This window comes from Pogoniulus pusillus, chromosome 5 (genome assembly GCF_015220805.1).
Source record: "Pogoniulus pusillus isolate bPogPus1 chromosome 5, bPogPus1.pri, whole genome shotgun sequence".
NCBI lineage: Eukaryota > Metazoa > Chordata > Aves > Piciformes > Lybiidae > Pogoniulus > Pogoniulus pusillus.
The window spans coordinates 8168504-8443854 of NC_087268.1; the positions used below are offsets into that span (position 1 = coordinate 8168504).

Here is a 275351-nt window from a genome sequence, read left to right on the forward strand (position 1 = left end):
AAGTTGTTCTCCAGGTTAAACCTGCTCACTCTGTGGCTTTTATACAGACACACACTCAGGTACAACCTGAGGACAAGTAGTCTCAGAAACTCCCTGAGGTGGAGCCTAAACATTGAAGGCAGGGTAATAGAATTTGACCCTTCTGTTTTCTTGTGCTGTGGGTAAATCTTACCTATAAAGGACAAAGCAAGCTCATTGTAGTCTATCCTAAGCTCCTCCAAGCACGGTCTGAACATTTTGAGGCTAAGCTATCAGTCTGTAAAGATTCATAGGTCCATAAAATGGTTTGTATTGTAAAGGGACCTTAAAGAACATCTAATTTCAACATCTGTGCTATAGGCAGGGATATCTTCCACTTGTTTGTTGAACAAACCACCTTGAACACCCTGGAGGCATCCACAACTTCTCTGGGCAATCTGTTCAAGGAATTTCTTTCCAATATCCAGTCTAAATATACCCTCTTCAAGCTTCAGTCCATTCCCTCTCATCCTATCAGTACAAGCCCTTGTAAGCCCCTCCTCAGCTTTCCTGTAGCCCCCTTCAAGTACTGGAAAGCTGCTCTAAGGTCTCCCAAGATCCTTTTCATCTCTGGGCTGAACAGCCTGAAACTCTGCCAGCCTGTCCCCATAGCCAAGGTGCTCCAGCCCTCTGAAATAGGATTAAGGCTGCAGAAGTCATCATGATTAACCTCCTCAAAGCAGGCCCTTAATCTCCTAACACATTCAAAACTAAACAACGGAAAGGGAACAACAAAGCAAGGAAAAGGTCCTTCAGCATTTTCACTAGTTTCAAAATTACACAGGATGAAGTTCAGTCAAAAGAGATCACACTGAGACAGACGAGAAGACTTCCACACAGAAAATTACCTTGCTAAAACTAAATCCATGGCAAGTTCTCCTTTTAGATAAACAGGCTAAAGCTCCTGTGCACACACAACTATTGAAAAGAGAGCAGATCTTGGCCCTTTCACTGTTTTCCAACTTATACATGTCCCCTGCATTAGAGTCCTTCTTGTTAGCATTTGAGGCAAAAAATTACAAGTGAAGAGTCTGTGTTCTCCAAGAATACCTGTTTCCACTTACTCTGCCAAGTAGGGGGAAACAGGTATTACTGCAAACCATGGAATATAATCAAGCACCAGGAACACTGAACACTCCAGCTACAGCAGCTCTGTGAGAATCATAGAATCAACCAGGTTGGAAGAGACCTCCAAGATCATCCAGTCCAACCTAGCACCCAGCCCTAGCCAGTCAACCAGATCATGGCACTAAGTGCCTCAGCCAGGCTTTGCTTGAACACCTCCAGGGATGGTGACTCCACCACCTCCCTGGGCAGCCCATTCCAATGCCAATCACTCTCTCTGCCAACAACTTCCTCCTAACATCCAGCCTAGACCTCCCCTGCCACAACTGGAGACTGTGTCCCCTTGTTCTGTTGCTGGTTGCCTGGGAGAAGAGGCCACCCCCCACCTGGCTACAATGTCCCTCCAGGTAGTTGTAGACAGCAATGAGGTCCCCCCTGAGCCTCCTCTTCTCCAGGCTAAATACCCCCAGCTTCCTCAGCCTCTCCTCATAGGGTTTGTGTTCCAGACCTCTCACCTGCTTTGTCACCCTTCTCTGGACACCTTCCAGCACCTCAACATCTCTCTTGAATTGAGGGGCCCAGAACTGGACACAGCACTCAAGGTGTGGCCCGACCAGTGCTGAGTACAGGGGCAGAATAACCTCCCTTGTCCTACTGGCCACACTGTTCCTGATATAGGCCAGGATGCCATTGGCTCTCTTGGCCACCTGGGCACACTGCTGGCTCATTTTCAGCTACTATCTATCAGTACCCCCAGGTCCCTTTCCTCCTGGCTGCTCTCCAGCCACTCTATCCCCAGCCTGTAGTGCTGCTTGGGGTTGTTGTGGCCTAAGTGCAGAACCCTGCACTTGGCCTTGTTAAATCTCATCCCATTGGCCTCTGCCCCACCCATCCAGCCTGTCATAAAATTACAGAACAGTTTGTGTTGGAAGAGACTCTAAAGATCATCTAGTTCTGACCCCCTAGGCATTGGTAGGGACACCTTCCAATAGACCAGATTGCTCAAGGCCTCATCCAGCCTGGCTTTGAACAACTTCACAACCTCCCTGGGCAACCTGTTCCTGCGTCACATCGCCCTCACTGTAGAGAATTTCTTTCTAATATCCAGTCTAAACCTATTCTCCTCAAGCTTCAATCCACATACCAAGATACACTAAGGAGTTGCAGGGTCAGGGAGGAGCATGCATATTTAGAGAGAAATACCAAACACAAGTTTATTAACCACCTATCACTCAGATCTTGAGGTACAGTGCTGTAAACTTAATATCTTGAAAGGCACAGGGGGGAGAAATCAAGAGCGTTTATGAAGAAGGAGGAAAATCAGGCATGTGCCCAATGTGTCTCATAGTGATTACTGTGCCCAATGTGTCTCATAGTGATTACTGCACCCTCCTATCTAAACAGACCACAGAAAAGGGAAGGATTAAAACATTGTTAATTCACCTCCCTTAGCTCAAGGATATATGTGCAAGTGGCATGAGATGATGTGCTAAAATATTAATGAACCTCACAGTGCCTGTTTTCATGGGATGTTAAAAAAAAAAAAAGACAAACCAAAACACAACAAACCAACAAAAAAAACAACCCAGTCTTTTCACCTGCCCCTTTGATGAATGTCCATAGCACTATTCTCCAGGCAAGGATCAATACCTATTTCCTAAGACATTTATTCAGAGATTTAAGACTTCCAGTTGAGCCCTGCCTAGGGAGTTGTTCCCCCTCCTCCCTTCTTTTTCACAAGACAGAAAGACAGAAGAACCCAGCTGTCTTATTCTGATTTTAGCCTCCACTCTCTCTCTTGCAGCTGTGACATTTCTTTTTCATCTCACAGGTTTTTCTCTCACAAATTCCCTCCTTCAGTTCAGAGCTGTCAGCCACTGCTGGGTTTTGAATCCCATCATTCCAGCAAGGTCCATCACATTTTAAGAAGGCACTCATTTCAACCAAGGTGTGTTAATTATGAGGCTGTATTTTTAAAGCACTCCTCATTTATTTCAAGAACATCCATTATATTCGGTTTTCCCCTGGAGGGAGAAAGTCTGCAAAAGAGGATGCAGATAACACAGCACTTTTTCACTGTTCAGAAAGTCTTAAGGCCAAATACTGCTCCATTAGTCACACACAGCTTCCATTTTCAATAGGAACAAACAAGAACTAACAACAGAATTTAACCCTTCACTCTTTCATTAGCCTGGATCAGCAACACTGGGGCCAGCAGGAGTGGGGAAGTGATTGTTCCCTGTACTGGGCACTGTCAAGGCCACACATTGAATACTGGGTTCAGTTTTGGGCCTCTCGCTGCAAGAAGAATTGAGGTGCTGGAGAGTGTTCACAGAAGGGTAAAAAAGCTGGTGAAAGGTTTGGAGAACAGGTCTGGTGAGGAGCAACTGATGGGGCTGGGATTGTTTAGTCTGGAGAAGAGAAGGCTGAGGGGAGACCTCATTACTCTCTTCAATTCCCTGAAAGGAGACTGGAGTGAGGCAGGGTTAGTGTCTTCTCTCTAGTATCAGGTGTTAGAGAAGTTTAGGTTGGATATTAGCAAAAATTTCTTTCCTGCAAGAGTGGTCAGGCATTGAAACAGGCTGCTCAGGGAGGTGGTGGAGTCACCATCCCTGGAGATGGTCAAGAAACACATGGACATGGCACTCTGGGACACAGTTTAATGGTCATAGTGGTGTTAGGTCAGTGGTTGGACTTGATCTTAGCCAACCAAAACAATTCCATGATTCTATGATTCATTCTAGACTTGCATGATTGATGGCAATGAGAGTCCGAGAGGTAATGTTCCTGCTGCTACATATATTTGTTTAACTTTCAGTGACTGCATTAACAGAATCCACATCATTCCAGGAAAAGAAACAAGTGCCTCCTGAAAGTCATCAAAAATTGCTCATCTGTTACTCAACATGAATCATCACTACAGCAATGTTTCCCCAAAAGCATCATAGGAGTAGAAAAGAGGAAAAAAGAAAAAAAAGGAAAGAAAAGAAAGTACACCTCTCCTAATGCCACTGTTTTTAAAGTAGACAAACAGCATAAGCGCTCTCAGACCTCATATGTGTACAGAAGACAAAAACACATTTAGGACTCTTGTTTCTTGGGCACATAATCACACTTTCACGGTGAGAATTTTGTATTAGGGTTCTACATAACTGTTCAAGTGGTTTGTAAATCATAAAGGTTGGAGAAGATCATCAAGTGCAACCTTCTACCCAACACCTCCATGACCACCAGTCTAGGTCCCAAAGTGCCACAGCTGCTTGGTTTTTGAACACCTCTAGGGATGGTGACTCCTTCGCTTCCCCGTGCAGCCCGTTCCAGTGTCTCAGCTGACCCATATCTCTGCACCAAGCTGAACTTCAGGAAGGCTGAACAGACAGTAAGTAAATAAGGACATTGCTAGCCTGGCATATCCCTAGGTAAAGATACTACAAGCTATGCTAATTAGCAACAAACTAAACAATCCCAGTTCCTTCAGCTGCTCCTCATAAGACTTTTCGGCCAGACCCTTTACCAGCTTTGTCTCCGTGCTCTGGACACATGCCAGAACCTCGATGTTCTTCTTGCAGTAAGGGGCCCAAACTGAGCCCTGTGTATTTGGGGTGCAGCCTCACCAGTGCCAAGCAGAGGAGCACAATAGCTTCCATATTCCTGCCAGCCTCACCATTCCCTGAAGTTTTGAGCATTTACATGCTGTCCTCAGGAAATGCTCAGCTTGAATAGTGTCACTGCAGCTCAGAGATGCCAATAAAATCAAACCAACCCAAAAGCTGGCACAGCAATTGTTTTGCTTTATGGTAGCAGCACTCTCTTGCCAAAAGGCAGATCTTTATTTTCTGCTCTATTAGATGTGCGATTGTGCTCACTCTCCCTAACAAAAAAAACTACTAAACCAAAATGGGAGTCAGAGTGTTCCCTGCAAGAAACCACACCCAAAATCCTTGGTGGTTTCCAACTGGCTGATGCTGGTATAAATACAGAGCAACAGTGTCAAACTAGGCCTGACAGCCAGATCCTCAGTGAATATCAACCAACACTTCAACCCACTGCTGTGACTGAGAATCAGCCTCTTTGTCTCTGCCAGTCAATGACCTTCTATGATGGCTTCCAGGGCTCTGCCACAGCTTTCCCAAAGTCCTGGTGAATAGGAGACTTTCTTTTCCCTACCTGTGGAAAAAGCTTCTCAGCATGAAGCACAGTAAGCATATGAATGGATGTCATCGACTTAGTGCTTATTATTCAACAGCATGACAAGGAACAGCAGGTTTATACAGATCTGGCTGGCATTGCTTTCCCAACAGAGAAGGGATCAAGAGAGAAGCTACACTCGACTAATCTGACAGGACTATTATCATTGTCACGTCACGTTCTGCTCATTGGCTGCACAAGCATGTGAACTTCACAGCTAACACTAATTTGGGCCTATTTTGAGTTAGTCTTGTCCTAGACTAAGTCTCCTCCTTTGAATAGAATCATAGAATGGTAAGGGTTGGAAGAGACCTCTGGAGGTCATCCAGCCCAACTCTCCTGCCAAAGCAGGATCACCTAGGGCAGGTCACAGGAATGTGTCCAGGTGGATTTGGAAAGTCTCCAGAAGGAGACTCCACAACCTCTCTGGGCAGCCTGCTCCACGGCTCCATCACACCACACCAAATAAGTTTCTCCTGACATTGAGGTGAAACTTCCTGTGTTCTAGTTTGTGCCCATTGCCCTTGTCCTGCCACAGGCCACCACTGAAAACAGACTGGTCTGTTCTTGACACCCACCCTTCAGATACTTTTAAACATCAAGAAGATCCCTTTTCAGCCTTCTCTTCTCCAGGCTAAACAGCTCCAAGTTTCTCAGTCTTTCCTCACCAGACAGATGTTCAAGTCCCTCCATCACCTACTCTGTTCCAAAATATTCTGATACATCAACATTTTTATTTAATTACAACATTTGTGCCATTCCTTGCATTTTTCTTGCAAAAGAGGAAAGAAACATGAACTTTGTGCAGGGCCTGCTAAACTGTCACAGTAATTCTGGCACACTGTCCAGTGGAAAAATCTGCTATCTGTTCAGTGCTAGCCAAGATAAAACAAGGTTCAATAGAGAGAATTAGATTGGACATTAGGAAGATGGTCTCTACTATGAGGGTGGTGACACAGTGGAAGAGGATGCCTAGAGAAGTTGTAGACACCTTATCTCTGGAAGTGTTTAAGACCAGGTTGGATGAGGCTTTGAGCAACTTGGTTTAGTGGGAGGTGTCCCTGCCCATGGGAAAGGGCTGCAAATAGATGATTTTAAGGCTCCTTCCAACTCAAGCCATTCCATGGCTCTGTGAAGACAAAAACGGAAAACTGAGCCACCTCATTACTCATTCCAGAGAGCTACAATGTCTCCAGCACACACATCCACAAGACCTTTAACACAGTCTTAACATGACCTTTGTCAGCCTTTGTCCTCTGTTCCCTCATCACAACATCCATTATTCAGTGTGCTTTACATTCCTTTGAAGGCACTCACAGGCCCAGGAAGAAGGTGCAAATATTGCACAGAAGGCATCTCTTGCAGCCTCTCTGCTCTCTGGGGGGTCCTAAGGGGAACTATCAAGGACCTTTCCCATGGAGAAATTTCTCCTGCATGGTGGTCTTCCCTTTGGGAAACTCTCTCTGTAGTATAGATGTCTTTCCCCAAGAGGTCTTCAAGCAAAGCCTGGATGAGGCACTTAGTGCCATGGTCTAGTTGACTGGCTAGGGCTGGGTGCTAGGTTGGACTGGATGATCTTGGAGGTCTCTTCCAACCTGGTTGATTCTATGATTCACGATGATTGTGTTAAGGGACTTGGGCTCCACATGGCTCTGTGAACACCCTCAGGCCTGGGAAGGTGTAAGTGGAACATCCCCTAAGGCATTCTGTGGGTGAGCAGGCACAAGCCACATGGGCTGTGATTCATACAGACTTTATTCATCCAGGAAGGCCACAAGCTGTCCCTCACCACACAGCTATCTCCCTGCATCCCTTTCTTCTCCCCTCACATCAAATAGCAACAAACTTTGATGATGGATTTGGGTGCACAGCAGTGCTTTCTGTTCATTTCTGTTTCCCCAGCACCGATTTTATCTGCACTCTTCTCAATACCTTTTTCTTCCTTCTCCCTGTTTAAAGGGCAGCCTGATTACAGAAATTTTGGGGAGATTTGGGTAGAGTACGAGCAATTTTTGGTTACTGTTGACTCTTACTGCTGTGTACCCTAAGTTAACTCAGTGGGGTTTGTCCAGCTTCTAAGAAAGAGGAAAACTGAAAAAGTGGAAAGATAGTCTGAGGGATATAAGCATCTTACTGCAGCCTCTGAGGGTAGACCAGACCCAGAGGCTTGACACCTGGTGTGGATGCTCAGTGTTCAGGCCTCTGTGCTCTTCCTTTAGCCCTGTCAGTTGCAGTTTTACTAGAGAACTTTCACAAATGCCACTCCTCAAGCTCTCTCTGTATTTCTCCTCACTTCATACCACTGATGAACAACATCTAAGATCCTAGATATTTGGTAAGATCCTAGACATTTAGATAAGACAGGATGTTAGGAAGAGGGTGGTGAGGCACTGAAACAGATTGCCTGGAAAGGTCATGGATGCCCCTTCCCTGGAAATACAAGCTGGCCTTGAACAACCTGGGCTGGGGGGAGATTACCCTGCCCATGGCAGAGGAGTTGGAATTGGATGACCGTCAAGGTCCCTTCCAACCCAAACCATCCTATGAATCCTCTGTCTTTAACTGGAGGTCCACATGAGCAGCTTTCTCCTGGATCTTTCTTCTCACCACAGAAAAAAGTCTCCTCAACTTGGCATTGCTCTGAAGCCTCTTCACCCTTCAAAAACAGGCTAAATATTTTCATTTGCCAAAGGCTCTGTGAGTCACAGAGAATATGACTCCTGTGGTATAAACAAAGTTCAAGATTGAGGTTACATAGACTATAAGAGGAAAGCTCTCAGGGAGTGGAGACAATAGCACATCCAGATGCCAGACCTCTCCCAGCAGACACTGCCCCAAAACCCCAGCATGCAAAGAAGGGTCACATTTCAGCCTTGTGGTCTGAAGACAGCACAGTTCCATTTATAAGCAATATTTCTGGCTATGCAGCTCTTCTCTCTGAAGTAGACTGGTGAGTTTATATTTTATCAGTTAAGAAATTAATCACAAGAGTGATTTTTTTTCCTTTACTGCATATTGCTCTAGGTTCAAGGCACATCATGCCTGCATGAATTGTTCTTGGGAGGCCGTGGAAGTTGATGGCAATATCAATATGAATATCAAGGGAGGTATTTTCTTTTTATTACATAAGTGGATGTGATAAAATCACATCAGCTGTTTACTGTCAGGATCACTTACAGCATGGAGCCCTTACTGCACCAGTCATGAGATATGGTTCTTATTGACAGAACTTCCAAGAAAAAAAAAAAGCCATCAGAAACAACAACAAAAAACCCTATTTTTTTAATTCCTATTTTCCCAGTAGTGTTTCCTTAGCATTTACAGAAAAAGATGAGCTCAAGTATTGGGTATGGCACTGGATAGGTCATGATGCCTTGCACATAGACTCACAGAATGGTAGGGGTTGGAAAAGACCTCTGCAGATCAACTCCAACCCACATGCCAAAGCAGGATCACCTAGGGCAGACCACAGAGAAATGAATTCAGATAACTGTCTAATTACTCCAGAAAAGGAGACAGAAACTCTACAACCTCTCTGGGCAGTCTGTTCCAGGGCTTCTGCAACCTTACAGTGAAGAAGTTTTTCCTTGTGTTGAAGTGGAGCTTCCCATGTCTCAGTTTGTATCCATTGCCCCTTGTCCTATCACAGGGCACCACTGAAAAGAGACTGCCCCCTTTTCCTGACACCCACCCTTAGGGAATTCATAAACACTGATCAGCTCCCCTCTCAGCCTTAGAGCCATCGAATCAACCAGGTCAGAAGAGACCTCCAAGATCATCCAGTCCAACCTAGCACCCAGCCCAGTCTAATCAACCAGACCATGGCACTAAGTGCCTCATCCAGGCTTTTCTTGAACACCTCCAGGGATGGTGCCTCCACCACCTCCCTGGGCAGCCCATTCCAATGGCAAATCACACTCTCTGAAGAACTTCCTCCTAACATCCAGCCTATACCACCTTCTCTGCTCCAGGCTAAGCAGCCCCAGCCCTCTCATCCCATTCTCGTAAGACAGATGTTCCAGTTCCCTCATTGTCCTCATAGTCCTCCACTGGACTCTGTCCAGTATTTCTCTATCCCTCTTGTACTGCAGAGCCTGTAACTGAACACAATACTCCAGACGTGGTCTCACCAGGGCAGAGTAGATAGCCAGAAGAATCTCCCTTGACCTGCTGTCCACTCTTGTTAATGCACCTCAGGATATCATTTGCCTCATTGGCCACAAGGCACATTGCTGTCCATGGGTAGTTTACCATCCACCAGGACCCTAAGGCCCTCCATGGATAAACAGGGTAAATTAAATTAAGCCAGTATCTTTCACAGTCATTTTATGTTATGGCCCTTAGTGCAGAAGTTGTCCATAAGGACATAGGGACAGAGATCAACCCCAGGGGGATGGACTGGCTCATCCCAGGATATTGTAATATTATTATTCTATCCCATTTCTGGTGCCTGACTTGATGTCTCCCTCTTCTCCTCCCTGCTTCTCTTGCTTCCACTTCTCTGAGCAGCGTGCAGCGCGCCCTCTTACCTTGGTTTGTGGGGGGAGTTGGTGGGCAGGGAGTTGAGCCACTGAGCCCTTGTAGGCCCAGCTAGGTGGAAGCCGTTTCAGCCCACCGTAGGCCAACTGAGGGTAGAAGGGGTGGAGGATTCTAGAAGGCCAGTTTGGGCCTGCTGGATTTTATACTTATTCTACCTGATTGCCTCTGGTATATATGCTCTTGTAAAACGAATGTCTCTTTAAAACCTCCAATCAGTGCGCAGTGTCCTCATTCTCACTCCTGAAAAGGATAAGAGTTGATTCTGTTCTCCAGAACCAAGTATGCTAGAACACTTAGATATAAGAGAGAAGTCCTTTTGTTCCCCTTGTTGCCATGCTAAGCAACAAGCCATAGCCAGAGTCATTTACAAGAACCACAGAAGTACTCAAAGTGAACCTGAAGACAACTAATCACTACCAAATGCAGCTTGGCTTCAATTTGCTGTGATGTTTGGCTGACTTGGTTTTAGAAACCTCCAGTGAGAGAAGCTCCATAACCTTTGCTAAATGTTGGGGTGGGATGCTAATTTTTGGGGTAAGATGATAAATTTGGGGGTGAGCTATCAAATGGAGATAAGATGCTAAATTTTGGGGTGGGATGCTAAATGTTGGGGTGAGATATCAAATGGAGATAAGATGCTAAATTTTGGGGTGAGATATCAAATGGAGATAAGATGCTAAATTTTGGGGTGAGATATCAAATGGAGATAAGATGCTAAATTTGGGGGTGGGATGCTAAATGTTGGGGTGAGATATCAAATGGAGATGAGATGCTAAATTTGGGGGTGAGATGCTAAATGGAGATAAGATGCTAAATTCGGGGGTGAGATATCAAATGGAGATAAGATGCTAAATTTTGGGGTGGGATGCTAAATGTTGGGGCAAGATATCAAATGGAGATAAGATAATAAATTTGGGGGCGAGATATCAAATGGAGATAAGATGCTAAATTTTGGGGTGGGATGCTAAATGTTGGGGCAAGATATCAAATGGAGATAAGATAATAAATTTGGGGGTGAGATATCAAATGGATATAAGATGCTAAATTTTGGGGTGGGATGCTAAGTTTTTGGGTAAGATATAAAATGGAAGCAAGATGTAAATTGGTGCGAGATGCTAAATTTTAGGGCAAGATGCTAAATCGATGTAAGATATGTCCCTGCCCATGGCAGGGTGGTTGGAACTAGATGATCCTTGGGGTCCCTTCCATCCCTGACTGCTTCTGTGCTTTGCAGATGGTCTAGTCCAGCAATTCAGCTGTCAGAAATTTCTCAGCAGCTATCCTTCATTTCTTGTACTGCAACTGAACTCCACTATTTTCTGCTCTATCTGGAGAGGCCTACATGAGAAAAATATTCCTTTTCACTTCACAGCAGCATAGATGAAAGTTATCTTTCCCTCATCCTTCTTGCCACAGTACTTGCCCCTCTAAATTACTCCATTCTATCAAATTCTCCACACGGTTCATTTCTCCAAGAAGAAAAGATGTTGGAAAGTATCAATAGTTTGACACCTGACAGTTGGAAATGCTTTAGCTGAACACCTGTCTAGCTAGCAAACATAACTGTTTTCAAGAAAAGTAGTTAGTGATTGGAACTATCAGCAAGATTCTGCCATGTGGGAATATGAAGTCCCCATTTCCAAGGACATGGTTGAGTTACTCTACATCTTTTGTCAGCAAAGGCAGATGGTGAATGCACTCTTAGCCACAGATTTCTTACATTTATCAGTGATCCAGTTTCCAAACCAAAAGTAAAACAAAGACACAGTTTGCTCAGTCTGTCAGATTTGGCATCTCTCTACCCCAGTGACTAAACACAGCTATGTGACTGCTGGACTTTGATTACGTATCAGATAACAGTAACAGCTCTACAATATGAAAAGAACCAACGTTTTTCAGAGCTCTGCAGTATAAATATGCCAATGCTAGATCAATCCCCAGCTCAGAAGTAGTCCTGGATTTCTCAGAAAATAGTAAATCTATTCTCAGCAGTAATCACAAATACCACTTTCTACAATCTCCAGTTGGCTAGAGACTCAATCTCATCCTGGAAAACGCTGATCTGGCTTCGTCTCTTCTTATCTAAACTCTAACAGAGAGATCTGGCATGAAGCCACAGCCCTTGAGCAACTTCAGCTAAGAGGGGAACACCCATGACTTTCCAGCAACACAGCTGCCAGGAGCACAAATCTGTGCCAAGTTTCAAGTTTCCATCATTATCTTCAAAGTGGTCCACAGCCTGAATTGTACACTTAGCAATTTTAGATGAAGGACAAAAGTAAAGGGTACAGGATAAGGGATGTGCATTTTGTGTTTGTGCATGCATGTGCACCATGCCCTCAAGAGGCTGCAGTGACCCTGAGGAGAAACAAAAAACCCAAAGGAGAGTTCTACACTTTCTAGAATCATAAGATCATAGAACTGTTGAAGTAGGAAGAGACATTTGAGATCACCAAGTCCAAGCACTCACCTAGAGCTCACAATCCTGCCACTACTGCTAAGCCACTACCATATCCCTCAGCACCACATCCATGCATCTTTGAAATACCCCCAGGAACAGTGACTCCACTGCCTCCCTGGGCAGCCTATTCTGATAACCCTTTCTCTGAAGAGATCTTTCCTGATGCCCAACCTGAACTTCCCTTGGCACTACTTGAAGCCTATTGCTCTTGTCCTGTCACTTGTTGCATGTAAGAAGAAACTGACCACCACCTCCACCAACCCTGCCTGCCTTTACTCCAACCCCTTCTGAGGTAGTTGTAGAAGGTAATGAGGGCTCCCCTCAGCCTCCTCTTCTGAAGGCTAAAGAACCCCATTTCCTTCAACCATTCCTCCTAAGACCTGTGTTCAAGGCCCTTCACAAGTTTTGTTGCTTACTTTTGGATATGCTCCATCACCTCAATGCTCTGGATTTATGTAGAGGATATTAAAACATTTTAAAAGAAAGGTGTCTATTTTCCTGTATCTTCCTCTCACCTCAAGTCCCTCACAATTTTATTCTAACTGAAGGCAGGACATTTTCTGAAGCTGAAATAAAAGGAGGGTTTCTTCTGGAGATGTCCCATAAGGCCTAAAATAAACTACTTCCAAACAAATAGCATCTGAAAATATTTATATAATGCAGCACAGCAACATCAAGAAAGCCACAGAATAATTATTTATCTTTGGCATTAATTCATGTTTACCTGCTATGGCTGACACAGTCATGAGCTAGCACACACAGTGAAATTCTTTTCCTAAGGGACTTCTACCACTGACTTATCTGGAGCCACAACTTCACCCTTCTCATCCATTATGGCCAGGAGGTCAAGAGAGGCGAGTCTGCCACTCTGCTCTGTACTGGTGAGTCCTCACCTGGAGTACTGCATCCAGTTAAGCAGCCATCAAAACAAGAAGGACATGGACCTTCTCGAGTGGGTCCAGAGGAGGCCACAAAGGTAAGCACAGAGACGGAGCACTTCTCCTACAAAGACAGGTTGAAAGAACTTGGGCTGGAGAAGAGAAGGCTCCAGAAAGTCCTTATAAGTGCATTTCAATACCCAGGAAGGCTGGGGAGTGACTGTTTAAGAAGGGTTTGTAGTGACATAATGAGGGACAATAGTTTGAAACTACAGCAGAGTAGATTTAGGTTGGCATCAGGAGGAAATTCTTCACTAGGAGGTTGGTGAGACACTGGAACAGGTTGCCCAGGGATGTGATTGATGCACTATCTCTGGAGGCATTCAGGATCAGACTTGATGTGGCCCTGGGCAGCCTGATCCAATGGGAGGTGTCCCTGCTGATTGCAGTGGGGTTGGACAAGATGACCTTGAAGGGTGCCTTCCAACCTGATGTAATCTGTGAATACCCTTCATTTCCTGACCATAGCGATTCCTTTAGTTTATGGCAAGGTAACATCTTGTTCTTCTGAGCTATGTTCTGTACTTTATTGACTAGAGTACTACATAAGTATACTGCTTATCTTACCAGCAGCTCGCCAACAAACTAAGCCAGATTTCCACTCTTCCCCACTTAGCACAGTCAACGGCTTTGGGAGATAATCACTTTCTCTGCATGCCTTTCCATCAGTCTCCTAGCAAATATATTTCTGACCTCCCCCCTACACCAGTTTGTTGCCATATAGAATCTCAATCCATTAGAGCAGCAGTGGGGGTAATTCTGCACCCATGGCAATCATCATAAATATCCCTTTACTCCTCCTCCTTTCCATTAGAGCCATACTGGGCAGCTACTGTGTGGCTTTTTCCTTGTGGGAAGCAACACTCAATAATATTTTGATGGACAAATTACACAAGTGAGTGCCTAGCTAGGAAGTTTTAAAATAGTATGCCTTTTACTAAGGTGCAATTACTGGTTGTTTACCTCTTAAGTGATGCCTTAAACTTGTAGTTCTGAATTACTCCCTCTCTTATGGAAAAAAAATATAGAGGTAAAATAAGAGGAAACATTTCACCTTTTTTCTTCCTGCAGAAAGCACCTGCTTTGCTGCTGAAATCCTCTGAAAGCAAATGTTTCTGATAACACAACCTACCTAATGAGGCAATCTGGGTGAAGAATATTGGAAACTAATCTAAAGGAAGAAAAAAACAATAATTCTGGGTTATTTTTTGGACAAAGACTCCAATAAAACTGTGATCTCACAATGAAGCACATTCCAAAGGGTTCTGCTAAGCCTGGGCATTCTTCAGGGGGACTCTGATGCCTCTTGGAAAATATTGTGGTTTAGAACAATTACAGTTCTGTTGTATTTTTTCCAAGTTTCTCTTCTTTTTCTTCTCTGCCTCAAAAATAATCCCAAGGTTTTGCTTGAATGAAACCATCTGCTCCTGTGGCTTAAAGAATACCTGAAGTTACCATGCTTGGATTACATGAAAGTTATGAGCCCTGTAGTTGGTAGTTGCATTAAAAGAAAAAACACTACATCAACCACAAAACTCTGATCAAAACAAGCAAAAAAACACAAACAAACAAAAGCATCCCTCCAAATCAACAATTTGGACTCTAATATTCAGCAGGTTCCCAAAGAGGAAGATGTTCAGGGCCCACAAAGTGGCTTTCAGGCCGACAGTACAATGTCCACCTGGAGACCAGTGGCAAGTGACGTCCCTCAGGGGTCAGTGTTGGGATCAGTGCTGTTTGACATCTTTGTCAGTGATATGGACAGAGGAATTGAGTGCACCCTCAGTAAGTTTGCAGATGACACCAAGCTGTGTGGCACAGTTGACTTGCTAGAGAAAAGAGATCCGTCCAGAGGGATCTGGACAGGCTGCAGAGGTGGGCCCGGGCCAACCTCATGACATTCAACAAGGCCAAGTGTAAGGTCCTGCACCTGGGTCGGCACAATCCCAAGCACAAATCCAGGCTGGGTGGCGAATGGCTGGAGAGCAGCCCTGAGGAAAAGGACCTGGGGGTCTGGGTTGATGAAAAGCTCAACATAAGCCAGCAGTGTGCACAAAGCCCAGACAGCAACTATGTGGCCAGCAGGGCAAGGGAGGTGATTCTCCCCCTTTACTCTGCTGTCATCAGACCCCACCTGGAGTACTGTGTACAGTCCTGAAGCCCTCAACACAAGAAGGACATCAAACTGTCGGAGTTTGTCCAGAGGAGGACACAAAGATGATGGGAGGGCTGGATCACCTCTGCTATGAGGAGAGACTGCAAGGGTTAGGGCTCTTCAGCCTGGATAAGAGAAGGCTTCAAGGAGACCTTACAGCAGCCTTCCAGCATCTGAAGGGGGCCTACAAGAAGGCTGGGGAGGGACTATTTAAAAGGTCTTGTAATGACAGGACAAGGGGTAAAGGGTTTAAACTGGAATAGGAGAGATTTAAACTAGATGTTAAGAAGTGCTTTACAGTGAGGGTGGTGAAGACACTGAAACAGGTTGCTCCAGGAGGTTTTGGCTGCTCCCTCCCTGGAGGTGTTTAAGGCCAGGTTGGATGAGGTCTTGAGTGACCTGTTCTAGTGGGAGGTGTCCCTGCCTATGGCAGGGGGTTGGAACTGGATGAGCTTTGAGGTGCCTTCCAATTTATACCATTCTGTGATTCTATTCTATAAGCACCTACACTTCCCCAGGGACCACATGGAATTTGTGGCTGGCAGTATGCGCTTGACAGGCAAAAGCCCTGCGAAAAGGAACAACTGATACACCTAACATCACATCTCCTATAGGTCCATTCAGAGGAGAAAAGCAAATGTGCCTAGTATCTCCTCTTATTCCTTGGCAAGTCTTTCATGGATCGCAGTGCTACTAACAAAGTCTTGTGAAGCAACTTTGTATTTCACCTTTTGGCTTCATTATTCCAGAGCAAAGTCAGCCAACATCTGGCTCTGCGCTCTCTCTAGAGGCCAATGCAGAAAAGGGTTTTGCAATTTCTGTTACATAAAGCTACAAGGATTAAAAAAAGGTAACTTTATTTTTAGATTTATTAAAAGGTTGCTTTTGCAGATTGTCTTTTTCACAGCAAAATAAAATTGGAGCATGGCACTCAAGTGTAAGTGTCCATTAGCATGCAACAGACAAACTGAAACATAGGAAGTTCTACCTCAACATGAGGAAAAAACTTCTCTGCTGTGAAGGTGCTGAAGCACTGGAGCAGGCTGCAGAGAGAGATTGTGGAGTCTCCTCTGGAGACTTTCAAGACCCACCTGGATGCATTCCTGTGTGGCCTGCCCTAGGATGACTCTGCTTTGGCAGAGAGGCTGGACTCCATCTCCAGAGGTCCTTTCCAATGCCTATCATTCTGTGATTCCATGGAGAGTTAAGCTGAGCTTTTCAATTGCAGGTTATTAAAATGACATGCTTTGTCAGCTAACACCAAACTCAACCTGGGAAAGGTCAGAAGGAAAGAGCCCCCCCACTTCCTTGCTCTTGTGCTCTCTGGGAAAGCTCTTACAAAATCATGGTTCTAAATGAAAGTAATTTGTGAGGCTTCAGGACTGAGCAAACTCATTGGATACAATTCACGATGAAAAACCAGTCCAGACAAACGCTAATTGAAACATTCAGGAACAAGATTAAGGCAGGGGGAACCAACTGGCTGAATCCTGAAGTTTTGCAGCCAGTAGTAAATAGTCCAATTCGGAAAACCTTGGAAAAGGATGCTTTGAGCAAAGCCAAATGACCATGGCAGCCACCAAGCAAGCTCCCAGAACACTACTGTTATGTGGTTAGGTCACCGTTCTTTTTATTGAAGAAGACATCTGTAAGTGCACCTAGGGAGGAATAATCCTCTGCACCAGTGCAAATTAAGGGTTGATCTGCAGAAAAGCAGCTCCATTGTGAGAGATGTTATCATCATCTACTTTATGTTGTTTGTCCATGAGAAAAGGACCTTGGAGTCTTGGTGGACCATAAGTTATCTTCGGGTTAGCAATATGCCCTTGAGCCAAAAAGGACAATGGTATCCTAGGGTGCATTAAGAAGAGTGTGGCCACTGGGTCAAGGCCACTCCTGCCTTTCTGCTCTGCCATGGTGAGACCACATCTGGAGCATTATGTCCAGTTGTAGATACTGCAATTCAAGAGAGCAGCGGACTCTGAGCAACCTGATCTAGTTAGGGCTGTTCCTGTTTGCTGCAGAGGGGTTGGACAATATGACCTCTAGAGGTCCCTTCCAATCCAGTACATTCTATAATTCTCTGTGGGAAATTCCAGCTATTAATGCAGGTATATCCTGATGTATCTGACTCTGATAAAACTGGGAAACTCTCAGTTTACCAGCTGGTGTCACTTAGGGCAGACCGTCGATTTGGAGACATAGGCATACCAAGGCTTTTGCGAGATATGTAGCTTCAAACAGCTTCTCCAAGAAGGTCCAAAGTCTCAAAAGCTCAGTTGATCCCCAAAATAGAAACTGGAATAATTCTCATAAAATGAAACTCCTTTGCCCATAACTGAGCCAATTCAAACAGTATCTTAACAATATTTCTTCCAAACTTTTAACTTTTTGTATCGCGAAGCCTGAGACATCTCCCGTGTGAAGAAATGAGACTCGTGCTCTTATCTATGATGCCTTTGATGGCAGCAAAGTTATGTTCTATAGATCAGTAGGAAGAATAATTAAGGAGATCACAGTCTGTGTATGGATTTCACGTGAGGAAAGGGAAATACAGACTTGAATGGTTATTGCTACCAAAGCCTAACAAGGGAGCCTTGCCACCGTTGGCTTTGGTGTGCCCTAAGCACAGATCACCATCCTACATTTTTGCTGAGCACAGAATGCAATCCCTCAAAGGTAACGTCTCCAGATACACTATGTACCCCTCCCCTCAGGTTTTTCTCCTCCCAGAGTGGTCACAGGTTGGTGCAGCAAGATCTTCAAACCAGACTTGCAATAAAAAAAATGACATAGTCATGTTTCCAGGTTTAGCCTGAAAAAAAAGTCTTCTCCACGGTGAGCAGTGGCAGTGCCTGCTATGGGGACAACCACAAAAGCACACTCTTTCCTTCTGACAACCACATAAGTACAACAACTTGGGGAAAAAAAGCCAAACTCTGGCAGAACCTGCCTGCCCAAAGGGTGGAAGGTCAGTAAATCTTTATGGGTCTCTGTTGGAAAAGGCTTCTAAGATCATTGAGTCCAGCCAGCAACCTAACACCACCATGACCATGAAACCATGTCTCAAACACCTCCAGGGACCCCCACCACCTCCCTGGGCAGCCTGTACCAACTGTCTGATCACTCTTTCACTAAAGATATTTTTCCTAATATCCAACCTAACCCTCTCCTGGCACAATTTCAGGCCAGTTCCTGCTCTTCCTTTCTAGTCACCAGTTTCTCCAGAACAGAAGTCCTGGGAAAGAGAATTGCTAAGGATGAGGATTTGATCCAAATTTCAACAATGAACTTGTGTAGCTATTGGTGCTGTTGACTCTGCATTTGCTTCTAGAATTTCACCACGAGAAAAACATCCATACACCAGTAAGCTGCTGCACAATGTGAGACTTCTGGAAGAGCTAATTTTATGTTACTTGAATCTAGCTGCAATCAGAAAATGGAGACAATGCCAGCTGGTGCCCATGTCTGTCTTTGAAACAAAAGCATCTGCACACAATGGCAGGTTAGGTAGCTCCTCTGTGAGCTTTTGAGTGTGCACAGGCAGAAAAAAATACGACTTATCAGACCTCTGAAACTTTAGCAATCTCTATTTTACTAGTAAACAGACACCAGGAGTTCTTCAAACTACAGACAGGTATTTGCCAATAGAGTTAGCCTGTGAGAACCACCTACTCATTTGATTACAAGACCACCTATCAGACACAGAATCACAGAATGTGTTGAGTGGGAAGGGACCTTAAAGATCACCTAGTTTCAAACCTTTTTCAGCGTTTCACCACCATCGCTGTACTCATGTACCTGAGAAAGAAGGAAAGGTGAAGCTCCAGTCTTCATTTGCCAACCTTTACCATTACTTCTGTTGCTGCTCCCTGCAGCAGCATAGCCTAACCCAAGCCATGACTGTCTCTAGTCCTCAAGAGACAGCCAGCACACAGTCAGGAAATGTGTCCCTGAGAAAATCCTATGAGGAGAAAGAAACTCTAAGCACTTCTGATAAGGGCTGGCTAGAAAAGAGACTGAATTATGAACAGGCCACCATGAATATTCTCTGTAAGTAAGCAGGATTACATGCAAGGAAATGCCTGACTCCTAACGTAAATTTTACTTCATATCCCAGATTGCTGTGGCATTTGATAAACTGCCTAGCTCAAAATGGGTTAGAACATCTCTCTTTTTATTGCAGGAATTCTCTATGCTTCAATTGCACATCCACAGCTTTGCAAGTTCAAACTTCCCAGATAGTAACCCACTTCAACTAATTTAGACACAACTTCTGCCTCATCAATACCCTGAACCATGCCTGGCTCCTCAGCACAATCCTGGTAGGATCATTTTCCAAGAGAAGAAGCAACTAAACTCTCGTGCATACCCCATCCATACCAATCTATCTACCTACTAGGTGGTAACAGGAAGCAAACATTGGAAAGAAATAAGATGGTAAAGCTGTAAACAAGATTTTTCCTCTGATATTTCATAGAATAATTTTGGTTGGAAAAGCCATATAAGATCATCGAGGTCAACCATCAACATAACACCCTCACAGCCATTAAATCATGTCCCACAGTGCCATGGCCACACATTTCCTCAACAACTCCAGGGATGGTGACTCCACCATCTTCCTGGGCAGACTCAAAGACACTTTTCCTAATATCCAACCTAAATGTCCCCTGGCACAATTTCAAGCTATTGCCTCTCATCCTATCGCCTGAAACTAGGGAGAAAAGACCAACTCCCACCTCACCCCAGCCTCCTTTCAGGGAGTTGTAGACACCAGTGACATCTCTGCTCAGCCTTCTTTTCTCCAACCTGAACACCACCAGTTCCTTCAGACACTCCTCACCAGCCCTGTTCTACAGACCCTTCACCAGCTTTGTTGCCCTTCTCTGGACATGCTACAGCCCTTCAAAGTCCTTCTAGTAGTGAGAGGCTCAAAACTGAAGCCAGTAGAGGCAGATGATCACTTCCCTACTCCTGCCAGACAAGAATGCTGCTGGCCTTTTTGGCCACCTGTGCATACTGCTGGCTCATCATATTCAGCTGGCTATCAAACAGCACTCCAGTACTCCCAGGTCCTTCTTCTACTAGGTAGTTTTCCAGCCAATCTGCCCCAAGCCTGGAGCATTGCATGTAATTGTTGTGACCCAAGCACAGGACCCAGTACTCAGCCTTATTAAACTTCACACAACTGACCTTGGCTCATCAATCCAGCCTGTTCAGATCACTCTGTAGAGTCTTCCTACCTTCAAGTTTTGAGTAAGATCTTTGTCATTGGCATGCATCTGACCTCACTGCTTTTCACAAGTGATTAACATCAACTGCCACAGTCAACACTTAATCCTCACAGAAAACTGCTGCTGGTTTCACTTCATTAATATTGACATCTGCACTTGGTAGCTACAGTGGCTTACTATTAATAATTACTCATGAACATGTCTGTCTAATGCTGGGAGGCAGGTGAGGAATCTTTGAGAACCATTCACAAGCTGCCCACCTTCCAGCTCAGCAGCTCTGCAGTTAAGCCACTTTACCTCATCTCACTCTTTCGCTGCTGCCACACATACTTGTCCTACCACAGGTACAACGTGTTCTCACATGTAAAACTCAAACTTCTTTCACACTCCTGGATGGGGTAGGAGGGTGCAAAAAAAATGATGTTCATTCTTTGATGAAAAGTGGCAGGGTAGGTGAGAAAAGCTAGATGGTAGCAGCAAAGGTCAAGACTGTAAAATATGCAGGTGCAACACATTTAATTAGTCTAGGCTTTTGCTTCAGAGAGACACTCTGAAGTCCAACTCCTCTCACACGTCTATGGAGTAAAATTCCACTTTTCCTCTGTATTTACAAGTTCAGATACTCAAGTTTTATGTAGCATACAAGGCCCTCAACCTACTCTTCCCAGAGTGAGTAGGGTCATAAATTTAACTTCATTTGCAAGAGTATGTATTAAGATGGATTATGGCCACAGTACTTGGTACTTTTCAGGGTCATAGAATGGAATTAATTGGAAGGGACCTTAAAGATCATCCAGTTCCAATACTCCTGCCATGGGCAGGGACACCTCCCACTATATCAGGTAGCTCAAAGCCTCAGCCAGCCTGGTCTTAAACACTTCCAGGGATGAGACATCCATAAGTTTTCTGGGCAATCTGTTTCAGTGTGTCACCACCCTCACAACACCAGCTTCTGTACCAGCTCAGATCTCCCAGTTTTCAGCTATAACTCCTGAGTTTGGACCAGATCAGCAGTGTCCCATGCAGCACTTTACACAGCACACCCAAGAGTCCTGGTCAACAACAGGATGAACATGAGCCAACAATGTGCCTTTTTGGCCAAGGTGGTCAGTGGCATCCTGGGGTGCATCAAGGAAAGTGACCAGCAAGTAGAGAGAGAGATTCTCCCTGTCCCACTCTGCTCTGACTTGGTGAGACCACATCTGGAATACTGTGTCCCATTCTGGGCTCCCCCAGTTCAAGGAGAGCAGGGACTTGCTGGAGAGGGCACAAAACAAGGCTGCAAAGATGCTGAGGTGACTGGAACATCTCTCTGGTGAGGAAAGACTGAGAGAATATGTTGTTCTTAGTTTGGGAAAGAGCAGATTGAGGGGGAATCTCATCAATGCTGACCAGCACCTAATGGGCGAGTGTCAGGAGGAGGGGATCTGTCTTTTTTCAGTGGTGTCCAGAGGCAGAAGTGGTAAAAGGCACAAGCGTGATCATAAGAGGTACCAGCTAAATATGAGGAGGAACTTTAATTTAAGCATGACTGGTCACTGGAACAGGCTGCCCAGAGAGGTGGTGAAGTCTCCATGTCTAGAGACATTCAAAACCTGCCTAGATGTGTTCCTGTGTGGCCTTCTCTAGGCAGACCTACCTTAGCCAGGTAGTTGGACTCAATGACGTCCAGAGGTCACTTCCAAACACTACCATTCCACGAGTCTCTGAAAAAGTGAACCAGTCTCCTTCATGCTCATGCCACAAACTATGCTAGTGACTGCTGCTCTGCTACTGGTTGCACTTGTTTGGCAAACTGCCACTGCTTCTCAAGCAGATGACTTGATAAGTTCTAGTAGGGCTTGGTGTGCAGGATTCCTGCCCACTTCCAACATCTTCTAGTTTTATTTTAACTTGCTTTCTCCCACCAAAATAGATAAGTTAGAGATTCTGAGAGGAACGTCCTAGTGAAACAAGGAGAAAACTGGAGCCTCTGGCACCAACGAGGTGCCTGGGGGAATGAAATCCCTCAGAAGCTTTCCAGATCTACAGGTTATTACTTTCCTCTTGCCATCCTTGTACCATCTCCCAGATGTAAAACATCCTCAGCCACGGGCTTATAACCTAATATTAAAACCAAGTGGAAGAGTATATTTCCTCATATTAACTTTACCCAAAATTAAGACCATTTCCCCTTAGGAACACATTTCATACTGCAACACTAAATATATTGAACTGAATTTAACCATTCTGCAACGAAAAAAGTGTCTTCCTTTCCTAGCAGAGAAGTTCAGAACATGTTTGTTGTTTCAGTTTTGAAGCTACACCACAGAAATTGAGCAGGTTACTGTCACCCCACCTGGTTTCTAAAGCTTCAGGACAGAAAATTCACTGTATTTGACAGTGCAAAATTTCAGTATTTAACAAGTTAAGCTTTTATCCATCTGGTTACAATCTCTGATAACTGTGATGTAGGGAAAACTGACTTCATTTAGAATAGATGTGGGAGATCTGAGGTTTTACAGTTCAAGACAACACATTCCTGTGAAATGCAGAACCGATCATCTGTTGTGCCCTGTTTCACTTCTCAAGGTTTGAAGAAAAGGGATGTTTTAAATAATTTTATATGTATTTTCTAACTATTTCACTGAGCCCTGTTAATAGAAATCATTTAACAAAATACATTGTTAAAAATGCCCCTATAGCACCCTAGAATCGTTTTGGTTGGAAAAGACCTCTAAGGTCATTGATTCCAACCCTCAACCTAACAGTACCATGGCCACTAAACCATGGCCCAAAGTGCCACATCCACACATTTCTGGAATACCTTCATGGATGGTGACTCCACCACCTCCCTGGGCAGCCTGTTCCACAATAACATTAAAATGTTACCTTCACCCTACCCTTCCAAAAGAAGATTTGCCAGCCTTTTTGGTTTCTTTTCCCAGGGAACAGTGTATTCCTCAATATATGAGGGTCATTTGAATTACAACTGCAACAGGAAATGAAATGACCTTAAAATACAGATCAAGAATATACTCAGCATGCAAACCAACACTTTTATGAACTGCAATAATGAGGAACAAACAAACTAACATTGATTCAAGCTACCTTTTAACTCTTTCTGCATCAACAATGCAGGACTAAAGATCTCACCAACTGCCACAAGCAGTAGCACATTACATATATGTATTATTGAAAAACAGTACATACATCATTTAAGATCATAAAGGTTGATTCTGATCTCACTCTTGTCTAAACTAGGAATTCATGCAGATGAATTGTAGATGTCATTTGCCTTGGCAAAAAGGCAGGCCAGGCCTGAAGACAAAGTGGTACAAGAAGAGACAGCAGTGTCACATTTCAGATTACTTCTTTTAAGCAAGGCATTGCCCTTCCCTCAGGCAGCCAGTCACAGATTCATGGAATGGTTTGGGTTGGAAGGGACCTTAAAGAACATCCAGTTACAGCCCTCCTGCCACAGGCAGGCACACCTCCTACTAGATCAGGTTGATCAAGGACCCATCCAAGCTGGCTTGGAACTCAACCCAAATGGAATATTGCTATCAGACCATTCTAACTCCTTCTGAAGCCCCTGGAATGATTGCTGAGATTCACCTAAGAAATCCTGCCAGGGCATTAAGAGTAGTCAACAGATGAGTTTTTCTATCAGCACATAAAGAAAATGATATGTTGTAAGGTCCCACCTACAAAGCTCAGTGGCAGTTTAGAGCTCAATGAAATCAATAGAGTGCATTTACATTTGCAGACAGACTAAATGGCAGGCATGTTAAAGGAGGGTAGGGGGTTGATACTTGATTTTACAGCTGATTTGAGAAACCTTAAGGAAATCACATATTCCATTAACTCATTCTTACAACCTAAAAATAGCCAGTCAGAGAAGGACTTTCACCAAAAGATGCACTGTGTATTGGGCTGGTAAAACATGCTTTCAGCAACTGTAATCATGGTAATACACAGGAAAACAGGGAGGGAAAAAAAAGGGGAGGGGGAAGAGCAGCAAAAAAAAAAAAGGAGTGGGGGGAAGAAGAGCAGCAAAAAAAGGGGGGAGCAACAGCAAAAATGAAGATGGAGACAACAGCAAAAGCATAATAGGAGGAAACATAAGCCAAAAAAAAGAGGAAGAAACAACGGGGGAAAAAAACAGGGGAAACAACAGCAAAAAAAGTATGGGAAGAAAACCTTGGGGGGGAGGGGTGGGGGGTGCAAATGTGAACAATAACAACAACAGTAAAAAAAAAAGGAAAATGAGAAGCTTGCTCAGCACCGATTCTGCAACTACGTGTCCAGAAGCAAACTGGGACAGCTGCCTTCCCCAAAGCAAAGCATGCTGCTTGTTTAAGTACCCACACAAATGCAAGGATCCTTTTCGCTTTGCAGTTGTGCACAATACCCAGAGTACAGCTGGCTCAAGCCAATTACTTGGATAAATAAGGCATAAGAACTATTTCAGCACGGTTATGCAGTGTGTGATGTCTACATGTGGCTATCTCAGACTCACAACACACTACCTGGCTAAAGCCCCAAGAGAGGGGCTGCTACTCCCTGCCTAAAAAGGGGCAGCTGAAAAGACTTTCTCCAATATGGGGAAAGCAAAGGACATAGTTCTCAGAGAACAGGAAACTATCATAGAATCACAGAACTTTAGAGGTTGGAAGGGATTTCCAGAGATCATCGAATCCAACCTCCCTGCCAAGGCAGGATTCCTTAGGGGAGTTTGCTCAGGAACCCATCCAGGCAGGTCTTGAAAGTCTCAGGAGAAGGAAACTCCACAACTTCTCTGGGCAGCTTGTTCCAGTGCTACATCACCCTCACTGCAAAGAAGTTTCTCCTCATCATGTTGAGGTGAAACCTTCTATGTTCCAGTTTGCAGCCATTGCTCCTTGTCTTGTAGCTGCTGAACAGCAAAAAGACATTATCCCCATCCACTCGACACCCACCCCTCAGATATTTGTATACACTGATGAGATCTCCTCTCAGTCTTCTCTTCTCCAGACTAAACAGCCTCAGGTTTCTTAGTGTCTCTTCGTAGGGGAGATGCTCAGGTCCCCTAGTCATCCTCATGTCTCTCCAATAGACTCTTTCTGTTTCACTTGAACTGGGGAGCTCAAAATTTGACACAATATTCCAGGTGTGATCTCACGAGGGCAAAGTAGTTGCAATGACTTCCCAAGGTTATAATAATTATTATTCTATTGCTCTGTTTTCATTATCTTGAGTGAACATATTGATTTTCATCTTTTTTTTCACACTGGAATTTTTCAAGCCACATTATATTCTAATGTGTCAACCTGAAGCTTAACCTCCAACACCAAGTACAGATAAATTAACACTGGCACTGTTCATTTTAATTGTCTTAAGTGGTTTACAAAGCTTAATTCAGAGAAGACTGTGAAAATACTCTAGTTAAACACCCAGGGGACACTGGGGAAGAACCAAGAACTGTGACCTTTTGGATGTCTGACTTTGCAGACAATTATTTCAGTGGTTTTCGTTCTCCTTCATGCTTTTTTTTTTTTCTTTTTGGTTTGTTGTTTGGGTTTTTTCATCATTTTCTGTCTGCAATTCTAATTAAGAGAAGCTGCCCCAAGTCCTACTGCTCAGAGCTCACAGGAAAGCCTCCTGAGAACTCCTCAGATGTCTTACATTTTCATGCTTAGCATGAGAGCAGGCTTGTAAAACATCCTGCAGCTAAGGCTTTTTCAGAGATAAGATGACCATCAGTAACCTTGTGTTCTATAACTTGGTATCAGTGATCTCAGAGCTGACAGGAAGTCTTGATGAACAACTCTGGGCAAGCTAGTTTTACTTCTCCATTTTAATGTGTTGAGTTTTGTCTTTGTATCCCAGCTCAGACCCTCAGCCTTGCTGTCCAACTCCTTGAGATTTTTACTGCCTCCTTCTAGATGGAAGCACAGTGGATGTGCTTTACCTTGATTTCAGTAAAGCATCTGACACCATGTCCCCCAGCATCCTCATAGCTAAACTGAGGAGTAGTGAGGTGTACTGGGAACTGGTTAAAGAAATCAGAGAGTTGTGGTCAGTGGGACAGAGTCTAGCTGGAGGCCTGTAACTAGTGGAGTCCCTCAGGGGTTAGTACTGGGACCAACATTATTCAATGTATTCATTAACGACCTGGATGAGGGCATGGAGTGCACTGCCAGCAGGTTTGCTGATGGCACCAAGCTAGGTGGAGTGGCTGACACACTGGAGAGTTGTCCTGCCATTCAGAGGGACTTAGGCTGGAGAGTTGGGCAGGGAGAAATTCAGTGAAGTTTGGCAGGGGCAAGTGCAGAGTCATGCATCTGAGAAAGAACAATCCCATTATCAGCACAGGTTGGGGACTCACCTGCTGGAGAGCTGTGAAGGGGAGAGGGACTTGGGAGTCCTGGTGGGTGGAAGGACAGCCATGAGCCAGCAGTGTGCTCTTTTTGGCCAGGAAGGCCAATGCCATTCTGGGGTGTGGTTAGTAGGTTGAGGGAGGTTCATCTATCCCTCTACCCTGCCCTGGTTAGGCCTCATCTGGAGTATGGTGTCCAGTTCTGGGACCCCCAGCTCAAGAAGGACAGGGAGATGCTTGAAACACACTAGCACAGAGTCACAAAAATGATTAAGGAAGTTGAGCATCTTCCTTACGAGGAGAGACCGAGGGAGCTGGGGCTTGTTAGCTTGGAGAGGAGACAACTAAGGAGTGACCTCATCAGTGTTTATAAAGATGCAAAGGATGAGTGCCAGGAGGATGGAGCCAGCTCTTCTCAGTGATGCCCAGTGACAGGACAAGGGACAACAGGTGGAAGTTAAGGCATAAGAGGTTCCATGTGAACCTGAGGAACAATTTTTTCACTGCAAGGGTGACAGAGCACTGGGAAGAGGCTGCTCAGGGGGGCTGGGGAGTCTCCCTCTCTCGGAATATTCGAGAGCTGTCTGGATGCATTCCAGCGTGATCTGCTCTAGGGGATCCTGCTCTGGCAGGGGGGCTGGGCCAGATGATCTTTCGAGGTCCCTTCGAGCCCCTGACATTCTATGATTCTACAGTTCACTTGGTGTTAAAAAGTTCTCATGATTTTATCTCCTTAACTAGAAAACACATCTGACAGCAGCAGAATCAGCCTAGAAGAGTCCAGAGTTCGAACTTCCTCCTTATGTCCAGACTAAATCCACCCTTCTCTGGTCTCAAACCATTGCCCCTTGTCCTGTCACTACAAGCCTTCCCCAGCCTTCAGCCTTTCTGAAGGTGCCTTTCAGATATTGAAATGCTGCTATAAGGTCTCCTTGGAGTATCCTCTTCTCCAGGAGGAACAGTGTAAATACTTTACAAAGCTACAGCTTCACAATTTCCTTTCTTTGGGTAAATAATTTGAAATAGTGTAAGCAACGCGAGTGGGTGACTGGGAACAGAATGCTTCAAAGCCTAGGACAACTGAAAGTTCCCACAGGTGATGGCATCTTTTCTTTTAAATCCCCTTCATCTATTTCCAGTCATTTCTGTTTGTGCTGACTTAACAGCAGCTTACTCAAAAGCAATGATTTATCTGCAACATCTGCACAAGTAACACAGACACCACACAGGCTAAAATCCTGGTACTGCTCTATAACTACACATAAACCAAAAAATCATATATTCACAGAATGGTTTAGGTTGGAAGAGGCTTTAAAGATTAATCTAGATCCAACACCCCTGCCACAGGCAGGGACACATCCCATTAGATGAGGTTGTTCAAGGCCTCATCCAGCCCAGCTTCAACACATCCAGGGAGGGGGCATCCATGACTTCCCTGGCCAACCTGTTCCAGTGTCTCACCACCCTCACTGTAAAGAATTTCTTCCTAGTATCCAGTCTAAATCTCTCCTCTTTCAGCTTATAGCATTCCTTGCCTTGTCCTATCACTACAAGCTGTGGAAAAAGTCCCTCCCCAGCCTTCATGTAGCCTCCTTCAGGTACTGGAAGGCTGCTATGAGGTCTTCTTGGAAGTCTCTCTTCTCTAGGATGAACAGTCCCAATTGCCCTAGTTTATCCCCAAAGCAGAAGTACTCCAGCCCTCTGATCATCTTTGCAGCTTCTTCTGAACCCTCTCCAACAGTTTGTTGTCCACAGTAATGTGTATGTTACCCTAAGTCACGTTTTCATGAAGATGTGCTTCTGGTCACTCACACTTAAAACTCCAAGAAGAGGTCAGTGGAAATTTCCAGTTCTGACACAACAGGTTATGACACAACAGCAGATGCCTTCCTCAAAGTAGGGCTCCTCATAGAAATGTTTGGATGTGTGAGCTGGCAAATGGCCTAAAATTGCATCAGGGGAGGTTTAGGTTGGATATTTGGAAAAAGTTTTCACTGCAAGAGTATTCAGGCATTGGAACAGGCTGCCCAGGGGGGTGAAGTCACCATCCATGGAGGTGTTCAAGAAGTTGTGGACTTGGCACTCTGGGACATGGTTTAATGGCCATGGCAGTGTTAGGTTGATGGTTGGACTCCATGGTCTTAGAGATCTTTACTAACTCAAACAATTCTATGAGGCAAGAACTGTTTCTTAGCAGTTCTTGAATACAGCTAAGGATGCCAGATATTGAGGAAGGTCAGACCATGCTCAGAAAACCTTGATTTCTCTTCTGTTCTGCAATTTCAAGGTGCTGTATCCCTTTTGATGAACCTCTGTAGGTGGTAGTGTTGGTACAACATGTTACTCAAAATTACCAAAGCCTCTTGGGACCCTGTCTAACCCTCCAGAGTACTGCATGTTGGCCTACTGCCAAGTTATACTACCTTTAAGGATGGCACTCCTTATTCTTAGGATCTGAAAAATAATATTATTAAATTACATTAGTCATAAAATCATGGAATGGTTTGGGTTGGAAGGGACCTTAAAGATCATCTAGTTCCATATTTGCTCAAGAAACAGTCACACCTGTGGCACCAGAACCAGTAAAGAGAGGGATACAAGGAGAATCTATAAGCCAGACAGCCACTGTTTATACTGTTAGGTTTGAAGTCTGTATGGAGGTGTTCAAGGCCAGGATGGATGAGGCTTTGAGCTGCCTGGTTTCATGGAAGGTGTCCCTGCCTCTGGCAGGGGGGCTGGAACTAGATGATCTTTAAAAGGTAATTTCCAACCCAAACAATTCTATGATTACCTTTCTTAAAAAGGCAAGCAGACAATGTTGCTTGTTTTTCTGACTCCATCCTGGCTAAACAAAGACCCTCAAGAAGTTGCCTCAACTAGAATTGCTACAGCTTTTTTCTCAAAAAGTGGGGGGGAAAAAAATCACATTTTTAATTTAAGAAAAGTGGGTTTGGTTGAAAACCAGAGAAATAAAAGCCAGAGCTTTACTCAAAAGCAGATACAACTGGTTTTGATGGAAAAGGTCATTACCAAACTGGTAGTTTTGTTCTTTGCTCAGGTGCTTGCAGTTACTGGATGCAGAAGTGACTGCTGCATCTTTGTAATGACTTGTCTCAGTTAAAGTTGTTTTAATTTAGCAGGAAAATCAATTTTCATTTCCTCACCCCACCCCCTTTTTTGATCAACTTCAAATGAATTGTTACATGTCAAACGTGGTAAAGATGAGGCAATTCCACCAAGTGGCAAGAATGAATCAAAAGTTGTAGTTACACAAGAGTGGGCTGGCAAGTCTCTGTTAACAGCCCCCCCCAGTAATCTAAGATCTGTTCTTTATTTCCCCCTACTAATCAAATCAGTTTTTTGATAGCACAATGTCTGTGCCAGAATAATAAAAGGAGGAGGAATATTTTCATGAGATCTGAAAATTCACAGGATGAAAAGAAAGGAACAGCTGAACAGGAAGAAGTAGTAAATAATTATATTTTAAGAAAACTTAAGCCATCAGTCCTTATTTTCAGTGGTGCTCAATGACAGGACAAGGGGTAAGGGGAACAAACTTGAACATCAAGAATTCCCATCTAAACACGAGGAGGAATTTCTTTAAGAGTGTTGGAGCACTGGAACAAGCTGACAGGTTGTGGAGTCTCCTTCTCTGGAGACTTTCAAAACCCACCTGGATGCATTCCTGTGTGGCCTGCCTTAGGTGATCCTGCTTTGGCAGTGGGGCTTGGCTTGATGACCTCTGGAGGTCCCTTCCAACTCCTAACATTCTGTGATTACTGGCAGAGCTCCCCCATCAGGAGTAGAAAAGAGCAATAGGAGAAATATTCTCTGGTTACCTTGAAAGTTATTGACAAAGCAATTTTCCCAAGCCCTAAGTTTAAATCTGCAAAATGGAATCTCCTGGGGTTGAACTGCTATTAAGGAAATGCTACTGGAAAAGCAAGACTTAGACTGACATTCCTTAAGATGAATTCCTTTCACCCTGGACTAACATACTGCCTCGGAAAGATGATAAAACATGTGGCTGTCACTATTAGTACTGAACTGCTGGATGTCCAAGACTTTCTGGGAAACTTCAGACTATCCATTACAAGTAAAGCGTTCAGCTCTTCCTCTTTCGTAACCTTAGTCTTCTACAGAAACAAAATTAAATGATAGTTCAAAGATAACACAAACAAATCACTTGAAATCTGAACTAGGGAAGATGGTTCTTCTATTACCAAAGCTGTTAGGCATTTACCATTGTCCTTCTGTCTCATTAAGTTCATTCTATCTTAAACAGCATAAAAGATTAGATGAAATTCTAAGAATAGCAGAACAAGAGGAAAATAATATCCATGAATACACTCATGCATTCCCAGCTGTAATTTGTTCTGGCCTCCTTTATTCCCCTTGTGCTCTTTTTCCAGGAACTTGAAGATGAGTGGTTACTACTCATGGAAATACTGACCTTCTGTTGTTTGCATAAATACTCACAGGCTGTGTGTGGAAAGAAGTTGTGCCTAAGGAAGGCACTGTGACAATTAATTAATTTAAAAAGCAAGCAAACAAGATTTCTCCCCTCCAAACCCAAACAACAGAAAACCAAACCAAAACACACATATAACCAACAAAATTTCAAGCATTACACATACATCCAAACCAAGGAAAAGGCTAATTCTGCCATCTGTTAGGTAACTAAATGACAGAATGGATGATCACCAGATTGACTGAACCAACAAGATATTTTTAACCATTCACAGGTACAATTAAAGAAATGCTTTTTGGTAAGTTGAGTGGATAGTTATTAGCAGGATTACTCACTGAGAATTAAATTGGCAAGGTGGAAGGGAGTGGTGGAGTGGAGGCTGCGTGCAGAAAGGAAAAAACCAAACAGCATAGCAGAGCTCCTGAGGTAGAAAATGTTCCCAGCAGGCAATTTTTGTAACTAATTGCTCAGTTGCTAAACAAGTGGTGCAAGCTTCATACATACTTATTTTGCCACAAACAGAATCAGAGAACTGTGTTGGTTGGAAAAGAGCTCTCAAAGTTCAACCATCAACCTAACACCAATCACGGTCATTAAGCCACCTCCCAGAGTGCCATGTTCACATGCTTCTGGAACATCTCCAGAGATGGCAACTCCACCACCTCCTTGAGCAGCCTGCTTCAATGCCTGACTACTCTTGCAAGAAAGAATTTTTCCAATATCCAACTTAAGCCTCTCCTGGTACAACTTCAGTCCATTTCCTCTCATAACTACTAGACAGAAGAGACCAAGCACAACCCCAGTACAACCTCTTAATCAAGTATAGGAAAGAGAGATGAAAGATTTAGGAGAGTTGGAAAGGGAAAGAAAGCACTTCATCTCTAGTCTGCTGGTTTGAACCCAAACCACATTAGTAGACATGAAGTTGTAACCTTTGAGTGTCTGATTCTTCCACCTCAATATGAGGAGAAAATTCTTTACTGAGAGTGTGACAGAGCACTGGACCAGAGTGCACAGAGATGATGTGAAGTATCCTTCTCTGGAGATTCCAAGACTCATATGGACGCATTCCTGCATGACCTGCCCTACATGATCCTGCTTTGGCAGTGGGGTTAGACTACACGACCTCTAGAGGCCTCTTCCAACCCCTAACATTCTGTGATTCTATTACCATGAACTGGCCCATGTCAAATGAGTTGGCAGACTTTCTCCTGATCTACTAAATGCAAGGCAGCAGCCTCTTCTTCACCCCCTCTTTTGCACACTCGTGAGCATCCTTCTAAAAAATGGAGGCATCAGTGGCAATCATAACACAAGCAGACAATGCCAGCAAGTGCCTCTACACAAGTGACTTCTGAACTCTTAGACATCAGGAATATAGGAAACAGAAGCGGCGCAGCAAAATATAAGCATCCACAACCACTGCATTTCTTCCTTAAGGATGTAATTTGTTTCTTACTATGGAATTTCCTTGCCTGCTGTAAGCATCATTTTCCTGTCACTACAGTATTACTGTCATGCTTTGAATGCTAATGTCTGGCCAGTTTCTGATTAAGGATCCAAAATAATAACAACAACAACAATATCATCATCATCATCTCTTTTTCAGAAGCATTAAAGCTAAAAAGCTGAACTATAAAAAGATGCCATGCCCTCCCATCCATAAAAAATAATAACTCATAATGCTAAAGTTACATTAGCAAGATATAGAACTTGTCCAACAAAAAGACTGCTATAAATTTTGTACTAAAAGGTTGAAATGAGCATTGTTAACTGGCTAAAATTCTCAGATGTTTTGTGAACATATTTGCAGGGCTCAGATCCAGATCTGAAACAGCTATAAATTACTACAGTTTGGCACCAACCCTTCCTAAAAACAGAGGACATGCAAAAATTTGATTTGCTGAAATAACCACTCAAGATTATTTTATTCAAATGACACCTACCATCTAAAACTTGCAGTTTCAATATTAAAGGCACCTGCCAAGCAGAGTCTGAGTTTGCCTTCATGAGCTGAGAGCCAGGAAAGCCTTACATGTGCACCACTTCCGACCCAGTTTTCATGACCTTTGAGCACTCTTTGTGTCACCAGCTCTCATCATTTCAGCCTTGACTAATACTTTGTCAGAGGCAGTAAACTACAGTTTCAATATTACTCACTACTTCGTGATACTCTGGAACAAACTTCCAAGCTCTTCTTTCAAAGAGAAAAGATAAGGGCTCTAAAATTAGTAACCACCACTTACAGTACCCAGTTTCCCAGTTTTCTGATACAATAAAGCAACAGGAATGATAAATCACACTTACATTCTGCCAGGTTACACCTGTTCACAAAGAGGGCTGGCCTTCTTGGCATACCAGAAGGTCTTCTTTGTCTTCTGTCAGCACTCTCCTTCCTGTAGAGAACAAAACCCAAATAAATCAGCCATGTATCTGAAGAATACACGTGAGCAACTGCCAAAGAGCATCCACACAAAATCTCCATAATTTGGAAAGCAATTCAGCCCCAGAGTGCTTGGATTAGATTCTACCCAATGTTATTAGGTAGACAATCACCTGGATGAAGAGCAATAGTTCCTGCTGCAGAGACAGGTGCTTCAGGGGGCTTGGGGCTCTGGTGATGTTTTTTTATTTGGCTCTTGGCTTTGTTTTGGTTTTTTTTCAGTGCAATCATTACAATCTCTTTTGAGGGTCACTGTGCCCCATGAGATTCATGAGCCTATGAAGTTCAGAGCTGTCAGAGAGGTACCAGCTCAGAACCCCTCTCACCTCCAAGTCACAGAATCATATGTTATTGGGTTTGCAAAGACTCTCAAAGGCCATCTTGGGATATCTTTAACAAAAACAGGTTACCCAAAGCCCCATCAAGTTTCACTTTGAACATATTCAGCAATGGGGCCTGCACCACATCTATTCCAGTACTTCACTACCCTCATTGTGAAGAGCTTCCTAATGCCCAACCTAAACCTACCCTGCTCCAGTTTCAAACCACTGTTCCTCATCCTATCGCTACAAGCCCTTCTAAACAATCTCTTACCAGCTTTCTTGTAGGTCCCCTTCAGGTTCTGGAAGGCTGTTATAAGGTCTTCCCAGAGCTTTCTCTTCTCCAGGCTGAACAATCCCAACTCTTTCATCTTGTCTCCATCCCCCCTCTGGACCCACTCCAGCAGGTTCACGTCTCTCTTGTGTTGGAGGCCCCATAGCTGGACACAACACTCCAAGACAGGTCTCACCAGAGCAGAGGGGCAGAATCATCTCTCTCAAACTGCTGGCCATGCCTCTTTGGAAGCAGCACAGGCCTTCTGGTTTGAAAGTGGCACAGCAGGCTCATATACAGCTTCTCAGCCACCAGCACCCTCAAGTTCTCTACTGCAGGGCTACTCTCAATGTCATCATCCCCCCCCAGCGTGGACTGATAAGTAACATTCTCACATCCAGGGGCGGAACCTTGCACTTAGCTCTACTGAACCTCATAAGATTCACCTGAGCTCACTTCTCCCACCTTGTTTCTGGAGAGGTAAACAAGGTACAGCTGCAAACTTGAACTGATTGCAAAATCGTTTCACCTACCACAGCAATATCTGACTTGCTCATGGAAATCAAATCAGCACAGGCCCCTTCAGTGGAGCCCTCATAATCAATTACTAAATTGTCATGCAATGGATGGTGGCTGCAGCTAAGAACTGACATTGATTTAAGACAGCCTTACAAGTGCTCTCAGGCACCAGTTTCTAATTTAACCACCTCAGGAGAACTTTCACGTTGGCACTGGCTGGCCCTGCTCACAGAGAGTTGTCACTTTTAAGGCAGCAGATGAATCCAACAGCTTGGAAGCCTCCCTCCCACAGATCTCTCACTGTGTAGGTGTGGAGGACTCTGAAGTGTAGAAGCAGGAAGGAGCTGCCAATACCAGTGAATGACAGCTGTTAGGAGAATTAGAACTTCACACACAGGCTACGCACACAACAATCTCTCACCACTCCCTTATTCATGCTGGCATGGTTCTGCTCTCACAGCATTGAGATACCATAGGATCCTAGAATGGTAGGGGTTGGAGGGGACCTCTGCAGATCATTGAGTCCAACCCCTGTGCCAAAGCAGGATCACCCTGGACAGGGCAGAAAGGAATGTGTCTAGATGGGTTTTGAAAGTCTCAAGAAAAGGAGACTCCACAATCTCTCTGGGCAGCCTGCTTCAGGGTATCAACACTCTCGCAGCAAAGAAGTTTCTCCTCATGTTGAGGTGGAACTTCCTGGGTTCCAGTATGTGCCTGTTGCCTCTCATCCTATCACAGGGCACAACTGAAAAGAGACTGTCCCCTTCTCCTTGACACCCATCCTTCAGATATTTATTAACAATAATAAGATCTCTCAGCCTTCTCCAGGCTAAACAGCCCCAGGTCCCTCAGCCTTGCCTCATCAGATATATGTCCCAGTCCCTTCATCATCCACATAGTCTCTGCTAGACTCTCTCCATTATATCCCTGTCCCCCCCAAAATGGAGAGCCCAGAATGAATACATATATATGTTATATAAATACATTATATAAATACATTAAAAGGACTGCTCTATCACCCAACATCACAGGAAACATTCAACCTAATTGTACAGATTTAAGTGCTTTGAAATGAGTCACCAGAGGCCAAGAAGAATCCACATGCCAAGTTGTTTGGGTCTGAGGCTTTTTCCCTTCCATTTATCTTCTTGAGTGTCTTGAAGAAAGTGGCTGAAGCAGGGTGAAGCCTCACAGAGTGATTAAGATTGAACGCTTATGTGTGGAAGGAACAGATGAGCTGCAAAGGCATCAAATTTGCACCTGAAGCTGGAACATGTTAGTCTGAAGATGGCAGGTTCAGTGGGGAACATCAAAAAGCCTGTCTGGAACATTGCCATCACAGTAAGGGAGGAGACATTTTCTATTAGCTGAGGGAGTCACATAGAAAAGACAAGGGGTGATGAGTACAAGTAACTCCTGGGAAGATTCCAATTGGACTGCAGAAGAAAATGTTTCTCCATGAGAACAGTTAGACACTGGAATCATCTCTTAAGGGAAGCAGTGTGTTCCCCTGCAGCAGTTTGAAGACTCAGCTTGACAGGGTGCTCAGCCAGCTCATTTCAACTCTATTATTACCTAGAAAGTTTGGACCAGATGAAACCCAGGGTCCCCTCCAGCCTGGCATTCCGTGATTCAGTGCACAGAAAAACTCTTAGTGTTATAAATATGTGGACAATGTTGACATCACCTGGGTTTAGTACTGGACTAAAAATTGTTTCAGCTTGCCCTCCAAAAACAGCAGTGAGTGCAATTGAAGGATCAGGCTGCTGCTGGAAGAGCTGAGAACTTCTCAAGAACTTTCATCTACAACAAGCAAGAAGAAACTATGCAGAGGTGGGGAGACAAAGATTTAAATAAGAAAATGCAGTAGCCTGCTTGAGGAAATCAAGAAAGACCAAACTGAAACATGCCTCAGGAATTTTAACAAAGAGCAACTAATCAGTGAGACTCATGAGAGAACTCCCAAAAAATGAACAACATTCAAGACTGTAAAGACAGCCTAGTGACTCCTCACAGGGGATTTCCTCTGGTGTGTAACACCAGAAAGGCCTTCCAGAGTTTGAAGTTCTCCCTATCTTTGTGTGAGCTTCTTACTGCTTTCTCCAACTAAATCAGCTGATCTGTGTCCATTGTGTCTCTAAGAATCATAATACAGAAGAATTAACAGACTTTGCACCATAGATGACCTGGACATGGATCCCATCCCCTCTTGCACACTCCGAATCAACTCCTGAAAGCAGTAGTCCTCTGTGAGCAGTTTTTCCACCCAAACCAAATTAGCCAGAGATAGTGATATGACCTTTCCAGTCAGACAATTCTCATTTCTATACTTTGGTTTCTTTTGCAGTAGGAGGCTTTGCGTCAGAAAGACAGACAGAGAGTCCAAAAGAGAGACAAAAAGAGAAACAAGGGAAGGAAGGAAGGAAGGAAGGAAGGAAGGAAGGAAGGAAGGAAGGAAGGAAGGAAGGAAGGAAGGAAGGAAGGAAGGAAGGAAGGAAGGAAGGAAGGAAGGAAGGAAGGAAAAGAAAAGGGAAAAAGAAGGGAGGGAAGGAAGGCAGGCAGGAAGGCAGAAAGAAAGGAAGAAAAGAAAGAAAGGCAGGAAGAAAGAAAGAGAAGCCTATAAATGGACATTGTGGGAATCTAAACTGGTACTATCTCTCTAATTTAACAATGAGTACAATGTGGATTTCTGCGTTTATTTTATATATATCATAGAATCATAGAATCAACCAGGTTGGAAGAGACCTCCAAGATTATCCAGTCCAACCTAGCCCTCAGCACTCTACAATCAACTAGGCCATGGCACTAAGTGCCTCATCCAGTCTTTGCTTGAACACCTTCAGGGATGCTGACTCCACCACCTCCCTGGGCAGCCCATTCCAATGGGAAATCACTCTCTCTGGGAAGAACTCCCTCCTAACATCCAGACTAGACTTCCCCTGGCACAACTTGAGACTGTGTCTGTTGCTGCTTGCCTGGCAGAAGAGACCAACCCCCACCTGGCTACAACCTCCCTTCAGGTAGTTGTAGACAGCAATGAGGTCACCCCTGAGACTCCTCTTCTCCCGACTGCACACCCCCAGCTCTCTCAGTCTCTCCTCACAGGGCTGTGCTCCAGGCTCCTCAGCAGCTTTGTCGCCCTTCTCCCAGTATCTCAACATCTCTCTTGTATATAGGTATACACACACACATATATATATATATATATGCATGTAAATGAGTGCCTGTTTCTGTGCCTGTTCCTCAGGCCTTAATATTGGCTGTCTTTGTGACTGTCTAAATATCTCTGCATAACAGAGAAAATAACATTGAAGCCCTGGAGATTCAAAGGGGGCCACAGACAGTCACACTCACCTCCCATTACAGGTTTCTGTTGTTCTATCACTACGTAAATCATAATATCACTCCTGAAGATTAGCAATAGTTTTAGGGTCACTGATACCAGAACATCTAGCCTGTCCCAAAGCCAACTCTACCATTCCCCCTTAACTATCAATATTTCCAGGAAGACCCCATGATAGTAACCTTAACTGATACCATATATAGACCACAGCTCATTGGCTTACCCTGCAAAACATCTGTCATGCTTCAAGCTAGTTTTGCCTTGTGTGCAAAAAACCTGAGTGCACGCCCTGTCTCTGAGACAACCTTCTTTAACCTTTCCTAACAGTAAAGAAGTGTTTCAGTGGTTTTCCACATCCAGCTCAGTCCTCTGGAGGATCAGAACAAGAGATGGATGAAAATGTGGAGAATAAAGAAGAATGCAAGTAGTAATTCATAGATTCACAGAATGGTTTGGGTTGAAACAGACCTTGACGACCATCTAGTTCTAATCCCTCTGCCATGGGCAGTGAGACCTTCCATTAGACCAGGTTGCTCAAGGCCTCATTCAGACTGGCCTTGAACACCTGCAGGGAAGGGGCACCTGTGAGCTCCATTGGCAATGTGTTCCAGTGTCTCAGCACACTCAATGTAAAGAATTAACCATAGAGAATTCACTGTAAAGAATGTTTGAGCATTGTAAGAGACAAATATTTGCATTAGTGCACGTGTCTAAAAATGTTGTTGCTGTTGTTTTGTTTGGGTTTGGTTTTTTGGTTGTGTTTTTAAACCACTTTTTTTCACCCAGGTTTTTGGTACAATCACACAATCTGCACTATTTTTTTGGATGAACTTTGGAAGATTGGAAGGGTGGTTGGACACAACAATCTCCAGACATCCCTTCCAATGCCTACTATTCAATGATTCTATGAAACTGAGTCTGAAGTGTGCATTGTCTCCTCTTCAAGAGTGTCACATGGGTTTGGGATGGATTATGAGGCTTGTTTATTTTTAGTCTTTCAAAAGTCAAATTGCAAACAGATGCATGGATGAGTTTCCCCACCCCTCTCCTTTCCTGCAGAAGGCAAAATAAACAGCCAAGGTTGATGATTTCTTTAGAGCAAACACCAAAACACTCGAGACAATAGAAGTTTTCTTTCAGACTCATAATCAGGGCCAAGCTTACAATCTGCAAACCATTCTGCAAAACACTCACTCTTGATGTGCTCAGGAGGAGGAAAGGACAGCTGTGTGTCAGCATCAATCTCCTCTGTGAAAACACGAATCTAATTACGTGCCTTTTGATCTGATGGTGATAAACAGTAGAATGACTCAAGACACTGCCGTTTTCCACTGCAGCTTCAAAAAAACAATGAAGTAGAAAATAGTCAGAACCTTTGTGAATACTAACACCTCAGCAGTGGCAAACGCTTGCTAAATGTGACACTGGTCTTTCTGTCCCTTCCCTTTCCACAGCTGTATTTGCACCTTTCTTTTGCACAAGGCAGACTTTAGTTGCAGAGGTTATTCTGAGAAAAATAAAATCCAGATTGAAAGGTAAGTCTGATTTTGATCATAGGAATGCTGGTATAATGTCAGAGAGTAAAAAAACAAATGATGTTGGTCCAGTGCTCCTATGTCCTCTGGCTTACAGTACTAATCAGACAAACTGGCAGCTGGCCAGATACTCAAGGCCATGCTTAAAGTTCACAGATTCATATAATGGTTTGGTTTGGAAGAGACCTTAATGATCATTTAGTTCCAACATCCTGCCATGAGCAGGGACATCATCCACCAGATCAGGCGGCTCAAGGCCTCATCCAACCTGCTTTTGGAGGCAGCGTTCATGACATCCCTGGGCAACCTGTTCCAGTGTCTCACCCTCACTGTAAAGAATTTCTTTCTAATATGCAGTCTAATTCTACCCTCCTCAAGCTTCAAATTACAAGTAAAGGAACAGGCTTCTTTAATTTTTTAAGGAATCTAACAGATACACTCTATTTCTATCAATAATACATTTCTGCATTATATATTACCAGATGATGCTGCAGATATGAGAGATTGCACTGAAACAGTCTGAAAAACAATGTCAACATAATTACTTTCCTCCTCTACAGCTTTGGAGTTGCATTACCAACATCTGTGATACCAAAAGCAAATATATTCCATGAAGCATACAGGTAACTGGAGCTCATACAATCATCAAATCACAGAACTGTTCTGGTGGAAAAGACCTTCAAGATCATTTAGGCCAACTTAGCACCACTGTAGCCATTAAACCATGTCCCCAAGTGCTATGTCCACATACACCTCCAGGGACAACGATTCCAGCACCTCACTGGACAGCCTATTTCAGTGCTTGACCATTCTCTCAGGAAAGATTTTTTTCCCAATATCCAACCCTCTGGAACAATTTCAGGCCATTGAATTAGGCCATTCATCACTTAGCACAGGAAATCTGGGAGACACTCTGCCCTGTGAAGGGACTGCCGTCTTCCTTATCAATGACCATATCATCACCATGTGTCTGCAGCAAATTTGTGTGTGGAAATTGCACAGGCATGACATAAATCACCTCAGATTTCCTAGCAATAACATGACCCTGAGGCAACATATTCAGTAAATTAAAAATGAATTACGTGATGGTCTGATGTGACTTCAGCAGATCCCATGTCAAATCTAGCCTCAGGGAGGAATGTGTCTTCTAGCTCTTCCTTAACAACTGCCTTCTTACAGTGAGTTAATTATCTACAGATACTGTGTGTTTAGAAGAGGTAAAATAAGACAAGATGACTTCAAAACAACTTTAAAATACATTTTAAAATGTATCTTTAGGGCCCTAAGTACATTGGTGCATAGTATAAAAGTCTAGATGATATCACTACATAGAGGAGCCATGATGGGACACAACAGATGGTACTGTACAATCTCTCAGGAGTTTGGGGGTGGTCATATGGTCATATTCTAGTGTTGCAGTTTGTTTTCATTGTCCCTCATCCTATCACAGGACATCAGTGGAAAGAGACTGGCCCCTGCACTTTGGCCACAACAACCCCATGCAGAGATGCAGGCTGGGGTCGGAGAGGCTGGAGAGCAGCCAAACAAAGAGGGATCTGGGGGTGCTGATTGATACCCGCCTGAACATGAGCCAGCAGTGTGCCCAGGTGGCCAAGAGAGCCAGTGGCATCCTGGCCTGCATCAGGAATGGTGTGGTCAGCAGGAGCAGGGAGGTCATTCTGCCCCTGTACTCTGCACTGGTTAGACCACACCTTGAGTACTGTGTTCAGTTCTGGGCCCCCCAGTTTAGGAAGGACACTGAGATGCTTGAGCGTGTCCAGAGAAGGGCGACGAGGCTGGGGAGAGGCCTTGAGCACAGCCCTATGAGGAGAGGCTGAGGGAGCTGGGATTGGTTAGCCTGGAGAAGAGGAGGCTCAGGGGAGACCTTATTGCTGTCTACAACTACCTGAGGGGAGGTTGTGGCCAGGAGGAGGTTGCTCTCTTCTCTCAGGTGGCCAGCACCAGAACAAGAGGACACAGCCTCAAGGTACACCGGGGGAAATTGAGGCTTGAGGTGAGGAGAAAGTTCTTCACTGAGAGAGTCATTGGACACTGGAATGGGCTGCCCGGGGAGGTGGTGGAGTCGCCATCCCTGGGGCAGTTCAAGGCAAGGTTGGACGTGGCACTTGGTGCCATGGTCTAGCCTTGAGCTCTGTGGTAAAGGGTTGGACTTGATGATCTATGAGGTCTCTTCCAACCTTGGTGATACTGTGATACTGTGACACTCATCCTTCAGATATTTATAATCATTAATAAGATCTCCTCATAATCTTCTCCAAGCTGAACAGCTCCATAGAATGGTTTGGGTTGGAAGGGACTCAACAATCCAATGATTCTATGAATTCAAATGCTCCTGAATGGAGGAATCCTCCAAGCCCATAAATTTAAAGCTTTTAAGTAAAACCTAATATTTACAGCAACAACAACTTAGCTAACAGCTCTGTAGTCCCTCCAATATGCATGAACTCATACAACATTTTTTGTTTGTTTTTGAAATGTGGTTCTGAGTCTTTGTTAAGAGCAAAAACCAATCTCTCACCACTTGCTCAAAGCAGGATGAAAATGAAAATAGATAAATTTGGCTTTCTAAACCAATGCGTCCAAATCAATTCTTACCTCTCCCATCAAGTTTTTTATAGGCGGATGCAGGAGGGAGAATGGAGGCCATGAAACCAAGTAAGAGGGAGGAAATGGTTACCAGAACTTGCAGACTGTAAGAACTTTCTTAGTAGTTTAATTTCAGGTTGATAATTTGAGTTTCTGGGTAATAAATTGGAAAATAAAAACATTAGTGTGAAAATACTTCTCTTGTTGAAAGAGATATGTGAGGTCTTGCTGCCTGAGCTGTTTGGGAGTTACACTAAACACCAACACTACAGTGACTTCAGCTTCTTCCTGAAGGCAACACTCCATGACAGTAGGGGCAGTGGTTTGAAACTTGAGCAGGGTAGCCTGGATGTTAGGAGGAAGCTTTTCACAATGAGAGTGCTGAAATACTGGAACAGGTCACCCAGAGATGCAGTTGAGGCCTCATAGGTGGAGACATTCTTGGCCAAAGTTGATGGGGCCCTGGGCAGCCTGATCTAGTTGGAGGTGTCTGCAAGGGGATTGCACAAGATTAACTTTGAGGGTCTCTTCCAACCCAATGCATTTTACAATTCTATTATATTCTTTTTGCAGAAGGCTGTTCTGCAGTGAACATGTTCAAGTGATTATTATTGTGGTGGTGGTTGTTATGTTTAATTATTATTTAAATCCCTTTCTCACAAAGCACTACACACTCTTTTCTGCCTGGCTACACGTCTCAGCATCTACCAATCTCTCATTCTCTCTTTCCAGATACACATTTCCCCAAAAAAAAGGGAAGGATTTTTTTTTTCCTCTGTATTGCTATGGCAATGCCTTGGTACCAGAATGAGAATCTCTGGCTTTAAGTGCTGGGCAAACAAGTATTTCCCCAGAGTCTCTCAGAGATCCAGCCCACAGAAGGTTATTACAGAAGGAAAGTTATGCCAGCAACTGGATGTCAGGCTGTAACCATGTCTGACATACTGCTTTATCTGGCTCCTCTTCAACTAAACAAAAGGATTTCTGTGTCCTATTTGAAAAGCTCTCTCCCTCCAAACACCACCTGGAAACATGGATTGTGGTCAGGCAGAACGAAGCAGAGCAGAACAATGAAAGAGAAGGGTGAAATGTCTGAAAAGTGGAGACTTCTCAGCCACAGCAAAGTCCCTCTGAATTCTGGGTGTGGCATTGGAACAGGCTGCCCAGAGAGATAGTGCAGTCACCATCACTGGAAGTGTTCATGGCACTTTGGGATATGGTTTAGAGGCCAAAGTGATGTTAGGCTGATAGTTGGACTCACTGACCTTAGAGGATCTACCAACTGAAACAATTCTACAATTTGATGAAAAAAATCTTTTATCCTTTTGACTCAAATTTACTTAAGCAGCCTTTGTGACAATAAAGCTAAGCATTCAGTGTGTACCTCACCTTTTTAGCAGAGCAGAGTCTTTGTTCATAAAAGCTAGTCAGTAAAAAAATTGTAGGCAAATGGATGCAAAAAATAAGGCTGCTCTTTTTCTGCACTGAAAGGGTACCTTGACCTGGAGAGGCTGTGCTTTTTTGTTTGGTCTGGTTGAATTTCTGGGTTTGAGATTTTTTCAGTTGGTTTGGGTTTTGGGGTTTTTTTTGTTGGTTTGTTGGTTGGGTTGGTTTGGGGGGTTTTGTTTGTTTGTCTGCCTGTTTTTTTCCCTAAGGAGTATTTCACTTATTTCTCTAAATTTCAGCATAGCCTCTTTGTGCTGAACTCTTTGTTTGGCCTGAGCAGCTGGAACACAAAGAAAGCTGAGATAAGTTGCCTTTGGTAATTATTAACTCTCTCCACTGGTCTTCTCCCTGCTTCATTCAAACTACTAAAACACAAGATCTGCAATTAGTTGGCTGAGTTCAGTATGGAGATAAGATGACTTTATTTCCCTCAGGAAAATATTTTTCCATGTTATTTACCTTAAACAATAAAAACATTAATAGAGAACATTCTAATTTATCACTTAGACTATTTACAAATACTTTGAGTTGTTGTTCTGTGTATTCACTATGTCCTGGGATCCAGGCCACTTATTTTGTGGCTCTTTGAATTACAGATTCACAGGCTGCAGCAGGTTGGAAGGAACCCTCAAGGGTAATCTTATTCAATCCACCTGCAGTCAGCAAGAACATTTCCAACTAGATCAGGATGCTCAGGGCCACATCAAATCTGATCTTGAATGTCTCCAGGGACGGGGTCTCAACCACACCTCTGAGCAACTTGTTCCAGTATTTCACTGCCCCCATTGTGAACAGTGTCCTCCTAATGTCCAAACTAAATCTCCCCTGCTCCAATTTCAAACCATTCTCTTTCATCCAGTCACTACAAGCCTTTCTGAACAGTCTCTACCCAGCCTTCCTGTAGGTCCCCTAAAGATACTGAAATGCAGCTATAAGGTCTCCCTAGAGTCTTCTCTTCTCCAGACTGAACAGCTCCAGTTCTTTCAGTCTGTCTTTGCAGGAGAGGTGCTGCAGCCCTCTGATCATCTTCATGGCCCTCCTCTGGACCCACTCCAGCAGGTCCATATCTCTTTGATGTTGGGGGCCCCACAGGTGGACACAGTACTCCAAGTGAGGTGTCATCAGAGCAATTGCTTCTCAGTGACTTACTGAGCCTTAACAGTAGACTGTGGAGAACATGAAGTGAAGCTGGAAGGCACACAGCAGCAGCACTGTGCTTTCTCCTTGAGCGCACATCACACAGCCATGCTCATTCAGACTTGCAGCCCACAGGGACATTTAACAAAGATGACCTCTCTATATTGCTGACAGTTTTGACACATCCTTAGTGAACAGTAAGTTACCCATGGGAAAAAGGGCAAAAGGTATGTTGAGGTGTGGGAAGAAAAGTGTGCAGCAGGTCTAGGAGGGTCCTTCTCCACCTCTGCTGTGCCCTGATGCGACCACACCTGGAATACTGCATCCATTTCTGGTCTCCTCAGTCAAAGAGGGACAGGGATCTACTGGTGAGAGTCTAACAAAGACTGCAAGAATAATGAATGGACTGGAACACCTGTCTGATGAGGAAAGGCTGAGAGACCTGGGGCTGTTTAGTCTTGAGAAGAGAAGGCTGAGAATATATCTTACTACTGTCTATAATATTTGAGGAGTGGGTGCCAAGAAGAAACTAGTCTCTCTTGATGGTGCCCAGTATTAGGACAAGGAACAATGAGTATAAGCTGGAACACAGCAAGTTCCACTTCAACATGAGGAGAAATTTCTTTGTTGTGAGAGTGCTGGAGCCCTGGGACAAACTGCCCAGAGAGGCTATGGAGTCTCTTTCTCTGGTCATGCTTCCATGGCTTTTACTTGTATAAAAGCCCAAAGCTGTGGCTGTCATCCCACCAAGAACTGCCTGTGCACAAGGCAATGGAAACTGCTGAGGGAAAGATCCTTTTCTCCCTTCGGTACCCCCTAATAGCTTCACCACACCATCCTCAAGGCAAGAACAGAAGCCTTTGCCTCTGTTCCAGCTCTTGCATTTCTTACTTGCCATTTTCTATTATTGCAAGAGGAGCTTTATCTTCATGCCATTAAAATTAGATGTTAGCCAAATGGCTGAAAACTTTAAACCATCTGCTAATACCTTTGTGATTTACAGAAAAAGATGATAATCTGCTTTAAATATCATTACAAGAAGAACATGTCACAGGGGTGGGCACTTTTGTAATCATGATCACTATAGGACATTTCTGGTAGTGACTACTACAGAATAACATTTCAAAGCCATAGTTGTAGTTTTTCCTGTAACTGCCATCTTTGAAGAATCACAGAATCATCTGGTTGGAAATAACCCTAAGATCACTGAGTTCAACCACAACCCAATATCTCCCTGTACACAACTGTAAGTCCTTATCCCTAAGCTCCTCATCCAAAAGTCTTTTAAGTGCTTCTGGGGATAGTGCCTCCACCACCTCACTGGGCAGCCTGTTCCAATGTCTGCCTATCCTTTCAGCAAAGAAACTTTTCTTAATATCCAACCTAACCCTCCCCTAGCACAATTTCAGGCCACTTCCTCTCATCCCAGCAGCTGATACTCGGGAGAAGAGACCAAGTCCCACCTCACTCTAGCCTCCTTCCAGGGACTTCTAGGGATCAATGAGGTCTCCCCTCAGCCTCCTTTTCCTCAGTTCCCTCAGTTGCTCCTCAACAGACATGTTCTTCAGACCCTTTGCCAGTTTTGTTACTCTTCTCTGGACATAGACCAGGCCCTCAGTGCTCTTCTTGCAGTCAGGGGACCAAAACTTACTCCAAGTTTAGAGATGTGGCCTCACCAGTACCCAGTACAGGTGCATGATCATTTCCCTGCTCCTGCTGGCTATGCTTTTACCAATCCAGGCCAGGATGCCGGTGAAGGGTCTGGAGACCCTTCTTGGCCACCTGAGCTCACTGGTGGCTCATGTTCAGCTGGCTGTCAAACAGCATCCCCTGGACCTTTTCTGCCATACAACTTTCAAGCCACTGTTCCCCAAGTATTGCACAGGGTTGTGACCAAAGTGCAGGACCCAACACTTTGTCTTCATGCTCCTTAGTGCTTGTAGCCCTTTTCTTCTCTGAGCAGCGAAGGTTTTAAACTTCATGTTTCAGTGACTTGACAAAATAAGGACAGTGAGAAGAAGTAATTATGATTCTCTTTCCTCCCATTTTGCCACTGTACTATTAACATGTAATCTGGAGTCTAATTTTTAGTTAGGTGTTAAAAAAAACCCTGAAGCAAAGAGTTTTAAATTATTGATGAGCCATTTTTTTAAAAGGCAAACTGAAATAAGTGAATCCTCTTCACATATTTAATGATCATAATGCTTTCATACATTATTCTTCAATTACTAAGGACAGGTTTGTAGAGGAAGGTAAGATTTTCTCTAATTAGAGGTACTAAATTACCCTTATAGCCATAGTGGTCTACAGCTACCAAAACTACCTGCAGTAAGTGTCTGGCTTGAACGGCAAGGGGAGGGCCATTTGTCAAAGGCAGGAGGGTATCATTATGCCTGTACAGGTGCTTTGTCATTGTTAGTGCCTGAGATGCTTCTCATTAGAAAGGACACGGAGTTGTTGAATGCATTCAGTTGGAAGGAACCCTCAAAGGTCATCTTTTCAAACCACACTGCAGTATGCAGTATGCAGGAACAGCAGGGTGCTGAGTTGCATTAATAAGGGTATCACATAATAAAGATCTCATTCTCCCACTCTACTCTGCACTGGTCAGGCAACACCTTGAGTACTCTACACAGTTTTGGCCCCTGCTATACATGAAGGATGTGGACAGGCTGGGATGGATCCAGAGAAGGGCCACAAGCATGACCAGAAGACTGGAAGACCTGTCATATGAAGGAAGGGTTAGAGAACTGGATTTGAGAAGAGAAGGATCAGGGAAGCTTCATAACCATGTACCACTGCATAAAGGGCAGCTATTATGAGGAGGGAGACTCCCTTTTTACAAAGAGTCACACAATAAAGACAAGGGGCAATGGGAACAAGTTGTACTGGGGAGATTCAGACTGGATACTGGGAAAAAAGTGCACCATTCAAACAGAGGTTGGAATAAACTCGCAAGGGAGGTGGTGGATTCCCCTACATTAGGCCCGGCTTGACATTGTGATGAGCCACCCCATTTAAACTATGTTCTTACCCTGAAAGGTTGGACTGCATGATCTTTGAGGTCTCTTCCAGCCTGGTACTCTATGAATCTGTGAATCTTAATCTAGATCATGCTCAGAGCCCCATCATTTTTTACTTTGAATGTCTCCAGGGATGAGTCCTCAGCCACATCTCTGAGCCACCTGTTTCAGTATTTCACCACTCTCACTGCAAGCAAACTTCCTCCTAATGTCCAGCCTTTATCTCCTTTGCTCCAGTTCAAAACAGGAACAGGTTGCCCATGGAAGCAGTGGATTCCCCCTCCCTGAAAGTGTTCAAAGTCATGTTGGACAAAGCCTTGAGCAACCTTGTCTAGTGGGAAGTGTTCTCAAGTTTCAGACCACTCACAACTCCTAACACCCCATCTAAAAATGCCATAAACTGGCAGAAACAAACTAAAGCTACAAGCAGGGAATGAGGAGTAGATCAGCACTCATCCCTACCTACTAAAGGACACTGTAAAAGAATAAGCTTGACAACATGATCAGGCAGATGAACTCCCCTCTTTTATAGCCCCTGGTTATGAAACACCCCAAGGTTCAAGTGTAGTTGTTCTTGACTTGTTCAGGAATACAGTGCAAAGCCTGCCCCTTTCAGAAATCTTCATCTAGTGATCAAAGAAAAACTAATATCCAATCTCCACAGAGAAGACATTAGGAAAAAGAGAATTCTAAGCTATGTAACAGGAATAACGTAATGATGGCTGGATGGATCTGAACCAACTAAAATTCACACATTCATATATTCATAGAATGGTTTGGGTTGGAAGGGACTTTCAACTCATACAAACCCCCTTCCATGGGCAGGGACAGCTTCTATTAGACCAGGTTGCTCAAGGCCTCATCCAACCTGGCTTTGAACACCTCCAAGGAGGGGTTACCCACACCCTCCCTGGATGACCTGTTTCAGTGTCTCACCACCCTCACTGTAAAGAATGACTTTCTAATATTCAGTTTAAATCTACCCTTCTCAAGCTTCAGTCCATTACCTCTCATCCTGTCACTAGGCTTGCAATAAAAAGATGAGGTGATACTTCAAGATAGTGTTTTTTCATTATTGCTGGTTGGTTGGTTTGGATTTTTTCATGGTTTCATTTGTTTTGTTTTGTTTTTCTTCCTACTGTGTTCAAAATAAATTTTAAACACTACTATTTTTGCTTCTTCACTTTCTGTATTAAAAAAAAAACAGACTGCAAGTAAAGCAACCTGACTTGCATACTGATTTATTCTGTATGCTGACACAATTCCAGCACAGAACTGGGATTCCTAGCAATGAGGAATTAAGGATGGAGTGATGATCTGTTCATCTCACTGTGTGGGTGTTTTGAGATCAGCACCAGATGTCATCTCTCCTCGCTGCTCCCATACCTCAGAACTACATAACATATTAAGCACTAACTTAACCTCCCTCTCTCTCTCCCGCTGTTTCCTCCTGGAAAAGCAGCTCATTGTACAAGCACGTCCTAAATCTTGTTCTTGGAAAGATGAGCTGGTAAAAATATTAAGCATTAATCAGTAGACATTTTAATTCTCTCTGTCTTGCTTTCCTTTTATTTAGAGCTAGCCTGGATTTCCAAGGAGACTGTGAGCTGCTGTGTTCCCCCCGCCCCCGCATCTGGGACACGTAAGGAAGAATGGCCAGGACATCCTGTTACCCACACTCCACGTGAGATTTGTCCTCCTCCCCTACTATTATGGAGGTGATCATGCCCCTGTGCTTGGCACTGGTGAGTCCACACTTCAAATACTGGGTCCAGTTTTGGGCTTCTCCCAAGAAGGTCACTGAAGTGCTGGATTGTGTCCAGAGAAGGGCAACAAAGCTGGTCTGGAGAACAAGTTTAGTGAGGAGCAGCTGAGGGAGCTGAGATTGTTTAGTCTGGAGAAGAGGAGGCTGAGGGAAGACCTCACTGCTCTCTACAATTCCCTGAAAGGAGGTTGGAGTGTGGGGAGTGGAGTGTTGTTCTGATCTCCCTAGTATCAGGTTCTAGAATGAGAGGAAGTATCAGATGGCAGGACAAGAGGAAATGGCCTGAAATTGTGCCAGGGGAGGTTTAAGTTGGATATTAGGAAAAATTTCTTTCCTACAGGAGTGGTCAGGCATTGGAACAGACTGCCCAGGGAGGTGAGAGAGTCACCATCCCTGGAGGTGTCCAAGAAATGTGTGGCCACATTATTTTGGGACATGGTTTAATGGCCATGGTGGTGTTAGGTTGACAGTTGGACTCAATAATCTTAGAGGTCTTTTCTAAGCAAAACAATTCTATGATTCTATATTGAGTACTAAAGTTCATCACTCTCTACAAACTACAACCCATGCTTTAAGCTGCATTTTATTACAGACATTAGTCTACTCAAACAGTAAAAGGTATGATGCAAGCCAGCTCTCGGAGTGGTTCACAGCCACTGAGAATAAATGTCATTTCACCTCCCTGCTGATCTATCTTCTCCTTGTTTGTGCTGTTGCCACCCTGCATGCTCAGCATGAAGAATGAGAAACTTCCACACCAAATGAACTAATTAAATAAGAAACTTGTCACCCCAAACTTCAGCTGTATCTCAGTTATTACTACTTTCTCCAAGAGAAATAATGGATATTATTGACCAGGGAATAACAAATTAGTACCATTACTGCACATAGCTTTCCTTCAAATGCTAAGTATTGCTTAATGATTTTCCCTCTCCTAGATAAACCCAACAGTTTAACTGTTCTAGTCACTGCATTTCCCAAGGAAGCTCTTAAAGGTAATGTTTTTCTGAATATTTAAATACATGCTTTCCATTACATATCATAGCTACAGCACTGGGCTATAGGTGGGGTTGGAACTAGATGATCTTTAAGCTCCCTTCCAAACCAAACCATTCAGTGATGCTATAAGAATTCATTATTTTGACAGTGTGGAACTCAGCTTTGTTGGAGATTGGTTTGGAACTATTTATACCAGAGCAGCACTGTACTCCAGTAACACTCTACTCCAGTAATAACATCATTATGCTGCTTGAGCAATGTGCACTTCCTAGGTGGCAACTGCAGAGCTTGGTGCTTGGATGCAAGCAACTGAGATACAGTTCATTAATGCAATGTTTCCTGCTGCTTATGCACTCAGCTTGACGTTAAAAACAAACAAATGTCCAGAGGAGAAATGTGTCTAGTAGCTTAAGTAAAGCAGAAATAACTCTGGCATTTGTGATTAGCCAGAAGAAGAGTCAGGAAAAAATTCTTCACTGCAAAAGTGGTCAGGCATTGGAACAAGCTGCCCATAGAGGTGGTGGAGCCACCATCCCTGGAGATGTCCAAGAAACATATAGACATGGCACTTTGGGACATGCTGGTGTTAGGTGGATGGTTGGACTCTGTCCTGGTATAAGCTTCCCAGAGACCCAAAGCCTAACAGAACAATAACATATATATAGGATGCCTCCCCCTCTCCCCAGTTTGGAAAGAAAAAGAATTTGGTATAGAGAGTGAAAAGGGGTAAAACACCCAAAGAATAGTCTTGCCCCAATTTGGAAATTAAAAGTAAAGCTTTAACAATAAATAAAAGGTGTTTAAGGCAAGGGGAGTTACAAAAAAAAGGTATAAGGAAGGGAAACAAATACTATATATAAATATAAAACTGGATTGATGGCAAGGGATTTGAGGTAGATTCAGGAGGTGGTTGGTCCACTACGTGGTTGGCTGGCTGCGTGGCAAAACAGGAGCAGCTGGAATAGGATGGTGCTGTCAGGTGAAGCAGGGCAGAGACAGAGAGAGAGAAACAGGAAGCTCCTCTGCTTTTACAGGGGTCTAAACAAGAAGTGGGAGTGGGCTAACCACTGCACCTCCCAGGCAGAGTCAGGAGGACCTGGGGTCAGGTTCAGACCACCCCCAGGAGGAGTCAGGAGTACTCGGGGTCAGGTTCAGACCACTCCTCAGGAGGGGTTAACCCTTAACAGACTCAATGATCTCTTCCAACCAATACAGTTCTATGATTCTATATAGTCACTATGTTTCTATGACAAAGGAAACACATTCCCACAAGATGAGTGTGTATCTCCTGATGACACACTACACAAACATTACACTAGCTTGTTAGTCACATTTATAAGATCCCTTTTCTTAGTAGGACTTTTCATGGTGTGAGAAATATATAGAATCATATGTTTGATCCGATCAATTCGTGGCAAGAGGTCACAGTCAGGGAAGAAGGGGGATACTGAATAAAACTGCATTCCTGCTTGCACCACCATCGCAAAGGCAGGCAATAGGCTTAAGATAAGAGGAGTAAGATTGGCGAGGGAGGGAGGCATGTGGAAGAGATAGTCTTTTGTATATTTGAATGGAAATGCATCCCTCCTGGTGCCACCTTTCTGCATGAGCAAACAGAAGAACCAGGACTTTGAAGTTCATGAGGAGGACACTTAAGCAAGACCCCTTACTTCATCAAAGATTACCAGAGGGACCACCGGATAAAAGGAGACCTGTGTGAAGAGACATCTCACATTCCTAAACACTGATAAAGAAAACCCAACCTTTTCTTAGAACTTAGTAATGAATATGTAAGAGAACAGGGTATAAAAAGAGAAAACTGAAGGCAAAAGGGGTGCGTTAGGGCAGAGCAGAGTCTATCCTCATACCCAGGCCTGTACATTGCTTGATTCCTGCAACTCTATTTAAGCCTTAACTTGCATGAACACCAGTTTATGCCTGTTATTTATGACAATGGCTTGCCAACAACAGACATTTCCTAAAGGTCTCTCTTCCTGAGTCCTAGATGCTTATGGGCACACACACTCAGAGCTGAGCAATTCATTCGGTGATGTTCTTCATTAGTTTCATCAAATGTCTCATGATAAAACATCCTGGAGTGGAATGCAGAAGTTACAGCTGTGGGGAACATTCTGGAATTCATGCAAGATGATTGATCTATTTATAGTGACTTGTGGTGAATTGATGAAAGGGTAAATTAAGACTGGATATGAGGAAGGAATTCTTTACAGTGAGGGCAGTGAGACACTGGAACAGGTTGCCCAGAGAGGCTGTGGATGCCTCCTCTCTGGAATTGTTTAAGATCAGGCTGGTGGGTCTTTAAGAAACCTGCTCTAGTGGAAGGTGTCCCTGCCCATGGCAGGGATGTTGGAACTAGATGACCTTTAAAGTCCCTTCCAACTCAAGCCATTCTATGAGTCTATGATAAATCCATAGGCTGTATTCATAACCCACCAGTGGGAAGTAATAAAACCCTCTTAAGGAAAGGGAGAGTTGATGGTCACATGTCCTGTGTGTATATGTATTTCTAGAAGTGTTTAAAAACAAAACCCCAGAAACTGACAAAACTGCTTGGGCAGTTGCAGAACAACATTCAAGTGTTTGTGTACATAAAGGGGGAGTGAGAAGTCAACAACAGAGAAACAAAGAATTTGTGTCAATGGTGAGAGACTCCACTCAGCAATAGTTTACACCAGCTGAGAATTCAATCTCTTGTTCTTCCAATTATGGAATCAAAGAAACATAATCAAAGTATTGTAGAGGTCGGAGGGGACCTCTGAAAAATTTCAAGTCCAATCCTCCCACCAAGGCAGAGTCACCTTAAGAATCATAGAATCAACCAGATTGGATGAGACCTCCAAGATCATCCAGTCCAACCTATCCCCCTGCCCTATCCAATCAACTAGACCATGGCACTAAGTGCCTCAGCCAGGCTTTTCTTGAAGACCCCCAGGGATGGTGCTTCCACCACCTCCCTGGGCAGCCCATTCCAATGTCAATCACTCTCTCTGTGAAGAACTTCTTCCTAACATCCAGCCTATACCTACCCTGGCACAACTTGAGACTGTGTCCCCTTGTTCTGTTGCTGGTTGCCTGGGAGAAGAGGCCACCCCCCACCTGGCTACAATGCCCTTTCAGGTAGTTGTAGACAGTAATAAGATCACCCCTGAGCCTCCTCTTCTCCAGGTTAAACACCCCCAGCTCCCTCAACCTCTCCTCATAGGATTTGTGCTCCAGGCCCCTCACCAGCTTCGTTGCCCTTCTCTGGACATGTTCCAGCACCTCAACATCCTTCTTGACTTGAGGGGCCCAGAACTGGACACAGTACTCAAGGTGTGGTCTGACCAGTGCTGAGTACAGGGGAAGAATAACCTCCCTTGTCCTACTGGCCACACTGTTCCTGTCACACAAGGACATGCCCAGGTGGATTTTTAATGTCTTCAGAGATGGAGACTCCACCACCTCTCTGGGCAGCCTGTTTCAGGGCTCGAACACCATTAAAGAAGTTCCTCACCATCTTTAGATGGAACTTTTACATTACCCCTTGTCCTGTCACTGGGCACCACTGAAAAAAGACTGTTCCCATCCTCATGACACCCACATTTTAAGCACTGATAGCCACTGATGAGATTTCACCTCTTTTCCAGACTAAAAGCCCTGATTCTCTCAGTCTTTCCTTGTCAGAGAGACATTCCAGTCCCCTCAGCATCTTTGCAGCCCTTTGCTGAAACCTATCCAGCAAGTGCCTGTCCTTGAACAAGGGAGCCCAGGGTACTGATTAAGATTTACCACATAGGTACTAGTGCTGTAAATGAATCCAAAAATTCAAAGTCTTGTTCCTACCCAAACCCTAGCGAAAGAGCAAGAGATGGGACTCATTATAAATCACTACTTCTGTCCTAGGAAATACATAAGATTTTTAATCTAAGATTTGTTATACTGGTAAAAGAAAAAGGCCAAATTTAGAGTGTTTCTGGAAATGCATCACTAACAGTATCTCAATGTTTAGAAATCAACTAAAGCTTTTTGTTTTGTGGTTGTTTTTTTTCAAATCAAAGATTAAAAAATTCTTTGCTTTGAATTAAACAGAAAATTATCTCCATTGGACTTATGTGTTAGGTCTGGAAATGGTAGCTGGAGATTTTTTTAAGGGCCTGTGGTGATGGGATGAGGGGCAATGGTTCCAAACTAGAGCAGGGTAGATTTAGGTTGCAGAGTAGGAAGTTCTTTACTGTGAGAGCGGTGAGACACTGGAACAGCCTGACCAGAGAAACTGTGGACAGCTCATCCCTGGAAATGGTTAAGACCAGGCTGGATAAGGCTTCAAGCAAGCTGGTCTAGCAGGTGTCCCTGCACAAGGCAGAGGGCTTGGAAGTAGATTATCTTTAAGGTCCCTTCCAACCCAAAGCATTCTGTGATTCTGTGATTATTTGCCAGTTCCTTCCATCTGATTCAGAGTCAGAAGGCAAGACTAGACAGGACTTTGGTGTGTACATGAAAGGACAGATGAAACCAAAGCAAAGGTAGGTCACAATGTACCATGGATGTTGGAGTTCAGAGAGAAAGCCCAAAGCATAAGGTTAGCAAGACATAAAACCTAACAAAGCTCTAAGTGATGCAGACAGTTCCAATACTTTTGTAGTCTGGAGACCAGTTTGGTGTCAAACTGCTTTTCTGTGATTCATGCAGCTAAATGTTCAGACTTAAGTCAGACCAAAATATTTCTTTTCAATTTTCACAGCACAAAATTAGAGAAAATGAATGCTAAATATTTTCTCCAGCTGCAAATTTTCATCATACAAAAACTGCCAGAAATGTTCCAGCCAGCTATAATTTGAAATTACAGTATTTAATCCCACAGTAACTTAAAAATTCAGTAGTGTAAATGAATCAAAACACATAAAACCCCTAACAGTTAGTCGTTTGAAATTGTCTTTTTATTCTAAAAGCACCAGTTGTAAGCATATTAAAGTTTAAATTGCAATTAATGTTGCAAGAAATACAGTCAATTTTGTAACTCATCTAAACTTTATCAGCTCCTTTACAGACAGTTAATGAGCTGTTAGTGAATCTTTTCAATGTGAATTTGATCATAAAAATTATGCTGTTCACAAGATGTGAAGCTACTCAAACTTGTTCTAATTCACAGAGGATCTGGTTGAAGCTTCTGCCATGGAAAACATGGTTCATCTTGTTTTAAGTGGAGTGACCCAAGACTAGAAAAGTAGAACAGGAATAAAATTTTATTTATAAGTCTGTGAGAGTCTCCTTATCACTGGATAGGGATATTTGGAGTTCATTCTCACCATCTCTGGCCTTGGACAAATCACTTCATTGCTTTGGAATTGCAGAACTCCTCTCTAACCCCATGGATATATCACATCTGACTTAAGCTCCAGAGATCAGGATATGACCTGTAATCAGGATGTGACTGTACAACATTTCATACAATCATAGAATGGTTTGGGTTGGAAGTAACCTCAAAGACCATCTAGTTCCAAACTCTCTGCCATGGGCAGGGACACCTACCACTAGATCAGCTTGCCCCATCCAACCCAGCCTTGAACACCTCTAGGAAGGGAGTATTAACAACCTCCCTCTACAGCCTGTCCCAGTGTCTCACCACCCCTACTATAAAGAATTTCTTCCTAATATCCACTATAAAACTTCCCTCTTGTAGCTTCAATCCATTCCCCCTCATCCTGTCACTACAAGCCCTTATAAAAAGTCCCTCCCAAGCTTTCTTGTAGCCTCCTCAGGTACTGGAAGGCTGCTTTAATGTGTCCCTAGAGCTTGCTCTTCTCCAGGCTGAACAACCCCAACTCTCTCAGCCTATTCTCAGAGGGAATGTGCTCCAGCCTTCTGATCATCCTTGTGACCTCCTCTGGACCCTCTCCAACAGTTTCATGTCCTTCTTGTCGTGGGACTCCCAAAAATGAAAGCAGCACTCCAAGTGGGATACTGTAAGGTTTTGTATTCCTGACTTTCCATTTGGCTTTACCCTACCAGATCATGCCCCACTTTCACTCTGACATACATTCTCAATAAGCTGGGGTACTTCACTGAGTTACCTGCTGAAACACTCAAGATCTTAACTGTTGATTAAAGGAGTCATAGCTCCCATTTTCTCTCTCATGGAATGGTGAAAGTGATCCAGACTATTCATGTCCAAGAAATATTACTTCTTCTCCTTGACAGCTGCTTTGCAAAATGAGGGACATTCAACTGGAGTCAAAATACTGCTACACTGTTATGTATAACCAGTGATGCACATTCTTACTCATCACCATCTTCCCAACCCATCTCCAGTATTCCTACAGAAATCAGTAAGCTTGAGTTGTTGTTCCCCACGTGTTTGTAGTGACAACTGATGAAGTAGCAGTTTGTAGAGACTGTATGGAGATTAAACTACTCATGTGAAAAACAAAAACCAGATAAACAATAACAAGCATTTCAATAACGAGCTGAATTCCCTCCGTTAATAAATCAAACAGAAAGTGTTTCTGGAAACTATTGGTTGCACACTTCCAAATTAATCATATTTTTTAAGTAGTATAAAAAAAAAATCACCTAAACATGAGAAGGAACTTCTTTAAGAGTGATGGAGAACTGGAGCAGGCTGCCCAGAGAGGTAATGGAGTCTCCATCTCTGGAGACATTCCAAACCCACCTGGTCATGTTCCTGCATGACCTTCTCTAGGTGATCTTACCAAGGCAAGGGGGTTGGATCTGTGATCTCAGAGGTCCCTTCCAACCTGTACCACTATGTGATTCTGCGATATGGATTGAAATCTGCTGTACCATTTGCAGTTAAAATCTTGCTTTGCTATTTGTTTTTAATTAAAAGCTCAAGATATGTTGGGGTTTATTCAATAATTTAATTGTGGAAAAGAATATGTTGGGAGGCTAAGATTTCAGCAAAAAGTGAGTATAGGTTTTTGACAAGGATACAGTGTAGAGAGAGATAACAAAAAATGAAATAAAGGATTAAATACTGCAATATAAGATTTAGATATGATACAGTACATATCAAAAACAGCAGAAAAATCCAGTTTCCAGGCACCTTTTTCTCCTTTTGATCTCAGAACAAACCCATTTGGTTTAATTACATAACTGAAAGCTTGCTATCTCAAAATATTTGGTTTATAGCCCAAATTCCCAAGCCTGTAAAAGATTTGTGAAGTGTTACCAACCTTGGCTACAGTTTCTATCCATTCATTAGTTTGTTTGCTGTGGTAATTTGTGTGCAGCTACTAAGAAGAAGCACTAGATGCTCTTGAAGTGGCACACAGACAAAAAGATAGGCCAGAAATTATTGGTAAATATGAAGGCTGTGCATAGAGCATCTTTGTGAGAAAAGGAGTGTAGTTATAGGAAAAACGTCCAGATAAAACATTCATCAAGGCACTACCCTAAAAAGGACCAAAAAGTAATTTATCTTGCTAAAAAACATGAAGAGAGAAGTACATTAAATCATCCAGGTTGAATGAGGCCTTGAACAACCTGGTCTAGCAGGAAGGTTGGAATCAGATGATCTTTAAGGTCTCTTCCAACCTGAACCTTTATATAAATCTATCAACAACAACAACAACAAAAATAATCCATGAACTAAACTGTGATTACAAAATCTGAACCTTGGAAAACAGCCTCTTGGAGAAATAAAGTACAGCAGAGTGTAACTTCTGCTAACATCTAGAATCAAGCTTTACAAGTAGGTCATATATAGATTCATAGAATGTTTTGGGTTGGAAGGGATCTTAAAGATCTTCTGGTTCTGTCCATTCTACACCATTCTAGTGGCCATGCTATCCCCTATCATTATAGAGACAAGCTAGGCTGCTACCAATATACTCAAAAGCCACAGGATGCCTTGCAAATCCTCAGGAAATTTCCAAATCTTAGGAGATTTCCAACTGAATTAAAGAGAAGTATCAAGACTTTATGAGATTTCCAAGACTTTGTAAGATTTCCAAAGGCACTCATGGCAGCAAGACATCCATGCCACCTCTGGCTTTTGAGATCACCATGTATACTTGGATTTTTCTTATCTTCCTCTCTTCCAGCTGTACTGTGCCCACATCCACTTTATCTTCCTTGAGCCCATGTCCCTTGTATTTGTAGTTGTGCTACAATCCTGTTGCTTTCCACCATTTTTAGTCTTTAATTTTTCCACACTGGATGTATCTCAGTGAAAGCGAATGAAGGCCATTAAGCTACAGATGAAGTTAAACCAATGCAGAGCTGTTTAAGCTCAGGCTGATGTTTTTGGATTTTAAAATCAATGCAGCATAATCAAGCATATTGAAGACTTGACACAAATATAGAGCAGCTGTATAAAATTTTTAAAAGCCTGAATTAATGACTTGATGAAACTAATTTGTTAATTTCAGTAAGGTTGGAGTTGCAGGGTGATTTACTGAACGTGCAGGTTTTTAAAGAGCATAAAAAAAACTCTGCAGAAATGATTCAGCAAGTTCAGGGAGAAACATTTGTGGCCACTGTTGGAAACACTGCCAGAAAATTTGTACTTCCTTGTCATGATTTAGAAGTGGTGGACACTTCTTGGAACTAATAAAAAAAATACCTGTGTTTCCACCTCTTGTTCATTAGTTCATCCTTCTTTTAGGTCATTAATAAGAAGAGGGGAAGGAATAGCCTGAACTATCTTTTGATGAGCTAGAGGGTTTTAAAATTATTAGTCAATTAATTCTCACAATAAACCTAAGAGCCTTGATAACCTTCTTAGCTCTTACCTATGGAAATTGGAGAAAGCAGAAGTGAAAGGAGAGAAGGTCACACAGTAACTGAGTATGAGAATGATGAACTTTTCTAACCACATCTTCAACAGATCAAAGATCCAACATTGTTTGCAGGTATTCATCTATTCTTAGTGACAGCTGGGAGGAAGTGTTGATCTACTTGAATATAGGAAGGCTCTGCAAATGGACTTGGCCAGGCTGGATCAATGGGCTGAGGCAAATTCCCTCAGCTGATCCTCACCAGGCCTGTTCTCCAGACCCTTCACCAGCTTCACTGCTCTTCTCTGGACATGCTCCAGCAACTCAATGTACTTCTTGCAGTAAGGGAACCAAAACTGCACCCAGAATTCAAAGATTCACCTCATAAGTGCACAGCACATGGGCACGATCACTACTCTACTCCTGCTGGCCGCACTGCTGATCCAGGCCAGAATGCTGGTGGTCTTCTTGGCCATCTGAGCACACTGCTTGCTCATGTTCAGCTGGCTGTCAACCAGCATCCCTAGGTTCTTTTCTGCTGAGCAGCTTTCCAGCCCCTTTTCCCCAAGCCTGGAGCATTTATGTGGTTGTTGTGACCCAAGTGCAGGACTCAGCACCTGCCCTTGTTAACCCTTGCAACAACTGACCTCGGCCAATCAGTCCTGGCTTTCATTGTATTCCACTTCTGAAGCAGGTTAACTGTTATTTAGCCATTTTGGCTAAAAACAAGAGACAGAACAGAGGAGCGGGAAGACTATGAGGAATAAGGACTGATGCATTGCCCACAGAAGCAGCAAGCCCTGGTTTGTCCACCCACCCTCTTGGTAGTTCCCCCTAGACTTTTAAAGCACTCATACAAGAAAGAAGTAGAGTCATAGAAATGTTTTGTTTGGAAAACACCTCTAAGATCATTGAGTCCAACCTTCAACCTGGCACCACCACAGGCAATAACCCATGTCCCCAAATGCCATGCCCACACACTTCTTGCACACCTTCAAGGCTGGTGACTCCACCAGCTCCCTGGGCATCCTGTTCCAGTGCCTGCCCACTCTTGCAGGAAACATTTATTTCCTACTAAGTACCTACAGCATCAAAGGAAGGCATCAAAGCCTCCTCAAACATTCATATCAATCACTTCCCATCCTTTCTTCCTCCTTTCCCTTTCTCTAAACTACCAAAATAAACAAACAAGCAAAAAACCAAACCCAAAGCCACGCTTCTTACAAATCCGCCACCTGCTTTTTTTCATTTCATAGTATCATAGAAGCGTTTTGGTTGGAAAAGACCTATAAGATCATCAAGTCCAGTCATTAACCTAACACCACCATGGCCATTAAACCACGTCCCGAAGTGTCACATCCACACATTGGGTGCAAGTCTTAAACTGATTCTGTAATTCACACCCTGTAGCCAAGTTCTATCCTTTTGTGCATTTCATGCTGACATCCTCACTTTAGTCCCTTCCATGCTGACATCCTCACTTTAGTCCCTTTCATGCTCGCATCCTCACTTTAGTCCCTTCCATGCTCACATCCTCACTTTAGTCCCTTTCATGCTCGCATCCTCACTTTTGTCCCACCACTGGACACTGAACATTTTGGAAGCCTTATCACACTACACAGGCACTTACATAAAAACTTCACTGTGTGGTGGAAGGTCCAAATTAGACCTGGAGTGCATATCCATCACATGCCTTAGACACCCGCCAGAATACTCACCTTGCCCCTCCCTTCTCTCTTCTTCTTCCCGGGTGGAAGAAGCCGGGAAGCAGGCCAAAGCTCTGGCGCCTCTCAGTCTATCACAGACCCCATCCTGGGCCTTGTTTTGCAGCTTGCTTTGTGTTGTGGTAAACACAGGGCAGGGATCCTAGGCCTGTGCAGCTGCCTTTTTTTTGGAGAAGTCATTCAGGATGGGTTCCAGGGCTGGTTTTATCTGTTGCTACCGGTCAAAGACGCCCTTCCAAATGCTTAAAACCTAGCAAACTTGTTTGCTGCTGCTTTTGTTTTGTTTGCTACCCGTTTGCTTCAGGCGCCTCTCTGTGTCACCGCATTGTGCACCGCCTGTAACTGGGGACTTACCTACAGCCCTGATCCTGCCTCACCAAGCCGAGGGGCTGAAAACCGCTTGCCCTTAAGCAAGCTGGCCCCTTTGAGCTCAGCCGAGCCCGAGTAACGGCACAGCAACGAGCTGCGACAGCGGGACCTGCAGGTCCGCAGCTCCGGCCCGCAGTGCCCGCCCAACGTGCCTGCCCACCATGCCTGCCCGCAGTGCCTGCCCACCGTGCCTGCCCACCGTGCCTGCCCACCGTACCTGCCCGCAGTGCCTGCCCACCGTACCTGCCGACCGTACCTGCCCACCGTACCTGCCCACCGTGCCTACCCACCGTACCTGCCCGCAGTGCCCGCCCGCAGTGCCTGCCCGCCGCTGCAGCCGGGGGCTGCCTCCTTCCTATGCTCAGCATCCAATCAGACTGCCCCAGCCCGCACACCTGGATCCCGCTTTGCCCAGGTGGCTGCTGACCACCCGGTGACTTCCCGAGAGGCACGAAGAGCTGCCTCGTGTCCGTGGGCCTTCCCAGACAACGTGCTCAACCTGACCTAACCGAGCAGCAAAGCCCCATCGCGCCACCACCACCACCACATGAAAGGCCAGACTCGTGGCTGGGACTGTGTTTTTGCTGTTTGTGCTCCTGGATCGCAAATATCGAGACTCTTAAGCAGTGAGTAAACTAACTCTTTACTCAAGTTTGTGAACGTTTATGCTTAACCTTTAAGCAGAAGTTTGTGCTGCAAGACTCTCCAGTTAGCCTGGAGAAGAGGAGGCTCACGGGGGACTTGTTGCTGTCTGCAACTACCTGAGGGGTGGTTGTGGCCAGGAGGAGGTTGCTCTCTTCTCTCAGGTGGCCAGCACCAGAACAAGAGGACACAGCCTCAAGCTACGCCAGGGGAAATTGAGGCTTGAGGTGAGGAGAAAGTTCTTCACTGAGAGAGTCATTGGACACTGGAATGGGCTGCCCGGGGAGGTGGTGGAGTCACCGTCCCTGGGGCTGTTCAAGGCAGGATTGGACGTGGCACTTGGTGCCATGGTCTAGCCTTGAGCTCTGTGGTAACAGGTGGGACTTGATGATCTATGAGGTCTCTTCCAACCCTGATGATACTGTGATACTGTAAACGACTTCAGTTTTTGCAGACACATTCTGCAAAAAATAGTTTTACCAACTGCATAATGGGATCTCTGTGTGTTAATTGTAAAGAAGTTTGGGAAAATGTTCTGTATACATTTAATAAACTATTTAATAATTTTTACATTGGCCTCGTTACAGTTCACTTCTACCCAGATTTGAACCCCTCGACACACTGTTGCATGATGAGAGTCAATGAAGATTACTTTTGCATAGCGGTGCCAATATCGAAAGCATCACATCAAAGAGAATGGAGTTTTTCGTTTTCCAAAGTTCTCAGTCTGAAAGAGCCAAGGGAGCAGAACATTCACTCTACCACTGCCTCTCTCCTTACAAATCTGTTGCAGCAAATATTATGCCCTATGGCTGTTATATACTTTAGATATTCTCTCTTCTTACAGCTGAGAGCAGACAAACTCTAAAAGAAAATCTGCTGTCTTGGGAAAGGTTATGATCACTTGTAAGATACCAGGCAAGCATTCATAGTCTTATTTCAGAACTTTTCAGAGTTGTCTTCTGCTAGCTGTTCACTTGTATCCTGTATCACATAACATGCATAGCAGTAAAGAGCAGCATGAATTTTAATGCCCTGATATCTAAAGTTCAGCTTTTACATGCATTTAAGGTACCAAATGACCTGGGGACTAACTACCGAATTGTGGTTTGTAAAGCCTTAGCTTGTAACAGCCCAGATTTTGGCAGAAGAATCTGTGGGTAATACATCAAGGGAAGTGGCCAGAGACAACACAGCAAGCATCAACTGCAAGTTTGTGTAAACACAGAATCACAGAAACATAGAAGTTGGAAGGGAGCTCTGGAAATCATCGAGTCCAAACACCCTGCCGAGGTAGAATCACCTAGAGAAGGTCACACGGGAACACATCCAGGCAGATTTGGAATGTTTCCACCACCTCTCTGGGCAGCCTCTTCCAGTGCTCCATCATCCTTATATTAAAGAAGTTCCTCACATTTAGATGGAACATCTTATGTTCATGTTGGTGCCCATTACTCCTTGTCCTGTCACAGGGCTCCACTGAAAAAAGGACTGGTCTCATTCTCCTCACACCCATCCTTGAAATACTGATCAGCATTGGTGAGATCCCAACTCAAAACTGAGAGCTGTTTTGAAACTGCAAACCTGTGCTGCATGGCTGTGCATGTAGCACATCTGCCCAGACACACTTGCAGCTCCTTTTGGGATCTCTGCCATTATGATCTCTTAACTAAGCAAAGTGCATGGAGGTTTAGGTTGCATATTAGGAAAAAAATCCTTTCCTGCAGAAGTGGTCAGTCATTGGAACAGGCTGCCCCAGGGCCATGGGGGAGTCAAGAAACACGTGGATATGGCAGCCTGGGACACAGTTTAATGGCCATGTTAGGTTGATGGTTGGACTTGATGACCCTAGAGCTCTAACCAAAACACTTCTATTCTTCTAATTTTTCTTTCTGCTGTAATATATCTTCTTACTACCTAACCTGTCTCAGCTTATTTCCCTGATCTTCCTCGAGGATTTCATGTCACCACCTTTCAAGACTTCCATCACTTAAAAATGAATTACCAGAGGTATTTAACAGGAACCAGAACTCAAAGCCCTGTAACCAGCTACTTGCAGCTGTTACTAAATCCACTGTCCTCCTTCCTTCTGATCCCCTACCCCCCTCTTCACCTTAACAAAACCAATTTCAGGTTCTGTGAGGTATTTAAGTGCTTTACTGCAGTATGTTGAATTAGGAGAATCAAAGACAGCTAAGAGCCAGTGGCACTACAGAGAAATAAAGCTGTCAAGTCAAAGCAAGGAAATACAGACTTATCAAAATGATTTCTGAATCTTTCCGAAGAGATTCTTTTTGCATCTTCTACTTATACTGCCTCAGGCACTTCACTAAAGCTTAAAGATGGAATCAAAAACTCCACGCACTTTGTCACAAGCAAACACAACATAATCCTTACCAACAGAAGTTCTCTCTATGAAGTGCAGGCTCACAAAAAAAACCCACCAAGAAACCAAACCACAAATCCAAAGAAAACAACAGAAAAAAAAACCAAAACCAAGCCACCTCCAAACCCACAAACATAAAAACCAAACCAACAAACAAACCCAGCCAAACAACAATAAAAACAAACAAAACTCCCCCCGCAACCAAACAAAAAAAAACCCAAACCACAAAAAACAGATACGTATAAAATAAACCAAAACCAGCCCCCTAAAATCAACCCCAAAGACACAAAGCAAATCCCCAATTAAAAAAATGAACAAAACAACCAGATCAATGAACAAAAAACCCAAACAACAGTGAGAACAACTCAAACAAACACACATGAAGCAAACAAACAAACGAACAGGTGCTCATTAGATTTATGTCCAGTGAAGAGCATTTGGTTTTGGTTTGATGTTAAAAAGGCCAAATTTTGTTCTCCAAGACACCAGCAAAAATGCACAATACAGTACTCCACTGATGGATGCAGTTTTCAACTGCACAGAGGATGGATTTTGAGCATATAAAATTAAGAATCTCTTCAACATTATAAAACCATAGAATAACAGAATTGTTTTGTTTGGAAATGATCTCTAAATTCATTTAGTCCAACCTTCAACCTAACAATGCCAATAAACTATGTCCCAAAGTGCCAGGTCCACACATTTTTTGAACATCTCCAGGAATGGGACTCCATCACCTGCCTGGGCAGCCTGTTCCAATGCCTGACCACTTACAGCAAAGAATTTTTTCTTAATGTCTAACCTAAACCTCTCCTGGCACAGTTTCAGGCTGTTTCTTCTCTTTCCAGCACCTGATACTACAGAAAAGAGATCAAACCCTACCTCATTCCAGCCTCCTTTCAGGTAGTTGTAGAGAGCTCTCAGCCTCCTCATGTCTAGATTAAGCAATTCTACTATCCTCACAAAACATGTTCTCCAGACCCTTCACCACCAGAACATAAAATACACTTTCCTTCATGACAAAAAATGCCCAGTTGACAGTGTTGCTGCTAAAAGGACACTTCAAAAGACACCAAGCCACTTTCTATCATTTATCACAGTATCACAGTATCACCAAGGTTGGAAGAGACCTCATAGATCATCAAGTCCAACCCTTTACCACAGAGCTCAAGGCTAGACCATGGCACCAAGTGCCACATCCAATCCAGCCTTGAACAGCTCCAGGGACGGCGACTCCACCACCTCCCCGGGCAGCCCATTCCAGTGTCCAATGACTCTCTCAGTGAAGAACTTTCTCCTCACCTCAAGCCTAAATTTCCCCTGGCGTAGCTTGAGGCTGTGTCCTCTTGTTCTGGTGCTGGCCACCTGAGAGAAGAGAGCAACCTCCTCCTGGCCACAACCTCCCCTCAGGTAGTTGTAGACAGCAATAAGGTCACCCCTGAGCCTCCTCTTCTCCAGGCTAACCAATCCCAGCTCCCTCAGCCTCTCCTCGTAGGGCTGTGCTCAAGGCCTCTCACCAGCCTCGTCGCCCTTCTCTGGACACGCTCAAGCATCTCAATGTCCCTCCTAAACTGGGGGGCCCAGAACTGAACACAGTACTCAAGGTGTGGTCTAACCAGTGCAGAGTACAGGGGCAGAATGACCTCCCTGCTCCTGCTGACCACACCATTCCTGATGCAGGCCAGGATGCCACTGGCTCTCTTGGCCACCTGGGCACACTGCTGGCTCATGTTCAGGCGGGTATCAATCAGCACCCCCAGATCCCTCTCTGTCTGGCTGCTCTCCAGCCTGTATCTCTGCATGGGGTTGTTGTGGCCAAAGTGCAGCACCTGGCACTTATCAGCAGTCCTGGCTAAATGAAGAGGCCTCACCTGACTGGAGATTGATCATACATTGGAATAGATTGCCCAGGGAGGTAGTGGAGTCATCATCCCTGGAGGTGTTCACAAAATGTGTGGCTGTGGCACTGAGACATAGTTTAATTGTCATTTCATGTTGATGGTTGGACTCAACAATCTTAGAGCTCTTTTCCAACCAAAACAATTCTATGATTCCGCGATGTATTTAATGCTACGCTTTTCAGTAGTCAGAAGATAATTATGGGATGTAAGGTGCCTTTGTTCCACTTCTTCTTGTACAAACTTTATTAAATGCCCTCAGGAAAGGTGGTCATAATCTAATCAAATGCATTCTAAAAGCAGCACAGACCCTCCCCATTGGCTTTAGTTGAGACAGCTTAGGGTTTTTTTGTTTTTGTTTTTGTTTTTTTTTAACTTTTTCCTTTATTTTGGAAGAATAAAATAGGTAAATGCATGTTCACACTGCAAAATACATGGTTTGGTAAAATTACTACTGATCATTACAACTACATGTAGTGTTTGGTCAGTACTTTGATAATTGTAAGGAAAGGTGGTGTTTGCACAGCAGAGAGCCACTAAATGACTCTAATTTCAGATGTTTCTAGTTTGTGATTGTCTATGTGCTCAGAAAAGTAGAGCAGATCTCTATTGATCCTGCAGATTTACCACAGGGAATGGAAGTTGATGGCTGTTTCTTCCTACTGGGAAGAAGGGGACATGAACGATCTGTGGTGCTGTTATGTCCTACCAGTGACAGAACTTTAAAATACTCCATGTGATCTGTTTAGATATGTTATCATTTCAAAAGGTGGGGGGTGGACAAGAGCAATGGAGAGGAAGGAGGAAAGGAGGAAAGAAGTGATTATGCCCCTCTACTGGGCACTGGTGAAGCCACGTTTCAAATGCTGGGCTCAGTTTCGGGTCTCTCACTACAAAAAGGACATTGAGGTTCTGGAGAGCGCCCAGAGAAGGGCAATGAAACTGGTGAAGGGTCTGGAGAACAGATCTGGTAAGGAGTGGCTGAGGGACCTGGGGTTGTTTAGTCCGGAGAAGGTTGAGAGGAGACCTCATTGCTCCAGGAGGTTGGAGTGAGGTGGAAGTTGGTCTCTTCTCCCTAGTAGCTGGTGATAGAATGAGAGGAGATGGCCTGAAATTGTGCCAGAGCAGGTTTAGGTTGGAGATCACAAAAAACAGTTACTGCCTGCAAGAGTGGTCAGGTATTGGAACAGGCTGCCCAGGGAGGTGGTGGAGACACTATCCCTGGGGGTGTTCAAGAAATGTGTGGACATGGCATTTGGGAACATGGTTTAATGGGCATGGTGGTGTTAGGTTGACAGTCGGACTCATTGCTCTTAGAGGTTTTTTCCAACCCAAACAATTGCATAATTCTATGATTCTATTCCATGAAGCAAAACTTAGAGCAAAGTATTAAGCACTGGATAGCATTAAGCTTCAATTACTCTCTTGTGCAGAAACTCTGGGAGAGACCTTGAAATTGGATCCTCTAGGTCTTTTGGTTTTACCAAGCCATTCAAAAATGAGTGAAGTGAGAAAGGGCTGCAGGCAATTAGAGATGGGAAAAAAAAAATAGAGCTGAAAAACACGTGAGCTTTGATTCATTCAAACAAAAAGGATTCTTTGTCTCACCTGCAAGTTGTTCAGGAGTGTTTCTTAGGAGCTTATCACCAGCAGTGCCTGTTTTATAGTTTACAGCAGCACCAAGATGCTGAAGGGACTGGAATATCTCTCTGATGAGGAAAGACTAAGAAAATTGGTTTTTTTTAGCCTGGAAAATAGCAGACTGAGTGGGGATCTCATCAATGCTGATCAATACTTAAAGGGTTGGTGTCAGGGAGATAGCACAAACTCCCCTAGGATAAATCCACACTGGAACTGACAATCAGTTTAAGGGAGGCTGTTCTCTCAGAGTACAAAGTCCTACCCCAGTACAGACTTGATTTCCAATAGAAACTGTAGGTGTTATCAGAATGCACATAATGCACGACTCACAAGAACAAGCAGGACAAAAGGTCAAGAGATACTGAGTGAATATGTAATGGAAGAAATGAGGAGCAGGTCACACAGCATTTTCTACCTTTAGTAGAAGTAACAGAGCTAACTTCATCTTTTCCAATCAAAACAATTCTATGATGCTATTATTCTGTTAGAGAGACTCATGTTACTTGGTATTTAAAGCCACAAAATGTACTTTTAGATCAAAAATGTCACACTACAGACTGCCACCACGACCAGTTCTGAAGGCAAAGACTGTTAAATCTAAGTTTTAACAGGTCAAGAACAAGATAATAAAGAAAGCACTACATTGCCAGAGTAGCAATTTTTGAGAGAAAAAGCAGTGTGGTGGGGAGCAGAAGCTGCTGGAGGTGATTTTAAAGGAGAGTTGATGTACTTTACACCATCTTAAACAAGAAGTTCTGTTTCAGCTGCCTCAGGCATAGCCCTTAAAAGAGCCCAGGAAGAGGTTCCAAATTCTTTTCCTGCCACTAACTGCAATTACATGAATAAATCACCCTATTATGGCTGTTTAATCTTTTGAAATACGTGATATCCTGCTCCTAATGCACCTCTGTACAGAACAGAATATTACACAATGTACTACTGGTCTGCAGTTCTGCTTGAATTTATTATTACCAGTTTTTCCAGACCTAAGAAAAAGTATTCTCAAGGATGTACAGCCTGATTTATTCCCTCTGCTTAGGACCATAACTTGGCTTCTGCTGTGGGCAGTTACTCCAAACACAATAAATGAGAACAGGTTGTAGCTGGTGTCCAACACAATAAGCAGCTACTCATCATGAGGAATGTATTAGCAGTGAGGAAGATGATAATTCCTCTGGATATTAGGAAGAAATTCTTTACAGTGAGGGTGGTGAGACACTGGAACAGGTTGCCCAGGGAGGTTATGGGTGCCTTCTTCCTGGAGGTGCTCAAGGCCAGATGGGATGAGGCCTTCAGCAGTGTGGTCTAGTGGGAGGTGTCCATGGCGGGGCGGGGGGGTTAGAACTTAATGATCTTTGAGGTCCCTTCCAACACCCATGCAAACATTCCATGATATTATAGACACAGAAATCAAACTCTGTGCTCAACACATCATGTAGATAGTGACAGTGGAAGTAAATCCATGCACTCCTAGAATCTACAAAATACTGTAGTTTTTCAAGTGCATGAGTTGGTGTAATTGCTAGACAGGCTACTGGGCCATCTCATTTCAACTATACTATTACCTACAAAGGCTAGACCAGATGATCCTTGGGGGTCCCTTCTGACCTGGCATTCTGTGATTCTGTTTATTCCCTCAAATGGCATCTCTTTACCAAGACTCCACTCTTGGGAGGTGGCTTATAGGATAGTAAATCTTGTCTAAGGCCACACAGATACAGACTCACAGAGGAACTTGTTACTGAATTATATTCCAAATAAAATAAAATTAAACAAGCTACAAGAACAAACTGAATTCTGCTTGCAAGGATTTGCATATAGACAGTAATTCTTAAGAACTACTTCGGAAATTAACCATATCTTCTTCAAACACAAGCACTCTGCAAAGCAAGTGAATGGAAAAAGGAAACTCTTCAATGTCTTGAATATGCATTGATACAATATACATGGAAGACTCTGATTAACACCCTTTAAATTACATTAATTAAGCAATACTAACTCTAACAATATGCATTGTCACAATCTGATATGCCAAAACCGTAATCTTTTCCCCAAGCCTATATTCACTCATACAATGACAAATCCTTTCTCTTCCTTTTGAAACCCCCTTGAAAGACAGTAATTTATAAGTCACTGCAATTATTGTCCATGGGTTATTCCTTTTTTATAATGGCAACTTATTTTCTGAGGTTTGAATACCTCCTCTTTAACTACTCCTTTTTTTCTGTGTAAACACATGGAGTTTATGTTCCATAATCATTACCTGTCTCAGTGTTTCACCTCTCATTGGCAGACAAAATAAATTTAACCTGGGGAGGTCATATACGTCCCCTTCCTGAAGGTGTTCAAGGCGAGGTTGGATGATGCCTTGAGCAACCTGGCCTAGAGGGAGGCATTCCTGCCCATGGCAGGGGAGGTGGAATTAGATGATCTTTGTGCTAGTTTGAAGCAGGCTAGAATGTTTTGGTGAGAAGAATTAGATTACAAGCTGTAAAAGGAAAACACTGGTGATGTCTACTTCCCTCACAGGCTTGCTGAGATGTATAGGAACAAGAAATAAAAACATAGATAACCACTCTCACTGGGGCTGCTGGCTGAGCTGCATTTTACTCTCTAACCTCACCCTCCATTTTGGACTAATCCACTTTGCTTCCTAACTCCTCTGGCCAAACCTCCATTCTTCCTTGGGACTGGGGTAAGGTTGAAAGGGGTAGGGGGAAGGTGCAGGGGTGGTTGAGAGCCCCTCCTGGGGACTCAGGTTTCTGGGAGGGGAGTTGTGTTTCTGTATTACCTTTTCCCTTGTCTATTTCTGTCTATAACTGTATCTACTGTAAATATCTGCTTGTATATTGTGCTAGCTGTAAATATAAGCTTCATTCATATTTCCAGAGCTGGCTGAGTCTAGTCTGGGTGATTTCTAAAGTGTGGGGGGCAGGGAACACCCAAACCATCACAATCTTCAAGGTCCCTTCCAACTCAAACCATTCTACGTTGTCAGTCACCTAATCAACTTTTCATTGCATTACATGTTTCCACAAAACCAGATTAAGTACTGAACAAAGGTCTAGACAGGTAAATGATGCTACCATGTCATATTAACTTGTAAATAGATAATTATTTTGTCTAATTTCCAGTCTAATTTATGTGCTCTGCTGTACTTCAGTGAGACAAACATCTGCCAGCCTGAGCTGGAATCATAGAATGCATCAGGCTAGTAGAGATCCTTGAAGGTCATCTTGTCTTACAGTGAGCAGGTACATTTCCAATTAGATCAGGCTTCTCAGAGTCCCATCAAATTTGCTCTTGAATGTCTTTTCAACCACATCTCCAGGTAACCTGTTTCGATACTTCAAAAGGAAGTAGGAGTCCAGGTCTACCAGCTGCAGCATCCTCTTTTGTTACAATATCTTATAGTCAACAGGAGGAATTGCACATTTGTAAAGCTTAGGTAGGAAAAAGGCTCTTTGTCTGAGGTTTGTTTGGTTTGGTGTGTTGGGGTTTTTTGTTTGGTTGGGGTTTTTGTTTGGGGTTTTTTTTTCCTTTCTTTTTTTGCCATAAAGTCTTAAAATGAAGGTCACAGTTTCTGGCTTTTGGCAGGTCGATTGTCTGGGTAATTGGATATGGAGGGCACAGTGGAATATTTCACATTAAGCATATTACACTTGTTTGAGATGATCATTTCATACCTATAGTATGCCGTGGGCTCAAAGCAAGCCTGTGCCTCAGGTTCTGTGTTTTATGTGTTTGCTTTTTTAATTACTTCCTTGTAAAGCTTCAAAAGGGAAATTAAATTCTACTGCATGGAAGGAACACTGCTTCCCTCCAGTCATTAGGGTCTGGATTTTTCACTGAAACCAAAGGCAGGAGTATTACTGACTTGAAAAAAGGAGCTTTGAATTATCCTGGCTTGTTTACCAATGAAGAAAGGTGAAAGAGATGTGTGTCATAGAATCACAGAATGTTGAATAACAGGATTTCTTCCTAATATCCAATCTAAATTTACCCTCTTCCAGCTCAAAGCCACTTCCCCCCGTCCTAGCACTACAAGCCCTTGTAAAAAGTCCCTTCCTGGCTTTCTTGTAGGCCCCCTGCAGGTACTGGAAGGCTGCTATAAAGTCTCCCTGGAGCTTTCTGTTCTCCAGGAAAAGCAGACTCAATTCTCCCAGCCTATCCCCACAGGGGAGATGCTCCAGCCCTCTGACCATCTTTGCAGCCTCCTCCAGACACACTCCAACATAACTTTAAAAGTTTGAGCAGTGTGCATAGAACCAAGATTAATCTCCCCAAAAATAGGGAGAAACTGTCTTTTGCTTCCCAGGGTTATAGCTTCTTTTGGTATTTTTCCACATTAAAAGTTTAACAACAGGTGTCTAGGTCTTTTTTTTTTTTTTTAATGTATGCATACAAGAACATTTTCCTCACCACTTTCCAAGTGGAATTGCAACATATTAGAAAGAACTTCTTTACAGTGAGGTGGTGAGACACTGGAACAGCTTGCCCAGGGAGGTTATGGATGCCCCCTCTTGAAGGTTTTGAAGGCCAGGTTGGATGAGGCCTTGAGCAGCCTGATACAGTGGGAGGTGTCCCTACCCATAGCAGAGGGTTGAAACTAGATGATCTTCAAGGTTGCTTCCAACCCAACCCGTTCTGTGAATCCATGAATTTATGAACACTTCACTATAGCCTGTGATTGGAGCTCTGATTCTAACAGTGCTTCTTTCTGCTAATTTTCAGAGCACATGGGATGAGATGCAGGCATCAAACACAGAAAAATTAGGAAAACAAACAAGTAGGGATATTTTGAGACAATTCTAATTGTCCAAAAGGTATCAATTGTCAAAGGTTACCAAAGGTTTGAATCCTTAAATTAGCTAGTGTAAACTCAGGTTGCATCACTGTGACATGGACTTGCATAATCTCAGTGGTTCAGTCATGGTTTATGTTGGCATTGCCTCCAACTTGGCAAATGTGAAGGAGAAGAAGCAGATCTTTCTGTTTTGTTTCTGGCTTAGGGCAATAAATGCCACTGAAAGGAATTTTTGCTTTTGGCTCTTAGTCCTGGGTGGCATTATGCCAGCAAAGCCTTGGAAACAGTTTTGCATGCCTTTGAGGGTGTGGCACAGTTAAGCTAATATAGACTACAGACAAACAGCTCTAGGTAGATGTTTCATGGTTCATAGTGATGAAAGAGCTTTTGTATCACAAGAACTTACCTTAAGAGGTTCCTTAAAAAACATTTTTTCATCTTGGTCTCTCAAATGCTCTTTCAGATGACACTAAATTGCATGGGAGCATTGATCTGCTTGATGTCAGAAACACTCTACAGAGATCTGGCCAGGCTGGATTGGTGGGCCAAGGTCAGTTGTATGAAGCCAAGTGCTGGGTTCTGCACTTGGATCACAACAATCCTGTGAACATTCTAGGCTTGGGGCAGAGTGGCTGGAAACTGAAAAGGATCTGGGGGTGCTGGTTGATGGCTGGCTGAATATGAGCCAGCAGTGTGCTCAGGTGGTCAAAAAGGTCAACAGTGTCCTGACCTGGATCAGTAATAGTGTGGACAGCAGCAGTAGGGAAGTGATCATGCCCTTGTGCTAGGCACTGTTGAGGCCACACTCAATCCTGGGTTCACTTTTGGGCCCCTCACTGCAAGAAGGACATGAAGTTGCTGGAGTGTGTCCAGAGAGGGGCAAGAAAACTGTGAAGGGTCTGAAGAACAGGTCTGGTAAGGAGCAATTGAGGGAACTGAGGGAACTGGAGGAGAGGAGGCTGAGGAGAGACCTCACTGCTCTCTACAACTCCCTGGAAGGAGGTTGGTGTGAGGTGAGGGTTGGTCTCTTCTCCCTAGTACATGATCTCAGAGGTCCTTACCAACTAAAATAATCCTGAGATTCTATGAAATGATCAGATCTTTCTTGGCTGCTAGGCCTTCACAGGTATACAAGCACAGACATCCATTTTGAATGCCATATATTATATATTCTATAGTTCTGTCCACCTCAAAAAGAACTTTCTGAAAACCTGGCAGACATTGGAACCAGTGTTGTACTAAGAAACAATTACATCTATCTTGCTTTGCCTCTTGTTCTGTTTTGTTCAAAGCAATAATGTCCTTCCTTTTTTAATTTATTTTTGTAGCCCCACTTTCAAGAAGAGGTTCTGCACATTCAGGCTTTCCTCTGTAGGTAACACAGGGCTTGGGAAAACATCAGTCATAACATTTTGTATCCTTCACCCCAGTTACAGTAAAATATACAGCCAGATAAGGAGCTTTTACAGTCCAGACATGCTGAGAACAGTGGTAAACTCCTTCAGTAGCTTTAATTTTGAAGAATTTGGTTATGAACTACACCACTTCAACTGTTTAGACTCTGAAGGTAGGATGGATGCATTTTAATCTCAGCAGATTCTATTACTGTAGAATAAAAATAAGAACCAAAAAACCCAACCACCCAAAACCCCAATAACAGCTCCCTCAAAAAAAAAAAGAAACAACAGGGGGGGAAAGGATAAAAATCCCCAAATAGACCAACCAATCAAACAAAAAACCTAAGCAAAAAGTATCACAGTATCACAGTATCATCAGGGTTGGTAGAGACCTCACAGATCATCAAGTCCAACCCTTTACCACAGAGCTCAAGGCTAGACCATGGCACCAAGTGCCACGTCCAACCTTGCCTTGAACTGCCCCAGGGACGGCGACTCCACCACCTCCCCGGGCAGCCCATTCCAGTGTCCAAGTCTAAAAAAACCCCACCCAACCAAAACCAACAAAACCCAATGAAGCCCAAATAAACAAATACATTTAAAAGCCCCCCAAAAATCCCACCTGTAAAAAAAGGGCTAGTTCCTGGTTTTCCTGCAGCAAAATTTGGGAAAGATAGTAGCTTGGTTCATGCACTTACCTTGTTTTCTAAGGGTATTCATTTCTCAGGTAGTGTTGTCTTCTCTCCAGACTTGCAAAACTTCCTTTGTCTTTAATTAAAACATCCCTGAAATCACAGAGGGAAAAGCCATAGTTTACACTCTTTTCCTGCAAATTCCCACTTCAGTTCCTTCTATTCTTTCTGAGTTATCATCACTTAATACTTCAGTTGCCCAACAGCTCCTGGAACTCATGCAGAAGCCTTCATACAGTTAGGCTGTTTGCTGATATCATGGACACTTGAGCAGCCATTTCAAGCAGCAGTTTGTTACTTTAAAGCTGAAGAAACAGTTGGCTGCTCTGTTGAATTACATAATCCCCCTTGTTCATGTTAAACCACAAAGTATGTATAAACTTAGGTAAAACCCAATAAACTTTATAATGTCTCCTCTTGATGGAGAGAGGGATCACCTAGGGAAGGTCACATGGGAACACAGTCAGGTGGGCCTTGAATGTCTATAGAGATGGAGACTCCACCACCTGTCTGGGCAGCCTGTTCCAGTGCTCTGCCACCCTGTAATTAAAGAAGTTCCTTCTCATGTTTAGATTTAACTTCTTATGTACAAGTTTATGCTCATTACCTATTATCCTGTCACTAGAGACCATTGAGAGGAGGCTGGGCCTATATTTCTAACACCCTGACAGTGATGTAAAACACTTATTAAAACCAATCCATCTTCAAAACCACCCTCTGAAACTGCACTCCAGCTTGATTGTTGTTTTACAGACCTAGTGATAAAAGACTTCTGATTTCTGACTTGCAGATCAGAGAATCACAGATCTACTTTTTGTCGGAAGAGACATCCAACAGTCAACCTAACACCACCATGGCCATTAAACCATGTCCCAAAGTGCCATGCCCACAGATTTCTTGAACATCTCCAGGGACAGTGGCTCCACCACCACCCTGGGCAGCCTCTTCCAATGCCTGACCACTTTTTCAGGAAATAAATTTTCCTAATATCCAACCTAAACCTCCCCTGGCACAGTTTCAGAACATTTCCTCTCATCCTAACACCTGACACTAGGGAAAAGAGATCAACTCTCATCTCACTCCAACCTCCTTTCAGGGAGCTGTGCAGAGAACAACGATGTCTATTCTCAGACTCCTTTTCTCCTGACCAAACAACTCTGGTTTCTTCAGCTGCTCCTAGTAAGACCTGTTCAGCAGACTCTTCACTGGCTTTAGTGCCCTTCTCTGGACACACTCAAGCCCCTCAATGTCCTTCTTGTACTGAGGGGTCCAAAACTGAACTCAGCATTTGAGGTGTGGCCTCACCAGTGCCCAGTACAAGGGCATGATTGCAAAGTTTTCAGATTAGGAGCAGCCTAACTTCTCTTTGTACACAGAAACATGCTGTGAAAAAAGTCTAAAGCTGTTAAACTTGAATGTTGCAGAAGACATAAATAACAGTCCCTACCAGCAAAAACTTGCTGCTCAACAAGAAAGAACTCATGGCCTTATATGGTGCTGCAAACATCTTTTTTCAAGAAGGTAAAGCACTTTAAATTGCCCAGTGACATACTCGCTCTCATGGCTAAGAGCTCTATCTGGAAATGACCCAACAATCCACAGTAGTTATAGCATTCTTGCTTCCTGTTCCTGTAAATGTTAAGGAGGAACCAAAACACAGTCATTCACACACACACACAAAAAAAAAAGGAATAGAAGTATTCACCACATGGGAATTAACCACGCTGCAGGACAATTCCAAACTCTTCCAAGTTTCAGAAATGACGCAGCTGCCTACAGAGAGGAAGGTTTTATTTTAGATGTTCAGCATGAATCATTCAGAGCTGGAATAGTTGTAATACAGTAGTAGGGATTATAATGAAAGAACTCAAGACAGAACAGGATTACTATAAACTCGTAATTTCTCCTATCTTTGCCCATTATTCACCATAATCATAGAATGGATTGGAAGGGACCTTAAAAATCACTGGCTTCCAACCCCACTGCTATGGGCAGGGACACCTCCCACTACAAAAGGTTGCTCAAGGCCTCATCCAGCCTGGCCCTGAACACTTCCAAGAAGGGGGCATCCATGACCCTCCCTGGGCAACCTGTTTCAGTGTCTCACCACTCTCACTGTAAATAATTCCTTCCTAATACACAGTGTAAATCTCCCCTCTTCTTGCTTCAAGCCATTGCCCCTCATCCTATTACTACAAACCCTTGCAAAAAGTCCCTCCCCAGATTTCCTGTAGCCCCCTTCAGGTACTGAAAAGGTGCTATAAGGTCTCCCTGGAGAGGGGCCTGGAACACAAACCCTGTGATGAGAGGCTGAGGGAGCTGGGGTTGTTTAGCCTGCAGAAGAGGAGGCTCAGGGGTGACCTCATTGCTGTCTACAACTACCTGAAGGGAGGTTGTAGCCAGGTGGGGGGTGGTCTCTTCTCCCAGGCAACCAGCAATAGAACAAGGGGACACAGGTTCATGTTGTGCCAGGGGAAGTCTAGGCTGGATGTTAGGAGGAAGTTCTTGCCAGAGAGAGTGATTGGCATTAGAATGAGCTGCCCAGGGAGGTGGTGGAGTCACCGTCCCTGGGGGTGTTCAAGAAAAGCCTGGATGAGGCACTTAGAGCCATGGTCTAGTTGATTGGATAGGGCTGGGTGATAGATTGGACTGGATGATCTTGGAGGTCTCTTCCAACCTGGTTGATTCTATGTGAGCACTGAGCTTTCTCTTCTCCAGACCAAACACCCCAACTCTCCCAGCCTGTTTTCACAAGGGAGGTGCCTCAGCCCTCAAATATTCTTTGTCACCTCCTCTGGACCCACTCCTTGTGTTGAGGGCCTCAGACACAGGTGCAGTACTCCAGGCATGGTCTCACCACAGCAGAGGGGGAGAGTTCATAGATTCACAGACTGCATCGTATTGGAAGAGAGACCCAAAGGTCATCTTATTCAATTCCCTGCAGTCAGCAGGGACACCTCCAACTAAATCAGGCTGCCCAGGGCCACATCAAGCCTGATCTTGATTGTCTCCAGGGACAAGGCCTCAACCACATCCTTGGACAACCTGTTCCAGTATTTCACCATTCTCATTGTGAAGAACTTCCTCCTAATCTCCAACCTAAGTCTACCCTGCTCCACTTTCAGCCCATTGTCCTTTGTTCTATTGCTACAAGCCCTTCTAAACAGTGACCTTACTTGCCTGGCTGGTCACACTTCTTAAAGGTTTAAAACCTTGAATACTGATGTGTTCAATTACTTTCTTCTATTAAATACATTTTAAATGTTCATATATATGTGTTCAAAGCATATATATAATTTCACAACCTTTAGAACCAGATACCATGATCCTGCACTTCAATGAAAGTAAAATAATACGGCCTAAATGATATTAAAATATGCCAATTGTTGTGGTAGGCCTGATAGGCCCAAAATAGGCTTGTACATGTCCTGCCTTGCCTAGGCATGCTGTTCTGCTCCACCAGAGAGGCAAGCGCGAGACATGGACACAAAAGAACCTGGAGCCGCTGAGTCTGGCCTGACCAGGGCCCTGTGGTGTAAGCTACACACACTTAGCCTGTGCCTGCCTGGTGCAAGGCCTGTGCTTTTCCCAAATCAAGGAAAAGTGAGCCTGTGGCTTTGCCTAATATGGTAAGGTTTGGCTAACTGCCAGCCTGGTTGGCTATTCTTGTGTCCAAAAGACAATTAATCTCTGCCCACATTGATAAATGGAGACATGCAGGTGAACAACCTGCTTTTTATTCCCTGCTTTGCTTCCCTGTTCTATGCCTGCTCTCTCTGCTGTGCTCAGCCCTGCTGCTACTGCACACTGCCTTATTGCTGCCTGCTAAACTCCACTGCCACCAGTTACCAGCAGCAGACCCTGGATGCCTGCATGCAATCAGTCTGTGTGGCCAGCGTGACATCATGCTGAGACTGCACCACATCTGCCTCTGCACTTGAAGGTCCTGCTTAGAATCCCTGGACATAGATACTGACAGTCTAGAAGAAACCAGGAGACAAGGTCAGAGATTGTCTGCATCCTTTCCCCAGAAGCCAGGAAGATTCAAGCCTCAATGTCCAACGAGACAGAGTCCCCTGAAAGCATTTGGGCACTGCCTGGACTGTGGCTAGCCCCTGCAAGGGTAATAATAATAATCTGTGAGTAAATGCTTCAATGCCTCTTTGTAATTCTCTGTTGTTTTCTGCCATAGAGCAGAAAGAACTCCTTGAGCCCAGCTACTGGGCAAGCAGCATTTGACCACGGAACCTTCTCTTCCAGTTCAATGAATGTTTCTATATTTTGCTGGTTATTACTAGATGTAGATATTATCCACAGAATGTTTCCATGGCTATGTAAGAACTGAAATATTACTAAAATTAGTGGTGAGAGCTCTGAATAGCAAAATTAATAAACAATATTAATTTTGGAAAATATCATCTCACGTCAATTAATTTCCCCTCCCCAACACCAATACCTGTAGACACATTCAAATACTTCCCAGTCCTCAAGAGCTTACAGCCAAAGTGACTGCACATTTAGCGACTGGGAAAGAGTTCAGGTGCTGATAGGTAGATATGTGGTGACTTCCTTTATGCTGTCTCTTCACTCACAAGCACTGCAGACTTGTGCAGTTGCACATATTTAGGAGGATTAATCTACTTTTGAATTCTTTGTCACAATTCAGAAAGCTAAATTTTTCAACCCAACTCCCTTCACCTTTGTAGAAAGACCTAGGCACCTGTTGTTAAAATTAAGCATGAAATGAGCTGCCTACACTGCTGCCTCAATTATTTTCTAATAAAATTAGCTTTCAGCTAAGCACATCAGTACTGACATGCAAAGCATGCCACTAGTCACAGCTCACTAGTTTCAATTTGCACAAAGTTTGAAAGCAAAAGCTGCTGCATGTAGAAGTGGTTAGTCTTCAGTTTCAGGTGAGTCGTAGTTGCCATGGCAATGCTGCCAAGGCATTTTGCCTGACCTTAGAGCCGAGTCCAAGGATTGAATAAATCCTGCCACCATGTTCTCCACTTTCCCAAGTAAGCAGTCCCCAAAAGTCAGGGAGAAGTCTCACTTGTGGAACAGTCTCAAGAAAATGGGACTGCAGCTATCTGTCTGCTTTGTTAAGAGCCAGAGGTTGAATCTCAGAATCCAAGTCTGTCAGTAGGCACTAAAACTTACACTGTAGTAAACCAAAAGGAAGCCCTTTGTAAGCAGCTTCATGAACAGCTCTAAAGACTGAACACAGACCTTAAGATGCCTTGATGTTTGTCCTGTTAGCTTAAGAAGGAGATGCATTGATGCTTTAAGTTCCCATCCCCTTTGTGTGTACACATAGGAAACAGGAATCCTCTCTTGCTGTCATTTTGATGCCAGCTACAGAATTATAACAAACCCAAAGGGAGCGGAGGGAGGAAAGGAAGGCTTGCAGTTAATTCTATCCTTGTATACAAACATGCACTTCTCTTCCTGCTTAAAGTTGGAAGGAAGTCCTTTTATACACAGCATGCTTCCTCACAGCATTCCTACAGAAGAGACAAAGAGATGTTTTTATCCGAAAAGGATCAGCTATTTTTTTCCAGGTCTTTCTTGTCATGTTTAAGGTGACACTGGAGCAGTAAGTACTCCTTCAAAGAAGGAATGACTTCAGCAACTGAGTCTGTTCTGCCTGGAGAAGAGAAGACTCAGGGGAGACCTTAGAGGAGTCTTCCAGTACCTGAAGGGAGCTACAGGAAATCTGGGAAGGGAATTTTTTACAAGGGCTTGTAAGAAATGGACTGAAGCTCAAGGAGGGTAGATTAAGACTGGATATTAAGACGAAGTTCTTTACAATGAGGGTAGTGAGGCACTGGAATAGGTCATGGATGCCCTCTCTCTGTTCAGGGACAGGCTGGATAAGGCCTTAAGCAACCTGGTCTAGTGGAAGGTGTTCCTGCCTATGTCAGAGGGACTGGAACTAAATGATCTTTAAGGTTCTTTCCAACACAAACCATTCTATGAATCCATCAATAGAAATGGTTATTGCATTGTTGCAGTTGGGGGTTGTTTAGCCTAGAGAAGAGGAGGCTCAGGGGTGACCTCATTGCTGTCTACAACTACCTGAAGGGAGGCTGTAGCCAGGTGGGGGTTGGCCTCTTCTCCCAGGCAACCACCAATAGAACAAGGGGACACAGTCTCAAGTTGTGCCAGGGGAAGTATAGGCTGGATGTTAGGAGGAAGTTGTTGGCGGAGAGAGTGATTGGCATTGGAATGGGCTGCCCAGGGAGGTGGTGGAGTCACCATCCCTGGAGGTCTTCATGAAAAGACTGGATGAGGCACTTAGTGCCATGGTCTAGTTGACTGGCTAGGGCTGGGTGCTAGGTTGGACTGGATGATCTTGGAGGTCTCTTGAACCTGCTTGATTCTATGATTCTATGACTGGATTTGGTGGTACAGGCTGTAAAGTTCCTTTACTCACCCTGCAGTTACACAAAGAAAGAAGTACTTTGTTTTACTGGAAGACCAGAGATACTGGCAACACTCACCTCACTGTAAATCACAGAATTGTAGAATGTTTTGGGTTGCAAGGGATCTTAAAGGTCATCTAGTTCCAATCTCCCTGACATGGGTAGGGATACTTTCCACTAGACCAGATTGCTCAAGGTCTTATCCAGACTGACCTTGAACACCTCTAGGGAAGGGGCATCTGCAACCTTCCTGGGCAAAGTGTTCCAGTGCCTCACAAGCCTCATTGTAAAGAATTTCTTCTTAATAACCAGTCTAACTCTACCCTCCTCACACTTCAATCCATTCCCTCCTCTCCTATCATGACGAGCCCTTGTAAAAGCCTTAACAGGAACCATTTAGCAAAGAGCTAGAATTATGTTCACCATATGTTCCAAATTTTCTTGTTTCCTCTAGATGTCAATCCTGCAAACACATGGATGATTACCTGTACATAAGCAGCCCAGCCTAGGTCCATGCACATAGTTGTAGTCTATTAGGTAATATTATTTTGAAACCTTAGCTTCTAACACTCACTCATGACTTACTATAAATAACCTAAGAAAGGACTCATTTGGGGCTCCTAACTCATTTGTAAAGGGAACTTGTGGCCCCAAAACCTTAAGTCACTCTTGAAAACTAACCACAGGCAGATGTGTTCAGATGTGTCTCAGTTCAGAATTTGAGTTGAGATTTTCATGAAGTGACATTGCCAGAGACTGAGGGAATTAGGATGTGAATGTACAATGACAGAGTAACACATGTTGTTAAAAAACCCCATAAGATTTCCACATCTGTCAGAGACTAAGATTTTCAGTCTGCAAAACACTACATATGTGTAATTTCTGTTTTAAAATATGAGCTATGCTTACTTTCAGTGTGTTACTATTTTCACTTTCTGTCACTGCAAACCATGACTTATTCACCTTCACTGCATCCTAGATTGCCAAATGCAATAAAATTAAGAGCTTTTAAGCATTTAAGTATTTTAAGTTGTATACAGCTGCAACAAAATGAGTGCAGCCAGTAGGACAAGAGACCTGATTCTTCACCTTTGGTGTTGGGAGACCCCACCTCTAGTACTGTGTCCAGTTCTGGGATCATAGGAAGGACATAGAACTATTGGAGCAAGTCCAGAGGAGAGCCACAAAGATGATACAAAGGCTGGTGCACCTCTGCTGTGAGGATGGGGCCTTGAGTAACCAAGTCTAGTTGAGAGGCATCCCTGCACAGAGCAGGAAGGTTGAAGTAGATGAGAGGCCTACAGGAAAGCTGGGAAGGGACTTTTTACAAGAGTTTGTAGTGATGAGAGGGAATGGACTGAAGCTCCAGGGGAGTAGATTTAAATTGGAAATTAGGCAGAAATTCTTTCCAGTGAGGGTGGTGAGACTGGAACATGTTGCCCAGGGATGTTGTGGATGCCCACTGGAGGTGTTCAAGGCCAGGATGAATGGGGTCTTGAGCAATCTGGTCTAGTGGGACGTGTCTCTGTCCCTAAAAGTGAGGATCAAACTAGATGATCTTTAAGATCCTCTCCAATCCAAACCATTCTGTGAATCTATAAATCTTTAAGGTTCCTTTTGACCTAGGCCATTGTATGAGTAAAGGATTTAAAGTTGTATATGCCTACTGTGAAAATGATACATCCATGATGAAGCATTCTATGAGGCAGAAGTGTCACTCAAATACTGGGTGGCCTAGTTCACGGAGAAAACCATGTACAAGCTCATTCCAAAAGCATATTCTAAATAATAGAAATCAGAAGGCAAGAAGAGAAAAAAAAACATGCTTGGGCATTGAAAGAATGCTTTGAACCACTGGTAGAACAAAAATATGTTCCTATTCGGATGCTACCATTTCCTGCTTCTGAAAAGAATTCCTCCATCCATTAATAGGCTACGTAATATAAGCATCCCAGGAGATTTGGAGCTCCTTTGAAAGTAGACTGGCCAGATGGGTGTCCACAAAATTCAGCCTGAGGTGCTTATCAGACTTAGAAATTCTGTCAGTAACCATCTCAAAGAGAAGAAAAGAACAAATGGAGCCAGTAGTGTGCCCAGGTGGCCAAGAGAGCCAATGGCATCCTGGCCTGCATCAGGAACAGTGTGGCCAGTAGGACAAGGGAGGTTATTCTGCCCCTGTACTCAGCACTGGTCAGGCCACACCTTGAGTCCTGTGTCCAGTTCTGGGCCCCTCAATTCAAGAAAGATGTTGAGGTGCTGGAACATGTCCAGAGAAGGGCAACAAAGCTGGTGAGGGGCCTGGAACACAAACCCTATGAGGAGAGGCTGAGGGAGCTGGGGTTCTTTAGCCTGGAGAAGAGGAGGCTCAGGGCAGAGCTCATTGCTGTCTACAACTACCTGAAGGGACATTGTAGCCAGGTGGGGGTTGGCCTCTTCTCCCAGGCAACAAGCAACAGAACAAGGGGACACAGTCTCAAGTTGTGCCAGGGTAGGTCTAGGCTGGATGTTAGGAGGAAGTTGTTGGCAGAGAGAGTGATTGGCTTTGGAATGGGCTGCCCAGGGAGGTGGTGGAGGCACCGTCCCTGGAGGTGTTCAAGAAAAGACTGGATGAAGCACTTAGTGCTGTGGTCTAGTTGACTGGATAGGTCTGGGTGCTAGGTTGGACTGGATGATCTTGGAGGTCTCTTCCAACCTGGTTGATTCTATGATTCTATGATTCTATGTCAGTCCCAGTCCTGCTGCTGCTTGATGAAGAATCTTGTAAAGGGAAAGAACAGTTCCATATACTGGCTGCACAAATTTAAGTAGGATACTTTGGTGTGCAAAGAGTTAATGTGTGATGAAACATATGGTGTGAAAGAGCTGACACAGAATTGTTTTGGTTGGAAAAGATCTTCAAGATCATGGAATTCAACCATCAACCTAACACCACCATGGCCATTAAACCATGTCCCAAAGTGCCATGGCCACGCCTCTTGAACACCCCCAGGGACGGTGACTCCACTACCTCCCTGGGCAGCCTGTTCCAATGCCTGACCACTCTGTAGGAAATATTTTTTCCCTAATATCCAACCTAAACCTCTCCTTGCACAATGTCAAGTTATTTCTTTCCAATCACCTGATACAAGGGAGAAGAGATCTGGGTGCAGCAAAAATACTGACTCTGCTTATGAAATAATGAAGAAGCTATTCAAAGTGAAAAATCTGCCACAGATGTCCTTTCTTCATTTGTATTTTGAACAACAGCCAAATTTAGACTTCATATTCAAAGACAATCAGAGGTGTCTCAGATTTGCAAGGGACTGCCTCTTAGACTGTCATTACTACATTCTTGGTTAGATGACAGAAATCAATGATTTTGGAATCTTTGTTGCGGAATTTGTTTGCTTTTGGGTTTTGGTTGGGTTTTTTTAGGTTGGGTTGGGGTTTTTTGTTTGTTTGCTTTTGGTAGTTTTTTTTTTCCAGTTGGAGGTTTCTTGGTTGGTGCTTTTTTGTTTGGTTGTTTTTTTTTTGGGGGGGGGGGCGCTTATTTTTTTCCTGATTGTTTTTGTTTGTTTAAATCTTTCTGCTCTCTTAATCTGACTCAAAATCAGATTGATAAAATAAGCCTCGTTCAGTTTTTGTTCCATCTCAAATCAGCTCCATAAAACATAGAATCATAGAATCAACCAGATTGGAAGAGACCTCCAAGATCATCCAGCCCAACCTATCACCCAGACCTATCCAGTCAACTAGACCATGGCACTAAGTGCTTCATCCAGGCTTTTCTTGAACACCTCCACCACCTCCCTGAGCAGCCCATTCCAATGGCAAATCACTCTCTCTGTCAAGAACTTCATAGAATAACATGTTTTTCTAGATTGCAGTTCCATCTCATACAAGATTCATACAATAGATCCCCCCCTCCTCCGGTTCCATTTTAAATTTCTGTGTCTAGTTTAGAATCCAAATCATGCTGATTTCTAAGGAACCAAAATGGTATAGAATTGTTCCACCTTTCTCATACAGCAAAAGGCAGTTAGCATTTTACAACACCCTTACTTCTCATTCCAGCACTGTCCAGCTTGAAGCAGGTTGTGCTTACTAAAAGGAAAGTAAAGAATTTCTGCATAGGTCTATTAGTTTTGTTTTATTATAAAGTATTTTGAAATGAAAATGGAAATCCCTTAGAAGTTTGAGCAGCTGTGCCTTTGAATATTTAGCCTGTTACTGCTCAAACAAAGCCATCTTTGCAATTTTTCCTTTTTTATGTGAGCAGAGCAATTGCAGGATCTGGAATAAGAACTGGCAAAGGAAAATGATTAGCAGTAGATGTTCCTGCTCCTGTTGCTTAGGGGCTGTCCCTGTCACATTTGAAGAAGCTTTCTAAAACTTGATGATTGCTTTTTTGTAGTAAAGGAAGTGGTGGAATTAACCACAGACCATTTGTTACTCCTGTTGTTAACTCATTTCTTGCTGCTGTCTAAATATATTGTAGGGTGGGTTGTTTTGGGTTTTTTACTTGTTAGATATTATTGTCTGCATGTCTAAATAGGTATTCTACCATTATCAGTGTAAAGATATATTTTTTTTTCTTCCTAAATTATCTCTTATTTCAGATACTTAACCTGAGCCATCTTGGAGAAAAATAGGTAATTCAGCACTTCTATTTGACCCTTCAGAGGAACCAAGGCAAGCAAGCAGAAAGAGAAGCACCAGAATAAATAGATGGAGTCAGATAAAAACTAAGCTGAAAGAATATGTACTTTTAGAAGGGGGTTAAATATATATAGGGGATTTTGTTCTGGAAGGGGAAAGTGTAACACAACAACAGATGCTCCATTGACAGCACAACTGCCTGTGAAATAAGGGGAAAGAAAACTCCTTTAGATAAACCACATGGCTGCTCTCCAGTCAAGCAGCTTCTGTAAGAAAGACTCTCCACTGCATTTAAGAAATATACATGACCTTTGGTTGTCTTAGTCCAGTTCATGTTGATGTAGCTTATGACTTGGTTACTTCAGCTCAGAGAAAAAGGGAAGTCTCTTGATAATTCTTTGCTGTCTGCACAAATTTAGTGTGCAAGTGCAAGGGAACAGAGTATTTTTCTGACTGTTTGCCCTCTTTCCAGAATAGATGGGTTAGAAGAGGACAGCAAGAGACAGCTTAATTTCACTTGCACTGCCTGTTCAGATTAAGTGAGACAATGCAGAGGCTGAGAACAGCAATAAAGGTTACAGTTGAAATGAGAGGCAAATGACTACTACAAGGCAGCAGGAAGGAAACAAAGAATTCTGACTCACAGGTGCGTCTGAGTTAGTGTTTCTTGTGACGGCAGCTGGGAGAGGGAGTAAAATTATGCACTTCCCTTTGCTTGGGCTATGATTTCCAAACACAGTCAGTTGTGTAGAGATATCAGCCTTACCCTTTTTCTCCTCCAGCTGCAGCAGGAAGACTTGGAAACACCAGGACTGCATTCCAAATACTGTACAAAACACGTGGGAGAAAAGAGCAACAGCCTCCCTCTTCCAAGCCCCATATTTACCATTTACAATTCAGTGGAAGGAAAACTTGATGTTACTATTGTTTATGAACACCAACTGATGGTTATGGTTTCTGGTTGTATATAAGACCCAACCCATTTTTACTGCTTTTGCATCTCAAATTACTTCCCAATTACTGCCTTGCACCCAACCTTGCTCTTAAATTCCAAATTCCAATCACAAGAGCACGTGTGCTTCTTTCCAGGGATAATTACCACATGCAATGCAGTGTCAGTTCTCTCTGGAGGGAACCACCTATAAATTTGGGAAGGTTATTGAACTGAGTCACTTCCCCTTCTGGCATGCACTGCTTCTAGCACAGCCTTACTTAGTGGCTGTAGCTGAAAGTGGATTTTTAAATATTACTTGTGAAGGATTCTTGTTTTTTTGTAGAGGCTAGAACTGTGAGAATTAAACCTTCCTCTCAGTAGCTGAAGAGTAACAGAAAGGTTCTCCTACAACAATAAAACTCAAGTGACTACAAGCCTTATACCCCATTTCCTCCATATGCACAAGTTAAATTGTTTCTATTACAACAGAGATGCTCTGCATGTTAGTGGTCAGATCCTTCAGAAAAAAATCAGAAATACTTTGTTGTTACTAATGACATCCACTTAGCTCAAATGTGGCCCAGAACTATGCCAGATATAAATATTCAAAAGCTCTTACAGCTTTGTTTGTTTGTTTCCCCTCAGTAAGTCTCACATGAGGGATGAAATGCTTTTGGCCATTCATTTCAAAGGATTTCTGCTTTCAATGGGGCATGAGTCCATCCCGAATATCATAGAATCAGGATTGTTTGGGATGGAAAAGATCTCTAAGATCATCAAGTCCAACCATCAACCTAACACCACCACCAAAGCCATTAAACCATGTCCCTGACCTCCTTTAAGGAAGTCGTAGAGAGCGATGAGGTCTCCCCTCAGCCTCCTCTAGGCAGAACAATCCCAGTTGCCTTAGCTCCTCATAAGACTTTTTCTCTGGACCTTTCAGCAGCTTTTTTGCCCTTCTCTGGACATGTTCCAGCAACTCACTGTCAGATTATTTCAGGTCTTTGACTGACAAGTAGCCGAGGACATTCTCAATAGCTAGTGACTATGAAGCAGAATAATTTTGGCCTTCCCCTTTGCCTCCAGCCTTGGCATTAACCTGTGCTCTCAAGGTAGGGAATCAGCTCTTAAAAATTGCTGGAGCTATTTCCTAAAGGGGACGTGACCTTCGTCTCTGTTTTGTTGGGAGCTTTTTGTTTGTTTGCTTTGCGTTTGTTTGTTTTCTAAAACAATGAATTATTTTCTGCCTTTTTAAGGCAAGGCGTGTGAATACACAGGAAATACATTCAGAGCAAACGAAAAGATAGGCTCCTGGAACTGAGCCTGATGCCAAAGCAAAGCATCAGAATTTGAACTGACAATCTGAGAAGCAAGCAGGAGCAGAGATGTCCAAGTATCACTGCTGTTCTGTGCTTACCTTACAAACAACAACAATTCGTCCTTAGGAGCCATGCAGCTTTCGTACGGCAGAATTACAGCCAAACAGAAGACTTCAGACTACTTTTGACCTGCTATGTCATATAGCCTGACCTAAAAAACCCTGAGATTTCAGAGCCACATGAACCATTTGAGTACACAGAGACATTAAATAAGGGCACTATAAAAATCATACTGAAAACTACTGTGGAAAAGAACTCTGAACCAGAAAGCAACAAGAGATGATTAGCTGATCTTTACCAGTAACTGTGAGTGATCTATTATAAAACAGCTGCATTGGGACATTTAAACTACATTTGTTGTGATGGTTTGTTGGGGTTTGGTTTTTTTTTCTCTTTTCCATTGCTAGCTGTCTGTTACTAGTTGGAAAGAGACTCTCAGTTCTACTTGCCTGCTTGGCATTTAGCACTATTCTCCACCCACACAGCCTACTCAAAATGGCACCCACACTGGAAATTTTACACTTTTCAGCTTCTATTTTCCATCTGTCTCAAATTCCACAACATTCCAGCTACAATTCCAGAAGGCAGCTAAGTTTGTTGTCTTCATGCTTGCTCTGCTGTTCACACTCCTCCTCTTTTCTCTTTGCCCTCCTGTTAAGCAAGTTGGGCAGTTTGTACTCCAATATATCCCATGTGATTAAAAATTAAATAGTAAAGAGAGCAACAACAGCTGAAAAAGTGAATGCTGGCTAGGTCCTGCATTTGGCAAAAACTGAAAAAGTGAATGTTGCCCACTTCCTGCATTCAGCTTTTCCTGAAGTTCACATTTCATGAGGTTAAGTGTCCCAAAGCTTTTAAAAACACTTATGGCTCTGAAAAAAACACTACAGAACTCCTCTAATTTGGCAGTGCACTTCAAACTGATCTATAGGTGTGATGAGAAAAAGAGAACTGAAACCAAAGGCAACAGTTCAGTTTGGTATGCACACTGCAAAAAGAAAGAGAGAGAGAGAGAGAGAGAGAGAGAAAGCAAGAAAGCAAGCAAGAAACAAAGAAAGAAAGGAAAGAAAGGAGGGAGGGAGGGAGGGAGGGAGGGAGGGAGGGACGAAGGAAGGAAGGAAGGAAGGAAGGAAGGAAGGAAGGAAGGAAGGAAGGAAGGAAGGAAGGAAGGAAGGAAGGAAGGAAGGAAGGAAGGGAAGAGGGAAGGGAAGAGGGAAGGGAAGAGGGAAGGGAAGAGGGAAGGGAAGAGGGAAGGGAAGAGGGAAGGGAAGAGGGAAGGGAAGAGGGAAGGGAAGAGGGAAGGGAAGAGGGAAGGGAAGAGGGAAGGGAAGAGGGAAGGGAAGAGGGAAGGGAAGAGGGAAGGGAAGAGGGAAGGGAAGAGGGAAGGGAAGAGGGAAGGGAAGAGGGAAGGGAAGAGGGAAGGGAAGAGGGAAGGGAAGAGGGAAGGGAAGAGGGAAGGGAAGAGGGAAGGGAAGAGGGAAGGGAAGAGGGAAGGGAAGAGGGAAGGGAAGAGGGAAGGGAAGAGGGAAGGGAAGAGGGAAGGGAAGAGGGAAGGGAAGAGGGAAGGGAAGAGGGAAGGGAAGAGGGAAGGGAAGGGAAGGGAAGGGAAGGGAAGGGAAGGGAAGGGAAGGGAAGGGAAGGGAAGGGAAGGGAAGGGAAGGGAAGGGAAGGGAAGGGAAGGGAAGGGAAGGGAAGGGAAGGGAAGGGGTGAGCCAGGCTTTCAGGACCATCTTCTGTCCTATTCAGTAGAGATGATGATGCCAAGCTACAAACCTGAGCATTTTCCTCATTCCTCATTGTGTGCTGGTATTTGTGTGGCTGTCACAGATGACACCTCCCACTCAAGACTTCCAGCAGCATCCAGTTGAACACAAAACCACTGAGACACCAATCCAGGGGCACCTGCCTTGGTTACAAAGGAGCACTGCTGAGGATAGTTTGTAGGTTCACAGAAACACAGAATAATTTGGGTTGGAAGGGATCTTAAAGATGATCTGGTTCCAATGCGCCTTGCCACAGGCAGGGACACCTTCCACTAGATCAGTTGCTCAAGTCTTATCCAACTTGGCCTTCAACACCTCTAGGGAGGACCCTTTTTTTTTTTGCTGTTTTTCAAAAGGTCATGAGGTTACAAACTGTCCAGTGACAGCAGCAACTAGTAATACACAAGACAAGCACAGCAGCCCAGGTGATGATCTTAGAGGTCTTTTCCAACCAAAACAGTTCTGTGATTCTATGATAGGAAATTGATCTCAAACAGACAGACACAGTAAGCTTTTGCACAGTGAAGTTCTCACACCATTGCTGATTACCTTTGCTTCTCAGTCCACTACTAGTGTGCATTCTAACAGCACTGCTGTACCAAAGAAAGGTACTCCAGATGAATGCTCTGTAGAAAAGCAAGCTCAGTTCTGTTTATTTTTCCTTTTCCATTAGACATACTGCTATGGAATAAAAAGCCTTATGAAAACACATAGTGAAGTCAATCCACAGAAATGTCCCTAGTCATAATTCACAGGTTTACAGATTGCATAAGGTTGGAAGGGACCCTCAAAGGTCATCTTGTCCAATCCCCCTGCAGTCCACAGGGACACCTCCAACTAGATCAGGCAGCTGGAAGTGTCCCTGCTTATTGCAAGGGGGTTGGACAAGATGCTGAGCTTTCCTATTGAACGGTATCAATACAGTATCTGATGATACAAAACTGAATGGAGTGGTTGATACAGTGGAGGGTTGTTCTGCCATTCAGTGAGATTTAGACAAGCTGGAGAGTTGAGCAGGGAGAAATTTAATCGACTTCAACAAGAGTCTTGCACCTGGGAAAAAGAACAACCTCACGTATCAGTATAGGTTGGGGACTGACCTGCTGGAGAGCAAGGAAGGGGAGAGAGACCTGGAGGTCCTGGTGGATGGAAGGTTGACCATGAGCCAGCAATGTGCTCTGGTGGCCAGGAAGGCCAATGCCATTCTAGGGTGTATTAGACAGGGTGCTGTTAGTAGGTCAAGAGAGGTTCTCCTCCCCCTCTATTCTGCTGTGGTGAGGTTGCGTCTGGAGTACTGTGTTCAGTTCTGGGCCCCTCAGTTCAGGAGGGACAAGGAACTACTTGAAAGAGTCCAGCACAGAGCCATAAACATGATTAAGGGAATGGAACATCTTCCTTATGAGGAGAGACTGGGGGAGCTGGGGCTCTTTAGCTTGGAGGGGACTGAGGGGTGACCTCATAAATGTTTATAAATATGTAAAGTGTGAGTGCCAGGAGGATGGAGCCAGGCTCTTCTTGGTGATGCCCAATGACAGAACAAAGGGCAATGCGTGGAAGCTGAGGCATAGGAAGCTCCACATAAACATTAGAGTTTTTTTCACTGTGAGGGTGACAGAACACTGTCGCCTAGGGAGGTTGTGGAGTCTCCCTCTGGAGATATTCAAGACCTGCCTGGATGCATTCCTGTGCGACATGGTATAGGAGATCCTGCTCTGGCAGGGGAGTTGGATTGGATGATCTTTCTAGGTTCCCTCCAGCCCCTCACCTTCTGTGACCTCCTGTTCAGCAGGTGCAGAATTTCATAATCTAGTTCAGCGAACATGAACTCAGCACTTCAGACGTGAGAGATCAGAAGGGATAGGCAAGAAGCCATCACAGAGAGCAGAAATAAAATCTTACCCAGAACACTTAGCCAGGAAATGTCAGTAGAAATCTGACAGTGACCATTCCAACTTTCTAATCTGTTGGGTTTGGTTGTTGGTTTTTTTGGGGGGATTGTTTTTGTGGGTTTTTTTTTTAGTGTGGTTTTTTTTTGGGAGGGGTATGTTTGGGTTTATTTGTTTTGGGGGGGTGTCTGTGAAATTTCTTTAGGTCACCTTTGAAAAATAAGGAATAACAAAAGGTCAGCACTGTAGAAAACACTAAGGCTGGAAAAGACTAACAATTCCAACAACATCATACATCATTTTCTTTTCAATCTTCCCAGTTAAAAGGGAAGTCTACTTTTCAGTATGCAAGGTTAAAGGAAGAGAGCTCACGAATCTGTGTGGACAGGAGGAGCTAAGATTACAAATGAGCCTCTGTATTTGCTTTTCTTGGTGATACACACACAATGTCACCATCGCACTGTAAGCCAAGGCCTCCAGGGAACTGAGAAGAAAAGGGCATTGAAATAAAAAAGAAGAAAGAACAAACAGTGACAGAAACAAAGGGCAGACATCCCTTTTATGCCTTTTCCAATACTTCAAAGTGGTTTTTAAATTTTATTGATGAGCTCCGTGAAAGAATTTAATTCTCATTGGTGAGTGTAGCAGATTTTATTTCCTTCAAACTAATCAGGAAGAACTTCTATTCTTTTTTAAAAGCTCTCTTTGCCAGGAAGTTCTTTCCCCTGTGTTCCTTGGGCAGTCATGTAAAACAGGTTTCACTGAAACAATAAGCAAGACAAACAAGAATGCCTTTGGGAATTAAAAAAAAAGGCACCTTAAAAATCATCTAGTTCCAACTACCCTGCCATGGGCATGGACACCTTGTACTAGAGCAGGTTGCTCAAGGCCTCATCCAGCACTTTCAGAAAGGGGGCATCCACGACCTCCCAGGGCAACCTGTTCCAGTGTCTCATCATAAATTAGTTGCCACTTTGACAGGCAAGGTTACCTTTTGATCTGTGTAAAATAATTAGCCATGATCCTGTAATCAGTGAAATCATTAAGGAGAAAGCTTGGCAAATACAGGAATACAGCACCCCCAGGATACAAAGAAACTTTCCCACTTAAAAAACAAAATGCCAAACTCTGCATAGTGATGATTGCCATTCTGGCACGATGTGTATAGCTGTAAAACAGGTTTGCTCATCTTGCAGCATTTCAAAAGCTTGCAGTGATTTGATGTTAAGTCTGATAAGTAAGGTTTTACACATTAAATGCCAGTGGTGAATTGATAAGACTCCAGATCTCCCCATCACCATACCAGCTTAATATAGAGAAAGGACAGACCACAGACCTGAAGTGGGCCTACGAGAAAGCCAGGAGGGGACGTTTTGCAAGGCCTTGTATCATAGAATCAACCAGGTTGGAAGAGACCTCCAAGATCATCCAGTCCAACCTAGCACCCAGCCCTAGCCAGTCAACTAGACCATGGCACTAAGTGCCTCATGCATGGTTTTATTGAACACCTCCAGGGACGGTGCCTCCACCACCTCCCTGGGCAGCTCATTCCAATGGCAAATCACTCTCTCTGTCAAGAACTTCCTCCTAATATCCAGCCTATACTTCCCCCAGCACAACTTGAAACTGTGTCCCCTTGTTCTGTTGCTGGTTGCCTGGCAGAGGAGACCACTCCCCACCTGCCTACAACCTCCCTTCAGGTAGTTGTAGTAATAAGACAAAAGGGAAAGGCTTCACGCTTGAGGAGGGGAGATTTAGACTGAATACTAGGAAAAAATTCTTGGTAGTGTCAGTGGTAAGACACTGGAACAGGTTGCTCAGGGTGGTTGTGGATGCCCTCTCTCTGGAGGTGTTTGAGGCCAGACTGTATGAGGCCTTGAGCAACCTGCTCTAGTGGAAGGTGTCCTTGTGAGGGAAATTTGAACTAGATGATCTTCAAGGTCTTTTCCAACCTAAACCATTCTCTGAATCTATGAACTCGTCTAAAATTGTAAACACTTTGGAGCACTTTGAATAAAATCCAAAGATGATGTTTGTAGCTAATGTCAGTGAAACCAAGCCATTTTACTTGAACCATAAGCCTGCATTTTAAAACAGATTTCAACTCCAATTTACAGCATCTTCACTGTGCCCTCTCTGATTATTTTGCCTCTTCTTTGATTCCTTTATTTTCTCCCTTCTCTCAGAGATCATTGTTATGATAACATATGAACATATTGCAGCCTTCTGCCACCTCTGCCTTCACACAGTAGCAGGACCTGCAACTGAACATATTTTCCATCAGAGTACATCAAGGGTGACTAACAGGAGGATGGAGACTCTCTTTTTACAAGGAGTCACAAGGTAAAGACAAGGGGTAATGGAGACAAGTTACTCCTAGGGGGATTCCCATTGGACTCCAGAAGAAAATGTTTGCCCATAAGAACAGTTAGACATTGGAACATCTCCCAAGGGAAGCAGCAGATTCCCTTACATTGAACAGTTTGAAGACTCAGCTTGATAGGGTGCTGGGCCAGCTCATTTCAACTGTACTATAACCTAGAAAGGTTGGACTAGATGATCCTTGAAGTCCCTTACAACCTGGCATTCTGTGACGCTGTGATTCTGCAATCACTGCATTCCCTGACTGGATATTAGGAGGAAGTTCTTCCCAGAGAGAGTGATTTGCCATTGGAATGGGCTGCCCAGGGAGGTGGTGGAGTCACCGTCCCTGGAGGTATTCAAGAAAAGCCTGGATGAGGCACTCGGTGCCATGGTCTTGTTGACTGGCTAGGGCTGGGTGCTAGGTTGGACTGGATGATCTTGGAGGTCTCTTCCAATCTGGTTGATTCTATGATTCTAAAAGATCTAACTTACTGACCAAGTTGTCTTATTCCAAGTCCCCTTCCAGGAATTTAGTTGTTTAGCATTCAGCCATGCCAAATTCTGCAAATTTCCCCCATTTATCAGAACAATCTTTCTGGGTAGTTTAAGTGCCATATTTCTGCTTTTTTTTTGGCTCAACTGACTACACTTTTCATAGGCTTCACTGCTCAGTAATTAGGTTTGATAGATTTAAAATCCAACTGGCATCGTTTAGTCAAATGGAAGGAACAAAAATACAGAAAGCCAGGGAGTCAAGGGAAGCAAACTCAACATAAGGAGATGTTCAGCCTTGGTCAAAGGAAAATAAAAAGCTTTAATTAATCATGAATATTTTTTCCCTTAAAACATGGGCTCTTGTACACAGCCTGGTTAATCTATGCAAGTCTACAAATACCTGGAGGGAGGTTGTAGCCAGGTGGGGGGAGGCCTCTTCTCCCAGGCAACCAGCAATAGAACAAGGGGACACAGTCTCAAGTTGTGCCAGGGAAAGTACAGGCTGGATGTTAGGAGGAAGTTCTTCACAGAGAGAGTGAATGGCATTGGAATGGGCTGCCCTGGGAGGTGGTGGAGTCACCGTCTCTGGAGGTGTTCAAGAAAAGATTGTATGAGGCACTTAGTGCTGTGGTCTAGTTGACTGGCTAGGGCTGGGTGCTAGGTTGGACTGGATGATCTTGGAGGTCTCTTCCAACCTGGTTGATTCTATGATTCTAAGCGCAGGACAAAGCCTATGAGGAGCTGTCATTGATGACCACTTGCTAGGTAAAGAAATTGTCTTACATTACTCTTCAGCTCTGATGAAGTAAGAGTTTGAGGAAAGCAGAACTACAGATTATGACAGTTTTGGGTATGTCCTATAGTGCTACACTATTTGAGGAAAAGTTGCAAAATAATGACTATTTTAAATGAAGTAGTAATAAAAAAAGAGAATAACAGAAAGGAGACAGGAAAACACTGGTACAACAGGTTGATAAACCAGTGAAGCTGGTTTTATATTTGCCAGCAAGTGACTGGTAATTGAACACAATAAAAACACTGGAGAATAGACCTGCAGGGGTAAATAAACAAAAGACATCATACAAAACCAAACAAAACCTCCAAAACCCAACACCTCCCCCAAAAAAAAACCCCAAAACTCAACAAACCAAAAACAAACCAGGAAACCAAAGAAACAAAAGCCAAACAAGCCATCCCCAAATAAACAAAACCAAGCAACCAAACCACCTCCCAAAATCACCAGTTTTATTCCCTGCCCCATGGTCCAGCTGAGCTCTGTGACCTTGCATCTTAACATCATCTCAATTAAAAAAAAAAAAAAAAAACAGCAGCAGCATTTAACTCCAACATCCTATTTAATATCCTGCCCAGATACAAGTGGAATTACTTGAAGATTAGAAGCTTTCCTTCTTTTCCCTTCAAATATCTGTTTTCCCCAGAATATCGATGATTTTCAAACTGATAAGCAATTGTAAAGGACTCGTCTAGGAAATTTCCATGGCCATCTTCCTCTGGAGTAGGAGTAGCACCCTGACAAGAAACAATCTTGAACACTTTGGCAGAGAAAAGTTTTCTCTTTGCTTCTGAGAGTTGAAGTAACCTCAGTTAGTGGAGATTTGAACAGTACTACAAGCAGCTTTAATTGAAATATTTGAAGAGATGCTGTCCTGCAGGCTTTTTGTTATAGTAGGCTTCAATGTTTCCAGTCTCTTAAACAGGGAAACCATGCACTGCTAGGAAATTATAAGTATTGTGATCTATTTGCTTACCTTTCTTCTTTTGTGTCACACACTATTGTAGCTCCTAACGTTCTGTCCATCATAAAAAACAACAATTTTTGCTGCTATTATCTATTTGACTCTTTGACTATGAATTTGTGGTGTACTTTGTTCTTCCTGTGTGCTTCAAGTTCTAGCAATATTTTGTTTGTGAGCAAGGACAAGAACCTTTTCTCCTTGGTGTGGCAAATAAGTCAGTGTCCTCCCTCCACATAGTTACTCAAAATTCGTATTTTTCCCAATAGCTTGAATGTAAATGGTTTTTTTTTCCCAATACCTTGAACTAAAGTTATTTTTCCAATATCTTCAGTTAAAGTAAGGGGGGTTTGTGTGTGCGTGTAAGCTAACTCACTACTTTAATAAAACTGACTTATTTTTGATCTGCTGTGCAGGTGATCTGCAAACACAAACTGAATGAATTTAAAATATGTAATTATTTGCTGAAAGCTTCAGAGCATCCAGCTATTCTCAAAGGGTGCTCACAAGATTTTCACATCAGTTGCTCACCCTACATAATGCAATTTGTCATTGTGGGTTTTTTTTAAGGGGAAAATGAAAAACAGTGAAGCAGACTTCTGGGGACAGGAATAAGTGATTTTTTTTTGCCCCCTAAAATGTTCATTTTAATGCAGTAAGCAATTGTATTTTGAACAGTGAATGCTACACCGAAATCTAGTTTGTCATTGCTCTTAATTCTGTTCTATGCGAGAGGATGTTTATTTCCATTCACTTTCAGATTAATTTGTGTTGTGCCAAATGAAATGTAAAGAGGTCAAAGTAAAAGCAAGAACGAAGTGAAGCGACTAAATCTGAAGTAAAATGGAAATTCCAGTTCTATGCAGGCAGAATATTAAATAGGGTGTTGGACTCAAATGTTGCTGCTATTGTTTTATCAGGCCAGTATTATGAAGATCTAAGACCACAGCACTCAGCAGGAACAGGAGAAAAAAAGTAATTTAAAAAAAATAATAATGGCATTGATTATTTTTATGCTATCACACAGATGGAGTAAATTCAAGAGGTAGTGCTAAAATGATAGGACTTAGTTAAAGCCTTTGCACCTGCTCTGGCAGATGGTTGCAATTAATAACAGAAAAGAAACAGAAGAACTTCAGTCAAATTGCTCCCTGAGGGTAAAGTTGGTTTGCAGTGAAGCTGACGTGGTTTTTTTAATACAATATATTAAGGCAAAGATGTGTTTTGAAGTGGGCTGTCTAGTTTACAGCAAACAAACTCATTAGCAAGGTGTAGAGAGAAACACCTCACAATTAGTTTTGCTACTCCTCCTGCAAACAGATATGTATTTTCTAATTGCACAGAGGCAAGCAAATTGTTCTGCTAGGTTTTGCATGGATAACTGCATCATACTTCAGCTGATTTGCTCCTAACCCAAATGATTTGGATGTATAAGGCTGAAAGCCTTAGTAAAATTCTTGCCACTGTACTTCCAATGTGCTCTTTAAGGAGCCAGTTGAAAGTAAATTTCATTAACTCCAAGTAAGATTAACAAAAAAGGAAGGCTCCATATGACTGTCTGCATGCACACATGGATATTTATATGCACTCTCACATTCAACTCTGTCTGCATATAGGCGGCACAGTCATAGACAGATGTGGTGGGAAGTTTGCAGAATACTTCCCTAGCAGTTTTCACAAAATTACAGAATAGCTTGGGTTGGAAGGGACCTGCCATGGGCAGGGACACATCCCACTAGACCAAGATGCTCAAGGCCTCATCCAAACTGGCCTTGAACAACTTCAGGGAGGGGACATCCATGACCTTGCTGGGCAACCTGTTCCAGTGTCTCACCATCCACACCCTAAAGAATTTCTTCCTAACACCCACTATAAATCTCTCCTCTTCTAGATCAAAGCTATTGTCCCTTGTCCTATCATTACACACCCTTGTAAAAAGTCCCTCCCCAGATTTCCTGTAGCTCCTTTCAGGTACTGGAAGGCTGCTATAATGTCTCCCTGGAGTCTTTTCTTCTCCAGGGTGAATGGCCTGTCTCCATAGGGAAGGTGCTCTAGCCCTCTGATCATCTTCATGGCCTTCTCCAGACCCACTCCAGCAGTTCCGTGTCTTTTCTGTGTGTGAGCCACCAGAACTGGATGCAGTACTCCAAGTGAGGTCTCACCAGAGGAGAGGGGCAGAATCACCTCACTTGTCCTCCTGGTCACATTTCTGATGCATCTCAGGACACAGTTGCCTTTTGGACTGCAAGCAACTACTGCCAGCTCATGATGATTTTTTTGATCAGCTGACACCCCAAAGTCCTTCTCTTCAGAACTGCTCTTGATCCATTCCTCTCCCAGCCTGTATTTGTGCCTGAGATTGCCCTGATTCAGGTGTAGGACCCTGCACTTGGCCTCGCTGAACTTCCTGAAGTTGGCTTGGTCACACCCCTCAAGCCTGTCCAGGTCCCTCTGGATGGCATCACTTTTCTCCAGCACATCAACCGCACCACACAACTTGGAGTCATTCACAAGCAAGTTGATGTTTGGATTTGATCCCAGAGGCCTTTTCCAACCAAAACACTAATATGATTCTATTGTTACTCATATTTAAGGTATGAAAATAATCTCATTTCTAGAAACCAGTAACAAAAGTTGGTTTGAGTGCTCAATGAAAAACGTAATCTAAGTAAACAGGGAAAAACAGAGGTAGCCGAATTAACTAGATAATCATCTAACAACAAAATGCCACTGCTGTGACCAATTTTATCTCAATAATTACCCCTCTAAGGCAGGAAATTTACCTATTATTATAGCTATTGACATGATAAGAGAACTCTGAGTATCACAGATGGTTGCTATTCAAAAAATAACAGAATGGTTTGGGTTAGAAGGGACTTTAAAGGTCATCTATTTCTGTCTTTGAACTTGCCAGAAGAGGTAAATATATTTCAGTCTACTTTGGAAGTTACCCACAATGGTGTCTCACAGCTTAACACCTCTCAAAATCATAAACAAATGGCTTCTTTTCTAAAAAAATAGATTCTATCAACTTGAGGGCACTGTAAAATAACAACATTGGTTCAACTTCAATACTCTTAACAGTTATTAGAGGTGACTAAATGATCTTTAGGGTCCCTTCCAACTCAAACCACTCTATTGTCCATTTCTAGAATGGGCTAATGAAAATGCATTGAAACAAAGAATCCTAGAACTTAAAGGCAGCTGTTGTTACAATACTTATCTTTTATCTTCCTTTGTTTGGGTATGGAGTGGGGTTTTGTTTGGTTGATTTTTGGTTTGTTTGGTGCTCTTACAGAACAGATGGATCTAGGGCACCAACACAGGGAGTTGTAGGGGGCTTTACAGCCTCCCTGCAAAAGGGGACCAGCTGCTTTCTGCTGCAGCATCACACACGCTCTGAAGAGCATGACCTTGTCAGTGCTCAGCCATTACACTGCTGCCTGACAGTGCACTGGTGACCACTGCACCCCTGCATACAGCTACATTTTCATAATCATGTACATATTCAGTCATGACACCAAGACAATTACTTTGGAAGTTTAAGGATGTTGAGATAGCCAGGGTATTGTGTTACAGTTTGCAAGAAGTAACTTCACATTCAACTTTGGAAAGAGCTGACTTCAGGTTTTACAAGCATTGCTACCATATCACTTCACTCAGCACATAATGAATTAGCCTTTAAAAAAAAAATACACTGTACATGAGGGCAATCCTTTATCTTATATATGTGGCTATAAATAAAACCTACATCTGACCTCTTCGTTGTTCTTATGTTTCAGCATGTTCGCCGAAAAGGTCACTTGCACCACAGCAAAAAAAAAAAAAACAAAACCAAAAGAAAACACCACCAAAAGGAAAACACAAAAAACCCCACCCCAAACCCACACAAATAAAGCCATCTTCCAAACCACACACTTTGACTGACTGCAGAAAATCAATAATGGTTTAATAGTCGGGGAACAAAGAAAACCAACTCATCTCTTTTGCTTCCAACTGCTGTCAATGGCTCTTTGATAGAATGCATTCAATAGCAGCAATATAAAGTTTCATTCACAAAGCTAACAACTCCAGAGGAAGAAGCAAAGTGGGGGGAAAAAAAAGCTCACACCAAAACCAAACCCCACAAAAGCCAAAACTAGTTGACAGATAAGAAACCTTCGCAATGAATAAATGCAACTACTGTTTCACCTTTTGTGTATGGGTTGATTTTTCTTTGTTTTCCCCTTTTTTCTTTAACACTATCCACCAAGCATCTGAGCTTTTTAGGAAGTGCTATCAATTTGCGTTTCAGTAAAATGCTCATATTCAAAATCCTTACTTCACAAAGGAGTTAAGAGTTCAAAACAAGGCTTCTTTCACTGTCTTGATTCCTTTATCATATCCCGACTCAGCCATCTTCAACTCCATTTTCATTGCAGGATTTTACCCAATCACAGAAACATTCTGGTTGGAAAAGACCTTTATGATCATCAAGTCCAACCTTATCCCTACTCTACAAAGTTCACCCTTAAACCATATCCTCAAGTACCACATTGAAATGACTTTTAAACACATCCAGGACTGTTGACTGAACCACCTCTCCTGGGCAGCCCATTCCAGTGCCTGACCACTCTTGCTGTGAAAAAAATGTTTGCTAATGTCCAGCCTAAACCTACCCAGTCACAGCTTGAGGCCATTCCCTCTTGTTCTGTCACTATTTACCTGTGAGAAGAGACCAGCAGCAGCCTCTCCATAATCTCCTTTCAGGTAGCTGTAGACAGCAATGAGGTCTCCCCTCAGCCTCCTCTTTGTCAAACTAACCATTCCCAGCGCCCTCAGTCACTCCTCATAAGATTTATCCTCCAGGTCCTTCCCCACATTTGTTGCCCTCCTCTGCACTCACAACAGCACCTCCACATCCTTGTAATGGCCTGCCCAAAACTAAACCCATTACTCGAGGTGTGGCCTCACCAGAGCCGAGTACAAGGGGACAATCACCTCTCTGCTCCCAGGATCCTTACAGCAGTTATCCAGACGTCATCGCACCACCGACAAGTATCTTAAGGAGGCTGAGGACCAGTTTTGGGTAACGTGTAAGTGTCAAAGTTGTCACCTCAGATTCATGTCATTTCACACTTAGAATCTATCCTGGAGTCCTGGGAGAGGAAGGGGCGAAAAACCTCTTCCCCCTCAGCCGCCCTGCAGGCGCGGGGGGAGTGGGGGGGGGGGGGGGGAGCATGGGGGTCCTCCCGGCACGAGGGGTGCCCGTGCAGGTGCCCGCGCTAGAACGGGGCTGGGAATCGGCTGTGGCCTTCCCGCCCAGGCAGTGCTAACTCAGCTCTTTGTCTAGGAACGGGGTAACCACTGGGGCACTTCCCGCCTTGGCGGCTCCCGCCCAAGAGCTCTCCCCGCCCAGAGAGCTCCTCCCTGACGCTCTGAAGCACAAGCTCCCGAGGGACAGGACCGTCCCCGCTTAGGACCAGTTCCCGCCATAAGCATCGCTTCTGTGCAAGCTTAATAGGTGTAACGAGCCCGGGATGTCTTTTGAGAGAGAGAAAGAGAGGGAGAGAGCTGACAGGCACCTGGAGCGCCCTTTCTCTCAGGCAGCCTTGCTCACCTACGAGTAAACTTTCTGCTCAGCCTACTCGACACTGGGAGCGCTGTGTTTATTACCTTACCTTTTCCATTTCCTGGCTTCTAAAACAGTCGAATTTATCTATGGTATCCCTGTAAGATCTTCTCAGTCAGAGTCTGCTAATCAAACTAGATGAATTTCTGTATGTAGTTTGAAGGGCAGGGTTTCAGGAAAAGAATTCTATTTTTAGATATATTCCTGACTCGGCCACATTAATTTCCTGCCTCCACAACAGAATCATACAACTGTTTCAGTTGGAAAAGACCCCCAAGATCATCAAGTCCAATGGTCAGCCCAATACAGTATCACACAGTATCACAGTATCATCAGGGTTGGAAAAGCCCACACAGATCATCAAGTCCAACCCTTTACCACCGTGGCCATGAAGCCACGTCTCAAAGCGTCAAGTCCACATGTTCCTTGAACACCTCCAGGCAGGGCAGTTCCACCACCTTCCTGGACAGCCTGTTCCAATGCCTGGCCACCTTCTCAGGAAAGATTTTTTTCTCCCTGATGTCCAACCTAAAACCTCTCCTGATGCAATTTCAGGCCATTTCCTCTCATTCTAGAACCTGACAGTAGAGAGAAGAAACCAACCCCCACCTCAGCCCAAATTCCTCTCAGGGAAATGTAGAGAGCAATGAAGTCTGCTCCTCAGCTTCTTCTCCAGACCAACCAATCCCCACTCCCTCAGCTGCTCCTCACAAGACTTGTTAGCAGCTGATACAAAATGCCGTATTCTTTAGTATAACAGCAAGTAATGTAAATATTTAGTTGGAAAGCTTATGGGTAAGAGAGATCTGTGGAGACATTGTAATTGTATGTACATAACGCAGGGGCCTTAATCATACATCAGAATTACTTATGCACCTTACGTACAGCCCAAACACTAAGACATGAGAATCATCAAATGGCTTGAGTTGGAAATGAGCATAAAATTATCTAGCTCCAACACCTTCTGCTAGACCAGGTTGCTTAAAGCTTCATGCAGCCTGCTCTTAAATACTTCAGAGCAATTGGGAAAGAATGAAATTATTCGACTCCGGTTTCTGCTTTGTGTCACTTTGTGGTCTCTCAAAGGGCTTATGAAAAAATAGCAGAGCAGCTTCCTAATTTATGCTGTTAGTATTAAGTTGGGCAGTGGAAATCCACTCTCACATGTCTCTCAGGGCAGCTACATCAACATACTGCTGCTGGCCTGCATCAAAATATTCCTAGTGGCCAGTGTCTTTGGTTACCACCCTTTCAAGAGCCTTTTATCCTTATGCACCCTACAGAGTCAGTGGGCAAAAGAATCAGAATAATCTGTGTTGGAAGGGACCTTAAAGACCATCAAGTTCCAACCCCCCTGCCATGAGCCAGGACACCCCCCACTAGACCAGGTTGCTCAAACCCTCATTCAGTCTGGTCTTCAGTACCTCCAGAAAGGGGGCACCTACAACTTCTCTGGGCAACTTGTTCCAGTGTCTCATCACCTTAACTGTAAAGAATTTCTAATATCCAGTCCTTATGTCCTCCACTGCTACTGAGCATATGCCTCAAACGCATGGCAGCTGTTTGCTCCTTCACTCCCAGCCTTACTTCTCAGCTGTCCCCTATCACATAGTATTTACTCTTCATGCTAGAAACCACACAACCAGTGAGTCTTTTCATAACACAGTATGCAAAAGCCTGACCTATCTTTAATACCCTTAGGTATCTCTTTCACCTGCTTCTCTCAGCTGGCTTGTCTCCAACACATCCACATGATTCCTCTGAGGACTGTAATTCTCAGAATGTCTGTACTTACTGTACAGCATAGGTATTGCAAAAAAAGGCTGTTTGAAAGCCACCCACGTCACCCCTAGAGGTGGATATTCTTTTAATAATGCACCACACACACAGATGGATGCAGAGAACCAAGTTGCTGGCTTCTCTTGGCTCTGCTGCACTCAGATGAACTGAAAGACAACATGACTCAGCCTCAGCCAGCTACCAAGCACAACCCAGAGCTCTTGGCAGAGAGTGGGATATGAGGAGAACGATAAAACAACAATGAAAACAAAACAAGAATGAAAGAAGTGAAGATTTCACAAGTTCAGAAGCACGTCAGATCCTCTGCTGTATCCACAGCCAAAAAAAACCCAGAAAGCAAAAGAGCAGCGACTACCATCCTAATTTTATGCAAGCTGGTCTTTCAAAAAAAAAAAACACAACCCAAAACAAAGCAGAGTTTTTACCCAACATGGAAAACACTAATTTACAGAGCCTACAGCGAAGTGAGAAGCTTTCAACACACATAAATACCTGCCAATTCACAAGCTATAGAGGAACAATGACCTTTGAGGAAGACATTATTGATAAGATTTTATTGTTGTATATGTGCCTAGAAGAGGAACTTGACACATTTTAAACCAGCAGGAAAATATCTGCACTAAATATACTTACAATAAATGATAATGTAAGTGTGCTAGTTTGAGGCAAATTGGACTATTTTAATGAAAGAAGTTAGATTATAGGCTGTGAAAAAGAAACAACAGTGATGTCTTAACACATAGGTTTGCTGAGACACATAAAAACAACACAAACATAGGTGAGACAGTGAGTCTCTTACTCTTCAGTTGGGATCTGTGTAACCCAACTCATCTTTCTGCTTTTAACCCCCCTTGTTGATCCTCACAGCTCACCTCGACCATCAGGCGGACTCTGAGATAAGGCAGAGAGATGGAAAGAAGATGGAGGGTGGTTGGGAGCCCCTCCTGGGGACTCTGATTTCTGGGAGGGGTGTTGTGTTTCTGTATTACTTTTAACTTGTATATAGCTGTATATATTTGTAATATGTTGTAAATACATGCTTGGATATTGTGCTAAGCTGTGAATATAAAGCTTCATTCCTTAACATCCATCTGTCCGAGTCTAGTCTGGGTGATTTCATAAGAGTGGGGGGGCTGGGTAACTCCCAAACCATCACAATAAGGAACACTGAAACAGTCTGCAACATTTTCTGCTTCGTTTTTCCGACTTCTAGCTTATTAAAAGTCAAGATTTAGAAAAATCAGAATATAAAACAGCCAAGCAAACAAGGAAAAAGGCAAGCCATTAAGAAAGAAAAAAAGAATGAAGATTTTTTTATGGAAGTAAAATGGAAGCTACCACAGAAAACACACTTGCTGATATCCCAAAAAGCAAATTAAAAACATTCTTCTAGCACAACTGTGTTCAGAAAAGAGCACCAAAGTTTTTTAAGTGTTGGGGTTTTTTTTGCCTCCTTGTAATTGCTCCCTGATCCTATGCAGGTTAAACCTCACTCTTTCCAGCATTCACAGGTAATAGGAAAATTTGAGAGGAAAACTAACATATTCATTAGCTATTTACCATAAGCATATTGAAAAGAAGTGCTTTTAACTAAGAAAGTGTTCAGCACTCCTCAGATAGCCTAACAACCCTCCTTGCAGCTCTCCCAGTTACATTTCCTACCTGGGAAATCTCAAACATCCTCTCACAAAAGCTCCCAAAAACCAAATCCAACAAAAAAAACCCCCAAACCTTAACCAACCAACCCCCAAAAAAATCCCAACCCAACAAAAAAGCAAACCAAAAAAAGCCCAACAAAATCCACTCAACACAACAAAGAAAAGAAAAGCAAGAAAAGAAACCAGACATAGGAAAGAACAAGAAGTTCCTGTACTTTGTGGCCACAAAGAAACCCCCACAAAGCTCTCCAGAGCACAAATGGGAAGTGTAAAAGCAGAAGGCTCAAAACGTGGCAAAAGCAAGTAAGGATCTTTAAGCCAGATTCAAGTGCTCCACCACGCATAAATTAACTCGAGGAGACAGACTCTGCCACAGCTCCTGCCCGTGTATTTAACCCCTCGAAATCCCCTAGCCACAACTTCAGCGCCTCCTACGAGCCAACCCACCCTCCCAACTCCACCGACCCCTCGTACCCTAAGCAGGCATGATGGGGCGGGAGCGGAAGCTCCATTTCCCTCCCTCCGAGCTATGCTATTGACCAGTTCCCCTGTCACTCACAACACCGCCAGCCCTCCCATGCCATCTCCTCCGCCTTCTCCCAGCCACCGCCCAGCCTCTTTACTAGCCGCACGCTCATTTGCTGGTTGGAAAGTCAATCAAAAGTCATCCTCTCTTGATTGGTCATTAGGAGGAGGTGGTCCCGCCTACTAGAAGTGGGCTGCGTTCCTTAATGTTGCCTCCCTACCCTGCTTCCCTCCTGGCGCGCATGCTCGGCGCTGGCTGTTGTGCCGCTGTGGGGTGGGCATGTTTCGAGCGGAGCAGCAGCCGCCAGAGCGCCGCGGGGAGGGGGCGGGAGGAGGAGGAGGAGGAGCAGCAGCGGGGAGCCAGCCTCACTTTCTAGGAGTGAGGGGAGACCAGAGCCTGCTGGGGGCTGCGAGCGGTGCCACAAACAGAGCTGTGCGTGTGCCTATATCTCTATTTCTCTTTGCATGTGTCTGTTAGAACTCTGTCTCTTTTTCTTTCCACACACCGCGTATAGCTAGCGAGCGGGCAGGGCGAAACGGGTGGTGGGGCAGCAATTCTCGGTGGTTCCCTGCAGCGCCACAGGGCAGAGTCCTGCGGGTGTGCGGAGCCTCAATCGTTTGTGGCGGCGGCGGCCGGGACCGGGATGCGCTGCGCTGTGCCTGCCTGTGGAGCGGCAGCCGCGGGCGAAAGGGAAGGAGAGGCTCGGCTGAGCAAACGATTCGCCTGCGCTTAGCACCGCTCCGGGTTGAGGACGAGGAAAAGTGATCGCTGCAGGGACCCTGAGAATTCTCCCCGTTCCCGCTCCCAGCTGTTCACGGCGGCGGCTCCTCGCGCTTTTTGGCGCAAAGCCGCTCTCGGTGCTAATCCGTACGTATGAGTGCTCCGGGAGCCAGCTCTCTGCTGCCTGCCTCCGCTGCCCGGGCGCTGTTGTGTCCTGCGGGTCCCTGCCTGCCTCCTCCTGCTCCTCCTTCCCCCTCCCCTCCTCAACGCCGCGGCCGCTCCGCGTCTTCCGCTTTTGTTGTCTGGTGACGGGCATGTGCCCGCTGCCCGCCGGCACCGAGGGACCGGTGCAGGGGGAGCGGTGCGGGGGTTGGTTGGGCCTTCGGGCAGGCTCTTGGGCTAGGGTTTCTCCCTCTCCTGCTGCTGTTGGCAGTAAATCCGGGATCACTTCTGCCGCTGTAAACTGGGGCCAGGTGGGTTTGTGCTGTTGATCATCAGCAGTTAAACTTGCTCCTAAACATGCCCCACTCTTGCCCTTTCCTGCCCGGGGAGAAGGAAGCATTTCCTCTTTCTGATAAACAAGGTCTTTTGGGAGCACCTTCTGAATCTCAGTTTCTCTGTCGCTGCGGCCAGGTTGGCACCCAGATGGCCAATTCCGTCAACGGCCGGAACCCACGCAAGGGACGGATCTTGGGCTTCATTGATGCCATTCAGGATGCTGTGGGCCCCCCCAAGCAGGCTGCTGCTGACCGGAGGACTGTGGAGAAGACCTGGAAGCTTATGGACAAAGTGGTGAGTGTTTCTATATGTTCCTGGATCCATGCAATGCAGAATGGACTTGATTTTAGAGATTTCTTCCAACTGAAACAGTTCTATGATTTGAGCAGATACCCCTGGAAAAACAGGAACTTCCTGCATCTCTAACTGTTAGTGTGCCTCGAGAGTCATAGAATCATGGAATTGTTTTGTTTAGAAAAGACCTCTAAAGATGATTTGAGTCCAGTCATCAACCTAACACCACCGTGGCTCAAAATGCCATGGCCACACGTTTCTTCAACGCGTCCAGGGATGGTGTCTCCACTGTCTCCCTGGGCAGCTGGTTCCAGTGCCCGACCACTCTTGTAGTGAAGAAATTTTTCGTAATACCCAGCCTAAACCTCCCCAGGCATAAGTAAGAGAAGTAAGGGGACTTATGGTTTAAGTTATTTAAGCACCATTTGTCTTTTTTTTTTTTCCCTTATGGCCTCTGGCTGTGGTTTTTTTAATCTTGGTTTGTGGAAGGAAAACAAATGTGTGTGTTTGCCTTAGGCAATTGTTATTTTCAGATGCTTTAAAGTGACTCAAACAAACTTGGAGAGCTGTCCTAATGAAAAGCTGCTTAGCTTAGACTTGTAGTCACGTATTCTGTGTGTTTCGTGTTAGATCACATTGGTAGTGTGCAAACAATGCCTCTGAAAGTATCAGACTTCAGCTAAAACTAATTGTCCTGTGAGACATGCTCGCGATGGCAACTTGGATATGTTTGTGCGTTTAGGAATGTGCGTGGGGACTGGGAGATGTCACTCTTGTCAGTTTAGTAAACAGATTAGTGTGGCATGCCTAATTTTTAAGTGTGTTCTGCATTTTTAATGATTTTAAATACCTCTCTTCATTTTGAAACTAGAAATACACTGTACTGAAACTCTTTTTTTCCAGGAAGTGGAGGGGATTGATCATAGTTTTTTAGATCTTCTAGTTCCCTCTACCAGCCTGAGACACTTTGTTTAGTGTTCTATGAAATGGCAGCTGGTATGATGGTAGAATAGCTAGGAGAGTTCCTTACCGATGATAGGAACAGTTTAATTATGCCATGGAGAACTGTTGAGGAGATGCAGGCACTCTGCTGTGACTATGAAGTGATACTACAACTCCATGAAAGTAGGTTGGAGTGAGGTGGGCGGTCAGTCTCTTGTCCCTAGTATCAGGTGATAGAATGAGAGGAAGGAGCCTGTAATTGTGCCAGACGAGGTTTAGTTTGGATATTGGGAACAATTTCTTTCTTGCAAGAGTGGTTAGGCGTTGGAAAAGGCTGCTTAGGAAGCTGTTCAAGAAACTTGTGGGCATGGCACTTTGGGATGTGGTTTAATTGCAGTGATGGTGTTCAGCTGATGGCTGGACTCCATCTTAGAGGTCTTTTCCCGCCAAAACAATACTACAATCCTATGACCTGCCTTAGCAGGTTGCATGTTAATGCAATAATGTCATCAAATATTGCAAAGAATGATCAGCACATGTATGATTTCAACTACCATGCTCTATATACTCATCCATATGCTGTTGAAAACTGGAATACTGACAAATGTCATTTTGGAAAAAAAAAATGAGTAAGTTACAGAGGTAACCTGAGAGCTTCCTCTTCAGACTACGGGGGGGGGTGAGGATTACTCTCTGTCAACCTTGGGTCTGTATGGCAAGAGTTAAGACTTTTTAACTCAGTGATTCCTCATAAATTATGTAATTGTTTGCTTTCCCTGTGGCACTTGTAAAATGCAGATGTTTGACATTTCTTGAGGTTCGTGAGTAGTTATTCTGACATGATGGTGATTGTTTCATGTAGTACAGCTTGACAAGAGGTAATTTTGAAGTATTTGATTGACTCCTTATATGCATTCCATTTTCCATCATGACTTCTGATGGTGATGGAAACTTAAAACCCTGACAAAAGGCTATGTTGACATTTCCCTGTTAATGATCAAGGTGCTGTGAACAGTGAGCGTCTTATAATAAGACCTGGAAGTGCAAATACTTGGAAGCACTTTTCTTCACAAGAGCAAAGTTTATGGCTTGGAAACCATGAATCTGATTTCTTGCTGAAACCACGTGGAGAATGCATGGTTTAATTCCTCCATGTGCCAGACCATTTACAAAGCTATAGGGAATCATATAGGATGGAAAAGACCTCTAAGATCATGAAGTCCAATCTTCTACCCAGCATGTCCATGACTGCTAGACTATGTCCCAAAGTGCTATTTCTGCTTGTTTCTTGAACACCTCCAGGGACGGTGACTCCTCCACCTCCCTGGGCAGCCTATTCCAACACCTGACAACTTTTTCTGTAATTAAATTCTTCTTAATATCAGATCTGAACCTTCTCTGGCACAGCTTGAGGCCACTACCTCTTGTCCTGTCGTTAGTTGCTTGGGAGAAGAGGCCAGCACTGGCCTCACTCCAACTGCCTTTCAGGTAGCTGTGGAGAGATAAAAGGTCTCCTCTAAGCCTCCTATTCTTCAGGCTAAACAATCCCAGCTCCCTCAGCCTTACAGTAGAAGTCACTCAAAAGGCTGGATATTTTTTCGTTGTAGTGGATAAGTGTCCTCAATTTGGATCTTTAATGTATCCTCTTTAAGCTGCCCTCAGTTAATCAAATTTTATTTCCAAATTCTATTAAAGTATACCAGACAGGATGATGTCATAGTGTCAGAATGCTGTAGCTTGCTGCTTTGAGTTTTTAAGCATTTGGTACTTAGAGTGAAAGGATGTGTTTGAGCAAATTTAATATGCTAACAAACAAATTTGAGTCTCTTACCCTTATGTGGCAGCAGGCACCGGAAGGTCATTTTCTGCTCTGCCCAGATCAAAAGCAGGGATTAAAATTAGAAATAGAAACCTACTCAATTGACTGATGTTTCAGATCTCATTTCTGGACTATTTCCTGATTTCTGTGTGGTGGGTCACTGATCAAATTAATGCCGAGTGAAGATGGTAGACTCTGCTAAATCAATGGAGTGCCATATACCCATAGACTGAGGCATATTTTGCTTGTAATAACAGCAGGCATTCTTTAACTGTAGTAGCTGTGATAACTATCTTTTTGCTGCAGTTAGGTAAAGTGTTTTTTTTCTCCCATTCTTAATATGTTAGGGAGAGGGAGAATGGAAACAAACCAAAGCTGTTATCTTAATCACAGGATGAAAGAAAAAGAGTAGCCTTGAAAACTAGGAGCAGGCCTCAGTAATTCCTGCTTTACCTTTCTATTTGTCTTAAAATTGCCATTCTTTACCTTTCCCTCATTTCGTTCTGTAGCTTCCTCTTTGGCAGATCAGATTTTCTGTATCAAGTATTTATTTTCAGCAGCAAGGCCTTAACCAATACTACAAATACTCTATAAAGAATGAGGCTACAGGAGTTGTTTTATGATGTACATAAAAGTTCTGGCTTCTCAGACAGTGTGCAGACACCTCTCTGTAGCATTAGTTACATGTTGCTCTTTTGAATTGTTCAGATTTTATGATCAGGTTTGTTTTCCATGGGCTGATGTTTCAGCTATTGGAACAAGCAGAAGGTTGTAATTCTGCTTAAATGTTTTCTCTTTAAATTTCTGTTGCCAGATCAAAAAAAAAAACAATAACAATAAAGGTTTTGAAAGAGGTTTTTAGCAGGGTGGAAGGTTGGAGTAGTACTTCTGCTTAGAGTCCTGTTCGTAAAAGTTATTGCAACAACATAGCTCTAGGGAATGATAACAAAAAATAATCTTGGACCTAATCAGTGAATGTGAATTGTTTTCTATCTTTATATCTTATGTTTGCATCTTCATTTTTATACTTCATCCACTGAGATCTGTGCTTTCTGAGGTTTACTGGTAGTTATTTGTTTTTTTTGTCATATGAACTTACCATACTGACTTTTAGCATCAGTGTGCAGTTTCCTTGCTGCTTTTCTCATGGGTAAGCAGTAGATTTACCATTAAACTCCCAAAACATTTGGTTTAATTTCTTTACAGTGCAAAGGATAATATTCCTTTTATGGTATGGATGGCTAGCCCTGCTTTTCAATGCACTGTGTGAGCAAGATGACCATACATCTCTAACCTTTTACCAAGGAAATTCTCTAGAAATTCTTTACCTTTTACCAAGGAAATTCTGTAGAAAGCATTTTAGTACTTCAGCCTGAAGTACTAAAAATACTTTTAACTTGCAAAATAATTCAGGAAGTATTTTAGAAATGTACTAGAAATACACATTACAGAGGTAAACTTCAGGAAGTATTTTTAAAAGTTCACTTTGTATAAATAAATATTGTTAAAACCAACTCTACAATCTTTCTTTAGACTATGCATGAATTACATGTTTTTTTTCCCCCCATTTCACACCCCTTCCCCCCACCCTGAGATTCTGAACCTTATGGTTTTAAAATCTAGAAACCACCTGTGAATTATTGCTAGAGGATAATGGTTATCTTGGGAAAGAATGGTTACTTTGGGGGAGAATGCCCATTATGTAAGCATGGGAGCAGTTAATTTATTATGCAGGCTATTTAGAATTGGCAGTATTGTTGTGCACTCTCTACTGTTGTTTGCTTCGAGCTGATAAATCTGTGACACATTCTGAACAGGTTGTTTTGGTTTTTTAAACAAGAGTATTTCAGTGACTTTGAATCATTTTTCTTATGCATTGAGTCTGAAAATAATTTTATTTTCTACTGGGAAGATTATCAATGCTGTCTAAACTGTGTGCTCAGTTGTGGCCAAGCCAGCTGTTGACTCTGAATGTATAAATGGGGCTGGTAGTTTGATTAGCTATTTTATAATTACCTAGGAGCAAATTAGAGTGTGTCTCCAAAGATCATACTGTTGATTTAGTAAGTAAAAGCCAGATTATTTCTGTAACTTAATAATGGGGTTTTCTTGAAGTTGCATTTGTCAGTATCCAAGTTTTCAGTAGCATTTGAATGAGTATGTAGAGCAGGTAGTTGAAATTACTCGTGTTGGTTATTCCTTGCAACAGTTTATGGTATTGTTGCATTAATGTGCGGCTTACCAAGTCAGTTCTTAGAACCATAGAATTGTTGTGATTGGAAAAGATCTATAAGATCAAGTGCAGCCACCATGGCCATTAAACTATGTCTCAAAGTGTCTTCCAACACCTCTAGGGATGGTGACACCACCACCTCCCTGGGCAGCCTATCCAGTGCCTAATAGAGTTGTGTGTTATTCTTTCACAATGGATGGATCTGGAGAAGACATTTACCAGTCATAACCATGGTATGCTTCAGTGCCTTACCTGGTTCGGCTCTGGAGCCCTCAACAGAAGAAGGACATGAATTTGTTGGAGAGGATCCAGTGGAGGGCCATAAAGATGATCAGAGGGCTGGAACACCTCTCCTATGAGGATAGGCTTGAGAATCTTGGAGTTGTTCAGCCTGGAAAAGAGAAAGCTCAGGGGAGACCTTATAGCAGCATTTCAGTATCTCAAAGGGGCCTACAGAAAGGCTGGGGATGGACTGTTTAGAAGGGTGTGCAGTGATAGAACGAGGAGCGATGTTTTGAAGCTGGAGCGAGGGAGATTTAGGTTGGACATTAGGAGAAAGTTCACAATGACAGTGATGAAATACTGGAATAGGTTGCCCAGAGGTCCCATCCCTGGAGGCATTCAAGACCAGACTTGATGTGGCTCTGGGCAGCCTGATGTAGTTGGAGGTGTCCGTGCACACTGCAGGGGTGTTGGACAAGATGACCTTGGAGGGTCCTTTCCAACCTGTGTGATTCTGTGGTCAAAGTTGATGGGAAGTCTAATGTCCTGCATATATATTGTTGGTGGAAAAAGAGTTGAGATTCCTTTAATTTTCTTGATTAGCCCCTCCCTGATTAAGTTTCTCAGAGTTGATTGTTAGTAGCACTTTGCATTGCTGTTTTCTGGATAATTGTGGTAGCTTATTGCAGATCCATCATTATGCTGTCTGTGGTGTGTCAAACTTGACTTTCTTGACTCATTCAACAGACAGTTTTAAAGTATAAGCTTTGGAAGTGTGTGAGCACTGCTGCTCTGATTGTTCTCATCCATTCACTCACTGCAGCTGGAAACTGTGTTTAACAGATGTCCTACTCATTAGATACTTAATTTTTGAGTTGTGTTACTTTCTTTGTATTGTCTTTGGACTAGCATTATGTGTTTAAACAGATTGTACTAGGGCTACTATGCTCTGCTTGAACAGAAGTTCTTCTGTCAAACGGGTCCAGGGCATTCAGCTTTACTGTTTGCTTTAAAATGCAACTAGAAGATACAGTTTTCTGTAGGAAATGTACCCCTTAAATACAAAAGGTATAATTTATTCTTATCTCAGTCCTGTGAAATAATGCCTTATGATTTAAGTGAAAAATCTTTAAGTCAAATATATAAGGAAGAAATTCTTTATAGCAAGAGTAACAAGACAGTGGAACAGATTGCTTAGGAAGGTTGTGGAAGCCCCCTCCCTGGATGTGTTGGCCAAGTTAGGTTCTTGATCAACTTAAGTCAAAATGTATGATATTTGGCTTAAGTGAAAGATCTTTGACTTAATTTGTATCCTTCAGTACCTGAAGGGGGTGTACGGGAAAGCTAGGGAGGGACTTTTTACAAGGGTTTGTAGTGATAAATGAGAAGGAATGATTTTAAGCTGGAAGAGGAGAGCTTTAGACTGGGTATTAGGAAGTTCGTGAGAGTGGTGAGACAATGGAACTGCAGGTTGCCTAGGAAGGTTGTAGATACCCCTCCCTATAGTTGTTAAAGGTCAGGTTACAGGGAACCTTGATCTGCTTGTTTTAGTGGAGGGTGTCCTTGCCTATGGCAGGGGCCTTGGAGGTAGTTGATCTTTAAGGTCCTTTCTAACCCAACCCATTTTCTGATCTTGGTTATGTGAGTAGTGGTATTTATTTTTTGGGAGAGTGGGCTGTTTGGAGGAGAAGGTTGTTTTTCTCCACAGACACTAGAATAATCTTGTCTGGAAGTTCCTGAGTGAACTATTTAAAGGTCTGTTTCTGGTAGGTTAGAGCAGTGCCTTAGATCTTCACAATCAGAATTGTGATCTATTTTTTTTTTAAAGTTTTGGAGTAAATGCTTAGATTTACCCTGAGTGAGGCAGTGAAAGGAGCTTAGCTTTGTCTCAGTTTACTTCAGTGAGAGAGACATTTCTTAACTAACTTGCTGACTGACTGCTTTTCTTTTTTTAGACTGAATGCATGCTAAATATATGCATACATGCTCACTTCCAGTCATAACAATGCACGAATCACACAGTGATGTGATTCATACCTCCTTCTAAAGGGTTGGTGAGGGATCCTTTGTGAAATGCAATAGGCAGGTCTTTATTTTTGGTTGGGGTTTGTCTTTGTTTTGTTTTGGGTTGTTTTCGAGAAAGGTATATACACCACTTGTGCTGCGTTGGTATATCTTTTGCGTCAGCAGATGCCATTTCTCACTGCTTGCTTTTAATTGTGATCTGCTGTGGTATGTGTCAGGACATCCTGACTCTGGAAACCATATGGTTTACCAGCCATCTCTTTGTAAACGTACTTCCTTTGGACTGAAACCTTGTGTACTCTATAATAAAAGAGAAGAAAGCCTTGTAGTACTTCACTGGATCACTGACAAGCAAATTGTCAGCATTTTTGCAGTGAATTGAGTTGTACTGTGGAGGAATATTTTATATTAATTTGTTAAAGGCTTCTTTTGGAGTTGATGCTGCTGCATGTATAAATTCATGTTTATCTGCTTTCCCTTACCTGAAGGGAACCTACAGGAAAGCTGGAGAGGGACTTATAGTAAACAGGGACTTTTAGTAAAAAGGGACTTTTAGTCTACAACTACCTGAGGGGAGGTTGTAGCCAGGAGGAGGTTGCTCTCTTCTCTCAGGTGGCCAGCACCAGAACGAGAGGACACAGCCTCAGGCTGCGCCAGGGGAGATTTAGGCTGGAGGTGAGGAGAAAGTTCTTCACTGAGAGAGTCATTGGACACTGGAATGGGCTGCCCGGGGAGGTGGTGGAGTCGCCGTCCCTGGAGCTGTTCAAGGCAGGATTGGACGTGGCACTTGGTGCCATGGTCTAGCCTTGAGCTCTGTGGTAAAGGGTTGGACTTGATGATCTATGAGGTCTCTTCCAACCTTGGTGATACTGTGATATCTAGCAATAGGACAAGGAGGAATGGTTTTAAGCTGAGGGAGAGTAGATTTAGACTGGATCTTTGGAAGAAGCTCTTCAGTATGTGGGAGACTGGAGCAGGTTACCCAGGGTGGTTGTGGATACCCCCTCCCTGGAGGTGTTTAGGGCCAGGTTGGATAGGGCCTTCAGGAACCGAGTGTAGTTGAGAGGCATCCCTGTGGCAGGGAGGTTGCAGTAGATGATCTTTAAGGTGCCTCCCAATCTAAGCCATTCTAGGATCTCTCTACATTTTATCTCTGTGTTTATTTGTTTCATATTTATCTCTGTAAAGTCAGCAGAAACTGAAACCATGATGACCACAAGATCCTGTTTTGATGTATGTGTGTTAGAATACTGGACCAAAGGATTTTTTTCTAGAACGTCTGAAAGAGAAACTAAGTCTTCTTTAGAATTAGATGTTCTTTTTGTGTAGTTGAGTGGACATGAACAAGCATAAAGAATTTGCCTTTTCCTGTTGTTTTGTACTTTTAATGATTTTTCTAATATATATATGTACACATATATCTATATATGGATACACTTACATTCTACTTATTGACACCTCTGCTTGAAAAGATTTCAGAAAGAGAATTAATTCTTTGTTCATCAGATTTAAGTTAGGTGAAATAAGCAATTCAAAGTGCTTGCAGCCTTATTTGCTTGTGGTCTGCTCTCATTGTTGACTTTTTTTTGTCCCTTAATAAATGTTTTCTTTATTTGATTTTTTTTTTTCCTCCTTGTGCTTGTTGCTCCAAAATACTGCAATGGCCTAATCAACGATGCTGATTTATGTCATCTGTAGTTGCTTTTGAGAAGAACATGAACCTTGTTTCAAGTTTTCACTAATTCAGGAATTGCAGAGAACAAAAGTTCAGAAGTTCAGATGAAAAAATATATGTTTTTTTCACAAAGGTTTTCACTTCTGTCTTTGAGATCCCAGTTCTTCCAACTCTTCTGCAAAAACCAATTCATGTATGTTCCTGTGTGGATGACTTTCAGATCTGTCTACACATGTCATGACAGAAGTCATGCTCATGGTTCTGAAATCTCCTTCAAGAAATTTGTCTGTCAGCTTAAGTCTAAAACTAAACTAAAATTTTTTATCTTGCTGTGTTGTTTAGCCTGGAGACAAAGGAGGCTTAGCGGAGACCTCATTGCTCTCTGAAACACCCTAAAAGAGTGCTGGAGTGAGGTTGGGGAGTTGGTCTCTTCTCCCTACTACTAGGTGATAGAGTAAGAGGAAATGGACTGAAATTGTGCAGAGGAGGTTTAGGTTGGATATTGGGGAAAAAAATCTTTCCTGAAATAGTGGTCAGGCATTGGCAGAGGCTGCCCAGGAAGGCAGTGGAGTCATGGTCTCAGGAGATGTTCAGGAAACGTGGCCATGGCACTTCGGGACGTGGTATAATGGTCAGGGTGGTGTTAGGTTGATGTTTGGGCTCAGTGATCGCAGAGGTGTTTTCCAACTGAAACAATGCCATGGTTCTTTGATCTCATCCATGAGTCTCTTTTGTTAGTTCCTTTCTTGGTCTTCTAGGGTGACACCATCATCTTGCCTTCACTCAGGCAGCTCTTTTACTTGAACCTCTACTCTCAGATTAATCCATTCATCTGAATCTCTTGTCCAAGCTTTGTTGTGTTGTATATCAGTAAGTTCAGCTTTGCTTTTCTGACCTCGAAAGAATGCCGTAATATCCAACCTTTCTTCTTTGAGAATACTGCTGCAGGCGTCTGCTAACCCATGACTTGCACTTGTCCTTTTCTTTATCCTGGTAACCTTCTGTTTATCACTTGAAATAAAACAAGTTGTTTTCAGTTTCCAAGTCCCTCTGTGGTTGTGAGTTGCAGTTTGTCTGCATCACCTCACAAAGAGGTAACCAGACATTTTTATGGTTTACTTTGTTCTTGTCCAGCATGTTTCTCAACTTAGGAGGAATTCTATGAACTGGTAAATTATTTTGGAGCTTTGCTTCAAGCTTTGCAGTTTGCATCTAGAAATACTTAATTGCTAGCACCCTGTAGAACACTGTTGAGCAGCATGTTGTAGAGACTTCTGTTTATCTGTTTGTATTTACCTGCATCCATATGCTGTCTCTTTGTTTCCTCTTGACATGGCAGATTTCTCTGTGAAAAGGACTGTGTGTTCTGCAAAACATCAGAAGGGCTCCTGATCCAGTGCTTGGTCTAGTAGGTGGAAGAGTAATAGGAATTAATTTGGGCCATTCAGCCTGGAGAAGAGAAGGCTCCAGTGACCTTATAACTACATTTGAGTATCTAAAGGGGACCCTACAGGAAGGCTGGGTAGGGAGTGTATAGAACGGTTTGTAGTGATAGGATGAGGCGCAGTGGTTTGAAATCAGAGCAGGGTAGATGTAGGCTAGATATCAGGAGGAAGTTCTTCACAATTAAGGTAGTGAAATACTGGTTGCCCAGGGATGTAGTTGAGGCCCCATCCCTGGAGACATTCAAGGTTGCACTTGATGTGGCCCTGGGTAGCCTGATCCTAGTTGGTGTCCCTGCTGACTTGAAGGGGGTTGGGCAAGATGACCTTTGGGGGGCTATTGACTCAATGATCTCCAGAAGTCCCTTCCAACCCCTTCCATTCTCTGAATCTGTGATTCTGTTGAAGGTGTCATGTTTTAAATACTGCTTTTGAATGATGCCAATATGGAGTAGTATGGAGTCTGTGCTGTTGTAATGACGCTAGACTGCTTAAATACTTGTCAATGTTTGGCTTTTGACCCTTCCATCTTCACTTTTCTGAGCATGACTGCACTAAATCTAATTGCCTGGCATGCTTTTGTGCATGTGTTTCAGAGGGAACAAACAATCATGTTTGCTTCACTCTTTGATGCATGAGTATCTGTTCGTGTCAGCAGTCTTAAGGCAATAAATTTCTTAATGATGTAGGTTTCAAAATTGAGGAAGAGATCAGTATTAGGGATACAGCTTTGAGAGAATTGGATGGTACAGCCTATGAATTTGGGTTGAGAAATGCTCCAGACTGCACCTTTTTTTTTTTGAAGTTGAGACATTAGTGGGATCGAGAATCTACTTTCAGCAGTATTAAGATATTTTACAGCCTCATTAGTTACCTGAAAAGAATGTCAAAGTCTCTTGTATGTAATGTGGCAATCTCTAAATGATACCCATAAAAGTGTTATATATACACCATATGGAGTTTTTTTTTAAGTATTTGCATATGTACAGCCACAGACAGGTAGCTGGAAAATGTCCCTCTGGTGTGTTTCAGCTGAGCCTGGATAGTTCAGTGCAGTAGAACTCAGTCAAGTTTCCATCTCCTTTGCTTTGTGTAACAGAACCTTGCACAACAAACTCTAGCAGGTGCAGGTAGCCAGCAGATAATTATGCTGACCTTCACAGAATCGTGCAGAACCATAGAATGGGGGGTTGGAAGGATCATCTGGTGCAACCATTCTGTGTGATAGTGTAGTTAAAATGATGTCACCCAGCACCTTATGAAGCTGAGTTTTCAATCTGACCAATGTGTTGGAGCCGTGTATGTGCTCAGGAGACAAAATCAGTGTTCTGTTCTAGAAACATTTGCGGTGGAGACTGGATTCTAATCAAGGTGTTCAATTCATCTGAAGCTTAATTATTTTAAGTAGTATATATTAGTCAATTAATTTTTATGCCATTCAGGCATGTGATTATTCATAGAATCACAGAATGGTTAAGGTTTGAAGTTGACCTCAAAGATCATCTAGTTCCAGCCCCCTGCGATAGGCAGGGACACCTCCTACTAGAACAGGTCTGGATCAGTTAAGATGTTTTCTTCTGTTGGAGCCATGAACTAAAAAAAAAAGAGTTGGTGATGTTTTGTTTCCTGGTTTGTGATAGCTGGAAAACAGATTTTATAATATTTGGTTTTCTGGGTTATGATATGTCTTTGTGAGTGACTTAATTTGTGTCTATTGTAGGTAATAGCTTTTGAACCACTGGTGTTGTTCAGGCTGTGTTCGTGTGTGTATGAAATTAAATGTAAAGAAAATGAAATTTAAATTTACATTCCTATAGTTTCCCAGAGGCTATATTGTTTGCAGATTGCATCAGATTGGAAGGGACCCCCACAGGTCATCTTGTCCAACTGCCCTGCAGTGAGCAGGGACACTTCCAACTACATCAGACTGCCCAGGGCCACATGAAGTCTGATCTTGAATGTCTCCAGGGGTGGGGCTTCAACCACATCCTTGGGGAACCTGTTTCAGTATTTCATCATTCTCATTGTGAACAACTTCCTCCTAGTGTCCAACTTAAATCTATCCTGCTTCAGTTTCAAATCATTGTCCATTATCCTATTGCTACAAGGCCTTCTAAACAGTCTCTCCTCTGCCTTCGTGTAGGTCCCTTTCAGACACTGAAATGTAGTTACAAGGTCTTTCTGGGGTCTTCTCCATGCTGAACAGACCTAAATCTTTTGGCCTGTCCTTGTAAGAGAAGAGCTTCAGACTTGTTATCTTTGTGGCCTCCTCTGAACCTGGTCCAAAGGGTCCATGTCTTTCTCTCATGTTGGGACTCCCATAGCTGGACACTGTACTCCAGGCAAGGTCTCACCAGAGTAGAGTTATAGAAGCACCTGTCTTGACCTGCTGGCCACATTTCTTTTGATGCAGCCCAGGATGCCATTGGCCTTTTGGGCTGCAAGTGTCCATCGCAGGCTCATGTCCAGCTTCTCACTTACCAGCACCCCCAAGTCCTTTTCTGCAGAGCTGCTCTCAGTCTCATCATCCTCCCAGCCTGGATTAATACTGAGAATGCTGGATAGAGAAAAGAGGAAGCCAGAGTAATTGTAAGGTCAGTTCTTAGTAGACAGTAGAACATCCATAGAGCTGTTCCCCTGAGGCAAAGAGGTCTCTACAAAACTGCTTCTCTTGGCATTAATTTCATGCTGTCTTTTCATAATATACTCAGTACCACATCATAGGTAGGCAGAGATATTCTTTTCTTAAAACACAAAAGCCCAAAATGTGTAAGTAGGCTGGTTTGCTTTTTATAGAGGTGACAGGATTCAGTTATCCTTTGACATTGGAGACTTCTGGGATTTCATGGAATATAAATAAAGCAGGATTTCAGTCTTTGTGCCTGGAGGTTAGAGAAGTATGTTTGTGTCCTTAAATTTTAAGATTTCAGATAATTTTTTTCCCCTTCAACCTATTTCTTGGGTTTTACATTCTTTCTTTTTCCTTGTAGGTAAGATTGTGCCAAAATCCAAAGCTTCAACTCAAAAATAGCCCACCTTACATACTTGACATTTTACCTGACACTTACCAACATTTGCGACTTATCCTGGGCAAATATGATGACAACCAGAAACTTGCACAGCTCAGTGAGAACGAATACTTTAAAATCTACATTGACAGCCTCATGAAAAAATCCAAACGGGCTATAAGACTCTTCAAAGAAGGAAAAGAAAGGATGTACGAGGAGCAGTCACAGGATAGGTAAGTGAAATATTTAAATAATGAGTAGATTGTCTGGCCTGTCTGCATTCATAACACTGTTTGTCTGCAGCCCATTGTGTTTTGACATTTTAAATTATTTAAAGAGCAGAAATATTTATTGTTTGAACTCATTGACCCTGCAGATCATTCAGTAATTTGCTGGGTTTGTTCCACTGCATGCTCAGAACTGGCAGACCTGCCGCATGAGGAAGGCCTGAGAGAACTGGGTTTGTTCAGCCTTGAGAAGGCTTAGGGGAGACCTTATTACTGTGAACCAGTACATTAAGGGTAGCTAACAGGAGGATGGAGACTCCCTTTTTATAAGGAGTCTCATGGAAAAGTCAAGGGGTAACAGGGACAAGTTACTTCTGGGGAGATTCTGATTGTACTGCAGCAGAAAATGTTCCCTCATGAGACCATTTAGACATTGAAGTCATCTCCCAAGGGAAGCAGTGGACTCCCCTACACTGAAGAGTCAGCTTGACAGAGTGCTGGGCCAGCTCATTTCAACTCTACCTAGAAAGGATGGACCAAATGATCCTTGAGATCTGTTCCAACCTGGTATTCCATGAGCCCATGGTTCTGTGATTATCTGTCACTTTGTGTGACCTTTAAAACCAAGTGCTTTCCCTTCATAAAGTGTTCATTTCTTTATCATTATTTATTCACAGAGCTTTACAAGATGTATTTTCCCTCTGGCAGAGAGAAAGTGCCTGTTACTTGGATTGAGCTTGGCCTCACTTCTTAAAAGTGTAGAAATCACAATGGGTATTGACTTTAGGCTTTCACAAGTGATGAAATGGAGCAAAACAACATTCCCATTTTTGAGGGGTGTTAGCATAAGGTGATGATAATGTTAGTTTGAAGCTGGGAAGCCTTTTCAGAAACTTGATTGATTCCTGATTTGCAGTGCTTCAGTTTAGTAATAGGTATTTAATGCTTAGTTTGTGTGCTCTTTGTGGTGAGAAAGGAAGGGTTTAATATTTGAATTACTTATTATATCCTGAAAATATTGCTTTTAAAATACTCTTTTGAGTTTTTGTATTTTGTGTGCAAAACCTGGAGTTTTATTTTGGAAAGGGCCACAGCAGTGTTGTGGCAATTCCTTTGCTCTGTGTGATTACCTTTAAATCTATCGACCAACCCCACAATGCTGGTTTCAGTCTCCCTCTTTTAAAGGCGATAATATGGAATAAGAGGTAGAGAGGGAGTGGATAGAGGATTGAATCCCTGCTGTTCTGTCTGCTGCAGTATAGTTTGGCAGCTGGGGAATGTGTTGGTAGAAGCAGTGAAATGTCTGCATTCTTGTAAATGTCACTGCTGTTATAGTTGATTTATACATATGCTGCTTCCTAATTTTTAGCAATGATTGTAGCTGTTCAGTCTCCTGTGTGATAGGGTTTCTCAAGTCTTACTAAAGGTCTAAGGAATTTATTATTTTGAGTATGTAAAAAACCCTCCCATTTTTAATAGAGCTGTTTGCCCAAAGGAGAAAAAAGACACTGAACTGTTCTAATTATAGTTCAGAATCTTGATGAACATTTGTTGTGTTTTGATATCATAAGCATGCAAAGGAACATTTTCACTGCAGATGCATTCTTACCAGAACCCCTGGAGCAATTTTTCATCACTCAGCCTATGGGTACTTTGTGTGTTTTTGTTTTAAATATCCCATTTGTTGTATGTGCAGAAGCCATTGTGTTGCAAAACAAATGGGAAGTCTTTTATGGTAAGGGAAATTTGACATAAATGGTGGCATTATGTAAACAGGTTTTATTTTGTTTATGAAATCCAGATTTACTTCTGGTTTTGCTTACAGTTAGCAATAAATTAAAGCCAGTTTGAGTGTAATTTTTTCAGTCAGCCTGCTATATGCTCTCAAACACTGTGTTAAGAACGGTTGTCTAGTTGCTAGAGTTGCTTTCTTCTTTCCAATTACCCACTTCATTTACTGCATGATGGTAAGAGGAGTGATAAAAGGATGTGTTTTGTGGAGCAGTTTCTGAAGGAGGTGCAGTTAGCATGTTTACTGTCATTTGTTTGGGCCAATTTTTTGTGAGACGATTGGAGAGGTGGGATTTTAAAACATAGCAATGGAGTGCATAGAATCCAAATAGCTACTTCAGGCTCTCTAAATTGTATTTCAGAAGATGACAACTATGTTGTTTTGCCTGACTATTTCATAGATTCATAGAATGGATTGGGTAGAAAAGGACCTCAAAGATCATGTAGTTCCAACCCCACTGCCATCGGGACACCTCCCACCAGACATGGTTGGTCAAAGCCCCATCCAACCTGGCCTTGAACACCTCCAGGGATGAGGCATCTGTTACCTCCCTGGGCAACCTGTTCCAGTGTCACACCACTTTTCTTACTGTAAAGAATTTCTTTCTAACATCCAGTCTAAAATTATCTGATGGGAGTTTGAAACTTGAGGAAAAAGGAGAACAATAGAAATGTTTCTCCAGTACAGACCATACTGTGACTTTGTTTAAACCAAAAAGCATAAACATTGTTTCAGCAGTTTGTGCCTCATGCCATTTTGACTTAACTTCTACATCTTTTATACTTCAGTGCACCCACTTTCATAGATTCATAGAATCATAAAATGGCTTAGGCTGGAGCTTAAGATGCAATTTCAACCTCCCTGCCGCAGACAGGAACACCTTCTGCTATACTGTGTTGCTGAAGACCTCATCCAGCCTGGCCTTGAACACCTCCATGGAGGTGGCATCCACAACATCCTTGGGCAACTTGTTCCAGAGTCTCATCACCCACTGTAAAGAATTTCTTCCCAATATCTGGTCTGAATCTCCACTCCTCCAGCTGAAGTCTGTTGCCCCTCAACCTCTCCTTACAAGCCCTTGTAAAAAGTCTCTCCTCTGCTTGCTTACAGGCTGCTTTGAAGTCCTTCCCCTACTGTTCATATTTGATTGTCCTATTTTGAAATTGACTGAGAAAGTATTTTTGCTGAGCCCTCTGACTAGGTACCTGTTGCTCTGCAGGGCCTCAACAGGTTAAATCTTGGGAAGTTAGTAAAAGAAGCTAATGTTCTTAGCTTCTTTACTTCTAAATATACCTGCATTAAGCTGAGTGCCTTATTAATGTTATAATGCAAATGTAGGGGTTGATAATTTAAATAAGTGCTTTTGAAGATGTTTTGGAAATGACTGTCAAGATCAGGTAGAGTCAGTTTTAAAATGGGCAAACCAAAAGCCTCTCATATTGACACCCAGCCAGTTTCTGTGGTTTTGAATTTCACACTTCTGTTTTGTTTTTCTGTTCATGTCTCTCTGGTTTCCGGATAGAAGGTTATAATGAAAAAGAGAAACTGGCTGCAATTGGAAACATCTATTCACTTGGTGTATTTTTAACCTCTTGGAATTACTGAATAATCTTCTAACTTATATAGCATCAATACATTTAGGAACCAGTATCAATATATGTAGTGTTGTGAGGCAAGTGAAAATCACATAATTGTCAGGAAGGTTCTCCTCCTGCTCTGTTCTGCCCTGATGAGACCACATTCAGAGTGTAGTGTCCAGTTCTGGGCTCCCCAGTTTGATAGGGTCAGGGAACTACTGGAGAGGGTCCCATGGAGGCTGTGAGGATGACTAAGGGATTGGAACATCTGTCGGTGGAGGAGAGGCTGAAACACCTGAGGCTGTTTAGTCTGAAGGAGAAGACTGAGAGGAGAGGGGATCTGATCAATGTTTACAAATACATTGAAGGTAGGTGTCAGGAAGAAGGGGCCAGGCTATTTTCCTTGGTGTCTTGTGATAGGACAAAGGGCAATGGACACAAACTGGAACCCAGGAAGTTCCACCTCAACGTGACAGAAAACTTCCTTACTGTGAGGGTACTGGATCAGTGGAGCAGAGAGGTTCTGGAGTCTCCTTCTCTGGAGATGTTCAAGACCTGTCTGCATGCATTTCTGTGTGGCTTTCCCTAAGCTTTGGCTGGAAAGTGGGACTGGATGATCTCCAGAGGTCCCTTTCAACCCCTTTGTTTTAGGATTGCATGAAAATTGCTCTGGTTTTAAGAATTTGTTGTGAATTTCTTAGCAGTTAGAAAGTTTCTAACAGCCTTGTAACTTGTTTGTGTTTCCAGACAGAGGAGATTTTGTTGATTGAGAAAAGGATACTTTTTTAGATTTGTCCTTCACTAGCTTATTTAGGTAAAGAAGGTGCCTTACTCTGCTTGAAAGATTAATGGAATGTTGCCTCATAGCTTGAACTCTGTGCTGTCCCTAGCAAAAAGGGGTTGCTTTCACCATGGAACTTAGGATAACTGGAAATGGAACCTAGCTACAGTAAATATCCCTTGATACAGAGGTTCCCTCTTCTGAAGAGGGAGGGCATGACTGGCTGGATGCAGTTGCATAGGAGAAGGAAATGCAATGAGATTGATTTGGGTTTTTTTTTGCAAGCTTTTGTGTTGTGGTGAGAGTTGTCACTTTCTTCTGCCCTCCCTGTTCTTAGATTCATAGAACGGTTTGAGTTGGAAGAAATCTTAGAGATCATCGAGTTCCATCCCCCGTGCTATGGGCAGGGACATCTCCCACTAGACCAGCTTGCTGAAGGCCTCATCCAATCTGGTCTTGAATGCCTTCAGGGAAGGGGCATCCACAGCCTTCCTGGGAAACCTGTTCCAATGTCGCACCACTCTCATTGTAAAAAATACCTTCCTAATGTGAAAGTTCCTTAGCTGTGGTGTAAAGCTGAATGTGAACCAAAACAGCTCTAAGAAACTGTGGTGTGCTTGAACCAGATGAGTAATTGAGCTCCAGTGCAGATTGGTGCAGCACAAGCCGTTTTCTATTTTTGGTTCTAGTCTAAATTAACCAAGGAGTGTTACACAAACACCACTCAGACAAAGAGGCTAGTGTTGCAGAGGGCAGGTGAGAACATGTGGAGGTTAGGAATTTCAGGGCAGTGTTATGACAGCTTGTTCTAACATCAGTGCAAACAGGCTGTGTCACTGCAGTCGTTGTAAGGCAATATTTGAATTTTTAGATGTTTTTGATCATCTTCACTATGTTGGGGAGGGTGTTACCAAATTGAAGTGAAACATTAGTACCAAAATAACTATTCATTCAGACTGCAGAGGAAAAGAAGGATTTTTCAAACCAGAACAGTTCCTAAATGAAAAGTAATGATTTTGAATTCTTACACTTGACTTAGGTCGTTGATTTTTATTTAGCTGGAGAGAAGAGGGATAATATCTGCACTTTTTTTCTCTCTGTGTGTGTTTGACTTTTTACTGTTACAAAATCAGGCAGTGTTTACTGTGTGTGTGGATTGAAGCTTCAGAAGGGTAGGTTCAGACTGAGTACTAGAAATTCTTGACACTGAAGGTGGTGAGACACTGGACCAGGTTGCCCAGGGAGGTGTTGAATGTCCCCTCCGTGGAGGTGTTCATGGCCAGGCTGGACAGGACCTTGAGTAACCTGCTCCAGTGAGAAGTGTCTGTGCCTGTGGCAGGAGGTTGAAACCGGATGATCTTTAGCTCCCTTCCAACTCAAGCCATTCTATGTTACTTCAGGGTCTGTTTCAAACACTTTCTTACAATTAAAGTCGTGTTGACTTTGGTCAAAGTTCAGCTGGTTGTGAGGGGCTATACACAGAGTCTAATCTTGTCTTTCTTCCACTTCATGTCATAAATAGTAGCTCTGGAAAGTGTCTATGATATTGTTGCCAAATTAATATGCCATCACATTTATACTGACTTGGTGCAGTTGTGAAAGCTTTCAGAAAGCACAAGGGTAGGGGAATCATTTCTGCAGACTTTGCATATGTTCCATTTTAACTCCTTTCTGATAAACTTGATCACAGTTCTACTACAAGGGTTATGCAGTATGACTGATGCAGTGTCCATACACAGATAGTTTTCCATGCTGTTTCTTTTTAGCTTTAGAAGGCAATATAGGATGACAAAACTTGCTGAGAAGAGGAGGTAGTTTTCTGAAGATGCCGTATTCTTGGTCAGAGAGGTCTGGAAATACTCTGATTTGGCAGTGAGAATAGGTACCTATTTCTGCTTTCTAACAGCTCTGTTTCTCACATCCTTCTTGCCTGCAGTGTCTCTACTGGGAACAGCTGTGGTTATGCAGGCAGGTCATGATTACTAACTATAAATAGAACTATGTTCTTAGGTATGGTAAAGTCCAGTTGATTATCTCAAGACAGCAACCTTAGGATCATCTTAAAGAACAGAGACAAGTGACTCCTGAGTTTACTGTGTAGAAAGGAAGGCTTCTCTAGTGGAGCTGGAAGGGATCCTCCAGCATTCACTTTTACATGCATAGTTGATTTTTAGAATATTTTGTCTTTGCTTCTCTGTCAGAAATACTCTGTATGCAGTGCCAAAGTGTTTGGTTTAGGATGCCTTCAACACTAGCAGCTGCTTACCATAGAATGGCTTGGGTTGGAAGGGACCTTAAGGATCACCTAGTTCCAGCCATACCACCGTGGGCAGGGATTTGTCCCACTGGACCAGGCTGTGTGATGCTCCTTCCGATCTGGCCATGAACAGCTGCTGAGAGGGTCCATCCACAGCCTCCCTGGCCAACCTGTTCCAGTGCCTCACCACTCTCACTGTCCAAGAATTTCTTTCCAATATCCAGTCTAAATCTACCCTCTTCAAGCTTAAACCTATCCTCCCTCATCCTGTCAGTACAAGCCCTTGTAAAAAGTACCTCTCCAGTTTCTTCAGGTACTGGAGGGACATTCAAGAAGAAACAGAAAGGTTTTAGAAGAAAATACTCATCTGTATGAAGTGTAGGTCTAAATATACCAGTATATCTCATTTTAATTTCAGGTTATAAAAATAAATGGTTTCCTTTCCCTGATGTTTTGAGGCATTGTTTTCCATTAAAAATTAGAAACATGAAAGAAGAAAAATCTGTTTTGGTTTTGGAAAGAAATGAAAAGGAAGTTGGAAATAATCACTCCAAGTGGTACACTTGCTTTTTAGTTAATAGAAGCTCTTTTGCCACTCTTTAATAGTAAAGTCAAGTCACTTCATAAAAACAGATGTACTGTAGTGATATTCCTTATAGCCAAAGAATCCTTGGTCAAAAATTAGGCTAGAAGACACGTTTGTTATGTATCTAAACCTAGAGAAAGTCAGTGATATCCTGGGGTGTATTAAGAAGTGTGTAGATGCAGAAAGTTCAAAAGAGGTTCTCCACCTCCTACTCTGCCCTGGTGAGGCCATATCTGGAGTGCTATGTCCAGTTCTGGGCTCTCCAGTACAAGAGAGACGGGGAAATATTGGTGAGAATCCCAACTGTGGGCCATGAAAATTGTGAGGGGACTGGAGCATCTTTTTTATGAGGAAAGGCTGAAAGACCTGTGTCTGTTTAGCATGGAAAAGAGCAGACTGAGAAGGCATCTAATGGAGCATCTCTTTTATGAGGAAAGGCTGAAAGACCTGTTTCTGTTTAGCATGGAAAAGAGCAGACTGAGAAGGCATCTAATCAATAGCTAAAGGGCCATGGTCAAGAAGATGGGGATGGGCTCTTTTCAGTGGTGGTTAGTGATAAAACCAGGGGCATCAGGTACAAACTAGAACACAGGAGGTTTCACTTGAACATAAGGAGAAACTCCTTTATTGTGCAGGTACTGCAGCCCTGGAGCAGGCTACCTATAGAGATTGTGAAGTCTTCTTTGGAGACTTTCAAAACCTGTCTGGATGTATTCCTGTGTGGTCTGCCTTAGGTGATCCTGCTTTGGCAAGGGGCTTGGACTTGAAGATCTCTAGAGGTCCTTCCAACCCCTAACACTCTGCAGTTCTCTGATTTGTAGCGTAAATGAGAAATGCATTATGATTGCTTCTGGTTTGAGTGCAACAAAAGTAACACTAAATGATATCTCACTGAAACATTTTTTATTTAGCATGTGATAAAACATTGTGTTTTTTTACCATGGTTTGTTCACATTTTGCATCAGAATTCTAGGAACTGTCCTGTGTTGTAATGAAAGATCTTAACCATAATCTATTACCTAAGTCTTTTCATTGTTTGGAGTGAAATCCATACTGAAGGATATATTGATTTTATATTATGTATTGCACAGATCTTGATACACCAGAAAATAGCTGCAGAAATAATTTTGTTCATTTCTATAATACTTGGGTCTAACAGTTATGACTTTACTGGTTTTTGGGACGTCCAATGTAAAGGTAGATTTGTCTGGTTTTCTTCCTAACATCATGTAACACAAACTAAAGGGGAAACATAAAAGTAGCAGATAGGTATTTGGGGGATATACGTTGAAAGATTGTAGTCAATGGTAACATAGTGATTGAATACATTCAATTTCTGTGGGAAAGGTTGTTGCAGTCTCTGTAAGAAAATCTCGTCTAAGCTGACTTTTGTTTTTCACTCTCAAATGGTCAGACAGCACAGTTACAATTTCAGCCATCAAGCCATTTTTTTTTTATCCAGCAAAGCACAAACCCAAGCCATGAGCAGCCAGTTTCTTCAGGAGAATACTGTGGGAAACAGTGCCAAGGCCTTTACTGAAGTCCAGATAGACACATCCACAGCTTTTCCCTCATCCACTAACCACCTCACCATATAATCTTAGATATTAGCTCTGGTTGTTCATCTACTTTGCATAATGTAAATATGTGTCCTGATAGGGAGGAATGCAGAATAATAAAGGATGGAAGTCTTACCAGTTCCTGGTTAATTGCTTTCTCTCCTCCTGATCTCAACCCCAAAGTATTGCACAGTATTGTGTTTCTATTGATATGACTAAGAGTGGAGAAAATCAAGATTCTGTCAGAAAGTACTTGAAATATTGCAGGATTGCATTAGACCCTTGAGTACTTGTGGCAGAAAGAAAAGGATCCATGGACTTGTTTATAAGTGAGTAAAAGAAATGTCTCTTGCCAGTGAGTTATATCTGGCACCCAGTGCTCACTTTTTCCTTAGTATCTGTTGAGCACACCCCTCCCTGGAGGTGTTCAGGGCCTGGCTGGCTAAGGTCTTGAGCAACCTGATCTGATAGATGTCCCTGCCAATGGCCAGGGGAGTTGGATCTAGATGATGTTTAAGGTTCCTTCCAACCCACACCATCCTGTGAATCTATGAAATCTATACACTTACTAGAAAATCTGTCATCACTCCCTAGCTTTATTAGGATTATTCTGTACCAAAATCTAGTTTTGCTTGCAGCAAGAATAAACATTTTAATAAGCTTAATTTGTTTGGTGTATGCCAGACATTAGGGATGTCCTAATGACTTTCACTAATATCTTCATTTGTCTTGGAAAATAAAACAAATGAAACCCAAACACTTTCATTAGCTCTGCATCAGAGATGCTTTTACCTTTTTAAAAGGACAACATAGCAGGGCACCTGCAATCTAGGAGTTTCCTGGACTGTGCTGATGACAGTTTTCCTTCTCTAAGTGATAAAGGAACACACAAGAAAAGGTGCTGTGCTGGACCTTATTCCTACCAACAAGGAAGGGCTGGTGAGCAGTATGAAACTTAAGAGCAGCCTTGCCTGCATCAGCCACAACATGGTAGAAATTAAAATCCTCATGGCATAAAAAAGAGTGCAAAGCAAGCTCACTACTCTGGACTTCAGGAGAGCAAGCGTTATCATCTTTAGTGATCTGCTTGGCAGAGTGGTGTTGAATAAAGTCCTGGAGGGAAGGGAAGCCCAAGAAAGCTGGTCGGTATTCAAGGATCTTCTCCTCCAAGCCCAGGAGAAGTGCATCCTACGAATGGAGAAGGCAGGCAAGAGTTGAAAATAGATGATCTTTAAGGTCCCTTACAATCCAAACAATTCTGTAAATACTGTGCTGTTTAGAAAATGACAGCATGAGAAAAAAATTCCTCTCTTGTACCAAGATCAGTAGTGCAAGATTGTCAAACTGATCAGCATCTGTTTGCAAACTGTGCCAATGGAAAATGGTTCTTAGCTGACAGACTACTCTGAACTCATCTTGGAGCTGATTTTGAGTTAGGAAAGTCTGTCATGGGAATTACAACATCTAGGGTCACTAATAAGACATCTCATACCTAAGAACATCTGTTCATTAATCAGTGGGGCTTCACAGGTGTATATCCAAGAACAGACCTTTAGAATCCTGGAATTGTAGACTGGTCTGGGTTGGAAAGGACCTCCAAAGGTCATCTAGTCCAGTCTCCTCTGCAGTAAGCAGGGACATCCTTAACTAGATCAGGCTTTTATATTTCATATCAGTTTTTATATTTTAGCAGCCTAGAAGTTGCTTCTTTGTAATATTGTATGACCTGTGTGTTTATACTATTTTAGGACCCTTTAAAATTGTCAGTTTTTAGTAAGGGTCTGAACAAGATTACTTAAGGAAACCCAGAAATGGTGGCACAGGTGAATGAAGAACTAATTTTAATATAGTAGAATTTCTGGGCCAGTTAATCCCAACTTTTCACAGAATGATCTGAGTTGGAAGGGATCCTCCAAAGGTAATCCAGTCCACACCCCCAACCTGTCCAAGTCAGCAGGGGCATCCTCAACTAGATCAGGTTGCCCAGAGCCCTGTTGAGCCTCACCTTGAATATTTCCAGGGAAGGGACTTCAATCACCTCCCTGGACAACCCATTCCTTATTTCTCATTGTTTTCTAGAGGAAGAGTGTAAAGATGGAGAGAAACACTTTCAGAGTTTCAGAGTCAACAATTTAAACAGTTTGGAGTGCTAAAAGGGATTAGTCATTACATATCAATTTAAAAAAATGAAATTATTATTTAGGCTTTAGCACACTTGTGATGGTTTGGGTGTTCTCTGCCCCCCCCACACTTTAGAAATCACCCAGACTAGACTCAGCCAGCTCTGGAAATATGAATGAAGCTTATATTTACAGCTAGCACAATATACAAGCAGATATTTACAGTATATACAGTTATAGACAGAAATAGACAAGGTAAAAGGTAATGCAGAAACACAACTCCCCTCCCAGAAACCTGAGTCCCCAGAAGGGGCTCCCAACCACCCCTTCACCTTCCCCCTACCCCTCTCAACCTTACCCCAGTCCCAAGGAAGAATGGAGGTTTGGCCAGGGGGTTAGGAAGCAAAGTGAATTAGTCCAAAATGGAGGGTGAGATTAGAGAGATGCAGCTCAGCCAGCAGCCCAAGTGAGAGTGATTATCTATGTTTTTATTTCTTGTTCCTATACCTCTCAGCAAGCCTGTGAGCAAAGTAGACATCACCAGTGTTTTCCTTTTACAGCTTGTAATCTAGTTCTTCTCACCAAAACATTCTAGCTGCTTCAAACTAGCACACACACTGCTCTTCATTGTTTTGGAGAAGGCTTAGTTTTGACAGAAGGAAGAGCAACAACTCCCTTCAACACAAAGTTGTAAGCTTCAGCAAATATGATACTTAACCCATCCACTGATACTCTTTGTGTGAATTATATTGAATTTCAAATTATTGGTATTAAAACATAACAATAATAACTTTGTAATTAAAGTATGATTTTTTTTTCAATTTAATACTCTATAGACATGATACATGCTTGAGAAAGATACAGTGCCACAAACAGAACCTAAAAACTTCCCTGTTTGTGTTGTTCAAATATGCAGTCAATAGTGAAAGCTCTGAAGAGTAGAGGTTGATGTACAAACTTCTGGCCTGTGTTCCAACTTCTATTTGTTTGTGATAAGTGATGAAAATCTCAGGAACATCTAATAATCTAATACACCAGCAATAAAGGAGATATCTGTGTAGTGGCTTCATTTATTTTTTTTCTTTGTTTCTAAATCCTTGTTTTTAATATGTTAGAAAAAAAAAGACCTCACAGTGGTTTAGTAATAAAAAGAGAACAGGAGACTGAGAGGAGACCTCATTGTTCTCTACATCTCCCTGAAAAGAGGCTGCAGTGGGGTGGGGGTTGGTCTCTTTTCCCTAGTGTCTAGTGATAGAACAAGAGGAAATGTCCTGAAATTGTACTGTGGGAGGTTTAGGTTGGATGTTAGATAAAAAAGAAATCCTTAAATAATGTTCAGGCATTGGAAGAGGCTGCCCAGGGAGGTGGTGGAGTTACTGTCCCTGGAGATGTTAAAGAAGCGTGCAGCTAAGGCACTGTGGGACATGGTTTAAAGGCCGTGGTGGTGTTAGGATGATGGTTTGACTTGATCTTAGTGGTTCTTTTCAAGTGAAACAGTTCCACAGTTCTATGATTCTGTTGGCCTAACTTCCAACTCTTGAAACACTAAAATACAAGAAGTAGATATTTATTTCCTACGTCGTGTCAGTAATGCTGAATAGGTCAAATTTAATAGGTTGTGCTGATGTTTTTGTTCTTGTAATGGAGTTTGGACATGATAGGCAGTGGAGTCTCCGTCTCTACAGGCATTCAAAACCTCCCTGGACTTGTTCCTGTTTGTCCACCTTTAAATGAACCCAAGGCAGGAGGGTTGCACTTGGTGATCTCCAGATGTCTCTTCCAACCCCTAACATTCCAGGGTTCTGTAATACCTATGCTTTAGTTCTCATTAGGTTACTTTTTGCTGGTTACCTCAGTTATCCTAAGGTCACTTAAGCATTATGCCACTTAATTCATAGTCCAGCACTTCTAGTTTTTCCTGGAGTGAGGAGCAGATTAAGGATTTTATGCTTTTTTGGTTATAGTAACAGAGCAATGGCAAATGACAGGAATACTGATAAAAGTTTGTGTCTGTTCTAACTTCATATGAATTTTTAATCCATGTGAAAACTGCTTCTTACTGACAGCTCATTCCCAGTGGCCAATGCTTCAGTGTTTTTGTAACTTATTGATACATCTGGAGAAGAGAAAGCTCCAGGGAGACCTCAGTAGTGGCCTTCCAGTACCTGAGGGGGGCTACAGAAAGCTGGGGAGGGACTTTTTGCAAGGGCTTTCAGTGATAGGGTGAGAGGGAATGAATTTGAGCTTGAGGAGAGTCGATGTAGACTGAGTGTTAGGAAGAAATTCTTTACAGTAAGTGTAGTGAGAGACTGGAATGGGTTGCCCAGGGAGGTTATGGATGCCCCTTCCCCGCAGGTGTTCAAGGCCAGGTTGGATGAGATCTTGAGCAACCTGGTGTAGTGGGAGGTGTCCCTGCCCATATCAGGGGGGTTGGAACTGGATGATCTTTAAAGTCCCTTTCAACCTAAACCATTCTATGAGTGTTATTTCTGTGCTGCAACTGGGAGAATACAGAAAGTGTCACACATAGCTGGCTTATTTTTCTTATGTGTGTGTCTGGTCATTTGTGAGATGGAAAAGCTCTTTAGGATAATAGTCTGGAAGATTACATTGTATGATTTTGTTCCAACCTCTGCATATCCTTTTTACTCTTTAATTAATAGCTGTAGTAAATACACAGAGATTCAAAGCAAAAAAAAAGAATAAAAAAGGAAGGGAAAAAAAAGTAGCTAACATCCTGTTCATGTGCTTCCTTTTACTGTTAATCCCCATAATTAATGCCCTATGAGGAATGGGACTCTAATCACTTACAGAGCACAGTAATGTAAAAAGAGTGCTTGTCTGGGGGGGGTGTGCAGCAGTATGGATGACTGGTGACCCAGTTGGTACGCAGCTGTCCTCCAGCCTGTGCATGTGTGGTTTCGTTAGCTGCACGCATGTTGTCTGAAGGAAGCCTTGCCTTCTGAAATTATTTAAGTGCCACTGAAAAGGAGTTTGTTTGCTTTCTCTCATTTTCCCTCTTCATAGGGGTGAAGGAAGAAACTAGGGAAGGGAAAGCTCTTCGATGCGGGTGAGGATCATGGGCCTTGAGATAATCTTTGCTGAAACCCAAAGCTAGGAAGAGATGTGTTTGAATGCCACACAGCAGGCTTTAGTGTCTTAAAGGTGGTGGCAATACGAATTGCTTTAGTGAAGAACACAGAATCATAGAATTGTTGTGGTTAGAAAAGAGCTGTCACTGGAACTTCATCCATAGGTTAGGTTTGCCAAAGGATGGAAAATAAGGTGTCTCACTGGGCATGTGATACCATGCTTTACAGTGTACATTTATGCTTGGAAATGCCTACAGCTTCCCTGTGTGACAGCTTTTTTTTGTTTGCTTTTGGTTTTAAAAGCTCAGCTAAGGTAAGAATAGGATGTGAAAGACAATGGAAAGGTAATGCTAATGTTAATAGAATTGTCATATATTTTATTCCTATAGCAGGTTCCCCTTTGCTTTATTTAGCAGCAGATGGTTGGTCTATTGTTTGATGAGAGTCTCACCCTCTGTAGTGGCTGTGCTTTAGCAAAAAAGAGACAAGTAAAATCACAGAACCAGAGAATTGTTTCATTTGGAATAGACTTTAAGTCCAACCATCAGCCTAACACCACTATGACCATTAAACCGTGTTCTAAAGTGGCATGCTCACATGGGGATGGTGACTCCATCACCTCTCTGGGCAGCCTATTTCAGTGTCTGACCACTCCTGCAGGGAAAATATTTTTTCTAATCTCCAACCTAAACCTCCCCCGACACAATGTCAAGCCATTTCCTCTCATCCTGTCACCTGATACTAGAGAGAAGAGACCAACCCTCACCTCCAGTCTCCTTTCATGGAGTTGCAGAGAGCAGTGACATCTCCCCTTAGCCTCCTTTTCTCCTGACAATAAATCTTTTTGTAATGAGTGCAACTCAAGTTATTAAATTGTGTTGATGACCTCAACATTTCTAGGTATGAAATTTGTTTTTATTTAAACCCTTAACAGTCTCCTTAAGTTCTGTCAACAAGGTAGAGTTTATTTTGATGAAATATCAAAAGTAGTTTTGATTCAGAAGGATTGTTCACTGTCATAAGGGCTGTGTTGTGGAATGGCTTAATTTTACCATATGCTTTGGGTGTCATTTGAGATATTATGAATAAGCAGGATGAGTGCTTTCAAAAAGGCATTCCTCCTGTCCCACATCAACCATGTGGGCTTTCATTTAAGCTTCCCAGGAAGACAGCAACATATGTGTACACAATGTGTGTATTATCTTGGCACCCACTCACAGTCTTAAAGATGTGTCAGCATTTCCAGAATCATTCCCTGGTTTAGGAGCCTGTGTATGAAAGTTGTCTCTGTGTTGGAATTTGACACCCTTATAGTTTCAAGTATGATTTTTTTTCAAGTGCCAGGTGAACATCAGCTGTGAGATTTTCTGTTCTGAACTCCTTGTTAATGCCCTCCCGTTGACCAACTAAGAAAAAAGAAATAATCCCAAACTTCAGATAATCTTCAGGAGTCTGAAGCTTTGATCACAAAGAACAATGAGCCTGGATGTTGCAAGAACTTAGCCTACTTCATCAGCTGTAGAGGTTAAATCCTGCAGCAAACAGTAGCGTAGCCTTTTGGCCAGTTTTAGGGGCGGGTGGAGGTTGCAGATGATATTAAATTGGGTGGGAGTTTTGATCTGTTTGAGAGTAGGAAGGCTTTGCAGAGGGATGTAGCCAGGCTGGGTTAATGGGCTGAAGTCAGTTGTGTGAGATTTAACAAAGCTAAGTGCTGTGTTCTGCTTTTGAGTCACAAAAACCCCATGAATGCCCCAGGCTTGAGGCAGAGTGGCTGGAAACTGGCCAGCAGAAAAGGACCGGGGGGTGTTGTTTGGAAAGCTGTTTAAACATGATCCAGCACCGTGTTCAGGTGGCTAAGCAGGCCATCAGCATCCTGCTGTGGATCTGAAATAATGTGTCCAGCAGGAGCAAGGAAGTGATAGTGCCTCTCTACGGGGCGCTGGTGAGGTGAGTTCAGTTTTGGTTCTCTCACTGCAAGAAGGACTAGAGGTGCTATAGCATGTCCAGACAAGGGCAACAAAGCTGGTGAGGGATCTGAAGAGCAAATCCTGTGAGGAGCAGCTGAGGGAACTACGTGTTGTTTAGCATGGAGTAGAGGAGGATGAGAGGAGACCTCATTGCTCTCTCTACAACTGCCTGAAAGGAGGTTGGAATGATGTGGGGGTCAGTGTCTTCCCCCTAATACAAGGTTATAGAATGAGAGGAAATGGCCTGAGGTTGTGCCAGAGAAGGTTTAGGTTGGATATTAGGAAAAACTTATTCACTAAATGAGTGGCCAGGCATTGGAACAAACTGCCTGGGAGTTGGTGGAGGTGTTCAAGAAACATGTACACTTGGCACTTTGGGACATGGTTTAATACTCATGGTGATGTTTGGTTGATGGTTTGACGTGATGCTCTTAGAGGTCTTTCCCAACTGAAACAGTATAAGTCTGCATTTATTAGTACAGTGATAATTTTTACTTAGAGCAACATACTCCGTTTAAATGTAACTAGTTGGATGGAAAAATACTCACCCATCCTGGTAACAAAAAATAAGATCTCCAAGTGGCCTTGCATTAGTCATCCTTATTTCACTACTACTTTCATTTCTGTACAAGTCCTACCTGCTCAGGAGCTCCTATTGTAGTAATTTTGCATCATTTTTATGATTAGACTTTCTTAAGTGTTGCTAAAATGTCTCCAGGGTTGTTTTTTTGTTTGGGTTTTTTTCCAACAAGGCTTGATTCTCCTGTGAATTTAGGATGAATGTATAGCCCCCTGGGAAGGAAAAATAATAGAGTCAGCAAACACAGCTGTCTATTGCTGTGTTATATGATAGTTTTACACTGTTACCAGAGATTTTACATACTCTTTAGTTTCCAATGAAGAGAAGTAGGTAGCCCTAATGCTGTCTCATCAAGGACTGTTTAAACAATCGCTCACATTTAAGCAGATACTCTTTCATCCTTGAATAATTAGAGTGAATTTCTATTTTCTAGTCAGGCAAGTGTTCACCAGACCTTCCCAGAAAGCTGACTTTATTCTTTTTGATGTTGCTAATATTTGAGTGGCAGTTTTATTTGTGTAGTACTTTACCTCTTCAAAGCGGTGTTACGAAGGGTAGTTTGATTTTTATGTTCAGAGAGATTTATTTTTAAACAACCACACTTTGAGCTTTTCAACTGAGATAGTTGGTTGCACTGGGAGTTTTTGCTTTGTTTCTCAATTCATTGTGTGCCCTGTCTAATATAATTTCTTTGGAGAAACCAGCAAATGCCCTGTCTAGTATAATTTGTTTGGAAGAATCTGCAAATGCAGCCCAATTTTGTGCTTTACAAATTAAATGGCTGCAACCTTATTTCACTCCTCTGGTCCTAACAAAGTTATTAAGAAGATATTAAAGCTGCAGAATGAATTTGAAGTTCTATTGGTAAAGTGTGGGGCAAAGTAGTACAGAATCATAGAATTGTTTTGGCTGGAAAAGACTTCTAAGATTGTCAGGTCCAAAAGTATCATGGAGATGAGTGCTAAAACCAGAACGGTTTATTTTTAACTGTTACCCCCAAAAATAACCCAAAACAAAAAAGTGGACTGCAGTTAGTGCAGAATTGGGATACATTTTGCTGGTCTTTATTCATAGATTCATGGAATAGTTTGGGTTGGAAGGGACCTTAAAGATCATCTAGTTCCAACCCCACTGCTGTGGGCAGGAACACCTCCCACTTGACCAGGTTGCTCAAGGCCTTTTCCAGCTTAGCCTTGAAAACCTTTAGGGAGGGGACATCCACGCTGTTCCAGTGTCTCAGCACTTCCATTGCAAATAATTTCTTCCTAAAGTCCAGTCTAAATGTCTCCTCCACAAGCTTCAACGCAGTCACTCTCATCCTATCACAACAAGCCCTCATAAAAAGTCTGCTCTTGTTCCGCTCTTGTTCCACTCTTGTTAATAACAATTCATAAAAAGTTATGTTAGGGCCAGAGAGGATTGGAATAGAAAAACTTTCAGGGCAAGAATGAAAATATGTGAAGTCCTGTCCTACCTGTAGTCCAGTCTGATAACTTTGTGGCCTGTGACTTTTCATATTAATTACTTTTAAGAAAGTTAAAATGGAGTGAAGATGTTAAAAAAAGCCATGTAGATGCAGCACTTTGGGACGTGGTTTAATCAACATGGTGGTGTCGGGTTGATGGTTGCACTCAGTGATCTAGGAGGTCTTTTCCAACCTACACAATTCTGTGGTTATTCTGTTTTCTGTTACAAGGTTTTGTGTTCAGTAGCCCACACTCAGTTATTTTGTGTAAAAGCAAGAAACTCCTCAGATTCCCTTCTCTCTGAATCTCTGTCGTTTAGAATTGTCTATCAACTTTATTAGCAGAGTTCACAAGGAGAACACACAAAATGCTGCCTTGATTCCCCCTTGCTATCTGTGACCTCATTGTTTTGTTACTGGAAAATCAACGTTCACAGTCAATAGCTCCCTTCAAGGAGTGTTTCAACATGTGCAGTATAATTCAATTCCATTTAGTTGATGTTATCTCTTTAAACTGGAATTTGTGGGTAAATAAGAGAATGAGCTAAGTTTATCCACCTTTGTTAAGTCAACTGGCTTTGTTAAGCTAGTTGAAGAGCAGCTAAGTTTATCCACCTTTGTTAAGTCAACTAGCTTTGTTAAGCTAGTTGAAGAGCAGCTAAGTTTATCCACCTTTAAGTCAACTAGCTTTGTTAAGCTAGTCGAAGAGCAGCTAAGTTTATCCACCTTTGTTAAGTCAACTAGCTTTGTTAAGCTAGTTGAAGAGCAGCTAAGTTTATCCACCTTTAAGTCAACTAGTTTTGTTAAGCTAGTTGAAGAGCAGCTAAGTTTATCCACCTTTGTTAAGTCAACTAGCTTTGTTAAGCTAGTTGAAGAGCAGCTAAGTTTATCCACCTTTGTTAAGTCAACTAGCTTTGTTAAGCTAGTTGAAGAGCTTGAGGGTTCTTCACACTGAAGAACTAAAGGTTTATTGGGCAGTTGAAGGTATATTCAAATTTGGTTTACCCACCAGTAAGGCTGTAATTTGTCATATGTTCTTTTTTAACTTAAATGGAGTGGCATAATTTAAGTCATCAAATCTTAGAATCATGAATGGTTTGGATTGGAAGAGACCCTAAAGATCCTCTGGTTCCAACCCCACTGCCACAGTGAGGGTGGTGAGGTACTGGAACAGGTTGTCCAGGGAGGTTGTGGATGCCATCTCTCTGGATGTGTTTAAGCTCACGTGGAATGAGGCCTGGAGCAACCTGGTCTAGTGTGAGGTGTCCTTGTCCATGTCAGGGGGTTGGAACTAGATGATCTTTAAGGTCCCTTCCTACCCAAACCGTTCTATGACTGTATGAAAATTCTTTAGACATTGCCTGGCATCACTCATACTCAGAGGATATAATGAATAATAGTAGAGCCATAGTACATAACTAAATTTCCACCAAAGTTAGTTTTTTTTCTGGTTTCATTTCTGTAACAGAGCAAGAGTAAGTAGACTTAGTCATAAGCATTCATTTAACTGCTTCAAAACAGAACAACAAACTTAGTATCTGCTGCATACAGTGACTGGAAATAGAGCATTCTGGAGTTCATTATGTGTAGTAGATGAAAGATAAAATGTTTTGCGACAGCATGTGGAAAAGGCACCAAGTTGAGCAATAGCATTAAGGTTTAATCATGAATGAGTCAGTTTTTTGTACTTCTGCTCTTACATCTGAGTATTCAAATGTCTATGAAGAGGAAGTGACAGCTTTACAACTGAAGCAAAGGTATTAAGTTGACCAGAGCTTCATGGAGTGGGTCCAGAGTAGGGCCATGACAATGATCAGAGGGCCAGAACACCTATCCCATGGGAACAGGCTGGAGGAGTTTGGGCTGTTCAGCCTGGAGAAGGCTCTGTGGAGGCCATATAGTAGCCTTTCAGTACCTGAAGGGAGCCTGCCGGAAAAATGAGGAGAGGCATTTTACAAGGGCTTCTAGTGATAGGACAAGGGGCAATGGCTTTAAGCTGGAAGAGGATAGATTTGGACTGGATATTAGGAAGAAATTCTGTACAGCGAGGAGGGTGTTGAGACTCTGAAACAGGTTGCCCGGGGAAGCTGTGGTTGCCTCCTCCTTGGAGGTTTTCAAGAACAGGTTGGAAAAGACTTTGAGCAACTTGGTCTAGTGGAAGGTGTCCCTGCCCAAGGGATCATTCAGTTCCCTTCCAACCAAAATCATTCTGTGAACCTATTAAAAAAAAAAAAAAACAACAAAACAAAACAACAAAAAACATTTTTCTGGTGTAATTTTGATTTCCAAAGTTCACAATAATGTTGTCTGCAGTAGCACTGAATGAAGACAAAGAAATGCTATTCTCAAAAACGCTCATGTCATAACAACAGAACGATTTCACATGCATGGGTTGTTCTTGCTGTGCCCTCCTGAGTGTAGGGAGTGCTGCAGCATCTTTTCATGAGTGTCTCCATGTGCAGTGGAGAAATGCTCCCACCTGGGCTGCAGTTCTTAAACAGATAGTGCTTTGGGACAGAGCTGAGAATATGCAGAAACTACTTTCAAACTTCGATTCACATGGCTCCTGAAATCTATCTCACAGGAATCTTACTAACCTTTTCTTACTCTTTTGAGTTGACATATGTCTTGTCTCTGTAGTGTCAGGTGGTATTAGAAGAGGAAATGACCTGAAGCTGCTCTAGGTTGGAGATTAGGGAAACTTCCTTTTCTGAAAGGTGTTGGAACAGGCTGCAGAGGGAGGTGGTGGAGTCACCTGGTGGTGGTGCTCAAGAGATGTGTGAATGTGTCACTTTGGGACATGGTTTAATAGTCATGGTTGAAGATTGGGCTTGATGATCTTAGAGGTCTATTCCAACCAAAACAATTCTATGACATTTAGTTACCTTTTAGTGATGGAAATTCAATGCCTTTCTGAAAAAAGCAAGTGGGGTTAGTGTTTGAGAGTCATCTTGTCATAACTGCACTTCCAGTGCGTAACTGCAGGTCTTGGGAATTACATAACTGAGAATCATGGAGTGGTTGAGGTTAGAAGGGGCCTCTTGAGATCACAGGCTCAAAGAATTACAGAACGGTAGGGGCTGGAACAGACCTCTGGAGATCATACAATCTTAGAATGGTTATGGTTAGAAGAGACCTTTAAAGGTCATCTAGTTGACAACATTTGCAGTGAGCAGGGAATCTCAGCCCCTCAGCTCAAGCAGGGCCACCTGCAGCCAGTTGCCCAGGGACTAGAGGGAGAGAAAGCAAAGAAAAATGAAAGGGAGTGATGAGGGGAGGAAAGAAAGGGAAAGGAAAAGAAAGAAAAAGGAAAAAGAATGAGAAAGAAAATAGTTTTTCTCACAAGTTCAGGGCAAGGTCCATAGCCTGCCATTTATTTTGATTCTTTCAGAGAGCAGCTGTAGCTGTGTATAAATAACTGTCCTTAAGTATTACCTATCTTAATGTTGTAGCAGCTGCCATCAAATAGAGGAGTTTTTTTTATAAGCTCTGGTTTTCAGTTTAACACTTACTGAATAGGTATCACATAGCATTATGTGTGTGAAGTTCACAGGATGTCATCCACTCATAACCAAGATTTCCTGTGTCCCCTTCCCCTGCCTTCTTCATCCTCCCACTTTTTTTTTCCCTCTTCCCCTCTTTTATTTTTTTCCTCCTGTGGGGAATTTGTGGATGGGGGAAGATCTTATTCTGCATCCACTGAAGGCTAATCTGTTGCCTTTGTATGATAGACACCAACTGAATGATTGTATCACTGAAAATGTAGACTGGGTTGAGCTCACCTAACCGCCAATACATTTAGGGCTCAGATTCATCAATTCATAGAATAGTTTGAGTTGGAAGAGTCCTTAAAGATCATCTAGTTTAAACCTCCTGCCACAGGCAGGGACACCTTTCAAATGACCAGAGAGGAAACCTCTCAGAACCCTTGAGTTTGGGTAATGTGACTAGGAGAAATGAGTGATGTTGGAACAGATGAAGCAATGTGGAGAAGGTAACTGAACACATGTTCTCTGGTGATCATGGAATTGTTTGGGGTGGAAAAAACCTCTAAGATCATTGAGTCCAAATGTGGTGAGCAAGTGGCTTAAGCAGCATGGCTTCTCTTCAGTCCTTCAGCTGTAAGAACTGTCAAGCTAACACAGAATCATAGAATCACAGAATGTTTGGGGTTGGAGAAGACCTCTAGAGATCATACAGTCCAATCCCCTGCCAAAGCAGGATCACCTAAGGCAGGTCACACAGGAGCATGTCTGGGTGGGGTTTGAAAGTCTCCAGAGAAAGAGACTCAGCAGCCTCTTTGGGCAGCCTACTCCAGGGCCCCAGGACCCTCACAGTAAAGAAGTTTCTCCTCATGTTGAGGTGGATCTTCCTCTGTTCCAGTTCATACCCATTATTCCTCATTCTATCACAGGGCACCGCTGAAAAGAGACTGACATCTTCATCTTGACACCCACCTATCAGCTATTTACAGACATGAACAAGATCTCCTCTCAGCTGTCTCAAGACTAAACAGCCTCAATTTTCTCAGTATTTCTTCATAGGAGAGAAGTTCAAGTCCCTTAATCATCCTCATAGCTCTCCGTTGGACTCTCTCCAGTAGATCCCTGTCTCTCTTGATTTGGCAGGCTCAATGCTGGATACAGTATTCCAGTTGTGGTCTCACCAGGGCAGCAACATAGTTCCGTTTTGGATGGAAGAAGGCAACTAGCAGGATGCAAGGTTACTGTGTTTTGTCTGCTGATCTATGTTTTATACAGAAAGGTGAATGCAGCTGAGCTGCAAAGAAACCCCTTGTGGTTGGAATATCAAAGCCTTGCTAAAATGATATAAATAGGTAAAAACCAATAACATAATTTCCTTTTCTGTCAAGTGTACAGTGGGTACAGACTCTTGGGCCTGCTTAGTCTAAGCTTATGGCTTTTGAAATAATTGGGTAAGGTCTTTGAGGTACAGCAGCAGGGCTTTCTTACCTCTAGTTTGAATGCATTATGAACTTTGGAGTATGCAGAGCAGCCTTTCCAGTTTCAAGGTGTTCCAAGGGAAGTTCAGGTATTTCAGTAGAAATTTCTTCACAGAAAGCGTTCTCAAGCATTGGAACAGGGTTTCCAGGGAGCTGATGAAGTCACCATCCCTGGAGGCATTAAAAGACGTGTGGGTGTGGTGTTGAGGAACATAGTTTAGTGGTAGTGGATTAGCAGTGGTGGTGGGATTGTGCACTCTAGACAAGCAGTTGAACTTCATGATCTCAGAAGTCTCTTCCAACCTCAACAGTTCTATGATCATGGAAACAATCTATGATCTCTATGCATTTCAAGAGAAGGCATTGTTAATAAAACTTAGGTGTATGTAAGGAAATGTAGAGTTAAGGACAGTTTGAAGAGTCATAAAATCACCCAGATTGGAAAGGACCTCTAGAGGACCACCTAGTCCTACCCCCTGCAGAGACCAGGGACATCTTCAGCTGGATCAGGTTGCCCAGAGCCCCCATTGAGCCTCACCTTCAATATCTCCAGGGATGGGGCTTTAACCACCTCTCTGGGCAACCTGTTCCAGTGCTCAACCACCCTAATTGTAAAGAACTTTTTCCTAATATCCAGTCTAAATCTGCTCTTCTCTAGTTTGAAGCCATTTGCCCTCATCCTATTGTTGTAGGCCTTTGTAAGCAGTCTCTCTCCAGCCTTCTTGTAGATCCCCTGCAGTTACTGGAAGGCTGCTGTTAGGTCTCCCTGGAGCCTTCTCTTCTCCAGGCTGAACAACCTCAGCTCCCTCAGCCTGTCTTCACAGCAGAAGTGTTCCAGCCTCCTGATGATTTCTGTGGCCCTCCTCTGGACCTGGTCTGTCAGGCACATGTGCTTCCTGTATTGAGGACTCCGGAGCTGGATATAGTGTTCCAGGTGTGGTCTTATCAGAGCAGAGTGTCAGAATCACCTCTCTCAATCCTATGGCATTTTATCTGAAGGTGATAGAGTACTGACTTGTAATAATAAGTTCCCTGGAGTCCTTTATTTTAAGTGCCCTGTCCATGTTGAAGGTGAATGTAGACCTTCTAAGGCTCTACTTCAAAACTCATCAACCAGCAGATTTTTAGACTGCTTGATTTGGTTATGCTTGGAAGAGCAGAGTTTAAATTTGCTGGACCATAAATATAATGCAGTGAGAGACTGACACCTTTAAAGCTCAGGCTGTACTGTAGTGTGCAGGACATGCTTATTTTCTGAAAAGTCTTCAATGCACTCAAGCCACAAGTTAATGTCTACTTTTTTACTAATCTGAAATAACTCAAAAGGTGTTCTTGACCAGTTCTGTGTTGCCATCTTTGCTCCCAAGAGTCTAGTTTCTCTGTGCCCTGAAGGGAAGTGGAGAAACACTCAGCAAGGAAAGGTGATTAGTGAGGACTAATTGACAGTGAGTTGCTGGAGCATGTCTAGAGAAAGGCAGAAAAGCTGGTGCAGAGTCTGGAGAATAGGTCCAGTGAGGAGCATCTGAGTGATCTGGGATTGTTTTGTCTGGAGGAGAGGCTGAGGAAGCTACTCATTGCTCACTACAACTCCCTGAAGGAGGTGGAGGTTGGTCTCTTCTCTCTGGTATCAGGTGATAGGATGAGAGGAAATGACCTGAAATTGTGCCAGAAGAAGTTTAGATTGGATATTCAGAAATCTTCTTTCCTGCAGGAGTGTTCAGGCATTGGAATGGGCTGCCTAGGGAGATGGTGGATTCAGTGTCCATGTAGGTGTTGGTGGATTCAGCTTTCCTGTAGGTGAGGAGATGGCACTTTGGGACATGGTTTAATGGCCATGGTGGTGTTAGGTTGACATTTGGGCTCAGTGGTGTTAGAAGTCTGTAGACTCCAAAGCTCAGACAATGGTGGCACATAGCAAGTCAGTTCAACAACTCCTGCTGTAGGAGTGATCAAACAACTCAAAGAATGAGTGTCCTCCTGCTTCTACTGAAAATAGTAGGCAGGTCTGTGCTTCCCTGTAACAGCTGTTCATCTTTATGTATAGTGCCAGGAAAAAGAAGTATTTGTCATGGTCTGCTTCCTCCCTCTGAGGTGTTTGAATGAATTCTACTAGCACAGCAGTTCGAACTACATTTCAGATCTTGCTGATTAAATCTTGCCTTGGCAGAGGCAGCCTTTTATTGAGCTGTTACTGACGATGTGTTGAGCAGGAGCCCCTCTACAGTTTCAAAATCCCCCTCCTCCAGCAGACCTGCAAGACAAAAGTCAATGGATTGTAGTGTATGGCAAAGGATTGGGGGCATTATTGCCTTACAGAAGTCTTGCACAGGAAGGAATTTTGTGGGTTTCTAAGTGGTTTTAAAGAGATGTTGAAGCTTAAATTAGTAAAACTGTAAAAAAATCTGTAAGACTAAAGTGAATTTTTATCCTTGACAACTGCAGTGGAAAACTTTATAAGCTGTGAAAGTTTAGCCTCTCTCTCCTCTTCTTACTTTTAGAGCAGCTGCCTGTGTCTGCAATGCCGGTTATTGTCTGTGTCTATAAGGAAGTGTTGTTGGAACTCTGTTATGAGTATGATCCAGTCAGAATCTTGGTGTCTTTGCCTGGCTAGCGTATTGTCCTAGGCATCAGACACACAAATAACCAATTGAGTCTGCACTTCAGTCACAACAAACAGCACTGATACAGGCTGTGGGCAGAGAGGCTGGAAACAGCCCAGCAGAAAAGGATCTGGGGGTGCTGTTTAACAGAGGGCTGAGTGTGACCCAGCGGTGTGTCCAGGTGGCCAAGAAGGCCAACAGCATCCTGACCTGGATCAGGAATAGCATGGCCAGCAGGACCAGGGAAGTGATAGTGCCCCTGTACTGGGCACTGGTGAGGCCACACCATGATTACTGGGTTCTCTTTTGGGCCCCTTACTACAAAATTCTAATTCCTATGTGCTCTGACAAGTGGAGAAACACTCAGCATGGAAAGGCGATTAGTGAGAACTAATTGACACTGAAGTGCTGCAGCCTGTTCAGAGAAGGGCAACAAAGCTGGTGAAGGGTCTAGAGAACAAGACTGAGGAAGAATGGCTGAGGGAACATCAGTTGTTCAGTCTGGAGAAGAGGAGGCTGAGGGGAGACCTCATTGCTCTCTACACCTCCCTGAAAGGACGTTATAGTGAGGTGGAGGTCGATCTCTTTTCACTAGTGACAGGTGCTAGGATGAGAGGAAATGGCCTGAAATTGTGCCAGGGGAAGTTGAGGTTGAATGTTAGGAAAAATGTCTTCATGGAAAGAGTGGTCAGGCATTGGAAAAGGCTGCCCAGGGAGATGGTGGAGTCACCATCCCTGGAGGTGTTAAAGAAGCATGTGGATATGGCACTTTAGGGCATGCTGGTGTTAGGTTAATGGCTGGTCTTGATGACCTTAGAGGTCTGTTCCAACTGAAACTTCTGTATGATTGTGTGATTCTTTGATTCTACATACACAGGCAGTCTCTTCTAAAAAGGATGCTTCTGTTTTGCTTTTAGCATTAAGGGTTTGCTTTGCTGAAGCTACTCTTCAGAGCAAGCAAGAACTTCTGGAAATTGAGATACACGTGGTACACAAGACTGAATTTACTTGAGAGTTCTCAGCAGGAAGTTAAGTTTATAGTAGCAAAATGACAAACAACATGAACCAAAGCTTGTCGGTGTAATTAAGTTTCCAAACTTAAATGCTGATTAAAAGTTGCTGTTTGCTGTAGTCTGCATGCAAAGGGCATTTTCAGTATTTGCATTGACATATCTGCTGATCCTGGTGCCTACCAACAGTGCCCTCCTTTATTTCTCTCATTTTAGGCAGGGCTTTGAAATTCTCTTTTCCAGCTGACTTCTCTCCAGTGCTGTTTCTTTTTGCTTCTGGAAGGGAAACTTCAAGCTGCCTAAACAGTTAAACTTCTATGATTGTTTGTTACTCCCCATGTTTACACAGTCATGGACAACTGTTACAGATTATTTCTAGTAGTATTACTGGGAGCTTTATCATGAAGTACTCAGCCTTTTTAACATCAAAGGGGAGGATCAGGCTGGGAAATTAATCTCAAATTCTGTGCCTAAACAGAGAAGGAAAACCTTTTTTTTCCCCTGATATTGCTAACAAATGTGGTGCGTGCAGAGAGAAAGCTTTCAGTGTTTGAGAGAAGTGAAGCTTCTCACATGTATCATGACTGTTCTCTAGGATCTTACTGGCTATCTTCTAAGAAATGTATTTAAAGTATGTTTGTGTAGGAGGCTCTATTTTTGTATCATCAGACTTCTAATTTGTGAGGCAAAGACATTTGCAGTGTTCCTCTTCTGTATTAGGGGAGTGATCAAGCCCTTGTACTGGGCACTGGTGAGACCACGCTGTGAATACTGGGTTCAATTTTGGGCCGCCCACAACAAGAGGGGCATTGAGATCCAGAGAAAGGCAACAAAGCTGGTGAAAGGTCTAGGGAGCAAGTCTTATGAAGAGCAGCTGAGGGAACTGGGGCTGCTTAGTATTGAGGAGGCTAATGGGAGACCTCAGTGGACTCTAAAGTTCCCTCAAAGAGGATTAGAGTGAGGTGAGGATTGGTCTCTTCTCCCTGGTGTCATGTGGTAGAACAAGAGGAAGTGGCCTGGAACTTTGGCAGGGGAGGTTTAGGGTGAATATTAGTAAAAACAATCTTTGTTGCAAGAGTGGTCAGGCACTGAAACAGCTGCCCAGAGAAGTGATGGAGTCACCATCCCTGGAGGCATTCAAGAATTGTGTGTCTGTGGCACTTAGGGACATGGTTTAATGTCCAGGGTGGTGTTAGGTTGGAGCTTGGACTCCATGATCTTAAATATCTGTTTCAACCAAAACAATTCTATGATTCTATGATCTGCTTAGTGGTCACAAAGCAGGTTACTTAATGCATTCAGAGGAGACTGTGAAAAATTAATAATTCTTCAAAATAGTTTTAAAGGATATGAAAAGATTTCTCATTTGGACTAAGAGAAAAATTAATCTAGTTAACTACTATAGATTGTAGCTTAAAAGAGCCCTAAAGGATAGAGTGCCTTGAATAAGAAAACAAATAACCTGATTTTCACCCTTTCTGCCTGTTTAATTCTGAAATGAGCCATGTTGTCATACACAAAGAGATCAGTCTTTTCTTTCTCTGTTCTCTATGTTGCAGAACTTAGTGTATTACAAGTGTTAATCTTAGAATCATAGAATCAACCAGGTTGGAAGAGACCTCCAAGATCATCCAGGCCAACCTATCCCCCAGCCCTAGCCAGTCAACTAGACCATGGCACTAAGTGCCTCATCCAGGCTTTTCTTCAACACCCTCAGGGATGGTGACTCCACCACCTCCCTGGGCAGCCCATTCCAATGCCAATCACTCTCTCTGGCAAGAACTTCCTCCTAACATCCAGCCTATACTTCCCCTGGCACAACTTGAGACTGTGTCCCCTTGTTCTGTTGCTGGTTGCCTGGGAGAAGAGGCCACCCCCCACCTGGCTACAATGCCCTTTCAGGTAGTTGTAGACATTAATGAGGACCCCCCTGAGCCTCCTCTTCTCTGGGCTGCACACCCCCATCTCCCTCAGCCTCTCCTCATAGGGTTTGTGTTCCAGGCCTTTCACCAGCTTCGTTGCCCTTCTCTGGACACATTCCAGCACATGTTTTTAAAATCACAATTAAAATCTTTTGATATTTTGTCATTTCCCACAAAATTAGTTGTAGCCAAAAGTGAGATGAAGCTGTCACCTTTCTGTGTCTAAAGATGCAATTTGGACTGAAAACAGCCTCATGTCAAAGTATGACAGTAATAGAATCATAGAACTGTTGAGGTTGGAAGAGACACTTAAGATCATCACAGATGTGAAGGATGATATCAGAAGTAGGCAAAAAAGGAGCCCAGACTTTGCTTTTGTTACTGAGATAAAAAGACTTATTACTGCTGCTATAAATAACGGACTTCATGATTTTAGAGAAAGAAAGGAATTGAAAGAAATCACTGAGATTTCCTTAGGCTTCCAGGAACAGAGGGATTGACTAACACTGTGAGCTTTGAAATGTAGAACAGGAAAAGGGGGAGGAGAAGAAAAAAGGCAAGTCATTTGTGGGAAAGAAAATTACATCCCTTAAAAGTAACCGTGTGAAGTACTGAGAAGATGTCATAATGATCTTAACATATTGTGAAATAGCCTAACTGCTACCAAAATAGATTCAGATTTGTCAGACTTTCCACGTCATGGCAAAAAGCTGCTGCTTCAACTTTTCTGTGACCAACTTGCACTGCTGATTCAGTTCAGATCCAAAGGAGCTGTGTTCTGCGTGGTGGAAAGTTCCTTTCCTCTCGTCTGTTTCCTGGTGAAACACATGATGTGAATTTACAGCAAACATGGCAGGCTCTGGGTGATGTTCCTTACACTGCAAAACTATATAAATAAGTATCAAAATAGTTTGAGGGAGTATATTTAATTTACAGGATCACGGAACTATTTGGATTGGAAGGGACCTTAAAGATCATCTGGTTCCAACTCCCTTGCAGGGACACCTCCCACCAGACCAGCTTGCTCAAGGCCCTGTCCAACCTGGCCTTGAATGCTTCCAGGGAGGGGGCATCCACAACCTCCCTGATCAGCCTAATCCAGTGTCTCAGCACCCTCACCATGAAGAATTTCTTCCTAATATCCAGTCTAAATCCCCCATCTTCCAGCATTTATACATTCCTCCTTGTCCCATCACAACTAGCCCTTGTAAAAAGCCCATCACCAGCCTTCTTGTCCTAGAGGTCTTTTCCGACCTTAAGCATTCTGTGATTCTATGAAAAGTCTCAAACAAGCACTTACAGATGTTGGAGGCTTTGTAATGACAAGAAAAGCTTTAGTACAATAGGTAAACAATAATTCACTTGGTTTAAAAATATTTTGGCTGTGGCTGGCTTGTGAAACGTTCTATTTGCAAAACCCAAAGTAGACCAAAAATAGGTGCAGACAAGGAACAAATTTAGTCGTATGATAGAACTGCTGTGAAGTCTCAATACTAGAAATAAAGAAGCACTTTTAATAGTAAGTATAAACCAGCTGTGGGATGCATTGTCTTCTTACAGTTTTCTGCCCCTCCTCAACTCTCCAACCTCCTACTGCAGTCATAAACGTACAAGAACCATGAACTGATATTTTACACCTCAGCAAAAGGAGTAAAATTCCAGTGTTTGATTCTATTCATCAGGCTGCTCCTGTAGGAGCTTCAATCTGTGTTTTAAGCAGTAGCAACAGTTCTTTGTTAGCTTTACTGGAGTCAGGAAAGTGAGTTAATTAACCTAACTTGGATTAACTACCTCACAGATTTAATGAGATGACTATGGAATTATAGACTCTGTACAGCTTTCCCTTTTTAATTTTTCATCTCATTTGGCTAAAATGAGAGAGCAGAGATGTTCAACTGGAAGCATTTTGTGTAGGAAAAAAAGCCCAAGTAGACATTTTAAACTGTTTAAATCTTTGTTTTAAATAGTTTAAACTTTCCTTGGAAGAACAACCATGTTTATAGAGACAGTATGTTGTTAGGATTTCATAAGGCCTTCATCTTTCTGAACAGTCATTAGGACAAGTAATATCAGCATTTGTAAATATGTATTTGTAGTTAATCAATTAAATAAAAACAAGTTTGGAAATTATTTAGACACCAGTGAGGTAGATGTGTTGCCGTGGGACATGGTTTGGTGGTAGTAGCCTGGCAATAGTGGTGGGATTGTGAGCTCTAGGTGAGCAGTTGAACTTGATGATCTCAAAGGTCTCTTCCATTCTCAACAGTTCTATGAATCTGTGAACTTTCCTCAGTGGCATTTACTCTCTCTTCATCTGTTCACCCAACCCATTCTCATATTGTATAATTCTTCCTCATGCTGCTGAGCAAGCCTTCATTCCTGAGTGATCTATAAACTGATTCCATTATTAACTGCTTCTTGATTGCAAAATACATTGCTTAATTTGTCATTTATCAGTACTTTCCCTGCTTTTCTCTTTCCCCATATTTGGTAACTGGGGCTACAAGGATTATTAGGGGACTGGAACATCTCTCTAATGAGGAAAGACAGAGCGAATTTGGCTTTTTTAGCCTGGAAAAGAGAAGACTGAGAGGAGATCTCATCAATGCTGATCAATACTTAAAGGGTGGATGCCAGAAGATGGGACCAGTCTTTGTTCAGTGGTGGTCAGCGACTGGACAAGAGCAATAGGCACAAACTTGAACATAAGAAGTTCCATCTAAACATGAGAAGCTTCTTCAATTTAAGGGTGCCAGAGCAATGGGACAGGCTGCCCAGAGAGGTGATGGAGTCTCCATCTCTGGAGATGTTAAAACCCCACCTGGGTGTGTTCTTCTGTGACCTTCTCTAGATGACCCTGCCTTGGCAGGGATATTGGACTTGAAATTTTCCAGAGGTCCCTTCCAACCCCTACCTTTCTGTGATTCAGTGACTGTCAAGCTGCACAGCAGAGGAGCAAAACATAACCCTGTCACTTCTGTGGCTTTTTAATTAACTGGCTCTGACTCTGCTAGTTTGCACTTGCGGAGTGGAAGGATAATTATCCCTTTGAAAGGGAGCACTGTGATGTTTTGATTGAACTTTTGGGGTTTGGGTTTGTTTGGTTGTTTTTTTTTTTTTTGTAATAAGGTCTTCTTTCATTATCAAATAAGGAATAATCTGGCAGTGCATTTGTAAGTGTCAGTATCTGCCTTGCTCAGCAGAGTCTGTACACTGCTACAGCAGGACCTGCTTTAGTGTGGTTTTTTTCACCAAGAAGAAGGAACATTGAAATGAGCAGCTTGGGTGTCTTGTGGTCTGTCATCCTTATCATTCAATTTCACAGCAGTGCATTCAAATAAGTTGTCCTTGGAGGTGATGGAGTCACTGTCTCTAGAGGTTTTGAAGAAACGTGGACCTGGCACTGTGGAGCATGGATTAATGACCATTGTGGTGTTAAGTTGATGGTTGGACTCAGTGATCTTAGAGGTCTTTTCCAACCAAAGCAACTCTATGGTCCTATGATTCCATTTTCTGTTTGAACTCGAGCCAAGCCACAAACCCATGCTTGGGCTCTCTGCCCATTTTAGGCTTTACCTTAATAACATTAAATGTAAAGAAAACCTTGTAGATGCCAAACAGATTATGCTTTGTAAGTCGAATGAGAAAAGGAAAATATATGAAACATCTTTTAAATACATGCAGTCAAAAGGTAAATTTTTATCTCCCATGTCAGGTATTTCTATAAAGAACAGGTGTTGGCCACACTCTCCTTGATGCACCCCAGGATACCATTTGCCTTCGTGGCCACAAGGGCACATTGCTGTCCTGTGGATAACTTATCTACTCTTGCAAGCCCTTGCTTCTCCACTGCTTCAAGTAGCTGTTTATATATGTCCAAACTAGTTTCAACTTGTGATTTTTCACTTGCCACTTTGGCTTGGCAGTGTCTCACATGCACTGGATGCAAAGCAATGAAGTGCTAGACATCTGACTTTTCTTAGCAGGAAGAAAATATGTTCAGCTTTTTTTTTTTCTTTTCCCCACAAAAAAAAAGGAAGAAAAAAATGCACCCAACTGTCTGCATTTCAACAACCTCTGTAAGGCACAGGCACCTCAGTGATTTTAAATAGAGAAGGAAAAAAAACACCTCAAATACAGAATTTTAGAGGAAAAATTCTCTTGTTTGAAAAAATAAGAGGCCTTTAAATGGAAAGAACTTGGACAAAGGAGCCTTGTCTAGAGTGGCTCTAAACAAGCATGTGTCAGAGGTTCTATTCAGATACCTCTGTTTTGAGACCTTTTGCAACATTGAAGTAAAATTGCAGGGACAAATCAATTTGCTCATATTTCACAGTATCACAGTATCAGCAAGGTTGGAAGAGACCTCACAGATCATCAAGTCCAACGCTTTACCACAGAGCTCAAGGCTAGACCATGGCACCAAGTGCCACGTCCAATCTTGCCTTGAACAGCCCCAGGGACGGTGACTCCACCACCTCCCCGGGCAGCCCATTCCAGTGTCCAATGACTCTCTCAGTGAAGAACTTTCTCCTCACCTCAAGCCTCAATCTCCCCTGGCACAGCCTGAGGCTGTGTCCTCTTGTTCTGGTGCTGGCCACCTGAGAGAAGAGAGCAACCTCCTCCTGGCCACAACCACCCCTCAGGTAGTTGTAGACAGCAATAAGGTCACCCCTGAGCCTCCTCTTCTCCAGGCTAACCAATCCCAGCTCCCTCAGCCTCTCCTCGTAGGGCTGTGCTCAAGGCCTCTCCCCGGCCTCGCCGCCCTTCTCTGGACATGCTCAAGCATCTCAATGTCCCTTCTAAACTGGGGGGCCCAGAACTGAACACAGTACTCAAGGTGTGGTCTAACCAGTGCAGAGTACAGGGGCAGAATGACCTCCCTGCTCCTGCTGACCACACCATTCCTGAGGCAGGCCAGGATGCCACTGGCTCTCTTGGCCACCTGGGCACACTGCTGGCTCATGTTCAGGTGGGTATTTAAGCTGTGGCAAAGAAAAAAAAAGAAAAAAGAATAAAAACAAAAAACAAAAAAAGGGAAAGCTTAATTTGGCCTTCTGGTTTCTGTACTGAAATAAAAAAATCAAATCTCCTGTATGAAAACCCCAAACCACTCCCCAGCAGGAAAAAAAACCCAAAGCAACCACCTGAATACCCAGGCCTTTATCTGATAAGATTTGTAGTCAAATTGTTACCTCATTCCCTATTCTCTCCTGTAATTCTAATGTCTGAAGGTTAGGACAGGAGGAGGAGATGAACAGTCATGATTTGGCTAGATAAAAGAATGCTTGCTCTACCTCCTTCTCCTCCCTTTGCTGAACTACCTCAGTACAAGATGGACGTCGAAGTGCTGGAGCGTGTCCAAAGAAGGGCAAAAAAGTTGGTGGAGGACCTTGAACAGAATTTGTGGTGGGAGAACTGGAGTTGATCTCTGGAGAAAAGGAGGCTGAGGGGAGACATTGTTGCTCTCGACAGCTATCTCAGAGGAGTTTGTCCTGAGGTGGGGTTGGTCTCTTCTCCCATGCAGCAGTTGACAGGACTAGAGTAGACAGACTCAAGTTGTTCTGTGTGAGCTTGAATGTAGGAAAAAAAGTCTTCTCATAAAGGGTTATCAGACATTGGAACAGGCTGCTCAGGGGGGTGGTGGAGTCACTGTCCCTGGAGATGTTTAAAACTAAGGGGATGTGGTGCTGAGGGCCATGGTTTATAGTAGTGGTAGGATTGTGAGCCCTAGGTGATGGACTTAATCATCTGAAAGATCTTTTCCAACCTCAAGAGCTGTGATTCTGTGATATTGTTGAGCTGTGTGAAAGCATGTCTGTGGGAGGGACAGCAGTGATCAGGAGACTCTGAGGACATGAGAGGGCAGGGAGGAGGAACATCAGGAAGTGACCTATTTAGTGTCACCTTGGACTTGAGAGGAGCTGAATTGTGAAACTCAGAGTGATATTAAAAGATTTCCTGTATGGCATATGCAGCATCTTCTCCTGAGTTGGGCTGGGTGAACAGGGAGTCTGGTTATTGTTGTTGTTGTGGAGACTTCAGTATCCCTCAGTCAAGCTGTGGTGGGGGTTGGAGTGGTTAAAGCTACAGATGGTTTAAGCAGAGGTTGTAGTGAGGTGGGGGTCATTCTCTTCTCTCTAGTATTAGGTGGTAGAACAAGAAGAAATAGCCCAAAATTGTGCCAGGGGAGGTTTAGGTTGAATATTAGGAAAAGTTTCTTTGCCTCAAGAGCAGTCAGGCGTTGGAAGAGGCTGCACAGGGAGATGCTGGAATTACAATCTCTGGACGTGTTCAGGAAATGTGTGGACATGGCACTTTGGAACATGGTTTAGTGGCCATGGTGGTGTCATGTTGATGGTTGGACTTGATGACCTTAGTGGTCTTTTCCAACCAAAACAATTCTATGGTTCTGTGACAATAGAGGATTTTCTACCAAGTGGTTTCAGCAAATGTTGGATAGCAGAACTAACAATTCTTCACAAGGTTACTTTCATCCTACTGATTTTAGACTATGTGGCATTGCTCCTTAATATTTGGCTTATGTTCTTTTAAAAATATTAAATTCAACTGTAAACAAAATACACAGTTTTATAAGGAGAAATTATTTTCTACAAGTTATCATGATTTTCTATTTGACTGCATCTTGCCACCTTCCCTTTAAAAACAATGGGAGTGCTGGAAACCCAAGCAGACTTCATGAAGTTTGACATTTCTCCCTTTTTAGGCTAGGAACTGATCTGTCTTTATTTAGAGGGAAATTGGATGCCATATAAATCCTAGAATATCTTAACCTTTATCAAAGCCTGATGTTTTCCTTCTGGTTTTGGTATTCTCATGCCTAACATCTGATTACTTTAGATAAAAAACTACAGATGTAATTGTATTTATAGTTCTGTCTGTTTGTGTCATAGTTAAATACTGAGATAATGCAGTGTTTCCAACAGATGCTGAAATGGCTTTGTGCTGTTGAGAGTAGCTGTTCAAGTTTTAATACTCACCATAAAAGTTCTGGTACACTTTTCTTAGATAAGGAGCATATCAAATAGTTTCTTGCCCTTAATGAACTACATGGTCTTTAAGGTCTCTTCCAACCCAAACCATTCTGTGATGCAAATGAAACAATAAGTACAGAAGCTTGTGTTGAATTGCCACTAATTTTCTTTGTGGGTAAACTCATATCTTATAGGTTTCCTTTTTAATTAGTCAGGCACTTAGACTAGGGTTTTGTAGGAACACAGGAAGTGATTTCCCATTGGAATGGGCTGCCCAGGGAGGTGGTGGAGGCACCGTCCCTGGAGGTGTTGAAGAAGAGCCTGGCTGAGGCACTTAGTGCCATGGTCTGGTTGACTGGATAGGGCTGGGTGCTAGGTTGGACTGGATGATCTTGGAGGTCTCTTCCAACCTGGTTGATTCTATGATTCCACCTCAGCATGAGGAAGAACTTTGCTGTAAGGGTGCTGGAGCCCTGGAGAGGCATCCCAAACAGGTTGTGGAGACTGAGGCAGAATCAGAGTCATTATGGTTGGAAAAGACCTTTAGATTGGATTTTAGGACAAAAAAAACTTTACTGAAAGGGAGCTCAGGCATTAGAACAAGCAGTTCAGGGAGGCAGTGAAGTTGCCATCCCTGGAGGTGTTCAAGAAACGTGTGCATGTGACACTGTGGGACATGGTTTAACGCCATGGTGATGTTGGGTTGATGACTGGGATCTTAGAGGTCTTTTCAAACAAGGGTATGATTCTATAACTCTAAAGTCAAATCATCATCCAGCTCTACTAGGGCCACTACTACAACATATCATAGAATCAGTCAGAATTGGAAGGATCACAAGGATCATCTAGTTCCAACCCCCGTGCCATAGGCAGGGATATCCTTGAGTGACCACATTTAGCCAGCATTTAGGTACTTCCATTCACCACTGCTCTCTGAGCCCAGACAGTGTTTGATCCATGTCTGCATATCCATTTCACTGTTGGAGATGTAGTGGCTTACTGTTGTCATCTTTAGGCTCTTCAGCTAACTTCCAGTTACATAAAGAGAGTCATAGAGTTGTTTTAGTAGGAAATGACCTTTAAGATCATTGAGTCCAACCATTCTTAAACTCTACCAAGTCTGGTGCTAAACCATGCTCCTCAGCAACACATCTCTGCATATTTTAAACACCTTCAGGGATGAAGAATCAGCTACCTCCCTGGGGAAGCCTGTTCCAGTCTTTGAGAACCCTTTCAGTTAAGAAGTTTCTTCTAATATCCAATCCAAACCTCCCCTGGTGCAACCTCCTACTGACAGCTGAGAAATATGTTTCAAGTCAATCGGATAAATGTTAAAATGAATGCAGGTAGCCTAAAGGAAATACCAAAGGGCAGAGGTGAATGTGGTAGGCTAGGAAGATCACATAAAGTCAGAAACAGGAGAAAATGTGATTTTTTTTTGTTTAATATAATGTGCTAATGTGACATTTACACACAATTTATCACAGAAAAGCAGCACACTGTTTTTATGATATGGATTATGGGTAAATCCCACTCTGTATTACAGATATTAGTGGCATTATGCTTTGTATGAAATTGGTAATAAAAGGATCACCTTCTCCTGTGTAATGAAGGATAACCAATATGACAGTCTTTTGTTCTCTCCTGAAGAGACTGTTTTGCTAAGCCACACAGTCTCCAGAGGACAAATGATGGTGCAGAAGGGGTACTAAGTGCCCTGAGGATATCCTGGAACAAACACACTGGGTTTGATGAAGTTTCTGGAAGCTGTACCACTACGCTCACCCTGAGCTGAAGCTTCTTCAGAGACAGAGAGGAGTAATCCCAGAAAATATGTATGCCCAATGAGAAGCCTCTCAAGAATGCACTGCATGTCAGCTGTTGGCTTCTGGCGTTTGTTCAGCCATGTTACAGCAAAGCAAATCATCTGTGTGGAGGCATCCACCTAGTGTCAAAATCTTGCACGCTTTGGGCTTTCCTGTCAGTATCTTTGAAGGGACTTGTTACTCTCTTAGCTTCTTGTAATGGAGCTAACCATGGCAAAAGTCAGTGGTTAAGAATTAGTAGTTAGGGTAAGGATTTATTACTTGTTGTCAGAAGATAATAAACTGTGGAGCGAAGCTTCTTGTGACCTCTTTGTTCATTTTTGATACTTCTTGTGACCCTTCTACAACAGAGTTGCAACTCTGGTATGGGAAGAGCAACCAATGTCATCTACCTGAACTTATGGAAGGCATTTGACACTGTCCCATGTGACATCCTTGTCTTTGGGAGACATGGACTTGATGGATCACTTGGTGGATAAGGAACTGGCCAGATGGTTGCACTCACAGAGCTGTGATCAACAGCTCAATGTCCATATGGATATCAGTGACAAGTGGAGTTCCTCAGGGCTCTGTCCTGGGTCCAGTGCTGTTAAACGTCTTTGTCAGCAGCAGGGACGCTGACATTGAGTGCACTCTCAAGTAAGTTTGCCAGCGACACCAAGTTGCATGGTGAGGTGGCCTCACTTGAGGGAAGGGTTGCCATCCAAAAGGATCTTGACAGGCTTGAGGACAGTGCAAAATGCATGAGGTTCAACAAGTCAAAGTGCAAGGTCCTACATCATCTAGGTCAAGACAGTCCCAGGCACAAATATGCAGGGCCAAGTGCAGAGTGAGTTGACAGTAACTCTGAAGAAAAAGGCTTGGCGGTGCTGATTGACCATAAGCTCAACATGAGCTGGCTGTGCAGTCATGTAGCCTGGAAGACAACTGTGTCCTGGGCTGCATCAAGAGGAGTGTGGTCATCAGGACAAGAGAGGAGATTCTTCCCATCTACTATGTTCTTGTGAGACCCCACCTCAAATATTGCACCTAGTTCTGGTGTCCCCATCCTAAGAAGGACGTGAAACTGTCAGATTAAGTCCAGAGCAGGGCCACAAAGTTGATAGAAGGGTTAGAGCACCTCTCCTGCAAGGATAGGCTGAGGGAGCTGGGGTTGTTCAGCCTGGAGAAGACTCTGGGAGGATTTTATAGCTGCCTTCTAATACCTGAAAGGAACCTACAGGAAGACTAGAGAGTGACTCTTCATAAGGGTGTCTCTGATTGAGGCAGGTTACCTACACGGCCTTGATGATAAAAATAACCATTGTACACACTTAAATACCTATTGTAGAGGATTGGCTGGGGGTTGCATGAAAAATAAATGGTTGTAGGTAATCATGGCATTAAACATGCTAGTGCTGAGTCACAACAAAGCTCCTGTGCACTTGGAATAATAGAACCATTAAGGTTGGAAAAGACCTCAAAGATCTAAGTGCACTTCTGCTATGGGGACAGGCTGAGAAAGCTGGGCCTGATCAGACTGGAGAAGAAATGGCTGACAGGAGACTTCACAGTGGCCTTGCAGTACCTGAAGGGGGCTGCAGGAGAGCTGGGGAGAGACTTTTTACAAGGGCTTGTAGTGATATGGTAAGGGGAAATGACTTGGTGCCATGGTCTAGTTGACTGGCTAGGGCTGGGTGCTAGGTTGGCCTGGATGATCTTGGAGGTCTCTTCCAACGTGGTTGATTCTATGATGTCACTGTCCCTGGAGATGTTCAAGAAAAGCCTGGATGAGGCACTTAGTGCCATGGTCTAATTGACTGGCTAGGGCTGGGTGCTAGGTTGGCCTGGATGATCTTGGAGGTCTTTTCCAACCTGGTTGATTGTATGATTCTATGACATGCTTTTTGGAAATATAGCTTTCTTATTCTCCAAGAGAGTTATCTACAGATGCTGATCAACTCATCAGTGTTAGTGCATTCCTGTTTTTCTTTATAGACTCCCTGCAGACAGACTGAAGAAAGTCCAAGAAATGGAAAAGCTCAAACTGAGAGTTACTCTTCCCATACTTGTACAATTCAATTGAAAAAAAAAAAGTTTTTCATGTACACTGAGGTCTTGTTTATCAAATTAAATCAAAACTTACTCTGCCCTGTTAAATTCTCTGCTGCTCTTCTGTTGCTGTTGTGAATCATATGTGTAACTCAGGTGACTAAGCTTGGAGGAAAATGTGAACTGTAAAGTTGTAAAGGAAGAATCAGAGATGTATATTTTCCATGTCTCTGCCTTTTTTTAGTCTTCTCTGATTTTCCAGTTTTTTAGTGTTCTGTAGGGCCCTCCTGTGTTCCCCACCTTTGAAAAAGAAATGATTTTAATGTCCTTTTCAATTCCTTCTGTCTTTGTTTTGGTTTGGGTTTTTTTGTGTTTTGCAGTCAGAGAATGCATTGGTTTGGAAGGAGTCTGTTGGATGGCACTTTGACAAGGCTATGAGCAATCTGGTCTAGTGGAAGGTGTCCCTGCCCATGGCAGGAGGGTTGAAGCTAGATGAACTTCGAAGTCCCTTCCAACTCAAGCTGGTTTATGATTCTATGATCTAGTCCAACCCTTTGTGCTAAGGAGGGACCTTTTCAATTAGATCAGGTTGTTCTGAGCCCATCAAGCACGGCCTTGAATGTCTCCCTCCTGTAGAACTTTTTACCTTTTAGCTAACATAACTCATGGCAAATGAAAAACATCTTCTGGCTTGCTGATCTTCTAGTGTTCTGCACTTAAGCAGTAGTCAGTCTGCTAATTTTGGGAAAAGTAATTGGGAATTCTGTACAGAAAATTGACAAGAAGTATGTTTGTTTTTTATCAGATGTTTACTGTGATCTTCATAGATTCATAGAATGGTCTGGATTGGAAAGGACCTTAAAGGTCATCTATTTCCACACCCCTGCCATGGGCAGAGACACCTCTCACTAGACCAGGTCGCTCAAATCCTTGTCCAAGGTGGCCTCGTACACCTCCAGGGAAGGGGCATCCACAACCTCCCTGGGCAACCTGTTACAGTGTCTCACTGCCCCTACTGTAAAAGATTTCTTCCTAAATCCCATCTCTTCCAGCTTGAGTCCATTCCTGCTATGTAGAAAGTCTTTCCTTAGCTATCTTGTAAGCCCCCTTGTGGGATTCAAACTAGTAGGAGGGTTGCATGAATGCCACATACTGGGTAGTTCGTGTGTTAGTTCAGTCTTTCCTGTGGATGAGCATTTTGTAAGAGAATACTCAATGTCAGATGCTGTTTTGTCTTCCATACTAAAGAGAGGACTCTGTGATCTTGTGGAATGTGGCTTGATGGGTGGGAATCAAAAAGTCTGAGCAAAACTATTTGGCCTTTGCCTCATTTGCTCCCCCTTTCCTGTCTGCTTGTCACCTTACTTCCTCTCTCTTCTCTGGGAGCCAGTGGAAAAATTTCCTTTCAGCCATGAGGGAATAGGAGGAGTAAAGTAGTACTGTGGGACTTCTGGTGAAAACTGGTGTACAGGGCTGTGCTTTTTTCCTGGGAAGCTGGCCAGGACAGGGCAAGCTGTGTAGTGACTTGAGGCACAAGATCTCTCCAGAATGCTGACTTGTTTTTCTCAATTGAGGTTGAAATGCTAAAGTTGACTGCACAAGCTTCTTAGCTGTATAACTGTTACAGACAACTGTGAGACCACACCCGTAGTACTGCATCCAGATCTAGTGCCTCTAACAGAAGAAGGACATTAAACTGTTGGAGCAGGTCCAGAGTTGCTCAAGAAGATGATCAGAGGGCTCGGGACCATCTGAGAAAGTTGGGTCTTTTCAGCCTGGAGAAGGGAAGGCTCCAGGAGACCTTATAAGCAGCCTTCCAGTACCTGAAGGGGATGGAACAAAGCTGAGGAGGGACTTTTTACAAGGGCTTGTAGTTCTTGGATGAGGGGCAATGGCTTTGAGCTGGAAGAGGGCAGATTTAGACTGGATATTAGGAGTGGGTGGGAGGCACTGGTACAGGTTGCTCTGGGAAACTGTGGATGTCCCCTCCCTGGAGATGTTCCAGGCCATGTTGGAAAAGGCCTTGAGCAAGCTGCTCTAGTGGGAGGTGTCCCTGCCCATGGCAGCAGGGGCTGGAACTTGGTGATCTTTTGAGGTTCCTTCTAACCAAAACCATTCTATGATTCTAATAGTTCTTATTTTGGTAATTATTTCCTTTCATTTTCTTTAGCAGACAGAGGCTTTGTAATTTGTTTGGCCATAAGACCAAATAACAGCTACTGATCACAAGTATTCATTGGGGTAACTCAGATATGACTTAAAATAGCAATAGTCTTTATGGCAGCTGGTTCACATCAGACGTCCCTTATGCAGGATGAAAACTTCTGGTATGAGTAAAACTGGTTTCCAATACCAGATATGCCACAAAAGGGGAGGTCTTTGTCGTGGCCTTTTCAAACCATGCCAGATCTCAGTGGGCCATCTGCTGTGGTATCTGGTGCTCTGAACTTCCCAGAGATGGAAGAAATGCACTTTGTTTCCTTTCACTTCAGATCTGAGCAGTCTTCCTGTTATTCACAGGGAGGTGATGGAGTCACCATCTCTGGAGGTGGTGAAGAAATGTGTGAACATAGCACTTTGGGACATAGTTTATTGGCCATGGGTTGCTGTGTTGATGGTTGGAGTTGATGATCTTAGAGGTCTTTTCCAGCCAATACAATTATCTGATTCTGTAATACAAAATGGCAACTAAACACATGGTACACTTCAAGAAACAATGCTCTTTTCCTAGATGATGATCTGAAAACCAGAAGTTGGAGATATGTTTTTGACTGTGGATATTTTAGCCCACTTGATTTTTTTCAGGCTATATACTGTTTGTTTGGATTTGGTTTTGGTTTTGTTTCCTGTTGGTTTGTTTGTTTTTTTTTTTCAAATTGGAATCATAGCATCATAGAATTGTTTTGATTGGAAAAGACCTCTAAGATCATCAACTCCAACCTTCAACCTAACACCATGATGGCCATTAAACCATGTCACAAAACACCATTAGTGCATTTAGCTACATTGTTTAAGTAATTAGAGAAACTGGAAATTTGGGTGCACAAACTATACAAAACTAAAGATGGTCTATTCAATTTCATATAGTCTTAATGTAACTAATTTTTTAGGTGACAGGATTTTCCCAGAATATGCAGTGCAGAGGTTTAAGATGATTCAGGAAAAAAAAGAGACATTTGTATTTCACAGAATCACAGCATGGTAGGGGTTGGATGGGACTTCTGGAGATCATCCTGTCCTCACTACCAAAGAAACTATCACCTAGGGCAGGTCACACAGGAACACTGTTCAGGTGGAAGTCCCCAGAGAAGGGAACTCCACCGCCTCTCTGAGCAACATGCTCCAACACCCTCACAGTAAAGAAAATTTTCCTCATAGAATCAAGTCATAGGAGTCATGGAATCAACCAGGTTGGAAGAGACCTCCAAGATCAGCCAGTCCAACCTAGCACCCAGCCCTAGCCAGTCAACTAGACCATGGCACTAAGTGCCTCAGCCAGGCTTTGCTTCAACACCTCCAGGGACGGTGTCTCCACCACCTCCCTGGGCAGCCCATTCCAATGCCAATCTCTCTCTCTCTTGCAACAACTTCCTCCTAACATCCAGCCTAGACTTCCCCTGGCACAACTTGAGACTGTGTCCCCTTGTTCTATTGGTGGTTGCCTGGGAGAAGAGGCCACCCCCCACCTGGCTACAATGTCCCTTCAGGTAGTTGTAGACAGCAATGAGGTCCCCCCTGAGCCTCCTCTTCTCCAGGCTAAACACCCCCAGCTCCCTCAGCCTCTCCTCATAGGGTTTGTGTTCCAGGCCCCTCACCAGCTTCGTCGCCCTTCTCTGGACATGTTCCAGCACCTCAACATCTCTCTGGAATTGAGGGGCCCAGAACTGGACACAGGACTCAAGGTGTGGCCTGACCATTGTTGAGTACAGGGGAAGAAGGTTGAGGTGGAACTCGCCTGTGTTTGAGTTTGTGCCCATTGCCCCTCGTCCTCCACTGAAAAGAGACCATCCCCTTCTTCTTGACACACCCCTAAGGTGTTTGTAATCATTGATCAGATTCCCCCTCAGGCTTCTACAGGCTGGGCAGCCCCAAGTCTCTCAGCTTTTCCTCATCAGAAAGATGTTTCTGCCCCTTCATCATCCTCATAGCTCTCCACTGGACTATCTCCAGTAGTTTCCTTGCCTCTTGAGTTGTGGAGCCCAGAACTGAACACAATTCTCCAGATGTGTTTTTCACCAAGTTAGAGTAGAAGGGGAGGAGATTTTTTTTTGCATTTCAGCTTAAGATGGGAATTCTGTATCTGCTGTTTTCTCTTTGGTAGCAAGAACTGGAATGCCTTGGTGTTTAGCAGAGGAATACAATTATCTTCAGTTTTACACTCCTGTTTGAAGAGGCTGGTTCATCATTCCAGGAATTCATAAAACACAAAAATGTTTGCTTTTGCCAGTAGTAAAGTAAGCTGCAGTGCTGGGGAAAACTGCACAAGTGTTTTAAGTCTCAGGGGAATAAAAATTGGATGTGACTCTTGGAATCATCAAGCCTTACCGAAAGAGAAAAGAAACAAATATTACTGGAAGGAATTTTAGTCCATTTTATTTGCAGTTGTGATTGCATTTGTGTGTGTTATATTAAAACCTTGCATGTGGTAAGATGGAGCAGTGAGTAAAATGTACAGATTTTCACATTGCCACTCAGAATGTTGATGTTTGCACTCCAGCTGTGGTATAGTAACCTTTTTTCATCCTCTTTGGATTCTTGCCCTCTGTGAGCCTCTTGAACTAATTTTAGGAACACTGTCTGTCTTGGCTCTCACTGTTAAAGTTGATTATCTTGGAAGACATCTGTGATTTGACTTCTCCATCAGCTCTCATAATGTTACTCGCTTCTCCAGTGTCGACAAGTACCCTTGTAGGCCCTTGCTGCATATTAAAACACAGCATGGTGCTCTGCTTCTGAATGACCCTGGTACTTCTCTGGGCTTTTGCCTAGTGCAGTGTTGCACCAGTGCCTGTTCAATACAAATTACTGATGAAAATATTCCAGCCACTTCTTTCTTTTTTCTGTTTGTTATGAAGTTCTGCACCTTGTTCTACAAAAGAAATACATAGATTTCTTCCCAACATCTGTGCTGTTTTTCCCAGTTCCTGCCAAATTGTTCCTAGTTGTCCTGTTAGATATCTACTCATGGGCTATAAGTGTAGCATCAGGAAACTATTTCAAGTAACAGTTTGGAACCAAGTATTTGATTTTTCTTTCCTTGCTGTTCTGTAAGATAAAGTTCCTAACACAACCTGATTTTAAGGGGTTTAGAGGTGCTCCTGATATGGGAAAGGACAGGAGGCTGATTGCTTAGTCTGGAGAGGAGTAGATTGAGGGAAGACCTCATTGCTCTCTGAAACTACCTGAAAGGAAGTTGGAGTGAGTTGGGAGTCAGTCTCTTCTCCCTATCATCAGCTGCTAGCAGGAGAGGAAATGGCCTGAAGTTGTTCCATGGAAGGTTTAAGTTGGAGATTAGAAAAAAATTCTTTGTTGCAAAAGTGGTCAGGCATTGGGACAGGCTGCCCAGGGAGATGGTGGAGTCACTGTCCCTGGAGGTGTTCAAGAGACATGGGGACATGGCACACTGGGACATGATTTAAAGGCCATGGTGGTGTTAGGTTGATATTTGGACTCAATGAACTTAGAGGTCTTTCCCAATTGAAACGATTCTCTGTTTCTCAGATACCTGCTGAAGGAGGATGGAGGTATGAGAAGTGTGCTAAATAGCATGTTGATACTCATGCAACCATAGGGCAAAAGCAACGAGCTGCTAAAAAGCAGAAGATAAAATGAGATAAACTAATGTACAGATCTGTTTTTTATTTCTATATGTATGAGGTTTAGTATGCTATTTTTTTTTAATAAGGATGAGATAGAATAGCTCAATTCAAAGTTTGGGTAGTAGAATCAATAAATTTGTTCCCTCTTAGTTTGCATTCCTATTTATAATGTCCTGGCACTGGCTTTCTTTTGCAAAGTATTTATTCCCATAAATACTCTGATCGATTCTATTCAAATCTCTTTTTGTGATTTGCATTCTCTAGTGCTTTGGGTTTGGGTTTTTTTTTTCTGTCTTTTTGCATAAGTAAATAGAGATAATAAGTGTTTACTGGAAAAAAAATGAGATCTTTACATTGTCAACATATTTTTTTTTTCTCATTTTTGACAACTTGCATTCCACTTTATGCAGACTTTTGTTACTTTATTTCCTGCTAAATGCTCTGTGTGGTTTTATTTCATGGATTTATTTGTTACCTCATATACTTGAGTACTAGTGAGAGAACAGATGAAATTGCTGTAGGAGTACCTTGAGACATTCATCTGTGCTGGATATAATTAGCCTTTGGACAGAACAGGAAGTAGTGGAATGTTCAAAATGTGGGCTGTGAAGCCCAGCTGAGGAGAGCTATTCATGGTTGCTGCTGTGTGCAGTGTTTGTTTAATAAAGCACAAATACAATCCTTGGATAGAGCTTTGCGTAAGAGATGTTGGTAAGCACAATGATAAATGAACAAGCCAGCTGATAAATGAAACATCAGAGAGAGCAGTGAGTAGACAGACTTACAAGAGAGGTAGATTTGGAGACATCCTGGTCATCTTCCTCTTCTTGTATTTCTAGTCTATTTTCTTTACTAAGCTATTGTGTATTCTGTTGATTCCTGATTTTTTCATAAATGGGGTAGTAAATACTACAGAAGCAGCAAGAGATTCATTGATTCATAAAATGGTTTGGCCTGGAAGGGACCTTCAAGATCATCTAGTTCCAACCACCCTGCCATAGGCAGGGACAACTCCCTCTAGACCGGATTGCTCAAAGCCCCATCCAACCTGGCCTTGAACACGCCCAGGGAGGGGACATCCACAGGCTCCCTGGGCAGCCTGTTCCAGTGTCACACCAGTGACTTTCTAACATCCAGTCTCAATCTCCCCTGCTCATGCTTCAGTCCATTGAGATGGAATGAAGTTCTGATTTCTTCAAGTGCAGCCTTCTTCCATTGTAACACTTCTCTGGTCTTTATAATACGAGAACAAAAGGAGTTTTGGTGGGAGTTGGTAATGATTCAATGTTAAATGATTGTAAAGAAAAGGTGGAGGAGAATTCAAAATTATATTGTGATCAACTTTCTTTGTTTGCCCATACATCCTTGTCCCAGATCTGACCCATGGTCTGCCATTTTATATCACATTTTAGAATTATAGTAGACATTAGCAAGAAGTTCTTCACTGTGAGGGTGGTGAGACACTGGAATGGATTGTCCAGAGAAATTGTGGTTGCCTTATCCCTGGAAGTGTGTAAGACCAGTCTGGATGAGGCTTTGAGCAACCTAGTCTAGTGGAAGGTGTCCTTGCCCATGTCAGGGGACCTGGAACTAGATGATAATTAATGTCCCTTCCAACCCAAACCATTCTGTGATTATTTTCCTTTCTGTTTTCCATTGTGGCTAGCACAGCTACAGTTCCTTCTATCTGTCAGAAAGAGGTAGAGTGACATTCAAGAAAGGATACTGCTTTCCTACTCCATGATAAGCTTCACTTTTGCAGGATTTAAGAGAAAGTAGTAGTAGCCTCCTGGTCGCTCCTTGCAGTTCTGCACTTGTTTTTCATGCTTCACATATGATGAATTTAATTACTGGCTGAATAGCCCCATGTGTGAGGCAGTATTTTTTTTTTCCTGAGCTTTCAGATGAGGAATGCCCTCGAGGATGTGGTGTAGTAGTGGGCCTAGTACAGTTTGATAATGGTTGGACTTGGATCTAGTTGAATGTTGGGCAAAAACTGTTTACTGGTAGAGTGGTTAGTGGAACGAGCTGCCCAGGGAGGTGGTGGAGTCACTGTCCCTGGAAGTATTCAATAAATATGTGGATGTGGCACTTTGGGACATGGTTTAACAGCCATGGTGGTCTTAGGTTGGAGGTTGGACTCAATGATCTCTTAGAGGTCTTTTCCAATCAAAATAATTCTATGATGCTGTGATTCTATGATCTTGAAGGTCTTTTCCAACAGTGGTTATTGTATGCCTACTAAAGCACAGCAATATTAACTTAATTTCTCTGTGTTCCTTCCATGAATGAACAGCACAAGTGGAAAACAGAGCTTGTGCTTATTCTTAATCCCATGAATATTTCATTCAAAGAATAGGCCTGTATACTTTGGTCCCTGAACCAACACCTTGTCCTTATATAGCTTTTACAGATAATTATTGTGCAAACTCAAGAGTGGAGCTGATTGCCACATCCCATGGCAGGTAGTTGTTAGGGTTTTTTTGTCCCCAGGCATGTTGACAGGAACCTTCAGTTTCTTTGACTTCCTCGGAAGTGCTGAGGAGAGCTCCATTGTTCAGACTAGCTGGCAGTATTCTACACCTGTAGTTTTCTAAACAGTGTTTTGTTTTAGTTTGGGGGGTTCGGTTTTGCTTTGTTGTTGTTTATTTGGGTTTTTTTCTTCCTGTGTTTACTCTCTGGAAGAGGAAGGGAAGAAATGCGTCAGATTGTTAAGAGTGATCTTCCTCAGAAGTGTTAAGGAGAGCTCCATTGTTCAGACTGGCTGGCTGTATGCTACACCTGTGGTTTTCTAAACCAACACTGGGCTTTTAGGGGTCTGGGTTTTTTGTTCTGTTTTGTTGTTGTTTATTGGGAAGTTCTGGAAGAGGAAGGGAGTAATTATGAGTCAGTGAACTGCTTGCAGCATGTATCATTTTTAGTTGTGTTCCTTTGCCTTATGAAGATCTTCACCAGGTTTTAGGCAAATTTTAATCTCTTTGGATTTGATGGGTCTGGAACACAAACCCTATGAGGAGAGGCTGAGGGAGCTGGGGGTGTTTAGCCTGGAGAAGAGGAGGCTCAGGGGAGACCTCTTTGCTGTCCACAACTACCTGAAGGGACATTGTAGCCAGGTGGGGGGTTGGTCTCTTCTCCCAGGCAACCAGCAACAGAACAAGGGGACACAGTCTCAAATTGTGCCAGGGGAAGTCTAGGCTGGATGTTAGGAGCAAGTTGTTGGCAGAGAGAGTGATTGGCATTGGAATGGGCTGCCCAGGGAGGTGGTGGAGTCACCATCCCTGGAGGTGTTCAAGAAAAGCCTGGCTGAGGCACTTGGTGCCATGGTCTAGTTGAGTGGCTAGGGCTGGGTGCCTGGTTGGGCTGGATGATCTTGGAGGTCTCTTCCAACCTGGTTGATTCTATGATTCTGTGTTTATACTCTTGTTCTTACACATCTCAGCAAGCCTATGACTGAAGTGGACATCACCCTTGTTTCTCTTTCACGGCCTGTGATCTAATCCATCTCACCAAAACATTGTAGCTAGCTTCAAACTAGCACAGGAATCACCAAAAGGAAACGAGATTGCTTCATTCTTCTTCTCTCTCCTCTCCCCACCATCTCCCACAGATTGTTTTACCTACAAAGTGACTGTGTTAAAGGATGCCATGTGCTTTGTGCTATATTAAATGGGGTTTCTGTCCCAAAAGCAAAACATTTTTTGATATAAAACTGGAAAAAGACTATAGAAGTGATCTGATAGCAAAGAAGCTCTATTTTTGTTTGGAAGAGGAGGACTTTCTGGTCTTCTTAAAGGGCAGCTAGGCCAAACCACCACACATGCCGCTGTTAAGTTAGGGCAAGCCTTAAAGAGAGAGAAGGCATTTAAAAAGGGAATAGAAAGTAGAATAGAATGAATTAGAAGAAAAAAATGACCCAGAAAAGAACAGTAAACCTAATTCTGTGCTGTGTTTATATTTCTAGAAATCTAAAGTGAAATAGATGTAATGTCACATATAAAAATACAGTTTGGTGTTTTTAGTATGAGGCTTTAAAAAATAAGTATTAGCTGTCTAATTAGTATAAATTCCTATGTCTACAATGGTGAAATGAAGTAAAAGCCCACTAACTGAATTGTTAGGGGGGTCAGAAATGTGTCTGGAATGGGCAGGTGAGAAATCAAATCAGTTCAGATCCGTTTGCTGAACAAATGATTTTTAAATACGTCCCCAGAAGTGGCAGGAAATAGAAACTGCTGATTGTAAGGAAGTGTTTTCTGTTGAAAGCCCAGTGTTTTCTCTGATGTCATACAGTGATGATTACACATATATGCAGGATCACAGTATCAGTATCACTATCATCAGGGTTGGAAGAGACCTCACAGATCATCAAGTCCAACCCTTTACCACAGAGCTCAAGGCTAGACCATGGCACCAAGTGCCACGTCCAACCTTGCCTTGAAGTGCCCCAGGGACGGCAACTCCACCACCTCCCCGGGCAGCCCATTCCAGTGTCCAATGACTCTCTCAGTGAAGAACTTTCTCCTCACCTCCAGCCTAAATCTCCCCTGGCACAGCCTGAGGCTGTGTCCTCTCGTTCTGGAGCTGGCCACCTGAGAGAAGAGAGCAACCTCCCCCTGGCCACAACCACCCCTCAGGTAGTTGTAGACAGCAATAAGGTCACCCCTGAGCCTCCTCTTCTCCAGGCTAACCAATCCCAGCTCCCTCAGCCTCTCCTCGTAGGGCTGTGCTCAAGGCCTCTCCCCAGCCTCGTCGCCCTTCTCTGGACACGCTCAAGCATCTCAGTGTCCCTCCTAAACTGGGGAGCCCAGAACTGAACATAGGACTCAAGGTGTGGTCTAACCAGTGCAGAGTACAGGGGCAGAATATTGAAAGACTGGTTCAGTATATTCAATTTTAAAGATTTGACTTAATTTTTTTCCCCTTTATTTTCTTATTCTATCCACAGGAGAAACCTAACTAAGCTGTCCCTCATCTTCAGCCACATGCTAGCAGAAATCAAGGCTATTTTCCCAAATGGCCAGTTCCAGGGTGATAACTTCCGTATCACCAAAGCTGATGCTGCAGATTTCTGGAGAAAATTCTTTGGAGATAAGTAAGTACTAACATTTTGCAAAGCTTTTAATTCTTTCTAATTGTAAGTATGAAGAAAACCAAAACCTTCAAACAGCAAAACAATGGTTCTAAGTATGTGAGCCACCATGGCCAAGGTAATTTCTTGCCCAGGTGTTTAAGTTGGCTAAAATTGCTGATTTTTTTTGTTAACTTCTTGGTGTTATTATTGTTGTTGTCTCAATTAGGAACTTGATATTAGCCTTATGAGCAGTACATTTCCTTACCTTTAATTTTCTACTGTAATATTGAGTATTTTTGAGTAATTCAAATAATGTTTTTATACCTTATTTTCAAAACTTTTTCTTTTGTTCTTGTTTTCCTTCTCTGCTTTTCCTTTTCCTTTTTCTTCCTATCTAAACATACGTGCTAGTTTGAAGCAGGCTAGAATGTCTATGAGGAGAGGCTGAGGGAGCTGGGGTTGCTTAGCCTAGAGAAGAGGAGGCTCAGGGCTTACCTCATTGCTGTCTACAACTACCTGAAGGGACATTGTAGCCAGGTGGGAGGTGGCCTCTTCTCCCAGGCAACCAGCAACAGAACAAGGGGACACAGTCTCAAGTTGTGCCAGGGTAGGTCTAGGCTGGATGTTAGGAGGAAGTTCTTGCCAGACAGAGTGATTGGCATTGGAATGGGCTGCCCAGGGAGGTGGTGGAGTCACTGTCCCTGGAGGTGTTCAAGAAAACCTGGCTGAGGCACTTAGTGCCATGGTCTGGTTGACTGGATAGAGCTGGGTGCTAGGTTGGCCTGGATGATCCTGGAGGTCTCTTCCAACCTGGTTGATTCTATGATTCTATAAGAACTAGATTACAGGCTGTAAAAGGAAAACCATGGTGATGTCTACTTTGCTCACAGCCTTGCTGAGATGTGTAGGAACAAGAAACAAAAACATTAGATAACACACTCGGCGTCACTCTCGCTGGGGCTGCTGGCTGAGCTTCATCTCTCTAACCTCACCCTCCAGTTTGGACTAATCCACTTTGCTTCCTAACCCCCTGGCCAAATCTCTATTCTTCCTTGGGACTGGGGTAAGGTTGAGAGGGGTAGGGGGAAGGTGAAGGGGTGGTTGAGAGCCCCTCCTGGGACTCAGGTTTCTGGTAGGGGAGTTGTGTTTCTGTATTACCTTTTACCTTGTCTATTTCTGTCTATAACTGTATCTACTGTAAATATCTGCTTGTATATTGTGCCAGCTGTAAATATAAGCTTCATTCATATTCCCAGAGCCAGCTGAGTCTAGTCTGGGTGATTTCTAAAGTGTGGGGGGGGCAGGGAACACCCAAACCATTACCACATACCTACTACTAGCTTCCACCTTTCTAGTTTCATTATACTGCTATCTGATAACTTGGGCCTTCTAACAGATTTCTTTTCCTTGTAGACAATGTGATCAAGTTGCTGTATTAATCTTCTCTTTTTTTTTGGTAGAAGAAAAGAATCTGACCACATTTTTGTATTAAGCATTTTAATGTGAAGATCTTCAAAGTACCTGCAAAAGTTCCCTTCAAATTTTCTAAAGGATTAATTTACACGACACTATCAGATGAGGCAGTTTAAAACCAACAACAGGCAGGAGTTTTGGAAAAATGACTAATAATCATCTTTGTTCAGTCTTTCTCTTTTCCTGTCTTTCTCTCCTTTGCTGAGCAACCCTCAGAAATTAAATCTTGTGGTTCTTCTCTTTCCCTGTTGGGCTCTGTCCTTGGATAACCTCTACCAGCTGTCTTGGTCATAAATTACAGTTGTCATTGGGATTTACAGATCTCATCTGCAAGCTGCTGTTTCATCCTAACCAGTTTCATCAGCTTCTCTCTTCACTGTTGTGTTACTCTTTGCATTTCTCTAATAACTGGTGCTTTCTGTGTGAGATTCAAATGCTTCCCTTCAGCTTGTCTTCCCATAATCCTGCCAGTTTTCTGTGGGAGATGGCAAAGTACCTTGAGGTGTCAGACAATAGGAGCCCATAACATATCATTAAGTTTTTATCAGGAGAAACTTGGTAAGAAGTACTTTTCCACTATTGGAGCAGGTCCAGAGGAGGCCACAAAGATTATCAGAGGGCTGGAGCACCTCTGCTATGGAGGCAGGCTGAGACAGTTGAGTTTGCTCAGCCTGGAGAAGAGATGGCTCTGGGGACACCTTACAGAGGCAGTCAGCTACCTGAAGGGGGCTACAAGAAACATGAGAGGGACTTTTTTCCAAGGGCTTGTAGTGATAGGACTAGGGACAAGGACTTTAAGGTGGATGAGGGAAGATCTAGACTGGTGTCCCAGGTTGGGAACTATAGGATTAAAAATCCTCTAGGGACTGAAAAAATGTTATTCAGTCCTGTAATTCTTCTATCTCTTTCTAAACTCAGCAGGAGGCCAACTCATTGCTCCTTTCCTCCCCCTCCAGCACTGTCTGAGGCGGGAGCTGCTTTTATTGGGACAAACATGTAAGGGGTAGGCCTGTTTTGGGGGCTCAGACACTTGTGTTTAGGCCTATGGATGGCAGAGGTGTTGGGGGTTGGGGGGGGGAGGATTGGAGCACTGTAGACTATGGAATTAGTTTTGGGTTGGGGGAAAATTCAAGGGGGTCACTGATGTTGCATCTGCTTTGGAATTTCTGCCTGTAACTCTTCAAATATAACTTTTTTCTCCAATTCACTTGAGAGCTTCATTCTGTTGGCTCTTTAAAAACCGCAACAACTGGATTTTAGGAGGAAATTCTGTACACTGAGGATGGTGAGACACTGGAACAGGTTGCCCAGGGAGGTTGTGAATCTGTTCTCCCTGGAGATCTTCAAAGCTTGGACAGGGCCTTGAGCAACCTGCTCTAGTGGAAGGTGTCCCTGCCTTGAGAAACATCATCCCTACCCATGGCAGTGGTGTTGGAACTAGATGATCTTTGAGTCCCTTCCAGCCCAAACCATTGTATAAATCTATGAATCAGAACAACTCAGCTCTGCCCTTCTCTTGTTCATGCTTGACTCTTCTCTTACCTGACTCATCCCCTGGAGCGCTTCTTTTAGTCTTTTTCAAGGCCTGCAAGCTCTTGAGATGCCTTTGTGTGTTTTGGATTTTTTCCTGCTTATCTAAATTGCTCTCAGCAAGTTTGCTGGTGACACCAAGCTGTGTGATGCAGCAGACATACTGGAGGGTAGGAATGCTGGAGGGTAGACATACTGGAGGGCAGGAAGAGTGAAATAATGAAGTTGCCAGTAAATAGAATAGCTTTGGTTGGAAAAGGCCTCTAAGATCATTGAGTCTAATTGTAAACCTAACACCACCACAGCTCACCACATCCCAAAGTGCCATGGTCATATCTTTCTTGAACACCTCCAATGACAGCAACTCCACCACCTCCCTGGACAGCCTCTTCCAATGCCTAACCACTCTTGCAGGAAAGAATTTTTTCCTGATCTCCAGCCTAAATCTCCTCTGGCACAATTTCAGGCCATTTCTTCTCATTCTATCACCTGATACTAGGGAGAAGAGGCTGATCCCCACCTCACTCTAACCTCCTTTCAGAGAATTGTTGTAGGTAGCAATGAGGCTTCCTCTTCTCCAGACTAATCAACCCCAACTCCCTCACTTGCTCCTCACAAAACATGTTTGTTCTCCAGACTGATCAGCAGCTCCATTGCCCTTCTCTGGACATGCTCCAGCACCTCAGTGCCCGTCTTGCAGTGAGGGGACCAAAACCAAGCCCAGTATTTGAGGTGCAGCCTCGCCAGTACCGAGTACAGAGGCAAAATCACTGCCCTGGTTAATTGTGCTCAAGTAACTATAAAACATGTAACAACATGTATGTCAAGTAAAGAGCTGAGGAGATGGTTTATGTGGCATTATGTTTAATTTCATTGTTAAACAAAATGCCTGAAGCATTTTAAACATGAATTATTTTCTAATCCGTTTAGAAATGCATGGCAGGAATGCCTGTGAGCCACATCTTTTACAGTGGGCTTGTTATGACAAATTGGTTTGCAAATATTCTGGTATCTCTTCCTGGAAGCATAAAGGTTTTGGGTGTTACAGACAACTGATAAAATCTGTTTTCAACCTGCCCACCTAATGATAGGCCCCCAGGACTATCTGAAATCTCCAGCTCTAGGTAGGTGTGCAGAGCAATGAAGGAGCACAAGGAGGAACTGCATTGTGTTTTTCCTGGTCTGCATCTCTATGGGGCTCACTTGGGCCTCTCAGTTGTTGGCAAAAAGCAGATTTGAGGTCACTCGGTGCTGCCACTCAGGATTAGAGTAGAAATAAAAAGTGGGTTGGATATTGGCTTCTGGGTGAACTGTGGCACAAGAAAAAATTCTGCTGTGGTTTTGCCTGACTGGAAAGAGGGAACCTGAAACACAGCCCTATAAGGAGAGGCTGAGGGAGCTGGGGTTATTTAGCCAGGAGAAGAGGAGGCTCAGGGCAGACCTCATTGCTGTCTACAACTACCTGAAGGGAGGCTGTAGACAGGTGGGGGTGGCCTCTTCTCCCAGGTGACCAGCAACAGAACAAGGGGACACAGTCTCAAGTTGTGCCAGGGGAGGTATAGGCTGGATGTTAGGAGGAAGTTGTTGACAGACAGAGTGATTGGCATTGGAATGGGCTGCCCAGGGAGGTGGTGGAGGTGTTCCTGGTAAGGGAATCTTCATCCTCCTGGTAGCCATACTTGATGGATTGGTCCATGGTACTGAGGTCTCCCCTAAGCCTTCTCATCTCAAGGCTGAACAAACCCAGTTCTCTCTTAGCCTTTCCTCATATGGTAGAGACTGGAGGTGTTCAAGGAAAGACTGGATGAGGCACTTAGTGCCATGATCTAGTTGATTTTAGAGTGCTGGGTGCTAGGTTGGACTGGATGATCTTGGAGATCTCTTCCAACCTGGTTGATTCTATGATTCTGTGATTAGATGAATGCATTATAATTTTTGAAAGATGGTATCACAAAAAGAATATCCCTGTTTATGAGCAATGAATGGGAAGTTTTTATATAATCCTACTATGAAAGTACTGAAATTGAGAAGGTGTGAGTTTTGAATTTCCGCTGATTACAGAAGTGCAATTACTGGAGCAAGTGGTTTTAGTGGAGTGAGTCTTCACCCCTGGTTTATCATTATAGTTGGGCTGAAGGAAATCATAATTAAATGTACATCTAAACAGTAATGTTAAATGGAACTGTGAAATTGTGAGGCGTGTAATCAGCAGTTACATTTGTTTACAGATGCTTTAGTAACCCTCAGTGGATTGTAAATATGCATATAAACCATAATCTGGTAGCTTCTTCATTATCCACATTTTATCACTGTGTAGGACTTGATGTTAATTTCTCTTGATTCCTCACCCATTTTAACAGCATCTTACAACTCTCCTAGTTTTCTGTTCTCAGCAAAAATGTGTGAAATAATACTGGGAGCAATCTTGAACTGAGGAGGGTGGGTGAGGTGACCTAAGAGATCTGCAGTGGTGGGCTGAGGTCAGTTGTATAAAGTTTAACAAGGCCAAGTGCTTGATATGGCACAAGTCACAACAGCCTCATGAATGCTCCAGGCTTGGGCCAGAGTGGCTGGAAACTGCCTGGCAGAAAATCATAGAATCATAGAATCAACCAGGTTGGAAGAGACCTCTAAGATCATCCAGGCCAACCTATCCCCCAGCCCTAGCCAGTCAACTAGACCATGGCACTAGTGCCTCATCCAGGCTTTGCTTGAACACCTCCAGGGATGGTGCCTCCACCACCTCCCTGGGCAGCCCATTCCAATGGGAAATCACTCTCTCTGTGAAGAGAGAGACCTAGGAGTGCTGGTCTGAGCCAGCAGTGTGCCTAGGTGGCCAAGAGGGCAAGCAGCATCCTTGCTTGGATCAGCAATAGTGTGGCCAGTGGGATTAGGGAAGTGACCATGCCACTGTACTCAGCACTGGTGAGGCCACACTTCGCATACCAGACTCGGTTTTGGGCCCCTCACTCCAAGAAGGACACTGAGGTGCTAGATTTTGTCCAGAGAAAGCCAACAAAGCTGGTGAACAGTCTAGAAAACAAATCTCATGAGGGGCTGTTTAGTCTGGAGAAGAAGAAACCTTGTTGCTCTCTACAGTTCCCTAAAAGGAGCTTGCAATGAGGTAGGGGTTGGGCTTTTTTCCATAGTTTCAGCTGATAGGATGAGAGGAAATGGCCTGAAATTGTGCCAGGGAAGGTTTAGATTGGATATTAGGACAAGTTTCTTTGCTGCAAAGTGGCCAGGCATTGGAAGAGGCTGCCCAGGGAGGTGGTGGAGTCACCATGCCTGGAGGTGCTCAAAAAACATGTGGATGTGGCATTTTGGGACATGGTTTAATGGCCGTGGCGGTGTTAGGTTGCTGGCTGGAGTCGATGACCTTAGTCTTTTCCAACCAAAACAATTCAATGATGCTATGGTCTTTCCAACCTCTGAATTTAAAAGCTACAGTGCAGTTCTGCAGGGTTTTATAACTATTGAGATTTATGATTTGTGGCTGTCTTCCTGTCGCGGAATGAATCATCAGCGAAATGTCAGTGTTCAAAGTTTTTCAGCTCTCCATAGTCCTGCCAATTATTTTTAACTTTAAAAAATTGTACTCTTCATTTTGAAACCATAAAAAAAAGGGTAGGATTTCTATTGTCATTTTTTTTAGGAGATAGAATGTCTTGCACTGCTAGAATCAAACACATTGCTTTTCTAATGCTCTGCTGCTTATTTTTCCACCTAAGGCCTGAAATGTATTTATTTTTTATTAGAATTCAGGAAAAAATGTGGCTGTTGATTTCTCAGTAGCAGTTAAACAAGATATTTTAAGACTGGCTGGATGTTAGGAGGAAGTTCTTGCCAGAGAGAGTGATTGGCATTGGAATGGGCTGCCCAGGGAGGTGGTGGAGGCACACGTCCCTGGGGGTGTTCAAGCAAAGCCTGGCTGAGGCACTTAGTGCCATGGTCTAGTTGAGTGGCTAGGGCTGGGTGCTAGGTTGGCCTGGATGATCTTGGAGGTCTCTTCCAACCTGGTTGATTCTATGATGGTCTGAATTTTCAGTAGTTGTGGTTCTGCTGTGGTCAGTGCTTTTTGTCTTAGGGTAGGACAGACATAGCCTCCCTGGCTTGAGTTCAGAGAGCAAGCAGTAAACCAGGCAGACCACAAAGCACAACGTAACTTGGAAACATTTGCTGTCAGAAGGTGAGACCTCAGATAACTACTGAAAAGTGGTCAGTCATTGGAGTAGGTGGTGGAGTCACCGTCCCTGGCGGTGTTCGAGAAATCAGGACGTGGTTTAGGGACCATGGTGCTGCTGGATTGATGGTTGGGCTTTTCCAACCAAAACAGTTCTATGATTCTGTGACCTAGGTGTTAACACAGGTCACAGATACCCTTAATTTGTTACTTGGTTTCTTCTTGCCACTGATAATGCCCAAGTACCCTACTGATGCCTGAACTCTAAAAATAAAGATTGAGGAGGTAGTCCTGGCCCAGAGAGCTTGAAATTTAAGTATGAACTTTGGTACTAAGGGATGACCTCGCTCTCTACAACTACCTGAAAGGAGGTTGTAGTAAAGTGGGTGTTGGTCTCTGCTTCTAGTAACAAGTGATAGGGTAGAGGAGATGGTCTCAGTTGCACTAGGGGAGCTTGAGATGGGATGTTATAAGGAACTTCTTCACTGAAAGGGTTCTCAAATGGTGGAATGGGCTCCTCAGGGAGGTGGTGGAGTCCCCATCCCTAGAGAACTTTAAAAATGCTGAGATGTGTTGTTGAGAAACATGGCCTCTCACTTCAAAATGAAGCAGCAGTCTTAAGAAAATGTTTTGTTCAGTGATGATAAACCAAAAATCCACACTGCTCACTGCAGACATGCAAAGAATGTTGTTCCTGGGCTGGTATTTGCTGGAATATTTTTGAGTTTACTCTGGATGCAGTAAATGCCCTTTTCATGCTGTGTTTGCTGGCAACATTTGCAGACAAAAATGTTCACTGTAAGTCTTAAGTTACACAGGTGCATGTTTACCTTCCTAGACATACTTGTGGTCTGCTATGGTTCAACTGGGAGCAGTGTCACTTGGACATGCCAGCATGGTTGCATCTCTGCAGATCTGCTGAAATGCTCCATTCTGCACACTCAGAAAATATTTGCTTCTTCCACGAGTCTATTTTCATGTCTTTGGTGTTTTCATAATGCAGCAACATTCAGGGAGTTAAAGAAAATCCTGCATGCACGTGATCAAGGCAGGAGGGAGGGGAAGATCTAAATTCCTCTGCTAAATTGCTTGGAAATTACATGCTGGATACTAATCCTTCTCCTTTAGGCATATAGAAGTTGTGTGGGTGGTGATTAAGACACTGCCTTTGAGATCAGAGAATCACAGGATCTCAAGGATCATCTAATTTAACTTTTCTAGGTGATAGTGTAGTTGAAATTAGATGGCCCAGGACTGTTAAGCTGAGTCTTTAGACTGTCCACTGTAGAGGAATCCACTGCTTCCCTTGAGAGATGATTCTGATGTCCAGCTGTTCTCATGTGGAACTGTTTTCTTCTGGAGTCCAATGAGAATCTCCTCAGGAGTAGCTTGTCCCCATTAACCCTTGTATTTTTCATGTGACTTCTTGTTAAAAGGGAATCTTCATCCTCCTGGTAGCCATACTTGATGGATTGGTCCATGGTACTAAGGTCTCCCCTAAGCCTTCTCATCTCAAGGCTGAGCAAACCCAGTTCTCTCTTAGCCTTTCCTCATATGGTAGAGAGTGACACTTCCCTCTGATGAGTGTCAATACAGATACCATCCTGTATAAAAGGGTTTCTAAAAAGCTTATACTTAGATTGTGGTATTTTGGAGTTCATCATTCAGAGAGGTGGTGGAATCTGCTAATTTTGAGACTCACCTGGATGCATGCCTAGGTGATCCTGCTTTGCCAGGGGATTGGGCTGGATGATCTCCAGAAGTCCCTTCCAACCCCTGCCATTCTATGATTCTTCAGATACCTTTAATGATTTTGTCATGGCAGAAGAAACATGGAAAACTAGTGTCATTTTGAGAGGCTTGAGGGAGAAATGGCTTATTTTAGAGTTGTTAACCTGTTCTTATCAGACAGCCCCAAGGTAAATGCTGACATATGAGTAGTACTCTGAGAGAGAGATGACATGTGTAGAGAGCCTTTTCAGGAAGAAAACGTTCAAGTGGGGCTCTGTCTCTTCTACTGTAGTGTCAGGTGATACAACGAGAGGAAGGGGCCTGAAATTATGCCAGGGGAGCTTTAGGTTAGATATGAGGAAAATTTTCTTTGCTGCAAGAGTGGTCAGGTGCTGTAACAGCCTGCCCGGGGAGGTGCTGGAGTCACCATCCCCAGAGGTTTTCAGGATACATGTGGATGTGGCACTTTGAGACACGGTTTAAGGGCCATGGTGGAGTTAGGCTGACATTTGGACTCAATGATCTTAGAGATCTTTTCTAACCCAAACAGTGTAATGATTCCATAAGTCTAAGATTTTGTGTTTTCTTTCCTTAAATTGATACATGCTTGCTTCCACTCTAATAATGAGGAAAGGCTGTACAAAGACACTGTCTGGATGAATCATTTCCTAAAAGCTTGGTAGATCGAGGTTAGGTTTTCGTTGTAAAACCTCATGTATAACCTTTTCCTGCTGTATAGAGTTTGTGCTTCGACTTTTGTAGTTCTTTTATCCTTCTGCAATTATCTGACAGAAGATTTGGAGTTAATTGCAAGTCACAATAAGGTAACATACATCACAGTAACAGTGGTCATCTAGAAGGCAGTTGATATTTTTGTATTACTTCAAGTGTCTTGTTTTTCCCCAAGTAGTGCCAGGGTAGGTATAGGCTGGATGTTAGGAAGAAGTTCTTCCCAGAGAGAGTGATTTCCCATTGGAATGGGCTGCCCAGGGAGGTGGTGGAGGCACCGTCCCTGGGGGTCTTCAAGCAAAGCCTGGCTGAGGCACTTAGTGCCATGGTCTAGTTGATTGGAAAGGGCTGGGTGCTAGGTTGGCCTGGATGATCTTGGAGGTCTCTTCCAACCTGGTTGATTCTATGATTCATGATTCTATGAGTCTATAATGTTCCCAATGATATCCTAGAGTTTGTCCAGCAGGTCGAGTTCTACCCCTCGACTTTGCCCTGTTGAGACAATATCTGCAATGTCACGTCCAGATCCGGGTACCACAGTTCAAGAGGGACAGGGAACTGCTGAAGAGAGTACAACAAAGGCTGTGGAGATGATGAAGGACCGTCCCTGGAGGTGTTCAAGAAAAGCCTGGATGAGGCACTTAGTGCTCTGGTCTAGCTGACTGGATAGGGCTGGGTGCTAGGTTGGACTGGATGATCTTGGAGGTCTTTTCCAACCTGGTTGATTCTATGATCTGTCTGATGAGGAAAGGCTGAGAGACCTGGGGCTTCTTAGTGTGGAGAAGAGATGGCAGAGAGAGGATCTGAAGGGCAGGTGTCAAGAAGGCATCCATCTCTTTTCACTCATGTAGTATGAGAGGATGAGGGGCAATGAACACAAGCCAGAACACAGAATGTTCCATCTCAGCATGAGGAAAAGCTTCTTTGCTGTGAGGGTGCTGGAGCCCAGGAGCAGGCTGCCCAGAGAGATCATGGAGTCTCCTTCTCTGGAGACTTTCAAGTCCCACTTGGGCAGTGTTCTAGTGTGACCTGCCTTAGGTAATCCTTCTTTGGTAGAGGGACTGGACTCAATCCCCAGAGGTCCCTTCCAACCCCTATCATTCTGTGATTCTATGATTATAGAAAGAGAAATTGTCACCGAAGCCATGGGTGTATCTGTTAGTAGTTTGTGCATGTGCAGAAGGGCTCTTATCTTTGGACATCAAACATTTGAGGCAAGTACACTGACTGTGCAGTACCATCCTCCCCAGAATATTGGCTCAGCCAGCACTGTGTGTGCTCTGCTGGGAGAGTTACCTTACATGACTACCGATAAGTACCCAAATACTGAGACACTGCATTTCCTCAACCTATTTCTACAGAGAACTATTGTTAACTGAGATGTCAAATCACATCTTCCTGCCGAGATGTAGCAGAGCTGACTACCTCATCTTCTCCTAGACAAGGGTCTGTAGGTCAGCCTAATAGCATGAGGCACATTCAGAGTACCTGCTAGTCTCTACTGCAGTCTGCCATTAGGGCACAATGAAATGAATATCATAAGGACAAAGATCACTGGAAATGTTGATAAGAGATACCTTCTGTGGTTCAGGAGCTGAACACTGCAGGCACTATTTCATTACAAACAGGATCCTATTTCTTTTTCTATCTTTCTATAAAGTCAATATTGGTTTTATGTTTAAATATATTAATATATTTATAAGCTTGTTATTAACTAGGACAGTCCTGATCTCAGTCTAGGTTTGATTGCTCACATTATCTTCCCCTTCCCATGGTACCTGCCACCTCCCCAAGCAATTAAAGTAACTCTTTAGATCTGAATAATGAAAAAGAGCCTTCAAAGGCTGTATATTCCCTGAGACACAGGAAAACAGCAGCAGTGAAATGTTCATTCAAACAGAAATTGTTTGGGTGAGAGAACTGAGATTGTTTAGCCTGGAGAAGAGGAGGATGAGGGAAAACCTCATTGCTCTATACAACTCCCTGAAAGGAGGTTGGAATGAAATAGAGGTCCGTCTCTTCTCCCTAGTATCAGGTGATAGAATGAGAAGAAATGGCCTGAAATTGTTCCAGGGGAAGTTTAGGTTGGAAATTAGGAAATGTTTCTTTGCTGCAGGAATGGTCAGGCATTGGAAGACGCTGCCCAGGGAGGTGGTAGAGTAACTATGCCTAGAGGTGTTCGAGAAACCTGTGGCTGTGGCACTTTGGGACATGCTTTAATGGCTATGGTGGTGTTACATTGACAGTTGGACTCCATGATCTTAGAGGTGTTTTCTGACCTTAATGATTCTGTGATTTGCCTCCAGCTTTTCTAACTATTTTCTTAGGTTCCTGTATCATTTCATCAGGCATTCACTGCATTTTAATGTGCAAATAAATCTACTTTTTAATTGGAGGTTTCTATTGAGAAAGTCACAAATCATGAAATGTGAATTCTAATAGATCAGAGCAGATACTTTCATCTGTGTATGAAAAACAGGAAACCACAAAGAGCTGAAGAGAGATACCACATCAGATGCCATTTAAGAAAGAATGCACAGCAAATGTTGGTTATGGTGAAGAGAGAATGAAGTGTTGCACTGAGTTGAGAGGATGAAGTTGACAAATGTCAGTGCTCTCCTGGTGTTAACAGTTCTCTTAATCCAAGTTCCTGCTGCTTATTTAGCATCTGAAATGTTTTCTAATTGTCTGTGTAAATCATCATTAACGGTTACAGTGCTGGGATCACAGTGAAGTGTGGTTAGAAGAGTTTTGCTTGCTGTTTTTTTGGGGTTGGTTGAGTTTTGGAGTTTTAATTTTAGGGAGGAGGGGTGTGGAGGGATGTGGTAGGGGGGTTTTGGGGGTGCTTGTTTGTTTTGCTGGTTTGTTGTTTTTCACAGAATCTCAGAATGGAAGGGGTCAGAAGGGACCTTCAGAACAGACTAGGAGTGACCTGCTGCAAAGTAGCTCTGTAGAGAAAGATCTAGGAATGCTGGTGGACAGTGAGTTGTCTATGAGCCAGCAATGTGCTCTCAGAGCCAAGAAGCTGATGGTCTCTTGGGGTGCATAAAGAAAAGTGTGGCCAGCAGATGAAGGGAGGTTCTATGACCAGTTTAGGAGGGACATTGAGATGCTTGAGTGTGTCCAGAGAAGGGCGACGAGGCTGGGGAGAGGCCTTGAGGAGAGGCTGAGGGAGCTGGGATTGTTTAGCCTGGAGAAGAGGAGGCTCAGGGGTGACCTTATTGCTGTCTACAACTACCTGAAGGGGTGGTTGTGGCCAGGAGGAGGTTGCTCTCTTCTCTCAGGTGGCCAGCGCCAGAACAAGAGGACACAGCCTCAAGCTACACCAGGGGAAATTTAGGCTTGATGTGAGGAGAAAGTTCTTCACTGAGAGAGTCATTGGACACTGGAATGGGCTGCCCGGGGAGGTGGTGGAGTCTCCGTCCCTGGAGCTGTTCAAGGCAGGATTGGATGTGGCACTTGGTGCCATGGTCTAGCCTTGAGCTCTGTGGTAAGGGGTTGGACTTGATGATCTATGAGGTCTCTTCCAACCTTGGTGATACTGTGACCCCTCTGCTGCATCTGAAGTTTGTGTTCAGTTCTGGGCTCCCCTGTTCAAGAGAGACAGGAAATTACTAGAGAGATTCCAGTGGAGGCATCTACAAAGATGCTGAGGGATGTATTTACCCTTACAAAACCCAGGCAGTGTGAGATAATCAATGTTGCAAGAGATATTGGTGAGTTTGAGAAGGCTGTGTCTTTTCTGATGTTTGCAATTAGGAACCAAAGATTATGATGAGTATCCTGACAGTATTCATACGTTGTTAAATAGTCCTATGTTGGTTGTATTTGGGCTCATTAAAATGTTTTTAAAATATCACTTCATCTGCTCCAAATGTGAAGTAGAATTTGGTTTTTTTAAGAGATGGTGTTAGGGCTTTGTAAAATGTGGATTTGACCCTGTTGGTGTGAGAAGAAGAATTGCTGCAATGGTACAAATTTTCATGGATTTCAGAGTGATAACACAGAACACTTTCAAGGGATCAGCCTTGTGTGAGATTCCAAATACAAGCATTTGCTTGGTGAGGTTGGAGTAAGGTGGGGGTTGAGTCTCTTCTCCCTAGTATCAGGTGATTTGACACGAGGAAGTGGCCTGAAGTTGTACCAGGTGAGGTTTAGGTTGAAGACCAGGAAAATTTTCTTTTCTGCAGAAGTGGTAAGACATTGGGACAGGCCACTTAGGGAGTTAGTGGAGTCACTTTCCCTGAAAGTGTCCAAGTAATTTGTAGACATGGTTTAATGGCCATGGTGATGTTAGATCAGTGATTGGGCTTGATGATCTTAGAGATCTTTATCAACAGAAACAGTTGTATAATTCTATGATTCTGTCATCTCCAACTATGCAAATGGAAGTTGAATTTAACAGTACATGGCTTTGTATAAGAGGGAATAATTTTAATCTCTTTCAGTTCTGGTTTCCTACCTTCTCCCACCTTCAACACTATCTGAAAATCCTCCCTGTCCTGCAAGAATATCTGAAAGTGAAGATCTGAGATAACGTGTGTTTGTATATTCATAACTGTCCTAGGCTCTGACAGGCTTTGAACTATTATCAGTGGTATCTCATTGATTGCTATCACTGTGTTTGACCACTGTTCATGAGCTTTAGCTATAAATATGTCATCACAGTGCATACTAAATTGACACTGAATCATTCTGAGAAGAGAGTCTGAGTAAAAAAGTTCTTTGCCATGCACAAGTCTGTTCCTTTACCTTATCTCTGAGAAAGTGTGAGGTTGTTTGCTACACCTGCTTGGTGGGATGTTTCCATTTCTGTGGTGTTCTTTTTGTTTTCCTGTTAAGAAAGGTCGAATATTTATTGTTGTGACGTTAATGACACTTTGCTTGACTGCCTTTAAAGAGAGGTAAAAAACATTCTTTCATTTACTTATGCTGCCTTCAAAAAACTTGCTTTTTTTGGGGGGGAAATGATTTAATTTTTGTCTTTAGAGAAACCAAATCAATGTTCCATTTGTTTTAAAATTGCAGTCTGATGTCTAAGTAAGGTATCAAATTGTAAATAAGTGATTTTATTAAGTGTATTATTTCCATCTCTCTTACAGAACTATAGTGCCATGGAAAGTGTTTAGGCAGTGCCTTCATGAAGTTCATCAGATAAGCTCTGGTTTGGAAGCAATGGCTCTTAAATCTACTATTGATTTGACCTGCAATGACTACATTTCCATTTTTGAATTTGATATCTTCACTAGATTATTTCAGGTAAGATTTGCATGTTTAGATACTTGTATGAATTTGGAAAGCTTATTGCCCTGAGGCAAGTACCTGTGGGTCAAGGAAGCAGATTATTTTGGAAAAACTGGAATAAATGGAACACTGGAATTCTAGAAACAGAATGAAAAACAAAAGCACAGTCCTTCACTTTTTATGTGAAGGAATTTTTTTTGGTGAAGTCCTTCAGAGGTATTTTGGGAATCAACACCTATGTGTTGAAAAACTACAAGTATCCAGCAACACTTGCTTTATTTCCACTTGAATTTAGTATGATTAGCATATCTTTGTGTTTCCTTCTTGCTTATGTTTCACTATTTATTAAATGCCTTCCTAAAAATTCAGACTTTCAGGTACATACCTAAATTTTACTTGTATTTTCTTCATACTTTTGCCTAGAGCTGTGTATGGCTTTTTTAGGATGAACATAGACTTGACTCTTCATCAACATATTTTTGCCTTTAATGCTCTGCTGTTTATTTACAGTAAGGAATAACATTATGCTCCTTTTCATAGGTAATATTTATTTGAGATAAGGTATTATATGTGTTACATGCCTCTGCTAATCCTGTGTCCAACCTGCTGACCATTCTTTAAGCATTTTATTTGATGGTTGCATCCATATTAAGTGTAGCCAGTCTGAGTTTGTCACTGGATATTACTTTGGTATAGAGGAGTCTTTGAGCTGTGCAATCACTTGTTTGATCATTCACTTTCTTTGCCCCATACAGGAATAAACTGCTATACAGCCTCAAGTTGCACCAGGAGAAGTTTAGTTTAGGTATTACCTGAAAGGGCCTACAAGTAATCTGGGGAGAGACTCTTGAGAAGGGCTCTTAGTGGTAGGACAAGGGGCAATGGTTTGAAACTAAAGCAGGGTAGGATATTAGGAAGAAACACTTTACTGTGAGGGGTGGTAAGACACTGAAATAATTTGCCCAGGGAAGTGGTGGATGCCTCATCCCTGGAAGTGTTCCATCTGTCTGCAGGGGACTGGAAACGATGATCTTGAAGGTCCCTTCCAACTCAAGCTATTCTATTACTTACTTTCCATGTTCTGTAAGCCATTGAGTGTCTGTTTGCATTAGTTTCTCAGTGAGGCCATTGCTGCTTTGATTGATAACTGTGCTTTGTGCTGGAGACAGCAGATTAGCAGCACTGAGACATGTCAGGAGGGGAGACTGGTTAGGATTAACTTCTAACAAAGAAGCAGAGGGAGGATTTTAGCCAAGCATCTTACCAACTGGTGCAATACCTGCGTAACTGTTGAGGCGGATTTGCACTGAATTTGGTGTGAGAAGCTCTTTCAGGGGTTACATTTTACTTCTAGTTTTTAAGCAGCTTCTGTAAGTTTGTGCACAGACACTCACTGAGAGAAAATCCCAGTTGCTGAAGTAATGAAAACACTCGTTTGCCAAGTGTGGGTTGTGTTACAGAAGAGCTACATGCCCAGTGATGCTTATTTACGGCATAAAGAAAGGCTGCTTTTGCCGGAGACTCTGTAAAAGTGAAGTTGCTCCCCCTGCCTCCCCACTTGATCCATGCACAGCTTCAAGTGCTGTCTTTTTTCTCTTATGAAGACTGAGAAACCTGCAACTTTTTAGTCTTGAAAAGAGAAGGCTGAGAGGGGATCTTATTAATGTCTATAAATATCTGAGAGGTGGGTGCCAAGATGAAGGTACCAGTCTCTTTTAGGTGGTTCCCAGTAGGAGGACAAGGAACAATGGGTATAAGCTGGAACACAGAAGTTCCACCTCAACATGAGGGGGAACTTTTTTGGCTGTGAGGGTGCTGGAGCCCTGGAGCAGGCTGCCTAGAGAGATTGTGGAGTCTCCTTCTCTGGAGACTTTCAAAACCCTCCTGGACATGTTCCTATGTGACCTGCCCTAAGCGATCCTGCTTTGGCAGGGGAGTTGAACGCAATGATCTGTGGAGGTCTCTTCCAACCCCCACCATTCTATGATCCTGTGATGATCTTTGTCCAGCATTTGAAATGCACTCATTACCCTGTGAGCTAGTGAAAACTGAGAGGCATTTATTATTTTCAGTGCTCAAATCACTACAGAGATACACAGAAGACTCTGCTTTGTCAGGGGAGTTGGACAGGTTGATGTCCAGAGGTCCCTTCCAACTCCTAACATTCTATGATTCTTTGACCAGAGATGAAGTTAGTACAGCACAATACATAGGTGCTTTGAAGAGAAAGCCAACAAGTATTTTCCTGTTTAACATTTCTGCTTTTATAACGTCCTGTTTGTGTGCAAAAAACAAGCTCTGAGTTCTTGCCCTTTGGTTCTTCAGGTGCATTGTCACATCATTTCCTAGACATAGCAGGAGTGTGACACTCTGCAGACAGTCAAGCTCAAGAGAGATGATTTTCCCCCCTCTACTCTGATCAGGTGTGACCCTACCTAGAGTACTATATTCAGCTGTGGTGCTCATAATACAAGAAGGGCATAGAACCATTGGAGAGGGTCCAGAGGAGGGTCACAGAGATGATCAGAGGGTTGCAGCAGCTCTCTTAAGAGAACATGCTGAGATAGTTGGGTCTGTTCAGCCTGGAGAAGAGAAGGCTCTGGGGAGACCTTTTAGCAGCCTTCCAGCATCTGAAGTAGGATACAGAAGAGCTGTGGAAGGACTTTTTACAAGGGCCTGTGGTGACAGGACTAGGGGCAATGGCTTTAAAGTAGAGCAGGGTAGATTTAGATTGGGCATTAAGAAGAAGTTCTTTACTTTGTGGGTGGTGAGACACTGGACCAGATTGCCTAGAGAAGTTGTGATTGAGGCCTGGTCCCTGGAAGTCTTTAAGACCAGGCTGGATGCGGCTTTGAGCAACCTGGTCTAGAGGGAGATGTCTCTGCACAAGGCAGGGGGGCTGGAACTGGATGACCTTTAAGGTCCCATACTTGCCAGCTTCTAACTAGACATGGTGTTTAATATCCTAGGTTACTGAAGCAGAAGATCCCTTAAAGTCAGGGTCTTCAGAGCCTTTGTCCAAAAATTTATGCTTGGTCTTCATCAAATATTGTTTGAAAGAACCCTTGCAGCAAAGCTGGGTGTATAGGATGATCTCCTGTGTAATTTAGACCTCCACCAGGAGCTGTGTTTTTCCACTGGACCTAAACCACTGTAGGTCTCTCAGACAAACAGAGTTTTGTTAGAAACATGTAACTACATGGCATCCTGTGTTTAATTGTTTGTTAAAGCTCTTCTGTTTTTCTTCTTCTTTTTCTCTCTTTCTCTTGCTTTTGTTGTGTTGTTTTTTCTGTTTCTTTTCTATTTTAGCCATGGGGGTCAATCTTAAGGAACTGGAACTTCTTAGCTGTAACACATCCTGGATATATGGCATTCCTGACATATGATGAAGTGAAAGCAAGATTGCAGAAATACAGCACAAAGCCTGGGAGGTGAGAGATTTTTCAGATTATTGCTTTCCAAATAAAGCCTGCAGTCTCAAAAGCTTCAGATAACAATAAATTTGGTGAGAGTGTTGATCTGCTGGAGGGTAGGGGGCATCTGCAGAGTGATCTGGCCAGGCTGGGTCAATGGGCTGAAGTCAACTGTATGCGATTTAACAAAGCCAAGTGCTGGGTCTTGCACTTGGGTCACAACAAAGCTTGGGGCAGAGTGGCTGGAAACTGCCTGACAGAAAAGGACGTGGGGGTGCTGAATGACAGCCAGCTGAACATGTACTCAGGTGGCCAAGAATCCTGGACTAGTTCAGGAATGGTGTGTCCAGCAGGAGCAGGGAAGTGATTGTGCCCTTTTAGTGGGCACTGGTAAGGCTGAACCTTTAATCCTGCGTACAGTTTTGGGCCCCTCCCTCAAAGAAGGACATTGAGGTGCTGGAGCGCTTCTTTGTGATGGAGAATTAAGATTGTTATTCTGATTCCTTGAGTCTTATTCTATGATTACAAGATTAAAAAATCATTTTATATTCTGAATCTATATTAGAATAATAAAATAATTAAGTTTGGAAAAAGACCTCTAAGGTCATGAGGCCAAATCTTCTACCCAACACCTCCATGACCACCAGACCGTGACCCAAAGTGCCACATCTACTTAAGACCTTCAAGGATGGTGACTCCACCACCTCCTTGATCAACCTGTCCCTGTACCTGACCACTATTTCAGGAAAAAAATTCTTCCCAATATCCCTTTATTACTTACCTTGTATTTTGCTAAGTTTGCCTCTCAGTTATGAAGCTTTTTTCCCCTTACTGTATAGTTGCCTAACTTAGCTGCAGGGTCCCACGTACACATAATTAAATATATGTACTTTTGAAATTTGGTAGCAACGAGTGTAAAAATTGTATAGCATCTGTTAACAGCAACAGTTATAATTGTTTGTTTTTATCAAACAACATCCTGTATCTTGTTAAATTACCTACTGGTTTAAGTGCATATATAACAAAACAAATTGTGATTCCAGCAGAATAACATTGATTTTTAGCTTGGCACTCATAAATAATGTTGTGGAATTCAAGTAACTAGGTTGGTTTTTAATGGTGGTTTTGTACTTAGTATTTTCAGAATTACAGAATCCATCAGGCTGGAAGGAACCCTTAAAGGTTGTCTTGTCCAACCCCAGTGCAGTGAGCAGGGACATCTACACCTAGACCAGTTTGATCTTGAATGTCTCCAGGGATGAGACCTCCACTCCATCCTTGGGCAACCTGTTCCGATATTTCACCACTCTCATTGTGAACAACTTCCACCTAATGTCAAACTTAAATCTACCCTGCCCCAGTTTCAAACCATTGCCCCTTATCCTATCACCACAAGCCTTTCTAAACAATCCTTTCCTGCCTTCCTGTAGGTCCCTTTCAGATACTGAAATGTAACTATAAGGTCTCTCTGGAGCCTTCTTGTCTCAAGGCTAAACAGACCCAGCTTTCTCAACCTATTCTTGTAAGAGGGGTGCTCCAGCCCTCTCATCATGTTTTTGGCTCTTTAGCAGGTCCATGTCCCTCTTGAATTTGGGGCCCCACAGCTGGACACAGCAGTCCAGGTGAGGTCTCACCAAAGCAGAACAGAGTGGTGGAATCACCTCTCTTGACCTGCTGGCCAAACTTCTTTTGATGCAGCCCAGGATGGCATTGGCCTTTTGGATTGCAATTGCTCATTTCATGATTATGATTCTGTGATGGTAAAAAAGAGGTAACAGAGAAATTACCCATACTTACAACATGTAGTTTCCTTTATGATCCTTGTAAATAGAGAGTTAGTTTTAAGATAACTTTCTATTGCACATTAGGAAATTACTTTCTGAATAGCATAGGTGAAATGCAGAAGTATGAAAGAGAAGATATGAAATGAAATTGCCTCTTCAATTTGTCTAAAACATCCTGGAAATGACAAGATTCTCTTCAAATGAATATTTATTACTTCAGTTCAATATTTACCCTATTGAAGGTTGCAGGAGCTATTCCAAAGTTCAGGGAGGCTATATTTCTTGTTTTAAACAGTTCAATAGGAAATGAAATATTGATGTGTAATTAAGAAAAGCTGCTCTCTAATGCAAAACTGAGTTTGTGGTGATGCATTGTGGTATGCTTTTCTGAGTGAGGTTTTTGCATATGAGATGGTTTCTGACATGAAGGACACTAGAGATTTTACTAAAAGGAACTAAATATGCTTGATACTATTGCCTGTAATCATGGAGTCATAAAATCTTAAGTGTTGGAAGTGACCTCTGGAGATCATCCAGTCCAACCTCCCTGCCAAAGCAGGGTTGCCTAGGGCAAGTCACACATGAACATGTCCAGGAGGGTTTTGAAAGTCTGCAGAGAAGGAGACTCCACAATCTCTCTGGCAGCCTGCTCCAGTGCTCCAGCACCCTCACAGCCAAAAAGTTCCCTCTCATGTTGAGGTGGAACTTCCAGCTTTTACCCACTGTTCCTTGTCCTACTACTGGGAACCACCAAAAAGAGACTGGCACCTTCATTTTGACACCCACCTCTCAGATATTTATAGACATTAATAAGATCCCCTCTCAGCCTTCTCTTTTCAAGACTAAACAGCTCCTGGGCTCTCAGTCTTTCTTCGTAAGAGAGATGTTCAAGTGTCTTCATCATCCTTGCAGCACTCCATTGCACTCTCCAGTAGATTCTTGTCTCTTGAGTTGGAGAGCTTAACACTGGATACAGTATTCCAGGTGTGGTCTCACCAAAGCAGAGTAGAACAGGAGGAGAACCTCTCTAGACCTTCTGGGTGTGCTTTCCTTGATGTAGCCCAGGATAATATTGACTCTTTTAGCCACACTGCTGTCCCATGCATAATGTCCTGTCCACTAGGACTCCAAGATTTTTTTCATGGAGTTTCATGGATCTGTTTTTCCTTTTACTGTGCTCTCTGTGTACATTATGTATCCTCCCAGCTATCACCTGTAACATAAAAATATTTACATTTAAGTCGAGTTGGGTTGATATTACCTGAAATTTTCTAAAGTGCAGCAGATATGTCCTCTGTCCTGTTCACTTCCTCTGGCACACACAGGAGTAACATCACTGGTAGTGATGTTATCCATCAGTTCTGTTATCCATCATTCACATTTCTATTGTAACTAAAGATATTTGATATTTCCCCTTCCACTAGTTCAGGTTATTGACCTGTGGTCTGCACAAAAGATATCTATTGTAGCTGTGGAGACTTGATAATATAATTCTATGTTCTGGAAGTGGTTTGTGGGCTAAATGTATATAACAGGACTTACCATAATGAAGGTGGAGAACTGAATAGCAAGTGAAAGAAAAGTTTGGGTTAGAGTGCCACTGTTGCCTCATTTCCATTCATGACAAACCAACAGCATAAAAGATGCAGGCTTATTATGGTGCTAAAGAATATGGTGTAGTAGTGGCCCTGGTAAAGTTGGAAAATGATTGGATCTGATAATCTGGTGCCCCCAACACGAGAAGGACACTGAACTGTTGGAGAGAGTCTGCAGGAGGCCATGAAGATGGTCAGAGGGCTGGAGCACCACCTCTATGGGGACAGGATGAGATAGGTGGGGCTGTTCAGCCTGGAGAAGAAAAGGCTTCAGGAAAGCCTTATAGCAGCCTTCCAGTACCTGAAAGGGGCTACAGGAAAACTGAGAAGGGACTTTTTACAAGGGCTTGTAGTGGTAAGACAAGGGGCAATAGATTTAAGATGGAAGAGGGGAGATTTAGACTGGATATTACTGGATATTAGGAAGAAATTCTTGACAATGAGGGTGGTGAGACACTGGGACAGGCTGCCCAGAGAGGTTGTGGATACCCCCTCGTGGAGGTGTTCAAGGCCAGGCTGGATGGGGCCTTGAGCAAGATGGTCTAGTGGAAGGTGTCCTGCCCATGGCAGGGGGGTTGGAACTGGGTGATCTTTGAGGTCACTTCCAACTCAAACCGTTTTATGATCTTAAACGTCTTTTGTGACCACAGTGATTCTGTGACAAAAGGGTATACAAGGAACATGTGGCAGAATTAGGACTTTCACCCCAACCTTCAGAGATCTAATTCAGTGTCTTGACTAGAGACTGTCCCTGCTCTCTTCACTTGTTTTGCCAAACTCTGATTAACACTCACTTTTTATTCATCCTGTTTTTTATCAAGCTACATTTTCAGACTGAGTTGCACTCGTCTGGGACAGTGGGCCATTGGATACGTGACTGGTGATGGGAACATACTGCAGACCATACCTCACAATAAGCCTTTGTTTCAAGCTTTGATTGATGGCAGCCGGGAAGGATTGTAAGTACAAATTCCTATAGTCACCACAGATATGAAATTCTGATTTCCTTGTTCTTCTGATGCTTATATGGGTAGTTATTAAAGATATTGAAACAGGGACTCTGGATATGGTGTTTGGTATTTCCCTGGAGTTGAAGTACCATCCTTTTTATTCATTGGAAAAACACTTGTTTCCAGGTAATTCCATTAACCAAAGTTAACCAAAGCTATATCTCATAGCAGAGGAATTCCAAAGAGATAATAAAATGGGACAGCTGTCACAGTGATTCCTCAACACATCAGCACCACCGTCACCTCTTCTTGCTTTAGGAGTCTCAAATGCACTTAAGCTTATTGAACAACTACTACTGCCAGTTACTCATGTGTCTAACTCTGGCCAATGATTTGAAAGCTGTGTAATTGCTTTTTTATATATTGTGCAGGCAGAACATTCTCCAGCTTCTAATAGTTTACTGAGAAGATTTACAATTGTAACAGAATATAGCTTTATAGGCAAAAGTGGTAAATTTTTACTAGGCTGGCTGAAGTAACAGATACGTTTTTGGTGTCAGAATCTTTTCACTGAGATGTGTGTTTTGATCTAGCCACATGATCATAATGAGGAGGGGGACAAAAAAATAGAGAAACTTTTTACAATCTCCATATTTTTCTCAGTCCAGTAATTTTGTTTTTCAAAATGCAATGATTTCATTCTTGTAATAAAAAACACACTTATAATGATAGTGTTTCCACTCAACAAGAACTGAAAAAAGAAACAAAGAAGCAAAAACCAAAACCCTAGAGCTGAGAGTTGGATCTGTTCAGCCAGGAGAAAAGAAAGCTCTGGGGAGGCCCTATATTGGCCTTCCAGTACCTGAAGGGGACTACAAGGAAGCTGTAGAGGGACTTTTTACAAGGACTTGTGATGGGATGAGGGGTGGTGGCTTGGAACTGGACAAGGGAAGATCTAAACAGGATATTAGGAAGAAATTCTTTACAGTGAGAATGTTGAGACACTGGAACAGATTGCCCAGGGAGGTTGTCCGTGGACCCTCCCTGAAGATGTTCAAGGCCAGGCTGGATAGGGCCTTAAGCAGTCTGCTCTAGTGGAAGCTACGGCTGCCTGTGGCAGAGGGGTTGGAGCTAGATGATCTTCGAGGGCCCTTCCAAGCCAAACCATTGTATGAATCTATGAATAGTGAAGTTTTTGTACCCTACTTAAATACAACTTTCTCACAGTGTGATCTAACAGTATGGCTTTCAAGAACCTGTTTCCAAATAACACAGATCTGAATACAGAGCCGCTTAGGGTCTCTGTGATATCATTTAACCTATTATTAAGTTGCCACAGGATTGAAAGGTCCCCATCTGTTCTTACTTAAATTCCAGTCTGCATTTTGTATTCTCAGTGCAGATTCTTGTAGTAATATACACAGATTTATACACATCATATATGCAGAGATATATACATCTATTATGACATATTTTATATGTATATATAAAAATACATATCTCATAATACACACACATATATATATAAATGTGACCTATACCTCATTATACACACAAATGTGTGTTGCCATCTGTTCTGCTCCATTAATTCATAGACTGTAAAATAGTTTGGGTTGGAATAGACCTTAAAGATCATCTAGTTCCAACTCCCCTGCCATGGGCAGGGACACCTCCCACTAGAATGAGTTGCTCAAAGCCTCATTCTTTAGCCTGTAGTCACCAATTGAAAGGTCATCAAGAACATAACCAAGTACAAGTTCATTCTGAAGTGAAGATATAGAATAATACTTTTGTGCTACCCCTATAAATTTATCTGGTAATCAAAACTCAGATGCATTCTACTGGTAGCTATGCATGTGGAATCAAAATCGTACCTATAGTTCTATAAATGCCCTGTCACTAGAGGTGTCCAAAGCTGGGTTGGATGAGACCTTGAGCAACTTGCTGTAGTGGGGATATCCCTGCCAATGCCAGGGGGCTTGAACTAGATAATCTTCAAGGTCCTTTCCAACCCAAGCCATTTTATGAATCTATGAAAGTGTGTGGCAAAATGGATATGTAGCAATTCACTTGCACACAAAAAAAGAAGAAAAATGGCTGAGGAAAGATGATTCATTTTAGTTCTTGTCTGCTGTAACTTATTCTGCTGCTTTGAAATGTCAGAGGTATTATTTAGCTAATAAAGCTAGAGAAATGTGCTGATTTATAACAGTCTTCTTGTGATGCAGCTATCTCTTCCCAGATGGACGAAGTTATAATCCTGACTTGACAGGGTTATGTGAACCCACACCACATGATCACATAAAAGTCACTCAGGTATGTCGCAGGGTTTGTTATTTTATAGTCTTCTCTTGCCTTTGTCTCTCATCCCACAGTGAAAATAAGTTTTTATTAAAATGTGTGAAATTCATGAGTGGAAATATGTCATTGGTAGACAGGCTTAGATGAACAAGAGGATAATAATGCTTTAAACCTTAGAGCTGATGGTGATGCAGACAGCATGGTTTGTAAGGCTTTGTTTATTCTGAGCCTCTTCCAAGTGAGAAATGTGTTAAAGGGTGTTAAAGATTTTTCAGGCCTATGTATCTTGGTGTTTCTTTGCTAAGAGCAGTTGGGAATGCAGAAAGAAAATTAACTTTTGATGATTGAATAAGAACAGGACAGTTTGGTGACAGATCCAGGGGAAAGAAAAGTATAGTTCACTTATCACAAAGATGCCAGTTCCAGGATCTCTCTGCTTTCTTCTTCGTCTGTTGTGCAAATTAAAAGAGAGATAGGGAAAAGCAGTAGAAATAATTAAATGCCTGAAGGCAGTTGGTTTGCAGAGAAAATTAGAATACCATTTTTGTAGTCTTGGTAAATGATGATATGATAAACTAATATACAGATGTTTTTGATACCCAGGTAGTGGGAATCTTGATTAAAAAATGGTATTGAAATTAACACTAGGATGTTAAGGTGAAATGTGTAGAGCAATTTCCTGGCAAAAGCATTTCAGTTGCAAAATACCCTTAAGATTAATTCCTGCTGTCAACCTAACACTACCATGACCATTAAACCATATCCCAACATGCCATGTTCACACTTTCCTTGAACACTGCCAGGGTCTTTGAGGGTATGTTTAAAGAAAGCCATCAGATTAGATACAAGCCATACAATGGTCTTCCATTTCTCCAGAGCAGACTCAGTGACCTGCTACATGCTCTGTGTTTCTGAGTGTTCTGTGTGAGTTCCACATCCAGAAATAGTTTTTCTTTTCCAAAAGAGAAGTATTCATTACCATCCAGTATAGTCAGGATATGTGAGGTCATTATAGGCTGGCTGTTAGGAGGAAGTTCTTGGCAGAGAAAGTGATTGGCATTGGAATGGGCTGCCCAGGGAGGTGGTGGAGTCACAGTCCCTGGAGGTGTTCAAGCAAAGCCTGGCTGAGGCACTTAGTGCCATGGTCTAGTTGAGTGGCTAGGGCTGGGTGCTAGGTTGGACTGGATGATCTTGGAGGTCTCTTCCAACCTGGTTGATTCTATGATATGTATCTATGATACATACTGCACCAAGCCCTGGGACCCCCAACACAAGAAGAGTATCAGACTGTTGGAGAGGGTCCAGAGAAGGCTACAAAGATGATCAGAGGCCCTATGGGGACAGACTGAGGGAGCTGGGACTGTTCAGTCTGAGGAATAGAAGGCTCTAGGGAGACCTTGCAGCAGCTTTCCAGGACCTGAAGGAAATCTGTGGAGGGACTTCTGGCAAGGGCTTGCAGTGCTAGATTGAGTGGCAGTGGCTTTGAGTTTGAGGAGAGTAGATTTAGACTAGATGTTAAGAAATTCTTTATAGTGAGGATGGTGAGACACTGGAACAGATTGCCCAGAGATGCTGCAGATGCCCCCTCCCTGGAGTTGTTCAAGGCGAGGCTGGGCAGAGCCATGAGCAGCTTGGTCTAATGGGAGGTGACTCTGCCAATGGCAGGGGAGGTTGGAACTAGATGATCTTTATGGTCTCTTCCAACCCAAAGCATTCTATGATTATCAGAAATACCATTATTAAAATGTTTCCTAAGGAGCAAAACCCCTAAAAAATAATTACCTCCAGAAAATCTGGGTGCTTCCACTTCTCTGACTTCCTTCTTTTCCCTTCAGTCTTAAAAGAGTCATGAAAGGTAAAGATATCAGATGCTTGGGTTGCAAATAATGATTTTCTAGCCCCATACCCTTACTTTTCTTCTAGAAAAGGAAAAGCAGCATTGATATTCTCAGTGATTACCACGTTCTTGATTACCTTCTTGATTTAATGTATTAATTAAATGTATTTTTGATTCACCGAATCAATCCAGTTGCTTCTGAATTTGTAGTTATGAGACAACATTAGTTAATTCTGATGGTAATTCAACAGAATCTGAACTATGTGAATGTTGTCTTAAATAATCTATGACTGCACTACTTTAAAGCTGGCACTAAATTTCCTGAAAGTATGAAAAGGTGGTGCAGAAGTGGCTGCAGGGCGGGCTTGTTGCAGATAGGTTTTTTCAAGAGCTCCTCCACAAGTTCATCTTTAGTACATAAAGGCTACATCTGCATATATGAGCTCTCTTTTCTGTTTTCTCCTTTTCTTCTACATCTCCCCTCCCTTTACTCAGCAGTAGCCACTTATGTTCCTGTGACCTGGAGCCTGCCTACATTAATCTTTTACAATTTGTTGTTGTCTTTTTTTCAAGACTAAAAGAGCATTATTTCTGCATAAGTGCATTTGATTGCCAGTTCACCAGTAATACCTGATTCTTTTCTGGGCTCAAGTTTTATCTGTTATTTTTTTTTCTCCTGAGGGTCCTCCTATATCTTCCTGTTGGTTTTATAAAGGATGCAAAGTACTTAATAATCTGTGTGTGGCTGTTGCTACGTTACCCTGGGGGGGTTTCTTGCCATACTTCCTTCACAGGGGCTGTCTACTCTGTTTAACCATACTATATATTTGATGTAGGTAGAAAGCCCTCTTGCTTTTCACTTTCCAATCCACTAACTTTTATTAATCCTAAACTCCTGCATAGGAGAAAATAGCCCAATTTTGTTCCCTTACGTTGCTTAATTTCTCACTGGAAACCATGTGTTTGTTATCTTTCTCTTAGCTGCAACCAAGGGAAAGTAGGATGTGTGCCACACATAGTAGTTTTGTGTGAGGTGCCTGTTGGAAACCTCCTTAGCACAGACACTGTGCCTTTTTTTAGCATAGGGCAACAAAGCTGGTGACAGGTTTGAAGAGCATATCCTTAGTAGGGGAGGCAGTGGAAGCTGGGGTTGTTTAGCTTGAAGAATCACAGAATCATTCAGGTTGGAAAAGACTCCCAGGATCACTGAGTCCAACCAATAACTCGACAAGTTTCACCCTAAATCACCATATCCCCAAGCACCACATCCAAATGACTTTTAAACACATCCAGGGTTGGTGACTCTACCTCCTCCCTGGGCAGCCCATTCCAATACCTGACTGCTCTTGCTGGGAAAATATTTTTCCTAATATCCAATCTAAATCTGCCCAGGCCATTCCCTCTTGTTCTGTTGCTAATTATCTGTGAGAAGAGACCATCAGCAACCTCTCCATTACGTCCTCTCAGGTAGCTGTAGAGAGCAATGAGGTCTCCCCTCAGCCTTCTCTCTTTCCAACTAACCACCCTTAAGCTCCCTCAGTCACTCTTTGCAAGATTTATAAGAGGAGGAGGCTGAAGGGAGAACTCCCTCCTCTCTACTGCTACCTGAAAAGAGGTTGGAGTGAGGCTGATGTTGGCCTCTCCTCCTAAGTAACTGATGACAGCAGGGGAAGTTTAAGTTGAATAGTAGGAAAAATTACTCTCCTGCAAGAGTGGTCAGGCATTGGAACAGGCTGCTCAGGGCAGAGTGGAGTCACTGTCCCTGAAGGTGTTCAAAGAACACGTATATGTGGTACCTGGTGACATGATCTAGTGAGCATGGTAGCTGGGTAGAAGGTTGGAGTTGATGATCTTAGAGGTCTTCTCCAGCCTTAATGATTCTGTGACTCTGGGATTCTACATCACAGTATATAATATTTGAAGAAGTAAAAAATAAGGTATTTCAGTATGGCATTTAAATAGATTGGTAGGAATAGTTTCCCTGAATAGTAAGTAAAGCAGGTCTGAAAGCAGGGGCCTCAAAGAAATGTTCCATACAGCTGGTGCTCAAGTTGTGACCAAATCACAGCAGAGAAATAATTGCTTGTCTTTCTTTTCTTACAGGAGCAGTATGAACTCTACTGTGAAATGGGTTCCACTTTTCAGCTGTGTAAAATCTGTGCAGAGAATGACAAGGATGTGAAGATAGAACCTTGTGGACACCTGATGTGCACTTCTTGCCTTACAGCATGGCAGGTACTGTCATGGTTCAATTAGTGGAGAAGGGAGTGTAATTCTCTATTAAATCCCTGTTTAGAGTGTGGGTATATGTTTGCTTTTCCAAGTACTCATTGGGAGGGTTCAAGGATGTATATCTATGTAGAATAATACACTTTGCAGATTTGAGGACCAAAATCTGTGAAAAATGAAATTCCACAAGTCATTGTGATTCAGATTTGTAGGGTTGCCAAGGCCATTTGCTGACTGCTGTTAAGTAGAAGCTATTTTCTGAATTGCAGTATGCACTCAGATGGTGAAAGCTGGGCATTTGGTACCAGTTTAGCACACAAAGCCTGTGAGGAGAGGCTGAGGGAGCTGGGGTTGTTTAGCCTGGAGAAGAGGAGGCTCAGGGCTGACCTCATTGCTGTCTACAACTACCTGAAGGGAGGTTGTAGCCAGGTAGGGGTTGGTCTCTTCTCCCAGGTGACCAGCAACAGAACAAGTTGTGCTGGGGGAGATACAGGCTGGATGTTAGGAGGAAGTTGTTGTCAGAGAGAGTGATTGGCATTGGAATGGGCTGCCCAGGGAGGTGGTGTTCCTGGTAAGGGAATCTTCATCCTCCTGGTAGCCATACTTTTGAAGAACTTCCTCCTAACATCCAGCCTATACTTCCCCCAGCACAACTTCAGACTGTCCCCTTGTTCTATTGCTGCTAATTAAACAGTAGCCCACCATTCAGCTTCATCAGAACATTGCAACCAGCTGTAGTCAGCTGGTACACATTACAAATTTAGCTTTTGTATAATTAGTGAGGCAATGAAGAAATACTGCACTGTAGCAGCATCAGCTGTTGTGAGCTTCTGGTGGGCTAGTGTTTAATTAGCAGCATAATAGCTCATTAAACAGACATCAAAAGGTCCAATACAGATGTTTTTACTAAGCAGAAGAAAATTAAGCAACATCAGATCTGCATAGAATGCTAAGGATGAGTCATCACCTTTATGGAGATCAGTCTCTCAAGTAAGACTTAGTTTAATTGTTTCCTTTTTGTATGATGCAACAGGAGTAAAATGTCATTTTCTGCTACAGAAACCTATTCTTGTCTAAAAACTACATATCTGGCTTGATTCTAAAACATATGGACACATATGCTGCATTGTAAGGTTTTCAATAGCTGCTCTCTCAATGTTCTAAGCAACCTTTCTGTGCGTGTGGACATTCATGTGTACTCATGTAGACATTTCAGACCTCAGTTTGAATTTCTCAGTGGTATTCATGCTGTTGAATACAAGCCTTGGCTGCTGGGCTTGGTTCCCCAGTATATTTTTGTGAACTTGGTGCTTTTGAAAAGAAAGGAAGGAAATTGCTAATACAGAAGTGTTTGACTACACAGATACAAGACAGGCTTGAAAACTAAGACCTCTGTGAGGCTGTGTTTAGAAAATGAAATTGCAAAGAATTGTATGAGTAACAGAGAACTTCTGTTCTCTTCAAAGTCATCACTTCAGTAGTTCCATATAATATGGAGGCATGCTTTGAGGCACGCTTTGAGGCACTCAGTGAGGCTCACTAATGCTTTCTATTTATGATGCAAGGGTGTTGAAAATAGAGTACATTATCTCTTTCTGTGCAAAGTGCAAATCAAGGATTAACCATGCAAGTAATCAAAGAGTCAAAGAATTGGTTTTGTTGAAAAAGACCTTCAAGGTCATTGAGTCCAACTGTTGACCTAAGGACACCATTAAACCATGTCCCCAGGTGCCATGTCTGTACATTTCCCAAACACCTTCAGGGATGGTGACTCCACCACCTCCCTGGGCAGCCTGTTCCAATGCCTGACCACTCCTGCAGTGAGGACATTTTGTTTTTAATCTCCAACCTAGATATCCCCTGGCACAATTTCAGGCCATTTCCTCTCCTATCACCTGATAGTGAGAAGAGATTGACTCCCACCTCAGTGCAACTTCCTTTTAAGGAGTTAGAGACAAGAGCAGTGAGGTCTCTCCTTTCCCCCTCTACTCCATACTCCACACTAAACAGCCCCAGTTCCCTCAGCCGCTCCCCACCAGACCTGTTGTCCAGACCCTTCACCAGCTTTGTTGCCCTTCTTTGGACCTGATCCAGCACTAAAATGTCCTCCTTTATAGTGAGGAGCTCCAAACCTATTATTTAAGGTGCAGCCTCACCAGTGCCAAGTACAAGGGCACGATCACTTCCCTGTAGCTGCTGACCACACTACTGCTGATCCAGGCCATGATGTTGTTGGCACCCTTCTGGCACCATGCTCAGGTGTCTGTCAACCAGCACCCACAGATAAAACCAGACATGACTGTTGCCAGGAGTCATCATCTATAGACACCTAGCCTCAGGATGCAGTTCTTTCAGAAACAGCAAAGTCATCTCTCAGTGAAGTGAGACTGGCATGTGTTATGCTAGAGAAAATAGAAGCTGTCTTTACATCTGAGAAATTAAAAAGCTTGGTGATCTTTTGAGACAGGTAGATTTAGAATCAATTTTGGTGTTAGTATCTTCTTAACTGTATAACTGACTGCAAATATGCAACAGGGTTTCTGGATTCAGATCAAATCGTCTTCATCTCTTAAAGCCTCAGGATTCTTTTGGGTGTGGTTTGTTGGATTTGTGTTGTTTGGGTTTTTTTTTTCAGTCTACGTTGTGCCTCTTGTCTCCTGATGGAAAATTTAAGTGCTTGAAAGAATTTCTTTTGTTCATTAGTCTGAAATCTACTTCAAAGGCTTTTTGATTGCTTCTGAGAAGGAAAAAAATATTTCTGAATGGAAATGTGGCTGCCTGACAATTATCTAACACATTATACTTCTTAGAAATGAAAATTCAAGTGATTTTTGTTTCTGATCATGTGAAAATAGTTCCTGGTTTTACATAATATATCCAAAATGTGGTAGAGCCTTGGTTTGTTACTGAGACATGAAAAAAGAATGTTGATAGCTTTAGATGTGCATGCATATTGCTCACTGTTGGTAATACTGCAGCCATAGCAGCATAGAATAGAATGGTTTAGGTTGAAAGTGACCTCAGAGCTCATCGAGTTCCAGCTCCCCCACCATAGGCCAGGACACCTCCCACTGGAACACATTGCTCAAGGCCTTATCCAACCTGACTTTGAACACTTCAAGGGAGGGAGCATGAAGGACTGTAGAGAGAGAGAATAAAGGCTGCTAAGCCCTGAAGCTCATCTGCATTTTCTAAATTAAAAGGAGAAGTAGATACTTTAATATATAAAATAAGTATAATAAAATACACTCTATCTGCATACCTCCATTTTTTTGCTCTGAGGAAAGAGAAAAGTTGTCACCCTGAAAGGCAAGGTGTTGCTTCCTGACCTGTAGTATTAAGACAATTACAGTTTTGGTGCTTTGCAGAGATAATGGTTGCATTTTGATTACTTGTTTTTAAGCAAAGCCTAATCTGCTGTAGAGAGACAATTTGCAAAGTGAAGTTGTTTTGCCATTTACTATAGTTAAATACCTATGAACCTGTTTCCTTGCTGCTCTTAGAGACCTGATAAGGGCATTTTGTGTTAGAAAAGTGTAAGGTCTACTTGCCAAATCATTTTATTTTCAATTTTAGTAAATGTTTTTGTTGGTTGGTTTTTTTTGCCTTGCTGTAGGAATCTGATGGCCAAGGCTGTCCTTTCTGCCGCTGTGAAATCAAAGGGACTGAACCCATCATTGTGGATCCCTTTGATCCAAGGGATGAAAACTCCAGGTGCTGCAGTATTATTGATAGCTTTAGTATGCCCATGTTGGACTTGGATGATGATGACGACAGGGAAGAGTCTTTAATGATGAATCGTTTGGCTTCAGTCCGAAAGGTATGTTTTCAACTCCTATACAATCACAGAATGCCAGATGGAATGGGCCCCAGGGATCACAGAATCGTAGAGTGGGTAGGGGTTGGAAATTGTCTAGTCCAGGCCCCTTGCCAAGGCAGGATCACCTAAAGCAGATAACACAGGAACAAGTCTGGGCAGGTTTTGAATGTCTTCAGTGATGGAGACTCCACCACCTCTCTCAGCAACCTGTTCCAGTTCTCTGCCACCCTCAAAGTGAAGTTCCTTCTCATGTTTATATGGAACTTCTAATTTCAAAATTATTATTACCCCTTACTGTCACTGGGCACCACTGAGAAGAGTCTGGCCCCATCTTTCTGGCACCCACCCCTTTCATAAGATCCCCCCCACTTAGCCCCCCCTTCTCCAAGCTAATCAGATCCAGCTCTGTCAGCCTTTCTTCATATGAGTGATGTTACAGAACCAGAAAGGCCTTAATTGTTTACACAGAAACTGAGTTTGAGAGTTTCAGAATAAGCCTTGAATTTAAGAATAAGACCATTCTGATTCTGGAACATCACTTATATGAAAAAAAGTTCAGTGCTGGACCCAGACCTGTTCAACATCTTTATTGATGATCTAGATGAGGAGATTGAGTCCAGCATCAGTAAGTTTGCAGATGACACCAAGCTAGGAGCAGGAATGAGATTTAACAAAGTCAAGAGCAGAGTTCTACACTTTGGCCACAACAACCCTACACAGCACTGCAGGCTGGGGACAGAGTGTCTGGAGAGCAGCCAGGAAGAAAGGTACGTGGGGGTACTGGTAGAGAGTAGGCTGAACATGAGCCAGCAGTGTGCCCAGGTGGCCAGGAATTCTGGGCTCCTCAATTCAAGAGAGATGTTGAGGTACTGGAAGGTGTCCAGAGAAGGGCAATGAAGCTGGTGAGAGGCCTGGAATGCAGCCCTGTGAGGAGAGGCTGAGGGAGCTGGGATTGTTTAGCCTGGAGAAGAGGAGGCTCAGGGGTGACCTCATTGCTGTCTACAACTACCTGAAGGGAGGCTGTAGCTAGGTGGGGGTTGCTCTCTTCTCCCAGACAACCAGCAACAGAACAAGGGGACACAGTCTCAAGTTGTGCCAGGGGAAGTCTAGGCTGGATGTTAGGAGGAAGTTGTTGGCAGAGAGAGTGATTGGCATTGGAATGGGCTGCCCAGGGAGGTGGTGGAGGTCCCTGAAGGTGTTGAAGAAAAGGCTGGCTGAGGCACTTAGTGCCATGGTGTAGTTGACTGGGTGGGGCTGGGTGCTAAGTTGGACTGGATGATCTTGGAGGTCTCTTCCAACCTGGTTGATTCTATGAGAGATTGAGAGAACTGGGGCTATTTAGCTTGGAGAAGGGGAGCCTGGTGGTCATCTAGTGCAATCTATACAACAGCTAAAGCTGTGTATTTGTAAATGGAACTACCTTTAACGAACAGTGAGAGACTGCAGTTCATTCTGTGCCTTTCAGTAGCTCACTGGGTTGACAATGCAAAATGCATCAATACTGCAGCAAAAATACTGCAGTTGAACAGAAGAAAAAAAAAATCCAGATTCTCAGCTGATGTAAACTGAGTTCAGTTTGTTTATAGTGGAGGGAGTGTGATGTAGAACAGCTGAGTATCTTATCCAAAATATGCTCTATGGACATTTCCCTGAATTTTGATTTGTAACAAGCAATACATTTTATATAGAGAGAATATATTATTAACTTGCATATTCATACACACAACAGGCAGAGAATGGTTTAGGTTGGACTGGATGATCTTGGAGGTCTCTTCCAACCTGGTTGATTCTGTGATTCTATGATTATACTTGATTTTCTTAAGTTATAAATCTTTTTGCTTTGTAAAGGTGACCTGGAACCCAATTGATATTGCACATAAGTAGCTTTTAATCACATTCCATGTGATTTGTGGGTTTTTTCCTCTATTTTTTTACATTTTACTTTATTTATTTTATTTCATTTGATTATTTTGTTTCATTTTAATCCCCCCCCCCCATTTTTAACATTAGATACATTTAGTGGGAAAAGTGTATTAGAGATTGTTCATAATAACTTTATGGGTTTGGATGCTGAATGTACTCTGTGTTAGATGTTTTGGTCATAGATACTATGATTTGGTCATAGATACTATGATTAAGAAATGTTTATCTTAAGTCGATAATTTTCACTACTGTATTTTATCCTGGACCAGATCTTGCCATAGACCTTCTTTATTTTCTCTGTTTTCTATATTTTTCTGTATTTTCTCATTTTTTATATTTTCTCTATTTTACCTTTTTCTATATTTTTCTGTATTTTACTATTTACTGAGGTCATCTGGATTGGAATGACTTCTGTAACACCCTACTCTTCCTTTTCCCTATTTTTGTGCTTGGTTAAAAAGGAAAAAAAGAAACAAGGGGCTGTGGGGAAGTGTTTCACCCTCCTGTCTGAAAGCATCTGTCAGTTAACATTGATATTTCTGGTATCCTGCCTAATCTCTGAAGTCATTGAATCATTCCTGTGTTGTGTATCTAATACACCATGGCCTACTCTTGGGAACACTTTATCCTTCCTGGCCAGACTTAAATTGCAGCCTGCAGCCTGACCTCTGTGAAATAGCCCTGAACTGATGGGCTTTTATAATGCTATCACTTCCATGATAAGGTAAAAGTGCATTATGCTTTTATTATCAAAAGAAGGGACAATAGGCATTACTAGAAGAAATCATGTTTTCAGGATCTTCCAAGTGCTTGAGTGCTTCGATGCCTGCTGTTTCTGATGCTGTTAATTTCATCCTGTTCACTGAAAGAAACCTACTAATTATGCCTGAGGTTTCAGAACATTATTTCCCACTCAATAAGCCTCCTGAAAATCTTGAATTATCAGTTAATTTTGGCAATTTTCAGCTGCTCTTCTCATCTCAAAACAGTTACCAGTGGTTGTACAGTGATGCTTTCAGCCACACCACCTTTTGGAACATGACACCCCTTATATGCACCTACCATTCTGTGATTCACAGATTACATCATATTGGAAGGCAGTCTCAAAATCATCTTGTCCAAACCCCTGAAGTCGACACCTTCAACTAGGTTAGGCTGCCCAGGGCCACATCAAGTATGGTCTGGAATGTCTTCAGGAACAGGACATCCCTGGGAAACCTGTTACAGTATTTTACCTCTCTCATTGTGAGGAACTGTGGCTTCATATGGCTCTTCTATGAATCTGTGGTTCTTAGTTTATCACAAGGAATGTCAGATGCTTTCTCAACGTAAAGCTGTTAATCACTGCAAATTAGATGAGCTGATTTTGCCTCAACACATCTGGCTAGACCATGTGCTATTACTGAGAAAATGGTCTGTGACATACCTGGCTAGTAAAGAACTGGGATGTTAAACTTCATAGGAGAGAAAAGTTCCAGGGGCATGAAGTCCTGACACAAATGACTGTAGGCTTTCACTATGTATTGAATAAATACTCAAATCAATCATTATTGTCCTAAAAGCCACATGGGAGGAGGGCTTTTGAAACACTGTAGGAGAGAAGACTCCAGGGTTACCTTATAGCAGCCTTCCAATACCTGAAGCAGGCTACAGGAAAGCTGGGGAGGGACTTTTTGTAAGAGTTGTAGTTAGAGCACAAGGGACAATGCATTGAAACTGGAAGAGGGTAGATTTAGAATGGATGTTGGGAAAAAAGTTGTTGACAGTAAGGGTGGTGAGACACTGAAACAGGTTGCCCAGGGAGGTATTTGAGGCCATGTTGGACAGTACCTTGAGAAACGTGGTCTAGTAGAAGGTGTCCCTGCCCCCTGGCAGGGGAGTTGGAAGTTGTCAAGGTCCTCTTCCAACCCAACCTGTTTTATGATTCTATGTTTCTAAGCTGTTACTACCAGTTTTTGCTTTCCTTGGTGCCCATACTTTGAAATATCTTCATAATGCAAAAAATAATTGCAATAAGCTCATTGTGCAAGTGAGGTTCATCACTCAGTAAAGGGCATGTGCTATTCTGAAGCTGGTTAGAATGTTTTGGTGAGAAGAATTAGACTGCAGACTGTGAGAAGAAAACAGTGGTGATGTCTACTTCACTCGTAGGCTTGCTGAGATGCATAAGATCAAGAATCCAAAAATAGAAAAGGGAGATGCTCTCCCTTATCTGTTGCTGGGCTGTGTGCTGCACTTTTTCTCTCTAACCTAACCTGATTAATCCACCTGCTTCCTAACCCCCTGGCTGACCCTCCATTCTTCCTTGGACACAGGGCAACATCTGGGGTAAGGCAGAGAGGGGTGGGAGAAGGTGGAAGGGCAGCTGAGAGTCCCTCCTAGGGACTTAGGTTTCTAGGAGGGCTGTTGTGTTTCTGTGTTACTTTTACCTTGCCTATTGCTGTATATCACATTATGTACTGTAAATATCTGCCTGTATATTCTGCTGAGCTGTAAACATAAAAGCTTCATTCAATTTCCAGAGACGGATGAGTCTTGTCTGGGTGATTCTCCAAAGTGTGGGAGGGCAGGGAACACCCAAACCATCACAGGGCATGAGTGGGTTTTTGAGTGAGCTCTTCTTGTCAGAATGAGAAGCTGAAAACACTTCCTGGAGTTGTCACCAAAGTGTAAAGAAGATGAATGTTTTGGTCACCTTCTGTGCCTGTATGGATTATGAATATAAGCTGGATATCAGAAGAATAGCAGTTCTGCAGTTCATTACTATGTCTGATGAGTACCCATAAACTGTAAGGGGTACTTGAATTAAGTCTCTGAGGGACCTCAGATTTGGGAAAGAACAAGCACAAAGCTACTTTCTCATTCTTTAATGGATTGAGTAAACTTAAAGAAAAATGAATCATTCTTGCTAGGTGTTGTGTGTGAGTCAGCTGCCGATCAGATGTAAGAGAGGCTTTAGAGCAGTTCACTGCAATTAGTCTGTTTATCTGCCTCATCAAGCAGCTTTTGGTTGTTGGTTGTTGTTTTTTTTTTTTAATTGCCAAATTGTCTTCAGATCTTTCTTTATGAAAGAAAGAATAGTGCCAAAACCTCTGTTAATTATCTCATCAGTGAGAAATTTCCAGCCCCATGGCATCAGATTAGCTAATGCAGTTATTGCCTGAACTTCTCCCTTTTTTCAACATTATAAAATGCATTTCTCAACAGTATGAAATGCACTCTAAAAGAAAAAAGGTGCAGGATACAGGCTCATGTAAATACATCAAATGGCTTTTTTGCATGTCTAGTCGACTATGTTTATTATTCCATAATGTTTCATACTCCATTTTTCCAATGAATTAAGATTTATATCACTTTAGCTTGTACAGGATGTGACTGGATTCACTTCTCTTAAAATAAAGCAAGCGAGTAGTGCTGGTGTTGTTAAAAGCAAATGATGTTGAAGTCCTGAAATAATTGATCCAAGTAGTGTTGTATGGAAACAGAGGAATGCTCTAGCAATATAGGGGACTATGCCATTTTCAGTAGCTTAAAGTGAATTAAACAGACTCTGAGAACACATTCTTATAAAGTCAGGTGAAGTTACCTTATCTGGGAAGTTCATGTCTTCTCTAGAATTTATTTCCTAGCTGTCTGAATGCACCAAAAGCTGAGTTTGTTTCCATCTGTTACTTTAAAATAGTCACAGGAAATTACTGAAGCTGAAAGCCACCTTTTGTCAGGATTAGGCTTCTTCCAGCAGATGATTTAGGTCAGACTTCACAAATCGTGAAGAAACTTTACAAAGACTTAATAAAGCCTGAAGAAGAAGAGACTGAGAGAAGAGTCTTATGGAGGAGTGGCTGAGGGAACTGGGATTGATTAGTGTGGAGAAGAGGAGGCTAAGGGGAGACCTCATTGCTCTCTGCAGCTTGCTCAGAGGAGGTTGGAGTGAGGTGGGAGTTGGTCTCTTCTCCTTAATAGCAAGGGATAGAATAAGAAGAAGTGTCCTGAAATTGTGCCTGGGGATGTTTAGATATTAGGAAAAAAAATCATTGCTAAGAGTGGTCAGGCATTGGATCAGGGAAAGTGGTGGAGTCAGCTTTCCTGGAGGTAACATGGCACTCTGGGACATGGTTTAATGGCCACAGTGGTCTTAGGTTGATGGTTGTACTCAATGATCATAGCTGTCTTTTCCAACCAAACCCTAATTCCATTCTATCAGTACCTCTGTGATTTTTTTTTCCTTCAGTATGACAATTGGGGTTTTTCTGGCCTTTTTGTTTATTTTTCTTCAACAAATTACTGGAATATACATATTCTTTATGTATTCTTTTATTTCCATCACAAGTTAGCAGGGATTTAGTTTTGAGGTAGGACAATTTGTAGACTTCTTTTTTCGTAACTGTAGAATGAGCACCTATACTGTCTATTTATTAAAAGAGCAACTGGGTGTCCATTGTGATATGTAACTACTAGTAATTACCTGACAAGCATCTAATGTTTTAGTCATGGAATGGAAGTTCTGTGCTTGATTTTCATGTAAATAGTAATTGTTCTTTTTTTCCCCTGTCTTTAAGTGCAATGAGAGGCAGAATTCACCTGTGACTTCCCCAGGATCTTCCCCTCTTGCACAAAGAAGAAAACCACTTCCAGACCCTCTGCAAATCCCACATCTTACTCTTCCACCTGTGCCTCCTCGTTTGGATCTTATTCAGAAGGGAGTGGCACGGTCACCATGTGCCAGCCCAACTGGATCACCAAAGGTGAGTCTTACTGAACCATTATTTGAGAAACAGAGACATTTTATTTGATTGCTGCCATGGTGAGGTAGCTTTTTTGCTTTGGAAGACTGAGTATTCTGAATATTTCCATGTGTATTTTCTTTCTCAGAGGTTTGCTCTGTTTAAAAGAACTTAATTCCTTGTAGCTTAGAAAAAACTTAAGATTTGGTCCAAATTGATTAACTATTGTCTCCTTCAGGTGACTTTGGAAAGTGCCTGTACTTTTTAAGATTATATTGGTTTATAATTTAGTGGAAAAGAATGGAAGGTTGAGTAGTTTCATGAGCAGCCAGGAAGAAAGGGACCTGGGGGTACTGGTAGATAGTAGGCTGGAGATGAGCCAGCAGTGTGCCCAGGTAGCCAAGAGAGCCAGTGACATCCTGGCATGTATCAGGAACAGTGTGGCCAGTAGGACAAGGGAGGTTATTCTTCCCCTGTACTCCACACTGGTCAGGCCATACCTTGTGTCCTGTGTCCAGTTCTGGGCTCCTCAATTCAAGAGAGATGTTGAGGTGCTGGAACGTGTCCAGAGAAGGGCAACAAAGCTGGTGAGGGGCCTGGAACACAAACCCTATGAGGAGAGGCTGAGGGAGCTGGGGGTGTTTAGCCTGGAGAAGAGGAGGCTCAGGGGCGACCTCATTGCTGTCTACAACTACCTGAAGGGGCATTGTAGCCAGGTGGGGGTTGGTCTCCTCTCCCAGACAACCACCAGTAGAACAAGAGGACACAGTCTCAAGTTGTGCCAGTGAAGTCTAGGCTGGATGTGAGGAGGAAGTTTTTGGCTTTAAAATTAATTTCATGTTTTAAAATTTAAATAAATAGCAGAGTGTAAGGGAAACAAGATAAGGGTAAAAAAAGAATGATTATGTGATTAAGATATTTTGTATTTAAAATGAAACCCCAACAATTCAGTACTGCTAAGATTCTACTTCAGTCAAACCCCCTGTTTTTCTGAATTGGAAAACAGTAAATACAGCAAAAAATGTTTACCCAGCCATTATCTTCCTCTGTTGCCAGGGAGAATAACTATTTTTCTTAATTAGCAGCTTAATTAAGCACTTTTAAATGTAATATACTATTTATATGAATAGACTTGCAGGCAGAACAACTTTTCTATGAGGAGAGACTGAGGGAGCTGGGGCTGTTCAGTTTGGTGAGGAGGAGGCTCCAAGGTGACCTTATTGTGACTTTTCAGTATCTTAAGGGGTCCTACAAGAAAGCTGGAGAGGGACTTTTTAGGATGTCAGGTAGTGATAGGACTAGGAGGAATGGAAAAAAAGCTAGAAATGGATGGATTCAGACTGGGTGTTAGAAAGAGATTCTTCACCATGAGGGTGGTGAGACCCTGGAATGAGTTGTCCAGGGAGGTGGTGGCACATGCATCCCTGGAGGTGTTTAAGGCCAGGCTGGATGAGGCTCTAGACAGCCTGATCTAGTGTGAGGTGTCCTTGCCCATGGCAAGGGGGTTGGAATTAGATGATCATTGTTGCCCCTTCCAACCCTGACTGATTCTATGATTTTCAATCTAAGGAACAGGTTCAGATTGGATAGTAGTTGAAATTGGATAGTAGGAAAAAATTCTTTGCTGAAAGAGTGCTCAGGCATTGGAACAGGCTGCCCAGGGAGGTGGTGGAGTCACTGTCCCTGAAGATGTTCAAGAAGTGCGTGGCCATGGCACTTTGGGCCATGGTTTAATGGCCATGGTGGGGTTGGGTTGGCAATTGGACGCAGCGATCTTAGAGATTTTCCCCAACCTTAATGATTCTGTGATTCCATTTTGGGGTACTGCTCAAAGAGTAATGCTGAGTAAGCAATGAAGTGAGAACAAATCATACTCTTAATTGATCTTTTCTGTGACCACTATCTCTTAAAACGATAATAATGAGCAAACTTAACAGAGTTGGTGAAAATCCCACCTTTTACCAAGGGAAATAATCTTCCCTGTGTTTCTTCAGGTAGCTGGTGGTAAGAGAAGAACATTTTGTGAAGAGCCAACACAAGCCTTGTTTTGTAAAATACTTTCAGTCGTTTATTCCTAATGAGAGTGTTTTGGATTTACCAGATTTGTGGTTTCAGAAGCTATATATAGCTAACTGCATAATGTGGGATTTTTCTTGAAGATTCACAGAGTGGTTTGTGTTGGAAGGCACCTTAAAGATCATTGAGTTCCAGCTCCCCTGCCATGGCAGGGGCACCTCGCACTAGGCCGTATTGCTGAAGGCCCTGCCCAACCTGTCCTTGAATGCCTCCAGGGAGAGGGCATCCATGAGTTCCCTGGGCAGCCTGTTCCAGTGTCTCACCTTCCTCAAGTTTCAATCCATTCCCTCTCCTCCTAGCTCTGAAAGCCCTTGTAAGAGTCCCTTTTCTCCTAAAATGGTTTCCCCCAGTGCTCAGTACAGGTGAACATTCACCTCCCTGCTCCTGCTGGCCTCATTATTCCTGATCCAGGTGAGGGTGCTGAGCACACTGCTGACTTATGTTGAGCCATCTGTCAAACACATCCCCAGGTCCTTCTCTGCCAGGCAGTTTCCAGCCGCTCTGCCCCAAGCTTGCAGTGTTTTATGGGGCGGTTGTTGTGCAAGTGCAGGACCCAGCTTTGTTAAACCTCATACAACTGACCTTTGCCCATCGATCACAGAACTATTGGGGCTGGAATAGACCTCCCAGATCATCAAGTCCAGCCTGTGACCTAACGCCACCACATCAACTAGACCATGTCACTAAGCACCACATCCAATCTTTCCTTACACACCTCCAGGGATGGTGACTCCATCACCTCCCTGAACAGTCAATTCCACCCCTTTGCATGAGGCAGTGCTTCCTAACATCCAACCTGAACCTGCCCTGACACAGCTTCAGGCCACTCCCTTTTGTCTTGTTGCGAGTTGCCTGGGAGAAGAGCCCAACCCCCCACCTATCTACAACGTCCATTCAGCGAGTTGTCCCCTGAGTTTTGTCTTCTCTAGGCTAAACAGCCACAGCTCGCTCAGCCTCTCCTCCTAAGACCTTCCCTCCAGCCCTCTGGAATCGCTCTCTAGTCTCGTTGCTCTCCTCTGGACCTTCTCCAGCACCTCAGTATCTTTCTTTGCAGTGAGAGGCCCAGAACTGCACACAGTGCTCAAAGTGAGGCCTCGCTAGTGCTGAGTGCAGGAACAGAATGACACCTCTAGTCCTGCTGGCCACACTATTCCTGATACAGGCCAATGGCATCTTGGCCTTCAATGCCACCTGGCCACACTGCTGGCTCACGTGCAGCTGGTTGTAACCCAGCACTCCTGGGTCCCTCTCTGCCAGGCTGTTCTCCAGCATACCCCAGTCTGTAGCACTGCATGTCCTGATCCTTTTGAGGAGCCTCCCTGCCCTCCAACAGATCAATGTTCCCACCCAATACGGAGTCATTTGCAGACATAATGAGGGTGTACTTCATCCTCTCATTCAGACCAGTGGTCAAGGTATTAATGAGAACTGGCCCCTGGAGAGCACTACTAGTGACTTTGTGTGTGTGTGTGTGTGTGTGTGTGTGTTTTCAGGGTCCCTCTGTAATTCCCTTTTGGACATAGGTTTTATTTGGTTTGGGCTTTTTTTTTTTTCTGCAGCAGAAAGTCTGGAAGGATTTGGGGAAAAAACCAATGGGTCAGATAAATCTGCCTCAGTCAGTTATCTGTGCTCCCTTCTACTGCTTCCTTGGTTTACTCATGCAGCAGCAGGAATGGAAGCATGCCAGGTTGCCTACATGATGTGAAACAAGACTAACATTGAACCTACTGGCAATTGTTCCTGTGGTGCCTTGAAAATACCTCAGTTAGAAATCATAAAGATACTTGGTCATGACAGAAAAATGCATACCTGGATGTAACTCTGTGACTTTTTTGTCCTTTTCTGTGTTGTTTAGTCTTCTCCTTGTATGGTGAGGAAACAAGACAAACCTCTGCCAGCACCACCGCCTCCCTTGCGTGATCCTCCACCGCCCCCGCCAGAGAGACCTCCTCCAATTCCACCAGACAACAGGATAAGCAGACACCTGCATCACCCAGAAAGCGTGCCTTCCAGAGACCAGCCAATGCCTCTTGAAGGCTGGTGTCCCAGAGATGTCTTTGGGACAAGTCAGTTGGTAGGGTGTCGAGTAGGGAGTGATGCTTCTCCCAAAGCAGGACTGACTGCAATTTCCAACGTAAACGGGAGGCACAACCGCCTAAGTTCTGAGTCAGGATTTATCAGGAAGCACAGACGTCACGAGCTGCCTGCCGAAGGTGCCAAGGTATGAAAGGAGTTTCAGTTGTTGAATCCTAATTTGATACCCTACTCACACTGGCTACCATACTGCTTGTTATTGGTCAGTTTTGATCTGCTGCTTCTGAATTTTTCCTGTAGATGCTTAATAACAAGCTGGTGAGAAATAAATGGTTCGTTAAATATTGTAATCTGTAAACAATATATAGTCACAGAATGGTTTCAGTTGGAAGGGACCTTAAGCATCATCTAGTTCCAAGCCCTCCCATCATGCACAGGGACAGCTCACACTAGACCAGGTTGGCCAAGGCCTTGTCCAGATGACCACAAACACCTCCAAGAAGGAGGCATCCATGACCTCCCTGGGCAACCTGTTCCACTGTCTCACCACCCTCACTGTCAAGAATTTCTTCCTAATATCCATTCTGAATCTACTCTTCCCAAGCTTTAATCCATTCCTTCTCATCCTATCACTACAAGTCCTTGTAGAAAGTCCCTCCCTAGCTTTCTTGTAGGCCCCCTTTAGGTACTGCAAGGCTGCTCTAAGGAGCAGACCCAGCTCCCTTAGCCTGTCCCCACAGAGGAGATGCTTCAGCCCCCTCTGATCATCTTCATTGCTTCCTTTGAACCTGCACTAGCAGTTTGATATCCTCCTTCTGCTGGGTGCCACAGAACTGGATGAAGTACTCCAGGCAGGGTCTGAAGAGAACAGAGTAGAGGTGCAGAATCACCTCACTGGTCCTGTTGGTCACATTTCTTTTTAAGCAGCCCAGGGCACAGTTGCCTTCCTGTCTGCCAGTGACCATTGTCTGCTCATGTTGAATTTTTCATCAGCTGACATCCGAAGTCCTTCTCCCTAGACTGCTCTCTAGCTATAAGACATGAGAATTGAAGCTACAACTTTAATATGAAGCCTTCAAAAAATAGCTTGGAGAAAAATGTCTATATTTGCTGAGTTTTTTTTAGCAAATCATCCATAGATTTAGTGCATGATAATACTCTCATAGAACCATTAGGGTCATCAATATATCAGTGTATGCTTTGGGAAAGTTACATAGCATCACATCCACTTTAGGAGTTTTTGACATTGGAATTGTGCATATGTTTGGTGATAGAATAGATGTTCCAGTTATCTCTGTCATAGGTGAGGACTTGGTAACTCTTCAGTCTCTAATATATGCAGATGATGTATACAAAAACAATTAAGTTGTCAGATATATTGTGTGCATTGACATAAAAAGCTGAATATTCTAAAGGTCAGTTGTGATGTTCCTCAGTAAAACATCTTTTTCAAAAGAGTATTAATTTAGCCATGAAGTTCAGCACAATCTAATGGAAAAGGTCTAATCTGCTTTGTCCTGAAGAAGGAGTAAACAAATGTACATTCAAGGCCAAGCTAAATGTAGAATCATTTATTGTATCTTTACCACTGGCTATGTGGAATAATAGAATTGTTTTGGTTGGAAAAAACCTCTAAGATCATGGAGTCCAACCTTCAACCTAAGATCACCATGGCCATTAAACCATATCTCAAAGTGCCATGTTCACACATTTCTTGAATGCCTCCAGGGATGATGACTCCACCACCTCCCTAGGCAGCCTGTTCCAAAGCCTGACCATACTTAGAGGGAAGAAATATTTGGCTTCCAGTCTTGAAATATTTATTTTCCTCTGAGGAGTTAGCTGGAACCAAATAGTCTATCTAGTAACTATGATGTAGAACTTCCTCTTTTGGTGACGTTTTAAGCTGAAGTGTTGTACAGCTCCCATGTGGAGTGAGCAGAAGGATGTATGAAAGAATAACTTCAGCTAACAGCTGTGTTGTAAACTCTTGGGAAAGCCTTTATCCATAGTCTTCTCAAGGTCTGTTTTGTAATACCTAGTCAATGAGCATTCTGTGATGATAAACAGGAGGTAACCCCTAAACAGGAGATACTCATGATCTTTTAAGTTCCCTTCTAACCCAAACCATTCCATGATTCTGTGATTTTAACACTTGGGTGATTTTTAGGTCTTTTCAAATGGTCATCTGATAAATGAAGAATATGATGTCCCCCCACGGCTTTCACCCCCTCTTCCAGCTGCCTCCATCACCCCCAGTATAAAGTAAGTTAACTTTATCTCTAAAATGAATGTGTTAGTGTTAGGAAACAGCACTGATTCTCAAGTGCTAAATGAAAAACAGGAAAAAGAATGAAGTGAAATAAAATAATATAACCTCGTGATACATTTTCCTTGAAATTGAATACAGTTTTACAAAGAAAATGTAAATTGTATTTATTGAGAGTTTTATCAGGTCTAATGTTAAACATCATACATGTGTACAGGAGAAGCAACTAATTCATGGCAAATCTTACTAGTTTTAATTTGGCTTGATGTTTTTTGTTACCTTGTGTCTAGCAGGCACGTATTAAGGATGTATAGGCTGAAGGAGAGTATTTTCTGTACTCTACTGAGGTCAATTATGGAACAGTTAAAGCAAAGCTGATCTTTTTCTCATCTTTTTAGGTGCCCTGTTCCTTTAGCAAATCCTCTGTCCGACAAATCAAGGGATCACGCAGATGATGATGATGAATACAAAATTCCATCTTCACATCCTGTAGTACTGAGCTCACAGCCATCTCACAGTCATAATTTGAAACCTCGGTAAGGTCATTTAGAAGCCTTCAAGGCAAATTATTTACAAAAACTCTGCTTTTGTTCCCCAAATTTAATTGAATTCAACATTTATAGTGATGGTTAAGCTTACCTGCCTTCTAAACTGTCTCAGCTTTTCAAGCTCAGATTACTTAATGCCACTGCTTCATTTGACCACAGTCATAAACCTATGAAGTTCGCTTTATTGTGTCTCTCTTGGTACCAGAACTGAGTGATTTTTGATTTTGATTAAAATTTCTACAGTTGATCCTTTGACCAGGAGATTAAACCCTGACAACTCTTGCAAAAATTAATTTTAAGGAGGCTTGCATGCCTGGAATTCCCAAAGTCAGCTTTGAAAGTTGTAAACTTTTACATTTCCTATAGCAGTACTGAAAAATATGTGAATTGGCAACTATAGGTACATCATTTTGTGTACTTGAGTTGGCAACTATATGTACATCCTTTGGTGTACTTCATCTTCTTAGCTTTTTGAGCCTATTTAACAGCATATTTTCTCTGTGCTGCTTCTTCTCAGGAAGAGAACCTTTCCTTTTTGGAATTCAGATGGAATATTCTCTGTTTTGCTTGTAAAGTCTTTCCTGTAGCTCTCCTGTAAACAGCCCTCCTGTAGCTCCCTTCAGGTACTGGAAGACCACTATAAGATCTCCTTGGAGCCTTCTCTTCTCTAGGCTGAATTCTAGCAGCCTGTCCCCACAGGGGAGGTCCTTCCACCCTCTGATCATCTTCATGGCCTCCTTCTCAACCCACTCTTACAGTTCCACTTTCTTCTTGTGCTGGAGGCTCCAGAACTGGACACAATGCCCCAGATGGGGTCTCACAAGGACAGAGTAGAGGGAGAGAATCACCTCACTGATCCTGCTGTTCACACAACTGAGGGCTATATCTAGATTAGTAAGGATCAAGTCTGTAGCAAGGACCAATTGAATCCAAGGACCCCACATCTAAACTATGTTTCGTGGAAGTTCAGACTAGCCCTAACCATGGTCCTATGGCTGGAATGCCCTTGAGTATTTGCAACACATTGGATGAGCTCCTTCAGGACATCTTTTGAGTTAACATCCATCTTCCAGAAGTGATTGAGTCTACGTCCTCTGAGACCCCTCTGCAATATAAACCTAAATGCCACAAGTTGAAATGTCTTGTGGAGATCTGTTCCAACTCATACTCCTGACCCAAACTAAAACCTGCTAGGTGATCCTGCTTTGGCAGTGGGGTTAACTATACAGTGTTAGGAGGTCCATTCCAAGCCCAACCATTCTGTGATTTTGTGATCACTTGGCTGAGCTAATTATAACCTGAATTACTCTGCAGTAGTGCCATGTGAAGTTACCTTGCTCCCTGTGGCTGGTTAGATTACTGGAAATGCAGAATAGTTTCTGGTTAATGTGGAAAATACACTTTGTGATCTGGTGTCTATACTGAAGAGTCAGTGTTAAATCCACTGCATCTGAGAGATTGAGCCAATTTAGTTTCAGAGATAGAAGCAACACTTCCTTTATGACTTCCCTTTGGAAATCTATTAAATAATAACAAAACAGCTCTTCCCATTAGGGGTTTCTTGATTTGTTTTTAAAGTCTTGCAATTATTCTTACATTTATTTCATTACTCCTAGTTACAACTCTTGGGACCACAAACACAATTGCGCTTCCTCTTTCCTGTTTATATATTTTAAATGATTCCAGACCTTTCTTCATTCCTCCTTTCCATATGGTCAGAGCTGATAAGTTTGTTAATGTCTGGACTATTGGTAAAAACCCACGGTCTGAAGTTCCAGCTGCATATAGCTCTAGCAGATTTGCCAGTATTTAGTAATAATAATGCATCATAGGTTGGGATTTCTATTTTGAAGCTGGAATTGCTCACTGTGGTGGCCTTTTTCCAGAGACACTCTCCATTTTTTTCTGAATATGCCCAATCCACAGTTCCAATGACAGGAATAAATTCCTGTTTTCTTCACACTTATTTAAACACTACTTAGTGTTATGAAAAGGTTTTTGTTCTGTGTTTTCCCCTGTTGAACACGGTGACAAATGGCATCCTTCAAGGTTCTGTTCTGGACCCAGTGCTCTTTACCATGTTTGTCATCGACATGTGCAGTGGCATCAAGTGCACCCTCAGCAAATTTGCTGGGTGGTGAGGTGGACTTACTTGAGGGAAAAGATGTCATCCAGAAGGATCTCGACAGGCTTGAGAAGTGGGCCAGTACATGAGGTTCAGCAAGTCAAAGTGCAAAGTCCTGCATCTGCATCATAGAATCATAGAATCAACCAGGTTGGAAGAGACCTCCAAGATCATCCAGTCCAACCTAGTACCCAGCCCTATCCAGTCAACCAGACCATGGCACTAAGTGCCCCATCCAGGCTTTTCTTGAGCACCTTCAGGGACAGTGACTCCACCACCTCCCTGGGCAGCCCATTCCAATGCCAATCACTCTCTCTGGGAAGAACTTCCTCCTAACATCCAGCCTATACTTCCCCCTGGCACAACTTGAGACTGTGTCCCCTTGTTCTGTTGCTGGTTGCCTGGCAGAAGAGACCAACCCCCACCTGGCTACAACCTCCCTTCAGGTAATTGTAGACAGCCAACTGCTTTATTTATGCCTTGCCAACCCCAGGCATAAATACAGACTGGGTGCAGAGCAGGTTGAGAGTAGCCCTGAAGAATACTTTGGGGGTGTTGATTGATGAACTCAACATGAGCTGGCAGCAAATTACATCCTGGACTGCACCAAAAGGAGCGAGGCCAGCAGATCAAGAGAGGTGATTCTTCTTCACTCCGCTCTTCTGAGGTCCCGCCTGGATTAATGTGTCCAGTTCTGGTGTTCACATCATAAAAAAGGACATGGAACTGTTTGAGTCAGTCCACAGGAAGGCCACAAACATGATCCAAGGGCTGGAGCACCTGTGCTATGAGGATAGGCTGAGGAAATTGTTCGGCCTGGAGAGAAGACTCCAGGGGGACTTCATAGCTGCCTTCCAGTACATGAACGGAACATACAGGAAGGCTGGAGAGAGACTTTCCTTAAGGGCATCTAGCAATAGAACAAGGAAGAATGGTTTTAAGCTGAGAGAGAATAAGTTTAGACTTGATTTTAGGAAGTCCCTTAATGTGAGGGCCATGAGAGTTGGAATAGCTTGTCCAGAAAGGTTGTGGATGGTCCCTCCCTGGAGGTGTTTGAGGCCATGCTGGTTGAGGCCTTGAGCAACCAAGTCTAGTTGAGTGTCATCCCTGCCCATGACAGAGATGTAGGACTAGATGATCTCTTAAATCCCCTTCCAACGTAAGTTATTCTATGTTTCTATGATCTTACAAAAGAAACCTTCAATATTTTCCTGTTAAGATGATAGGCAACTTTGGACTGTTTGGTACAGATGACATTCCTGCTGAATTTCATACTGTCATTCAATATTGAGGACATGCTATGCTTCCAGTTAAAATAATAAAAACATAATAAACTGAGGTAGAAGCATCAGCAAGATTCAACTTTTTGATAGAGAAATGAACAGTCACCTGCAAAACTTCTTTAGCTAGTTCAGTTTTTATGTTTTTAAATGCTTCACTAAGCATTGATGCCAGTGGTGTGTTGTAGAGTTCTCTTTGTGGGTTTTTTGTGGCTGTTTGGTTGCTTTTTTGTTTGGTTTTGAGGTTTTTTTGTTGGTTTTTTTTGTTGTTTGTTTGAGTTGTTTTGGTTGGTAGGTTTGAGGGGTTTTTGTTAGGTTTGTTTTTTCCACTTTTTTTTTGTGATTGGTTTGTTTAATGACTTTTCTGTGTACTTCACTGTGGATAATGACCAAAAATCTACATTTCCCTGTATCATATTTCTGCTAGGGAAAACTCCACAGCTGGGAGAGCAAAATAGGATTGAGTCTGTGACTTAACTGTGTGAATAAACTAGTGACCTGAGCTCTGAAATGAGAACTGTTTAATGTTAGTAGTTCTTCAGTCTTGTATTTTCAGGCTTGAGTAAGTTTTTTAAGCCACATCAGTGTCCCTCCAAGAAAGCAGTGTAGCCCTTCAGAGTGTTTTTATTGATGGCTGTGCAGTATCTGCCCTCAATATAAAGCTCCTGTTTTTTAAATTGGTGCAACTTACCAAGTCTTTCACTCATTTTCATATAGTGAGCTGCCAGCTCAGGTACTTGGTCATTCTGGGAGTTCACACTTGGGTAACTGGTTGATTGCTTCCTGTTCAATGTCTATCCTCAGAGTGTGTGAGAATGGTCAATGCACTGGAGTCACGAATGGGACACACAGTGCTGCTTCTGAGATGAAGAAATCCAAACATCCAGAGTTAGGTATGTTTTTTGTTTTTCATTGTTTAGCAAGAAGATGTACTCTGTGCTGTTCTAGGGGTACAGCAAGAAAACATTCACTTCTTGTGATTGTGTCATTCAGGAGATGTCTGTGATGCACCTACTGTTCCGGTACCTTTGCCACCTGCACGACCTCCTACCAGAGACAACCCAAAACACAGCTCTTTGCTCAACAGGACACCCTCCGATTATGATCTTCTGGTGCCCCCTTTAGGTTGCAGACTTTTTGCTGGTCACACTTAATGGTTAACATTACAGAGATGAACCAAAGGGCATGTTTATTCAAAACCAACCAGTGCTGAGCACGTTAAGAGTACCCAAACTCTATGGGCTAAATTTTACAGCTAGAAGTTGGTATCTTTCTCAGTGATTTGTACATGATATCTGTTTGTTAGCCTTCATGAAAGACATTTGAAAAGATGTTCTAAATCTGAAATCAAGCTTTACAGAAAAGCAAACCCATTTTTCCTAAAATATTTTTCCCTCACTTAATATGAAGTTTGAGCATTGAAATTTGATACAAGAATGGAGAGCTATTTCCATTATAGCATAGACAACTCCATTTATTTTGTTAAACACAGAGAAGTGGTATTTAAGTTAAAGAAAATTAAATCAATCATTTTATATCTGTGTGTTTCAATCATTTTATATCTGGGTATTTTCCATTATCAAAGGGCAGTTCAAAATTCATTGCTGCCTCCAGTCAGGAAAAGCTATCTTTTTCAACCTTGGTTTCTGTTCTGTGATGCACAGAAGTCAGTGAGCTCTGCATATGTGTGTGTGTGCATATATATATATATAAAAATATATACAAATGTGTAAAAATAATTCAAATATTTATATATGTATACTGAGACTGTGCTTGGTCACCAAACACACCTGCACTGGCAAACTCAGCTGTGTAATTTTATCTGTCCCTGTTTGTCATCACCCAATTTTCTGGTTCCATCAAACATGTTGAACATCTTCCTGCATTATTCTCTGCCTGCTCCCTGGAGTGCTTCTGACTTGCCAGAGTACACAGAATTGAAAGCAGAAGAACACCCAAAAATCACACTGCTTAATAACTTTAGTCCTGTCTGCAGCACCTTTGTGTAGATGTGATAGGATAGGATGAAATGGGATGAAGCTGGAAGAGGGGAGGATTAGACTGGATATTAGGAAGAAATTCCTTACAGTGAGGGTGGTGAGACACTGAAAAAGGTCACCCAGACAGGCTGTTCCCTAGAGATGTTCAAGGCCGTGTTGGGCAAGGCCTTGAGCAATATGGTCTGGTGGAAGGTGTCCCTGCCTATGGCAGGGCAGTTGGAACTAGATGATCTTTATGGTTCTTTCCAACCCAAACCATTCTGTGAATCTGTATTTACTTAGCCACTGAAACAGAGCTGTTACTCTACCGTGATATTCAGTGAAGCTTTCATTACAATACTCTGTTTGAATTTGAGCCACTAAAAGAAATCTCTCCTGCCACTGTCCCAGAAAAGAAACTGAGCATTGCAAAAGGTCATCCAGGGCATGTTTTAGAAGAAAGTTGTGCACAGCAGGAGTCAGGTTTACATTTTCATTACCGGAGTCACTGAACTGCTGGATGAACCCTAAGCCTTGGCAGCTAGAGAAGGCTAAATTTTAAGCATCACCTTTTCTTCTACAGTTCTTAATGAAGGGTTGCTGATCTGATTACTTTTATTTTTTTCTACAATGCAGGTGAAGATACATTTGATAACTCACCCCCTTCACTGCCACCACCCCCACCACCTGCTCGGCACAGCATGACTGAGCACACGAAACCTGCTGGCTCAGGGAGCAGACCTCCTTCAGGACATGAACTGTTCCTTCACCCTGGTAGGAATATAAAGAACATAATGTATTCCATTTCATTTTCCTTTCACCTGGGAAGCGTCTCTCTTTCCTGATGAAGGTTAAGATATTGAGGTGATGGAGCATGTTCAGAAAAGGAGCACAAAATTGGTGAAGGTCTGGAGAACAGGTCTTGTCAGAAATGGCTGAGAGAACTGGAGTTGTTTAGTCTGGAGAAAAGAAGGCTGAGGGGAGACTTCAGTGCTCTATTACAATTACCTGAATGAAAGTTGGAGTCAGGGGGTTTTGGTCTCTTCTCTCTAGTATCAGATGATAGAATGAGAGGAAATGGCCTGAGGCTGTGTGGAGCAGGCTTGGGTTGGATATTAGGAAAAAAATCTTTCCTTTTGAGTGTGATCAGGCATTGGAACAGCCTGCCCAGGGATGTGATGAACTCATCATCCCTGGAGGTGTGTAAAAGATGTAGATGTCATGCTTGGGGATATGGCTTAGTGATGGACTTAATTGGACTGGCTGATCTTGGAGGTGTTTTCCAATATAAATTACTCTCTGGTCCTATGAGAAGAACATCCTGCTTTGTTAGAACTGCTGTGAAACTTTGCTGCAAAACTCTCACTTGTGAGCAGAGTTGCAGGCATCTGTAGTTCAGTACCTTGTTGATAAGTTCACTTTTCACCTGTCTCTCCCTGTGAATCACTATGACACTTTCACTCCAGTATTTCGCTTCTAAAAGGTACAAATCTTATATTCACAATGTACAGTTTTTGTCTTTGTGTTGAAAAGTCTTTGATTGCCAGGTTAGCTAAACTGAATACATTTCCTGGTGATGACTACAACAGGATTTTTGGGGTTGTGGAGCATACCATATGTGGCTTTTCTTTCCTCTATGGAAGATTTTGTAGGATGTTGCTGTCTGAACTTCACCTGTCCCAGGAATATTTCCAGTGATTATCTTACCCTGTGGTGTGGTTAGATGTCTTCCTCCTGTCTGCTTTTCTTCAAAGCTGTATGGAGAGGAATAAATACCTGATGGGGACCTATGGGACCTGCATGAAGGCTGTGAAGGGGCTGTTCAGAAGAGCTGGTAGTGATAGGATGAAGAGCATTAGATTGAAACCAGAGCAGGGAAAATTTAGTTTGGACAATAGGAAAAAGTTCTTTACTGTAAGGTGGTGAGACACTGAAATGGGTTGATCAGAGAAGCTGTGGATGCCATATCCCTGGAAGTGTTGAAGACCAGGCTGGATGAGGCTTTGAGCATCCTGATACAGAAGGAGGTGTCCCTGCCTATTGCAGAGGAGTTGGAACAAGATGATCATTAAGGTCCCATGCAGCTCAAGCCAGTCTGTGGTTCTATGATTGTATGATTGAAGCCCCATCCCAGAAGACATTCAGTATCAGACTTGATGTGGCCCTGGGCAGCTTGATCTAGTTGGAGGTGACCCTGCTGACTGCAGGGTGGGGTTGAACAAGATGACCTTTGAAGGTCTCTTCCAACCCAGTGCTAGCTATGAATCTGTGAACAGCGTCACAAGAAGGCCAGAAAGTAGATGACAGATGTAACTTCATGATGGCCTGATAGGTTGTCAGGTGTTTGGCTGATCTTTGTGAATGATAACATAGAATCAACCAGGTTGGAAGAGACCTCCAAGATCATCTAGTCCAACCTATCACCCAGCCCTATCCAATCAACTAGACCATGGCACTAAGTGCCTCAGCCAGGCTTTTCTTGAAGACCCCCAGGGACGGTGCCTCCACCACCTCCCTGGGCAGCCCATTCCAATGGGAAATCATGATGAAAGTGAGCTAGTTTAGGCTGATCTGGAGTGACCTTTCATGAGATGTTTGTGTAACATGTTCTTTTGCTGCCAAACAAGGCCTGACATTGAGTAATTTGCCACAAGTGTGTCTATTTTATAGTGCAAATTCATCTCAGTGTGTTACTTCCTCACCTAAGCCTCTGAGTGCATCCAGGTAAAAAACAAACACGTAGCATGGTCCAGGATTTAAAGGTTGTTCTTCATAAATGCAGGAGCAGGAATTAATTTATTTTCCACACTTCAAAATAAAAGTAATGTAAGCTTCAGCAGTCCCAAGCTGAGTGGATTCCCACTGAACAGTTGTAACAGGAATGGAGAGGAAAAATGGAAGCCCTCAGAGACCCACACAACCCCTGTCCTATCTGTGTGCAGTTCCCACGAAAGTTTTAAGTAATTTTTGCTTCCAAACAGTCTTAAGAAGCATTACTGATAGTGTTTAAAATAAAAAGAAGCTCTTAATCTAAAATCTGGAAGATGTCTGTATGGCCATCTATTTTTCTTCATGTTTGCATAGTGAATACAATCTCATGGCAGCAGTTTTCATTAATCTTAGAAGTGTATACATCTCCTTAGCCATGCATGGTTGTGTAGATTGATCTTTTTTTATTTGTATGGTATTTCTAAAGCCATATTATTCACTTTAAATCTTGTCAGATAAGCTGTTCTTGATGATTTATGGTGACTTTTTGATGAGTGGTTTCCATGCAAGTCTTGGGGGTTATTTCTCAGCTATCCATCAGAGCCTGTCATATTAGAATAATCATCTCATCAACAACAGGTAGCTTTAGACTGGGTTGTAGGAAGAAATTCTTTGCAGTGAGGGTGGTGAGACAGTTTAACAGCTTGCCCAGGGAGGTTGTGGGTGGCCCATCCCTGAAGGTGTTCAAGGCCAGGTTGGATGGATCCTTGAGCAACCTGGTCTAGTGGAAGGTGTCCCTGCTTGTGGCAGGGGAGTTGGAACAAGATGATCTTTAATGTCCCTTCCAACCCAAACCATTCTATGACTCTATGAACAGCAAGAAGTTGCCTTTGTATACACACACTCTTATGAGTCCATAGCAGAAACCCTGTCTAGGATGTTGTTAACACTTGTTCAGCTGCATCCTCAATAGCCAATAAAAATCCAAACAAGAAACCTCAAACCAACCAATCAACCAAAGAAACCAAAGAAACAACAAAAAAGGACCCTAACAAACCCCAAGCAAACAGGCAAACCAAACCAAACAAAAAAACCTCTTCCAGATAATAATTCTCATTATAGAATCATAGAATCAACTAGGTTGGAAGAGACCTCCAAGATCATCCAGTCCAACCTATCCCCCATCCCCATCCAGTCAACTAGACCATGGCCATTGTTCTAAAACACCTTTTTTGTTGTTGTTCTCTTGTTACAGATCCTCATTTTGACCCAATATCTGGTCATGTTCCTTTGCCACCTGCTCGTAGAGTAACTGGAGAAAATGTCAAAACAAATCGGACATCTCAAGACTATGATCAACTTCCTCCCCCTTCAGGTAAGGTAGAAAACTGTTCTTGCAGAAAATTACAACTCCATCAAGCAAATAACTTTCATCCATAAAGCCCAATGAGGTTTCTTGTCACTCTGGGCAACAAATGGCATTACCAAAATCTGAACTCATCAAAGGAGAACAAAAAGGGTTTGCTTTAAAAAGGTAGAAGAGGCAACTTGTTGTCTGTAGCTGTAGATGCTGTAGAAGTTACAGCTACAGTTCTGCTGTACAGTTCTACTAGCTGCTAGAATGAATGCATAAATGAATTGTAGTTCTTGTTAGCTTTTTAAGAAGGGCAGAGGTTTTTCTGGCACCTTTAAAGCTCACAAGACATCAGAATCATAGAATCAACCAGGTTGGAAGAGACCTCCAAGATCATCCAGTCCAACCTAGCACCCAGCCCTGTCCAGTCAACCAGACCATGGCACTATGTGCCTCAGCCAGGCTTTGCTTGAAGACCTCCAGAGTCGGTGCCTCCACCACCTCCCTGGGCAGCCCATTCCAATGCCAATCACTCTCTCTGGCAAGAACTTCCTCCTAATATCCAGCCTATACTTCCCCCGGCACACCTTGAGACTGTGTCCCCTTGTTCTGTTGCTGGTTGCCTGGGAGAATTCCTGCAAGGGCACACACATCTCACTTCCATCTTTGTTTCATGATTTCCTGAAAAAAAAAGCACACAAAAGTAGCTTCATTCTCTGCAGTATTGTTATTTTCTGATCTTTGTTTTGCTAATATGCTGGTCTGAACTTCTAAGAAAATGTTAAAATGTGTCTTAATAGAACAACCTGGGTGCTAGGTTGGCCTGGATGATCTTGGAGGTCTCTTCCAACCTGGTTGATTCTATGAACAAGAACAAAACTCAATTAATAATCAGTCTCCCATTTGCAACAGCTACCAACAGAAGCAAATCCTTAGCCCTGGAAATTTTGCTTATGGTTTTCAGGTAACACAAATGGTATTAACAGGAAAGCTTCTCACATTAATTGAAATAGCAGTGCTAACTGTATTTTGCAACATCTTTCACCAACTTTTAGGCAAATTTTCATCTCTTTGGATTTGAAGGGTCTGGAACACAAACCCTATGAGGAGAAGCTGAGGGAGCTGGGGTTGTTTAGCCTAGAGAAGAGGAGGCTCAGGGGGGACCTCATTGCTGTCTGCAACTACCTGAAGGGACATTGTAGCCAGGTGGGGTTGGTCTCTTCTCTCAGGCAACCAGCAACAGAACAAGGGGACACAGTCTCAAGTTGTGCCAGGGGAAGTATAGGCTGGATGTTAGGAGGAAGTTCTTGCCAGAGAGAGTGATTGGCATTGGAATGGGCTGCCCAGGGAGGTGGTGGAGTCACTGTCCCTGGAGGTGTTCAAGAAAAGCCTGGCTGAGGCACTTAGTGCCATGGTCTAGTTGACTGGCTAGGGCTGGGTGCTAGGTTGGCCTGGATGATCTTGGAGGTCTCTTCCAACCTGGTTGATTCTATGATTTGTATAGTGTATGAGGGAGTGAATTTGTCCTTTCGCTGGGTTAAGAGACTGCACTAAAAAACAAATAATGCTTTGAACCATTATTTATTCTCCAGATATGAGATAATTGATCACCAAAACTATTTTCTGGTGCATAAAGAAAGGAAAGAGACTTAATTTCTTCAGTCTTTCTGTTGTAATATCAGCAGTGTTTAATTACAACAATCACAAATGGAAAATTGATACCTTTTTTAAAGAGTAATTTGGTCTCTCCTTCCCAGGGATATTTAGTTCTACCCTGCTGGGGTGTAGAAAAGAAAGAATATATTTTTTAAACTTAAAATATGACTTAAGGTGCAGGGGAAGTTAAATAAGCCTCAGGAGTGCTGCAGAATGTTAACAAATAGCACATCTGAGAATGAATGTGATGCCTTTGGGAAATAGTAGCATTTTGGGAGAGGATACATATACTAGTGTAGCACTGCTTCTCTTTTTCTCCTGTTAATAAAAGACAGTTGTTTTATAATGCATGTTTTATATGTGACACTGTGCAGGATCTCTTTGTCTTGCAGAGTTAACCTTCATTATTTAGGACACTTAGAATTATTTTACAATATAAATGATAACAGTGATATAAATATATTTTTAATGTATGGAATTTTCCTACAATTATTCCAGTTCTGTGGCAGAACAACTTTTAATTCCCCTGAGTTACTGCAGGAGCTTTGGTTCTTCAGATCTTGGATCTTTCTGCTGTTACTTAATACTTTTCTATCTGTGCGTTTCCCACAGCTATCTCCTAAGATGCCCACATGTTGACCTTTGCTATAAATATCATTCCAAATCAGCATGATGTACAGCAAGATATTCAATTTAATTTCAATTAAATGAAAACTCTGTGATGGATCATGTCATAGTCTTAATTGGAAAGTTGTTTTCACAGTGGCAGTCGTTCCATAGATCAGAACTGATGAGCTTCATGAACTGATGAACTGATTCACCTTCATCTATGATATCAAAAGACAGTGCAGAGAGTGGAACTGTATTCAGAACTTTTATTTTTGTGTTTATTCTGAGCTGATCAAATCACAGAGGAAATTCTTTATTTCATCCCTTTTCTATGGTGACTCTTTGAACTAGCTGGACAAGAAATGTAGTTCTCTCTAGGGCTAATTACAATTTAGCTACTGGCTCCCTGCAGTAGCATGGAGGGTCCTTTAACTTCTGTGATTCAGTTTGACTGGTTTTGAGGTTGATGTCAGGATATTTAACTGAATCATTAACATGTAATGAGAAATTTATTCTAATTCAGAAACATACTCAGTATTGAACAGCTCATAAATTCATAAAATGCTTTGGGTTGGAAAGGACCTTGAAGATCATCTAGTTCCTATCACCCTGACATGGGCAGGGACACCTTCTGGTAGACCACATTGCTCAAGGCCTCATCCAACGTGGCTTTGAATACCTCCAGGGAGGAGGCATCCATGGCCTTCCTGGGCAACCTGTTCCAATGTGTCTCCACCCTCACTGCAAAGAATTTCTTCCTAATATCCAATCTAAATCTCCCCTCTTCCGTCTTGAATCCATTGTCCCTCCTCCTGTCACTACAAGCCCTTGTAAAGTAGCCCTCCCCATCTCTCCTGTAGCCCCTTTTAGGTCTGGAAGGCCTCTATAATTTCTGCCTAGAGAAGGCTCTGGTAAGAACAGACTCAACTCTTGTAGCCTGTCCCGCTAGGGGAGGTGCTGCATCTCTCTGAACATCTTTATGGTCTCTTTTGGACCCTCTCCAACTGTTTGATGTCCATCTCATGTTGGGGCAGCAAAACTGGATGGAGTACTCTAGCTGTGGTCTCCTCAGAGTCTTTTTATAACCAGGTGATCTGCCTGGTGGACATGGGGAAGGCTGTGGATGTAGTCTACTTGGACTTCAGCCAGCCACACTGTCGGCCATAGCAAGCTCCTGGCCAAGCTGGCAGCCCATGGCTTGGACAGGGGCACTGTGTGCTGGGTTAGGAACTGGCTGGATGGCCGGGCCCAGAGAGTGGTGGTGAATGGTGCTACATCCAATTGGCAGTCAGTCATGAGTGGTGTGCCCCAGGGATCAGCGCTGGTCCCAGTCCTGTTCAGTATCTTCATTGATGATCTGGATGAAGGGATTGAGTCCAGCATCAGTAAGTTTGCAGATGACACCAAGTTGGGAGCATGTGTTGATCTGTTAGGGAGTAGGAAGGCCCTGCAGAGAGCCCTTGACAGGCTGGATGGATGGATGGGCACAGTCCAATGCCATGAGTTTTACCAAGGCCAAGTGCAGGGTTCTGCACTTTGGCCACAACAACCCCACGCAGCGCTACAGGCTGGGGACAGAGTGGCTGGAGAGCAGCCAGGCAGAGAGGGACGTAGGTTTACTGGTTGGCAGCTGACTGAACATGAGCCAGCAGTGTGCCCAGGTGGCCAAGAAGGCCAATAGCATCCTGGCCTATATAAGGAATAGTGTGGCCAGCAGGACCAGGGGAGTCATTCTTCTGTACTCAACACTGGTCAGGCCACACCTTGAGTACTGTGTCCAGTTCTGGGCCCCTCAGTTTAAGAAAGATGTTGAGGTGCTTGAACATGTCCAGAGAAAGGCACTAAGGCTGGTGAGGGGGCTGGAGCACAGCCTTATGAGGAACAGCAGAGGGAACTGGGGGTGTTTAGCCTGGAGAACAGGGGAGACCTCATTGCTCTCTACAACTACCTGAAAGGAGGTTGTAGCCAGGTGGGGGTTGGTCTCTTCCTCCAGGCACCCAGTGACAGAACAAGAGGACACAGTCTCAAATTGCACCAGGGCAGGTTTAGGCTGGATGTTAGGAAGAAGTTCTTCAAGGAAAGACTGATTGGCATTGGAGTGGGCTGCCTGGGGAGGTGGTGGAGTCCCCATCCCTGGCGGAGTTTAGAAGGAGGCTGGATGAGGCACTTAGTGCCATGGTTTAGCTAATTAGAAGGGTTAGGTGATAGGTTGGACTTGATGATCCTAGAAGTCTCTTCCAACTTGGTTAATTCTGTGATTCTGTGAAAAGCAAGAGGAGGTATTGCTGCTAGCATGTTTTACCTAAACACAGCCAATGATCAGTTCGAGAGGTAGAAGAAATTTAAGCCTTCATTGTAGCAGTCTGCTATATTGCACTGAATGTAGTTACTGTTTCAGAAATTGATTCAAATGGCTAGTTAAGGATATTGGTTCTGCTGCCTGTTCCCTCACTTGCCCTTATTAACATTAAAGCACTTGCAAGCAAATCTAAATTCCTTTATACAGAGATGTTAGGTGGAAGCTGCTCTGTACTATTTCAAGGTGAATTTCAATTAACCCCAGGGGGAATAATGTGATACAGAATATGAAGATCATGCCAAACAGTTTGATGGACCAATATGTGCAGTTACTACAGGGAAGACTCTACAGAAGGACCTGGAAAGGCTAGACTGATGAGTTGGGGTCAATTGTATAAAGCTTAACAAGGCCAAGGTCCTGTACTTGGGGTCACAGTGATCCCATACAATGCACGAGGCTTGGGGCAGAGTGCCTGGAAAGCTTCCCAGTAGAGAAAGGCCTGGAGGTGTTGGTTGACAGCTGTCTGAATATGAGCCAGCAGTGTCCCTAGGTAGACAAGAAGGCAAACTGCATCCTGGCCTATGTCAGGAGTGGTGGGACAAGCAGCACGAAGGCATTTAAAAGATGCAGAAATGTGGTGCTAAGGCACATGGTTTAGCACCAGACTTGGCAGAGTTAGATAACAGTTGAACTTGACAGTCCAAGGTCTTTTCCAATCAAAATGATGCTGTGATTCTAGTGTTTTCTCCCTATTCTCTCAGCAGCCTAACATAGATGTCCCTTGGGTATGCTTTGTTCCTGTATCCTAGTTAGGTTCGATGTAGCTGCTTGCCTCTGCTCCATAGAAGACCTTTGCCACCTGTTTCTTTAGATGTTTCTCAGTCTGGCAATGAAAGACAGAGGAAGGTACAGGAGAAGCAACAGGAAGACAATTTCACAACAAGAACAGGATATATTTCACAGCAGAGAGAAATAAGTGTTGGAACACTTAAAAATATCCTGTCCCTGCTGTGCCACAGCTTTACATTACTTTTTTTTTCCTGTACTTTTAAAACACTTACTCACAGGCTGCATCATGTTGGAAGGGACCCTCAAAGGTCATCTTGTCCAGCCTCCCTGCAGTGAGCAGGGACACCTCCAGTGAGATCAGAAGGCCTCAACCACATCCCTGGACAGCGTGTTCCAGTATTTCACCACTCTCACTGTGAGCAACTTCCTCCTAATGCCCAACCTAAATCTCCCCTGTTCCAGTTCCAAACCATTGGCTCTCATCCTATCACTACAAGCCCTTCTAACCAGTTTTTCCCCAGCTTTCACATAGAATCATAGAATCAACCAGGTTGGAAGAGACCTCCAAGAACATCCAGGCCAACCTAGCACCCAGCCCTAGCCAGTCAACTAGACCATGGCACTAAGTGCCTCATCCAGGCTTTGCTTCAACACCTCCAGGGACGGTGCCTCCACCACCTCCCTGGGCAGCCCATTCCAATGCCAATCACTCTCTCTGGCAACAACTTCCTCCTAACATCCAGCCTAGACTTCCCCCGGCACAACTTGAGACTGTGTCCTCTTGTTCTATTGCTGGTTGCCTGGGAGAAGAGACCAACCCCCACCTGGCTACAACCTCCCTTCAGGTAGTTGTAGACAGCAATGAGGTCACCCCTGAGCCTTCTCTTCTCCAGGCTGCACACCCCCAGCTCCCTCAGCCTCTCCTCATAGGGTTTGTTTTCCAGGCCCCTCACCAGCTTTGTCACCCTTCTCTGGACTCTGTTCAGATATTAAATGAGCCTGTGTCTGCCTTTATACTAACTTGTTACTTAAGGGTTAAATGTAGGGCTGAATTACAGAAATGTGACTGATAGAGGAAGCTCCTTGCTGTAGAAACCCTTAATTGAATTACATAATTAGAAAATCTCTTCCAGTTTTCAGTTAGACATCCGCAGTGGCTGAAACATCAGAGAGAAGGGGAGATTGGGAAAGAAAGTCCTGCTTAAATACCTCTATCTCAGTGTCCAGATGGACATGCAGCTTAGGCTTAGTATCTTTAAGCTCAGGATCCCATGTGATACCCAGCTTCAGCTAAAATGTTATATGGATGCAAAGATACAGCCAGAGATGTCAGCACTTAACAAAATAATAATGGGAATTGAGTTAGAGAGGGCTGAGGATCTGGAAGAGTGCGCTATAGAGAGAGATGTCACTGCCGGGAGAAGAAAATGTCTGTGCTGCAAATCTGCTGACAGAATTAAACATGACCTCTCTAAATGATGTGATTGCTTAATAAAGTTTGCTTGGAAGCTTCAGCAAAGTGATGGGTTCATACAAGAAATGACACCAGTTTAAAGCCTGTATTAGACTGGGGAGAGCAGAAAATATCTCATGTAAAACAGATTCAGAAGGACCTGGTCTGTGCATAAGGATCTTCTTCAAGCCAGGGAAAACGTTAAGTTGCCTAATTTAATTTTGTTTCATCCTCTATAGAAATGAAGACCATAATGAAATGTGCATATTTAAAGTGTGAAAGGTTTCTGAAAGAAAACTTCTTGGGTTTAACATGATGCAGCATTAAATGCATTAAATTCAGTTACAGTCTTGAGATTTCTAAAGTCAGTGAAGTGAGAAATTTGAACTTCTTTCTGATTTGTTTTTTAGTGATCAATGACATTTTGTGAGCTATAGTTGGTTTTATAGAATCACAGAATGATTTAGGTGGGAAAGGACCTTAAAGGTCATCTAATTACAACCCCCTTGCCATGGGCAGGGACACCTTTCACTAGACCAGTTCTCTCAAGGCCTCACCCAGTCTGGCCTTGAACACCTGCAGGGAGAGGGTATCCACAACCTGCCTGGGCAACCTGTTGCAGTCTCTCACCACCCTCACTGCAATGGATTTCTTTCTAATATCCATTATAAAACTACCCTTCTTAGGCTTCCCAAACCAGTGTGTTTTGTGGATCTGCTTTAGGTGTGGTTACTAGAATGTTTTGTGGTTATACAGTTCTTTTCATGGAATCATAGAATTGTTTTGGTTGGAACCACCATCTAAGAGCACCGAGTCCATCTGTCAGCCTAATACCACTGTGGCCTTTGAAACACTTAGCACCTCAGTCTTTTCCTTGTACTTGCCCACTCTGTACTTGCCTGACCGCCTGGACAGATGGGCAGAGTCCAATGGGATGGGGTTCAATAGCTCCAAGTGCAGGGTGCTGCACTTTGGCCACAACAACCCCATGCAGAGATACAGGCTGGGGTCGGAGTGGCTGGAGAGCAGCCAGACAGAGAGGGATCTGGGGGTGCTGATTGATACCCGCCTGAACATGAGCCAGCAGTGTGCCCAGGTGGCCAAGAGAGCCAGTGGCATCCTGGCCTGCATCAGGAATGGTGTGGTCAGCAGGAGCAGGGAGGTCATTCTGCCCCTGTACTCTGCACTGGTTAGACCACACCTTGAGTACTGTGTTCAGTTCTGGGCCCCCCAGTTTAGGAGGGACATTGAGATGCTTGAGCGTGTCCAGAGCAGGGCGACGAGGCTGGTGAGAGGCCTTGAGCACAGCCCTACGAGGAGAGGCTGAGGGAGCTGGGATTGTTTAGCCTGGAGAAGAGGAGGCTCAGGGGTGACCTTATTGCTGTCTACAACTACCTGAGGGGTGGTTGTGGCCAGGAGGAGGTTGCTCTCTTCTCTCAGGTGGCCAGCACCAGAACAAGAGGACACAGCCTCAGGCTGTGCCAGGGGAGATTTAGGCTGGAGGTGAGGAGAAAGTTCTTCACTGAGAGAGTCATTGGACACTGGAATGGGCTGCCCGGGGAGGTGGTGGAGTCGCCGTCCCTGGGGCAGTTCAAGGCAAGGTTGGACGTGGCACTTGGTGCCATGGTCTGGCCTTGAGCTCTGTGGTAAAGGGTTGGACTTGATGATCTGTGAGGTCTCTTCCAACCCTGATGATACTGTGAAAAAAAAAACCTGTGAAAATACTCTTCCCCTCTCTCTGCTGAATCCAACAAAGGACAGAGATTTGCCTTAGTTTTTTGTTGCTAATGTATTTGTAGAGGGATTCCCTGTTCCCTTTAACAGCTGAAGCCAAATTAATTTCCAGTTGTGCTTTGGCACTTACAGTTTTCTCCCTGTGTAGTCTAATGACAGTCTCATAGAACATAGGAAATTCTGTCTAAACTCGTGGAAGGGCTTCTTTAATTTAAGGTTACTGGAGCACTGGAACAGACTGCCCAGAAAGGTGATGGAGTCTCCATTTCTGGAGTCATTCAGAGCCTGACTAGACTTTGTTCTGTGCATCTTGCTCTAGGTGAGCCTGCTTTGGCAAGGAGGTTGGACTTGATGATCTCTACAGGGCCCTTCCAGCACCTGTCACTCAGTGATTTTGTGAGCTTCAGAGAGAAGAAAACATAACAAATAGGAAATAGCCCTTAGTATCTGTAGGTTGTGCTAAGTATTTGGAAGGAAAGTAGGCAATGAAATTGGAACAAAAGTAGTTTTAACCCCTTACTATACATCTTTAATCACTCATCCATTTGTTATCTGAACATCACCGTATTGACAGTTTTCCTTTGACAGGACAGTAAATCTGGGGAGGGACTTTCTCCAAGGACTTTTAGGGACAGGCCAAAGGTGAGTGGATTTAAGCTGGAAGGGAGGAGATGTGGACATTATGAAGAAATTCTTTACAGTGAAGGTGGTGAGACACCGGAACACATTGTCCAGAGACTAAATAAGTAGAAGCTACATCCCTGGAAAAAACCAAGGCCAAATTGGGTGGGTTCTGAGCAACCAGGTCTAGGAGAAGGTGTCCCTGCCTACGGTGGGGGTGGGTTGGGGTTTGAGCTAGATGATCTTCAGGGTTCCTTCCAAATTCCCTGAACGAAGAAACAGAATTACAATTTATAGCAACACTCTCATCTGAATGCATGAAAACCAAGTGAGAAATAAAATGCAGCTTGATTGGACCTAGTGCACTAATGTGAATGGTTTTCATTCATCTGACTTGTTTAATGCACTTGGTTGAATTATAGTTGTCTCTGTCCAGGTAGCAGTTCATAACAGCAATACCAGAAATAAAACATTTTCATCATTAAAAAAAACATCCCTGAAGTACTTAACAGTGTAAAATGCCATTAGTCTTAGTGTAAGTAAACAGGAAACATCACAGCCAGCAATTCCTTTAATTTAGCTATCAAAGTCACTGTTGATGGAACTTGTTAGAAAACTGTTAGAAGGATTAAAGACTTTTTTTTTAATACTTTGCTCTTGAAAGTGTTTTCTGCTCTATGGCTGCTTGTATTTAAGCTTCTTATTGTGGAATCAGTGAGGATAAAAAGGTCTCAGTAAAGTACGAAGTTTACTTGAGCACAAAACTCTTGACTCAGAGAAGATTACCAAGTTTGAATATTAGTGCTTTTTTTTTTTAATATTAGCTTTTTTTTCCATCATCAGATCACAATTCTTAGCATCAGCATTAACTATGAAGATAACCTTTCTGCAGAAGATATTTCCAAAGGGGAAGTAGAGGGGAAGTACTGTGTTCTGTTCTCACCACTGTAAATACTGAAATTAGAGAGGTTTTTTTGAGATGCAAGTTATTTCTCTACTTACTTGTGTCTGCCATGCATAAAATGAGCTGCAATTGACTGGACAGAATCTACAAGATGTATCAAGGTTGAGTCCCTATGGCTAAGAATTAGAGGGAAGGCCAACAAGGCTGACACCCTGGTTGGAGTCTGTTATAGACCACCCAACCAGGAAGAAGAGGTTGATTTATTATTCTTTAATCAGCTGGAGGCTGCCTGATGATGGTTAATTCTGGGATTTTGGGCAAGTGAAGGATTTTTCTCCCTTGGGCATATTTGGATTCCTCTTCTTCACAGCTTCTGATCCTGAATAAAATTGTGATAAAATCTGGACTTTTCCTGTATTTAAAGCAAAATTCCCAAAGTGTGGGATCAGAGTTGAGAGTCTTTAAAATTTTGATTGGGTTTGTTTTTTTTCACTCTTTGCTGTTTTGTACTTTCCTTTTCATAGATTCATAATAGAACATTGGAAGTGACCTTGAAGAGACTGTAATTCAAATCCTCCTGCCATTGGCAGGAACACATTCCACTAGAACAGGTTGCTCAAGTCCTCATACAACCTCCCCTGAACACTTCCAGAGAGGTGCCATCCACAGCTTCCTTGGGCAACCTGTTCCAGTGTCTCACCACCCTGACTGTAAAGAATTTCTTCCTAATATCCAGTCTAAATCAACCCTCCTTAAGCTTCAGTCCATTCCCTCTTGTCCTGTCACTACAAGCTCTTGTAAGAAGTCACTTTTTCTTCCAACTTTGGATTGTAACATGTATATTCTTATATTATTAAAATTGTATTTCAGTTCTTTCAGTTTTGAATGTTCTTGATGAATTCAGCCTCTGTCCAAATTCTTCTTGATGAGGAGTGACAGGACTGGAATAAATGGTTACAGGCTGCATCAGGGGAGATTCAGTCTGGATATTAGGAAATGTTCCTTTACTGAAAGGGTTATCAAATGTTGGAATGGTCTGCCCATGGTGGTGGTGGAGTCACCATCTCTGAGGGTGTTCAAGCAGCATGTGGCCCTGGTGCTTAGGAACATGGTTTAGTGTTGACTAAACCCATGTGCTGGGTTGAGGGTTGGACTAGACGATCTTGGGGGTATCTTCCAATCAGATATATTCTGTGATTCTGTGAAATTTTACAATGAGGCACACTAGTGAACTCAAGTATCTCAGGAACAGTGTGGCCAGTAGGACAAGGGAGGTTATTCTTCCCCTGTACTCAGCACTGCTCAGGCCATACCTTGAGTACTGTGTCCAGTTCTGGGCCCCTCAATTCAAGAAAGATGTTGAGGTGCTGGAACATGTCCAGAGAAGGGCAACAAAGCTGGTGAGGGGCCTGAAGCAGGTGGGGGGTGGCCTTTTCTCCCAGATAACCAGCAATAGAACAAGGGGACACAGTCTCAAGTTGTGCCAGGGTAGGTATAGGCTGGATATTAGGAGGAAGTTCTTCACAGAGAGAGTGATTTCCCATTGGAATGGGCTGCCCAGGGAGGTGGTGGAGGCACCGTCCCTGGGGGTCTTCAAGAAAAGCCTGGATGAGGCACTTAGTGCCATGGTCTGGTTGATTGGTTAGGGCTGGGTGCTAGGTTGGACTGGATGATCTTGGAGGTCTCTTCCAACCTGGTTGATTCTATGATTCTATGATTCGTGTTTCTTGAAAATCTTCCTTTTCAGACTGCTTGGTGAGACTCAGCCTACCTACAGCATCCTTGTAAGCCAATTTGTAATGATTTCTATCTCCTTTATTTGAAACAGATGGTTCACAAGCACCAGCCAGACCCCCTAAGCCACTTCCTCGGAGGACTGCACCAGAAATACACCACAGGAAAGCATACAGCTCTGACAGTTCCACGGAAAATGTGGATGCAAAGATTGCAAAACTTATGGGAGAGGGCTACTCCTTTGAAGAAGTCAAGAGGGCACTTGAAATTGCCCAGAATAACGTCGATGTGGCCCGTAGTATTTTAAGAGAATTTGTCTGTTTTCCCCCACCAGTCTCCCCACGTCTCAATCTATAGCAGCATCAAGATTTTCTTGGAGCACGTGAATGCTACAGATACATGTGTGGATTGAAGAATGAGAGAAAGAAGAGAATGGAGTGGGCTTTTTTTTTTCTCTTTCATCCTTACTAGAAGGGTGTTTGTCTCCAGCCGTTTATCAAAGGCTCATGGCTGCTCTGATCAAGACTGATAAATATGCTGAGGCTTATGTATTTTTGCTAGCCATACTTTTTTAAATCAGGGTTGAACTGACAAAATAATTTAAAGAAGTTTACTTCCCTAGAACTTTTAATCTGTGAAATGCTTTTTTTTTTTTTTCTTGTTTACAAGTTGGCAAGTTACATTTTTTTCTAGTTGATGCCTGTACTATGTCCCTGTTCATATTCCCTCATATTTGTGGTCAGTTCTGCTGTAGCATTCCCAACAGTTTTCATGCTGTCCACCCCATCATCATCTAAATCATCACTTTCCAGAAGTTCTGTGTGTCTTTATTGTTTTGTTTTGTTTCCCTCTTACAAGATACTTTAATTGTTTTGGGGTTGTTTTTGCATTTCAGCTCATCAAATGCAGAAACTTTTGTGGCCTTCACTACTGATTTATTTTATTTTTTTTTCCTTCTGAGAGTCCTTTGCTTTTTAGAGAGGAAATATCTGAATGTAAAATGCATTATTTTGTCTACAAACTGCCTGCTTCAAGGTATTTTGACAGTAATGTTGGGCAGCTTTCTGTTTTAACGTGAATTCCGTGACCTCCGTGGTCCTCAAGGTATTCTATACACAATTTCCACCAAAAGGAAACAAAAATATCCCAAGCAACTAATAAAACATTTTGTGGAGCAGTGATACTGAGTTCTAACATGTGACAGCACTTTGAGATCCGAGTATTTGAATGCAAAATGATCAAAAATGACAGATGCACCTGCTAATGCTATTCTGATTACATGCTCATAGCATCAGCTCTCTATGACCTGTGTAAACTGAGGCATGCCAGGCTGAAAAGAATCTTCTTGAATCATGGCAATAGCATTCAGGTAAATTCCAGTTCTAGCTTCTTCTGTAAAGTGGGATGGTTATCCTGTGGTTCATTGTGGCTTGGATCAGTTTGTATTAACATGGAAACTTTAAATCCTTGATGCACTGTTAATTCCTGATGCTACTGTAGCAATGTTTGGGGTTTTTTTCAAAGTCCTTGAGTAACCTTCTCCTCTGTACACTTTATTAGTCTCAAGTTATGTGTTTCATAGACAAATTCATTCACTCCCAAGTTTTATTTTACATTGTTAGTGATTTTTCAGGCTTTAACTTATTTTTGAGCACAAATTGATGCAAGCCAAATTAAAAAAAACCTATCCAATTTCAGAATAGAGAGAGAGAGAGAAGATAACTTAGTCCTCAGCATCCTCAAAGTCGAGTCCAAATATTTCCAGAGTAGTTCTTAAGATTGCTGCTTACCTGTGTTTTTTGGAAACTTTGAAATCTTCTTAGCATTGATAAAAATAAACCCTTGTAGTAGTTAGAATATTTTGAGATGTGACCAGTACATGAGAATATTTTACAGTGTGCTGAGCTGGGCATGAGGTGTATGTTTATTGTTCCCTTTCAGCCGTTGGTGTTCTTCACTCAGAACAAGTGGTAGAAGTTATACACTACTTAGAGGACCAGATGACAGGTTTTGTTTTAAAAGATTTTCTTATGAAGACAGCAAATGACTGAATTGCAGGATTCAGACTGAGAACACCCAGCAGAAATGACTGTGATTATCTCCCAGGTTTGTTGTTTTACCAGAGGACTTATTGTTTAAGTAAGTAAGTTACGTTGTAGCATTACAAAGCATAGAATTGGCATCATTAATCTGCTTCACTGATAAATGATCATCAGGAGAATTCAGGGTATAGGGAAGAGCTTCTCTTGAAGTTTTGATTTAATTATTCTGAGATTATATTCTTAAAAAAGGGGCATTTGCAACTTCCTTTAAACATTCATTTCTTGAGTACAGCTCATGAAAATTCCTTGTTGAAGTTACATTCTGTGCTTCTTAGTTCAATTAAATCTCTTTCCTCTTCATTGGGAGAATGTCTTGTGTAGTCTTGAGCCCTCTTGTTCAGCTGGCTTGTTTACAGCATCACTCTAGCATTTTAGCTAACTCTAAATTCAGAATTATTCATGATATTAAATGAAACACACTGGTTGCACTGGCATTACTTAAATGAGATTCTGACATAACTGCCAGCATAGCAATGATGGCAGTGGGGAAGGAAAAAAGGAAAAAAGAAGATGACTTTGCAATGATGAGCAAACAATCTGCAGATTGAGTTTTCAAATTTGGAATCCTAATGGAGAGCTCATTTTCTCATTTTTTATTCAGCAGATTAGTATAAATTACAGCCTTACATTTCAATTAGAGGCTGGAATTGCTGCCTGATGGATTAAGGTTTTTAAATTCTTCCTTTTCCTTTCTGGTTTTGGCCACCAGTCACATTTTATTTTAGTATTTGTTAAAAGAAAAAGAAAAAGAAAAGCTTGATGAGCAATATTCTGAGTGGTAACTTGAAAAGAGTTCCATTAATCTTTAAATGAGTGTGCTAATAACGCTTCTAAATAGCGGAAGGCGAAAACTGCTTCAAACCTGGTTTGGTTAATAGTTTTAAAGTCAAACAGAATGAAATTGCTTTGCTAGAGTGTTGATGTTTACTCTGCAGGAATTAATAGGCTTAAAATAAATTAATCTGGCTACAGTCTAGTTCTCTAAACATATTTCAACCTTTGAAACACTTAAGGGGTTTGAGCCTGGCAGTGTGTTACATGCATATATAACTTTAGGGAAGACTGACTTCACTGAGAGTGCTTGAATGAGCAAAGTTGTTTGAACTCAGAAACATCAGATTTCTTCCAATTAAATATCATTGCAGGCTTTAGAGCATCGTTCTGATGTCTGTTAACCTCACTTTGTATCTCCTTTTGGCTAAAATACTGCATTTTAAGTAAGTTGGCTGTATCAGAAGTTGAGCAAAGTAAGTGGACGTCAGCAACATGGATCTTCTCCAAAGACCCAAGTAGAAAAAAATTGGAATTGTGATAAAATAAAGGAGTTTAATATGATTAGCCATGCTAATAGCTTGAGAGAACCCTAAAATGGCCACTGATAAAATGTGTTAATGTTCAGTATCTCAAGAGTGCACCTGGCACAGTTTTTTATCATAATGTGAATTTAGGAAGTTTTGTACCAGGATCATTTCTTTCTGTTATACTTGTCTCATTTCCAGCTTGAAGCTTTACTTTGCACTGATGACTCTGACCTGAAAGCATTTAAACTTGTGTCTTAAAGCTTGACAGATTTTGAAGGAAAGAAGCACCATATTCCAACCAAATTCAGGTACTACCTGTTCACCTGGAATTTAGCGCTTTTAGGAATGACTTCTTGGGGAAAAGAAAAAGGACTTCAGTAGTTTTTCCTTTGGAAGGATTTTCTTTCAAATAACTCTTTTATCTGAAAAATGCCTTTCTTAAACTTGTCTAACATGTGGCAGACTTAGTGATGTGTTCAATTAATTTATATTTTATTCAACGTTTCTTTTTAAAGTTTTGGTTATTATGTAAGCTTGAGTTCTTTATCTGTTTCATGTATTTTATAAAATCCATGTTAACAGAGTGCTGGATGGGTCTGTGATTTTTCAAGACTGTCTCTCTGGTACTGAATATTACCATTTTTTTCATGTGCTCCTTTAGAAACCATAGCCATTGTTTTGTAAACCACAAAATCGAGGCCTTGCTCTAAAACAAGGTGAATTACTGCATTGAGACATTTGCTTTGTGTCCCCATACATACATCATTTCTAAATTTCAGTCGTAAAGAAAATGTGTAAGTTGGCAGTAATTTTGGAATGTAATAGTTGTATGGCAGAAAGATGATAATCATTAAATATTTAGAATCCAGAGTGGTGAATATATATTCTGGCTGTACATTAATGTACAGATTTCTTTTTTTTTCCCTCAGGAGAATATTACAGTAAGCTCACACTGATATTTCTTTAACATCTGTGATGGTTTGGGTGTTCCCTGCCCCCACAAACTTTGGAAATCACTCTGACTAGACTCAGCCAGCTCTGAAGATATGAATGAAGCTTATATTTACAGCTAGCACAATATACAAGCAGATATTTACAGTAGATACAGTTATAGACAGAAATAGACAAGGGAAAAGGTAATGCAGAAACACAACTCCCCTCCCAGAAACCTGAGTCCCCAGGAGGGGCTCTCAACCACCCCTGCACCTTCCCCCTACCTCTCTCAACCTTACCCCAGTCCCAAGGAAGAGTGGAGGTTTGGCCAGGGGTTAGGAAGCAAAGTGGATTAGTCCAAAATGGAGGGTGAGGTTAGAGAGATGCAGCTCAGCCAGCAGCCCAAGTGAGAGTGGTTATGTATGTTTTTATTTCTTGTGTCTATACATCTCAGCAAGCCTATGAGGGAAGTAGACATCACCAGTGTTTTCCTTCTACAGCCTGTAATCTAGTTCTTCTCACCCAAACATTCTAGCTAGGCTCAAACTAGCACATCATCTTACACATTTACATTCTGAAGCATTGTACTCTTAAAGTAAAAAAAAATACACCAAACCTTGAGAGTAAAACTTTGTTTTACTGCTACTGTATTCCAGTATTCTGCATCAAGTGTAGAAAATCTAACCCCTCTACTATGCATGACAATATGGCTATTACTATTTAAAGCCAAACACCATTCCATGCAGGTCAGATTAGACCTTCAGTGATGAGATTTTCATGGTACTTTCTTCAGTCTATGTCAAATCCTTGTTCTTTATATAGGTTGCTAGTCATATTACTAAGTAGGGAAGTTAACTGCTTGATGTACCTGTCTATAGTATTATAACTGCCTGTGTCTTTCATTTTCACTCTTCTGATGTGTCAGCTGTCACTTTACTGCATTAAGACTGTCTCAGCAATTTTTGTTTGACAGACCCAGTAGCTGCCTCCATTTAGCAGCTGCAATGAGTCTCCATGGGGAAAAATGGTAGATTCAGAGTTTAAACAGTGTGTTACTTTGAAACCTAAACATTCCATTTGTCCTTTGTTGATTTCATGTCCAGCATTCAAAATCTACTAAAAATCAATCTTAAATCCCAAATCTCTCAATCTTAGCTCACAAAACAATTGTAGAATTGTTTCTGATGGAAAAGACCTCTAAGATCATTGAGTCCAACCATCAACCTAACACCACTGTGGTCATTAAACCATGTCCTGAAGTGCCATGGGCCACACATTTCTTAAACACCTCTGGGGACAGTGACTCTACCACCTCCCTGGGCAGCCTGTTCCAATACCTCATATCTTAAATCTGAGAAACATAGTCCCACAACCTTCCTGAACTTCCTAAGTAGTCTGACTCTCAGAATAATATGAACCATGGCAATGTTCTCACTTTCTAGACCTGCCAGAAACAAAAGTATAAGCCATTGAATATTGATCTTCTGACCGAAGCTGCTTGCATCTCTCTTCATCTGTGAAGGAATCATCCAGTCTAACTACAATAATACTTATTTGGGAAAGTTAGCTTGGTTTTATTGCAGTAGCTGATGTAGTAGTTATAAGATGGGAGAGGAGCAGACAACTTCATAGAAGATAACTTGATCTTAACAATCCAAGCTTCCCCTGTTGGCACACAAAACTCAGCTGTTCTGAACTTGGTGCAAACTGAAACATAGGAAGTTTCATCTAAACAGGAGGAGGCTCTTCTTTATGTTGAGAGTGGTAGGAAACCACGAACATTCATTCTGTGGTTCTGTGAACTAGGTAGGCATCTAGTGCAAACAGAGGAGTCTTTAAGATTACTCCAGCCTCAATTACTGTGTCCTTCTCTGAGGAGTTGAAAAGATACACTGTTTTGAAGCAGGGCAGGTTTATAGCAGCAGATGGAAGTATGAGGTGGCTGTCTGCTCAGAATGCCTTTTTTTTCATGCTACTAAAACAACCAGAGGTTTCAGAAGGATGGTGTGACCAGCAGAATGAGGGAAGTGATGCTTCCCCTCTACTCTGATCTCATGAGACCCCACCTAGAGTACTGTGTCTGCTTCTGGTGCCCCTAGCATAAGAAGGACATGGAATTGTTGGAGTGGGTCCAAAGGAAGGCCACACAGATAACGAGAGGACTGCAGCACCTATATCATGGGGAGAGGCTAAAGGGATTTGGGCTGCTCAGCCTGGAGAAGGCTCTAGGGAGAAAATAATAAAAAATAATAAGTGCCTCTCAGTTTTCAGTAGCCCACAGTGTAACGAGTGCCCGAAGGAGAACTTGTCATTTGTTAATTTGCTAGTTGAGTGCATTTCAAATGCTGGACAAAGATAATCACAGGGTCATAGTACGGCAGGAGTTGGAAGGGGCCTCCAAAGATCATCGAGTCTGACTCTCCTGCCAAAGCAAGATCACCTAGAGCAGGTCACACAGGAACATGCTCAAGTGAGTTTGGAAAGTCTTCAGAGAGGGAGACTGCACAATCTCCCTGGGCAGCCTGCTGCAGTGCTCCAGCACCCTCACAGCAAAGAAGTTCCCCCTCACGTTGAGGTGGAACTTCTGTGTTCTAGCTTATACCCATGGTTCCTTGTCCTATTACTGAGCACCACCAAAAAGAGTCTGGCCCCTGCATCTTGACACCCGTCCCTGAGACATTAGTAAGATCCCCTCTCAGCCTTTCTTCATAGAAGAGGTGTTCCAGTCCTTCACATCATCCTTGTGGCCTTTCTTGGACTCTCTGTGGTAGATCCCTGTCTCTTGGAGAGCCCAAAACTGGCAGTCTCAACAGAGCAGAATAAAAGAGAAGGTGAATCTTCCTAGACCTGCTGGACAGACTTTTCTTGATGCACCCCAGGATACCCCTGGCCTTGGCCACAGGAGCACATTGCTGACACAGAGATAATTCCCTGGCCGCTAGAATGCCAAGGTCTTTCTCCATGGAGCTGCTTTCCAGCAGAACAACCCCTAACCTCTGCTGACACCTGGTGTTAATTCCTCCCCAGATGCAGAACTCTACACTTTTAAGTCTGCATCCTCAGCTATTGAGAAATACTTCAAGGTAGTAGCTGGTGTAGTTTTTTTCAAGCTATTACCTTGGTTGCACATGTGACTGTCAGTGTTTCCTGAAATTTCCACCTTTGTTACTAATTCAATATGATCCATATATATATTGGACCATTATTTCAAGGACTTTATTCTCTGTACTTTTTCATTATGGCTGTGGTCAGTAGTAACTTTAGCCTTATGCACTGAAATTCAAATGGCTGTCACACATTGCAGCTTGGAACAAGTTCAGGTCCTGCCACAACAGATGCAACACTTTTGTTTCCATCCTCATCTTTTCCCTCAGACCATTTTTCCTCCTCTCCTTCCTAGAACTCTTCACAGTGGCATCAACCACTAGCACATCATTCATCTCAGTAACAGCAATCACTTCAGAGTTTCCCATCTCAGCCTGCAACTACTGAGGTACTTCACCTGTAAGACCTTGTGAATGTTCTGCTGATCTTGTCTGTCTCGATCACTACACACATTTTCTATGCTGAGTCCAAATGTGCCCAGTGAGCACAGTAGCCTGAAGTGGGATTCCAAATTCTGTGAGAAAGCCTGCTTTGTTAATGTCACTGATAGAATACACTCTTGCATTTCATGATCTGTTTTTCAGGGAGCAAGGTGAAATCCACTGCACAATTCAGCAGATCTGTTTTCTGTTCCTGAGGTGTCAGAAACCAACAAAGGTATTCTCTCCTAGCAACAGTCCTTGTGTTTGAGACGGCTTCTGTCTCAATGTGAAGGGTTGAGTTTGCCCAACAAATGTGGTTTGTAGCTTGGAAAGTCACAATTCTGTTTGATTACTGCTAGTACTGAGTGAGATGCAAGTTGGAAGGATGAATTTTGTTTAAGATGTGTCAATGAAGTTGGGAGGTCACTTGCAGATAGATGGAACTGATTGCCATGTGTGGCTAGGATAAAAGAATAACTTTTATGTAAAAAAAAATCCCCAGAAACATGTAGATTGAAAATTCTCACACAGAAAAGGTAAAACCAACATCTACATGATTCCATCAGTGCCCCTCCAGAATGCATTTATTCTTCATTTGTCAGGTAGCCTTGCTCACAGAATGGGTCAATGATGATGATTTTGTAGGTTCGAGCAAAAAGCAGAAGGAAAAATCTCTGATGTCTTAGAATAAGGAGAGAACTGAGTGTGGTGGTTTAGGTGCTACCCACCCCCCCACACTTTAGAAGGTACCCAAACTAGACTCAGCCGGTTCTGGGAATATGAATGAAGCTATTTATTTACAGCTGGCACAATATACAAGCAGATATTTACAGTAGATACAGTTATAGACAGAAATAGACAAGGTAAAAAGAAATACAGAAGCACAACTCCCCTCCCACAAACCTGAGTCCCCAGGAGGGGCTCTCAACCACCCCTGCACCTTCCCCCTGCCCCTCTCAACCTTACCCCAGTCCTAAGGAAGAATGGAGGTTCAGCCAAGAGGTTAAGCAGTAAGGTTAGTGGCAGGAGAGGTTAGGGAGATGTAGCTCAGTCCGAAGCCAGAAGCAGAGTGAAGACAAAATGGCAAGAGTGTTATCTAGTGTTTACATTCTTCTTCAGTGAGACTCTGAGGGAAGGAGACATCACCATTGTTTTCCTTTCACAGCCAATTATCTACTTTTTCTCACCAAAACATTCTACCCTGCTTCAAACTAGCACACTGAGGTGCAAGAATGTGCTGAAGGAGGCAAAATCTTAGCACGTTTGGGGCACAGTCTAGTTAGATGGAAAAGAGCATTTCATGCCTGTGATTCCTAAGTGACTTGCACATTAGTTAATACCCTTCTTTTAGCACTTGCCCTCTTGTTACTACTCTTCACCCTCACGTTGCTGTGGTATCTGATACAGTTCTGAAATTTTGTGTGGCAAGATGCTCAGTCAGTTCTCATTGCAACTTCCCTCCCCCCATCTCCCAGTGTTTTAATGTTTCCAACCTGTTCAGGACTTTTCTATATGCTTTGAGATGTAGTTCTAGCAGAAAGATTATTAGAAATAAACAAAGCTGGCTTGGAGTTAAACTGATTTGTCTTCAGGCATTGGCATCCTTTCATCTGATGTGTTGCTGTTGCTGAGTAAACATTCTCTGAGATTAATAGAGAGGCAGAGTCATAACTGTGTTGGTGCTTTGCTTTTATGATGTTGGTATTGGCTGACTGTGGTGGTTTGGGAGTTACCCACCCCCACCCCCCCCAACAATCACCCAGACTAGACTCAGCTGGCTGTAAGTTAAGGAATGAAGCTCTATTTACAGCTTAGCACAATTTACAAGCATATATATATATATATATACACACAAATGTATACAGTTATATACAAGTTAAAAGTCATACAGAAACACAATACCCCTCCCAGAAAATTGGAGTCCCCAGGAGGCTCTTGACCTAAACCTCCTCCCCTCTCTCTCTTTTCCTCCTTTCAGAAATAGCCAGAGCAATCCCTCTATATCTCACGTGATAAATCTGGAGAGATCTGCTGTGAAATGTCCAGAAGATGACAAGGAAGGTAGAGGAAAAAGGGTTAGGTCGGATTAGAGTTAAGGCAGAGGAAACCACAGAGACCAGACCGCCAGAAAGAAGGAACAGAACTGAGCTAAGTGTGTGAGAAGTGAGTGTCTTATCTATATTTTGACTAGTTGCATTTCTCAGCAGAAGAATGAAAGATACAGGTTACTGTTGGATTTATTTCTTTCTTCTCACAGCTAAGGATTTAATTTCTTTCAGTGAAATATTTCAGTTAGCCTCAAACCAGCACACTGACCAAGGCACCATTGTGGACTGTGAACTTGCCATCAAACTAGTTCTTGATTCTCTTTTAAACCACATCCCATCACAATTCCTAAGGGCCCAAGACCAAATTTAAATCGTGGCTTCATTCAAAGATGATGTGGGGATGCTTTTCACTTTTTGTGGCTGTCTAACTTCAAGTGCTCTCGTGGAGTGCCATGAAAACAATACAGTAAACTTCAACCTCTCCTGAAGCCTGTGTAATTTCTGAGCTTAAATTAGCAGTCAGTGTAATTTGCCTTATGAAGTACACAAGGATCTTGTGATGGGGTGCACAGGACAAAGGTTAGTTTCTTGTTAGTGATGAGTGCAGCAGTGTGAACTAACAGCCAATACACAGAGGCTCCTGTCGATGTACAAGCTATCTTTGCAGTGTGGATTGATTTTTCTTGCTTGGTTGAGCTGAAATTTATTTTTCAGTGATCTGCCTTCATGGAATCTTGTATTATTGGTGCTCCATCATCACTGTGTTTGAGCTCTCTCCATTACAGTAATATCCACGCCTTTTCACACTGCCTGCTCCTCTCCCTTGCAAAACTATAGCAAAGCCTGTCAGGATAACTGTATGATTTGTGTGGAGAGGGACTGGTTGGCTGATTTGTTAGTGGCATGTGTTTGTGGGGGAAAATGAGAGTTCAAGAGAAGCATGGATTCTTTTTTATTATTGTTATTATTATTTTAAAGAGAATGATTTTTATGGTGGAAAGTTTTCAGTGGTTTGGAAGATATTACATAAGCCTTTAAAGAAGGGAAGCTGCCAGTACTCTCATTCCTTGTTTTTTAAGGTATGTATTGAACAGTGGCTTTGAGAGAGCTTTGGGTGGCTACCAGGAGAATAGCAACTCCCTTTCTGCAAGGAGTCCCATGGAAAAGACAAGGGGCAAGGAGTGCAAATTACTCCTGTAGAGGTCCTGATTGGACTTCAAAAGAAAATGGTTCACCGTGGAAACAGTTCCTGTTTTGAATAATCTCCCAGGGAAAGCAGTGGATTCCTCTGCATTTGTTTGAAGCTGAGTTTGAAAACTCAGCTTGGGTGCTGGGCTGTCTCATTTCAACTACACTATCACCTAAGGGGGGAAAGGTTGGACCAGATGAGCCTTGGAGTCTCTTCCAACCTGGCATTCTGTGATTCTGTGATATTCTCCAACTGTTTTTGTTTGTTTGTTTCATTCTCCATGGTTAATCAACAGCTAGGAAAATGTCTGGTCTTCATATAGTTTCTCAAATGATACCTATCTACTGATGCTTGTTCAACAGTTTCAGTGTTTGAACAAGACATTATTATCTATCTCTTGGTGGCAAATCAGTGACAACAGAGTAGAAGAGTTTATCAGAGGAAATGGGAAGAAGGAACATGATAGAAGTACATGCAAAGGAAGAAAATTAATACAGATGAAGAAAACACTCTCTAGAAAAAAGGGAAGGAAAAAAAAGAATTAATTTGATGAACATTATTTCACCAGAATGAAATGAAAAATGTATACAACATCATTAGCTAAAACACAAATGAAGGCATATAGTACAACTTAATAATTCTTTACAGTAAGATTATGTGTTATATTAATAGATAAATATATGAATTATTTACCTAATTCTTTACAATAAGGGTGGTGAGACACTGGAACACTGCATCTGAGCAAGGCCTTTGGCACTGTCCCGCACCACATCCTGGTCTCCAAGCTGGTGACACATGGGTTTGATGGGTGGATAAAGAATTGGCTTGATGGCCACCCCCAAAGAGTGGCTGTCAGTGGCTCCATGTCCAAGTGGAGACCAGTGACAAGCGGAGTCCTTCAGGGATCAGTCCTGGAACCAGTCTTGTTCAACTTCTTTATCAGTGCCATGGACAGAGGCATTGAGTGCACTCTCAGCAAGTTTGTTGACAACACCAAACTGTGTGGTGCAGCAGACAGGCTGGAGGGAAGGGATCCATCCAGAGGGACCTGGACAGGCTGCAGAGGTGGGCACAAGCCAACCTCAGGAGTTTCAACAAGACCAAGTGCAAGGCCCTACATCTGAGTTGAGGCAATCCCAAGTACAAATCCAGGCTGGGCAGTGAGTGGCTGGAGAACAGCCCTGAGGAGAGGGTCCTAGGGGTGCTGCTGGACGAGAAGCTCAACATGAGCCAGCAGTGTGCACTTGCAGCCTGGAGGGCCAAGCAGATCATGGGCTGCATCAGGAAAAGTGTGGCCAGCAGGTCGAGGGAGGTGATTCTCCCTCTCTACTCTGGTGAGACCCCACCTGGAGTACTGCATCCAGTTCTGGAGCCACTATTACAAGAAGGATGTGGCCATGCTGGAGCATGTCCAGAGAAGGGCCAGGAGGATGCTCAGAGGGCTGGAGCACCTTTGCTATGAGGACAGACTGAAGGAGTTGGGGCTGTTCAGTCTGGAGAAGAGGAGGCTCCAAGGTGACCTTATTGTGGCCTTTTAGTATCTGAAGGGGGCCTACAAAAAAGCTGGGGAGGGACTTTTCAGGATATCAGGACAAGGGGGAATGGAGCAAAGCTGGAGATGGTTCAGACTGGACATGAGGAGGAAGTTCTTCTCCATGAGAGTGATGAGGGCCTGGAATGGGTTGGCCAGGGAGGTGGTTGAGGCCCAGTCCCTGGAGGTCGTTAAGGCCAGGCTGAATGAGGCTCTGGCCACGCTGATCTAGGGTAGGGTGTCCCTGCCCATGGCAGGGGGATTGGAACTAGATAATCCTTGTGGTCCCTTCCAACCCTCACTGATGCTATGATTCTACATTGACCAGTAAGGTTGTGGATGCCCTTTTCATGCAGGTATTAAGGCCAGGCTGGATGAGGCCTTGAGCAAAGTGCTGTAGTGGGAGGTGTCCCTGACTGTGGCAGGGGACTTGGAGCTAGATGGTCTTTAGAGTCCCTTCCCACCCAAGCCACTCTATGAATTCATGAATTGTATTTAATGCTGCTTTAAATGAACAGCAGGTCTCAGACATAAAGAATGAACTTTTAATTTGTTCTTCATATCACAGCAAAAATATTTTGTTTTTTTTAATGTCTTCTAAGACATTTGTAAAATGAAGTTTGTTTGAAGTGGACAGTGAGAAAGTTCACCAAATCTTGCAAATGAGTGATAGAGCAAAGAATCATAGAATCATAGAATCAACCAGGTTGGAAGAGACCTCCAAACTCAGCCAGTCCAACCTAGCGCCCAGCCCTAGCCAGTCAACTAGACCATGGCACCAAGTGCCTCATCCAGGCTTTGCTTGAACACCTCCAGGGATGGTGCCTCCACCACCTCCCTGGGCAGCCCATTCCAATGCCAATCACTCTCTCTGGCAACAACTTCCTCCTAACATCCAGCCTATACTTCCCCTGGCACAACTTGAAACTATGTCCCCTTGTTCTGTTGGTGGTTGTCTGGGAGAAGAGACCAACCCCCACCTGGCTACAGCCTCCCTTCAGGTAGTTGTAGACAGCAATGAGGTCCCCCCTGAGCCTCCTCTTCTCCAGGCTGCATACCCCCAGCTCCCTCAGCCTCTCCTCATAGGGTTTATGTTCCAGGCCCCTCACCAGCTTTGTTGCCCTTCTCTGGACACGTTCCAGCACCTCAACATCTTTCTTGAACTGAGGGCCCCAGAACTGGACACAGTACTCAAGGTGTGGCCTGACCAGTGCTTAGCACAGGAGCAGAATAACCTCCCTCGTCCTACTGGCCACACTGTTCCTGATGCAGGCCAGGATGCCATTGGCTCTCTTTGCCACCTGGGCACACTGCTGGCTCATCTTCAGCTACTATCTATCAGTACCCCCAGGTCCCTTTCTTCCTGGCTGCTCTCCAGCCACTCTGTCCCCACCCTGCAGCACTGCTTGGGGTTGTTGTGGCCAAAGTGCAGAACCCTGCACTTGGTCTTGTTACATCTCATCCCATTGGCCTCTGCCCACCCACCCAGCCTGTCCAGGTCCCTCTGAAGGGCTCTCCTACCTTCCAACAGCTCCACACCTGCTCCTAGCTTGGTGTCATCTGCAAACTTACTGATGCTGGACTCAATCCCCTTGTCCAGATCATCAATAAAGATATTGAACAGGACTGGGCCCAGCACTGATCCTTGGGGAAGACCTCACTTGACATTTGGCAGTTTATTATCACAGCCCACTGTGGAGAACCTGTTAAATCTAGAAAACTTTGAGACCTTATTGTAGCAGAGGACCTCTTCTTAACTGCTGGGAAGGCTCAGACTATGTGTAAGTAACAGGCTTTATTTAATTTGGGGCTGGAGTTTGTACAGGGTTAACCCTCCAGGGGGAGTAACCTTGAACCTGACCCTAGGTAGTCTTGACCCCTCCCCAGGGGTGAGTCTGAACACCACCAGGTGATTCATGGTTAGCCCACTCCACCTTCCTGGCTAAACAGCCATAAAAGCAGGTGGACTGCCTGTTCTTTGGGTGCCAAATTAATTGTCTCAGTTCTAATTTAAATTCCCAGAGACTCAAATAAATCTGATAGAATCAAATAACAATTTATAGAGTGCCCTTCCCTCTTCCCCCTTCTTTCCCAAAAGAAAGGAATTAGATGTGGAGGAAGCAAAAGGTAAGCACTCCCAAATAAATAAATCTCACTCTGGAAGTTAAAAAAGAAGTTTAACAATAAATTAAAAAGGTATCTGAGGTAGGGAAGTTAGAAAGGTATAGAGAAGGGAAAACAAATACAAAATATGTAAACACAACCAGATTTTGATGGTGGTGGCTTTGCCTCTTGGGTGATGGCCACGTGGTTAAACAAAGAGAAGCAGGAACAGCCTTAGCTTCCTCAGCCTGTCCCCATAATGGAGGTCCTGCAGTACTTCTTACCTTATCCTGTAAGTTTTCATCCATTTAGAGTGCCCAGTTCTGTAAAGGAGTAATAATAAAAAAGCAATCCAACACCACACTAAGCCACCAGAAGAGAAGCAGCAACACAGCCCTGGTTTATTTCCTTCCCCTGGGATCTGCACTAAATAAGTTTTACTGAAAGTAGGGCTAGAAGATGCTCTTTGAGCACCAGCACAAGTTCATCAGGGGCTGGTAAGTCACCAGCATTTTACCTTCTTGCATCAGTTTGTTGGTAGAAGCACAACCTTCCTGGGCTCTACAGGCTGTCAAGTGTCCCTACTCTCTAACTCCACTAAGGCACCTCTCTGTCCTAAGCTGCTGAGAAGTGTCACAGCTACAGAACCAAAGTCTTCTGTGATCTTCAGGATGGTGATGCTGGTAAGCAGGGAGGACAGAGAACAGGAAGTCCTCCTGCTTTTATAGACCTTTAACCAGGAAGGGGGAGTGGGCTAACCATGAATCACCTGCTGGTGTTCAGACCCACCCCTGGGGAGGGGTCAAAACCACCTAGGGTCAGGTTCAAGATTACTCCCCCTGGAGGGTTAACCCTCTACAGAGTTGTATTACCATGGAATTCCACCACATTAAGGGTTATGTTTTGTCCTGTATTGACTTACACAGAGTCTCACGGAGTCATTCAGAGCCTGCCTTGGCACTGTGCTCTGCAGCCTGCCCTAGGTGATGCTGACGTGGCAAAGGGATTGGACTAGATTATCTCCAGAGGTCCCCTCCAGCCCTTACCATTCTATGGTTGTGGAGAGTTTCTGTGGTCAGCCTGCATTCCAGTTCCACATTCATTCTTTCTCTTTCAACAAGTTATTCCTTGAAACAGGCTGTTGGGTTGGGTTGCTTTTTTTTATTTCTGTCAGCATTAAAATCTGGGTTTCACTTTTCAGTGATGTGCTAGAAACAATTACAGAGCAGTCACGCTGTGATTATGCCTGATGCTCTTTTGGGGCATTAAATCATACAGCCATTTTGAGTGCTGAAAATTGTTATTGCACAGGCTTAAGGAAATTATTGGTGGGGGGGAGCAGTGGAGATACCTCAGTTTCAGGTAGTCCAGTTTCAGAAGTGACTTTCTGATCATGCAGCACATTTTAGGATGCTGAGGGGTCTGGAACATCTCCCTCATGAGACAAGACTGAAAGAACGTGATCTTTTTAGTGTGGAAAAGGGAAGACTGAGGGAGGGTCTCATCAGTGTTGATCAGTACTTAAAAGGTGGGTGTCAGGAGGATGGAACCAGGTTTTTTTCAGTGGTGTCCAGTGACAGGACAAGGGGTAATGGGCACAAACTTGAACAAAAGAAGTTCCATCTAAGCATGAGAAGGAACTTCTATAACTGAAGGGTGCTGGAGCACTGGAATAGGCTGGCCAGAGAGGTGGTGGAGCCTCCATCTCTGGAAACACTCAAACCCTGCCTAGGTGTGTTCCTGTGTGACTTCCTCTAGGTGAGCCTGCCTTGGCAGGAGGGTTGGACTCGATGGTCTCCAGAGGTCACTTCCAACTCCTACCATTTTGTGACTGAACTGCCAGATTTAAAATTATCTGTGCACCTAAACTTAGTATCTGCTTTTGGTACAATAACTGAAACATTTGTGCAGGAAACTCTTCAGTATGCCCTTGGTAGGTGTGCCAGTGTGTAGAAGGCAGAAGAGGGGAAGAGACAGGGGACAGAGATGCTGTCTTTCTAGTTCCTTGTCCATCTGTAATACATCTAAACTGTAGAAGTTTTGTTTCCTATGGTACTAGTAAAACCTGTGTGAGTTTTGTTACTCAAGAAATATCATTTATGTGCATTTTGCTCATTTTAAACCCAGAAATACACCTAGAGACTGGGAAAATCTGTGAGCCAGGGTGGTAGGGTACTTTACAAACTGACAAAGGAGAACACTCCTTTTGCATTTGTGTGAGCAACTTGAGAATGAGCTGGACAATACTTCATTTGCATGTCCTCTGAATAACATGAGGAGAGAGGGAGACTCCCAGCAAAACCAGCCTATAATGAGCTTGGAAATGCTTGCCTGATCTCTGGCCTGCTTGTCAGATAATTGGAAGCTACAACAGTGGTGGGCTTTCTTGGATTGGAGAATAAGAAAGGAGGGGAAAGTCCTTTAGATTTTGGCACTTTCTTGCCTTCTACATTTGCATCAATGTATTAGGCTCTTTTTCAAACCAAGGGATCAGTCTGACAAAGCCATATCCCGAGAAGAGGAAATGTTGCCTTTGGGTTTGGTGACAAATTGAACTTTTGAGGCTGAGACTGAAAATATCAGATAATGACAGGACTTTTATTATGCATGAGTTTGGAAAATTATTTCCAATCCTTTACCTTGAAGTTCATAATCTTTATAGAGTAAAATCCACAGGGTCTGAGGTGTCTGACTGTTCCCTCCCCCCACTGGGAAGGGAGGACCTGGTTTGTATACTATTGGACCAATTTGGCAGGGGGGCAGGTTCCACAAGATTCAAAGAATGTCAATTTTCAGATGCTTTGCAATCTATTTTAGGAATGGTGATGACAGAACTCACATATATAGAGGAAGGCATCCTTGAGTGTAAGGCAATGTTCCTGTGGTAAGCAGTAAGAAATACCACAGGATCACACAGGATCACAGGATGTTAGGGGTTGGAAGGGACCCAAGGAGATCATCGAGTCCAACCCCCCTGTCAGAGCAGGGCTACACAATCTAACACAGATCACAGAGGAAGAGGAATGCATCCAGACAGGCCTTAAAAGTCTCCAGGGAAGGAGACTCCATGATCTCCCTGAGGAGCCTGTGCCAGTGCTCTCTTTACCCTTACAGTAAAGAAGTTGAGGCGGAACCTCTTGTGCTGCAACTTACACCCATTGCTCTTTGTCCTATTACAGGGATCAGTGAGCAGAGCCTGTCCTCCCTCTCCTGGCAGCCTTCAGATACTTAAAAATATTTATCAAATCCCCTCTCAGTCTTCTCCAGAACAAAAAGCCCCAGCTTCAGCCTCTCCTCATAAGCCATGCCCTCCAGTCCCCTAATCATCCTTGTAGCCCTCTGCTGGACCCTCTCCAGCAGATCCCTGTCCCTCTTAAACTGGAGAGCCCAAAACTGAACACAGTACTCAAGATGAGATCTCACCAGGGCAGAGTAGAGGGGGAGGAGAACCTCCCTTGATCTGCTGGACACACTCTTCCTAATACACCCCAGGATCCCATTGGCCTTCTTGGCCACAAGGGCACATTGCTGTGCATGGTTAACTTGTTACATATATATAAAGATAGTTTATATCTCTTGAGAAACAATGTTGCTGATCTTTAAGTTATGCTGTTAGGACCATATTCTTTCTTGAGAAGCATAGCTGTGGCTTAATTGTGTAGCAGTTGGAATTTAAATACATGTTGTAAGTGCAGCTGGTTTGATTTGCACTTCTTTAAGCAGAGGCTGGAGTTGTACATGATGCTGGAGTTGTACATGATGCTGGAAACCACAAAACACCTACTGCTGGCTCTAAAGAGTAAGAATTTGCCCTGTCAGCAGTTGTGCTGTGATCTATGGCGAGGTAGCCCAGACTATAACTAATGGAACATGACATTACAGGGTCAGTTTTATTGATTCTCTCTCATTGTTAATTTCAGGTTATTTCGCAAAGATAAAAATTTGATCAGTTTAAAGGGTCAAACTGTCATGGGTTCAGCATGAGATATCTTAAGTAGTTCAAAGAGCAGGGGAAAATAATGCCATTTGCCTCCCTGTGCTGGGAAAACAAAATTCAGGTGTGCCAAGGGATAAGGTTTGTTATTGTGTGGGTGTCTACAGTTTTTTTTCTTTCTCTCTTAATGATTTTCTTTTTCTTTAATAGATTCTCTTGCTGTTTATCCAGATTTTCTATTTGTGACGCCAGTAGCATTATTGTCTACAGTGCCAGTGTGCTGGGATATACAGCCTCAGAAACAAAGTTCCTTATGAAGCATTTGCTGTGGTATAAGGAGGAACAGGAGGCTAGAGCTGAGTGGCCTTCTGCATAGTAATGCTGAGGAAATAAAAGGAGAAAGAGAAATTGCTTGGAGGAAAAGGAGATCAAAAAATTGTTGCTTGATAAAGGGTTCAGCTGAAAAAAAAGGGTTCAGAAAAAACCTGTCAGTGCAGGAAGGTGGATTTGCAGATGTATCAAAGGCAAGTGTTGCTTCCTAGACACCACCAGAGCACTGTAAGTTAAAAGGAAGAAAATTTTGTGCAGTTGTAAGGTAAGCATCTTTGTTATAGCACTTATCTCCACCAGTATGCACTTTTTTTTCTCTTTAAAGAAACTAAAATCAGTTTTCATCTAACTGCAGCATTGTCTTGGTTTTGCTGGTTTAGAATCACAGACCATTAGCCACTGGGTCAGCCAGCACAGCTGAGTTGAGTTTGATCACAGGTGCATCCAATAACATAAACATCACACTCAGTGTAAAAAGAGAAGTTTGGTGAGGAGAGGGCAGTCGTCTGCTTGGGATTTTTGCTTGGAGTTCTCACCCTTTCCTGCTCTTGAGGATATCATGACCACTACAACTTCACTGAGCTGAGTATAACTTTATTTACTTTGCATTGACTTTGTTACCAGTTTGGCTGTTTCTTTAAATCTGCCTTTATACCTGTGGATCTTCTCTCCTTTCCCTGATGCCCTTCTCTGCTTGGGAAGGGTCATCAGGTGATAAAGCAACTCTTAGAGTCTAGCTCAAATATGGGTGAAATGTAGATGAATGTTTATCCACCTGGCCTGGTGTGGTGCTGGTCATTTTATTCTTGTATAGTGGGTGTGAAAATATTATTGTATATTAGTTTATTTGTATTTATTGGTGTGATAGTTTGGGAGCTCTCCCACGCAGTGAAATCACCCAGATTAGACTCAGCTGTGTGAGAATTAAGGAATGAAGCTTCATATTCACAGCTTAGCACAATATGCAAGCAGGTATTTACAATATTTACAGTTATATACTAGTTAAAAGTAAGACAGGAACACAGTACCCCTTTGAGAAATCAGAGTGCCCAGGAGGGGCTCCCAACTACCCTCCCACCTTCTTTACACCCCCCACTCTTTTCCCAGAATCTGCTTTATGTGCACAGTGAGTTGAAAAGATTGGCAAGAGGGATCAGAAGCAGAATTAGTTGGGTTACACAGATCCAAACAGAAGCAGTTAATATGGCAGAAGCCCAGGGAGAAACACAGACTCTGACTGCCTTGTCTCTGTTCATGTCCTTGTTTTTATATGTCTCAGCAAATCTATGAGTGAATTAGACATCATTATTGTTTTCTTTTCACAGCCTATAATTTTTCTCATTAAAATATTCCAATTAGCCTCAAAGCAGTACAATTGGTTCCAATTTGGTTATTCCCTTTCAAATGCCAGGATTATGAGACTGCACAGTGCTTAAAGTACATGAAGCCTTTCAGTATGTCAGAAAGTTGGGGGCAAACCTTTTAGCAGGTCCTAGTGTGAACAGACAAGAGATGTGAAACTACAAGAGGGGAGATTTTAGGCTGGATGTAAGGTGGAAATTCTTTGTGATGAGGGTAGTGAAACACTGGAACAGTTTGACCAGAGAAGTGGTAGGTGTCCCATCCTTGGAAACATTCAAGATCAGGTTAGACTGGGCTCTGAGAAGCCTGATCCAGTTGAGCATGTGCCTGCTCACTGCAGGGATTTGACTGGGTGAGCTTTAAAAGTCTCTTCCAAGCCAAAGTATTCTATGGTTCTGTAATAAAAGTCATATAAAGGAGGAAAGTTTCAAGTAAAAGCAGACCCAATCAATCTGCATTATGGGTAAGGCACCTCACTATTTTTAAACATACTGTGTTCAAACACTTAGGACTCCAGCTCTTCTGGAAGTTTCTTTCTAGAGCTTATATCAAAATATTTAGGTCCGTGAAGGTTGACTTCTATTGATTTAAAATTCAGCTAGAAATAAGGTACATGTGCCCAAGATCTCATGTGATCTGAAATAAAAGGCAGTTAAAAGCTGATGATCTGGCAAAAGTCATCAGGAGGGGCTTAGGCTCTAATTAATCTATGCATCTTGTTTTATTAAGCTTGTCCCTGTTTTAATTGAACAAACCTCTTATCTCCAGAGGTCCCTTCTAACCTGTACCATTCTGTGATTCTTATTGTGTTCTGACCTTTCCTCAACCAAACTTCCACTGCCTCTAACTCTTGACATTTTTTTATTACTTGACTGCTCACCTACCTGAGCCCTGAGGAAGAAACTGTCAGGATGTTGACACTTAAAGGCAGCAGCTTTGGCTTGATTTCTTTCTCATCTTTGAGAGATTAGAGAAAACACAGACATGAAAGAGATGTTGTTGTCATTTTTGCTGTTTATCTGAACCAGGACAACGACTGGGCCTCCTGGAGGTGTTCAAGGCCAGGTTAGGATCTTGAACAACATAGTCTAGTGGGAGGTGCCCATGGCAGGGCACTGGAACTAGATGATCTTTAAGCTATAAGGATGATTAGGGGACTGGAGGTGCATGGCTTGTGAGGAGAGGCTAAGGGCCTGGGACTTTTGAGTCTGGAGAAGACTGAGAGAGGATGTGATAAATGTTTACAAACATCTGAGGGCTGATCAGGAGTGGGGGGACAGGCTCTGCTCACTTGCTTCCTGTGATAGGGCAAGGAGCAATGGGTGTAAGTTGCAGCACAAGAGGTTCCACCTCAACACAAGGGGAAAATTCTTTACTGTAAGGGTCGCAGAGCACTGGAACAGGCTTCTCAGGGAGGTTGTGGAGTCTCCTTCCCTGGAGACTTTCAAGGCCTGTCTGGATGCATTCCTCTGTGATCTGTGTTAGATTGTGTGGCCCTGCTCTGGCAGGGGGATTGTACTCTATGATCTCCTTGGGTCCCTTCCAACCCCTAATATCCTGTGATTCTGTGATTTGCCCAGCATCTAGATTCAGTGGGGTCATGTCTCAACACTGTAACAAGAGTTATGGAAGGGTTTAGGTTGAAAGGGTCACAGAATGTTAGGGATATTAAGAAATGTGCAGACACAGCAGTTTGGGACATGGCTTATTTGCCATGGTAGTGTTAGAACCTCCCTTCTCTCTTCCAGTCCTCATTAAAAGCAGGTGCAGATTGTTGAATTATGCTCTTGCATCCTTGCATCTCTCATAGTGTTCAGCTAGTTGTCTCCCTTCAGCTTCTTCAGTCCTCTTCACATTTTTCTTGTGATTCATTGTACATATTCTGTAAGCTTTCCTCTTGCTTTTCCTTTACTCATTATGATCATACTCCTCTGGTAAGACTTCTGTCATTAAATTTTGCAATCTCCCTCTTGCTGGCTATGGCAGCCTAAGTGCCTCTGCATTAGCAGGGAGGGTTGGACTAGATGATCTGAGTCTGAGAGACCTGGAGCTGTTTCATCTGGCAAAGAGAAGGCTGAGAGGAAATCTTATTAATGTTTATAAATATCTGACAGGTGGGTGTCACAAAGAAGGGGCCAGTCTCATTTCAGTGGTGTCCTGTCATAGGGGCAATAAATACAAACTGGAACTCAGGAAGCTCTACCTCAAGATGAGGTGGAACATGATTAGGCTGAGAATAGAGCTTGGTGGCATATTCACAGGGCATGAGGAGGAAAATTACCTTTAAAAGAAAATTAAAAAGCTGAGTGAAGGAGAAACAAGGAATAAATTGACAGAAGATTTACACTGTGATCAAGATCTCAGGTTAAGAAGTTGTAGTGATGGATATGGTGTGAGAGATTTTACTCAAAATTCATACATTTCTTTTAATGTTGATATTCAGGACCCTTGCCACCCACCCAGTAATTTTTAATAATTGGTTCTTTGCATGGTCATGACAAGTATTACATAGAAAGAGTCAGTCTGGAACACTTAAGAAATAACTAGTAATATACAAACATTAAGCTATTAGAACTGGAAAGAGGTCCTTATGGTCAATTATACTGCTTGCCCACTAGAGGGACTCGAGAAGCTCCTTTCTGCTTAAGGCATTCAGACCCACTTAAGAGTTTTATGGAGTTTTGCTGAAGAGGCTTTTGAGTGTTTACTCGCAAAATATTACTATCTTTGCACTCCCAGGACTAATTATGGTTTCCAGACATTTGCAGGGAGATCTGTTGGTGTCTTGATAGCCATTGAGAGAGGCTTCTAAATTTTTCCAGGCTCTTATCAGTGTGCTGGGAGAGAAGCAGACAATCTCTGTTCTGATCCTGGTTCCTCTTGGCTCCAGACTTGGCAGCAGACAGGATGCCTTGCAGATGTGCAGTCTTGGCATGATGTCACACAGGCTAAGCAAGCCTATCACATGAAGGCACCTAAGACCTATTCCTGGTAAACTCGAGGCACAGCAGGTTTCCAGGTGGGCAAGCAGGGCTTGTTATTATGTGTCAGGGCTAGCTTATAGCTTAGCAGACATAATGCTGCTGAGCGTGGCAGGATGCAGCAGCAGAGAGGCAGAGCAGTGCCAGAAGCAGAGAGCATGTCAAGACAAAAGCACTTTGTGTTTATCTGCTCATCTCTTTTTATCAGTGGCTCAACACTAATGGCTCTTTGGCCACGAATCAGCCAATCAGAATGGCACTTTGCCAGGCTTAACCATATTGGGTGAAGACAGGGCTTTTACCTTTTCAGGGCAGAACTCAAATGTATAAACACCTGTGAGTACCCTGTAAACAAGTTTGGACAGATGTGGAGTCACCAGGCCCTTTGTCTCCCTTTCCCACAGGTGCTCCTCCCATCAGCAGAAGGAGGGAGAGCAGAAAACATGTCTGGGCAAGCCAGGATATGTTTAGGCCTAATTTTTGGCTTTCCATGACAGAAATATACCAGGAAAGAACTTGATAGTGTCAATTGCAGGAAAATTCTGGGGCCTCTAGTTTGAGAGAGGCAGGGAAATACTGAAAAGAGTCCAAGGGAGGCTTAGAGGATGATGAAGGGAGTGGAAAATATGTTTGGTGAAGGAAGGCTGAGAGATCTGGGGCTATTTAGCCTGCAGATGAGAAGGCTGAGAGGGAATTTGATCAGTGTTTACAAATACTTTAAGGGTGGGTGTCAAGAAGGTGCTGATCTCTTCTCACCGTTGCCCATCAATAGGGTAAGGGGCAACAGACTCAAACTGGAACACAGGAAGTTCCCTCTCGACATGAGGAGAAGCCTTTCACCTGTGAGAGTGCTGGAGCCTTGGAATAGGCTACCCAGGGAGGCTGTGGAATCTCTTTCTTTGGAGATTGTCAAGACTCCTCTGGACATGCTTCTGTGTGACTTGTCCAGGGTGATCCTGCTTAGTTAGGGGAGTCCCTTCCAACCCCTAACAATTCTATGACTCCATGTTACCAGAGGTGACAAGAGCTTGTGTCCCTTTCATCAGAATACTGGCAAGTAACACGGCAATCTTCCTCCCTCTCCTTTGTCATTTTCATTGCCTAGGAACATGAGGCAATATAAATGCTTTGCTTCTTTCTTGCCCCTTCTGTCTTCCACAGTGAGAAACTGTCATTGCATTAGAAGCTGTTCATTAACTGGTCCTCAGATGTCATCTCATTAGCAACTGTTCATTAACTCAGTTGGTTTTTTTGCCAGCCTGAAGTACATGGCTCCCTTTAGCTGCCTGTCCCACTCTGCAAGATTTCCTTTGATTTGCTTCTGCATGTCTTGTCTTTACAGTCGAATATCAATGCACTGTTGAGAACCTTGAGCTTCTAAATGCGTCAGTGATTTGTCTCTCTTTTTTGACAGTTGGAATCATACTTGTCTGTCTCTTTCTATGGTTTTGCCATCTTTTTATTGTTCTCCATGATACTGAAAAGGTAACTCCCATAGGCAAAATGCATGGTTGTAGGAGTCTCAGATTGTGAACATGTGGGAGTTGTCAAATTAAGTGGAACTCTTAGGGGAGTCTTAGGTAGAAGGCATCTGTAGCTCGTGATAAGATGTGAGCAGGGGGATAGCTGTGGAGCGTGTGGGCTGTGCAACTCAAGGGATCATGCCACTGCCTTGTCCAACCTGTCCTTGAGCACATCGACAACCTGCCTGGGCTCCTGTTAAGGAGGGGTTTGAATCTGGGCTAGAAGGGAATTGTAAGGAGGCTGATATAAAATGCCACTGGAATGGGCTGCTTGAGGAGGTGGTGGAGTCACTGTCCCTGGAGGTGTTCAAGAAAAGCCTGGCTGAGGCACTTAGTGCCATGGTCTAGTTGACTGGCTAGGGCTGGGTGCTAGGTTGGACTGGCTGATCTTGGGGGTCTCTTCCAACCTGGTTGATTCTATGATTAACTATTAAATGTGTAAAGACAAATCCCCCAAACTTATTTCCAATTGACACACACAGATCCTGTTATGTGATCAGTAAAAATGATTTTGCAGAATGTGTCTATACAGTCAGGTTAAATGATTTAGGAAAGGGTTTAGAGACATTTAAACAACTGGAGAGTGTTGCAGCACAAGCTGCATCTTGAAGGTTAAACCTAAACTTCCACAAACTTCAGAAAAGAGAGTTAGTTTACTATCACAGTATTATCAGGGTTGGAAGAGACCTCACAGATCATCAAGTCCAACCCTTTACCACAGAGATCAAGGCTAGACCATGGCACCAAGTGCCACGTCCAATCTTGCCTTGAACTGCCCCAGGGACGGCGACTCCACCACCTCCCCGGGCAGCCCATTCCAGTGTCCAATGACTCTCTCAGGGAAGAACTTTCTCCTCACCTCCAGCCTAAATCTCCCCTGGCACAGCCTGAGGCTGTGTCCTCTCATTCTGGTGCTGGCCACCTGAGAGAAGAGAGCAACCTCCTCCTGGCCACAACCACCCCTCAGGTAGTTGTAGACAGCAATAAGGTCACCCCTGAGCCTCCTCTTCTCCAGGCTGACCAATCCCAGCTCCCTCAGCCTCTCCTCGTAGGGCTGTGCTCAAGGCCTCCCACCAGCCTCGTCGCCCTTCTCTGGACACGCTCAAGCATCTCACTGGTCAGAGTATTTGTAATTCAGAAATATACATATATAGAAGTATCAACGAGGAAAAAAATAGTCCCAGCCACCTGGTGGCCTTCCATGTGGTGATGATGCGGTGGGGTTTTGCTGTTTGCCTGGCTCAAATTGAGCACGTTGTCGGAGAAGACCCACGGAGGTCTGGCGCTGCGTGTGTGTAGGTCAGGAGGGCAGAGGGGTCTGGCGCTGCGTGTGTGCAGGGCAGGAGGGCAGAGGGGTCGGGCGCTGCGTGTGTGTAGGTCAGGAGGGCAGAGGGGTCTGGCGCTGCGTGTGTGCAGGGCAGGAGGGCAGAGGGGTCTGGCGCTGCGTGTGTGTAGGTCAGGAGGGCAGAGGGGTCTGGCGCTGCGTGTGTGCAGGGCAGGAGGGCAGAGGGGTCGGGCGCTGCGTGTGTGTAGGTCAGGAGGGCAGAGGGGTCTGGCGCTGCGTGTGTGCAGGGCAGGAGGGCAGAGGGGTCTGGCGCTGCGTGTGTGTAGGTCAGGAGGGCAGAGGGGTCTGGCGCTGCGTGTGTGCAGGGCGGGAGGGCAGAGGGGTCTGGCGCTGCGTGTGTGCAGGGCGGGAGGGCAGAGGGGTCTGGCGCTGCGTGTGTGCAGGTCAGGAGGGCAGAGGGGTCTGGCGCTGCGTGTGTGCAGGTCAGGAGGGCAGAGGGGTCTGGCGCTGCGTGTGTGCAGGTCAGGAGGGCAGAGGGGTCTGGCGCTGCGTGTGTGCAGGTCAGGAGGGCAGAGGGGTCTGGCGCTGCGTGTGTGCAGGGCAGGAGGGCAGAGGGGTCGGGCGCTGCGTGTGTGCAGGTCAGGAGGGCAGAGGGGTCGGGCGCTGCGTGGGTGCAGGTCAGGAGGGCAGAGGGGTCTGGCGCTGCGTGTGTGCAGGTCAGGAGGGCAGAGGGGTCTGGCGCTGCGTGTGTGCAGGGCGGGAGGGCAGGGGTCTGGCGCTGCGTGTGTGCAGGGCAGGAGGGCAGGGGTCTGGCGCTGCGTGTGTGCAGGGCGGGAGGGCAGGGGTCTGGCGCTGCGTGTGTGCAGGGCGGGAGGGCAGAGGGGTCTGGCGCTGCGTGTGTGCGGGACGGGAGGGCAGAGGGGTCTGGCGCTGCGTGTGTGCGGGACGGGAGGGCAGAGGGGTCTGGCGCTGCGTGTGTGCGGGTCGGGAGGGCAGAGGGGTCTGGCGCTGCGTGTGTGCGGGTCGGGAGGGCAGAGGGGTCTGGCGCTGCGTGTGTGCAGGTCAGGAGGGCAGAGGGGTCTGGCGCTGCGTGTGTGCAGGTCAGGAGGGCAGAGGGGTCTGGCGCTGCGTGTGTGCAGGTCAGGAGGGCAGAGGGGTCTGGCGCTGCGTGTGTGCAGGTCAGGAGGGCAGAGGGGTCTGGCGCTGCGTGTGTGCAGGTCAGGAGGGCAGAGGGGTCTGGCGCTGCGTGTGTGCAGGTCAGGAGGGCAGAGGGGTCTGGCGCTGCGTGTGTGCAGGGCAGGAGGGCAGAGGGGTCTGGCGCTGCGTGTGTGCAGGTCAGGAGGGCAGAGGGGTCGGGCGCTGCGTGTGTGCAGGTCAGGAGGGCAGAGGGGTCTGGCGCTGCGTGTGTGCAGGTCAGGAGGGCAGAGGGGTCTGGCGCTGCGTGTGTGCAGGGCGGGAGGGCAGGGGTCTGGCGCTGCGTGTGTGCAGGGCGGGAGGGCAGGGGTCTGGCGCTGCGTGTGTGCAGGGCAGGAGGGCAGAGGGGTCTGGCGCTGCGTGTGTGCGGGGCAGGAGGGCAGAGGGGTCGGGCGCTGCGTGTGTGCGGGACAGGAGGGCAGAGGGGTCGGGCGCTGCGTGTGTGCAGGGCAGGAGTCGGCCCTCGGGGCGGAGCGCTGGGCCGCTCGTTGGCCGGCATTGCCTAGGCCGTGGCTGGACGCGGCCGCAGTCAGACGGGCTCGGGCTCGGCTGCGCTCAAGGGCAGCTGTTTCCCAGCGCGGAGCAAGCCGCTGCAGTCCCTGGGCTCGCTGCGGATGACAGGCAGGGTCAGGCCGTCCTTCTGTGGGGGAGGCAAGTTTAAACTGGTCATGCTGGCTCTTTGTTGGGCTCTTGGGTTTCGTTATTTTTAAGGTCGAGGAAGCTTCTCCTCCCTCTGTGCTCTGACCTGATGAGGCCTCACCTGGAGCACTGTGTCCTGTTCTGGGCACTCTAGGACAAGAAGGACAAAGAACTACTGGGGAGAGTGCAGCCCAGGGCCACTGAGATGCTGGGGGGACTGGAACACCTCTCTTGAGAGGAGAGACCGCGGGAGCTGGGGCTGTTTAGCATGGAGAAGAGGAGGCTGAGGGGGGAATCTTAGGAATGCTTACGAATATGTATGAGGTGGGTGTCAGGAAGGTGGGGCCAGGCTCCTCTCAGTGGTGCCCTGTGATACTGGGCATAGACTTGAACATAGCAAGTTCTGTGTAAACATGAGAAGGATTTTCTTTACTTCAAGAGTGGCAGAGCTCTAGAACAGGCTGCCCAGAGAGGCAGTGGAGCCTCCTCTGGGGAATTTCAAAGCCTTCCTGGACTTGTTCCTGTGCGATCTGCTTCAGGTGATACTGCTGTGACACAGGGATTGGACTTGATGCTCTTCAGAGGTCACTTCCAGCCCTCACCATTCTGTGATTCCGTTGTGTTCTGTGGGTTGTAGCCAAGTGTGATAGCCCAGAAGGCTGTGTGATGCTAGCTCCTTTGCTGAAATGAACCAAATGATAGAAACTCTTCTATTTGGCCTGGTGATTTTTCTTCTTCACACTGTCCCTGGAGGTCTTCAGGAAAAGCCTGGCTGAGGCACTTGGTGCCATGGTCTAGTTGACTGGCTAGGGCTGGGGGATAGGTTGGACTGGAGGATCTTGGAGGTCTCTTCCAGCCTGGTTGATTCTGTGATTTCTAATAGCTTGAAGTTTCCCTTCAAAGAGGATCCTACTGAACAGATGAGAAGCTGCTCAAACATGACAGAACTTGCAGGTTGCAGTAGTGCAGAGAAATGATGTTCAAGAGAAGGGGCTCATTTTGTATCGTGAGAAAGTAACTGAGCCTTTCTGAGGTGAATTTTTTTTCTACTTTTATTTTCCTTTTTATCCACAATTGGGCAAACCTGGTTTTATCATGGAATGTGTGTGTTTTTCTGCTTTGAAATGATCCACTTTCACAGAATCACAGACATGTTCAGGTTGGAAAAGACACCCACAGGTCCAACCATTATCCCTACTCTACGAAGTTCAGCCTTAAACCATATCCTCAAGCACCGCATCCACATGACTTTTAAACACATCCAAGGTTGGTGACTCAACCACCTCCCTGGGCAGCCTGTTCCAGTGCCTGACCACTCTTGCTGTGAAAAAATGTTTCCTAATGTCTGGTCTAAACCTATCCAGTGGCAGCTTGAGGCCATTCCCTTTTCTTCTATCATTATTTACTTATAAGAGACCAGCAGCAGCCTCTCCACAGTGTCCTTTCAGGTAGCTGTAGACAGAGATGAGGTATTGCCTCAGCCTCCTCTTCAAATTAAACAGCCCCTTGCAGCATCTTACTCAGCAGGGGAGGATTGCAACTAGATATTTTAATGATGTCTACCCTCTTCCATGTGTGAGGCTTCTTGATTTTTTTTTTTTTGTGTGTTGTGCTGGCTTTCTCTGAGGAGTTTTGATTGGTTGGATTTTGTGTGTGGAGGTTATTCTTCCCCTGGACTCAACACTGGTCAGGCCACACCTCGAGTACTGTGTCCAGTTCTGGGCCCCTCAATTCAAGGGAGATGTTGAGGTGCTGGAACGTGTCCAGAGAAGAGCGACAAAGCTGGTGAGGGGCCTGGAACACAAACCCGCTGAGGGAGCTGGGCCTGTTTAGCCTGGAGAAGAGGAGGCTCAGGGGTGATCTTATTACTGTCTGCAACTACCTGAAGGGAGGTTGTAGCCAGGTGGGGGGTGGCCTCTTTTCCCAGGCAACCACCAATAGAACAAGGGGACACAGTCTCAAGTTGTGCCAGGGAAAGTATAGGCTGGATGTTAGGAGGAAGTTCTTTCCAGAGAGAGTGATTGGCATTGGAATGGGCTGCCCAGGGAGGTGGTGGAGTTACTGTCCCTGGAGGTGTTCAAGCAAAGCCTGGATGAGGCCCTTAGTGCCATGGTCTAGATGACTGGCTAGGGCTGGGTGCTAGGTTGGACTGGATGATCTCAGAGGTCTCTTCTAACCTGGTTGATTCTATGATTTGATCCAGCTTTTTTACATGATATTTGGGTGTTTGGGGCTTCAAGTCAATATGAGCCACCAGTGTGCCCATCTGGCAAAGAAAGCCACTGGCATCCTGGCTTGTATTGGAAATACAAGCCCAGTGTGAGTATGGAGGTAATTGTCTCCTTGTACTTGGCTCTGGTGAGGCCACACCTTGAGTGTTGTGTTCAGTTTTGGGCATCTCATTACAAGAAGGATGCAGAGGTCCTGGAGTGAGTGCAGAGGAGGGCAACAAAACCGAGGAAAGGCCTGAAGGATAAATCTTATGGAGAGTGACTGAGGGAGCTGGGGATGGTTAGTTTGAAAAAGAGGAGACCTCATTGCTGTGTACAGCTGCCTGAAAGGATGTTGTGAAGAGGCTGCTGCTGGTCTCTTATAAGTAAATAATGTTAGAAGAAGAGGGAATGGCCTCAAGCTGCCACTGGGTAGGTTTAGACTGGACATCAGGAACCACATTTTCATGGCAAGAGTGGTCAGACATTGGAATGGGCTGCCCAGGGAGGTGGTTGAATCACTGACCCTGGATGTGTTTAGAAATCATTTGGATGTGGTGCTTGGGGATATGGTTTAAGGGTGAACTTTGTAGAGTAGGCATAATGGTTGGACTGGATGATCCTGGGGATCTTTTCCAGCCAGAATGTTTCTGTGATTCTTGGGGTGGGTTTTTTTTTTGTGATTTGTTTGTTTTGGGGTGTTTGGGTTTTATTTTTTAATCAAACTTTAAAAAAAAAAATGACTTGTCCTTTTGGGAGTTGGAATTTTTTGTGGTTGTGTTTTGTAATTATTGTTATTTTAGGTTTTATGGGATTTTTGTGTGTGGTTTTGTGACTTCTTTGGGGGAGTTGTGTAATGAGGGTAATCCACAGATTGTTTGGTTGGGGTTTTTTTGTGATTTGGGTTTTTTTTGTTAGATTTTGAGGGTTGTTGTTTGTTTGTTTTTTTTTTCCCCTTTCCATTTGATATCTCAGGCCAGAGAGTAGTGCACATTCCTACCAACCTGAATTCAAATTAGCCAGCTAACCTTGATTTGCTTCTGTTCCTTCCCATCTCTCCAGACTGGCTGGCATTAATCATATTAATAAAAATGCATTAAAAATTACTGAGTTTTAAAAGGTACCTGACAGTGATATTACCCACCAAGTTACAAGTCACTGTGCATGCATATTAATTACAAATTGGCTAAGATTTCAGCAAAAACTCAAAGGTATTACTTATTTTCCCCCCTCCTGTATGTTGTTTTTAATTTAGGCAGCTCCCTTTCTAATGCAAGATATATCCTGTCCTAGTGCAGTTCTCTAATCTCAGCATGCTTTAATTTTGATAGATGGCCCTTGAATGCTTTTAATCCACTAAGATTTGTAGTAATTAGAATGATTTTTTTTTTCTTAATATACTTTGTTTCCTGAACTATCCATGGTGCCACCCATCTATCAGCAAATGGATTTGTTTACTCATTCCTCTTCATTTAAAAAACAAAACAAACCACCAAACAAACAAAAAAAACCCAAACCCACCAAAACCAGCCAAAAGTCAAACAGTTTGTATTGAGAGATTAATCTTTGTTGCTATGTGGTGGAAGGAGCTGCCTGGGGAAGGTGGTGGAGTCGCCGTCCCTGGAGCTGTTCAAGGCAGGATTGGACGTGGCACTTGGTGCCATGGTCTAGCCTTGAGCTCTGTGGTAAAGGGTTGGACTTGATGATCTGTGAGGTCTCTTCCAGCCCTGATGATACTGTGATACTTTCTCTCGCTCTAGTCACAGATCCCTGGTTTTTTGTGGGATTGTGCTCTGAAGAAGTGCACATTTTTCAGAAAGCCTTTCTTGTCCCTCCCCCAGCTCCTAGTAGTAGCACTGCTTGGATAAGGTTGGGAAGAAAAAACGGGTCACCTCCTGCATTCTAGGTGCCTGCCAGTGGAAACTCTAAGCAGAAGGTAGAATTCATTAGGCATTGTGAATTCTACTCTCTCTCTTCCTTCCATAGTTGCTTGCTTTTTTCCCTCTCCCCTTCCTTATGTGTGTGTTTATTTTTTGTTCTTTTTCTTTGCTCTTTCTCCCTCCTTCCCTCCCTTCTGTATTTTTTTCTTCTTTCCTCCCTCTCTTCTTTCCTTTCATGTATTTTTCTCTCTCTTCCTCCCTTCCTTCCATGGATTTTTCTCTTTCCCTCCCTCCCATGTTTTTTCCCTCCTTCCATAGTTTGTTTTTTTTTCCCTCTCTCCATTTTCCTTTTCTCATAATGCATCCTTGCACATCTGAACCCAGGCTGTATTTTCAGTGCAGAACATTTATTAACAGTGCTTGCACAGGTTATCCTCTGTGTGTCATTCCCTGCCTTTGGAGATCAGGACATCCTTTCTCAGGAATGTGTCACTGTCTTGCTGCTGTTTAGTCAGCCACTTTCTCTGTCCTGTTTTCTTTTTCATCGGACTTCCTTTTCTTTCTAGTCTGAATCTTCATGTTCAGTCTGCTCTTTCAGGTCTTTTCTCTCTCCTTCCCTGCACCTCAGCTTTTCTGTAGATTTTTAGATCTCTCCCTTATTTTCTGGAATGCTCTTTTCCCCCTTCTTTGCCTTTTTTCTTTTTGGTCACCCTTTGTTCCCTGATGTGCCTGGCGATGTTGCTCTGTACCACTTCCCCTCATCCTCCCCTCAGAGCCTCTTTATGAGGTTTCCTCCCTGACCCCTGGCCACCTCATTACAGCCGGATGAGTACCAAAGCAGAGGATGCTCTCCTGCTGTTGCGCAAAGCAACAGGCTACTTGCCCTCAGATGCACCCAGCTCTATCATCACTTCAGTGCAGGCAGAAGCAGGAAAGCAGAGGATTGCAGCTGGTGGGTGAGTAGTGGCTGCCAGCCCAGAGGAAGCTGCAATAACCTTGTCTCAGAAGGGAGGAGGGTGGCTGGCAGAGCAGGCTGTAATCTAACACATGCCCTTAGCTGGCAGACATGTGAGGGAGACCTGAAGCTCCATCAGATATGGGGCTGATGTGGGAAATACAAAGTACAGCCTGGGGTGCCATCTATGGATGTGCCTTTGCCTTTTGCAAGCATGATGTTTGCTGGGCTTCTGCTCACTCGTAGAATTGTTCTGGCTGGTCAGGACATCTAAGATCATCAAGTTCAACCATCAGTCTAACACCACTGTGGCCATTAAATCATGTCCTGAAGTGCTACGTCTACACATTTCTTGAACATCTCCAGGGATGGTGACTCTTCCATTTCCCTGGGCAGCCTGTTCCAAAGCCTAACCACTCTTGCAGCAAAGAAACTTTTCCTAATATTAAACCTAAACCTCTCCTGGCCATTTCCTTTCCTTCTAGCACCTGATATTAGGGAGAAGACACCAACCTCCACCTCACTCCAGCCTCCTTTCAGGCAGTTGTAGAGAGCAATTAAGTCCTTCCCTCGGCCTCCTCTCCTCCAGACTCAACAATCCCAGTTCCCACAGCTGCTCCTCACCAGACAGCTGCTCCCTCACCAGTTTTCTTGCATTTTCTAAACACACTCCAGTACCTCAGTGCCCTTCTTGGAGTGAGTGGCCCAAAACTGAACTCAGTACTCAAGCTGGTTTCACCCACTATTTAAGGAGTGGCAAAACTTCACCCCAGCAAAATAAGATGGCAGATATGTACCACCACTTGCCAGTGCCTGGAGGGAGGCAGTGAGCCTGGAAGGTTCCTGACTTGAATAACAGTGGAAGAAAATGTTTCCTTCCTGGGCAGGTTAATAATCAGATCATATTAACAAGTAAAATTTGATTAGACTTCTGATTAGGGAAGAGTAAGCCAGGAGTTTGAAGCTTGTTGTGTCAACAGAATAGATTAGCTTCAGTCTGACATTCTGCTCTCAGTAAGAAACTGGTAATAAAATTAGTGTTTGACTTCCTCCTGAGGTTCTGAACTTAATACAGGGCTTGGAGACAATTGCAAAATGCCATGAGATGTGCACTGGGACAACAACCAGGCAAAAAGACTATCAAGTCTCTTAATTGCAATAAAAAATACTAATAAGGGAGGAGAGAGAGATTTGCCTTTAATGAAGTAGAAATTTGTCTCTTTGGAAAAATCTGGTAGGTTGCTGTTATTTTCCTGAGTTGACTACTCAGATGTTCCATCTGAAGGGCCCTGAGACCATTGTTTTTCAAAGTTTTATTTCTACAGGTTATAGAAACATAGAAATAGCTAAAACATCACAGATTGCAGCCCAGGACCATGCTGAAAAAAGTCCAAAACTGCTGGCAGCTGAACTTTTTTATCAGAAAGCATTGAAGTAAGCAGTGTCACCAGCAGCAAGCAGCTTCCAACATTATGTTACCTGGCATGGTAATGAAATTTTGATTTTGTTTGTTTGTTTTACTGAAGACAGAGTCTAAAAGTGATGGAAATAATTCCTGAAAATTTTATTTTGCTACTGTTGAACCTGGCTACTTTCAGCCAGGGCTTAGAAATGGGTTTTCCTTCACCTTTATTCTGCCCTACTGAGACCAAACTTGGAGTACTGTGTCCAGTTCAAGGGAGATGGAGAACTACTGGAGAGAGCCCAATGGAGGCTATGGATATAATGAAGGGACTGGAACATCCATCTGATGAGGAAGGGCTGAGAGATCTGAGGCAGCTTAGCCTATAGAAGAGAGGGCTGAGAGGAGATCTGATCAGTGTTTACAAATATCTGAATGGTGGGTGGCAAGCAAAAGGGGCCAGTCTCCTTTCAATGTTGTCCTGTGATAGGACAAGGGGAGAAGGGCACAAACTGGAACCCAGGGAGTTCCACCTCAACATGAGGAAAAACCTCTTTGCTGTGAGAGTGCTGGAGCTGTGGTTGTGGAGTCTTCTTTTCTGGAGGCTTTCCAAACCCACCTGGCAATGTGTCTGTGTGGCTTGCCCTAGGTGATCCTGCTTTGGCAGGGTGGTTGGACTCAGACTGCAGAGATCACTTCCTGCCCCCGCTGTTCTATGATTCTGCAATCTCCACATGCTGAACTGTTGTTATTTTGCCATGCAAACCAATGCCATCGCAGTGCAGTGTATCAGCTGTTAAATAGTGTAAATGCCTAACATATTTAGAAATATAAATAAATGCCTAGCTCACTTCTCTCATCAGAATAGGACCTGGTGACAGTGTGATTAATCATAGGCCATAAGGGAAAAAGAAACCTATTAATGCTGCCTGACTCTCCAGGCACTGATGCTGTACTGGGAGGAAATGATCTCTGACGTGAGGGAAAGGCTCACTGCTAATTCAAAAAAGCAAAATTCCACCTACTGTCAAGAATGATTAGTGAGCAGAAGGCTGTGGTGTGATGACTGCTTGATCTTTGAGGCTAATCAATTTAACTGCCTACACTCAACCCTCCCATTAATGTTACCTGTGATATTTTAGGTTGTTTCCCCTGCCCCAGATTTGTTCAGGCAGGACAATTTTTCCCTTGGCACATGCTCACTCCACCCAGCTTGGGCACCAGAAGTGTGAGAAGGTAAATAATTTAAAACCTTTATAGTGAGGGTGGTGACCTTTATAGTGAGGTGGAACAGGTTGCCCAGGGAGGCTGTGGATGTCCCCTCCCTGGAGGTGTTCAAGGCCAGGTTGGACGAGGCCTTGAGCAACCTGGTCTAGTGGAAGCTGTCTCTGCCTGCAGGATAGTTGGAACTAGATGGTCTTTAAGGTCCCCTCCAACCAAACTGTTCTATGAATCTCTCTCTTCTCAGATAAAAAAGTTCTGATTATTATTTCAGTCACTGATGCAACTGAGTGTGCACTGTACCCAGTGTTTTGCTTTCCTGCCATAGTTAACAACATCACTTTATCTAGAGGGCAAGAAGATGGGAGAAAAACAATTCTACATTTCATGGAATCATAGAATGCCTTGAATTGAAATGGACCTTAAAAATAATTTGGTTCTAATCCCCCTGTCATGGGCAAGGACACCTCAGTAGACCAGGTTGCTCAAAGCTTCATCCAGTCTGGTCTTAAATGTTTCCAGGGATGAGACCATGACAGCTTCCCTGGGCTGTATACCAGTACAAACTGAGGAAAGTAGTGATGAAAACGAACA

At 43.3% G+C, this 275351-nt stretch overlaps 1 protein-coding gene across 4 annotated transcripts; it reads left to right on the forward strand.

The window, feature by feature from the left end:
- Window positions 1-106700: 106700 nt before the first annotated feature.
- Window positions 106701-243392, forward strand: CBLB (Cbl proto-oncogene B). Of its 4 annotated transcripts, none has more exons than XM_064143147.1 (19): window positions 106701-106782; window positions 107704-107862; window positions 121211-121461; window positions 171343-171489; window positions 186217-186373; window positions 189668-189789; window positions 193972-194109; window positions 196329-196416; window positions 200342-200473; window positions 204084-204287; window positions 210770-210955; window positions 214866-215231; window positions 217215-217309; window positions 217712-217849; window positions 222071-222159; window positions 222260-222391; window positions 223882-224019; window positions 227210-227329; window positions 239202-243392. In XM_064143147.1, exons 2-19 carry the CDS (start codon window positions 107716-107718, stop codon window positions 239462-239464), a joined length of 2913 nt encoding a protein of 970 aa, XP_063999217.1. In that variant the 5' UTR covers window positions 106701-106782; window positions 107704-107715; the 3' UTR covers window positions 239465-243392. The 4 variants fall into 4 exon arrangements, with proteins under 4 accessions (XP_063999217.1, XP_063999221.1, XP_063999220.1 ...); XM_064143151.1 differs by lacking the exon at window positions 239202-243392 and adding an exon at window positions 229577-229648; XM_064143149.1 differs by lacking the exon at window positions 106701-106782 and adding an exon at window positions 106807-107217.
- Window positions 243393-275351: the final 31959 nt, after the last annotated feature.

What these genes read in the sequence shown, in the direction of transcription:
- CBLB (XM_064143147.1), top strand. Translation starts at nt 107,716, where the DNA reads ATGGCCAATTCCGTCAACGGCCGGAACCCACGCAAGGGACGGATCTTG. An exon ending in GATGGCAGCCGGGAAGGATT is followed by an intron (nt 194,110 to 196,328) that starts GTAAGTACAAAT and finishes CTTGTGATGCAG; the next exon opens with CTATCTCTTCCCAGATGGAC. An exon ending in TGCCTGCCGAAGGTGCCAAG is followed by an intron (nt 215,232 to 217,214) that starts GTATGAAAGGAG and finishes GGTGATTTTTAG; the next exon opens with GTCTTTTCAAATGGTCATCT.